Consider the following 288,358-nt stretch of genomic DNA (forward strand, 5'->3'; position numbering starts at 1 on the left):
TCAGGTGTATTTCCTTTGAACAGAAAAGAATCTGCTTACATAATCCCAATACAATTATCAAATCAGGAAAATTAACAATGAAACTATCTTTTTTCTAATCTATAGCTCTTATTTATTTATTTATTTATTTTTGAGACAGAGTCTTGCTCTATTGTCCAGGCTAGAGTGCAGTGATGATCACAGCTCACTGCAGTGATCACCACTGCATTCCAGCCTGAAGCCCCTCCTGGGCTCAAGTGATACTCCTACCTCAGCCTCCTGAGTAGCTGGGACTACAGGCACACCTGCCTAATTTTTTTAGTTTTTTGTAGAGATGAGGTTTCACCATATTGCCCAGGCTGGTCTTGAACTCCTAGACTCAAGCGATCTGCCCGCCTTGGCCTCCCAAAGTGCTGGGATTACAGGTGTGAGCCATGGTGCCTGGCCCTTATTCAAATTTTTCACTTATCTGACTAATGTCCTCTGGAGAAAAAGAAAAATTACATTTTTTTTTTTTCTGATCCAGGATCCAATCGAGGATAGCCTGTTGCACTTGGTTTTTGGGTCTCTTTAATCTCCTTTGATTTGGGACAGTTCCTCTGTCATACTTCATCTCTCATGACCTTGACAATTTTGAAGAATATTTTGTAGAACGTTCCTCTGTTTGGGTTTGTCTGATAAGACGTAGGTTATGATTTTTGGGAGGAGGATCATGAAAGTGATGCTGTGTCCTCCTTCATCAGCATGTCAGGAGGCACATGAGTTTGGTCTACTCCAATATTGGTGATGTTAGCTCTGCCTAGCTTTTTGAAATCCTACTTCTTTTCTGTGATTTTGAGACAAAATAACTTCTTCTTTTCTTTTTTTTTTTTTTTGAGATGGAGTTTTGTTCTTGTTGCCCAGGCTGAAGTGCAATGGCTCAATCTCTGCCCACTGTAACCTTGGCCTTCCAGGTTCAAGCAATTCTCCTGCCTCAGCCTCCCAAATAGCTGGGATTACAGGCATGTGTCACCGTGTCCAGCCAATTTTTTGTATTTAGTAGAGATGGGGTTTCACCATATTGGTCAGGCTGGTCTCGAACCCCTGACCTCAGGTGATCCACCCACCTCGGCCTCCCGAAGTGTTGGGATTACAGGCGTGAGCCATGGCGCGCAGCCCAAAATAACTTCTGAGACTCTTAAAGACACATAAATTGAAGTTGGCCCTGTCTTCACTCTTTATCTGCCACTGCCCTCCCTGCTCCAGATCTATTCTCTCCCCTTCTTTGCTGCATTTTGTACCCTGGGAGGCTGATTGCTAGGAAACTGCCTCCCTTGGCCTTCTCTGCTCCTAGCTTCCTAGATTCAGCAGATAGAAAATACCAGCAAGAGATGAAAGTGTGGAAGGCGAGGAAAGTCAAGGAATTCATTCCCCTGGGTCCCTCACTGCTTTGCTTTAGGCCCGTGTCCTTGGCAGGGGCTGTGCACCTTCAGGACCACAGCTCATTGTGTCCTCTCAGCTCTGGTGTGGGTGGCCTCCTGCTACTTCCAGTCTCTAGGTGCCTCAACACACAGCTGTGCTCTTAGCTCTACCCACACCTCGAAACGCAGTCCTTGGCTAAAGATTCTTCATTTTTAATATGTGAGTTGAATTCTGTTTCCTGCCATGACTCTCACTGGTCCAACTTTTACGTAGAACTTCTGGGGAATAGATGTCATGAAAGAGATGGCCTTTTGTACAGTGTGGACAGAAGGGCCAGTGATGGCATTTAGTACATTAAGAAGAACAAAAGCCAGTTGTTGATCATTTACTACAGGTAAGCCACCAAATCAAGTCCTGAAGAACTGCGAGACATATTTCTTTTTCCTCAGAGTGCTTAGAATGGAATCGAGGAGATCGATGGTGTACGATAGAGGAGTTCAGAAGGGAGCGAGATCCCTAAGGCTTGAGCAGTAAGGGAAAGTTTCTGGGCTGCAGCAGAGGACATGAGAGAATTCAGGTGTATTAAGTGTTTTCTGTTGGCCAGGCCTGTTACCCAGAGTTTTGTTCTCTCTTTTATTTCTCTTATTTCTTTTATCTCATGGTCGCTTCATCTTACAGGTGAGGACACAAAGGCTCAGAGGAGTCAAGTAATTTGTCTGAAGTCATAGATGTAACTTGTGAACCTGCTGGGATTTGAACCTAGTTTTGTCTGAAATCTAAAGCTCATGCTCTTTTCATTGTAAAAGCAATAAGGAGTAAGACACGGGGCTTCATAAAGGAGAGATGTTGGGAGAATTGTCAGGGAAGCAGGAATGTTTGTGATGTTTGGAGTCATTAATTTCTGAGAGAAAATAAAAGACATACAAGAAGAATCAGAGTGTAGCGAGGGCTACAGGGTTTCCACAGGCCAGTCTCTTCATATAGAAACCAGGTGAGTGCTATTGCCTATGATGCAAAGCCAATGACCAACAGATATGATGCAGAAGAAAGATTGTACAAGATGAAAGTCGGCCATCCATTAGAGTGGAATTGTCCGGATGCCTTATTAACGGTTGGTGAAAATATCCTGAATATAATGAATTGCCATTTTTGCATCGATCTAAGTACAAAAAGACAATGTTTAGACAAGAAATAGTTAAATGTTTTATCATCCCATATCCCAAGTTAATAACAATTAGATTAAAATTTAGTCCAAGGGATTGTGTGCTAAGATAATATATTTCAACATATAAATCCTAAGTACTTAGATTTACACACCACCTTTCTTCCAAAGAGTTAAAGGCTGACAACCAAAAAAAGGGAGATCAGTCGAAGTCTCAGAGCAAAGGCTAGTCTTAGAATTAACAGAATTAAACCAATACAGATAGAACATTTGTCAATTAAAAGTGCTCAAAATAGGCATTATTCCATTCCTGCCTCACAACAATTTTGTAAGCAAGTACTGTTAATATTATCACTTGGCCAGGAGCAGTGGCTCACATCTGTAATCTCAGCACTTTGGGAAGACAAGGTGGAAGGATTGCACGAGCCCAGGAGTTTGAAACCAGCCTGAGCAACGTGGTAAGACATCATCTCTACAGAAAGTTTAAAAAATAAGCCGAGTGTGGTGATGCACACCTGTGGTCCCAGCTACTCAGGAGGCTGAGGTGGGAGGATTGCTTTAGCCCAGGCCAGGAGGTAGAGGCTTCAGTGAGCTGTGATCACACCACTGCACTCCAGCCTGGGTGACAGAGCAAGACCCTGTCTCAAATATAACATATACATATAAATATAAATCTATATTTTATAATAAAAATTAAAATACAAATATATAAATAATAAAAAAGTAATATAATATGTAATATATACAAATATATAATGCTATAATATATTTACAAAAATATAGGCCAGGTGTGGTGGCTCAAGCCTGTAATCCCAGCACTTTGGGAGGCCGAGGTGGGCGGATCATGAGGTCAGGAGATCGACACCATCCTGGCTAACACAGTGAAACCCCATCTCTAATAAAAATACGAAAAAATTAGCCGGGCGTGGTGGCAGGTGCCTGTAGTCCCAGCTACTCGGGAGGCTGAGGCAGGAGAATGGCGTGAACCCAGGAGGCGGAGCTTGCAGTGAGCTGAGATGATGTCACTGCACTCCAGCCTGGGCGACAGAGAGAGACTCCGTCTCAAAAAAAAAAAAAAGAAAAAAAATACATATTTACATACATTTATATATAAATATATTTACATATATAAATTTTATAGTCTATACAGATATATAATATACTGTATATAGTATCATCAAATATATAAATACATATTTATACATAATATTTATGTATTTATATATGTATAAATATATATGGTGATAATATATAAATATACTTATTTATATATCATATTTATATAATATATATAAATATATATGGTGATAATATATACAGATACATGATCACAACTTTCCAGTTGCCTGGTTCTGAGTTTGCGTCTCCTTATTGAATGGGAAGAATGAGTCTTCTATGCCTGGTGTTAGGGCTTCTTACCTTCCTCTAGGCTCCAAGTCACTTTCTTCACTTTCCAACACCCTTCTTTTTGTCATAGTCCCTTACTTTTAGCAGTCTGGTCTCCTTGCCTGCTGATGCCTTCACTGGTATGTAAGGCCGTTGCTGATGATAATTTAAGGTATCATCTTTCCAGGGGGTTCCAAATTTTAAAAAAAACTCTGAAATGAGTTTCAATTTAATTTGATTCAATCAATTCAATTTTTAAAAAAATTGGAGCTTTACTGGTACTGTCACAGTTGATAATATTGGTCACATGGTATCATATTCTGGGGTAAGGAAACCCCACATACCACGTACTTTTAAAGAAAAGTCTGGGCCAGGTGCAGTGGCTCAGGCCTGTAATCCCAGCACTTTGGGAGGCTGAGATGGGCGGATCACCTGAGGTCGGGAGTTCGAGACCAGCCTGATCAACGTGGAGAAACCCCGTCTCTACTACAAATACAAAATTAGCTGGGTGTGGTGGTGCATACCTATAATCCCAGCTACTTGGGAGGCTGAGGCAGGAGAATCACTTGAACCCAGGAGGCGGAGGCTGCGGTAAGCTGAGAGCCATTGCACTCCAGCCTGAGCAACAAGACTGGAACTCCGTCACAAAAAAAAAAAAAAAAAGAAAAGTCTCGTCCAGGTGCGGTGACTCAAGCCTGCCTGTAATCCCAGCACTTTGGGAGGTGGAGGCGGGCAGATTGTCTGAGCTCAGGAGTCTGAGACCAGCCTGGGCAGACTGAATGAAACCCCGTCTCTACTAAAATACAAAAAATTAGGTGGTAAGCGCCCCTAGTCTCAGCTACTCCAGAGGCTGAGGCAGGAGAATCACTTGAACCCAGGAGGCAGAGGTTGCAGTGAGCCAAGATGGTGCCACTGCACTCCAGCCTGGACAAGAGAGCAAGACTCAGTCTTGAAAGAAAGAAACGAAAAAGAAGGAAAGGAAAGGGGAAAGGGGAAAGGAAAGGCAGTCTGGGCATGGCCATCAGAGGAGCAGAGAACATGGCATAGACCTTCCACAATGCAGTGGAGGTGGAGTAGAAGTGTTTTGGGTTTGCTCTTGGCTTTTTTTCTCCTGTAGATCTGTTTTCTTTTTTTATGAAGAGGCCATGGGTTTGGAGGAGTGGACCCTTGAGGTATCTGAGCTTGGCTTTGCTGCCGGGCTTAACCTTAACATCCCATACTCCTCCATCTTCTTAAGGGAATAAAGGAAAGGTTACAGATGGATGGCTCCCATCATCACATTACAGTGGAGAAACATCACCAGACTTACTGCTTTCAAAGAGTAATATAGAAATGCAAACTTGAAAGGCCACCTCCAAAATCCTGACATCTGGCCCTCCCACAAAGATGTCCAAAGGAAGAAAAAAATTGATTTCCATAAAGCTGGCCCTTTGCAATGTGCAGCTGTCCTCTTGGTTACAACAGATAATTTTTCCTAGATTAGCAGCACAATGTTGATTTATTGGGTTTAGCATAAAATTCCTGGAATGGAAAGTGAAAAAGATGTGAGATGTTAATTGTTTTTTTTCCTCCCTATTTGCTAGGAAATAACTCCCAAAGGTCTCAGGAATTATGGTGGAAATTCTCCCCTCTTGTCTTTGCTGACTCAAGCAAAGGGCAGGCAGTACAGAGTTGAACTCCGTCCTTAACTCCCAAGAATCTCAAATGATAAGTCTCTCCTGGACACTGCACGGGGAAAAAAGACCATTCCCATGGGTGGAAAGCAGGTTGTAACAAAAAAAAAGGTCCAGATTGTGCTTCGGGAGTAGGGGAAGACTGGTTTTCAATGATAGTACTTACTGGACAACTTTTTCCCACTCCTAGCCTGGACCCAACCTGAATATTTGAAATTGATACTTTTCCAGAAGATCCGAGCCATGTGTCCCTGTACTTAAATAGAGACCAAACTTTTGAGAAGTAACTCTTCCCACATGTAGAAAAATGAAATGCTTTTCTTCCACCATAGTAGTAAAAGCATAAAACAATTCTCCACAGGAGTTTGCAGATGGGATCAATAATTTGTTTTTTTCCCTTTTATTGAGATGAAGGTAAATTCCTAAAACAGACTTCTTTTTATTTGCTATTATTTTACAATTTATTTTTATTTTTTGTGGAGATGGTGGTCTCTCTATGCTGTGCAGGCTCATCTGGAACTCCAGAGCTCAAGTGATCCTCCCATCTTGGCCTCCTAAAGTGCGGAGATTACACATGTGAGCCACCATGCCTGGCCCTAAAACAGATTTCATTCCTTATGCTTAAATCTGAATGCATATTGCTTTTCCTTCGTTCTTCAGCATCATGAATGAACACTCACACTGTTTTGACATTGGTCAAGTTGGTCTCAACTCCAGCCTGGGCAGTCTGCATTCCCAATCAATGCATCTACATCCTGTATTCAACAGTGGCGTAGAAACTGCTGTGCTCCAAATTCAGGGTATGCAGAATTTTAGTCCTTCCCTTTTATGTGAAAGTTAAAATTTAAAGAACAGTAAAAGGTAAATAAGTCATAATTTAATATAAACCTCAGGCAGAGGCTATGTTACTCATAGCTTTGCCATCTGGAATTTTGATAAATTAGATTTGGATTATCTCTTACAGATTGTAGTTTACCTTTAAAGAGGCCAAATGCTATTTCCTGTCAGTTTTCTTAACTACCTGTCAAGCACAATTCCTCCTCATAGCCTAGGACTGATTACAGTGAAGGAGGTTTAGGCCACAGCTGATCCAGCCATCATCTGCTAGCCAAACAAAGTGGTTAAAAATCAGTGCAATTCTGCCATCAGCCAAATTTTAGAATGAAATACTTTAGGGGCAGCTGCTCTTTTACCAGAAAATCATATAGCTTTAGCACTTCCTTGCTGTCTGAGATTTCCAGACCCCCTTGATATGGTTTGTCTTTGTGTCCCCACCCAAATCTCATTTTGAATTGTAATCCCCATCATCCCCACTTGACGAGGGAGGGACCTGGTTGGAGGTGACTGGATCATGGGGGCGGTTTCCTCCATGCTGTTCTTGTGATAGTGAGTGGGTTCTCATGACATCTAATTTTTTTTTTGTTGTTGTTGTTTTTTAAGATGGAGTCTCGCTCTGTCGCCAGGCTGTAGTACAGTGGTGTGATCTCGGCTTACTGCAACCTCCGCCTCCTGGATTCAAACAATTCTCGTGCCTCAGCCTCCCCAGTAGCTGGGATTACAGGCACACACCACCACACCCAGCTAATTTTTGTATTTTTAGTAGAGACGGGCTTTCCCCATGTTGGCCAGAATGGTCTCGATCTCCTGACCTTGTGATCCGCCTGCCTCAGCCTCTGAAAGTGCTGGGATTACAGGCTTGAGCCACCGTGCCCTACCAACATCTAATTGTTTTATAAGGGGCTCTTCCCCCTTGGCACTCTCTCTCGCTTTCTCTCTTTCTCTTTCTCTGTCTCTCATGTTGCCATGTAAGACGTGCCTGCTTCCCCTTCTGCCATGATTTTAAGTTTCCTGAGGCCTCCCTAGCCATGCGGAACTGTGAGTCAATTAAACCTCTTTCCTTTATAAATTATCCAGTCTTGGGTATTTCTTTATAGCAGTGTGAGAATGGACTAATATACCCCCTAAAAAAATCCCTTGGAAATGAACAAATTCCATCTATCTGTATGATAGACTGGTGAGTCATAGAGCAGCCCAGAGAAACACAATGGTCCATTATAGAGTGAGAAGTTGTAGGTGTTAAAGAAGATCACAAAGGAAACCAGTTCTTGCTTTCAGCTCAGCCTACATATCCTGGCTGTGATCTCCATGGCACAATCAGAATTTTGGAATGGTGCTCATTTTAATCTTATGAGTCAGGGCTTATGCGTATTCATTAAAACACCACAGGAACAGGTGGTATACAAAAGCAGAAAGCAAGAGGGGGTACAGAGAGCAGTCAAACATTTTTTCCAGTGAATGTGGGAGAAAGAGAGGAGAGAGGAAAAACTATGTACATTTCGGGAATTTCCTCTGGTTGTTTTGTGGGCAGAGTGACATTCAAGGATACAGGCTCAGATGGGGTTATAAGCCATTGGGGGTTACAATTAGACTTCTAGTTCCATTTGTCTTTTGCTTTGAGGAGTTTCTGTGGTTTTCTCTGGGAGAGTGATAGTACTGGTTTGGGATCTCTCTCTGTGTTGAACTCTTCCAGGTCCTTCTTGAGAAGACATGAATAACTCTGCACTGTCTTTTTCCATAACTTGAGAGGAATTAAAAAATAATATTTAGGCCAGGCACAGTGGCTCATGCCTGTAATTACAGCACTTTGGGAGGCTGAGGCGGGCGGATCACCTGAGGTCAGGAGTTCGAGACCAGATTGGCCAACATGGTGAAACCCCATCTATACTAAAAATACAAAAATTGGCAGGGTGTGGTGGTGCTCGCCTGTAATCCCAGCTACTCAGGAGGCTGTGGCAGGAGAATCACTTGAACCCAGGAGGCGGAGGTTGCAGTGAGCCAAGATTGTGCCACTGCACTCCAGCCTGGGTGACAGAGTGAGACCCTGTCTCAAATAATAATAATAATAATATTTAGGCATTTTAAATTGGACAAGCACACAAGAACATCGCTGCTGTAACTGGGATGGACTCAGCACATATGTTCATGGATCTTCCCACTCATCTTGCTCTCACTTGGCTTTTGCCTGGCTGGGAATGGCCATCTGAGCCACTGGTACATCAGTGTGTAAACCTGCCAAGTTCAGCTTGGGTCTCTGTCTTCCATAAAGCCTGCCAACCCACACATCTGGACTTCCTTCTGTCACTGCTACACAGATTCCATATATGTTTCCTGAATGTTTTTGTGTTCCACCTGAAACACCAGCAATTCCAATTGTGGGATTATATCTTTAGTAAATGTCTTCTATAGCCACGTGGCGGCAAGCACAGAGTAGCACACAGTGGGTTCTTGGGTAAATATCGGTCAAAGGTGTGAGTCATAGAGAACAATTAGAGCTAGAAATTTATTGCCAGAAAGAAGAGAAAGGAAAAGCAGGACTGTAGGAGGGGTGGGGAAACTCAGCTTAAGGCTACCCAACTGACCATTTGCTTGTGAAATGTCTTCACCTGTTTTGGAGGACAGCGGAATGTGTATCTGTTTCCACGTCTAACAGCTGAAGGGTAAAAATATCTCAGTTTAGAGCTCTTTCTCAGGCATCAATCTGGTCATTTGGGCTGCCCTTCTCTTGGACTTAGTTATTCCAGGTGTAGGATACGGGGGCCACTTGTGCACCAGAACAGAAGGAGCCCCTACGGGGGACGTGTTGAGAAGACTGTGTGGGCATGGAGAAGTGGTTCTATATGGAAGTCCTTCTAAAGGCCAAGATAAGAGACCCCCTTCACCCCCCCACCCCAACTCCTCTCAGCATTTTTAGAGACTGGGAAGCATTTCTTGACAGTGCTTTGTTTCTGAAAGAAAGCAAGACAGAAAAATTTGGAGTCACTATCCAGGAGATACTTTGTCCTCCTAGAGAAAATAAGGCTCAGAAACAGTGGTCTGAGTATTTGTCTTAGAAGAAGTGGATACAACTGAATCTGAATGAATCTTTCTCCCATGATGAAACAAAAAATTCCAGCACAAAATCTGTGAGAATCTTTGTTGTGAGAAATGTGAGAAAATGAAATAAATTTTAGCCCTGATGAAAAAAAAATTGTTAACCCAAAAATGAGCGGTTACTAAATGTAAGACACAGAGATGTATGTATACATATTTATATACACATGTATAGATAATTGACACATTATATATATGATGTGATCTACCACACACACAGGCCTACAGGCAATTGACAAGTAGGAAATGAGGAAGTCAATCAGTCAATCAGTTTCAAGGACTCTGCTGGGTGATCTACATTGTTATGTGCCCTGAAGGGTAAATATAAAGGGACAGGTGTCCAGATTGCCCTGCCTTAGAATTAGCTGCCTTTTTTTTTTTTTTTTTTTTTGAGGCGGAGTCTTGCTCTGTTGCCCAGGCTGGAGTGCAGTGTCACGATCTCAGCTCACTACAGCCTCCGCCTCCTGGGTTCAAGCAATTCTCCTGTCTCAGCCTCCTGAGTAGCTGGTATTACAGGCACCCGCCACCATGCCCGGCTAATTTTTGTATTTTTAGTAGATATGGGGTTTCACCATGCTGGCCAGATCTGGAACTCCTGACCTCAGGTGATCTGCCTGCCTCGGCCTCCAAAAGTTCTGGGATTACAGGCGTGAGCCACCGCATCCAGCTAGAATTAGTTTTTAATAAAGAAAAGAGGCTGAGTAGAACCTTACTAGGACATCAAATAGTCCTGGTCAGGGAAATAGAGACAGTAAGAACAGAGATGTAACCGCTGAGTTAGGGACGCTCAAACGCACTGATAGGACTGCAAATCCTATGTTTGGATGCGGCCAGCCCTTGCAAATGTAGAGCAGTCTGTGAGTAATTTGAGGAGATTCTGCTGTCCTCAAATCATCTCCTGTAGCCATATTTCATGACACTTCCTCTCCTGTTCTAACATTTGAAATTCTCCCCTCGGAGGACTACTTCAGTCTAGATAATGAAAATAAGGTCATTGCTAAAGCCCTCAATTCCACTGTTTTTCAGCCTTTTAAAGCCTATTTTTTTCTTGGCCAACATAAAACATGCCTTCCTTTAATGTTATCTGATGTTTTAAAATAAAAAAGTTGCAACTAAGAACAATGCAAAAATTTTATTTCGTTCACTTCATCAAACTACGAAGATTCCCCTCTCTATCGCCTCCCATTTTCTGACTGAGGAGTGTGACCTGGATGCAGAGAATGTGAGCTCCATGTGGGGAGTGGCTGTATCTTGTTTGTTGCTGTTTCCCCAACTTCTAGCAGTTTTTGGAGCAAAATCAGGGCTCATGTTTGTCCTTCCATCTGGAAGATGTGGCTGTGGCTGTGAATCTGGATGAATCTTGTGCCATGAGGAGAAAATCAAGGCATAAAATCCGTGGGGATGTTTTTAACACAGAGAAGCAGAAGTGATGGGTCTGTGCCTTGGAAAGTCTATGACAGTCTTCATGGGTTGATGTTTTCCAGGCAGCACTCAGAAAGCTGCCCTGAGTGGATGAGCTAGGAGGTCCATAATTTCCATAGGGTAGAAGGACAGATAACAGTAACAAGCCACCAGTGGCCACGTAACTGCAACTATGATCAGAGAAACAGGTGAGGGCAGTATGGGTCTTAGAACAGGTTTCAGAAACTCAGGCTTTGGTCAAGCAAGAGGGGACATTGGGTACTACGGGGATGGAAGTGACGTACAGAGGACAGTGGCGTGGAGTGAAACCGATCATCTAGCCCTCTGCCCCAGACACCCCCAACTTCTTGTCATCTCCTTATGCAAGGACCCAAAGTTCTTCTGACTGGCTGCGCCTCCAGCCTCATCTCCTGTTCTGTTTCCTCTTGCCTGCAGTTCCAGCCACATGGATCTCGGTGCTATTGCTCAACCATGCTGCAGAATCACTACCATCTCTCAGCCTTTGCCCCTGATGCCCCCTCTGCCGGGAAGCCTCTTTCCCTAGATACTGACACTGCTTTTCACTCACTCCATCCAAGCCCCGCCCAGATTCACCTTCCCAGAGGTCTTCCCTGGACACCCCATCCAAACCACACCCTCTTTTCTTCTCTTTCTATCCTCCTCTCAGTTGCTTTATTTTTCTCTGTGATAATCCTCACTCTCTGACTTTACATCTACTGTATATCTATATCTATACACACACACGCGCGCATTTGTTTATTGCTTTTTCCCCCTACTAGAATGTCAGCTCCCTGCTATATTTCCAGGTCCTAGAACAATACCTGGCTCACAGCATCTTAGTAAAATGTTCGTGGGACAAGTGACTAAAGCAGATATGGTTTTGAATCCAGGCCTGGCTATGTATTGGTTGTATTATGTTGGAAAATTACTTAATCTTCCTAACCTGACTTTGCTCATTTGTAAACTAAGTTGATTATACATTTCTCAATAGACTGTGGTAAGGATACAGCACACGCAAGCCTGCCTGTGCCTAGTGCATAGTCAGTGCCCAATAAAGGCTGTGATTTCAGCTTGGTTTATATTTTAAATAATTTGCTCTTTGTTAGCTACAGATCTGAAGAGATTTCCAGCCCAAATCCTGTTCTGTACTTTTTCTTGAGCCAGGAGTGTAGGGTGGTGGTGAATCACTGATTCACAAGTGTGATGGAAATATGTTTTAGTGAGATGCATAAAGAACAAAAAAAAAAATCACAAACGTTTGACTTTTCTTAAGAATAACATACTATCTATCTTTTCCTTGTGGGAGAGATGTTATGACCTTCCGTATTATTTCAGTTTATGGAAAAAACATGTGAGTGTGTGTATGAATTGTAAACTCACCTCCGATCAGCCTCTGAGGGATGCTGGATCTATGATACACTTTGTCCTTCTGAGAACAAAACTCTTCCCAGGTAAATGCGCTTGGAACATACATTTATTTCTGTCTTAACCTGATTTTTGATCGTGTTGGAGGATGATGACAGTTGGGAAGTATAAAAGGAAGAAATCTAAGAATAGAAAGAACTAGATCAATCTTAGTGTACTTCTGGAGAGACAGACAATGCTTGAAATTGTGGTTGTAGAGACCTAGTTTGTTAATTTAAACCATCATTTGTCTATTTTTTAGAAAAGACTCACGAAGAAATTCTAACGGTGAGTAAAGCAAATCTTATGGCCCCAAATATGCCAGATATGCCAGATAAAATTAATATTTTTTTCCTGAAAACTGTTTTATATCATGCAGTGTTGCATAGTTTGCTTATCTGACAATGTGTATCTTGGGATACTGGAACATCAGTCACAGGAGTTACTATTTTCTTTTAGCATAAAAAATTTAAAAAATCTTTAGAGATGTAGTTCTAAAAAAACAAAAACAAAGTAAGAGGGGAAGGCTTGCTGAAGAAAACATGACCTTTTAAATAATTCATCTACAGTGCTTCTTGAAACTAGAGAAATACCGTGTATGGGGATTCATGTTTTATAAAATATCAGTGAGACCATTATTTGCTGAAAATGTTTTTCTGGCACTGATTAAAATTATTAATTATTTTACTTTTCTCACTTAGATTATCTAATCTTAACATTTCTTTTCTTGTTTCTTCTAAATCCTATCTCTCAAAAGGTAGGATTAATTTATCTTTTGCTTACAAAAACAATATCTGAGTGGAGCCCTGGATTGAAATTCAAGGACTCACTAGGTGTCTACTAATGTAGTAGGGATAACATTGAGTGTTACAGCTTGGAAGCTGATTACCTTTATGACATACAGCTTGGAAGCTGATTAGCTGTGTGACACTGGGTAACCCACTGTTATTCTCTGTGCTTCTATTATTTGTTCTATAGGAATAAGATAATGCTGACCAAATGATATACTAAAAAGCATTTGTGCAGCTGAGAAAATAAAGATGCTGATGCGCCATATTATTGAAGAAATAATTCTTGCTTTTGTGTCTGTTCTAGGGGAAAAGATTAAGAGAAAGAACTGAAAATTGAATTCTGTTCTACAATAAAAGTGTAGCTGCCAGGCTCATCCTTAGAGCCCGCAGAAAATAAAGAGGTGCCATGGATCCGGCACCAATGGTTCTTTCTGACAGAGGCCTTTGGCCTTCCAAGCCCCTCACTCTGCTGGCCTATTGGAGAATGTGTGCTGATTCCCAGAAGAGCCTCATGCCCTTTCTGCCTCCTGCCCAGGTCCTGGAAGTTTTCAGAGAAAAGGGTGCCATTATCCAAGTCTAATAATTTTCTATTTTAAATGCTGAATTTTATTATCGGGTAATCATCATTGTGGAAAGGCAAAGCCATTCACTAATAGGAAGCATACTATAAATTCATAGATGACATTTGCTCATGTTTTCCTGTATGAGATCTGGAAGCCAAGTGTTTAAGCATGCACCCACTCCCCCACAACTTTTTTTTTTTTTCAGATGGAATCTCGCTCTGTCAACAGGCTGGAGTGCAGTGGCGTGATCTCAGCTCACTGCAACCTCCGAGTCCCGGGTTCAAGCGATTCTCCTGCCTCAGCCTCCCGAGTAGCTGGGACTACAGGCATGCGCCAGCACACCTGGCTAATTTTTGTAGTTTTAGTAGAGATGGGGTTTCACCATGTTGGCCAGGATGGTCTCGATCTCTTGACCTCATGATCCGCCAGCCTTGGCCTCCCAAAGTGCTGGGATTACAGGCCTGAGCCACCGTGCCTGGCCGCACCCACCACTTTTTAACATCATACAAGATTAAGCTGAAAAATAGGTGATTACTAAATTTGATATTCTGGAGATGTGATGGTCATGGAAGATCTTTTGGCATAATCCCTCCACCTGTTGCCTTGGGTTTGGTCCTTCTTATTTCCTGTCTAGGTAATTGAAGTGGCCTGCACTTGGACTTCCTTCTCAATAGCCCTTCATCTGCTCTCACATTGTTGCCAGAGTGCTCTTCTCAAAACACAAGTTTGATCAAGTAATGTTTCATTTAAAATTCTGGGCTGGGTGTGGTGGCACAATGCCTGTAGTCCTAGCTACTCGGGAGGGTGAGGTGGGAGGATCGCTTGAGCCTGGGAGTTTGAGGTTGCAGTAAGCTGAGATTGCACCATTGCCCTTCTGCTTGGGCAACAGAGGGAGACTCTGCCTCAAAAAAAAAAAAAAAAGAACAAAACAAGAAAATTCTTCATTGCCTCCTCATTGCCATCAGTCTAAAGTCCAGATTTCTTAACTAGGTGCCTAATGAAGACTGGTCTTGAAAAAATTGTTTGAACTTGCAAAATATTGTCATTGGAAGAGTTACAAGCAGGGTTTTTGTTTGTTTGTTTGTTTGTTTTTGCCTTCTATGAATAGAGACTGGAATTTATTTTTGTTCAGACTATGTTCAGAAAGAGACCATTCTGCTAGTCACCTTTGGTTATGCAGAAGTAGTAGGAGGATTTAAATATTATTCTTGTGGCTGGCTGAAATTGACAAGGGTCCCAGTGAAAATGCTCAAAATGGGATGCTAAATACCCTCTTTAATAATGCAATACTTATAACTAAAATTTGTTGAGCCAGATTCTATGTGCCAGGTACTCTTGTAAGCTTTTTATTTGTATTAATGTAATGGCTGATAGTAATTCTGTTACAATCCCTTGCTATTGATGAAATGGAGACACAGAGGGGTTCAATAGTATGCCCAAGGACACACAGATAAGTAACCAGTAGAATTCAGATTGGAATCCAACACGTCTAGCTCCAGAGTCCTCACTCTCAAGCACTGTGTGATAGAGCCTCCATTGCATAAGCAGGGCTAAGCCCTACAGAATTAGAAACATCCTTCCCACCTACCAAATCTGGATGTCTCATGGCTTCTTTTACTAAGCATTTGCATGTGGGGTGTGGAATTTGAAGCTAGAGCATGGCTAGAGGAATGTGCTGCCTTAGTCTCTTCAACTCACTCTGGAGGAAGAACTGAAAAAGTACAGTGCAGTGGGGACTAGGATATTGGTGTCCTACATTGGTATTACATAAGGATGAATAACTCAGATATTGAGGAGTATCCTGTAAATAGTATGTTTGTCTTATTTGATTCATCTTATTTCATATTCTTTTAAATTAAAAAAATTAAATTTATTTGTATTGGTTTTTTTAAGACATGGGATCTTGCTGTGTTGCCCAGGCTGGGGTGCAGTGGCTAGTCACAGGTGCAGTCATAGCACACTATAGCCCATAACTCCTGGGCTCTAGTGATCCTCCCTCCTCAGCCTCCCAAGTAGCTGGGACTGTAGCTGTGCCACCATGCCCAACTAGTTTTACTAGTTTTGAGAGCAAACAATGGGATATTATTTGTAGGGGCTGACTATTCCCACTGTCAATCATTTTGGAGAAGGAAATTCAAAAATAGGCATTTAAATCAGTAGAGAAAGTTTTTATTTGGGCGGGGGGGGTGCTGTCAGAGTTGGACCTAAACAAATACATGGCCATTTAGGGGGCATCCCTTTGGTGGAGGTTGAACCAGCCTGCTGAGAGCTTGGTTGGGATTAAAGGATTGGGTTGGGCCATTGGGCTCCAAGGTCAATTCTTTCTATTAGCTGTTGTAAATAAATCTGTTAATTTGTCCTTAACCTTCCAATCTTCTGTAAAGTTTTGTTAAAGGTCATGGTTAGGTATGATGACTCATCTCAAGGCCAGAGAAGAGATGGCAAAGGCCCCATCTATCTATCTTCCTCTTTCCAATTGCTCCTCTCCACATAGAAGCAATTGGATTCCCACCCAGCACAGTGCATTCTTTCAGGTCTCCATGCTTTGTCGCACTCTGGACTTGGAGGGCCTGTTGTTGACCTCCCAATCCACTTTGTTTTCAGTTATACTTTGCTGCCTGCAGCTGGGGCTTACACATTACTAAGGATTTTCTTCATGGCAATGTTTGTTACAATGGAAACTAATCATCCAAAGAGATCCTGTTTTCAAATCCTCTTTCCACATCAACAGTACTTGAGGATGTACATCTAATCAAGTGATTTCAGAAGAATATTTAGGTTAACCTGCTGGCAGCTCATGCCCAGGGTCTTTGGTGATGTGACCCTTGTTCTTTGTACATTTTTGGTCAACATCTATTGATTGAGTGTATATCATGTATCAGGTATGGTTTAGGTGCTGGGTCTACAACTGTGAACAAGACACTGAAATCCTGGCCCTCACAAAGAGTGAATGCTATTGGGAGAAATAGACAATAAATAAGAAAAATAAATAGAAATATACCACACTAACAAGCAAGGCAGTTTTGTACACTTAGGCAGGTTGTGCATTGCACAAGTGTACCACAATCTGGAGGGGGGGGCCGTGACAGTGTTGACATCAGAGTTTTGTGAACTATTTATTTCTACAGTGTTCTTGCAGGTGTTCTTGGGGAAGATCATCTTTTTCTAATTTGCACAAAGCTGCTGTATGAGTTAATGGTAGGCCTATTAGTAACGAGTGAGCCTATTAGGAATCTGTTGCCAACATTCAGGTAAGAAATGATGGTAGCTTGGTTTAGGAAGTGGCAGTGGAAGTCGAGGAAAGTCTGTGTTTAAATTCTGTATATATTTTGAAAATAGAGCTGGAAGGATTTGCTACTGACTGGATGTGGCATTTAAGAGAAAAATTAGAATTAAGATTGCTACCAAAGTTTTTGGCCTAAGCAACTAGAAGCATCGAGTTGTCCTTAACTGAGGTAGGGAGGATTTCAGGAGGAGTTGGTTTGGGGGTCAAAGATCAGCAGCTATATTTTGGACGTGTTAAGGTTGAGATGTCTATTAAACATTCATGTGGAGCTGTCACATAGGCAGCTGGATATATGAGTCTACAGGGGAGAAACATGTCCAGACTGAAGATATAAATTATATTACTTTAGGAGAGCTACCATAAGCCATAATTTGTCCTTTAATGGATGACAATGTTGGCAAATACATAATTTTTATCCAATATTTGTAATAAGTTCTTCCCTATTATATACTTTTCTATCTTGTAATACAAACTGAATAAATAAATTTGTTTTAGCTTGTCATTCTGCCTTGGAAAAGTTTGAAAAATACTTTGAACACATCATTCCTGAAATAATTTGCTCTTATAAAATTATAAAATTAAGACTAAGACAAGTCTTTAAAAATTTAGTTTTAGAGAAAAGAGTAAATAGACCTCTCTCTAGCCATTGAATTTTTACGTAGGGAACTTGAATGTGACTGTATATGATAACTCACTGGAATTATTTTATGTGGCAAGAATGAGATTTACTGTAAATAGTATATAATATCATCAATTACTATATGAATCTCTCAAACACTGATTATAGTGTAGCAGGAAGAGCCACAGACAAAATCCCTCAGACACCAAGTTAAAGAAGGAAGGGCTTTATTCGGCCAGAAGCGTCGGCAAGACTCACGTCTCAAAAACCGAGCTCCCCTAGTGAACAATTCCTGTCCCTTTTAAGGGCTTACAACTTTCAGGAGAACTATGTGAGAGGGTCATGATCAATTGAGCAAGCACGGGTTATGTGACTTGCGACTGGGTGCACTGGTAATGAGAATGGAAGAGAACAGGACGGGGATTTTCACGATGCTTTTCCATACAATGTCTGAAATCTGTAGATAACACAAGCAGTTAGGTCAGGGGTTGATTTTTAACTACCAGCCCTGGGGAGCAGTGCTGGGCTATCTGCCTGTGGATTCCATTTCTGCCTTTTAGTTCTTCTTTTTTTGGAGACAGAAATTGGGCATAAGACAATATGAGGGGTTGTCTCCTCCCTTAATAGGAGTTTTCAAAATTGGCAAAACAAAACTTTATAAAGCAAAATAGGAATGTTTTACAAAACGAAAGAAACTACTGCCAGCTTTGTCAGTATAACAACCTGTTAGCAATAGAGGGTGATTTATAGGAATCAGCCATACGTGTACAGTGCACCAACTCTTTATTATTCACAAGTAGATGATCTATTTGCAGATTTCCTGTAGTTTCATGACCTGTGTTCTCTCATAGGCAGAAGGGAATTCAGTCCTGATGCACACAAGTTGAATGTCTGTGTGTATCAAAGTGGTTCCTAAAGGCCATTCTCATTGATTTCTGGACTTTTAATATTTTTGTAATATTTTCACCTCTTTAGCCTGCACCTTGTGCAATCAAGGGCACTTAGGAAAGAGGATTGCTGCAGGCAACTTGATGTGTTTCAGAATAAATAACTCCACAGAGATCGTACTTTCTGTGCAATACGAAACCCAAACTGATTTTTTTGGTAACAAAAGAAGTCTTATTGGTTTCCACTTTTATAAATCCAAGTGTTCATATATTGACCTTGTTATTCCTTTGTTTTCGGTGGCAGTTCACCTATATTTTACATTACAATGTGGTGCTTGAATAGCCCTTTGTAAGTTGACTTAAAAAAACAAAACAAAACAGGCCTGGCTCAGTGGCTCACACTGATAATTCCAGCCCTTTGGGAGACCGAGGTGGGTGGTTGGCTTCAACCCAGGAGTTTGGGACCAGTCTGGGTAACACGGCAAAACCCCATCTCTATGAAAAATACAATAAAAAATTAGCCTGGCATGGTGGTGTGCGCCTGTAGTCCCAGCTGCTTGGGAGGCTGAGGTGGGAGGATAGCTTGAGCCCCGGAGGCAGAGGTTGCTGTGAGCCAAAATCACGCCACTGCACTCCAGCCTGGTCTACAGCGAGAGGTCCTGTCTCAAAACAAACAAAAAAACCCAAAACAACTTTATTGAGATATAATTCACATATTATACAATTTATCATTTAAAGTGTAAAATTTAATGGGTTTTAGTATACTCACTAAATATGCATAGGGCTATGCAATCATCACCACGGTTTAGTTTTAGGATATCTTTATGCCCCCTAACAAAGCCTAGTACCTACCAGCAGTCACTCTCCATCCTCCTTTTCCTCCATCAGCCCTAGGCCACCACTAATCTCCTTTCTGTTTCTGTGACTATGACTATTCTGGATATTTCACATAAATGGAATCATAAAATCGGTGGTCTTTTGTCATTAGCTTTTTTTTCTCTTAGCATAAGGTTTCAAATTCATCTATGTTGTAGCATTTATCAGCACTTCCTTTTATTGCAGAAAATATTCTATTGCATGAATATGCTACATATTATTCATCCATTCATCAGTTGATAGACAACTGGATTGTTTTTACTTTCCTGGCTATTATCAATAAGCTAGTATAAACATTTGTACACAAGTTTTTATGGGCACATATGTTTCCATATTCTTTGGGGAATATACCTAGGTAGAATATACCTCAGCTAGAATTCCTGAGTCATAAGGTAATTCTAACTTTTTGAGGAACTGCCAACCCTGTTTTCCAATGTATAAATTGGCTTTTAAAATATTACCTGTACTGGGTTGGGCACAGTGGCTCACATCTGTAATTACAGCACTTTGAGAGGCCGAGGCTAGTGGATCATGAGGTCAAGAGATCGAGACCATCCTTGGCAACATGGTGAAACCCTGTCTCTACTAAAAATACAAAAATTAGCTGGGCATGGTGGCACACGCCTGTAATCCCAGCTACTCGGCAGGCTGAGGCAGGAGAATTGCTTGAACCTGGGAGGTGGAGGTTGCAGTGAGCCGAGATCGCACCACTGCACCCCAACCTGGTGACAGAGTGAGACTCCGTCTCAAAAAAAAAAAAATTTACCTGTACTGCTTCCATTCTCTGTTAAAGTGAATTTTATCATTAATTTATACGTTTTCTATGTATCATGCTGTTACATGTACACACCCACTTTGCAAAATTGTTACCTTAATCACGTTTTGTTAATATTTATTCGAATGGCAAGAGTGCCTGTTTGTCTCAGTCAAATGAATCTTTAGAGAACTGTTTCGTTCTTCTGAGGTTGCACAAAATTAATGTGGTTTAAAAGTTTTAATTTAAATTTAATTTTATTTATTTGCGTTTTGACTAGGTATTAGAGTGACCTGGTTCAAAATCTGGAAACACAATAAGATACATGGTGTATTGTCCCCCTCCCTCGTCTGTGCTACCGATGCCCAGTTTCCTTCCCTGGAGGCAGCCAGTGTTACCTGCTTCTGTGTGGTCTTCCAAGGAAGACGTTTTAGTGCAGTTTTAATTTGAAGAGAACAACTTAAAAAAATGTGTACGTGGGAATAGAAGGGCTTTGTTCTAAACTCCGTTGGTTTGTTTGGTTCATGAAAGTCAGAACAGCATGACTTTATTTCAAGGTTGAATAACAATAAAAGATTTATAAGTTTAATAATTGTCTTCAATAGCTTGAGGACATAATCAAAACAACTGACTTCTCTTTAAGTCTTATTTCTGCCCCAGGAACCTGTCCTTGATCCACCACCTTCTGGTTATTATTTCACTTTGTTCACATTCCGGGGACATACAATCGGCTGATTTTATCTTCTCTAACTACATTTCTGCTTCAGAGGCTTTACTTGGTGGGAATCATCTTCCAGACTCCCCAAAGCTGGCTTCTGCCCAACTCACAAACCTCATCTCACATGTTGCTCTTTTCCCCTCTTTCACCAGTTCCAGGCACACAGACTTCCTGTCAGTTCTTGGTCAAGCAAGTTCTCGTCCACCTGAGGACCTTGTCCTTGCCTGTTCTTCCGTCTGCCTGGAAGGCTTTCTTCTGTCTTCTGTGCCTGGCTCCTTCCCCACCTTCCGGCCTCACTTGAGATGTGATCTTCTCTGACCATCTTAGCTGAAGTTGGCCTCCTCTCCCTTAATCTCCATTGAGCTAAACAGTTTCTTTCATCTAGAACTTACTATAGTAATTATGTGTTTACTAGTTCACTGTCTGGAATCGTTTACCCTAGAGCAGTCTACGATGTAAAGCCAGGATGGTCAAACTACAGCGCAAGCTTTGTTTTTGCAAAGCTCTGGAGGTAAGTATTGCTTTACATTTTAAAAGGGTTGCTTAAAAATTTTTTTTAAAAAAAAGCTAAGAAGATTGGGCAGCAGAGACTTCGTGTGGTCTGCAAAACTATTTACTATCCAGTCCTTTACAGAAAAATGTGCTAATCCCTGGGCTAAAACAATGGTCTCCAAAGTGTGGTATGTACATTCCAAAGATTGTGCAAGATAATTCAGTAGGTTCTTAATTATTTATTCTTTTGCATTCATTTATTGCTTATGTTTTATAATGCACATAATTTTTAGTATAGTAATAGATACATATAATTTATAAATTAACATATACATACATGTTTTGGGAATAATGCTCAGAAATTTTTTAATAATGCACTTTATGATAAAAATTTTGGAGGCAACTGGGGTTAAAATACAAAATTTATGAGGGCAAGCGCCATATTCTCTCCTTCCATATTCCCACCATCTAATACACACTCAATGTAATGCTTTTTGAATAAATGATAGCAGTAGACTTAAACATTTATTGAGCACATATTAACTAAGCTCTCGGAATGTAATATCTTCTTTAATGATTAGAGCCACCCTATGAGTTAGATCTTGTTACTTTTATTTTACAAACGAGGAAACTGAGGCCCAGAGAAGTCAAACAACTTCCTGAAGCTCTCACATTACTAGTAAAAACTGGAAGCTGAGTCTGATGCCAGTCTGACTCCAAAGCCAGTGTTTTTAACCATGAATGACCTGTCTCTAATTTCATTCTTTTTTTTTACTCTTTATGTGTATCAGAATGCAATTACATTTTGAAACCTTGTGTGTCTTGATGTTGAAGACATATTGGCTTAGAAGGGGTAATCAAGTTTCCCATAGCAGTAAATGAAAATAAAGAAGGGCACTTATCCCATATTTCTAATAGAATAAGTCACTTTCAACGGTTTTTTTTTTTTTTTGAATTCTTGGAGTCAGAATTAAGAAATCTGTGGGGTTTTTTTTTGTTTTTTGTTTTTCTTTCTGAGATGGAGTCTCGCTCTGTGGCCCAGGCTGGAGTGCAGTGGCGTGATCTCCACTCACTGCAAGCTCCGCCTCCCGGGTTCATGCCATTCTCCTGCCTCAGCCTCCCGAGTAGCTGGGACTACAGGCGCCTGCCACCACGCCTGGCTAATTTTCTGTATTTTTTTTTAGTAGAGACGGGTTGCACCGTGTTAGCCAGGATGGTCTTGATCTCCTGACCTCGTGATCCACCCGCCTCAGCCTCCCAAAGTGCTGGGATTACAGGCGTGAGCCACCGCGCCTGGCCAGAAATCTGTGTTTAAGTATGGTTCTGCAAATCATTTAACTCCATTAAGGTCAACTTCTCATCTATAAAATGGAGCCAATAATAATGTTTATCCCAGAGGTGGTTTCCAAGGTTACGCACATGTGAAAGTGATTTGCATATTAAGGTTGATAACAGCGGTCCCAACCTTTTTGGGCACCAGGAACTGGTTTCATGGAAGACAATTTTTCCATGGATGGTGGGGTGATGGGAGATGGGAGGGGAATGGAAGGATGGGTAGGAGGGGAAAGGGGATGGTTTCAGGATGAAACTGTTTCACCTCAGATCATCAGGCATTAGATTCTTATAAGGAGCACACAACCTAGATTCCTCACATGTACAGTTCACAATAGGGTTCACGATCCTATGAGAATCTAATGCTGCTGCTGACCTGGCAGGGGGCAGAGCTTGGGCGGTAACACTCACTTGCCAGTCACCTCCTGCTGTGTGGCCCAGTTCCTAACAGGGCCGGTCTGTGGCAGCGGGGGTGGAGACCCCTGCCTTATGGGACTAGTGTTTGGGAAGAAACACCCCTGGTGTATAAAATACTAGTCTTTCTTCTCTAGTCATATATAACTATGTAGAGGCATACTTATCTCTGCCCCCTTAGTTTTATTACTGTAACATGCTTTGCTTAACAAACCAGTTGGTTAACTATTTAAGGAAAGCATCATCATTCTGGCATAGGAAGGATTCAAAACCCAAGTCTAAATTTGGCATTCAGTTCCTAGGCTTCTTATAAACTCTCGTCTACTTGGTCTTAGTCAAAAGTGCACATGACTACTATCTGCGATGCAGATTTGAAAGAGAGAACAGTAGCATTTATCAGCATCTCCTTTACTCACAGGATCGGAACATGAAGAACACAATACTTTAGTTGTCATATCCATCAACATTAGAATTAAATTGGAAGTTACTATTTAGATTTTGCCAGCGCAACTCCTACTTATCAGTCTTAAAAAACAAAATCCTTCAAGTTTTCTTTGTAAAAACCATAGCTTTTAAAGCTTATTTTATATTAAATTATAAAATAAAACCCAAAGCATGTATCACATTTTCACTTCAAATAATATAATTTACACATTTGAAACCTGAGCTCCCGAGACCATAAGCTAAATCTGAAGTCAAAACTTTCAAAAAAAAAAAAAAGTCACGTTAATCATTCTCACAGAGTTCTGAAAGTTTTGCCATAGACCCTTTATCTTTTTCCTTCCCTACAAGTGCCTGGTGGCTTCCCTTCTACGAGGACTTTTTGCAGTAGAAACAAGGTCATGTCTTTCTTTTATTATTTGCCTTTGTGTTGCCGCCAGTTTTAGGACCTTACTTAGAAATTCCCAGTACATGGACTATGTTCACCAAAACTTGTAAATATTTGTAAACCTGTGTTCTCTAAACGGTTGTAACGATTATTGCTACATGGTCCATTTAGCAATGAATCATGGTCTGCCCCGTGACACATTTTCTCTCTTGACCTGAGCCATTATTTCAACATTTCATTGTTATTTAATTTAATTTTTTTTTTTTTTTTGAGATGGAGTCTTGCTCTGTCACTCAGGCTGGAGTGTAGTGGTGTCTTCTTGGCTCACTGCAACCTCCACCTCCCAGGTTCAAGCGATTCTCTTGCCTCTGCCTCCCGAGTAGCTGGGACTACAGGTTTGAGCCACCACACCAAGCTAATTTTTTGTATTTTTAGTAGAGACGGAATTTCACCATGTTGACTAGGATGGTCTCAATCTCTTGACCTTGTGATCTGCCTGCTTCGGCCTCCCAAAGTGCTGGGATTACAGGCATGAGCCACCGCACCTGGCCTCATTGCTATTTAATTTTACATGAATGTGTCTTGTTTTCTCAAACTGCATTTCGGGGTCTTTAAAGTCCGGTCCACTTGTTAATTTTTAATTTAAAAAAAATAAGAAAATAATTTTTGCAGAGACAGAATCTTGTTATGTTGTCTAAGCTGGTCTTGAACTCCTGGCCTCAAGCGATCCTCTCACCTCCACTGCACCCAGCCCCACTTGCTTATTTTTGAATTCCACAGCATGGAGCAGAATTTCTGACAATAGCAGGGTCTTGGGTTACCAGACTTGAGTTTCAAATCCAGCTCTATTCTTTACTATTCATGTGACCCTGGTCAGTTTAGTTACCTTCATAAGCCTTTTTCTTCATTTGGAATGGGAATGATAATTCTACCCTGTGTGGTTACAATTGAATTATATGATTGTAGGGTGGGCCTGGCTGCAGCATCTCATGGTTCCAGGGCTGCCATCCATGCAGACCACTGTGTGCATGGCACTGCCTGGCTAGGGGGCCTGGTACCTATTAGGAACTCAGTAGAGGGCAGTTATTGCTATCACTGAATCCCGTTCACTTGATTAACCAAGCATAAAGAAGACATGCCCAGCAGAGGCAAGGTTGAACTGTGTGTAAGTTGTTGGCGGGGAAAGAGCTACCTTTGGCTCAAGGCCTCGTGAAGCTACACAGATTCAAATTCTCCTTAGGGACAAGTCAGCTATTTTGTGAAGCTATAACAGCTATTGTGTCAGTAAATCCTTTTAAATAAACAGTTCTAATCTCTGTCCTATGGTAGAAAGGTTGGAAGGTGAGAAGGAAATGAGCTACCATGTTATCCTGATCCTCTGACCCTTGGATTCTCTTCTCCAGTCTGTCTTTGTGAGTGGACAGATGTCAGCTGGTACTACCCAGCAAAGATAGACACAAGCTTATGGTGAGTTTGGGCATTTTCAGATGTTTTTAAATGTAAGGGCATCCAGATTCTGAATCCAATTTTTATGGTTAGCAATTGGTTTTAGTTTATAACAGCAAAAAAAGAATATAGTTTGGATGGGATGAAAGAAGGAAACAGAAGTGTTAGAAACAAAATGCTTGTTCCTTGGTGCTGCAAAGAAATAGCACATGAACATAAATTTAATTTTCTCAGCAAGGCAATTTTTACTTCTATAGAAGGGTACGACTCACAAATGGAGTAATGGCGAGAGCGCACCTGAACAAGGGAGGGGAAGGGGTTCTTATTCCTGACACAGGTGGCCCCTACTGCTGTGTCGTTCCCCTATTGGCTAGGGTTGGACCGCACAGTATAAGCTAATTCCAACTGGCTATTTTAAAGAGAGCAGGGGTATAAGCCAGAGTGGCGGGGTCAGTAGTTTGGTAGGAAGGATGGTTAGGTCCAGGTAATTAAAGGTGACTTAGGTCAGAGCAGGTGACCGGGGTGACGCAGGCAGGTCAAAGCAGGTGACCGGGATGAGTCAGGACGGAGCAGGGGACCAGGGGAACAGATGTGAACTACTGATTAAAACTGGTGAAAAAGGTTGTTTACTGAAACCACGAGGAAGTTAAATTTTATTATTTATTTATTTATTTATTTATTTATTTATTTATTTATTTGAGACGGAGTCTTGCTCTTTCGCCCAGGCCTGACTGCAGTGGCACTATCTCGGCTCACTGCAAGCTCCGCCCCCTGGGCTCACCCCATTCTCCTGCCTCAGCCTCCCGAGTAGCTGGGACTACAGGTGCCCACTGCCGTGCCCGGCTAATTTTTTGTATTTTTAGTAGAGACAGGGTTTCACCGTGTTAGCCAGGATGCTCTCGATCTCTTGACCTCAGGTGATCCACCTGCCTCGGCCTCCCAAAGTGCTGGGATTACAGGCGTGAGCCACCGCGCCCAGCCTAACTTTAAAATGGGGGACAAAAAACTGAACATACTGACATATTGATTCTTTGAAGAGAAATCTAGAACTCACTGTAACCAACAGAAGAACTTAAGGCCTGGTGAATGAAGTATCTGAACCTCCAGGTAGATTTTTAGTAAGCACGGAGCCTATGATGGGTACTGGTTTAAAGCCCTAAGGGTGGTCTTAGTTTAGTTGAAGAAAAGGAAAGAAGATGTCCTTGAATCATTATTCAGGGTCAAGGAATGAGAGGTGTTGGTGAAACAGGCAGAGAGGGGACGTGATATTAGATTAATGTCACATCATTGCATCCTATGGAAGGACCTGTAATGTTGTTAGGCAGTTGCTAAGGGCAAATTACAGGAAAAATATTAACTGGTTAATAGAATCATGTAGTGATAATAGAGAGCTGAAGGCACTTTCAGAGATGATCCGGCCCAGCTCTCTCTCTGCAGGCAAGGGAATGTCTAAATCATCCAGGACAGATATTGTTGACATCTCAAAAAGCTCATTAAGCATAAAGAGTCCTCCACATTTTGGGGTAGCCCATCTGATTATTTTATCATCAGAAGGTTAAAAAAATCTCATCCTTACCCAATCTAAAACTCAGATTGGTTAGGTTTTTATTTTCTTTTACACAACCAGCCACAAACTGGTGCTTATGATGATGGTGTCTTGTAAATGAACAACAAAGAGCAGGGACCACTCGACCTTCTTACTGCATGCCTTCTTTGTCTCAGAGAACCAGTGAGGTTCATTTGCTCCACAAAAATTTATCAAGTACCAAGCTCTGTGATAGGAGCTAAGGATGAAGGAATGAATAAAGTGGAATCCCTGCCCTCAATCCATTTGAGTCTAGTGGGATGGGAGCAGACAAGTAGAGAGGTAATATTTACCAGGTAATGTGTTAACTGTAGTAACGTTTTTTATAAACATGAGAGTATTTATCAAATGCTGGGAATTGAGGACTAAGCTCTGATTTTTTTCTTATCTTAGCCAAATTCCTATCTAAAGGGGTCTGGAGAGTCATGCCCTACAAACCATAAATTCTCATCAGATGGGTTTTATTTAAGCCTATATATCGTGATTTACTTTCCAATCTGACTCTTGCATAACATTATGTGACAAACAAGAAAATAAAAATATTTTATCCCAAAACATGTTTCTTTGCTGTATTTTGAAATGGCCGTGCAAAGCTGTCCTTTGTGGCAGAAAATTTGCATCTGTAAAGAAACTCTATTAACATAGCTAGATCTTTTTCTTCCAGGCCCTCCCAGTCCTGAAGAGGTTAACGGAGAGTCTAGCACCTTTTAAAGGTCTGAATAGGAAACGTTTGTCTTCTGTTGTCTCTAAGGGCAGCCACTATGAGACTTCAAAAGAACCTTGGTCTCCAGAATCTTAACCTGAACATGAAATTGACCTATAGCCTGGAAGCCTGCCCCACCCCACGAGTTGTCCCGCTGTTCTGGACCAAGCCAATATATTTCTTAATGTATCTGATTGATGTCTCATGACTTCCTGACCACCTTGGGTACATGTTCTCAGGATCTCCTGATGGATGTGCCAGAGGCCATGGTCACTCATATTTGGCTCAGAATAAATCTTTTCAAATATTTTACAGCTTGACTCTTTTCAGCGACAATAATTGTGCTAAGTGCTTCAGGCATATTATCCCATTCATTCTCACAACTCCCTTGTCACTGTCGGGCCGTTGAGCCCAACCTAAGCCATCATATCCCCTGTGACCTGCATGTATGCATCCAGATGGCCTGAAGCAAGTGAAGAATCACAAAAGAAGTGAAAATGGCCAGTTCTTGCATTAACTGATGACATTTCACCATTGTGATTTGTTCCTGCCCCACCTTAACTGAGCGATTAACCTTGTGAAATTCCTTTTCCTGACTCAGAACCTCCCCCACTGAGCACCTTGTGACCCCCGCCCCTGCCCGCAAGAGAACAACCCCCTTTGACTGTAATTTTCCACTACTCACCCAAATCCTATAAAAGTGCCCCACCCCTATCTCCCTTTGCTGACTCTCTTTTCGGACTCAGCCTGCCTGCACCTAGGTGAAATAAACAGCCTTGTTGCTCACACAAAGCCTGTTTGGTGGTCTCTTCACACAGACGTGCGTGACAGTCACAAACTTATGATTGCAAAAAAACCCTTTGAGTGCAACCTTTTCTTTCTGGTTGGAACTTATTGTTTTGTAGTTTTGGTTTTTTTGTTTGTTTGTTTTGGTCTGTTTATTTTTTATTTATATTGGCTTTTTTGTTGCCTTTTTCAGTTTTATTTCTGTGGTTGAAACTTTATGGCACATTCTAAATTCTTCCTGGCAATGGCTTAGTGTGAATTTATGATCAGTCCTGCTAGTTTTGCTTGTTAGATGTAAAGGAAATTTTTGAGGCTTTAGAAATCCCTTTTCTCTCTCAAATTTATAGGCTTTCAAGACTGTTGTTTCTATGGGTTTCAAAATCCTATGCTGGCAGTCAAAAACTTTCTTTCTCTTTGCATTTCTGCAGTAATTCTAATTCTCCCGGAGGCAGGTGGAATCCTCTGGAATGTCATATGCAAGCAAGTGAGGAAGAAAAAAGAAAGAGGACATGTTTTAACATATCATCTCTCTTTTACAAAATAAATGGACACACACAGACACTTACACAGTTATTGACTCGAGGAGTCGCTGCACATTCTCATATAAAGGTATTACATCTTAACTAGAGATAGTTCTTAAACTTGCAAAATATAGATTACTTCTAATCACGTCATGTCAGGCATCAATGTACTGGGTAAGGGTTTCTTTTCCCCCCTGTAATTTTTTCTACTTTGTTGAACACATTGAGCTAAAAAATCCTATACGAAGTTGTTCCTTTAGGTAAATTAGTTAATTTTCAATAAAATTACAGCTTTCGTAAAATATTAACAGGCACTTTTGTCTCTTCTGCATTTCTGCATTGGACTCCCCGCATATCTATACCACACATATGTATGATTATTGTTCTCTAAAGCAGTAATTATGCTGATAGTAATGATCCCGAATGACCGTAAAGATTGTCTCTGATTACATTTAACAGCAAATACAAAGACACTGTTTTTCCTACTTGGGTATATTTAACAGCAAATGGTATGAACGATCCAGACAGCTGTAATGGCTGAGTTGGGAAGTCTGTTTCCTGAATAGGGTAGAAATTCACCACTGGGGAAAGAAATGCTTCCCCGTTACTTTTATTGTGTTACTGACCCATCACATATGCTCAGGCTTCCAAGCTGAGAACGTGCCAAACTATTAACCAAAATAATACGTCTGGCTCCCAAAGCTCACATTTTGTGTAAATGCAAATGTAATCCCGAGGTGTATTAGTTAGCAAGATGGCCGTCTGGTGGGACACTTGGTATCATGTGCCCTTCCCGCTCCATGGCTTGGAATGGAATTTGTGCTGGCCGTTAACGTTCTTGAATGCATTTCCCTCTGAGCTTGGATAGAGGGTAAGACAGCCAAATGGAAACATCTTCTTTCAGGTTCTTTGGAAATACATTTATTGATCTCTCTCAATCTTTGGCGGGATTTTCTTTCTTCCTGGATGAACAGGAACAACTCTGGGAGCCGCTTGCAGTGACACGATGCAGCTGTGTGTATACCTGGATGCCTTAGAGAATGTGTCAGGGAGAGAACAGTTAGGCAGTACATCTCTTCCTCCTGAAGTCCAGAATGTATGTGTATATATACAGTTCTCTCTGCTTCTCTGTGCCCTTTTTGTCTTTCTCTGTTTATCATTCACCCCTTCTCTCATCCTTTCCCTCGTCTCCTCCCCCAGCACCTGATAACCATGTTACAGGATGGAGTAGGATGGAGTGAAAATATGTTTGCTCTCCAGGCAGCATGAGAAACAGCAGATGTACTACAGGGTGTGGGAGGAGAGTTTCAGTGCACAGTGCATTGTACAAAGAATGCATAGGGGAGGTTAATTGCTATTATCATTACTATTTATTAAAATGTAACAGTGCAGACTGTATCATCATTGATCTGGTGACTTAATATTTCAATTGGACAAGCAGGTAGTTTTAGACCTAAAATATTAAGCACCTAAAAAGACATTTAAAAACATTATTCACAGTCCCAAAGAAAAGCAATAACAAAAAATGTTTCATTTTCCCTCTGATTGTTCCTGGATTTGTTCTCTTTTCTTTGGTGGAAAATGATGGTGCTACCTACAATTAGATCTGCCTGACTCTGAGTGGTGTGGCAAAACTCTGTTAGCTATTTATTTGGATTCTTGAGGCCCTAGGAGCCTGTGGTCCTGTTGGTGTGAATTGTATTAGGAAGAGAGGAGAGATAAAAGATGTAAATGGAGATCTGTCTGTCTACCTATCTATCTATCTGTTTATCTATCTATCTATCTATCTATCTATCTATCTATCTATCTATCATCTATCTGCAAGGAGAAAGAGAGACTGAAGAGAATGCAGGGTGATAGAAAGGTAGAAAAGGGATTGAAATCATTGTTAAAAGGAATGAGAAGGTACAGCTCTACCAGTCTATAGCATAATTCCATTTTGGCCAGGTAATCAACATGCTGACACCAAGCTACAATTTTTCTCCTGAAGCACAAAAGGAAATGAAGGCTTGACTAGCACTGCAAGGCTGTGAGTTAGGAAACGGGAAACAAGATGCTCCTGCTGCTGTTGGAGTCTTGAGTTGTTCCTGAAATGAGACTGTGGCATCCCCTGAGAACAAGGCATGATGCAGAATTGCACAATCTAGGTGCCTGTATTTCAGCTGGCAAAGCTCCCACCTCTGCCTCAGACTCCTTGTCCTGCCACGCAGGCTCCAGACAGTGACACTAAAACATTGCTCTGTATGGTAATTTGTCTGAAAAATAGCTTTAGAACTGTACCAGCTTTATGGCTCAACAATTGGAGCATTTAGGTGAAATTTGGAACCCAGCCATTAAGAGAACTGCTAGAGAAAAACATGACAGTAAAATCAAATTTCAAATCAGCATCACTTACCATATGGGAAACTGCAAATTCAGCAAAAGGGAAGGCAATGCTGAAATTCACCTTCAAAGCTAAATATTGTTCCTTAGACCAATTTCAACCTCGAATTCATTTGAATTTCCTTTATGTCTGGTTACATCTGAAGTGAAGTAATTAGCAATAGGCTTGTTAGATTTTTCTTTCCTTATGGAATTTTTTTTTTTTTCAGAGAGACAATGATCACTTATGAGGTCATATTTGTCACAGGAATGGCAAAGACTAAAGTGATTCCCACCATTTTTTAGGATGAGCCACTTTTTTGTTTTCCTAGCAAGTTTAACTTTATTGAGTTTAACTTCATGAAGTTAGCATACTAATTAATTTTAATTACTAAAGTTAACCCAATGTAAATACATGTTTATTTAATATGCCATTAATTTAAACACAGCTTTTATAAGACATAATTTTATATATCACAAAGTGCAATTACTATGAAGAATGGCTTTAGAGTTAGTTCCAGTTACTCCTGACTAAAGCCACAGCCAGGTGTTGCCTAGAAAATCATATTTGCCTTGGCCCTGTTTCCTCTATTCTTTTTATCCAGCCGATACCAGGACATTTGCTGATCTTCCATATTATTCCTCATCACATCATATCTGGAGTGGCCCTTTCTTAACATCAAAACTTTGAGACAACCCCCCACGTAATGGTTACTGGAATTACTTGTTGACCGAGGAAATATATATATGTATAAAACTACTGTGAAGTCAGGAATGCTTTTCTTCTTTTTTTGTTTTTTGTTTTGTTTGTTTGTTTTTTGAGACGGAGTCTCGCTCTGTCGCCAGGCTGGAGTGCAGTGGCGCGATCTCGGCTCACTGCAACCTCCATGTCTCAGGTTCAAGCAATTCTCCTGCCTCAGCCTCCCGAGTAACTACAGACGCCGGCCACCATGCCCGGCTAATTTTGTATTTTTAGTAGAGGCGGGGTTTCACCGCGTTAGCCAGGATGGTCCCGATCTCCTGACCTCGTGATCCACCCGCCTCTGGCCTCCCAAAGTGCTGGGATTACAGGCGTGAGCCACCACGCCTGGCCCTTGTGTGTTTGTTTGTTTGAGATGGAGTTTCACTCTTTTGCCCAGGTGGGAGTGAAGTGGTGCGATCTCGGCTCACTGCAACCTCCACACCTCCCCGCACCGCACCCTCCCCACTGCCCCTGCCCTTCAAGCGATTCTCCTGCCTCAGCCTCATCCTCAGCCTCAGCCTCAGCCTCGTCAGTAGCTGGGATTATAGGCCCCCACCACCACGCCCGGCTAATTTTTGTATTTTTAGTAGAGAAAAGCCCCGTAGGCTTTTTCCTCTTTAGAGACAGGGTTTTGCCATTTTGGCCAGGCTGGTCTCGAACTTCTGACCTCAGATGATCCACCCTCCTCGGCATCCCAAAGTGCTGGGATTACAGGTATGAGCCACTGCATACGTCCTAGGAATGCTTTACTTGATCACAACAATGATACATATTTGAAAGTAGTGGGAAATATATGGGTGAGATATATCACTCGGCCTAGTGATAATGATTGGGGAGCATGTAGATTCACAGAACACTTTATAGTAATGCCAGGCCCCAGAAGGTAACCACTCCTGCAGGAGTTTGAGGAAGAAGAGCAGTTTTCGCTGGATGTCTAGGGAAGATTCCACAGGTGAACCTGCATTTGAACTTGGTGTTGTCAGCTTTCTCTGTTCCTAAACTTTGCAGTATAAGAATGTAGCCGAAGGGCCGGGCGCAGTGGCTCACGCCTGTAATCCCAGCACTTTGGGAGGCCGTGGCCGGTGGATCGCCAGAGGTCAGGAGATCGAGACCATGCTGGCTAATACGGTGAAACCCCGTCTCTACTAAAAATACAAAAAGTTAGCCGGGCGTTGTGGCGGGCGCCTGTAGTCCCAGCTACTCGGGAGGCTGAGGCAGGAGAATGGCGTGAACCAGGGAAGGCGGAGCTTGCAGTGAGCTGAGATGGTGCCACTGCACTCCAGCCTGGGCGACAGAGCAAGACTCCGTCTCAAAAACAAAAACAAAAACAAAAAATTGGCCAGGCGTGGTGGTGGGCATCTTTAATCCCAGCTACTTGCGAGGCTGAGGCAGGAGAATCACTTGAATCCAGGAGGCGGAAAACAAAACGAAACAAAACAAAACAAAAAATCAAAAAAGAAAGTCTCTGAAGGCTTCACACTGTCAGATTGCCAGGCAGTGAGTGGGAGCTGGTGCTGCTCTCAGTATAGCTGCTATTGGGAAAAGGATGGTTGTTCTACTGATTAAATGTGACTCTAGTTGGTATTTGAATTTGAGGGACATAGGAACGTCTCCCTCAGGAATTCTTCCTCAACGGCATTTCCTCCCCACCAGCCTCTCCGCATAGGCTTTCTCCTCTTTAAGGCAGACCTCATCCCCCTATTGTATTATGAGCTCTCTAGAGGACAGAGCAGGATCTTTCTGCACAGAAGAAAGTCTTATGGAAGTTGGGAGCGGTTAGAAGAAACCACAGCCATTTCCCACCCACCCCATTCCTTTCAATGGCAAAAACAATAATTACTTTTGCACCAATCTAATATTTATATTTAGCCTAATAGAAAGATCAAGTTAGATATATATATAGAAAATGTGTTGCTCAGAATAAGATGGAGCTCTTTGAGTCTAGATAACCGTGGATGCCTTGGGGTCACTGAGGGGCTTCCGGCATCCAAGCCTGCTCCATGTGATATTGTTGGTTGGTACATGCTTGACTCAACTGAACTATTTCAATTTCTTGCCTTGGAAATGGAAATTTGGACCTGAAGGCAGAGAGTCTGGGAGTTTTCAGAGCTGAGTCACATTGACGGCAGTTTTCTAAAGAAGAGGATCATGTACTTTAATTCATCCTTCAGTTCCGTGGGCTACTCCAGTATCTTTCCAATGACATCTCACTCCTTTTTTCCTTAAGTTGGCCAGATGTGGGTTCTGTTATTTGGTCCCCCCAAAACCTTAATTATTATGTAAGTCTTTAGGACAGGGGAGTGGACTATCCTCCTTTGGACTGTAAATCAAATCCACTGAGGATTTTAAGGATTCTTAAAAATCAGAGTTGCAGCCCACATATGCCTTAGGAGGTTGTGGGATTTGGATTATCCCAGTGAGAATCTGAATAAATAGTTACATAGTCTAAGACCAACCTTGTGTTTTCTTAGAGGTGGGTGGGGAATGGCTGTGCTTTCTTCCAACCATTCCCAACTTCCATAAGACCTTCTTCTGTGCAGAAAGTTCCCACTGTGTCCTTGTGGAGAGCTTATTTAATGACTTGGCATCATGAAACTTGACCAGGCTTATCTGGCTTAATGCCACTTTTATAGAGAGACAGTACTTCTTGTTTCCTCCCTTAACCGTCGGGGCTGGTTTTAGGAGGAATGAGTAAACAAAATAAATAAGTGCTCTATTTAAAGCACGAATTTTATGTTGGTAAATGTAAGAAATTTTAAAAAATTGTTTTAAGTGTATAGTTCCCAGGCATGGTGGCTCATGCCTGTAATCCTAGCACTTTGGGAGGCCGCGGTGAGAGGATTGCTTGAGCTCAGGAGTTCGAGACCATCCTGGACAACATAGCAAAACCCCGTCTATATAAAAAATACAAAAATTAGCCAGGTGTGGTGGTGCATGCCTGTGGTCCCAGCTACTCAAGAGGCTGAGGTAGGAGGATCGCTTGAGCCTGGGAGGTGGAGGTTGCAGTGAGCTGAGATCACGCCACTGCACTCTAACCTAGGTGACAGAGTGAGACCCTGTCTCAAAAAAAAGTGTACAGTTGCAAGTATATTTTAAAGATACCTATATAGTAAAAAATTTTTAAAAGTATTTATGTAAGAAAACTTGAAATAGATGACAGTGCTAATAGCCATTCTGAAGAACTGGTGGTGTTATAGATGCTCTCTTCCCCACCATTTCCTGTTTTTCACACTCTCATAATGTGGAGTCATTATCCCTATAAGAATTTTTGAAAGCATAGGACTCAGGGAGAAAAAATAAATACAACTAGTCTACTTTATGATTAAAAATCAAAGAGAGAGAGAGAGCGAAGAAGAAGCAGGGGTAGGAGTGGGATAAGGAGAGATAGAGAGAAAAGGAGAAAAATGGAATGAGATATTCTCAAGTGTTGCCAGATTGTCACAGAAAAAAAATCTTGGTATAACTGTCTTGAAAAATTTTAAACTTTGACATTTTTGTCTTGAAGTAGTAGAGGATTTTTGTGCTTATTTTCAGTTTATGAATGAGTGGTGTTTGTGTCAGCATCTTAAACAATGGAATAAAAACGAATGTATTCGTTTTTTGTTCAGTGTAACGGTTTGAAATGCCAGATACCTTCAGGGATGAAGCGGCTGCTTCTCAGAGAACTGCTCCAGGTTTTAGGTTGCAGGGTTATTTGGCAGAGGTGCCCACTTTCTCTATTTGTCTAAGACAGAATTAGGTCACACAAACAACAAAGATATATAAGAGAAACCCCCTTCTAGGTTCAAAAGGAAGTGAGAAAAAAATTGGTATAAAAAAGAATTCTCTTTTTAAGCACATTAAAGTCTCCCTTTTTTTCAATCTTTTTTTTTTTTTTTTTTTTTGGCAGGGTCTTGCTCTGTCACCCAGGCTAGAGTATTGTAGCACAATCTTGGCTCACTGCAACCTCCGTCTCCCAGGTTCAAGCAATTCTCCTGCCTCAGCCTCCTGAGTAGCTGAGATTACAGGCATGCACCACCACACCTGGCTAATTTTTGTATTTTTAGTAGAGACAGGGTTTCACCATGTTGCCCAGGCTGGTCTCAAACTCCTGACCACAGGTGATCCACCCACCTCGGCCCCCCAAAGTGCTGGGATTACAGGCATGAGCCACCGTGCCCAGCTCTGTTTTAGACTTTTAATGTAAATATATTGTCTTGGGAAATGTTTCAATTAGAAATTTTAAAAATATTCAACACATATAATGTACCACGGTTGTTATATATTTTGTTGACTAAACCAGTATCTTCTTTGACATGGTGTGCACAGGTATTCATATATCAATTGCAAAAGGGCTTCATTCAAAGCATACAAGAAACAATTAACCAGGTTAATTCAATAGGAGTTGGAAATGGATTGGCTTTTACAAACTATCTCGACCAGCGCCTTCCAGTACAACTTTTTGAGATGATGGAAATGCTCTATCTCTGTATTGCCAATGCAGTAGCCACTAGCTTCATGTAAGTAATTGAAATGTAGCTGGTGTGACTGAGGAATTAAATGTTTAATTTAACTTAATTTCCATTAAGTAGCCACACATGGCCAGTGCTGTGTTGACAGCACAGATCTAGACCATCATGTTTATTTGGCAGATAAGGAAATCAGGAGAGAGGCTGAGAAGCCCAAGACAGCAGTCCAATATAGCATTAATAGTTTTAACCAATTTTCATGAAGGAGAGATTAGGGAAAAGAAGGAAGACAAATAAATTGGGTACGTTAGTGTTCTTTTTTTTTTTTTTTTTATTTTTGAGCCAGAGTTTTGCTCTTGTTGCCCAGGCTGAAGTGCAATGGCATGTTCTTGGCTCACCGCAACCTCCGTCTCCTGGGTTCAAGTGATTCTCCTGCCTCAGCCTCCAGAGTAGCTGGGATTACAGGTATGCACCACCATGCCTGGCTAATTTTTGTATTTTTAGTAGAGACAGGGTTTCTCCATGTTGGTCAGGCTGGTCTCGAACTCCTGACCTCAGGTGATCCACCCGCCTCAGCCTCCCAAAGTGCTAGGATTACAGGCATGAGCCACCGCACCCGGCCGATGGGTACGTTAGTGTTCTGAGACTGTTCCCTTATGCAACTTTTATTTTAAATCCCTTGAGATGCCTAGAAACCACCCACCTGGTAGGGGTGATGTGTAAGATGTGTAAGATTACCCAAATTGATTTCACCCCTCAAATCCACTCTGATTCTTACACTAATACATTTAGAAAGCACTTCATAGTTTTCAAATCTTGTTCATCTATACAGTTTTCTCACATTTGCTCTTTTCAACATCCATGTCAGGTTGGAAGAGAAAATATCATCCCTCCCCTATGTCTGAGGTTCCAACAGGCCAAATGAGTAGCACAGGTTCATGTGACTAGCAAGTGCAGCTGCTGGGGAAGGTTTTGACTCTTAGTTCAGCCTCTTTCTGTTACAACCGGCTGCCCTTTATCTAAGTCCCTGAGAAGTGTTAAGACTTGGGAACCTGCGTTAGTATTAGGGGCAAATTAGGAAAGCCCCACAGAGCAGAAGCATCTTCCACAAAACATCCTCTGGCAGAAGTCTAGTGGGAGTATAAACTCCAGAATCAAGGAGATATGGGATTGGTAACAGTCTGTCAAACGTACTACAAGTATAATTTGGGCAAGTTACTTAGCCTCTTTTAAATATCATTTTCCTTGTTGGTAAAATGAGGATAATAATGGTACCTAAAAGACTTCTTGTGCAGATTAAATTAAATAATTCAAGTAAAGTGCTTTGTGCAGTAGTTGTTAGCTATAATTATGAATATTAATATAGAAAGAATTAAGTTATGTTTTGATTGCTTCCTGGGCCTATTTCTAGATTCAGAATCAGGAAACAGCAACTTTGGTCTTGGCATGCTTTAGAATGCTGCTGAGTCTTTTAGCCTTGTCACCAAATTCTTTCCTTCCTCTACAATTCCCTATTCTCTTTCTCCCACTACCATACCATCAAGAAAATGGAATTGAGTTTCCACCCCGGAAATCTCTCCATTGCTGTAAATGTTGTGGGGCTCTAGGGAAAGAGTGAGGCACGTGGGCTTTTAGAACCATTGATAGGCCTCCTGATGTCCATAGCATTGTGGGAACAACAGTATAAAGCCGCATGCCCAGTTCAAAGGAGTGTATTTTGAAAGTTTTCTAAAATTAAACCTTTTCTCTCTGTGAAAAGATTTTTTTTTTCTCACAGTCCTCCTATCCTTATCACTATGAAAATTGAGCCACTTTCTGGCTATGTCATGCTCAGGGTCAGGTTCCAGCCCCAGCTGAGGGCTGAGGGGAGTGGGTGGACATGGGGCAGGGAGCTGGAAGAACACTCGAGAGACAGCAGGTAGATGAGACATGGCTTTATTCAGCAGCAGTTTTCATTAACAGCTTTCTCACACTAGCTATCTCACACTGTCTGCCCTGTCTCAGTTGCTTAGTTCAGCAGCTCCCAAACACACAGCTGCACCGACAGCCCTCCCTTGCCTTCAGGGTCAGCAGCTTAACTCTCTCTCTCTGGGCACAAGTGAGCTGAGCTGTGTCCTGGCTCCCTCCTGTCTATCTACAAAGACAGACCCCTCTGGCTCTCTCTCTCTCTTTGGGTGCCAGCGCACCTGTACAGTGTCAGCAGGACAATTATACCTTTTGCAAACAATACTGGCTTAGAGCAAGGCATGGCCTTCCCATGTTATGGCTACATGGCTGTGATAACAAGTGGAGTTATATGTGTGCACTCTAAACTCACAAGTCATGCAGAATGCAAACATCTTACCTTGGCCTATCCTTGAACAAACCACAGCCATGTTCCTTACAGGCTATTATTAAAAAGTCAAAAAATAACAGATGCTGGTGAGGTTGCAGAGAAAAAGGAACACTTATACACTATTGGTGGGAATGTAAATTAGTTCAGTCATTGTGGAAGACAGTGTGGCGATTCCTCAGAGACCTAAAAACAGAAATACCATTCCACACAGCAGTTCCATGAACAGGAATATACCCAAAGGAATATAAACCATTCTGTCATAAAGACATGTGCACATGTATCTTCACTGCAGCACTGTTCACAAGAAAAGAGACATATATTCAACCTAAATGCCCATCAATAGTAGATTGGATAAAGAAAATGTGGTACATATACATCATGGAATACTATGCAGCTATGAAAAAGAACAAGATCATGTCCTTTGCAGGAACACGGATGGAGCTGGAGGCCTTTATCCTTAGCAAACTAAAGCAGGAACAGAAAACCAAATACTGCATGTTCTCACTTATAAGTGGGAGCTAAATGATGAGAACACATGGACTCATAGAGGGGAACAATAGACATTGGGGCCTATTGGAGTGTGGAGGGTGGGAGGAGGGAAAGGATCATGAAAAATAACTAACGGGCACTAGGCTTAATAACTGGGTGACAAAATAGTCTGCACAACAAATCCCCCTGGTACAAACGTACTTCTGAACTTAAAAATAATTTTTTTTTAAATTGAGCCATTTTCAAAATGGATAGGAGAAATGAGCCTGAACATAAAGCCTGTCTCTAATTCAGAAGTTGTATCCAATAAGCTTCTCTTCTCCTTCTCTAGCCATCCTGTGACCTACAGCTCCTCCATAAGCTTTGGAATGTTCATGATGGATCCAAGAAATCTTGGTATCAAGGGTATCATTTGGATCCATATGTTTTCTCCCTAATGGTCAAGCCCTAGTATGAGAGAAAAACACCAAAATTACAGAAATCCTACACACGAAATAGAAGAAAATTGAAGACATTATTCTGAGTTAAAATAGAATGCAAATGATAACCTGTTACCCTGTCTGGTGAGACAAAATACACAACACTGGAAAACTGTAAAAGTACCATCTAGGGAAATAAATCTCTCCTCTGTAATTTGGGTGAGCATAGCTCATCCTAAATCCATTAATTACCATCCTTTTAAAAGCACTCCAAATCAATATGTTCTCCCCTTGGAGATTATTCAGATGAGCAGAACGGTTGTAAAATACTTCTTTGGCTAATATGGATGATGACCAGAGAAGGTTGTAGTATCATTAAGGCCCCAATCTCAACAGAACATAACAAATATTTCATAATTACTGTGATGAGTGAAATGCCATCTTCTCCATTCTGATCAGAGATTGTATTTTTGTTCTTGTTAAAAATTTGAATCACAGCAGGAGTGTGAATAGATAACCTATAAAGTGATTTTAGCAATCTGGAAAAAATATTATGGTTAAAGCCTGGCATTGACATAACTAGGACCACAGTTTTCATCTCCACACAGGCCAATTAAATAATAGGTCTACTTCACATTTATAGGCTGGGCCCCCAACTGGGACCAGGCTTTTAAGCATTGTGCATCACAGGACATAAAACGCTGGGGCTACAGAATGTTTATGGTTCATACTGCCTGTCACAATTACTGGAAAAAGCAACACGAAGACCTTGGACTTATATTTGAAGGACAGTCCATTATTAATATGGTGAGAAAGCTCTAGATCTAGGTTTAAGCTTTTGCGGCTCACCAACTATGTGACCTTGAGCCTGTGAACTATGGTTTTGCCATGAGGAAGATAGACATAATAATAGCTTTTCTTCCGTTACCACAAGGTAATTGTGGGAAATACACAAAAGAATGAATGAGAAATCTTGTTGTAATGGTAAAGTGCTTAGACAAGTAGAAGATAATATTTATAGCTTAAATGCTGAGATTTAAAAAAACAGTTACTGTTGTGTGTTTGTTGTGTCTTCCCCCTGGGGTAGCTTTAAAAAACGTGGCCTGCATTTCTGTTAGGATGGCATTTAGACCTCCACTTCATCAAAGTCAGGAAGAAACTTTCATCAGTTTTTCTTCCTTACTGAAATAGAAACCCCCTATGTCTCCAGTGGCACGTTATCATCACAAAATACTGTTACGATAAATGGCCATGAAGCAAAGTTGATAGCCACTTCAAAATTATCCTTCCACATAAATTACATTAAAAACAACACTGTGTAACACCTGTAAGAAAGGCTACCTTCAAGAGAAGTTATTTTTAGTTGAGAGGGTGGAAAGGAAAAAGACGGCACATGCCAGTGCCTCCTGATGAGCTGTAAAACACTCACAAAAAACAGGGGTGAGGCCAGGCATGGTGGCTCATGCCTGTAATCCCAGCACTTGGGGAGGCCAAGACGGGTGGATCACCTGAGGTCAAAAGTTCGAGACCAACCTGGCCAACATGGTGAAACCCTGTCTCTACTAAAAATACAAAAATTAGGTGTGGTAGTGCATGCCTATAATCTCAGCTACTCTGGAGGCTGAGGCAGGATAATCGCTTGAACCTGAGAGGTGGAGGTTGCAGTGAGCCGAGATTGTGCCACTGCACTCCAGCCTGGGCGACAGAGTGAGACTCCGTCTCAAAAAACCAAAACCAAAACAAAACCCAAAAAACCAGGGGTGAGCACATTGCTTTGACTTCTGTTTTATACCCATCCTGAATTGTAAATATTAAAATCACAAACGCAGAAATGCTCTTAATTTTCTTTTATCTCCTTCCATTAAATTAAGCTTTAGTTTGAAAGTCACACAAGATCTCACATATTGCCTCTAAAAAATTGAGTGGCGTGCACAGAGAAGCACTTCAGTTAGAGTGACCTGGGGGAGGATGGCTTGGGGTGGGGGGCGGCTTCTTGGATCTATACCTTAAATATTGGCACTTTTGAAATCCTCAACAATTTAAATACTGAGGGGAAAATGCCGTATGTAGTGAGAAATAAAGGATATAAAACACTTGGACCAGTGATTGATAACAGAAAAAGGAGAGAAATCTCAGTCAACTGGGACAGTTAGTTCAAAACCAGGCTGGGTTTTGCTAAGCCACAAAGACTAGTCTTGCAAAGCCTTTAAATCTTTGCAGGGCTTCTGGGTACCGAGTTGGAGGATCAGCCTCCAGGCCATAAGAAGTTCCACTCTGGGGAGGAGAATCAGATAAGCGAGGTCAAGTAGAGAGACAGCTTTCTACTCCTCTAAGGATTCATGCCAAATATATTCTCCTCGGGCCTTTAAATAGAAAAATCTCTAGTTTCTTCAGATAAAATGCACAGTCACTGCATAAGTTGCTGATATAAGGAAAAGAACAGGAGTAGTCTTTTTGCTGAGGGAGGCTGTCCTCCTTTGGGGAAACCTTCGATTTTGATTCATTTCTCATGAGAGGGAGAGAACACTTACCTATTTTTTTTTCTAGATTCTGTGCTCATTAGCTCTCTTACAGCTTTCACTCAAACATGCACTTAGCCCCTAGAACCTGAGGAAACATAAATAAAGAGAATCTCAATATATTTTATTTATTTATTTTGTTTTTTGTTTTTACTTTTTGAGAAGGGGTCTTGCTCTGTTGCCCAGGCTGGAGTGCGGTGGCACAATCTTGGCTCACTGTAACCTCCCCCTCCCAGGCTCAAGTGAACCTCCCACCTCAGCCTCCTGAGTAGCTGGGACTACAGGCACATGCCACCACACTTGGCTAATTCTTTTGTATTTTTGGTAGAGACAGGGTTTCGCCACATTGATCAGGCTGGTCTCAAACTCCTGAGGTCAAGCCATCCTCCTGCCTCGGCCTCTCAGATGTAAGACACAGCACCAGGCCTGAGAATCTCAACATATTTTAAATAAGGTTCTTTTACTTGGGGTGGGTATTAAAAATATTAATAGAGAAGCACATATGTATATACAAATATATATGCATATGTAGGAAAACACATATATGGGATGCATGCAAATGTCTGCTAACACCAAATGCCCTTTAAATGCCAGGAAACTATCACATGAATGAAAGAAAAGAGGTGGGAACAAGTGTTGGTTTGGGCTAGATTTTGCCTTAGAAAGTCAAGAAGAGACTGAATCAGATTCTGCACAAACCATGCCTATTTAAGATGCTCAAATATTTAGAATCCAAAATAATTCAGACTGGGCCTACAGAAACAAATTAGTGGAATTGAAGGTGATTTATTGAAACATTCTTTTTCTCTCTATGAAAGGCAAATAAATCTCAGGACCGACCCTCAAATCACTCAGCCAAGGGAAAAGTGAAGCTGGGGTCTGTGTCATGCAAACCCGCCTCCCATCTTATTCCTAAGTAAGATAGCTACAAAGATAAAAAAGCCACATACCTCCCTCACAATTGGCCCACAAGGAAATTCCTTGTGAGCCTCAAGCTCTTTATCCTAAAACCATTCTGTTGAATTTCACCCTGGCAATGTAAACTGATAACTTATCTTCACCTCCCCAGACAGAAAGTCATCCCTCTGAGGTTCACCTGAGACATATGCATATCTGATGGCTTCTTCTGTCCTGTTGTTTAAGTAAAAATGCAGATTCACTGAGCCAGACTAAATTGTGTTTTCAGTGAAAGGCTGATCAAGGACTCAAAAGAATGCAACCTTTTGTCTCTTTTGTCTAGCCTGTGTGGCCTGGAAACCACTACCCCACTCTTCAAATTGTCCCTCCTTTCTGGACTGAACCAAAGCAATGTACATCTTACACATACACATATTGATTGATGTTTCATGTCTCCCTGTCGCCCTAGAATGTACAGAAGCATGCTGCACCCCAACCACCGTGGGCACATGTTGCCAGGACCTCCTGAGGTTGTGTCATGGGTATGCCCTTCGCCTTTCTAAACAAACTTTCTAAACTGATCGAGACCCGTCTCAGATTCCAGATATTTTGGGTTCACATCTCTGAAGCTCAGTTGCTATTTTTCTTGTGAACTGGGCTTCATTCATTAAACACATATTCATTAACTGTTTGCTAAGCACCAGGCCCTGTACTCATTGCTGGAGCTCAACAGTCATCAAGAGATCACAGCTGCTGCCCCAGGAAGTTGTAATCTCTCCAAGGAGGTAAATAGTATGTAAATAAATTCATAATAATGATTTTAGCATAGTTAAGAAATTATTTCATTTTAATTAATCACCTCTTTAAAGGCCCTAGGCCGGGCACAGTGGCTCACGCCTGTAATCCCAGCACGTTGGGAGGCCGAGGCTGATCAATCACGAGGTCAGGAGATCGAGACCATCCTGACTAACACGGTGAAACCCCATCTCTACTAAAAATACAAAAAAATTAGCTGGGCGTGGTGGTGGGCGCCTGTAGTCCCAGCTACTTGGGAGGCTGAGGCAGGAGAATGGCATGAACCCAGGAGGCGGAGCTTGCAGTGAGCCAAGATCATGTCACTGCACTCCAGCCTGGGCAACACAGCAAGACTCTGTCTCAAAAAAAAAAAAATTAAAAATTAAAATAATAATAATAAAAAAAGGCCCTAGCTTCTGATATAGTCACATTTTCAGGTACTGGAGGTTAGAGCTTCAGCATATGAATTTTGGGGGAACACAGTTCAACCCATAACACTTCCTGATCCTAGTACATAGTTTTGATCCTGAGAGGCAATGACTGGGATTCAGAGAATCCATAGACTACTGGTTTGGAGGGTGAGGGCTACCTTCCACCTGCACCTGCTCCCAGAGCTCAGTGGTGCAATAAGCGGGGCGCCATAGGAAGTTTTAATGTTCTGCATTTCCTTTCTGTTGTTTCCTAATATTAGACAGAAATAAGAGACCTGAGCTTTAATCTTGCTCTGAAAGAGAGAGATAAACATGGCATGCTACAAGAATTCGTAAGAGAAAGATATTACTTGTATTTGGTGGGTCGCAGAAGCTCTGCCTAAGAGGTGACATTGTTGATGGGCCTTGGAGAATGGGCAGCAGGTGGATGTGAAGAAGTTAGAGCATCAGAGGCAAGACAAAGGCGTGGATGCAGGAGCATGGCTTGTGTATGGAGGTTATTCCTTGTGAATCTATTGCACATGAGGCATTTGGTATGTTATAACTTTGAATTTCCCCAGAACCTGTGTGAGCTAAGCTAAATAGGAATTTACACCGTTTATTCTTTTCAACAATGAGGATACAGAAGCTTAGAGAGGTTGAAAAGCTCTTAAGTGACAGCGAAAGGATTGAACACACCTGTCTGACTTCAGCGTTCTACCCACAGACAGGCACTTGTGTTTCCTATTGCTGCGCTAACAAGTGATGACAAACTTAGAGGTTTAAAACAACACAAATATATGATCTCACAGTTCTTTAGGTCAGAAGTCTGGGTGGGCGTGATTGATTTTCCTGCTCTGGGTCTCACAAAGCCAATCAAGGCGTTGATAGAGTGAGGCCCTGTCTAAAAAAAAGAACAAAAAAAAATCGATACAACAAAATGTATTTCATACCCACCAGGTTGACAAAAGTGTTCAAGTTGGACAATAAGTGTGGGCAAGGATGTGGACCAATATGAACTTTCATCTGCTGCTGGTAGGAAACATAAACGGGTGTAACACCTTTGGAAAACCATTTGCAAAGTCTGCAACAGTACAATGGTCTACTAAAGTTGACACTGTGACCCAGAAAGTCCACTCTAAGGTTAGGACCAGCTACATTGTTTGTGGGGGCCACTGCAAAATGAAGATGCAGAGTCGCTTAAAAAATTAAGATTTTGGCTGGGCCCAGTGGCTCACTCCTGTAATCCCAGCATTTTGGGAGGTTGAGGCAGGCAGATCACCTGAGGTTAGGAGTTCGAGACCAGCCTGGCCAACATGGTGAAACCCCGTGTCTACTAAAAATACAAAAATTAGCTGGGTATGGCCGGGCACGGTGGCTCACGCCTGTAATCCCAGCACTTTGGGAGGCCAAGGCAGGCAGATCATGAGGTCAGGAGATTGAGACCATCCTGGCTAACACAGTGAAACCCCATCTCTACTAAAAAAAAAAAATACAAAAAACTAGCCAGACATGGTGGCGGGTGCCTGTAGTACCAGCTACTCAGGAGGCTGAGGGAGGAGAATGACGTGAACCTGGGAGGTGGAGCTTGCAGTGAGCTGAGATCGCACCACTGCACTCTAGCCTGGGCGACAGAGCGAGACTCTGTCTCAAAAATAAAAATTAAAAAAAAAAATAGCCGGGTGTGGTGGTGGGTGCCTGTAGTCCCAGCTACTCAGGAGGCTGAGGCAGGAGAATCACTTGAACCCTGGAGGTGGAGGTTGCAGTGAGCCAAGATTGTGCCACTGCACTCCAGCCTGGGCAACAGAGCGAGACTCTGTCCCAAAAAAATAAATAAATAAATAAAATAAAATAAAATTAAGATTTCAAGAAAGAGACAGTAGAGTTCCAAAGCATAGGGTCCTTCTAAGCATGGGGAACCTATATGTCTGTACAGGTTTCATAGCATCAGCTGGTCCTGCCTAGATATTTACCTTAGAGAAACTCTTGGGTCGTGCAGTTCAGGGTCCATACAAGAATGTTCAGAGCAGGACTGTTGGCAATAACTAACAATAGGAGACTCCAAACGTGAGTGACTAAATTAGTCACTGGAAGACTGATCAGTGAAAAATGAATGAATTAGAGTTGCTGACAACCACATGGGAGCATCTGAGGAGCACAACGCTGACCCAAAGAAGAAGAGTCCCCAAAGAATACACACAACAAAGACTCTATATAAAGTTTAAACAACAACAACAACAACAACAACAACAACCAACAGCCTGTAATCCTAGCTACTTGGGAGGCTGAGGCAGGAGGATCGCTTGAACCTGGAAGGCGGAGGTTGCAGTGAGCTGAGATTGTGCTATCGCATTCCAGCCTAGGCAAAAAGACCGAGACTCCATCTCAAACAAACAAACAAAAAACAACCCTGCAAAGCTGAATGACATATTGTTTAGAGAAACAAAAATATGTAGTAAAACTATTGAGAAAACAAGACAACGATGAATACGAAACCAAGGATGGTAGTTTCTCTGCAGAAACAAAGGGTCTGGGATGGTCTTCAGGGTTATGGGCGTGCCCTTTTTTACAAACAGATCCTTGGGTATTTGGTTTTTGTTAAATTCCTGTTTTTCATACGTTATATATTGCTTAATAAATATTAGTTTTCATTTATTAAATATTTAATAAACTTAAAAGTAATGCAAGTTGGCCCTGTTTGTGGGGAGAATGGTAGGAAATGGCCGGGCGCGGTGGCTCACGCTGTAATCCCAACACTTTGGGAGGCTGAGGCGGGCGGATCACGAGGTCAGGAGATCGAGACCATCCTGGCTAAGATGGTGAAACCCCGTCTCTACTAAAAATACTAAAAAAAAAATTAGCTGGGCGTGGCGGCGGACGCCTGTAGTCTCAGCTACTCCAGTGGCTGAGGCAGGAGAATGGCGTGAACCCAGGAGGCGGAGCTTGCAGTGAGCAGAGATCGCGCCACTGCACTCCAGCCTGGGCGAAAGAGCGAGACTCCATCTCAAAAAAAAAAAAAAAAAAATTGTGGTAGGAAATTTCCAGACCTTTTTGAGTTTTTAAGGCTTTTGGATGTACAGTTGACCCTTGAACAATGCAGGAGTTAGGGGTACCAATATCCTTGCATTAGAAAATCCATATATAACTTCTTTTTTTTTTTTTTGAGACAGCGTTTTACTCTGTTGCCCAGGCTTCAGTGCAGTGGTGCAATTTTTGCTCACTGCAACCTCTACCTCCCAGGCTCAAGCCACCTCAGCCTCCCAAGTAGCTGGGACCACAGGCACGTGCTAACATGCCTGGTTAATTTTTGTATTTTTTTGTAGAGTTGGGGTTTCACCGTGTTCCCCAGGCTGGTCTTGAACTCCTGAGCTCAAGCAATCCATTTGCCTTGGCCTCCCAAAGTGCTAGGATTACAGGTGTGAGCCACCACATCTGGCCCATATATAACTTATGACTGCCCACTAACTATTAATAGCCTGCTGCTGACTGGAATCCTTACTGGTAACAATCGATCAACACATATTTTGCATGTTATATGCATCTTATGCTGTATTCTTACAAGAAAGTAAGCTAGAGAAAAGAAAATGTTATGAAGAAAAACACAAGGAAGATAAAATATATTAACTATTTATTAAGTGCAAGTGGCTGATGATAAAGATCTTCACCCTTGTCATCTTCACATTGAGTAGGCTGAGGAGGAGGAAGAGGAAGAGGAGGGGTTGGTTTTGTTCTCTCAGGGGTGGCAGAGGAGGAAGAAAATCCATGTATAAGTGAACACCCACAGCCAAACCTGTGTTGTTCAAGGGTTAACTGTATTTTCTTTTTATTATGTAATGGGGGCTATTTGCACACATCTACTAAGAAGCGCAAATAAAATGTATTTCTTTATTTTCTATAATGATATAATCTTCCTCATCCTCCCTCACTCGACTGAGTGGTGATGGACAGTGGAGGTGGGGGCACAGTCAAGCCTTTTAATCAGCCCCTCTGTATCTATAGGTTTTGATATGGTTTGGCTGTGTCACCACCCAAATCTCCTCTTGAATTGTAGTTCCCATAATCCCCATGCATCATGGGAGGGACCAGGTGGATATAATTGGATCATGGGGTGGTTTCCCCTGTCCTATTCTCCTGATAATGAGTTTGTTCTTCACAAGATCTGATGTTTTTATATGCAGCTTCCCTCTCTGCTGGTCACTCATTCTTCTCTCTCCTGCTGCCATATGAAAAAGGACCCGTTTCCTTCCCCTTCTGCCATGATTGTAAGTTTCCTGAGGCCTCCCCAGCCCTGCAGAACTGTGAGTCAATTAAACCTCTTTCCTTTGTAAATTACCCAGTCTCAGGCAGTTCTTTATAGTACCGTGAGAATGGACTAATACAGGTTTAAACAGTCATTTTAGGAAAATGTTCAATCTCCTTTTTCTTCCTCTCTGGATGTAGGGACCTGGGAGTGCGACATGGTGGCCTCAGGGGAAAAGGGCTCTCGTCTAGACCTTCTGACTGTCCTCTGGATCTTCCTGGTGTCCATGCGGGGCTGCTGCTCTGGGCTGGCCCCAGGGCCTTTGGCCAGTGTCCATGAGGTAAACGTGAGAAACTTCTTTCTGGTTGGCTCTTGGCTACAACAGCCCCTGGTGGTTTTCCCCTGCTAATGCGACCCCACAGGATCCTAGGAGTTCTAGAAATTGCTCTGAGTTTAGCTGCATTTCTGTCAAATCTCTGAGGCCTCTTTAGGAGGGACGTGTTTTTCTCCGGCCATGACTGCTCCCAGGCTGGGCCCGCTGCTCTCAGTGCAGTGGCCTTCCTCTCCATTCTGGGGTGAGAAAAAACTTTCCTTCATGTCACACAGGAGCTGGGGGCAACTTGGGACAGGTCCCCAAAACTCTCTGTGTCTAACCAGGTTCTCCTGTCCCTTTCCCTTTGCTGCAGCTGAAGCCGTCCCTACCAGGTTGACAAGAATTGCATGCAGGGTTCTGGACAGGAATATAATAAGTATTAATCAGGCCGCTCTTTGGCGCACTTCCTTTTTGCCGAAAATCATGTGGCACTAGATCCTGACCATTTGCATCCCCCATTGTTCTATAGATAGAATCTCTGACATTAGAATCATAAGGCTTTGGCTTAAGGATCACTTAAGATATTTTTCAGACCCGGAATTCCAGCAACCAGTTTGACAACTCCTACAGAGAAACAGGATCCACATAAGGATACAGCTTCTTCATATCCCTGTCCCATGACTTCACCCTGCGTTCTTCAACCAATCAATGTGTCAGGCCTCTGAGCCCAGGCCTGCACGTATACATCCAGATGGCATGAAGTAACTGAGGAATCACAAAAGAAGTGAAACTGGCCGGTTCCTGCCTTAACTGATGACATTACCTTGTGAAATTCCTTCTCCTGGCTCATCTGGGCTCAGAAGCTCCTCCACTGAGCACCTTGTGACCCCCCACCCCTGTCCGCCAGAGAGCAACCCCCTTTGACTGTAATTTTCCACTACCTACCCAAATCCTGTGAAATGGCCCCACCCCATCTCCCTTCACTGACTCTATTTTCGGACTCCGCCCGCCTGCACCCAGGTGAAATAAACAGCCTTGTTGCTCACACAAAGCCTGTTTGGTGGTCTCTCCACACGGACGCATGTGACACAATGATCCCCACACTTCACCCCACTCCAAATCCCCAAAAAGCCCTAGGCCCACACTCCTTGGGGAGATGAATGTGAGGTTTCCTCCCATCTCCTTGCTCAGCGAACCTGAGATTACACCTCTTTCTCTGCTGCAACCTGGAGTCTCAGAATATTGACTTACTGGGTACATCAGGCAACAAACCTGTTGTAGTTCTACAGTTGCCCATGTGGCCTGGAGCCAGCCCATACAGGAGACTTCCCCACATGGAGCCCTCTGTTTTTGGCTTTCCCCCTCCTTTTTTGTGATACTGTACACCCCTTCTGGATAGACACCAGAAAGGGAGCCGTCATCCCAAATGTGTCAAACCCTTATCTCCTGAAGTGGTGTAGGAAACACTGCCTCAAAATATGGCACCTTGGAAATTGAAAAAGCAGAAGCAGGAAGGCTATTTCACCTTTTTCTTTTTCTTTCTTTCTTTCTTTCTCTTTCTTTCTTTTTCTTTCTTTTTTTTTCTTTCAACAGGGTCTAGCTCTGTTGTCCAGGCTGGAGTACAATGGTGCAATTGTGGCTCATTGCAACCTCTGCCTCCCAGGCTCAAGGGATTCTCCTGCCTCAGCCTCCTGAGTAGCTGGGATTACAGGTGCCCACCACCACAAGTGGCTAATTTTTGTATTTTTAGTAGAGACATGGTTTCACCATGTTGACCAGGCTGGCCTTGAACTCCTGGCCTCAAATGATCCGCCCGCCTCGGCCTCCCAAAGTGCTGGGATTACAGGCGTGAGCCACTGCGCCCGGCCTACCTCACGTTCTTCTTGCCCTTCTTCTCTGAAGCAAGTCATAAAACCTAGGAAGTTCACTGTCCGACCTTGCCCTCCTCCCCTGAAAATCCTCACGTGACAGGTGTCCTGCCCTATGCCCAGAGGGAAGGAATGTCATGCACAAAGGCCAAGAGGAATGTGAACAAGCAGGCTTTGGTAAATGCCCACCCCCAAGTTCATTACCTCAAGATAATCCCTGTTCTCCAAGTATGCTTCTGCATGACTGTCCTTGAAAATCCACAGATGACTGTCCATGAAAATCCACAGATCTCCTGTTCCTTTGGGTCTTCATTTTCTGAAAGTTCCCGTGTCACATAATACCTATATTAAATAAATCCGTATGCACTCTCTTGTTAATCCGATTTTTGTTATTTGAGTCTTAGCCATGAGCCTAGCATTGAATGAGAAAAGATATTACTTTTTTCACCTATACTTTCCAGTCCCTGCCTCATCCTCTGGGGGCAGAAGGGGTGGGCCCACCATCTCTTACCTGACAGTCACTTCTCCTTCCCCATTTCCTCCTTCTCTGTCCTGACTTTCCTCTGGCCACAATGGCAGTTGAAAAGCAGGGAGAGAAAGTGCCTCAGAGGAAGGGAATATCTAGAAAGTTTAGATTCCTTACATTATTATTTTGTTGTTGTTTTTTAGATGGGGTTTTGCTCTCATTGCCCAGGCTGGAGTGCGGTGGTGCGATCTTGGCTCACTGCAACCTCCACCTCCTGGGTTCAAGCAATTCTGCTGCCTCAGCCTCCTGAGTGGCTGGGATTATAGGTGTGTGCCACCACGCCCAGCTAATTTTTGTCTTTCTAGTAGAGATGGGGTTTCACTTGTTGGCCAGGATGGTCACGAACTCCTGACCTGAGGTGATCCACCCGCCTCGGCCTCCCAAAGTGCAGGGATTACAGGAGTGAGCCACCGTGTCCAGCCAATTTCTTTAAAAAGATAAAGAAATAGAGGTGAGGTGATGACACCGCCCACCATACCCAGACCTCGCCCACATTGGTTCTGTTGTTTCCTTACACTAATTTTTGAACATTTAAGGATTTTAAAAGCTAATTTGTCCAGGGACACTTCTGCCTTACTTTCTTGCAAGTAAGCTCATTTCAAGATGCTAATAAGAAAGTATGTTTCTTCCCAGGAAGTCAGTCAAATTAAGGGAGGAGACCACCCCTCATATTGTCTTATGCCCAATTTCTGCCTCCAAAGAAAAAGTAAAAACTAAAAGGCGGAAATGAAATCCACAGGCAGACAGCCCGGGCCACACCCTGGGCCTGGTAGTTAAATATCAACCCCTGACCCTGACCTATTCGGTTATGTTATCTATAAATTACAGACATTGTATAGAAAAGCACTGTGAAAATGCCTGTCCTCTTCTGTTCCGTTCTAATTACCGGTGCATGCAGCCCCCAGTCATGTACCCCCTGCTTGCTCAATCAATCACGACCCTCTCACACAGACCCCCTTAGAGTTGTGAGCCCTTAAAAGGGACAGGAATTGCTCGCTCGGGGAGCTCGGTTGTTGGAGACGTGAGTCTTGCTGAAGCTCCCAGCCGAATAAAGCCCCTCCTTCTTTAACTCGGTGTCTGAGGGGTTTCGTCTGCGGCTTGTCCTGCTACAAAATGTGGAAAGTGGGACAATCACGCCCTTGTGAAACAACAATCGCAGCACTTCAGCCTTCCTGGGTATGGTCTTTGATCTTTCTGCTTGGCTGTGAGGGGAATAAAGTTGTAATGGCCGAGAGCTCAGAACTTAGACTTGTAAATGAGGAGCTTTCTGCTATGCATGGTAAGCAGGCAAGCAATTTGACCTTCGCTTGATGCTCAGAAGCCAAAACACATTCCAGACAATTCAAGAGTCAAGTGCAAAAAAATTAAAGTGTAAAACACTGGACAAATAGAATTAGATATTTGTATATTTATAACATCTGGAGCGGTAAAGACTTAGTAAACTTAGAAGTAGTAGAAGTCATAAAGAAAATAATGGGCCAATTTATCTGCATGAAATTAATTTTTAAATGAATTTACTTTATCCTAACTGGCTGTAAGTGAAATTGGTCACAGGCAAATTGGCTTTTAAATGAATTGGTTTGAGAGAAACTGGCCAGCACTTCCTCGGGAGTGGTTGTGGGAACAGAGCCAAGAAAGAAATATGTGAGGCCGGGCGCAGTGGCTCATGCCTGTAATCCCAGCACTTTGGGAGGCCAAGGTGGGTGGATCACCTGAGGTCAAGAGTTCGAGACCAGCCTGACCAACATGGAGAAACCGGTCTCTACTAAAAATACAAAATTAGCCGGGCGTGGTGGTGGGTGCCTGTAATCCCAACTACTTGGGAGGCTGAGGCAGGAGAATTGCCTGAACCCAGAAGGCGGAGGTTGCGGTGAGCCAAGATCGTGCCATTGCACTCCAGCCTGGGCAACAAGAGCGAAACTCCGTCTCAAAAAAAAAAAAAAAGATATAAAGAAAGAAATATGTGAATAAGACTAACTTTGTTAGAGGCAAAGACAGGATTGGTGACTGACTAGATACAGCAGGGAGGCAGGATGGAAAAGTCAAGAATGAATGGGAGGTTTATGAGCCCAGGTAGCTGGGAGGGTAGTGGAACCAATTAACCCAAGTAGGAAGCAAAGCCGGAGGAGCATCCTTGGTCCTCGGAGTTGATATCACTATAGGTCACTTGTTCTCTAACTTTTGCCTGCATCAGAATTACATGGAGAGTTTGTTAAAATGCATATTGCTGGGCGCATCCGTAGAGCTGCTGATTCAGTTGGTCTGGGTTGGGGCTTGAATTTGCATTTCTAAAGAGTTCTTAGGTGGTGCTGACGCTACTGACCCTGGACCTCACTTTGAGAATCATCATCTGGTTTAGGGGTGAAGGTGGTGGGGATAGTGTCCAGCAGAGAGTTATTATTGTGGGCCTGGAGCCCTGGAGAGAGATCAGGGCCAGATATAAGGATAATTGCTACCATTTCCTGTAAAGCTTCCCTTCGGTGTGCCAGTAATGAGCTGATGGGCCCAAATATTGATTATGCATTAGGGTGGGGGCTGGGCAGGGGCTGGAGAGCCCAAAGCCCCCAGACCAATTGTCTTTAGCCTGAGCAGCCACTTCCATTTATCCCAGAATGCATACTGGCATTATCATTTTTCTAATGGAAGCAGTAATATGGAAAACTAAAATGTTGAAAAGCACTGACTGAGCACTTACTCTGTGGCAGGCTGAAGTGATATTCCTATGAGCAAGATCCAATTATTATCCAGATTTAAGAGAAGAGAAAATGGAGGTTTAGAGAGGTTAAGCCACTCGTTCATTGTCACATGGCTAGTAATTGGCAGATCCAGGATTAAAACTCTGTCTGGCCCATTTCCAGACCTTGAGCTTCTAATCATTGTGCCTCTTAAAGGATTTGAACATTACCTGCATAGAGGTGATATTTAAAACAATGAGATTGGATGAGACTATCAAGCAAGAGGGCATACAGAGAAATGTCCAAGTACAGTACCTTGGGGAACATTTAATCTAGGGGATGAGGGGAAGAAATGGAGTCCCAGAGGATGTTACGGAAATGAAAGGAGAAGAAAGCATGAAGAAAGTAAAAGAATTTCATTAGTATCATATGCCTTGGAGCTGTCAAGAAAGAAAAACAAACAAAAAAGATTACTAAATTTTGAGACCAGGATTACTGTTCTTGAAAGGAACTGCTTCATCAGAGAGGTAAGGATGAAAAGTGAATGTTTAGTGACCTAGTGGTGCTTAGCAAACAACCCCAGAAATAGCAACTTAAAATAGTAGCGTCATTTGCCGGGCACAGTGGCTCACGCCTGTAATCCCAGCAGTTTGGGAGGCCAAGGTGGGAGGATCACAAGGTCAGGAGTTTGAGACCAGCCTGGCCAACATAGTGAAAACCCACCTCTACTAAAAATACAAAAATTAGCCTAGCATGGTGGCATGCGCCTGTAGTCCCAGCTACTCGGGAGGCTGGGGCAGGAGAATTGCTTGAACCTGGGAGGCGGAGGTTGTGGTGAGCCGAGATTGTGCCACTGAACTCCAGCCTGGGCGACAGAGCGAGACTCCATCTCAAAAAAAAAAGTAGTAGCATCATTTATTGTTTCTCACATTTCCAAGCATTGACTAGGCTCTAGGCTTAGCTGGGTGATCCTTCAGCTCCAAATGGTGTTGGCTGGGGCGCTGGGAGGCTGCAGTCATCTGGAGGCTTGATTGCACAGAAACATCCCAAATAGCTGATTCACCTGACTGGCTGTCAGTGCTGGCTGTTGGCTGAGAACCCAGCTGGGGCTGTTGGCCAGAGAGCCTCAGTTATCCCCTGCACACAGTTTATGCATGAGGTTGAGTTTCTCACAGCATGGTGGTGGGATTCCAGCAAGATCTGTTCCAAGTTCATAAAAGTCAAAGCAGTTGATCTCTATTTTTTTGAGACAGAGTCTCGCTCTATCGCCCAGGCTGGAGTGCAGTGGCGCGATCTCGGCTCACTGCAAACTCCGCCTCCCGGGTTCAAGCGATTCTCCTGCCTCAGCCTCCAGAGTAGCTGGGACTACAGGCACCCGCCACCGCGCCCGGCTAATTTTTTTTTGTATTTTTAGTAGAGACGAGGTTTCACCGTGTCAGCCAGGATGGTCTCGATCTCCTGACCTCGTGACCCACCCGCCTTGGCCTCCTAAAGTGCTGGGATTACAGGTGTGAACCACCTCGCCCGGCCATAAAGCAGTTGATCTCTTAAGTCTGTCTCTGATGTTACATAGTATTGTTTCAACCGCACTCTGTTAGTAAAAGGAAGCCACAAGGTCAACCCAGTGGAGGAGTAGACTCCACTTCTCAATGGGAGGAGCCAAAAATTTGAGTCTATTGAAAATTCATCACAGGATAGATGATAATAATGTGGATGTAGCTAATATAGATTCTTTTCCTTTCAGTAAATATTATATAGGCTGTATGCAGTGGCTCACACCTTTAATCCCAGCACTTTGGGAGGCCAAGGCAGGTGGATCACCTAAGGTCAGGAGTTCGAGACCAGCCTGGCCAACATGCTGAAACCCCATCTCTACTAAAAATACAAAAATTTAGCTGGGCATGGTGGCGTGCAGCTGTAGTCCCAGCCACTCTGGAGGCTGAGGCAGGAGAATCGCTTGAACCCGGGGGTGGAGGTTGCAGTGAGCTGAGATTGTGCCTCTGCACTCCAACCTGGGAGATTCTGTCGAAAAAAAGAAAAGAAAAGAAAAGAAATATTATAACAAAGGGAAAAAAAGAACAATGGATGTTGGAGAGCACAGTTTTGGGGAAAGATTGTTTTAGGTATACAGGTGAATTAGCTGCGTGTGGCTATATAACAGTATAGGTAACATCCCGTTACCTTTGCCATATTCTAATTGTTAGAAGCAAATCACAGGTCCTACCTGTGAGGGGACGTACATGGTCAGGAACACCAGGAGGCAGGAATTATGGGGCCATCTTAGAGTCTGCCTACCACAGAAGGCTGAAAGTTGATAATAGTCTGGAAGGCAATGGCGAGAGTAGAAAGAAAACCAATCTCAAGAGAGAGGTCGGGGACAATTGGTAGACAGGGGTTAAGGTTACCTGTAAGTTAGATTTGGAAAGGGGAACTTTTTTGTTTTCAACATATAGGAAAAGGGAGAGAATAGGAGAAGATGAGAGAAGTTTTGAAGTACAAAGAAGGGAAATTTCTAGGAAAGCTCACATCAATGAACCTCCATCTTCCCCATAAAGTAGGAGATGGGATTATTTGCTGAGTCTGAGAGTTAAGGAGGGATTCATGCTTTGAGGAAAATGGAAAATATTTGAAACAGATGCTATGGGAAATGCCATAGATGGTGATTAAAGTGAAAATAAGGAGAGAAAAGGATAATTAACAGCAGACAGAGTCAGCTTAAGTTGTTTCACATGAATCGTTTTAGAACTGCTGGCCAACAATTTTAGATATGGGCTGATGATGGGATTTAAGCTACGTAAGAAGGCAAATGAGGTCAAGAATAAGCAAACGTGGTAAGAACAGAGCTTAAAGAGAAGATTTCCATGAGGGCAGATTGTAGCCTCAATAAGGCTGAGGGAATAGTAAAGGGGATTTTAAAAATTCTTAATCTTACTTGAATTTCCAGCAAAATGTGTTACCCTGTCTTGTTGAAATGCTCTCCTCCTTGCTTCATAGCCTGTGCGCTTTGTGTTTTTCCTGCTTCTCTGGAATCTTGGTCTTGTTCTGCCTCTCTAGTTCCTCTGTTCATCCTCCAGCTAAAGGTGACCATCAGGGTTCTCCCCTAGGACTGCTTCAGGGTGATTTCCTCCACTCCCACGGATTTAATTACTCTCTAAAGGCTGCCAAATTGCCAAAGTTATGTTTCTAGTCCAGATTTCCTCATTAATTTCAGTCTATGCCCAGCTGTCTGCATGACCCACAGGCATTAAAGCTGGACATTTCAAAAAATAGAAAGCACTATTTCTCCCCACCACCCTCTCCCCTCTTCTTCCAGCAATTCTCTATCTCAGGGAAGGGCACCACCATCTACTTATTTGCTCAGCTGGGAAACTCCATGTCATCCTTGATGCCAACTTTCCCTCACCCCATCCCTATCTCTATACTACTCTACCACTTTCTTTCCCCTTCTCTATGGCCATTCTTCTACTCTCTCTTCCATCATACTTTGCCAGATCACTCTATCAGACTCTTACACTGCCTTGCTACTTCTAATACTGATTCCTACAACCTATTTTCCTCCCTGTAGCCAAAGGGATCTTGCAACCTGCAAATCTTATTATGTCAACACACCTCCCCACTCACCCTCTCACCCTGACACATGGACACACACCATTTAAAATCTGTCCTATTGCCCATAGGATAAGTAATAAAGAACAAGCATTTGCTGAGAACTTTACTTTGTGCCAGGCACTATAATTTACTTTTTATTTTTATTTTTTTTTGAAACAGAGTCTTGCTCTGTTGCCCAGGCTGGAGAGCAGTGGCATGATCTCAGCTCACTGCAACCTCTGCCTCCCGGGTTCAAGTGATTCTCCTGCCTCAGCCTCCTGAGTAGCTGCTGTTACAGGTGCATGCCACCAAGCCCGGCTAATTTTTGTATGTAATTTACATTTTAGAAGTACAAATCCATCAGCATGCTATTTCAGGATGCTCATTATCTGGTCCTAGTCTAACTCTTCAGCCTATCCTTATCTATTCCTTCCTTTTTACCTGGCTCCTTCCAAATCACCCTTGAAGAATCAGCTTAAGGTTATTATTGCTTCCGGGGAGCCTCCCCTATCCTAGGTTCAGCCTCTCTTAGGGAACATGAACCCATCACAGTCTACAGTATTAACCTTCTCATTTGTCTGTCTCCAACACAACTCTGTCTTATTAGTTTCTACACTTGCACTGTCTTTCACAGTGCCCAGTTCATAGTAGATGCTCAATAAATATTTGCCGAATGAATGAGTGAATCTTGAAGGTAAAACAATTCCACATATGGATAGAGTTCAAAGGAGTGGCTCTACCTGTGTGTGGCTCCACACCTCTCCCTAGCTTTTTCTATGTTGACAACCTTTTTTACATGTTTAAAAAATAGATGTCTAAGGCGGGGCACGGTGGCCCACACCTGTAATTCTAGCACTTTGGGAGGTTGAAGCAGGCAGATCACTTGAGCTCAGGAGTTCAAGATCAGCCTGAGCAACATGGTAAAACCCTGCCTCCACTGAAAATACAAAAATTAGCCAGGCATGGTGGTATGGGCCTGTAGTCCCAGCTACCTATGGGGCTGAAGCAGGAGCATCACTTGAACCCGGGAGGTTGAGGCTGCAGTAAGCCGAGATGGCACCACTGCACTCTAGCCTGGGTGACAAAAGTGAGACCCCGTCTCAAAATAAATAAATAAATAAAAATAATAAAATTAAATAAAAAAGAAAAAAGAAGTGTAATATTTAATTTTAAGTTACATTGTGAGGTTACATAATCCCCTACTGTTAACCACAAATCTTTAGCAGGGCCCACAATAGAACAGAAATTTAAAGGAATAGTGTTTGGGAGGAAATATATGTTCAACAGCCATATGCCCCACTTGGTGATTGGACCATGCAAGTCAAGGGTTAAATTCAACAAGCAAGGAATAAGACAGATTTTTTTGAGACGGAGTCTCGCCCTGTCACCCAGGCTGGAGTGAAATGGCGCAATGTCAGCTCACTGCAACCTCCACCTCCCAGGTTCAAGTGATTCTCCTGCCTCAGCCTCCCAAGTAGCTGGGATTTTTGTGTTTTTAGTAGAGACAGGGTTTCACCATGTTGCTCAGGCTGGTCTCAAACTCCTGACCTCGTGATCCGCCCGCCTCAGCCTCCCAAAATGCTGGGATTACAGGCATGAGCCACTGCACCTGGCCTGAGAGATTTAGAATTGAGGAGAAGAGAACATAGTAGCTAGAGGTGACTAGGCAAAAACATAAGCCCGTGAAGTCCCTGGACACACTGGGAAGGTCGGAGGATTTCCCATAATAAATGAGCTGGGGATTTGAACCAATTTTATTTGAATCTCAATGCACAAAGTGACCCCAGTAGATATGGAGTTAAGAAAGTCAAATGCATGTCTGTAATTATTTTTATCAGTATATTCTTCTTTTTAAAAACCCAGATATCAAGAATCAGTCCAGATCATTATATTCTTATCCAAGCCTTTCTGCATTGTTTTTAGCTACATGGAAGGGACGGGATGGGAGGATTAGCATAACATTTGGGTAAGGGCAATATATTTTTTAAAATAATCAAACAGAACTGTGGATGAGATAATTTTAAGTCTTTACAGAAGAGCTCAAAGGAAAGAATACCTTATCCTTGACAGAATGTAAAATTTGGTTCTGTAGAATGTAGAATGCATGGGTTTTTTTTTTTTTTTTTTTTTGAGATGGGGTCTCACTCTGTTGCCCAGGCTGAAGTACAGTGGCACAATCACAGCTCACTGCAGCCTCGACCTCCCTGGGCTCAGGTGATCCTTCCACCTCAGCCTCCCGAGTAGCTGGGACTACAGGTGCGTGCCACCATACCTACTAATTTTTCTATTTTTTGGTAGAGACGTGGTTTCGCCATATTGCCCAGGTTAATCTCAAACTCCTGGGCTCAAGTGATCCTCCTGCCTCAGCCTCCCCAAGTGCTTGGGATTACAGGCATGAGCCACCACACCTGGCCTGTTTTTTTTTTTTTTAATCAGTTAGTAATAAATATGTGCCTTTCCTCACTTCTCTACTTTCTAACTCCATTTCTGTTATTTTAGATGCAGTGTTCCTGGGCTCCCCCCCTCTTTTTTTTTTTTTTATTGAGACGAGTCTCGCTCTGTCGCCCAGGCTGGAGTGCCGTGGCGCGATCTCGGCTCACTGCAAGCTCCGCCTCCCGGGTTCATGCCATTCTCCTGCCTCAGCCTCCTGAGTAGCTGGGACTACAGGCGCCCGCCACCACGCCCGGCTAATTTTTTTGTATTTTTAGTAGAGACGGGGTTTCAGCGTGTTAACCAGGATGGTCTCGATCTCCTGATCTCGTGATCCGCCAGCCTCGGCCTCCCAAAGTGCTGGGATTACAGGTGTGAGCCACCGTGCCCGGCCTCCTGGGCACTTTTGACACTCACTGCGTGGGCTCACACCCCATTAGACTGAGATGGAAGGGAGGGTTTAGGAGGAGGTGTCCAGATCAGGGAAAGAAGACCTGTGTGACCCCGCCTGGAGGTCACAGCATAAGACATGAATGAATGAGAGCACTGGTTCTCAAAGTGAGGTCCTCAGGTAAGCAAATCCTCATCACCTGGGATGATGCTTGTGAGAAATGTGAATTTGGGGTCCCAACTCAGATCTACTAAGTTCAGGGTAAGGCACTGCAATCAGTGTTTTCACAAGCCCTTCAGGTGAGCCTGACACATATCAAAGTTTAAAAACCTCAGTGGGCTGGGTTTTTGCATGAGTACTTTAGTAACCACAGGCAATACATACTTAGATTATTTTTCTACTCTTTTCTGCCAAAATGATTTCTACTACTGAGATAGTCTTAGAAGTTACATTTTTAAAGTAATCATGAAGAAAAAACATATCTTGAGAACACTGAGAAAACATAACAGCCACTAACTAGGCTCTATGGTCAATGCAATTTGGTCAACGCCATTCCAGAGAGTACTCGAAACAGGGCAGGAGAGCCTCCTACCTCTTTGACTTCCCCATTCACCATCCCACGTCTCAAGTTTCTGTCATTATTTTTCTAGAAAAGCTATAAAAATCATCCCACTTCCTTTTTGCATTCACCACAATCACTCGCATGAACTTCAGTTCACTTTTTAATTTTATTTTTTGCTAGGCTTCCTGAAATCATGAGATCAGTTCACTTTTAAGTGTCTGGGTTTCTGCTGAGCTGCAGAGCAGCCTTTCTCCTAGCATTTCTGCCCTGCCATGTTTATCTTCCCTGTTGAGATTGGGTAAGAGGAGGTGGACAAAAAGTGGTGACAGTTACTTTCACTCTAAGGGAAACTAGGAGGCATGAGTTCAACAAATAGTAATCATGATCATTTTGCGTGCGATGCAATGTGAGAGGAAGGAATACAGATAAATACATAAGATGCGATATAAATGGTATGATAAGGGTGTGTATAAAATACAGAGAACATAGATAAGGAGCAATTGATGGAATGGTGGAGAAATGGATTAGGAGAGGTACAAAAAGGAAGTAACATTGGCACCGGTCCTTAAGGTCAAGTTCAATAGGTAGATGGACATGGGAAGGGGATGTCGGGTGAAGGGGACACCATGAGCACAGGCTTGCAGATAGGAAAGATGTTTGGGGCTTATTTCACCGTAGTTCAGTGTGGCTGGAATATAGGGGACAGAGCAAGAGCAGATGCAAAAGGAAGTGGCCCACACTCTAGGATCACCTGTGAGGGCCCCTTCCTGCACTCTTAAATATTTTGGCATACTCACCGTTTGGATGACCACATGGAGTACAGTTTCAGTTGAGCAGTGGGATCAGAATCAAAGTTTTATCTATTCTATCTATCTGTCTGTCTGTCTGTCTGTCTATCTATCCAACTATCTAATTTTTAAAGATAGGGTCTGGCTCTGTCACGCAGGCTTGAGTGCAGTGGTATGATCCTGGCTCATTGCAGCCTCAAACTCCTTGACTCAAGAGATCTTCCTGTCTCATCCTCCTGAGTATCTAGGATTACAAGTGCCTGCCAGCACACCTAGCTAATTTTTAAAAAGTTTTTTGTAAAGATGGGGCTCACCATGTTGCCCAGGCTGGTCTCAAACTCCTGGCCTCAAGTGGTCCTCTAGCCTTGGCCTCTTAAAGTCCTGGGATTAGAGGTGTGAGCTGCCATGGCTGGCCAAAATTTTGGTGTATAGATTAGGAGATGGACTGTAAAGAAGGGTGGTCATTTGAATAAATGATTCACAGGAGAAAACGGGTTTTACTGTAACAACCAAAGCCTACCAATATTGAGTTTCCTTATTCATTATGCATGTTATTAGGGTATTTTTAGCTCCAGCATTATGATTTTGCAAGTAAAATAAACTTGGGGTGAACGTTGATGCGGCCCTAAGTATCTTACTTCACTGAATTGGAATTCTACTCAGATTAGTCTTAGTAGATCTTTCTTTCTTCCCTGCTAATATCCGGGAAGCAAAGAAAAAGAGATTTCTTGAAGTATAACCTATTAGAACTTGCATAGAGGCATGGCGAGCAAAGGTTTTATAGAAATACCTGCAGATGTTTGGAGCTGTAAGAACACAGTGCTTGAGGATGCTGACCCTGTGGTGGGATATAACGTTGAGTGCCTTTTCCCAGACCCAATATCATTAAATCCTGCATAGACGGGGAACCCAGAAACCATCATCTCTCCATGCTCCAGAGCCCTGCAGAGACAACTGAGGTTTCTGGATGAGTTTATTTCTAAATACAATAGGGAAGAGGTTATTCACACAGAGATTGTCACCAATATGATTATAGGTCCCCAATTTTTTATTATACATGGCAATAGACCAGACACTCTGAAGATCTTATTATTTCCAACTTGATGTTTAGGATAGCATGGCAGATTGTATTTTCCAAAGATACCTACGGTAATATCTCCGAAACCATGTGGTCTTCTGCAATGGGACCTTGTCACGTCTCCCTTGAATGTGAGCAGGATCTGTGACTCCTTTAACAAACACAACATGGTGGAAATGATGCTGTGCCATCTGGCCTGGAAGCTTCCTGCCTCTTGGTTCCCTCTGACAAGCCAGTTGCCACTTTGGTGAGAGGCCCCAGTCACATTGAGAGGCTATGTGTGGTTGCCCTGGTCAACACCCAACTGCCAGCATCAACTGCCAGCTATGTAGCGAGCTCTCTTGGACATCTAGCCCAGTCAAAGCCTTGGGTGACTGTCACCCCAGCCAGCATCTGACGGCAACTTCAGAGAGAACCCAGATGAGAACTGCTCAGCTGAACCCCATCATCCAAAAAACTGTGAGAAATAGCAGTGAGTTGTTGTTTGAAGCCATGAAGTATTTTGAGCTGTAATCCATACACTATAAAATTTATCTTTTTCAGGTGTACAATATACAGAGCTATAACCATCACCATTCTCAGTTAAAGAACATTCTTGACCAGTCGCCGTGGCTCACGCCTGTAATTCCAACACTTTGGGAGGCCGAGGCGGGTGGATCACGAGGTCAAGAGATTAAGACCATTCTGGCCAACATGGTGAAACCCCGTCTCTACTAAAAATATAAATGTTAGCCGAGTGTGGTGGTGGGCACCTGTAGTCCCAGCTACTCGGCAAGATGAGACAGGAGAATCACTTGAACCTGGAAGGCAGAGGTGGCAGTGAGCTGAGATTGCACCACTGCACTCCAGCCTGGTGACAGAGCAAGACTCTGTCTCAAAAAAAAAAAAAAAAAAAGAACATTTTTATCACTTCCCAAAAATGAAACCCCCTGGCCAGCAGCAGTCACCCCCCACCTACCCACCCCCTAGTCTCTGGAAAGGACTAATCTACGATGCCCCTGAGGGTTTGCCTATTCTGGACACTTTACTGTTTGTTTTGTTTTGTTTTTGAGAAAGAGTCTTGCTCTGTCACCCAGGCTGGAGTGGAGTGTCATGATCTTGGCTCACTGCAACCTCTGCCTCCTGGGCTCAACTGATTCTCTTGCCTCAGCTTTCCAAGTAGCTGGGATTACAGACATGCCCCACCACACCCGGCTAATTTTTGTATTTTTAGTGCAGACATGGTCTCACCATGTTGGCGAAGCTGGTCTCAAACTCCCGACCTCAAGTGGTCTGCCTGCCTCAGCCTTCCAAAGTGCTGGGAACACAGGCGTGAGCTACTGCACCTGGCTGAATTCTTCTTATGTCACAGCCTACAGACAGGTTAATGACCAGTTTCTTCTTGGCCCACCACCATCCATCGTGTGGTCTCCCAGGCACCTTCTCATCCCAGAAAAATCCCATCTCCCACTTATATGGTTCACATATAAATTCCTCCACCAATCCTAATCTGAGTCTTTGATTTCAGTTCTGGGTAAATTTCATGTGTACTTTAATCTCGGCCCCTTTACATGGCTTGTTGATTTATGCGGCTTCTTGAAATGCTGTTTACAAAGTTAGACCCTTGAAAAGTGGCATAATTGGTTTGCATGTGAAAACTAAATCAAGATTCACCTCAAACCCAACAAAATAAATGAAGACAGAATGAAGCTTTTGCCTGGCATTTAGCAGGGCTGGCACAGATTTTTCCTCTATAGCACATGGAAGAGCAAGTGAACAGCATTCCCTGAAGTCTCACCAGGAGCTCTAAGCTCCAGAGTGAAGCCAAATCAGGCTGCTAACCCGACGGAGAAAACTTGGTGTGAATATACATATATATGTCACATATCTGTGTGAGCATATAATATGTATCTATATATAGTCAGCTAAAGCTGGCAATGAAAACAAAAACTCTACTTTCTTGGCTTACTCAAACTGCATAAAAATAGTGTTTAACAATCAAGGAAGAATGTGCAAGCCACTGCTGGTTAAAGGATGTGTGGCTATCCCATGAAAGAACCTATTAAGAATCCTACAGGCTTACTGCTGGCTTGGTTTGGAAGCCAGAGGCCAGCTCTCTGTCATGTTCTGTGCTAATTCAACAGGAATGACTTCAAGGAGGGTTTTATGTTCAGGCATGATTTATGTGGCAGGGAAGAATAAAGGGATTCCTGTAAGCTAGCCCAAGTTAGGGGATCTCTTTGAGTGATTAGTCCAATAAATACGTAGATGCTGGTGAGGCTGGGGTGAGGAGTCTGGGGAGAACAAATGCACACAAAATGCGTGTGCACACTCACGTGACGTGTGTTAAATGTATATGCAGATATACAAGCACTGCCAGCCATTGTATGGGTTTTTGAGAATCCATGGAGTTTGAGGCACTGGATAAAAATTTCTAGTGATTATAAGTTTAAATTACAATTTTAAAATTTAAAAATTTTTTTAAATCTATTTTTTATTTTTTTGAGACAAAGTCTGGCTCTATCGCCCAGGCCAGAGTGCAGTGGCACGATCTCAGCTCACTGCAACCTCTGCCTCCTGGGCTCAAGCGATCTTTCCCCCTTAGCCTCTAGAGAAGCTGGGACCACAGGCGTGTACCACCACACCCACCTAATTTTTGTATTTTTTTTGGTAGAGACAGGGTTTCACCATGTTGCCCACCCTAGTCTTGAACTCCTGAGCTCTAGCCATCCACCTGCCTTGGCCTCCCAACATGCTGAGATTACAGGAGGAAGCCACTGTGCCCGGCAATGTAAGTTATATTATAATTTTAAAATAACTTCATCTAATATTATTTGACATCTATATATTCAAATATAGACAAACATATATGACAAACATATTTATTTGACAAACATATATGAAGCATCTGTCATGTGCCAGGCACCATGGTTGGCAGTAGGTATACAAAGATGAATAAAGCAGACTTCCTGCCTTTGGGGAGCTTGCAATCCATTGAGCAGGACAAATAAAATTATTCTGCAATGTAATCAAGGGCTATAATGTTGGCATAAACCAAGTCTTTTTTTTTTTTTTTTTGATACAGGGTCTTGCTCCGTTGCTGAGGCTGCAGTGCAGTGGCATGATCTCAGCTCACTGTAACCTCTGTCTCTGGGTTCAAGTGATTCTTGTGCCTCAGCCTCCCAAGTAGCTGGAATTACAGGCGTAAGCCACTGTGCTCGGCCTAAACAAAGTCTTTTGGAATCATAGAAAATTGTTCCAGTTACTTTCACTGTGTAACATATTAGCCCAAGACTAACTGGCATAAAGCAATTATTTTATTATTCTCCTAGACTTGGTGGGTTAGGAATTTGGAGAGGGCACAGAAGAGACAGAGAAGAGATGACTTTTTTCTGTTTCATGATGTCTGGGACCCCAACTGGGAAGACACAATGAGCAGAACTGCTGAGTGGAGTGTGTGCACATGACTCCCCACAGAGCCAGGCTTCCTCACAGCATGGCAGCCTCAGGCTCCAAATGCGTGTATCCCAGCAAATAAGGCGAAAGCCACATCACTTCTTATGACTCAGCCTCATAAAACACTAGGATCACTTTTGCAATACTCTATTGCGTGAAGCAGCCTCAAGCCCACCCAGGTGCAAGGGGAAGGGGCATAGAATCTAACTTTCAATGGGGTGACTGTAAAATAAGTTTGTGGCCATTTAAAAAACTGCTATGAAAAGACAGTGCCTTAGTAATTTGGGGAATCGGGAAGTCTTCACTGAAGAGGTGATGTTTGGGATGCATCTTGAAAGAGGGACAAAAGTTTGCCAGGAGAAGTGGGGTGAAAAGAGAAATGATTCTTCATAGGGAATGGCACCTTTTAGGCTTACATGTACACAGGAAATACTGAAATACAAGAAGGAGTACAAGGGGATAACTAGGAAGTGGATCAAGCATCAAAGGAAAACCAGTCTCATAGCTCCCAGACACCTTGAATACATCAGCATGTTTGAACTGCTAACTCAACTCAATAATTGTCCATTGATTCTTAAGCCATATATAGGGTTTGGGAAAGAACCAAACCATAGTTATTTATTTGGAAAAGAACTGTGGAGCAGATAGGTTAAAGTTGGAATTTAAAGTGGAAGGACTACTTTCTCTTTAACAAACACATAATACCTATTCTTCAGGTATCATACTAAGGACATGACAATTTCAACTCACTTAATCCTCATCACAGCCCTAAAAGGTAGCTATTGTTATTCTCTCTCAATTACGGATTAAAAACTTGAATCCCAAAGAGGTTAAGTAACTTGCCCAAGGGCACGCAGTGGATCAGTGGCACACCCAGGATTCAAATGCAGGTTGTCAGGCTCAGCCTGCGCACCTCGCCACTGTGCCAGGTCACCCTCAGACAACTAGAGAGAACAGTGGCTGAAATTAAAGGCAACATGGGGAGCTTGACTTTGATCCGTATGACAATTGAGAGCCATTTAGGGCGTCTGAAATGGCAGTACGTGTAATGTAAATTGTGTTAACCTAACTAGTTATTGGCTGAGCCAGACAGGAAAACAAGTCTCTAGCTTTTTAGTTCAACATTCTTCACTATTCTATAACGCTGTGCTTGGAGATAGTATTTTATGGTTCAGTGCCACTACTGAGACTCTTCTTAAATGATGAATTAAGAGGCTGGACTCTTGAAGAAGCAAGCAAGGGAGGTAACTCACGCTCTGCCATTTTATCTGCAGGGTACTTCCGAGGTGAGGCCAAATTAGTTGACTTATCCACGTAGTTGTTTTAAGGCTAATCTAGGACAATGCAAAACATACCTCTGTAGTTTGACTCTCAGTGATGAAGCACAGTATGTAATTAGAAGCAGTTTCATTTGTCCATCCATTCAGTACTGTTTTTTTTACTGCCATGGGCTGTGACTGACCTAATATTTTGCTGCATGGTATAGTGCCTTTTATATATACATGCTGACGTCAGGCAGGACAGCATTAATGGAGGCAATATGTCTAAATGAAAACACCATTACATTATCAAAGTGAAAAATGGCTAGATCAGCAAATGGAGTATTAGGGATGGAAGCTGAGAAAAAGAATATTAACCTTGCATTCAATTTTAGTCTCATATCTGTGACTTCCTTGTGTAGTTATTATAGAACCTTAAGATACATGATGGTTGAAGGACAGTTGGGGGCACACTATAATAGCTACCTCATAAAAATGGTAGGAGCAATTGGCAGCTTAATTTTGGGGTTTGTGGAAGTAATTTTAAATGGAATTTGTGTTAATCATTTTCCATAAATTTAGACATTTCACTTTGTGATGACTTTACACTTTCACTAAGATACAGTAGAAAGTGATGGGAATAATGGAAACAATGAAAACCATGACGTCAAGCCCTGGTCTCAGAAATGTCCACCAAGCAGACGTGGAAACAGACGAATGCATTAATTTTTGATCATCTTGAACATTGAAGGTGGTTTAAAAGAGCAAAACAATAGTTCTAGAATTTGTATATAGGGTATATAAAGACATAACACGGGAGAAAAATCAAGCTGATTTTGGCAGAGGTGTGCAATCACTTGGGCCAGAACAAAGTCCTGAGCACTTAATCTTATAAACGATCTCTGGTGAGCTTTAGTGGACATACGAGATAAATAGATAGAGATAGAGATAGAGATAGAGATAGAGATAGAGATAGAGATAGAGATAGAGATAGAGATAGAGATAGATAGAGATGAGATATAGGTAGACATTGGTGAGTTTTCTAAAAAGCGGGTAATCATTAAGTAAACAACTCTTAAAATTATACTTCCAGCTGAGCACAGTGGCTCATGCCTGTAATCTCAGCACTTTGGGAGGCTGAGGCCAGCAGATCGTTTGAGGTCAGGAATATGAGGCCAGCATGGCCAACATGGTGAAACCCTGTCTCTACTAAAAATACAAAAATTAGCCACGCGTGGTGGGAGGCGCCTGTAATCCCAGCTACTCAGGAGGCTGAGGCAGGAGAATCGCTTGAACCCAGGAGGTAGAGGTTACAGTGAAGACAGTTGGCACCACTGCACTCCAACCTGGGTGACGGAGCGAGACTTTGTCTCAAAAAAAAATGTTTCCTGCATGTATGTATGTATGTCACACAAACTTCTTTTTCTCCAATAAAATGATGCACATGCCCCCTACGTTGACTCTCCATCTGCCTCCAGCTGGCAGCAGGAATGGAGAAATCAAAGTAACCAATACTGGTTTGTCAATCAGACCAATGACCAGCGCAGGGGCCTCCTTTTTTTCTTTCTTAAGCCTGTGTGTGTGTGTGGGGTGTGTGTGTGGGGGGGGTGTGTGTGTCTTTGCGGACGTGCAGAGTAAAACAGAGCAGACAATATGCATCTGTATGCTACATGCCTTCTCTACAGACTTCACACACACTGTCCTTATCTCTTGGATAAGTTAATGAGACTGTTCACTGATTTCTAAGTTATAATTTCAAAGAGGCAGTGGTGGGAAAATTGATCTACAAGTATTTTTTTTTTAATTATACTTTAAGTTTTAGGGTACATGTGCACATTGTGCAGGTTAGTTACATATGTATACATGTGCCATGCTGGTGCACTGCACCCACTAACTCGTCATCTAGCATTAGGTATATCTCCCAGTGCTATCCCTCCCCCCTCCCCCCACCCCACCACAGTCCCCAGAGTGTGATATTCCCCTTCCTGTGTCCATGTGATCTCATTGTTCAATTCCCACCTATGAGTGAGAATATGCGGTGTTTGGTTTTTTGTTCTTGCGATAGTTTACTGAGAATGATGATTTCCAATTTCATCCATGTCCCTACAAAGGACATGAACTCATCATTTTTTATGGCTGCATAGTATTCCATGGTGTATATGTGGGCAACAAAAGACAAAATTGACAAATGGGATCTAATTAAATTAAAGAGCTTCTGCACAGCAAAAGAAACTACCATCAGAGTGAACAGGCAACCTACAAAATGGGAGAAAATTTTCGCAACCTACTCATCTGACAAAGGGCTAATATCCAGAATCTACAATGAACTCAAACAAATTTACAAGAAAAAAAACAAACAACCCCATCAAAAAGTGGGCATTGGGAGGCCGAGACGGGCGGATCACGAGGTCAGGAGATCGAGACCATCCTGGCTAACACGGTGAAACCCCGTCTCTACTAAAAATACAAAAATTAGCCGGGCATGGTGGCGCGCGCCTGTAGTCCCAGCTACACGGGAGGCTGAGGCAGGAGAATGGCGTGAACCCGGGAGGCGGAGCTTGCAGTGAGTCGAGATCGCGCCACTGCACTCCAGCCTGGGCGACAGAGCGAAACTCCGTCTCAAAAAAAAAAAAAAAAAAAGTGGGCAAAGGACATGAATAGACGCTTCTCAAAAGAAGACATTTATGCAGCCAAAAAACACATGAAAAAATGCTCATCATCACTGGCCATCAGAAAAATGATCTACAAGTATTAAAGGGCTTTGGGTGTTGGGGCATTAGGGTGACACAAATACATTACATATTCTCCTCTAGACTAGAATCTTTTAAGTACTTATTTGGGTCTATTACAGACACTCATTTCTCTTTAGAAATCTATCTATCCTGCTGACAAAGCTAGTGGAATATCAAAAGTTCTACTTGGATGGGCCCAAAACATACATAAAGAGGAATATTAAGCATTCCTTTTTATTTGTAAGTTATGCTAATAACCAATGGTTGAAGAAAGGCGTGTCATATGGCCAGTGCATTTAAATTATCGCTATTTCCCAGTGTTTACTCTCCAAGTTTTTGATACACATTAAACCTTGGCTACTACATGGTCATTCCATGCTAGATTATACGTTGGATGTTTGGAAAAACGTTATTATTCAATAGGTTGAGTTTCGGGAAGGAGTTTGTTTTACCTTCCAGAGCGAATTGCTTATAAGAAAAAGAGGCTATTTTTGGATTCTTTTTTATTCTATTAATGTCAGCGCTATTGAAACTCTTTGATTTTTTTACCCTGTTGCTTAGAAACATTTTATTAAATGTTGTCAGTGCTTCTATCTGATCTGATTTAAAATGTTACTTTTATCTGCCACTGTAGAATGAGCTCTAAGTTATTAATAGGTATTAAAAATATTTTATTGACAGGAGAATGATATATCAGATTAAGCCAGTATCTCTGGCTTATCTATTTTAAGGGCATTGGGTGGGGTTTGATTTGGTGAGGTTTGTGATGGGCAAAAACAGGAATGATAGGATATTTCTAACATTCTTGGCCTCTCACTCTTAGAACCTAAGGGTAGATAGATTGGGAGGGATAAGGGCTCAAATCTCCTTTCTCAAATTAGCTCCAATCACCTGTCCTGAGTCCAATTGCCCATCACCATCTGCCTGAAATTCCACCATCAGAGACATTACTTTGATCTTGCTTAATAAGTTATCAGATTCAGAGTTAACTGGAGATTTGCTGAACAGCTGGATAAGCATGAGACCCAGAAGAAATGGGGTACAGGATAGGGAGTTGCTGAAAATAGAGGGATTAGGAATCGGGGGGTGGGTGGGAATAAAAGGAAAATGAAAAACTGACAAAGCCAAGGATAACCCATTTCACCTCCTCCTCTCCCTGCTGTCCGCAGGTCTGGTCCTCAGGCTGTGAGTGATGTGCCTTAGGGGCAGGAGGAAAGTCAAGTCCTCCTGGGCCTTGGATGACTCCCTTGCAAGAATACATTCTGTGAGTTGAGACCAGAAGCAGCAACCAGAATAACTAGATGATTACTCTTCTCTTCATGTGGTCAAAGTATTTATAGTATTTGCTTAATAAAACTCATGAAATCTCTGAGATTGACTCAATTGTATGATTTTCGCTGGCACTCTTGCGTGTGCACACACACACATACATTTTAAATTTGGCCTGATTTTCACAAAGACCTACTTCATAACAAAGGGCTAATTGGGCCACTAATTCATGTTAAACCTGAACTGGGGAAACACTAAATGCTGTTTTAAAAGTACCACCCAACTCATACCCTCTAAATAACGAAGGACTTTTTGTTATTATAGCTATTCTTCAAATTAATACAGTTATATTACATCCACTAATAGAAATGATTTTAGGTGGCTTAGGATAGTTACAATAGGCCATGAAGATTGTATCAAACCAAGTGAAATAAAACTTCCCAAGTGGTCACTCCAATTCCACACACACACTTCATATTTATGTAGCGATCCCCTTGTGCTCCCTGTTAGATAAAGGGCATCATTATCACTATCAACTTGACTATTCTGATTCTAACATTTTATGTAATATGAAATTCTCACCACTGCAGAATCTCTTATTCTGCTGGGTGATTGGCTTTAACGTTAAAGCTCTAAAATAACAGACAGTAGTAGTTATTACAATACCAGTGTTTTTTATAATAGAAAGCATGTTCATGTAACATACACGGTAGGTCAGGTTTCCTTAAAGTCTCAAGTTTCACACAGAAACTGACAATGCTTAGGAAAGGAAACTGCATTTAGGAGAGGATTTCCAACTAGAAGCTGCTAATAGAGGCACTAACTAGGCAGGAAGTATTCAAATTGGTTATAATTTAATTATGTCAATATCCCTTCTAAAAACAAATAGGTCTTAGCCATGATTCAGGCAGCAAAAACTAATAATAACTTGGTGAGGAATTACTATTTTTGCCCACATGTATCTGGGTAGTTGAAGCAATCTGATTGTATGATTTGGCACGAGTCCAGTCTATGGTCTAAAATAGCTACATGGGAAAATATTGGAAGTGTATTTTAGCCTCTGAAAGATTTAAACCTGGTGAATCAGTATGTTTCTCCCCTGATATTTGATGTTCATATGTCACTGGAAAGCAAACACACAAAGACACAAACAAATGAAGCAGGTTTCCCAGCATTTTATATTAACGACCACCATCAAGTTTGACGTTTTATACCTCTAATATTCTGGGGAGCTCATGATGTTTGATGGTTGTATTTGCTCACTGATCCTTAAGACAGATATTCTTGAGACGTATGAGGTAATGGCAAGATGCTATTTCCAGACAAAAGATGGGCCATCTAAGTGGGAAGCTATTCACAAATAATAAATCTGTAGATAGGTGAGATTTAAACACCTAAGTCTCCCTGTAAAATGTTGCTTTTTTTTTGTTGAGACAGAGTCTGGCTCTGTCACCCAGGCTAGAAAGCAGTGGTGCGCTCTCGACTCACTGCAAGCTCTGCTTCCTGGGCTCAAGCGATCCCCCCAGCTCAGCCTCCTGAGTAGCTGGGACCACAGGTGCATGCCACCACACCTGACTAATTTTTGTATTTTTTTGTAGAGACAGGGTTTCCCCATGTTGCCTAGGCTAGCCTCAAACTCCTGAGCTCAAGCAATCTGCTTGCCTCGGCCTCCCAAAATGCTGGGATTACAGGTGTGAGCCACCATGTCTGGCCAAATGTTGTTTTGTGTATGGAAAACTCTTAAATTTTAGATTTCATGAATAGTCAAAATAGGCAGCAGCATCTACTCTTAGTTTCCTTTTTTTCCCCTGTTGTTTGAACTGAGTTGCCCATGTGTGTACCCTTAGACTTAGCAGTCTGAAAAATTATCCTTTGACAGCTCTAGTAAGGCTTATGTAGTCTGACATACTGAAGATGGATGGAGGTTTCAAATTTGGAGGGACTTCTAGAATTTCTTTTTCTCTCCAACAGTAACTGAAACAGTCAAAATGCTGGATCAGAGAAAAGGGACAACACACACACACACACACACCTCACACTTTTCATAGACCCAAGGTTCTATGGTTACAGAAACCATGAACCGATTTCAGGGATGACAATGGAATCCGAAATGCTTTGGATTTGAGAATTCAAGTCTTTTCAAGAGCACGGTGGAAAGTCAGTGAAATGTTATAAATACTCCAAGTAGCAGAAGTGTTACCGTATAAGGAGATGCCATTATTTACTAAACTCTCTCTATGCTATTATTTATTAAATACTGTCTTTCCGTGTTAAAACAAGTAAGGCTCAATGGACGTTTGGGCTTTGATGGTTTCATTGTGATCTGTGTCCATTCAAACATCAAAGAGTTTTGGAGATATGAGTGCAAATCCAATCAGACACAAAACCCACTGCCTATTTCTTTCACTTATCTAGCCAAAATTTATTTACAGTGAGCTAATATTAATCGTGATACTGAGGATGCATAGATGCTCAAGGTCCATCTCTTATCTTCATAGATGCACAAGCATGAAGGGCAGCAGATTTGTGAACAGATACAATATGCTAACTGCAGCCCCAGAGATATTCAAAGGAGAGACACCAACTCACATAGGACAGAAGGGAAGGATTCCAGAGAGGTGATCCAGAATGAATAGGAATTAGCCAGAAATTTGTAAGGGGAGGTTGGAAAAGAAAGGGGGGAAGAAAGGTATTGCAAATGGAGGGATTCCTCTGAGCAAAGACACAGAGGGAAGAAGCACAAGAGTATTTGAGCTGTCTGTTGTTCTTGAAGCAAAACAAAACAAAACAAAACAAAACAAAACAAACAAACAAAAAACCTAGAGATAAGGAGTGGAAAACTTATGGCTGGGGCAAGAGAGATATGACTAGAGAGACTGAGATAAGGATAGGGAAGGAGGTGAGCAGGTGACAGGTTCTCCAGAGCATTGTATGGCTGGCCAAGTAAGGAGAGTTTCAAGTAGAGGGCAAACATGGCAGATTAGCTGACTTGGATGAGATTATACACAGGGAAGTAAGAGAAGATGAAGGATGAAGATGGGAAACAGTAATAGCAATAGAATGAGGGGGCTGAGTTTAGCAATATGTAGAAGGTGTGCAGTTGGCCCTGATGCCAGCGCTTGCCTTCTAGGAATGAAGAGATTGGCTATGATCCATATATTCTAGTTCATTTGCATATATCATCTTTTATTGAATTTTCTGGCAGGATAATTCTTCAGGTGAGGCTGGTGTTTTAGCCAATCAGAATTATTATCCATAGCTTCTAGTTCATTTGCATATATCATCTTTTATTGAATTTTCTGGCAGGATAATTCTTCAGGTGAGGCTGGTGTTTTTGCCACTCAGAATTATTAGAGGCAAGTAAAAGAAATGAACTCTGTATAATTTAATCAGAGAAAGAGTTCTTAAAGGATATTGAGTAGTTCACAGAGTTTCTAAGGATGGCACATGGTTTAATAAAGACACTTGCAGTGATTTGACTTTATTTATTTATTTACTTTTGAGACAGAGTCTTGCTCTGTCGCCCAGGCTGGAGTGCAGTGGCACAATCTTGGCTCACTGCAAGCTCCGCCTCCCGGGTTCACGCCATTCTCCTGCCTCAGCCTCCCGAGTAGCTGGGACTACAGGCGCCCACCACCACACCCTGATAATTTTTTGTATTTTTAGTAGAGACGGGGTTTCACTGTGTTAGCTAGGATCATCTCAATCTCCTGACCTCGTGATCCACCTGCCTCGGCCTCCCAAAGTGCTGGGATTACAGGTGTGAGCCACCGCGCCCGGCCCCCTCTTTCATTGTTTATGTCAGTAATTTGTGTCTTCTCTCTCCTTCTTGTTAAAGAATCAGTGTTTGATTTACTTCATTTTCTCTATTTTTCTGATTTCAATTTCATTGATTTCTGCTCTAAACTTTTTAAAAAATTTTATTTACTTATTTTTTGAGATAGAGTCTCACTCTGTAGCCCAAGCTGGAGTGCAGTGGCATGATCTTGGCTCAGTGCAACCTCCGCTCCTGGGACTCAAACGATTCTTGTGCCTCAGCCTCCTAAGTAGCGGGGACTACAGGAGCGTACCACCATGCCCGGCCAATTTTTTGTATTTTAGTAGAGACAGGGTTTCATCATGTTGCCCAGGGTGGTCTCGAACTCCTAAGCTCAGTTGATCCGCCCACCTCAGCCTCCCAAAGTGCTGGGATTACAGGTGTGAGCCACCATACCCAGGTAAACTTTATTATTTCTTTCCTTCCGCTTGCTTTATTTTTGCTTTTCTTTTTCTAGTTTATTTAGGTGTATTACTCCATTTTGGAGACCAAATAACCATAATACCAAATCCTGACTAAAATAGCACACACAAATTTAAAAAAGAAAAAAAAAAAACAAAAACTGATGAATCTATAGGTGTAAAACTTACAAATAAAACATTTTATTAAAAATAATCACATAAATAGTTAATAAGGCACTTTTACTTCTATGGGATAAACTTTTTTTTAGCTTCCACATATGAGTGAGAACATGCAGAGTTTAATTTTCTGTTCCTGGCTTATTTCACGTAACATAATGTCCCCCAGTTCCATCCATATTGCCATAAATGACAGGACTTAATTCTTTTTATGGCTGAATAGTACTCCGCTGAGTATATTCACCACATTTTCTCTATCTATACATCTGTTGTTGAATACCTAGGTTGATTCCATTTCTTGACTATTGTGAACAGTGTTACAATAAACATTGGGAGGCAGTTGTCTCTTCCATATACTGATTTCCTTTTTTGGATAAATGTCCAGTAGTGGGATTGCTGGGTCATATGGTAGTTGTATTTGTAGTTTTTTGAGGAACCTCCACACTGTTCTCCATAGTGGTTGTACTATGTATGAGTTTACATTTCCACTTACAGTATATAAAATTCCCTTTTCTCTACATCTTCGCCAGCATCTGTTATTTTTTATCTTTTTTATAATAGCCATACTAACTGGAATGAGATGATACTTCATTGTGGTTTTGATTTGCATTTCCTTGACGATTATTGATGCCGAGCACTTTCATATATTTCTTTGCCTTATGTGTATCTTCTTTTGAGAAATGTCTGTTCAGATCATTTGCTCATTGTTAAATTGGATTGTTTTTTGCTGTTGAGATGTTTGAGTTCCTCATACATTCTGGATGTGAATCCCCCATTGGATGAGTAGTTTGCAAATATTTTCTCCCATTCTGTAGGTTGTCTATTCACTCTGTCGATTGTTTCCTTGGCTATATGGAAACATTTTAGTTTCATATACTCCCATTTGTTTATTGTTGCTTTTGTTGTTAGTGCCTTTGAGGTCTTATTCATAAAATCCTTTCTCAAACCAATGTTCTGAAGCATTTCCCTTATGTTTTCTTTTAGTAGTTTTATAGTCTTTCGTCTTACAGTTAGGTTTAGATGCATTTTCGGTTAATTTTTGTATAGGGCAAGAGGTGGGGGTCTAGGTTTATTCTTTTGAGTATGACTATCCAGTTTTCCCAGCATCATTTACTGAAGAGGGTGTCCTTTCCCCAATGATTGTTCTCGGCACCTTTGTCAAAAATCAGTTGGCTGCAGATATGTAGGTTAATTTCTGGGTTCTCTATTCTGTTCCATTGGTCTATGTGTTTGTGTTTATTCCAGTAACATGCTGTTTTGGTTACTACAGCTTTATGGTATATTTTGAGGCGTGCTAATGTGATACCTGCAACTTTGTTCTTTTCCCTCAGGATTTCTTGGCTCTATCTTTTGTAATTCCACAGAGATTTTAGGATTGTTTTTCCTATTTCTGTAAAGAATGTCATTGGTATTTTGATAGGCATTGTGACAGTTTTGAAAAATAGATTATAGCAGATATGATGCTATGTGACTTCCAGGCTAGGTCACTTGCTCTCAGAGCTCTGAGTCACCACGTACAAGGTCCAGCTTCCCCCCAGTTTTGCACAGAGACAATAAGGAGAAGGCCTGTGATTACAGATAGAAAGAAATGTTCAGTGAGTTTCTCGTTGTTTGAGTCATCCCAGCCCAGCCCCAGACATATGAAGTCTCCAGATGACTCTAATACCCAGACATTAGAGTCACCTCTAGACATTTTAGAATTTCATCCAAGGAGCCAGCTATTATGAAACAAGTCATCCTTACTGTGTTTTGTCCAAATTCCTGTCCCACAGAATCTGTGAGTATAAGGAAGGTTTGTTGTGCAGCAATAGATAACCAGAACAACACACAGACTCAGTGGCTGCATATACAACCTGCAACTTGTACCGCCATCATCACATATGCCAGCATGGATGGCAGAGTCTCTGTCACTGCTGGCCCTGGAGCACTGGAGTGCTACCACTGACCCCCCTCAAAAGGATGGATGCTGCATGGCCCCTGCTCTCCTATTCGATCTCTAAGGAGGTTATCATCTTATTTGTGGAGCCATATGTTTGTTACAAGGGAAGCTCGTAGAGTATTAAGCTTTTTCAGCTTCTAGAGTGAGAGGCAGGCTCTGTCTCATGGGGTGGGAGATTCCTCAAAGACAGTAGAGGAGTTTAGAGCCTGAGCTGCCTGAAAGAATATCCGCCCCAGGGTGCATTGCCAAAGTGTGAAAATGGGTAGAGTAAACTACTCTTGGTCAGACTCTGCAGAGAACACAGGCTGAAGATGCTGTGGTACAAAGCATCTAGGCTCCAAGAAGGAGGTGCTACCCCCTACTGGGGCCAGCTGAATGAAGGCAATTCTTTAGGGTTGTTACCCCCTGCAATTTCAGTTTAATCCTTGGACTTTAAGGTAGTACTTAAGTTTCCCATCTCGCATATTTCCTAGATCATGTATTCACATGCTCAAAATCCTCCAGAGGCTTCCCATCTCAAATTAGAGCCACAGTTCTTAATATTGCTGATGAGATCCTGCAAGCGCTGCCTCGACTCCCCTGCCTTCGCTCCTTTGACTCCCAACTCACCAACTATACTGGATCCTTGCTGTTCCTAGAGAAACCCAAGCACTGTCCCTCTAGGGATTTTACACTTGTTCTTATTGAGGCCTTCATACAAAGACCCCTACATATGAAACAGAGACTTGGCCCCACCTGCCATACTTCCTTTTCTCTTTACCCTGCACTATTTTTCACCTTAGCGCTTACTACCATCCAATATACTACAGACTTGTGTATTTCCTTATTGCCTGTTTTCTCCCCCTAGAATTTTAGCTACATGGGGAAAGGAATTTTCTTTTGTTAGAGGCCATATCTCCAGTGCCCAGAACAGAGCCAGCCTGGTATGTTGCAGGCCCTTAGTCAATATTTGTTGAATGAATTAAAGAATTGTTAGATTTGATGCCCTTGTTCTGATGCAACTTGTTATTGTTGTAAAATAATCTTGAACTGCGGCCAATGAAGAGAAGGTTTCTGAATGGATGCAAGTGTGTCTGTAATATAAATTTTAGTAATAATTTCTAAACAAGTGTATGTGTGTTGTGTGTGTATGTATGGAGGGGAAAGAGACACACACAACATTTTATGTATATAGTAACTTTATACACCACTGTACTGATTTATTTTATTCACATTACTTATTTCTTTCTAGAGTTATCTTACTCAATTGGTTATGTGTTTACTGGCAGTGCTGACTGGATCATAAGCTCCGTAAGGGTAGGGACTTTGCTTTGTTCCTTCCTGCATCTCCAGAAACCAGAATAGTACCTCATATATAAATTAGAAGGTGATCAATAACATTTGTTGAATGAATGATCATTTTAATCATCCTCATCATCACCACCATTATTATTTGCCATAGTAGGATATTTTGATTTTGGTATACCAATAAATAATTCCTATTGATTTGCAAGAACATGAATAGAAGAGAGTGGAGAATGGTATAGCCAACAAATAGACCAAGGTGTCCTTGACTGCCTGGCTGTGGTAGTGCTTGTATATGGCCCAGTGAGTTGGGAATCCAGGAAAGGGTGGTCTATTAACTTGCTGGTCAAGGACAGGTAGTCATTCAGTTGGATTTGGATACTTTAGCAAGAATTTTTCAAAGCTTTCGTATTACCTAGTGACAGCAAATGCGTGAATCAATCAAACAGGCATGCCAAAAGTCACTGGGCGCTTTGACATGAAGATACCAACAGCTCAGCTGCATACATAGTATTTATCTTACCCAAACCTTATACATGTATCAGCCATCCTTAGTTGAGTAAAAAAAGTCTTAGAGGCATGGCAAATGAAAATGAAAACTGGATTCATGGGTAGATACTTCATGAATGAGAAATGTACAAATTTAAACAAACGTGAGATGGTCTAATTTATTGGGATGCTTTTATTAAGCAAGTATAAATGGAACATCACAGGAGAGAAGGCTGGTAGTTCTTCAGGCTGTAGAAGCTGCATTTCTGTTCTAAACCACACCATCACGATCATTAGTCATTCATGATTGAAATCAATGATTCCACCTTCTGACGGCATTTGTTCACTGTTCCCAGGAACTGCCTTCTCACTTCCCTCAAGAGGGCTTTTAGAACTTTAAGCTTTCTCTCTCGGCCTGTTTATTGTGCACTGTTCATTTGCAGAGTGGCTGCAGTATCCTGTGCCAGTTTGGCAGCGTAAGGAGGATTTGCTCTTACATTCTCCCAAGAATAAGTGTTAGCTCTCTGGTGACTTAGAATTCCCTTCCAAATGACGACTGTGGCTGGAGAGCCCAGGAACTTTGTGCCAATCAGTCCTCGTTTCTATAGCTACGAAAGTCCCTTGAAACAGTGACAGAAAATAAGAGCAGATTGTTCTCAATTTCCGAATTCATTGATATGAAATGTTAAAAAAAATGCACCACTAAATTCACTCTCAAGGTGATTATTTTCTCTTTTGGTGCACTCCTGTGCTCACGCTCTTTTTCTCTCTTTCTTGCCTACTGTTGGGATTGTAGAAATATCACTGGTTGCTCCTCAAATGCCATTCATCCCTCCTGTCCCCCTTCCTCATGTAGCCCCTCATATAACCTCTTTTTTTTTTTTATTTGAGAAGGAGTCTCGCTCTGTTGCCCAGCCTGGAGTGCAGTGGTGCGATCTTGGCTCACTGCAAGCTCCGCCTCCCGGGTTCACGTTATTATCCTGCCTCAGCCTCCCAAGTAGCTGGGACAACAGGCGCCTGTCACCATGCCCGGCTAATTTTTTTTTTTTTTGTATTTTTAGTAGAGATGGGGTTTCACCGTGTTAGCCAGGATGGTCTGGATCTCTTGACCTCGTGATCCACCCACCTCAGCCTCCCAAAGTGCTGGGATTGCAGGTGTGAGCCACTGTGCCTGGCCCCTCTTTTTTTTTTTTTTTTTTGACAGAGTCTTGTTCTGTGTCTTGGCTCCCTACAGCCTCGACCTCCTGGGCTCAAGCGATCCTCCCATTTCAGCTGCCAAGTAGCTGGGACTACAGGCACATGCCACCATGCCCAGCTAAATTTTGCGTTTTCTGTAGAGATGGGGGTCTTGCTATGTTGCCCCAGCTGGTCTCAAACTCCTGGCCTCAAGAGATCTACCTGCCTCCCAAAGTGCTGGGATTACAGGAGTGAGCCAGAGCACTTAGCCTGCCCCTTTTAGTTGCTATTGATTTCAGGGAAGATTGGCGCTAACCACAGGGTATTTACTATGATTGGTGTAAGCCATTGACTGACTTAGGGATGAGCATTTCACTCAGTGCTTATCAATGAGATGGGAGGGGAAGTCTGCCTAGCACATTTATGAGAAAAATTTCCCTTCCTTAAAACAAAATGAGACAAACAAACAAGTAGAAGCAAAAATAGTCCTTTTCTGTTTTCATTTCCAAATGGCAGGTGTGATCAGACAACACCTGTAGGTGCTTTTACCATCTAGACACCATGGGGGAACATAGTTGAAAGACCAAGGAGAAAATGAGACTGTGAAGGCTGGAGGAAACCTTGGTACTTAATTGTGCTGATAAGTTCACCAATCTGGAAACCTCTTTACCTCCAGAGTTCTTGTTACGTGAGATTGAAGGAAAAAAAATCCTAATATTGTTTAAGTCATTTGAGTTGGGTTTTCTCCTACTGGCAGCTAAGCTCAAAGCATCCTAAACCATTTCATTTCTCCTTGTTTGCTCCACCTGTCTTTCTAATTCCCCTCTCTTCACTGGTTTGGGGACTTCTGAACAACAATGAGACTTTCTAGTAATTACTATGTCAAGTTATCAAGATGTTGAGCCTCCATTTCCAACAGAAGACTAATTATTGAGTCTATTTTTAAGTGCTAGAAAACTCAGTGTTTTTGTATTGTATTTTCACTATACAAAATGCCATTGCATATTTTTCTATTTCAGCAGGCTTTGAAAGTCCTGCCATGTGAGGAAATCCTAGGACAAGAAGATATTTAATAATCCCAAACGTACTGGGAGAAAGAAAATATTTCTGTCAAATCCCATGTTTATATATACATCTACGTCACTCTTAAGTAGCTAAAATGGATTTTTTAAAATCACAGGAATAACTTATAATTGTTCCAAACATTCTCTTTCCTTTATGTTCTCCTCCCTATTTCTGCTATTGGTGCTATCATTCTCTTAGTCATCCACACTTAAAATCTCTGATATATTTTTGGCTCCTCCCTCTCTCTTTTTTTTTTTTTTTTTGAGATGGAGTCTTGCTCTTTCGCCCAGGCTGGAGTGCAATGGCGTGATCTTGGCTCACTGCAACCTCTGCCTCCTGGGTTCAAGTGATTCTCCTGCCTCCGCCTCCTGAGTAGCTGGGATTACAGGTGCGTGCCACCACGACCAGCTAATTCTTGTATTTTTAGTAGAAACGGGGTTTCACCATGCTGGTCAGGCTGGTCTCGAACTCCTGACCTTGTGATCCACCCACTTCGTTCTCCCAAAGTGCTGGGATTACAGGCATGAGCCACTGTACCTGGCTGGCTCCTCCCTCTCTCTTGTGCCGGAAACCATCTGTTGCAGGGTCCCTGATGATGCCATCTTAGAAATGTCTCTTACAATCCTTCCTTGTGAACCACCCTCACTGCCACTAACCTAGGTCAGACCTCATCAGCAGCCTCCTGAAGTGCCCTCTTGCCTCCACTTTTTCTCCATTCATCGTTCTAAAGCTGGGGTTTGCCAGGCCCACTCACTTCTTAGTGAGTCCACACTGTCCGAGTGGTAGGGCCAGAGCTTGCACATGGTCATTCAAGGTCCCTGAGTCAGCTGCAGCTGATGATGCCCACCTTCTTCCTCATGCCACCTGCATCATATTCCAGAGTCCAGTCAAGTGCAGCCTTGCCCTTATGACCATGCCCTCTTATTTGACATTGAGTCTCTTTCTTGGAAAGTCTTTCTTCCTTACATTTATCTGTTCAAATCTTATCTACCATTCACAGATTATCTGAAATTATCTTTTTCTTCACAAGGTTCTCCTGATTCCTCCAAGTCAGAAGTATGCTATGCCCTCCCTTGAATTTCACTAAGATTTTATCTCTTTATCAATGAAGGCATTTATTACTGGTATTTACTACTTTCTTCTATTTATAATAGTTATTCACTGCATATCTGATGCAGTCTCCAAAAAGGTGAAGTTCTTCAGGACAGGAACCATTTTTGTTCACTTTTGTGTTATCTTTGGAGCATGTTATTTCCTTGACCATTGCAACCCCAATAAAGAAAATTGAATTACTGCAAAGTGACTGGCTTTCTGCTTCTTCTGGGTGTCCAAACCTTATCAGCTGATTAATTAAAATGTAATAAAGAAAAAAGGAAAATTATTTGATTCAGCTGATCAGTCATGAGGAAGACTTCTTTAAGGAGTGATGAATTTAGAGTTATGTCAGATACAAAATAGGATATCTTAGTTTTCTGTTTCAGAGATAGTCTTAATCAGAAAGACACTTTTAATAACATAAGTGCTTCAGGATTATTCACCAAATTTATAAGCATTTTTTGGTTTTCATCTGAAGATTATTACTTGAACTTTACAAAAGAATGATTGCTTTGCTTCGTTGAGAAGCATCACTTTCTGATGAGTCAGGATGTACCAATATCAAGATGAGGGATATTTTTATAAAAACAAACATCTATTTTTTTCCTGGCCAACTTTTCTACTCATCAGAATTAGTGCACTGCTCTTCACTTGTAGGAATCCTGATGAGACACGCAATTACCTAGTTACCAATTAACATAAAGAAGATCTTGTGGAACTTCGGGAATCCCTAATCAGCTGGTCTGCAGAAAAACAACACAGCCCACAGGCGCGCATGGGGGAATTATGAGAAATATTTGGAATCACTGTCCACATTTTCTTATCCTTACACATTTTTCCAGCTATTTGTCTTAAATTTAATACACAGTATGAAGTAGAAATAGACCCAGGGTTATTAGATCAGAGAAACTGATCAGGGTAAATATGTCCTATTCATTTCTACAGACTGATTGCTTACCGGGTAAGAAGAGAATGTAACTCCATACCACAATAGGATTTGTTCCCATTCAGTTTAAGAACAGATTACAAAGTAAGCACTTTCATAATTGGTGAAATTAAATTCCTGAGTATTTAGTAAGAACAAGGAAGATTTTATTTGCACAATATTCTCATAAAAGTAAAAAACAACTGAGCCTACCTTCCATCCATATCTGGATCTAACATTTCCTTCAACAGGTGGTGATAAAGAGGCCACGAGGCACTCAGAGAAGCACAGCAAGTAAGTAGAAAGAAGTGATTTACACAGAGAGTTCAAAAGGATTTCTACCATTTAGTTAAATAATACCTAGAGTCCAGACTCTTGTGACCCTGCAAATGCTGGGAAAGAGGATTTACAGCGAGGTTGGGCGGGGCTGATGTTACATAAGAAAGCAGCCACTGAGCCACGCACACTGCCAGATGCCAGGTCAGCCAGGAGCTCAGGGATCCAAGGCCCCTCTCAGACTCCTGGTGCAGCGATTATAGAGTTCAGCCATTTAGGAGAGTGTGACAGAGTGGCGGCAGATGGCCCCTAGCAGAAATAAGTTTTGAATCTGGCTCTGAATCCCACCCTCACTACTGCCTCTAGAATGTCATTAAACTTAAGCAGAGGAGAGGAATGTCAGAACCAAGACAAAGAACTGTCTTTGGTTGAGAGGGTGTTTCTGTCCACTTGCTGTGCCATGCAGGACGTGAGACGGGATAGGGAGATTTCATGTGTGTCATAGGCTGATGTGGTTCTGCCATTGTAAGATCAGCCCTCTTGACATAGTGACTGTTTCCGAGAATAATCATAATGAATCACAAACCTGTTAGCACTTTTTTCTCCTCCTTACCTGCCTCTGGCTGCCAGCGAAGTGCTGGGTTGAAAGTGTGTGAAGTGTGTGCACGTGCACACATGAACACGTGCAGGTGTGGTGGGAAGGGGGCACATGGGTGTGTAAGCAGTCTGTCACATAGGGAAGCAGTTCAGGGCCCAATAGCTTGAGGCCTCTGAGATGAGTTTACTTGTCCTGAAGAACAAGGGTGAACAAAGGCAGTGTTCTCATGGTGGTGACAGCAGCGGGGTGCAGGTCAGTGGAGGCTCAGAAAGGGGAAAGTTAAAATGAGCTATGAGGTCCAGCAATCCGGACAATAAGAAGGAGTCAGGTGAGTGGAGATAAATTAGGCCTGATCACCTTGAAGTTTGGAAAGAGAGGTGGAATTAAGGAGATACACTGGCTTATCCTTCAAAGCCCCCTATAAAACATGTGGAAACATTAACTCACAGCATTGAAAACGGATGTTTGGACATTTTTTATGTGTGTTAGGGGGTGCATATGGTGACCAAGAATGTCTGGAGGTGACCAGAGATAACTGTGGCAGAAATATGAGAACCAGTAAAAGCCAATATTTCCTGGAGGATATCAGCAATTGCCTGTGTAAATTTAAGCACTGGCCTATCTGTGAGTATCTGGCTAACTTTAAGACAGAAGGAAAACAAAGGAATTCATTACCCCCTGGAGGCTGAGGACAAAGCCAGGGATCTGGTCCAGCCTTTCCCCATAAGAAGACCAAGACAGGGAGGCATATGAAGACCAGGAATATAGTTCTCCAGTTCCATCCATGTTATGTTAAGTGAAATAATCCAGGAACAGAACGGTAAACAGTGCATGTTCTCACTCACATGTGGAAGCTAAAAGAGCTGATCTCATAGAAGTAATAAGTGCTACAGAGGAGACTAGAGGCTGGGAAGAGGAAGAGAGGGAAGACGAAGGAGGTAAGGGAGAGATAGGGATATATTTGATAAAAGGATACTAAATTACAGCTAAATAGGAGGAATAAGTTCCAGTGTTCTATACCATTATAGGATGACTAAAGTTAACAATTATTTTTACATATTTTCAAATAGCTGGAAGGGGGATATTGAATGTTCCCAACACAAAGAAATGATAAATGGCCAGGCGCAGTGGCTCACGCCTGTAATCCCAGCACTTTGGGAGGCTGAGATGGGTGGATCACCTCAGGTCAGGAGTTTGAAACCAGCCTGGCCAACATGGTGAAACCCTGTCTCTATTAAAAATACAAAAATTAGTGGGGTGCGGTGGTGGGTGCCTGTAATCCCAGCTACTCAGAAGGCTGAGGCAGGAGAATCGCTTGAACCTGGAGGGCGGAGGTTGCAGTGATCCGAGATCGCACCACTGCACTCCAGCCTGGGCAAAAGAGTGAGACTCCATCTCCAAAAAACAAACAAAAAAAAAGATAAATGTTTGAGACAATGGATATGCTAGTTACCTTGATCTGATCACAGCACATTATATGTATTAAAACATCACTATGGTACCCCCATGAATATGTGCAATTATTATCTGAGAATTAAAAAAGACAAGGAGAAACTGGACTTCTCTGAGGAAGTAGGAGGTAATGGTAATTTCTTGGAAAAATGAAGCGGCAGCAAGCTACAGAAGTCCTTCTTTCCATGAGCGGTGTGAACGGTGCTCCTGAACATCCACAGGCACTGGCTGGGTAAAACGAAATGTGATCGATCTCAAAATGCACAGGCTCGAGATTTTGGAGTCAATACATGTTTAAATTGGCATATCATGCTAGTTATGTCTATATCTACTCCTGTCTCAGTCTTCAAATAATTCCCTCGCTTAACGAGCTGTATTTTCCTCTTCTTGCAGCAATGAGATTCACCAGTGCTGCCCTGTTTGCGGCCTGAAAGCAAATCAGGGAAGACAGACACCTTCTCATTTAGGAAAGGAAAATTTAAACTCATCAGCTGCTTATGGGTTACTTTTCTATTTTTTCTTTTCTTTTTTTCTTTTTTCTTTTCTTTTTTTTTTTTTTTGAGATAAAGTCTCGCTCTGTTGTCCAGGCTGGGGTGCGATGGCGGGATCTCAGCTCACTGCAACCTCCGCCTCCCGGGTTCAAGTAATTCTTCCGCCTCAGGCTCCTGAGTAGCTGGGATTACAGGTGCCCAAAAACACGCCTGGCTAATTTTCGTCTTTTTAGTAGAGACAGGGTTTCACCATGTTGGCCAGGCTGGTCTCGAGCTCCTGACCTCGGGTGATCTGCCCGTCTCAGCTTTCCAAAGTGCTGGGATTACAGGCATGAACCACCGCACCCGGCCGGTTACTTTTCTATTGAAGGCAGTCTAGCTTGATGAGGATTGCAGAGAAGGCAGAACAGGCTCTAGAAACTGGATTCTCCAATTCTGTTTTCCACTAGAATTTTGCTTTGTTTCTTTTGAGGAAAAAGAAACCTAGAACACAGGAGGGCACCCTGGACAGTGAATGTGTTAACCTGGAGTCGTGGTGCATTTACCGTCCCTGCCAATATCTGCACTGCAGAAAGGATGTGGTTTTATTCTGCTGGACCCTCCGGTGACTATCAAGTGCTTGGAGAGACCATGACATGTAATGACATGAAAGTAATTTCGGTGTCACAATTTATTTCTCTTGAATTCACTGTAGATTTCTAATTGTAGAAAATCATCTCACCATGACAAGACTAGAGTGGACAAAAGCCTTTTAAACAGCCCTTTCAAATATTAGGTCCAAGTAGCAAAGAAAAGAAAATGGGGGTAAAAGTTACATTCTATTCTCAAAAAAAGAAATCTACCCAGAGAAACCATTGTCTTAGTCTCTCTGGGCTGCTGTAATAACACAGCCTGAGTGGATTATAAACAACAGAAATTTATTGCTTACAGTTCCAAGGCTTGGGCTGGAACACTGGGCTTGGACTGACCAGCTTAAGCCATGCCAGTAATATCTATATCTGCTCCCTTCTCAATCTTGAGATCAAGGTGAGCAATTTATTGCTTGGAACTGTGAGCAGTAAGTTTCTGATCAAGGTGCTGGCTGACATAGTGAGGGCCCGTTTTGTCATAGATGATACCTTCTTGTTTTGTTCTCACATGGTAGAAAGGGCAAACGAAAGGGATCTCTTTCATAAAGGAATTAATCCTACTTATGAAGGCTTCACCTCCATGCCCTAATCTGCTCCTAAAGGCCCCACCTATTTATTGCATTGGGGGGACACAGACATCCAGACCAGAGCAACCATCCCGGGAAAAGGGGTCTGGACAAGCATGGTTTTCGGTCCAAAGAAGTTCTTCAAAACGTACTTTTAACATTTCACTGGGCCTTATGAATAAACACATTTAATCCAGTCCCCCCAAATCCTAGTTAGCTGGAGGACATATTGTTTTCATTTTATTAACAGTTGCTAAAGCCAGCAATCCTTAAAGTTCCCTGGGAAGCATTGTGGAGATAGGGATGTGAGCTCATAGCCAGTAGCTGCAGAATGTATTATGGACTTGGGAAAATTACTTCACCTTTTCATTCTTTAGAATATGGAACTGTCTATTATTTGAGCTAAACTACCTGTAAGACAAGGAGGAAGGAGAGTGAATATTGTTATAGACGGTAAACCGAAGACTTAACAGTTTACCTGGCTTTATCTAAATACTCTTTGATACCAAAAAAATGATGGGAAATGTTACATCCTGCTGTTGATAAATAAGTATAAACAATTTTGCAAAACTGAAATACATCATGTGCAGAGAAAATAGAACAAAAGTTAGGTATTACTGAATAAAATTAAACATCATAGTTGGAGTGTGGACTAGAGATTTCTGTGCTTAGTCCTGAGTTTTGAGTGGAAAATGCAGTATAGCAATGTTATTGATGCTACAAGTATAAAGAACATTTTTGAGCTTAATGGAAATAAAGTATCCTAGTTTATCACTCTCAAAATAAATAAGCATTTGAAGAATGCTTTAATGTTGCTACTTAACTGACAAGCGGCCCTCCACTATCCCAGGGAATAATTTCTTGGAAATGATTTGACGAGTTAATTTTTTTTTTTTTTTGGAGACAGAATCTTGCTCTGTCATCCAGGCTGGAGTACAGTGGCATGATCTTGGCTCTCAGCTCACTGCAACCTCCACCTCCTGGGTTCAAGTGATTCTCCTGCCTCAGCCTCCCATGTAGCTGGGATTACAGGTACCTACCACCATGCCTGGCTAATTTTTGTATTTTTATTTTATTTATTTATTTAATTTGAGATGGAGTCTCGCTCTGTTGTCCAGGCTGGAGTACAGTGGCACGATCTCAGCTCAACTGCAACCTCTGCCTCCTGGGTTAAAGTGATTTCCGGCTAATTTTTATATTTTTAGTAGAGATGGGGCTTCACCATGTTGGCCAGGCTGGTCTTGAACTCCTGGCCTCAAGTAATCTCCTGCCTCAGTCTCTCAAAGTGCTGGGATTACAGGCATGAGCCACCGCGCCCAGCAACAAGTCAATTTTTATAACAGGACACCAGATAGCTTAGACCAAAATGCTTTAAGGATTGAGGTTTGCATCATTGAGGAGACAACCAAGATTCAGACTGAAGGGATATCTTGACTAGAAATTAGGTTAATGAGGATAACTTTCTGTGATTGTAAGGATTAATTTACATTAAGCAGACAGATTATTTGCTGTATTTTAAAAATTCATTGCTATCCGGCCATGGCTGATCCTGGGGAGCAGGATGAAGTAGAAGTTATTTTTCAGTTTTCTTATGCTTCTCTTAGGCAACTCGTGTCCTGTGCTTCCAAGAGGTCTGCCTTTCTGATGCTTTCTGTCTGTGCAGGTCCTCCAGCCAGGCCAGCCCTCCCAGAAGTCCTGCAGTGATCAACATCCCTCTTCTTTACCCTCTTCAACACCCCTGTCCTCCTAGGCTCTCTGATTTCAGTGGGTTCTTAGGTAGAGTCATAGGATTAAATCAGCTCATACTATGAGTTAATAATTCCTGACAGGGGCTAATGGTGATTACAAGTCTAGGGTGTTTGCATAAGAAGAACAATGTTCTACTGAAGAAATAAATCTTTCATGGTGACATTTCAGTGGCTTTGAATGAGAACCCTTCCAGTGTCATTGTGACCCTGTTCCAGCGATCTACCTCCTGCAGCCTCCTTGGAGTTTGGGCCAAGGTTCTTTTCCCTCAACACTGTGGCCAGTTGTTTTAACTTCACTACTTGGGATGGTAATTGGCATTAGGCGTTTTACCAAGTTCTTTAAGCCTTTCTTAATATAACATCTGAATTGGGAGATAGCTCATTGTGGCCTGGGTGCTGGACTTTTCATATTAAGTCCTGTCTTAGCCAAGGGAGAAGAATGTAAGGATAAGACCACCAATATCACAGGGGCTGTCTGAGCCTTTACCTGTGATTTTCTACCACTCTGTGGCCTTCTGGAGCAATGGTGAGTACTAGACATTTTGATAATGGAGGGAGTACTTCTCTTTGAGACTTTAAAAGCCATGTTCAAACCATATCTTTCTTCTGAGTTCTACATCTGTTGGCTGCAAGGGTACTTTAGGGTGTGAACTGGACGTCCAGGAGTCCCCCACTGTGACCTACAGCTGCCTGAGGGTAGCTGTAACAGGTGGCCCTGCTTCTCAAGGGTTTTCTAGGACTTCTAGTGTATGGATGTCCCCAGTTCACAAACCAGGTCTCTGTCTTGATTGTACAAGTTATTTTAAAGTGACAGGAAATCAGACACCAAGAAACTGATAAATTGGCACATATTTTTATGGAAAAACACACTCACTACAATTGGTTTCAGACATGCTTCAGTTATCTAATTAAGCAGAGTTTACTGATTTTTTTAAAAAGTGTGTTCTGGGGGTGGGAGGGATGGAGGTGTGTTTATATATGGAACTATGAAGGATCTTTGTGGTGACGGAAACGTTCTATATCTTGATTGTGGTGGATACACAACCTACAATGCGATAAAATTGAATAGAACACACACACACACACAAATAGGTACATGTAAAACTGGGTAATTCTGAGTCAGAGTTGAAAACTGTATAATGTCAATATCCTGGTAATGATACTAGAGATGTTATCACTGAGAGAAACTGGGTAGAGGATACGCAGGACTTCTCTGTACTGTTTCTTACATGCGAATCTACAATTATCTCAAAATAAAAAGTCTAATTTAAAAATATGTGTTCTGGCCAGGCACGGTGGCTCACATCTGTAATCCCAGCACTTTGGAAGGCCGAGATGGGCGGATCACCTGAGGTCAGGAGATCGAGACCAGCCTGGCCAACAGGGTGAAACCCTGTCTCTACTAAAATATACAAAAATTTGCCAGGCGTAGTGGCGGGTGCCTGTAATTCCAGCTACTTGGGAGGCTGAGGCAGGAGAATTGCTTGAATCTGCAAGGTGGAGGTTGCAGTGAGCCAAGATTGCGCCACTGCACTGCAGCTTGGGTGGCCAAGTGAGACTCTGTTTCAAAAAAAAAAAAAAAAAAAAGTGTTCTATGTCCCAGGCTTGGAGTATTTAGAAAGATAAAATTCATACATGCAACAGATAAGCAAACACACATGTTCACGACAGTTGTCAGGGTTCAGCCCACCACAGTGAGTACACACATTTTGCTACCTGTTGGAGTGAGACAGTTTTATGTTTGGGCAATGGACTGAATCTAAATTAGGTATCATAAAGCATAACCATCCTTTTTAGATCTCTCATGCACAAGAAAATCATGACTATATTAGAAATTCTCTATGCTGGTGAATGTAGTTGTTTAATGTGGCGGGCACCTGTGATCCCAGCTACTTAGGAGGCTGAAGTGGGAGAATCGCTTGAACCTGGTGGGCAGAGGTTGCAGTGAGTCAAGATTGTGCCACGGCACTCCAGCCTGGGTGACAAAGCAAGATTCCATTTCAAAAAAAAAAAAAAAAAAAAAGAAGAAGGTTTGTAACTCTATATTTGTATTGATTTTTATATTGAAGTATTTTTAAAAAATATAAAGAAAAAGGTTTAAAAAGCCAAATTCAATTCCATATGTAAGAACTTGGAGGAAATGTGTTAAATGTTTTATGGGTTCTTGCAATCTTTTCCCCACCACATAGACCCATTTGTGAGCATAGCATAACAATATATTATCCTTATGTGATAGCAGAAATCTTCAAGCTTCAGATAAAGAAACATTTATAGATCACCCACCTGCTCTGCTTTTATAATCATACTATAAATCTCTCATTGATTCAAAATGATTGGGAATAAAATGTTTGACTAATAGGTTACTGAGAGTTTGTGAGCTTGTATGAAACACAGCAATTACCAATTTCAAGGGATTCAAAGAAAGTCGAATATATTTTAATCCAATCACCTCAAATTCATTATGGAATGAGAGAAGGTAATAAAATAGTCAACATGATACTAAAATATTTATTTTTAAATTTGGATTTTTTTTTCAGGATCTGTTGGGGTTCAGAAATATCATTAGTGTATCTCAACTATTATTGTGAAAACAATTTAGGCTGAATTGATACAGAAAGTTGTTCTGCACATTAAACAATCTAACAATCACAGATTCCTCTTACTGTCATTTTTTCCCTATAAATAGAATGTAGACTATGCAATTAAATTTTCTGAGGTCTTCGACACTTTCAGATTTATTATTTAAATTTTTCTTTTTTCTCTCAACAATCATCACAGATCAAATTTCTTATTAGATGAAAACACTTCCATAAATTTGATGCCAGGTCCTAGTTTTTGTATGGTTTCAAATAATTTCAGACACACACAGCATTAAACTGACAAAGGGCCTGCTACATGGCAGATGAGTTTTCTCTTGGAATCTATTCTATAACCAAGCATTTTACATCACGCATAAGTAGCTGGTCTGCTGGTCAGACAGCTGAGGTAATGCTAGCAGGGAAGAAAACAGAAAACACCAGCTAACTATGAGGGAATCTATGCAGCTGTTACAGGATTACTTTACCTTCTTCAGACACACGTTTTTATTTCCATTTTGTGTAAAAACTTTCGTGGTTTGCAGAATTATGAATCCTCTTAAAGCTCTGGGACTTTGTTCATCCATCTCACCAACTGTCTAAACAGAAGTCTACAGCACCAGCAGACACAGTAGTAAATCTGACTTAAATCAGAGGCACTGATCACTTAAGCATTCTCCAATGTACATCAGCTTCATATAAATCATGAAAACTTTCAGGAAATAGATGCTGTGCAGCATTTATGCTGAACAGCAAAAAGTCCCCTAATTTTGTTGGATTTCTATGCTCAGGTGATTTTTTGCATGGTTCACTGGGATTCCTATTCCATAATGAACTTTAAAACACAAATGAATTGCAAGAAAATCCACTTCGTTTAGTTAGTTGCAAGGGCTCACCAAAACAATTCACCTTTTTCAATGAACTGGGCCAGAGGTAGAAAATACATTGGTAGTGAGCAATTTGTTTTTTGAAAAATTCATATTACTGTATCAACCTTCATTTTTAAAGATTACGTAATATTTGTTACTTCATATCTTGGGAAAATTATTTTCCCCTTGTGTCCTTATTTTATCTAATAGTGTAAATGCAATTGGTGCCGGCTATAATTCAATTGCTATTTTAAAATACCTCAATATGCCACTTCATAAACGTATTTATCTGTAGCTGTATCATCTATCTATCAATCATCTATCTATCTATCTATCTATCTATCTATCTATCTATCTATCTATCCATCCTTCTTTCAGGGAGTCAATTCTAATGGTCCTTCAAAAACATACTAATCAACCAAGGCAATTAATCTGCTGGTTCACTCATTTTCTTCCCTGGTTACTGAACAACTCTTTAAGGAGCTGTAGCTTTACGGCATCTCAGGGGGTGGGGGGTATAACTGATTCTGTCTTTAACATCCCTGTTGACAGAAACCATTTACTCAAAAGGGTGTTCACCACATGGCATATAGCTAATGTAGTAGTATCAGGTGCACCCAATCTTTTTTTGTAATCATCTCTTTTATATATAATTTTAGTTTTGTCTTGACAGTAAAGATGATTTTATTGTGGCAGGACTAACTCATGCTTCCAGCTCCAGATGGCTCAACAAGGACTGGTGGGGTACTACTATTAGGATTTTTGACTCAACACTTAACACCTAACAACAGAACATGCATGAGATCATAAGCTCCCCATTTCTCAGAGATTTTCAGACAGAGCTCAACTACTACTTGCCAGGGATATCGTAGAATAAATTTGTATAATACAAATCTTGAAATAAATCAGATACCCTCACACATATTTTCCAACTCTGTGACTATACGCTTCTTTGAAAATCATTTGTTAATGTTAAGCCTGACTGATATATCCCCTTTAGACCCATGCAGAACACGGCATTCCAAAACCTGAAAAAAAAATTAGCAGTTTGTTCTGGTCTTGAAAATAGGATCAGCCAAAATTTCCCAGTTAGGACAAAAGTTTCCTGTTTTCTCATTTGTGATGACACGCTGTTAATTCTTCCATTTATGCCAATGTAATTCGCTTAAATCCTTTTTTACTTGAGCAAACCTGTGGATGGCTGCAAGCACAGCTTATTGGATAACTCACTCAGCTATTTTGTTTGCCTGTTTGTTCTGTCCTGCACTACAATACTGATTTGCTGCCAGTTTCTTTTGTTGCACTTTCCATTTGGTAGTCTCCTTTCTTGGTTCACTTATGCACACTTCACAAAATCATCTCAACCAAGAGGAAGTTCATTTTTGCTGTTTACTGATTGTCAAATAAACCTACTTAGCATGTTCTTGGATTTGGTGTTGTCTAGGTGCTTTGTGGCATTTCTGCTACTGATGCCTTCTCCCTGTGGAATGTTTTAGGGATGTGAGTTTCTTTCTTGGATTCCCTAAAGCAAGCTCAATATGATGTGCTAAAAATTATTTCTTGATATAGATTAAAATCGATTGCTATACGATTTGTCAGGACAGAGTTAGGCTTCTGTAGTGGGATGAAATTATGCAGGTTTTACATACAAATTACTTCATTTTTCTCTTTTCCCAAGAAATGCTGCAGATGCAAAGGGTAGGGGTAAGAGCTGAATGCAGGTTTTATACCACTGGAAAGAATGAGTCAAGCCACAGTTACACACCCTTCAGGTGGGACACAACACACATTCCACACAGCTGTGCAAACCCTTTATTAAAGCATCAATCAAAATACAGGATGGATCACATGGTTTTCTGTTTTTGCTACTGTAATACCAACTTATATGAGTAACTTGTTTACAACTTTATTTTTAAAAGTGAACATTTTACAGTTCACAGAATCACCAGATTGACATTTCTGTCGAGACATTTTTCCATTTTCCAATTTTAACAAAGGACATCCAGAACTACTGAAATACAACAAACGAAATCTAAGTGCAAGCATCTTCCTTGATTCTCATTGTTAGCAGCTCTATGGTGTCTGAGATATACATTTGGAGGCTATTTTATTGGCTAAATAAAAATAATTTATGCCAGAATATTCTTAGAACTATTTACTTTCTATTTTTACATTCTCTAGCTTCAATTTTGATTGTAGTATTCTTAGTATCAGCCTCTTTATAAATTCTATCTCTAAAAAATCTGTTAAAGATCATTATCATCCTCATATGATATCTTCGTGAATAAAAGATAAATGCTCAGTCCTTTGGAAAATATAATAAGCAATTGTTTTATTTGATTTTTCCCCCACAATTGATTTGTGTAACCCAAACCTGGTTGATCAATGAAGAAACCCTAAAAATGTCATTAGGAAAATAAACTGTGCTATTTACTGAAGGATTTTTTAAAATGACCAGTATCTTGATGCTCAAAATATGTGAAAATACAATGAGATTTGGTAGATATTTTAAGAGTATGAATAACTTGGTTTAAAAACCAAGGATAGAAACATTTATAGAATTACTCAATGCCAAAAGGGTACGTGAAGAGCGGTAAAGGAAAGTATCTGAACAATGCTGAGAAAACAGAGTATCTGAAATGTAAGGTAAATGTTCTGTTTTGGTACCAAATGAAACACTGAAAGGAAATCCCCAGTTAAAAGAACCACAGTGACTGCCACTGAAGAGTTTTAGCACTGATCAACACTGTATTTCCTAGGGCAGAATAAAAGGTATCTGGTTTGCCTTTCTAAACCATTTCTTCCAGCAGCTGGAATTGGTGTTTCTACAGTCAAGTTAATTTGTGTTGGCTGCACGGGGCTTAGAGCATGCTGTTCCAAACATGCAAATGTCCTTTGTACCTGATTTTCTTCATGTGCTAAAGAGCTGAGCAGATCCTAGATCACCAATAAATAAAGATCCAAGCATGAGACTTGAAACATCTTATCAGTCCATTAAAATAATTTACATAGCCATAGGTAAATTCATCCAGTCTTTCCATCACATTGCTTTCTTGTTATCTCACATTTGCCCTTCAAAACAAAGTTTCGACAACATAGACTGGTGCAATTAAAAATGAAACAAACAATAAAAACAGATAAAGGAGGAAAGGGGAATTCCAGAACCCCATTGTGTGAGATGTCAGGTCTTTCAACCTTAGTTGTGAAAAACAAATGCTCATAAGCATCCAAGACAAATCATTCTGGACATAATGACACAGCACAATAATGCTTGGGATGGATGAGACATTCAGAGATTTTTAGAGCGATTTCTAGAAGCTATATATCACATGTATCACGTTTGGTTCCTAGAGATTTTAGTCAAGTATTAGTATTTCTTTTTGCTAAGTATGGTATACAAAAAGATGAGGATAGATGTGCCCTAGAGATATGAAAATATAATATATAAAACAAAACCATTATAAATTACATAGATTTTTCCATATAAAATTGTTTTCCCCATTTAGAATAAATACCATCCAAGTTTACAGATCATCTAAGTGAATTAAATGTACACACATATGTGAATCATTTTCAGAATTTCAAGAAAAACATTGCTAGAGATATGACCAGGATGACTCAGAAGCCAGAAATTGATTTTACAAACGACTACATACGACCCAAAGGACGAGGCTTTGGATTTAGTGTGAAGCTTTTAAAACTGCCCAAATGAGTCCAATGTGCACGAGTGTGTATGCACACACGTTCAGTCACACTCGCATGAATTTCTATGAAGCTGAACAGTTCACTTTATCTTTGAAAAATCAGCTGAAAGTCATGAGGTCTTCTGCATTTCATATTCTAGCAGGAGGGCCTCTCATTTCATAAAGAAGCTGTAGGATGGATAGGAAGAGTGTAGCATTTTTGGAAGGAGAAATTCCCATTTTAAGTCAACCTCCCTTTATGTCAGTTGTTATCAAAACCGAGAGCATTATGATGCCTTAAAGAGGGAGAAAGTTTTGAAAATCTACATAAGCTCTCCCCACTGCAGTCTAAAGCAGCAAAACCAATCAGGAAACATTCTTTGGCCGCATATTTCTGCTCTTGCTCCACTGAAAATCTGCCCACTTTTAGCTTATTATCACTATTCAATGTCTAGGTGGAATGGATGCCTTCTCCTTTCCATGTGGAAACCTACACATGGGTTTGGGTGGAATGACAACTGAATAGGATGGGGTAACATCCATACAGTATCACAAAATGAACTTAAGTCCTCTGTTGTTGCTTTGGGCATATAAACCCATGGTAATGAATCTGTGGACCTCCATGACAACTGGAAAATTTTTATATTCTAAGAGGTGGTGTTAAAACTTTTCTGCAACCCAAAAACATACAATGCTAGTCCAGAAAGCCCAACAGGAGTCATAATTTCTCCTGATTTCTCACTGCTCATTTCTTTATGTGACTGCCCAAAGCACTTCTAACCAGAAGTCAACAGTTCAGTCCTTTTCAAGAGATGTCTCATCAAACTCCATGACTAGTTCTATCACCTTCCACAACAGTTATCTATAAACAAACTAATCAAGGCTAGGTTTAAAACCAAGCCCACTGCTCTCAATTACAGAGCCAGATAATGTTTGTTGTAAAGTTTGGATGGCAAAAGTATCCAATTTCATGGACCCATTTTTTGCTTGTCTCATGCAACGGGGGTTGGTTATCCTGGAAGACTGCAAACTTTCTGTGAACTATAAATGTTTCAACTAGAAGGGATCCTGTAGACCCTCGAGTACTACCTGCATATTTTACAGATGAAAAAGATTAAATCCCAGAGAGAGGAAGGGAGTTGTCCAAGGTCACCTCCTCAGATGGTGACAGAGTGAGGACTAAACATCTGGGTCTGCTCTCATCACCAATGTGATCCATGCAATCTTGGACATCATAACCCCATTACCTGATGTGGCCACGGCCCCTATGAATTTATTAAGATTACTGTCTCCTTTGCTTTTAAGGGAAAATTAAATAAAACCACTCATTCTCACCAATATTAAATCTTAATTGCAGATGTGGTCCTAATGGTTTTTTTGGAAGGAGAAGATCCACAATTTGTTTAAAATGCTATTTCTCAAAACCAACATTCTTATTTAAGTAATGAAGCATGAAAATGTTAGGTGGACCAAGAGATGAAAGCAAAAATCTTTAAAGTCATTGTGAAAAGGAGCAAGGATGTGAATATTGGTTTGGTTCTGTGTGACAGTGATACCATTTCAACAGTGCTCAGAGCTCATGTCATCTGCCCCTTCTACAGATAAGGGACCTGAGGTCCAGACTTGTCCAAAGCCAGGCAGCTGGTTATTGGCACAGTGGGTATTAAGCCTTTGGATGACTAATTTTGTCTTCTTTCCATAACATCACGCACCTCACATATAACCACTTTCTTGCAGGACTGCATAATTATTCAACAGTTTTGGCATAAAATCTGATGGCACAGTTCCCTTTGCTATTACCCTAACCTTTCGCTTTCCTCTTTAAGGACAACCAAGTCAGCTATGCAGTTCATAAAAGTGGACCTGGTTATATGTCATCCAACAGCATATGGTCCCTGCAAGCCTGTTTGGAAGCCAATATTCTATAACCTACAGGAATCCACTGAATCTGATGTCTTTGGAAGCAATATATTTTCCAGGTAAAGAATCAGTCTTTATTTGGAGGATGATGTAACTTAAACAGTGACTTTCATGGGTGGTGTGGGTATATTTAACCTTTTACAATCTCCCTCTACATCTCAGCTGAGCTCACCAAAAGGCTCACTCAATCAGACAGGTAAACACATTTTTGACTATTAAAGTGCTATTCCGGGGCAAAGTTTTTCTCAGTTTCGTTTAACAGCAGCTTCGTTGGAAACAAACAAAAAAAGCTATCTATGGAAATAGGCCTGGGGAATGAAAAAAAAATAACAAGCCTCGTAACTACTTTGGAACATGACAAATGTAATGTGACTTGTAGATATCAGCCCTGGTACTGGTGACTGATACCAAAGTCTCTGAGGTACGTGTTCTAGGGAAACATAAGGACAAAAGTGGCAATGAGGACTAAACCAGAAAGAACAATTAGTATTAATAACAATGACCCCATTATAAAGGAAAAGCAAAATTAAAACTGAGAAGAAACTGCAAAAAACCCACGTACGTGCATTTGCTATTGTAGCAGACCTATACTTTTTAAAAGGAAAAGCAATGCAGGGGGCACTGGACAGGGTTCTTGAACTCAGAATATCTTACAGTGGTGTACTCTTTGCCAAGAAGGCATCACCAATTAAGGTATTTGGCAGAGATCAGCCTCTGAAACTCATTATCACATAGACACCTTCTGTCTGGTATCAATTCTGCACCCTGATGTTTCTCGCACCCTTCTCTACTGGGGAAATTCCAGTCCCATTCACTGCAGGCAGGTGTTTCTCCTTTTAAAGTGGCATCACTCCTACCTAAGGGATGAGAGTCTCCTGGTAAGGCTTAGCGGCAAGTGCGTACTACATCTGTATTACAAGGAGCAGCCCCTGATTTTCTTGATATGCATAGCTTTTCGGGGTTGGTATTAGACATGGCTTTCGTAAATAATGCAGGTGTTTTTGTCATGTGTCACTGCTGGCTCTGTGGCTTCCAGGTAAGCTGGCGGCAGTACCTTATCTGGTACCTCAACAGGTGTTGGCTCTTCAGATGTTAGCTCGGTGGACGTGACATCGGTAGAAGGTTCTGCAGTTTCGGGGGAATGTTCCGCCGACAGTTCTGTCTCCTCTACATCTTTGACTTCAAACTGTCCACCCTCTTGGTCATCTGCATGCTCTTTTTTGGACTGCGGGTGAACTGACACCTTGATGGCAATTTGCTGAGGTTGCTCGTGCAGCGATGAGGCGTCCGAGTCAGCGGCAGGGGAGTCGCTCCGCTTCAGAGAGTTGGGGATTGTGTAGACCTCATCCCTGTCTGCGGCCTCCTGGCCCTCTGGAGTATGCCTCACAAAATTCTGCCCCTGCTCCTCCAGCCCAACCACCTCCATAATCTCCTCCATGATAGTCCTGCAGTTCATAATGAGAGGCGGCAGAGGCACGCTCCTGGCAAGCTCTTCGATGTAGCGGGCGAACTCCATGGTTTTGAACTGGGTGACTTTGGCAAGCTCTAGAGTTTTGGCGGAGGTGATGATGGGGATGCGCTTGGCGATCTCAAATGCCTTCTGCAGCTTCTCTGCACCTTCGGTCCTAAAGAACTCATTGATGGCCTTCTCAGTCTTCTTTAGATGGCTGCTCATCATGCACAGGCGGGTGATATTGAGGACCATGACGATGGTGAAGGCCACCAGGCACACGACCATGTAGTAGACACCCATGTCTCCAGAAGTGAAGATGACGCGCAAGGTCACCGTGTTGTTCACGGTGCCGTAGATGTTAGAAGCCACACACGTGTATTTACCTCGGTCTGAGAAGGATACCTTGGTGATGTTCAGGAGGCCGCTGTCGTGCATTTGCCATTTTCCTGTCGGAAGGGAGAGAAGAGAATTCAACCAAGGACACAGAGCTCCCATGACTACAAACTGATACGTTTCTAAGAACATCTATGAACATCTATGAAGAACATCTATGAAGTCTATGAACGTCGACTTCACATGCTTACTATGCGGCAGGCAGTGACATGCATCAGCTCATTTAATCCTCACAATAACTCTGCAAGGTGGCCCCTGACACTGCCTCCGTTTTACAGGATGAGGAAACTGAGGCACAGTCAGGTTAGACAACACTCCCAAGGGCACCGGCTTGGAAGCCGTAGAACTGAAGATGAACTTGAGTTCCAGAGGCTGCACTCTTAACTACCAAACCATATTGTCTAACTCCACATCCTAGTGAAAAATGAGAGAAACAATCTGGAAAACACTGTGCTCTTATTGAAGAGTTCCTTAACTTTAAAAGCAACTGGTTCTCTAACCTGCCAGTGAGCATGCCTCCATTGAATATATGTTCACTGGGGAGGTTAATGCAATTAAATTGTTTACCTGAGTTTCTCAAATTTAAGATTGAAGTAATCCTTGTATGATCTCAGTTAATTAAAACATAATTTGTATCATTCATTTTGAGACTCCACAGTGAATTATCTATACTATTTAAAGTTACAAGCTAACAATGTGAGTATTCAGAGGCTGGATATGAATTAATATCAATTTGTTTTAGCCTTGCAAATAAATTACAGACCCATCAAGTTGAAAATAAGCTTGACACGAAGGAGAACACATACTGATAATAAATGCGAGTTTTCTTACCCCCACCACCCTCTCTGGAAAGGATCTAGCATCGCCTCAGGAATGATATTTTGAATTCAGTGAAACACTTTGGTTTGAATTTAGCCTGCCCATCTACCTGCAGGTCAAAGACCCCTGTGAAACATGATACTAGACGTGGCTTCAGGGTGTTAGGTCTGAGCCCTTCTGAAACCCTACTACCTCCCTGGACTGTCCCATAGAGCAAATGAAGATCCCAGTTAGGCTTTTGGGGAGTTCTAAGGAACAGGCAAATATTTCTCCATAAAAACATTCTAGTTCCCCGAGCCGACTAGAGAAACCTCTCCTGAGAGCTGGGGCAACTGAACGCAGTTTCAAGTATCTATTATTGCACTGTATATTATTTGTTTGCTCTCCTTATGGTAGTGAGTTTTAATTCTAATAGAAAGCCTGGTATTTCCCAAAAGCAACTCTTTTTTGTTGTTTTTTGTTGTTAATACAGGGTTCCAATGGACTACGGAATAAGGCAACACAGGGCCTGTTTTCCCGCAGTGTCCTCTGCTCCAAGGAACTTTCTTAAGGAAGCGGGACGTGTCAATGAGGTACCTCCCGGGGTTCTACAGTTCCTCCTGCCCACTGGCCAGGGGGAATCTGGCGGGAGCCTCTCGGTGGATGCTGTCACATGACTGTGCCTTCTGAAAGAACATCTGTGAAGAGCAGTTTCTGGTGTCCCTGAGTAACCCTTTTCTAACAATTCAGCCAGTGTATTTCCTCCAAGAGTAGAAAACACTGGCTTGGAAAATCTAGTGAATTTTCAGCTTCTTGTGAATGTGTATGAACAAACCAACCTACTCGGTCTGTGAAATTCTCGCTAATTCAGATGGGACATGGGCAAGGCTTCTAATACTTTCATCCCATGAACATAAATTTTGATATTTCAGCTGCAGATTTTTTCAAATATACAATGACCTGAGGCCAGGAAAGTTACCTTGTCAATTTATTTTCTTATAATTTGCATGTCTTATAAAAGTAGACTACAGCAGGCATGGACAAAAACAGAACAAAAGTCTAACTGATTGAAAGCTTATTCCATAGAGAAGACATTGGGTTCTAGAGACTTACAGGCTATGCTTGTAGTTTCTCATATTTACCTTCCTTTTGTTGGAAAATATAGCAGAAAATAGAGTGGAGGAGGGTGAGAAGGTGAGGTTATTTGTGTGAAGAATGGTTAGGATCAGTTTGTTTACCTCCTCCCCATCCGTACCACTTTTTGGAACAGTTATCTGTAAATATAAGGATAAAGTAGTCTGAACCTGGGTACAGAAGAGGAGAACACTAACAAGACAGGCATCTGATGGTAATACCAACAGCTTTTTCCCCAAACCTAAGTTACAACTTTAGTGATCATTATGTTCTAATTGTTATAGAAAAATAAAATGTGAAAATACTAGTTACAACATCCCAATGCTTTCCTCTATTGAATATTTAAAAATGTTTCTGAACGTGAACTTTGAGTTTTCAGATATGATTTTAATTGTGTATTGATATGTATTTCTCTAATCTACAACCAAGCAGTTCAATTTAGACAACTACTTACAGGCACTTCAAACATTTCTTGTGACATTGTTAAAAGGGGCATAGCTTGGAATCAAATGCAGTCTAATTAGGTGATATGTGTGGTTCATTTTGGGGAAATCTGTGAGATGTCTAACAGATAAATTATTACTTAGGAGTATATTCAGATTCTTAGCCCAGCACATTGGGTCCACAGACTAATGGTTTTCATATACTTTATCCAATATTTAATTTTATTTGTTCTGAAAGTTTTAAGCCCAGTCATATATCTGTGAAGTGACTATATTAACTATAAACTATGACAAATGTGAGTGCATATATTATAATCCTAAAGCAGGTGGGTTATTACCTATAGCATGAGCTGTAACCATCTAGTTAAATGAGATCATCACAGCTCTCTCTGCCAGCAATTTCCTGTTTCCAATGGAAGACAAGGATACCAAAACGTCTCTTTCGTTTTCAGTCCATTACTAGATTCCTCTGGAAACAATCATCATCTTTATTTTATGGGTTAAGGTAATGTTAATGTCACTTAGAATTCTGGGTGAGATATGATAAAATGAGTATGTGACCTGGATTAAAACATACTATTACCAGACCACAAAGCGAGTCCAAGTCTTTGGAAGCCAACACAGTTCTAAGACTATCATAGAAGAGAACTAAGGTCCCGTAGCCTCCAAGGTTGTGTACGTCTGTATTCCCCCACCCCCTTTTTTGTAAAGGCCAGTATATTAATTCGTTCTGGGAACCAAGACTCCAAATATTTCCTCTCAGCCTCAGCCTGCCCTTCCATTAGTGAAAAATAAAGATTTCTGCACATTCTACTGCCACGTACAGCTCTGAAAACTAAAGATGGTGCAAATTCTGTTTGGAGGCTCCTCCCGCATCAGCTTTGGGCTCATGCTCAAGAAGAATCTCCATCCACACGGCACTTGTCCAGACAGGAACATCTCGAAAACGTTCTTGCTGCTGCACATTACCATTCGCATCGGTCTATAAATACCTGGCCCTGCATCTCATTCTAGAAGGGTCCCGACTTCAGCTTCCAGAAAGTTATACAAACACCCACGGTGACTATCACAGATCTTCGGGGCTTTACACGCGAAGTGGGGATACACAGTGCAGTCCCCATGTATTTTAAACTGTAACTGAGTGGGTATGTCAAGCTTATGCACTGAATGTTCATGAAGCTGCATTGCTTCAGCACAAATAAAACCCAAAATGTCAGTAGCAGATGCCAGGTCAGTTCTACATGCAATGATTTTGGAAGAAACAACATAGGCAGCCATCTCGCCATAACCTTCTGAATAGAAAAGACTCTCACGTTCTTCCTGCACTTGGGCTCAGTTACACACTTCCTGTCCCTTGAGCAGACTGTAGCCCCGCCACCCCCCACCCCCCACCCTGAAATACCCTTCCTCCATCCCCTCTCTCTCAGCTCCTGTTCTGGAAAGTGATGCACACCTGAGGCTTTAGGCTAAAATGCTCACACACGCTGCAGGACAAAGGCTGCTGCATCTCACATCTCCTGGAGACCAGAAATTGCCAGGGACCTGTCACAGTCTTCCCCAAGAAACTCCAGGCACACGAGTTAAATGTGAAAATCTCCCAGATGTTGTTTCTGAGCTGTACTGCAGGGCATGGGTTATGCCACACAACAAAGCTGACATTTGTAGAAGGGCAGTGATCTTTTTTTATCTTGCTCACTAATTCAGTCAACAAATATCATTGAGCAAACTGTGTACCAGGCTCCAAGCTAGATGATGGGAATACAAAGATGAGTTAGACACGACCCCTGACTGCAATAAAACATCCAGTTCCAAGAGAAAAACAGACTCCGAGACACAACCACAGCATCATGTGGTTAAGTATAATGGCATCTGGGAGGGACTGAAGGGGACAGAGAGCAAGGGCTTCCTAGAGGAGGCCACTGCTAAGCCAGATCCGCTGGCACAGGTAGGGAGAGGAATGCGAGTAAAAGAGAAAGAACTTTTGAGGTCACAGGGAGCACATGAGCACAAGAGAGAACACTGTGAGCCGCTGGAGCTGACCACTAGAAAACCGAGAAGGGCTCAGATGGAGGAAGGCAGGGCTGGATTACAGGAGGACCCCCAAATATGCAAGAGCTTTATATCTATCCTGCAGGAGACCTGGAGCCCCGCCTGCTTCACGACCTCATTTACATGACTTTTCCCCTGACAGGTTTGCCTTACTGTATTTCTTAGAGGGGCCACAGGACCTTCCCTCATGCTCCCTCTCTGCCTGCAAGGACTTCTTCCTCCCCACCCCAAGTCCCAGCCTCACACATTTAGCCCAGTTAAGACCCCATCCTCAAGTCTTGCTCCATTTCCCAATAAAGCCTTGTGTGAACTCTGATTAAATCAGTGGAGGAAACCTGAAAGTCCAGAACCAGATGCAGCCAAGCGTGAGAAGTTTAAAGATGAAGACCACAGCATTTCAAATTGTGGGGGGAGGGGCAGGGAAGACTATTGGGATAGATGACTGTTCATTTGCAAGAAAATAAAGGCAAATTCCTACTTTATGTGATACATAAAAATAAATTCCAACTACTCCGAAGATCTAAACATAAAATTAGAAGTATAAAATTAATGGAGGATATAAAATATTTTTATAACCTGGAAATAGGAAGTCCTTTTTAAGCATTTCAAACACCTCAGAAGCTGTAAAGGAAAACACCAGTGGATCAGATTTCCCCTAAATTAATTTTTTTCAATATAAAATACACCATATTAAAGTTAAAAGCAAATGACGGGCCAGGAGAAAATTCTAGAATGTTTGACAAATACTTAATGACTCTAAAACATAATGAACAGCTCTAAATCAAGCAAGTCAAGACAAACCCAAAAGAAAAAATGGGAAAAGGCTATGAACAGATCATTGGCAAAAACAAGAAATGTGAATGGTGTCTATGTGTAGAAAATCACTAATATGTAAATTATGATTATAGAGATCACAGTCATTTTTAAAACAACTTTTTCAACTCTCAGGTTGCCAGAATAAAGGGGAGTCGCTAGTGACATTGTTGGCAGTGGAAAGTGACGGCTGCCTGGCTGGGTAGGTATAAGGGGCAGGCCCGGTAGCTCACGGCCCTTCTATCACACACAACTCACCGCAGCCTGGATGGCCGACTCCTGCCCAGCTCGGCCTCCTTTCATTAATTCTTTTTTTTTTTTTTTTAATATTGCTGAGAATGTAGGGTAAGGGACACTCCCATGCACTGCAGGTAGTTGTCAGGCTGGTAACACTGTTGGAAGGATGATTTGATCACAACTTAAAATGAAGGTAGCCTATGATCCACTCTTAGACTTCTTGAAATTCTTCAAATCAGGCAAGCCTAGGTTGACTGGAAAAACAGCAATGATGTAAACCAAACAACGTAATAATAATAAAAAAAATCTTTTTAAGAACAGTGTTTCTTCCCAGGGACATAGTTCAGAGCTTTCCTCTCCAGCTCACTTTCTCTGGGAGAAGCCATAACTGTGGTGGGTTCCACACCGGGAAGGCAGCTGACCTGGGACCACGGTGCTCGCCATGGTGGCATGCCCACGTGGTATGGCCCAATGTCTCCTCAATAGGACAGTGCCAGGTAGCCCATCTGGCAATGAGAGAACAGATCAATAGCATCCTATGGTTACAATTAAACCTGTAAATACAAGAGATTCTATGGTACAGGGGTGACTGTGACTTAGTGTGAAACCAACAGATGACAACATCAGAACTAACGCTCACACAAACAACTTCTGAGCAAATTACTGCTGTACAGCAAGGAGCAGCAATGAGCAACGCATTCTGAACTGAAGAATCACAGGGAAAGTGAGAGCACAACCTCCACAGGTACTGTAATCACAGCTTTTCTCCAAACACCACTTCTACTGAAACCTTAAATCTTTCCAGGTTTACCTTAGGATCACTGAGCGTTAAAAATTAACATTTTCAACTTGAGAAAGCTGACTGAAAAAAAAAAATTATACCCAAATGCTAAGCTTTTAAAATTTCCAATCTTTTTATGAATGCGTGTGTGTAAACAGTGATGGACGTATGGTTTGTCTACATTCCCAATGAGTGGTATAAACAGATTAAAACTGTATTAACGATCCTGTTTAGACACTTTGGCTCTTAAGCCTCACACACCCATGCTTTTCCAGGAGAAGAATTAAATCTGCCAAAACGAGTATGTTAGTTTCTTGAAACTAATTTAAAAATATTCAGATAGTGAGAGTTCCAGTAAATGTTTATGCAAACAATAAATGAAATACAACATTTATTCAAACGAGGATTGCGTAGAATCGGCACCCTTTGAAGAAGCACAAAATGCGTGCATATGTGTTTGTATCTATAAATGTGGCACATATTTTGTGAAATACAGGCTACTGAAGAGATAGGATTCATGCCTTTTTACCAAACATAATTGAAAGCAAATTTAGCACTGCATGGCTGCACCTGTTACAAGGCATCTGCAGAAGATGAGAGCTCCTTGAAGCCACTGCAGCATCAGGTTATGAATCCCAGAAGCTGCAAGTGCTCTTGTGCCTCCCCAACCCCACTCACAACCCTCCCAAGAGACCTCTTCAGAGAGGACTAGGGCAGCTCTAACAAGCTAATTCTTACATCATGTAGAGCGAAGGTGGCCTGGGATAATATGGGCTTAGCCAAGCTTTCAACTCAGGAAGGTGGGGATGGAAGGATTTTGCTGTTCAGAATCTGTAGTTCTGTTCTACTTCAAGGTACTAATATCTGAAAATAACCTACTGTCTTTTTATTTCCTGGAAAAGGAAACATCTGTTCCTCTAGCTAATTTGGTCTGGTAATCTTAATTTTTAAAGGAGTGCCAAGCATGTAATTCCATAGAACATGGAATCATAATACATGGGCTCATAATAGTCTTTTCTAGAGAGTAGCTACAGGTGGTCCTCCAAAATAACAGCACCCTACACTTAGTTCACATTAATCACTTCCATTTTGGGAATCTTAGCTGTCATCCATATCTGAAATGGATCTGGAAGGGTCTTTTCACTGCTAAGACTAAAGCTATCTGGGCTCACATCCCAAGTGGAGCACAACTCACTGAAGAAACACACAAATGGCGGTTACCAGGTTGGCATTTGATATGGCTCAATTCAGAAAATTAACCTTAGTAAATTAAACTGCTTCTATGGGATCTACTTTGGAACGATTCTTTAGTTAGCCAAGGGGTTGCTCCTTTGGGTTACAGCAGGGTTTCTCAACTCGGGTACTACTGACATTTGGGGCTCGATAATTATTTATTGTAGGGGTCTGTCCTGTGCAATGTAGGCTGTTTAGCAGCATCTCTGGCCTCTACCCACTTGAAGCCAGGAGCACAACCAGCCTGACCCTACTGGTTATGACAACCAAAAATGTCTCCAGACTTGGCCACGTGTCCTCTGTGGAGAAAACAGTTCCCAGCTGAGAACCACGGGGTTAGGCAAATGCAAAATTCATCTGGTGCATAATACTTTGTAATTTCCACATACACTGCTTTCTTCCAAGGTAGAAGCACATTAGATATCAAAGGACCCTTTGTATGCAGAAGTGATGCACCAGGAAAGGAGGCCTCTGATGAGAAGAGAATCCCAAACTCACTGTCATAGCAGTCAGAACATTATTTTGAAATTTCAAATAACATTTAAGGGATAGGAATTTCTTTTGCATTTGCTGAGTTTTGGAAAGGTTGAGAAATTGAGAGAGAGGATATTAAATTACCCAGAAAACTCTTTCTTTACAAAACACACTATATTAAGAAACAGGGATTTTTAGCAATTGAAACCTATTATTGTGAGGATATAGTATAATATTAACAATAATAATAGCAGTGCCACTTACTGAGAGCTTGCTATATTCCAGGTACCTCTGCTAAGCATTTAAGACTCACAATCCCACTTGTAGTAAAAAAGGATTATCTCTATTTCACAGACAAGAAGACTGTGGTTGAGAAAAGTCAAAGAACTTCCTTAAAGACTATATAGGGTTATTCTTCTCAATTTCCAATCATATATTCATAATTACATATTTTCCAATAATATGTACATATGTTCACAAATCATAAATTGTGTTTGCTACCATTTGATGTTCTGTTTGCTGTTGAGATAGGATCTTGCTATTGCCCAGGCTGGAAAGCAGTATTGTGATCAAGGCTCACTGCAGCCTCAAACTCCCAGGCTCATGCAATCGTCCCACCTCAGCCTCCCCAGTAGCAGGGACTACAGGTATGTGCCACCAAGCCCTGCTAACTTTTTTTTTTTCCATAGAGACAGGGTCTCACTATGTTGCCCAGGCTGATCTTGAATTCCTGGGCTCAAGTGACCCTCCCATCTTGGCCTCCCAAAGTGCTGGGATTATAGCCATGAGCCACTGCACATGGCCTTGATGAGTGTTTTAAATCTCAAGTATTTAATATACTAAACAAGAATTCAGTATAACAGGTTAATACACCACTTCACACTGATCTTAGAGGTAAAGGATAATTTACATCTAATGCTGTGGACACCGACCTATTGATATATAAATATTAAGTAGGGAGGTGATAACTACAGTCTTATCACTGGCTGACACAGCTTGTCATGGTCCCTTGCAGAACTAGTTAAAAGGCATATTACAATCTATTCAAAGAAACCTGCAAAAGTAGAGGGATAAAAACAATAAAGCAAAGTAAACTAGAGGCAAAATTTATAATAATGAATTCCATAGCACTATAGTAGCAGTTGTGACAATTGTAGACTCAGTGCTTAATTGTTTTTGGCAACCAGACACTACAAGAGCACAGAAAACAAATCCACAGGAAAAGTAAAAAACCTAACTTAATGGAAGAATTTCAAACTTAATCTCTAACAAACCTAGACATGTTTACAAGGGCTGAAACCAGCTGACTTTCTTGAAATCCTCGTTACTTATCTCAGAGAGGTGCTAATGTTAATGTAAATGGTTTAAAGTCACAGTAAGAAGCAACAGTGAAAACACATTGGATAATTAGTGCCTGAAATAGTTAGGACTTAATTCCTGGCTACTATACATTTCTACTCACTTCTAGCAAAAGGAAAACTGAAAACAGTATATTTCGTGGCCATTTGTGGTTATTCATGTTGTCTGCTTTATGGTGTGTGGACTACCTCAAACAGGTTCTTTGCTGAACTACAAAAACAAAAGTCTTCCAGATAGAGATCACACATTAGCCTCTCCTGATCCTGTGGAATTGAAGTGACAGCACCAGGCAAGCAAAGCAAACCAGCTGCTGCTCCTGCCAATGACAGGAAATAGCCCCATTCTCTCTGGGCCTGGAGGGGCTGGCATGAATAACAGCTCTCTCACCTTTTCAGCAGAAACGAGACATGAAATTGCTCCTTTCCAGGCTAATCACAAAGTGAATGGCAGTGTGCTCCTTGAGTGACTCACCGATGATTTTTGAACGCCTTTTTGTGCATGTGCATGCCATGTACACACACATGTTCCGGCACAAATCCTAACACTGTCTGACCTTGCTATCGGTAGTGAGGATGCCTTTTCCATCTAGTTCTTCTCATATTCACTCAGTCTGAGTGAGAGGCTCTTCAACATTTTTCACCTACAGGACCTAAAGGATGATGTGGTGGGGCACAGAGGGAGAATGAATACCCGCTGGCCACACTCTGGTTGTGTCATACCCTCTGGTTTCACCTGGTTTCTCATCTGTATACATGAGGATTAATAACACTTCACTGTAGGGCTTATTATAAGGATTAGAAATAATATATGTCACTTGGTGCAGCGACTTAGTAAATGGCAGCAGTTGTTAATGAAAATTATAATTTTGTTAGTTTGGTTCTAACAGTAGTCTTAGTGTACCTAGGTAAGGTTCTAGGATATTAGTATCATTTTTCTTTTTTTTGTTTTTTTCAGACAGAGTCTCGTTCTGTCACCAGGCTCGAGTGCAGTGGCGCGATCTCAGCTCACTGCAACCTCTGCCTCCCAGGTTCAAGCGATTCTCCTGCCTCAGCCTCCTGAGTAGCTGGGATTACAGATATGCACCGCCACGCCCAGCTAATTTTTGTATTTTTAGCAGAGACAGGGTTTCACCATGTTGGCCAGGATGGTCTCAATCTCCTGACCTCATGATCCACCCACCTCGGCCTCCCAAAGTGCTGGGATTACAGGCATGAGCCACGCGCTTGGCCTAGTATTTTTCATACTATATTCAATCACCTCTTTATTTAAAAAAAAAAACAAAAAACAAAACACAAAAAACACCGCTCCATATAAACTTCTAGCCTATTGGTTTGAAAATGGAAATCTATGTCCATATTATAATATGGACATTTCCCCCTTCAAAAATGAAAAGTTAAAGACTGTGGGTTTACCAATAGGCCATTCCAGCTCTCAGATTCTGATATTTTTTGAGCAAGAATCTCTCGTTTCTGTTGTTTTCTGTGTATTGCTTGGTTGTTAGGTACACTGCTTTGTATATTATCCCATGTTGCTTATGCTCTGAAATTACCATCATGCATTGTAATTACAAAAGCTGAGCTGGAACATCAAGTACTAGTATCACGAGTTCTTTTTAAAACTTGAAAGTTTTAAAGAGATTTAAAATAGCTAACTGATTTATCAGCAAGGCTGCTGGCTACAAACCAGAGTGCTGAATTCTGATGGAGCAGTTCTCTGTGGCAAAGGCTTTTGACTGGCGGCCACTAGCTTGGGGTCTACTGACAGGCTACTACTATAGTCCATCTTAGCACCCACAAACAAAAGAAAATGGAGCCAAATATAACTACCAACTAGTTCAATGCCCTCAATACACAGATGAAGGAGGGACGGTGCAGAGTCAGCTTGCCAACGCTGAGTCAGCAGTTACAAGGACCTTTTCGCTAAGATACCACATATGTATCTCAGACGCAGTAAGATACTACACTTTGGGATAATCCTCGAAATGTTGGAACTGAAATTCAGGCCCCAGTGCTATGCTATTCCCACAGTTCTCTTCCTCTCTAGGACTGAGGAGTTCAGTGCCCCAACCCAGCTTTTTAATACCCAGGGATAACCTTTGCTTTAGGGTCCATGTAAAAGGGAGATCCAGGTCTTGGGTCTTTCTTCCCTTTGATTCAGTCACCGTGGGTTCCCTAGCGATAGCTCAGCCCTGCAGAAAGACCTGCTAAGGTACCTGGCCTGCAGTGTCTTTGTTACCATGGCTATTGCCCTCCATTCACAAGTGTGACATCACTGCCTTCTGACTTGTCCTGGAGGAAGTGGCTGTAGGAACCAAAACCAGTGTGGGCTAGGGGTTGTGTTCCCTCACCTTTCCACTGTCAGTAGTGAAGGTTCTTGTTATAGCCACTTTTTAAAATTGAGACAGAGTCTCACTCTGTCGCCCAGGCTGTAGTGCAGTGGCGTGATCTCTGCTCACTGCAACGCCTGCCTCCTGGGTTCAAGAGATTATTCTGCCTCGGCCTCCTGAGTAGCTGGAATTACAGGCACGTGCCACCATGTCCGGCTAATTTTTGTATTTTTAGTAGAGATGGGGTTTTACCATGTTGGCCAGGCTGGTCTCAAACTCTGGATCTCAGGTGATCTGCCTGCCTTGGCCTCCCAAAGTGCTGGGATTACAGGCCTAGTCATAGCCACTTAATAATAGCAGGACTTTGGGCAAATTTCAGTAAATGGGTATTTGAACTATAATGTCTTCAATGTGAGTTCTAATTTAACTTTGCTATGGTCCCACAATTCCTCTTGGTGGGTAAAAGTTCGACTCTCCTAGGTTAAACGCGATTCATAATATGTAATATTTTGACTTAAAGGAAGAAGCTTTATAATGCTCTACAACCTTGACTGGCTAACCAAAAGCAATGTAAGTGACAGCACTACAGCAAACCCCACATCCTGGCCAATTAGACGGCTAGCAGCCTCAACCATTCGGAACACAGCTGTGAACCAGAAGTAGGCAACTGCAAGAAAACTCCATTCACTTAGCTCCTAAGGAGATATACAGCATTAGCCTCTATTCTTTTTTCAGGGCAATTAAGATAAAATGAGGGAAAGAGATTTAAAATGTAGGTTTTCCTGGAGCAGAAACTCTTTTGGGGATTGCTCATTGGTTAAAGAATTGTGGAACAGGAGGGCAATGTGAATGGAAGAAACTAATAAGCTGCTACTTTAGAACAATGTTCTTTTCACTCCCCCACCCCAACCCCTCTACTTCACACAGTAAATGCCTAGGAAAGCAGATTAACTCCTTCTGGTCAATCTGACCAGGATTGGGTTTTCAGACAATTACTTCTCGCATCTAAAACAAGAAATGCACCGATTCCCGAAGACCCAATCCTCTCTCTGGCTAGTCTTTCCCGGAGTGAGGTGACTCACACTTTTTGGTCAGAAATGCATTTATTAAAAACCAAGCAGTCTCCTGTTGTCCCACATCCTTCCTTGTTATTGCATCCTCCCTCCCTCCCTGCCTCAGCCTAGAAACTGCAGCCAGGTCTCCAGGAATCCCAGCCAGTGGCTGAGACTTGCACTGAGGTTTCTTTCAGAAGTGTGGTCTTTAAATCCACGGCCAATGAATTAAATGGACATTTAATGATAAACAATGGCTATATTGTTTATTCCAGCCATCTCCATGAAAGAAAACAAAACTCCCTTAAAAATTGAATATATTATTTAGGAAAATCCATTTTACATTTGTCTCTATAATGTATTGGATGTATTATATTACAAAATTCCAAGAAGCCTTTAAAAAGACTTCTGTGTTTGTCCTTTGTCTTCTGTGTCAATGAGGGAAAAAAATGAATTAATTGCTTCTTTGAATCCTTAAGGATATATATTCTCTCCTGCCTTAGAAAAACAAGACAAGATGAGATCTTTAAATCATTTGCATGAGAAGAACTAACATCACGGGTGCTGGCTCCAAAGCTCCTGTTTATATTTTATTATGACATTTGATACAACTTTAAAGCCTACCTCCTCCTCTCTCCTTCTCATCCTCTTCTTCTTTCAGCAGCTTGCCAATGGAATTATACCACTTGAACTGTGGGTCAGGGATGCCATAAACACTACAGTTAATCAAGGCACTGTTCCCTTCCTTGACTATGATATGGTCAGTTCTGGCAATGATTACGGGCACAGAGCCCAAGACCACGTTAGTGCCATTTAAAGTGCTGTTAGTCACACTCTTAGCGGTGGCTAGAGTGGATACTAGGATTAAAAAGGGCACAGAAGGTAGAAAGCACACAGTCAGATGGCTCTTCAATCGATCCATCTTCTTTGCTTGCTCTGTAAGGCAATAGAGAGATGGTTTGCCAACCGAATCTTCTATCAGACAACACACTGTTCACAGCAGGTCATGGGACAAACCTGTCCTGGGTCCATAGAGTTGGTACTTGAGCAAGAACCTGTTTTTAAGAAAACAAAAATATATACACATAAACATTAGCATTCATCCATTCAAAACACTATAAACGGTTAGCAATGCAGCTAAAATACAAACATCAACATACTTTTTTTTTTTTTTTGAGAGGGAGTCTTGCTCTGTTGCCCAGGCTAGAGTGCAGTGGGGCGATCTTGGCTCACTGCAACCTTCACCTCCTAGGTTTAAGTGATTCTCCTGCCTCAGCCTACCAAGTAGCTGGGATTACAGGCACCCACCAACATGTCTGGCTAATTTTTGTATTTTTAGTAGAGATGAGGTTTCACCGTGTTGGCCAGGCTGGTCTCGAACTCCTGACCTCAGGTGATCCACCCACCTCGGCCTCTCAAAGTGCTGGGATTACAGGCGTGAGCCACCGCACCCGGCCAAACCTACATACTTTTTAAACAAAACACAACCATAAGATGTTCCGGATGTGAATTATATTTTTCACAGAAATCATAATTTTGTTTTTTGCTATCAAAACATATAGATTTTATAGGAACAAATATTTCTTATATTAAATTTATATATTGCTTCATAGAGCGCAAAAATGGATTCAGGCTGCTTTCACTTACCATGACAAGCTCTCTTTCCTCCACATTACCTGTCTTCATTGTGGAGGACCTAATTGTTCACCTGGGTGTTCCTTAACCTCTTCTCTCCCAGTAAACGGGACTTCCAGTCTGCGTCACTGGTCACAGCTTGGGCTCTGCCGGCATTTGGAAGGACTGCATCAGAATCACTCTGGCATTCTCCTAACTACCCATTATAGCTTCCAGAATGCTCCTTACTGTCTCATTCAACTTCCCATGCTCCTCTGAGCTCCACCTCATCTAGCGCTCTCTGCTCTGTGTTACTGTTACTTACGGGCTCCAGGTCACTCATGTACACCCTGGTTTCAATCTCATCTGCCTCCCACAGGCTGGGGAACATCACCAGACATTACGGTTGGCGGCACTTCTATGTCCAAAGATCTAACCTTCACCTAGTCCTCTATCCTCCATTTCATTCTAATTCTATAGCCATGCCTTCTTCAAAGGCAGAAGTTATTATTTCAATTCTGCCTACAACAACACTGAAGGGGTACCTGGTGATGATAAATTAGCTTCAGATCATATTTTTTTTCAGTAGGAAAGAAAAGAGTTTTGTTTTGCCATAGATTTCCATAAACCCCACTAAACTGGAGTGCTTTCCTGCCCTAGGAAGCCAACACATTACGCCACCAGCTGAAACCCTGTGGCGAAGGGAGATAGCACAGACTGCAATGGCATGATAGACACCCTGCCATGACTTTGCAAATGTCTTTCTTTACTTGGCTAAACTTGTGGTTTCCTTTGTGGTTGGAAAGCTGACCTATTCGATACAGAATAGCTGTGAAGAGCATGGCCTCAGGTTTGAGAGAGACCAGGCCAGGATTCTGGACATAACCACCTTCGCTGGCTGTGTGTCTTGGGCAAGTACAAGACAATTATAAGGATTCACAATCAAATGTATACCAAACACCTATGTACTGCTGCCTTGATAAACAAGAATTATTAGCACAATGTATAAAGCATCCTTTATTGAAATGATGCTTCTCCAATCTATTTTTATGTCTTCTAAAAGCCAGATCTTGAGTTTTGCTTAAAACGTTATTATAAATTATAAATAATTATAAATGACTTTCAGCACTGGGTCCTTTGCAGGGGCTCAAGTCTGAGAATGCATGAGCTGCCCCCTTAGGTGTATTCTGTGGTGAGCATGTTGAGGGCAGGGGCTGGGTCACTCATTATTGACTCCCTGGTGCCCGAGCCATAGCAGATGCCTGGCTAAATACCACAGGGGAGAATCAGAGACAAGGCAGGTTGGGAGATGGGTTCTAATAAATATGGGTGGTAAATATAACTTTTCCCCCCAGTTAAAGAAAATGCCACAAATGGAAAATCAAACTGAATTTTAAAGTGTGTATCTCAAGAGCTGTTTTCAAACAGAGGCTCTCCACATTTGGCTTTCTACGTTCAAACACATTGTGCTAGCAGAGTAAAGAGAAGGGGATACTGCTGTGCTATTATATTTTAATAATGTCAGTAGGTGCTTTGGGCTAGAAACACAGCCAACTGTTCTGAAATGGAATCTAGTTCCGTTAGAGACCTTACGAGATACAGAAGCAGAGACTTTCGTTTTATGCAGGGATTTCAGTTAGCAAAATGTTTTCCCTCTTCCTCATTTTTATTCCCATCCTCTCCCATCTGGAAAAGTCACTAAGGTACAGAAGACATAACGCATCATTTACAGGTTGTTTGTATCACAGCGTTTTGCTCTAAAATTCTGTGAAAACTGATTCAAAGTAAGCACTGAATTAACACTAATGAATTAATAGTTTTAGTAAGAATTTACTTTCAATTTACTCTTTCACTTCAGATTTTTCAAAAGGTATTTATTATGTGCCGGGCACACTGCCAGGATTTAGGGGATGGGAAGTGCCACAAAGCTCAATAAACCACAGACCATGTCCACTCACAGTCTAGTAGTGGAAAGACATACAGATAACTTCAATATGTTCTCTAGGTGCTATGGGCTTGGAGTTGGGTAGGAAGGAGGGGCACCGAACAGCTTGGGTGCCACCTAGAGATGATGTTTGTTGACTGCCCATCCAGCATCCAGGCCCTCTTCTGCCTTTCCCTTTCTGTGAGTCCCATGGCTCACAGGGTAGAAACTTCTAGTCCTTCTCATCACCCCATCGCATGTGCACCTACCAAACTTGACACTGCTCCCTGGTGTATGATCTTGCACTTTTCTGTTTTGAGTAAATTCCTTCTCGATTACAAGGACAGCTCCTGGATAGCAAAAACTTGCACATATAGTTCAGTAGGATTTCCTTATTGCTAGGCACCCATAATCACGTTTACACACTTGCTGTATGAAGCCATGCTTATATGGAATCCAACGGCAATTATTTAAGAACAAATTACAATGTGTTGCCTGAAGAACATAAGATATCACGTGACTCTGGACGCTGGCAAAATATTCTGCAAATGTACCTTTTCAGCTTGTTGGATTAGGATCTTACAGACAGCACCATGAAAAGTTTAGTTGAGCTGGACATGGTGGCTCACGCCTGTAATCCTAGCACTTTGGGAGGCTGACGCAGGCGGATCACGAGGTCAGGAGTTCGAGACCAGCCTGGCCAATATGGTGAAACCCCATCTCTACTAAAAATACAAAAATTAGCCGGGCGTGGTGGTGTGCTCCTGTAGTCCCAGCTACTCAGGAGGCTGGGGCAGGAGAATCACTTGAACCCAGGAGGCGGAGGTTACAGTGAGCCGAGATGGCATCACTGCACTCCAGCCTGGGCGACAGAGCAAGACGCTGTCTCAAAAAAAAAAAAAAAAAAAAGTTTAGTTGATAACAATCTAACATTGTGAAAGACATTTGAGCCAGCAAAGAGTAAAATAACAATCTAACATTGTGAAAGGGATTTGAGCCAGCAAAGAGTAAACCCTAAGTACTATAATCCAGCAGCTTAAAATGCAGTCCTTCAAAATACAAGAACAAAGACCACAGCTTTCAAAACCAGGGCTTAACAAAAGCTACAATGGACAAGTTGTTAAACCTCATAATCTTTGGGAAAACTTTGATAGACTACTTTATTTTCTATAAATAGAACAAAAGAGAAATATTTAGCAAATATCAAATGTTCTTTATTTTGACCCCTTCCCTACCTCCCAGCCATTGGATTTTATCTAAAAATGTTTAATAAAATGCTTTGTTCAGTCCTATTTCTTCTTTTTCCACCTATAATCAATAAGACTGTTGCCCATGTATTTCTGGAGCTAGAAGGAAAAGGACCTCTTGTGTAAGGGGTGTTTTGTACTAAATGAATATTATTGTTTTTTCTTGGCAGAGTCAATTTGGGTATTGCCCCAACTACTCTGATGAATAATTTGTAGAGTGATACAACTGGATTTTGTTGCAACACCTACTGAGAGTTACCCCTATTTTAATTTGCGTGGGAATGATGCCACAGGCACATAAGCTACCTTCTGGATGAAAACACATTCTTCACAGGGTTATACTCATGAAGCATGGAGAGGGAAGCCCCATTTCATATGAATTGGAAAGTGGCACTAAAATACTCATTAAGACATGAATACTAACTTTTCAAAACTGGTAGTCAACTCAAGCCATTTCAGTTATGAATATGTTTCTGCCACTTCCTTTCCCATATATCATAATGAATTCAAAATATCCACGTCTTTTTTAAACAAAAATTAAAAATATTTTCTTTTGCGATTAAAAAAAATGAGAACAAAATTCTCACTGGCTCATTCTATCCCACCTAACACCTTTCAGGATCAGCATAGAGTCTCTTGAACAGCATGGGTCTGAACCACTCAGTCCACTTACATGCAGGTTTTTTCTTTTTTAACAGAAGTTACACTGAGTGTGCCTGCCTCTCCTTCCCCCTCTTCCACATCCACCACCTATGAGACAGCAAGACCAGCCCCTCCCCCTCCTCCTCAGTCTACTCAACTTGAAGATGGCGAGGCTGAAGACATTTACGATGATCCACTTCCCCTTAGTGAACGGCAAATATATTTTCTCCTTCTTAAGATTTTCTTAATAACAGTCTTTTCTCTAGCTTACTTTATTGTAGGAAAATGGTATATAATACACATAGCATACAAAATATGTGTTAATGAGCTGTTCATGTCATCAGAAAGGCTTCTGGTCAACAACCGGCTATTAGTAGTTAAGTTCTGGGGAGTCAAAAATTATACACAGATTTCCCACTGCATTGCGGGGGGGTGGGTGCCCCTAACCCATGTTGTTCAAGCATCAACTATACTGAATTTTAGATAATTAGGGTGATCTCTGAATATAAACTATGGTGATATGGTTTGGCTGTGTTCCCACCCAAATCTCACCTTGAATTGTAATAAACCCCATGTGTCAAGGGTGGGGCCAAGTGGAGATAATTGAATCATGGGGGTGGTTTCCACCATATTGTTCTTGTGGTAGTAAGTCTCACGAGATCTAACGGTTTTATAAATGGGAGTTCTCCTGCACAAGCTCTTTTCTTGCCTGCTGCCGTGTAAGACATGCCTTTGCTTCTCCTTTGCCTTCCACCATGATTCTGAGGCCTCCCCAGCCATGTGGAACTGTGAATCAATTAGACTTCTTTGCTTTATAAATTACCCAGTCTCAGGTATGTCTTTATTAGCAGCATGAAAACAAACAGACGCATATGGGAATCTAAAGTCAAGGGCCAAGAAATCTGTGGAAAAAAAATGTTCCTTTAGCAATTACTGCAGTCCAGAGTCAAATCATTTAAGTGATAAATCAGTTAAGTCCTATCTCAATGCCCAAAGTCCTATTACAGAGATTCATACTGCCCTTTCTTGCCCTTTCTTGTCCATGTTCTAGAGTCTATTTCTGTACAGAGATTCTTGATGCCTCTAATCACACAAAGGTAATACCTAATTCAGATGGCAAATGTGATAATCACAGGAAAGTATGAAAGGGCATTGCTTTTAGGTTAGTTTTAGAAGCATCTAAAGGGGATCAGTTCAATCCAAATTGATATGCATTACCTGAGAAATGACCTGCGCTGGGTGCACTGCCAGGGGTTGAGGCCTTCCCCCTCTTGTCAGAATCCGGAAGGGGACACAGGACTCTCCCCTCTTGTCAGAATCCGGCAGGGGACACAGGAACATATATCGACAGTTACAGGACAGTGTGACAGCTGCCCATCACAGGGTGTCAAAGATCCACTGGGGCACCAGACAAGAGATGGAAGTATTAATAGTTTGGATGAGCCAGGAAGAATTTTCTGGAAGTGATTCTTTAAAGAAGTACCCAAGTGGACCAGGGGAGAGAAGCTGACCCAAAAGAGGAATAGAATATTGAAAGAAACGATTACAGAGAACCTGGGGAAATGTCTGTAATTAGGCACTGATGGCCAGGTGGTGTGTGCAAGAACAGAGGAGGGGGAAGTAGGTTGGAAAGGCAGGCTGGCCCAGAAAATGACCGGATAGTATGCAACGCCAAGGATGGGGGCACTCACAGGTTTTGAAAAGGAGAAGTGACAGGGCTAGTTCTGTGTTTACAAAGATCAGCTTGATCCTCATATGGCTGCGATGTAGACCTGGCTAGGAGACTAGTATTATACAATATCCAGGAAGGAAATGAACGGGGGCCTGAACCAAAAGCAGTGGGGAAGGAAAGAAGTTGGCAGATGCAAAGAGGTACAGGAATTAGAATGTACAGAATGACTATCTGATAGCAGGTTGAAGTAGTACAAGACCTCCTGACCAGTGGCACCTATGATTATAAAGACAGCTCTTAGGAAGCAAGTGTCTCATTTACTAAAAACCAATGGCTGGCACTGTCAGTAGAATACACAAATTAAGAAATTCAACAAACCACTCCCTTGGGCAGCACTCTGCACTCTGCTGCCACTCTTGGATGAGGGCCTGTCTGCTAGCAGTGACCTGGCAGAGTACACGGTCGCTCCTGCCTGGTTCCTCACTGCTCCTCCTAGCTTCACCATCTTCTCTCTCTGTACCCCTGGCTGATGGAGGGTGTTGTGATGACAAACCACAGTCATGACATTTACATATAAAAACTCACAAATTAAGAGCTATACAGCAGCACACCATGAGAAGAATTAGAGCCTGTCTTTTTAAAGTAGTTGGCCCTTAGGAGGAAAGTGAGACTCAGGAGAGACCTCATGGCATTCTTGGTACAATACGCACTTATTAATTGTGTAGTGTTAGGATAATTTCCAGCTACTTAATGGGTAGAACTAAATATACACCCAGACTTGCTGGATTGCTGTGAACAGCCACCAGATGAGCTGTTTAAGCCCATGGAACAACTGAGAGGGGTACCACATTATTACTCCAACTACACTAATGTTCGGCCTCTACAGAATTTTATTTTATGCTGTTATTTTTTTTTTGATACACAGAAGGCACGTACTTTTTCAAAAACTGATCTGGGTTAAATCACTGTTTTTCAAACTTAAAAACAAACTATAGGCCCAGAGATGCCATCTTCATAAAACTTTATTTTTAATGGGGCATAATATTAAGAAACTATTCTTGAATCTCCACACTTTGTTCACATGGTATGTTTTTCTGATTAAAAGTAAAAATAATACAAAATAAAGCTCTCAGAAATATACTGTTTAAATTGCCCAGGGTCATCAAATCATTATTTTAAAAAATCACTCTAATATGGAGATGAGATACTGTTGATATCCTACTAAACATAAATGTTGGTTAAGCCTGATCATCAGAAGGGAGATACTCAAGGGACCTTTACTACAGTCTTTTAAAGAGAAAAAGAACCACAAACCCTTATAAAGGAGGAGGGAAAAAATTACATTAAAGGTTGTTCTCTATAGATATATAATTATCAAGCAAGATAAAAACAGGTCTACACATCTCTTCTCAGAACTAGAACATTAGACTTGGAAAAACTTGGATGTATTTTCATAAAGGTTTTTCTTTACTCTAAAAAATGGAGGCCTAGAGAAGGTATGGTATTGCATACGGTCATGCAATTAATTTAGTGGCTTAGAAAAAAAATAAAAAGACCATGACTGCTAATAATAACCTCAGATCAGACCTGGGATTGTTTTCTTGGTTCCATAAAGCCAATTATTAAATTGTTCTAGCACTTGAAACATGCAGTGCAGGCTATTCTAATCACAGGTATATCATTTAGAAGAGTTTATTGATGTTTGAGCACATAATGTCAAATTCTTATTCTTATTCATTCATTCATATATTAAGATAGCATCTCACTGTTACCCAGGCTGGAGTGCAGTGGCACCACCATGGCTCATCGTATTAATTGGGTCATTCTTAATTGATCAGAGAGACATTTCTCCAGAAATCTGATGATCCAAGGAATTAGCCAAATCTGGAAACTGAATAGAAATGGGACAGACACACTGATGCAGGGGCCTTTATGCTGCCAGGCCAATCCCTAAAACGGATCACAATGCACATCAGAGGGTTACAATGCTGTATTCACATTTTTCTTTGATCTTTGACACCGTCCTTATTAGAGTCTATATTCAACCTAAGCTGGTACAGAAGCATCTCTAGCTGCTGTCTTTCTTTTCATTAGAATATTGTTCCAACATCTCCCCCCTTTAAAAAATTATGTCCTTTCAAAACATTCTTCCTACTCATTTGGAGTATGCATGTAGAGATTCGAATTTTCATTCTAGTCCAGTGAATTTATGTCACCTGCTAATCTGTAGATGGCACTACTTCTGCCAGCTTTCAATTGTTTTTATTTGATCTCAAGCCCATTTTCCAAGAAGTTCCTGATGTATTTAGTGTGAAGCTCCTACATTCAGAGTGAAACCAGGCAGGAGCTGATGGATGTCTGGAAGCCTGGACACATCAGTGAGTCAGAACTCTTTTTTGGCTAGAAAAATGGCTAGAAGATGCCATGTATCAGGGAGGTGCTTTATGGAGGTGCTGATCCCTGGCTGCCTGCCCACAAGTCCAGGCTGTGCGCGCTCTGCCTGGATGGAGGAAGCAAACCCTGCCCTCTCTGCAGCCCACAGAGCACATTGTCTATAAATCAGAGGGCAATCTTCTTAATATGCTTTCCTAATATGACTCAGGACCTGAAATAATTGTGAGTTTACATTTTCTTGCTAATTCTGGATCGTTTGCAAACCCGCAAGGCCTTGATAATGAAAGAGCCCTTCTCAATTCCTACCTCTCCCTCACATTTGATTGTGCACACACAGCTTCCCAACTGGCCAAACAAAACTCCCTTTTCTGGAACTGGGAGGGTAATTTCACATACAATCTTACAAAGGGTGGTTAATTATTTTGTGGTGGGACAGCTCATAATAAAGCTACTCAACTCACGATGAGCCTGAAGGATAGTATTAATAGTACCCAACTGAGACACAGAATAACTTCTAACAGAAACACATCGAGTGTTCTTAGCAACAGCCAGTGTGAAGAATTCACTGCAGGTCTCCTGCAGCCGTGGAGCTGAGATTTTAATACAGCAAATGGATAGGATCAGGTGCCTGGGATAAGAGATGGGTTGGGCTCTGAGGTTAAGGTCAAGAACAGAAATTCTGGGGTGATGTGTGAAGAGCAGATGAGTTTAGAATTTTAGGATTAAGACCCACAAGCTGGGAGTGAGGATACTTACTCCTTTCCTCCATTTTTTATTTACTAGGAGATGACGCCTGGGAGTCAGTTGATCTCTCCGAGCTTCAGACCCATCTCTTAGGTCCTTTCCAAATCTATCATAGTATGATCATGACAACCAGGAGTAAGACTGGGGTTGGAAAAGGGAAGAAACGGTGAGGGGTAAAGAGAAAAGGGAAAGAACAAGAGAGTTCTTGGTGCACTGCTAAAAATTCCATTGCAGTAAATACAACTGGGGCAAAGCACTGTGATGGCCAAGCCATTTGTGACTTGGCAGATGGCCACAGACACAGCTTGTGCGCCACGCAGCCTGTGAGAACTTGTTCTCCATAGGCAAGACAACTTCTTGTGTGTCCCTTACATTCTGGACAATAAAATGAGGGAGTAAATGGATTCAAGCTCTGAAAGTATTAGGACGCCCCCCATTCATACCCTCTCCAGATGCCCTCATCTCACTGCAGATGTGAATCAGCCCAGATTCCTCCAGGACTTCCTATATGGAAGACGGGCCGGTCCTCTTGGGCACAGCTGCAGGTTTCTCCCTCCAACTTCACCACCAGAGCAGGCTGGAGTGAAGCCTGAGCCTCACTACTTTTACCCTGTTACCTGGACTAAGAGTGGGTGGTGAACTTAGTGCCTGTAGCCATGCCACGGACCCAACCTTTCCTCTTCAGACCAAGAACTGCTGGTTGTGTAAATCCGAGCTGTTCCACAGGGGGTCTGACCAAGGCCCGTGTCTTTGGGCCTTGAAACCTTCATTTCACTTGATAATTCAGAGAGGCCTTGAGTCTACTATGGCAATTTGGGAATGTAATTTTTATCATTAACATAATTGTCCCATTAAAAAAAAGAGTTGGTATTCAAATATTGTTGATTGTGCTTAGCACCATGCATTCATTACTTTTATTATTATTTAATGATTAGTAACAATCTGTGCATGGAGAATGTCTCAAAATATAATGAATATAAAACGCTAAGATTCTTAAATTATTATAATGTACATTTTTCCAGCAGTTCGTCATTCAGTGTAAAAGCCAGAGGCAGCCTTGCTATGGCCTGACAGTAGGCCTCTGACAGATTCACAGCCTCCATATCCAACCTCACTACGCTCGCTCAATCCCCATCAGCCTCCCTGGGCTCTGCTAATCCTGAAATGGGTAAACCCCGGCATCCTTGAACTTACTATTCCCACCATCTGAAATGAGTTCTGGGATACCTGGAACATTTCCTTTGGAACCCTCAGGCCTTCAACCAGCGAGGCCCTTCCTGGTCACCTATGTGAAACCGTGCCCACCCCATCATGCTCTACCTACCTCGACCCTGCCTTTGTCTTTACAGCATTAACTACTACGTGTTTACATACTGCGCTCCCATTAGGATGGGAGCTCCTAGAGGGCTGGGCTCCTGTCGTTGCCGCTGTTTACTGATGTATCCCCACTGTTCAGAAACACACTTTGCTCAAAGCAAACACTTGAATATCTGCGGAGTGAATTTATTCTACTTATATGCCCTCTAAGATAGACCTATTACTAACTTACTGCTCGCCTTTGGTACAAATTCATTTCTTAGACAGTTCTGGAAAATGTCTGTTCTTTAACCACAGAACTAAGTATAACCCAAAATTTCTTTAAGTCAGTCCTCAGAAATGCATCATTTGCTTACAGTGGAATTTGAGAGGCTGGTGATAAAGACAGGCCTGTGAACAGAGGCTCAGGGTAACACAGAAGACGAGGCGGAGATGCCAGAAATGTATGCTCTTGTTATTGTTGAAGTGAAAAGCAATCACCTACTTAATTTATATTTCAAAATGTCGCACAGTCCCTCATTCCTGTGTCTGTGGTTGTTTGATTAAGACCATTCAAATTCACAGCGTAGGAACTAGATCACCTAGGGTTTCCTCTTTCATCAGGATAAAATTTCATCTGTTTGAAAAGATGCACTCAATAACTGGAGAGGGTAGTTAAATAGCATTTCCTCCTTCCTCTTTACCAGCCCATTATCACAAACTGGAATTGCATCGTGAACACTTCCCTGAATCTCCCACATAAAGTGTCATTATAGGCTCTTTCACTAAGAACTGGATCTCGGTGAAAAACAGATCAGAAGAGATCCTGTAATTCAAACCCTACTGGATTTAATTCTTAAGAGTGCTATGATAACTAACTCCCCTTACAATTCACCTAGCATTTATGGTTTACAAAACACCCCCACAGATGTTATCTCATCAGAGCCTCAGCACCACTCTAAGGCTGGGACAGGCCTGTGATTCTGCCCACACAACAGCGTAAGAATCTGGGGCCAAGCCACCAACACTGCAGGAAAAGTCCCTTGCAGAGCTCACATCTTCTCTCAGTCCAGGGCTCCTGTTACCTGCACACGGTGGTCACTGAGTGCCCACCAAAGCTTCAGCAACCCTCATAACATTGTAGCTAATTATTTTAAAATTTTGTTCATAAAAGCAATATTTTTCAGAATTTTATTCCATCTTAATAATCTTCCTGACTTTAGTGGTTAAGATCAGTCTTCCACCTAAGTGTTTTTCAGTGTCACAACACGGCAAATTGTTGCAATTAAACAAAATCACCAGAAGAAAGCTGAAAATAGGGATTCAGTGGTTTCCACTTTGCTTTTCTCTCAGCTTTGATGGAAAGGGGCCCTGTTAGGCTGAGCACACTTTCCAGGTGATCTCTCCCATCTCTCCGCTGGGTAGTCACCTTTATCTAAGTGATAAACACAATTAGGAGCCAGTCATATCAATTAAATAAACTGAAAGTACTTATGAGGCCACTATTATCCACTTAGTACCAATTACTATGGGGATTAAAAACAGTTTAAGACCAGGCCTTTACCCCAAAGGTGCTTAGAATCTTGGTGACACCTGCATACAAAGCAATATGCAATTATGGGCTAAACTAGGTAAATGCCACAGAAATTCAGAGGAGGCCAAGCTGGGAAGGTAACAGAATGTTCCCTGGGGTTGGCCAAGACCTGAAGGATGAATAAAAGGAGACCAGACAGTTCTCCTAGCAGGAGTAATGGTTTAGTCTAGACAAATAAGGGTAGAAAGAAACACGGCACGCAAGTAATAAAAACCTAGGTGGCATTGGTTTTTGCAAGCATCATGCAGTGGATCTGCTGTGCAAGGCTGTCTGGAGAGCTCTGGGACAGCAGGGAACTCCTTCAGAAATTCTATTCCAGATGAGGGCCTCTGGGGCATCTTAGGAGAAATGATAAAGAGGACTTTGGAACATTTGATCCACTACTTAGGCACAAGAACTAACAACCCAGTGAAAGGAGGAGAGGCGGCCATAACTTGGAGGTAGTGATGAGATGCCTTCCAAAGGCAAGAAGACATCAGAAGTCCACTGCACGTCCTGGGTACAGAGGCACAATGAGAAATGACCAGCCTCCATTAAGGCAAAGGATGGTTAATACTCAGATGTTTTCTGGAAATGAATTTCAAGGTCCTCAAAAATGTTTTGAAATGGAGAAAAACAGGTTACCTTTGAGAAGTTCTAACCAGAGCTGGACTCAAAGACCAAGTAATCTAGGATTGTCCAAACCTTGAAGAAAAACAAAACGACAACAACAACAAAAAAACACCTTCCCGCCAACGTAGGGCTGCCAGCAGAAATGGCAGGGAGTCATTAGACAGAACTGCAGGCCTGGCCGGGGGTGGGGCAGTGAAGCCCAGTGCCTAGCTTTAGCGGTAAGCAGCAATTTTCAAGATGAACTTCATAACAGCAGCTGAGAAGCAAGAACGCTCACTGGTTACTCAAGAGTTTATGCTATCCACAGCCATCCTGGGCAGTAAAGACCTAACAGGAGGTGCTGGGAGCCAAACACTAACTTAGTCTTCACTCAAATACCTTTCCTTGCCTAGGACCAGGGAAAACGGGTTTTGAATCTTTAAGCACAGTCGCTGTTTATCTACCTACTTTCTTGCAGGGGCGTCTGGCCTTTGGAGAAGAAAGGAGTTGGATGGTCTCCTCAGGGTGGTCATTACTGCCACAAATATAGAGCCCTTGCTAATTTCAAGAAGGAACAGAAAGGTACAGATACAGCCTGGTGCAATGGCTCATGTCTGTAATCCCAGCACTTTGGGAGGCAGAGTCTGGAGATAGCTTGAGGCCAGGAGTTTGAGACCAGCCTGGGCAACATAGCAAGACTTCATGTCTACAAAAAAATTAATTAGCTGAGCATGGTGGCATGCACCTGTAATCCCAGCTACTCCAGAGGTTGAGGTAGGAGGATCACCTGAGCCCAGGAGTTTGAGGCTACAGTGAGCCATGATCATGCCACTGTACTCCAGCCTGGGCAACAGAGCGAGACCTCATCTATATACACACACATATGAAAGGTAGAGACTCGAGAACAGATGGATCCTATCTTGTTAAGAGGTACTGCTTTCGTAAACCGATGAGAATGATTTGAATTAGTCTCAGCCTGCACCTGAACTGGGTGGGTCCCAGAAGTGGACAATTCTGGAGCACTTTATTCTAACCCATTTATTTCCTCAAGGAGCAAACCCTTCCCTTACGATCTTCCTCACACCATCAGCAAACTCAAATCCTCAGTGGAAGGAAGGGGTTGGGATTATACTTCAGTATCTGTTCAGCAAGTTTTCCTCTTTCCTGTTGACTAGAGTCAATTTCAGCACAGCCTCTAAGTAAGTTACAGTCTCAATCCAGAATTAGGAAAGCCCAACCCACAACAACTTTCTTTCAGTCTCATTAGCAAGTCCCCAATGCTTCAGTCCAAAAGCTGAGGGTCCATCAGGGAGTTAATTTCTTCTTTTATGTATCTCTTACAAAGTCTGTGCCCTGTGATAAGGTTCCGACTTCTTCCCTCGCATGTGGTGCTGTGTGTGGGGCTTTGCAGCTCCTCCCTGGCCTGAAGTCCCTTTTGGTTAAGCACAGGCAGTGGAAGTTAGTCTCTCTGGTGCTGCAAAGTCTTGCCTTTGGTAGGAAGACCCCTGAGAGATGCTCAGACCCCACTATCCTCGAGACAGGTGGGCCTTCCACATTTCTGCTGTACCTGAGACAGAATCTGGTTCACTATAAAGACATTGTTTAAAATGTCCCCTTTCCTTCCCTGCCCTGAGAAACATATCAATCACTGAGTTCTAATGATTCTCACTCCTCAATATTGGGCTGCCACATCCTGGGTTTCCCCTGGGTTATGTGCTCATCATCTCTACTGGACTCCTTCCTTGCCGACCTGCCTCTAGTCTTGCCTGCCTCCAATCCACATACCATGTCATTACTAGAGTCAGCTGACTCTGAAAGATCTAAAACATATTCCATGTCTTCGTTGTGTCAACAGTGTGAAACTCAAGTCCTACGCAGGACCTAGGTGATTCTTCACAGTCTGACTCCCATCCACCTCCCTGACTGCATCTCTGGAGCCTCCCCCTCCCCCCTCCCTCCTCCCATTCCCCTCCCTGACTGCATCTCTGGAGCCTCCTCCTCCCATCTCCCCAACCCCAGCAAGTTCTCTTTCCTCAACTCCCAGTAGTTCCCCACGGCACCACCTCCAGCCACGTTCCCTTCCTTACCTTGCACATCTGGCAAACCCCTAGCTTTGAGGTCTTGGTTCAAAAGCCCTCCAAGACTCCCAAGGTAGCCCCAGACACTCCTTTTCTCACCACCCTTTACTCATAACTTCCTATTTTCGCTATAATTATCTTTTTGCACATTTGACCCTTCATTAGATTAAAATCTCAGGTTGTCACTACCTGTTGAATGAATTAATGAATGGATGGAATATGGGCTTGAGAAAGGCTGGACACTGGTGCATGGGTGACTGATGCAGTCATGAGGAAAAATAAGTCACCCGGAAAGAACACAGAGGGCCACAAGCAAGACAAGAGACCCGGGTTAGAACCCAGGGAAAGCAGAGTACAAGCTCTCGGAGAAAGAGCAATAAAAAAAATATTGGGAATAGCTAAGGGCACAGTATTCCAAAGGCCACAGCAGGTGGGCCCTCTGCACTTCTGTAGAGCCTGACACAGATAATCCAATTAATTACATGGGAGTTGTTTAAAATGCCATCTTTCCTTCCCTGCCCACAGATAGAGTACAACTCTACCACTGAGTCCTGGTGGTTCTCACTCCTAAATATCTGGCTACCACAACCTGGTTTTTCCCTATTAAGATTTAAGAGCGAGGGAATGGTTTACACTGACCTAGTACTTTACAATAGAAAACAATTTTTTTTGCATCATTCTATGAGAACATTTGGGTAAAAATCTTATCAAGTCATACAAATGGATGCTAGCTATACAATATAAAGTTTTGTTTTATTAGGATAAATTTTAGTCAAGTCTTACTGTTGTTTCCAGTGTCAGATACTGCTAACCCAGGCCTTCTTTTACCACATTGTCTGAAAAATTTGTTTTTCTTACATGCAGTTCAGTTTCAATTCAAAGCCACTCTTACAACACTAAGATAGAAGAATCCTTCAGTTTAGGTTTTCTGGACACAGAGATGTCAATTTAACCAAGAGACAACACATTTTTGCAAGGTAGATATTGAGGCCTTGTACATAAGAGAGACTAAATGAATATGTTTGAAAAGAATTACTAGATTTCTAATATTCAAACCCAAAAGTTAGTTTATGTAGTATTATAGCTGTCAACTCCCACATCCCCCAACACCAACGTCAAATATGGAGCCCATCGCAAACATTGGTGATTGATTGTGGCACTTTCCCAGCTGAACCAGTACAAGCCCATGACATTGCAAGCAGCTATTACCAACTGGTCAGAGTTGGCCCATGTGAAATCTCATCATTCTCAAGTTAATTATGTTAAATTTTAGCTTTCACAGCTCCTTGCTCACGTGTGCATGGTACGCAGACAGCAGAACAGCTGATTACTGTTAGAGGACAATGAGCAGAAACAAAGTGAAATGTGACTTGCCTCTTCTGCTTTATGATGTCCTTCTTATTGTGAGTAAAAGTTTTAAGCTATTAATTTCATACATGCATACAAATGCTGCCATTTCAGATGAATCCAGAGACCTGAATTACAGCATGCTGGTTCCAGACCTCTACTGGCCACTGACCACCTCTTGTTGGACTTCCTTTATCAAGCTGCCCTGTGAAACCTGGGGTTTAGTTATCCATTGTGTTTTTAGGAAGTAAATCTGGCATCGGTCTGTTCCATTTCATGTTCTGGTTTCCCATATTTTCTCTATAATAGGACAGAATCCAAACTCCTTCACATGACACTGAGCTCATCACAGTAAAAGGACCACTTTGTTCCCCTCCTCCTGCCCTTGCCTATTAGTCCATTGCACCAAACCTTTCAGTGGATATGGCTGTATTTGCTTTCCATGGTTCCTGTAACAGATTTCCACAGACTGAGGGATTTAACATAAATTTATTTTGCAGTTCTGGGGCACGGAAGTTCAAACAGGTCTTAACGAGCCATCATTCAGGTGGGCCCAATGTAATCACAAAGGTTCTTTCACGTGAAAGAGGGAAGCAGAAGTCAGCGTCAGAGTGATGCCCCAAGAGAAAGATTGGACTGGCCGCTCTGAGCTTTGAAGACGGATGGGGCTACAAAACAAGGAATGGGGGTGGCCTCTAGAAGGTGGCAAAGGCAAAGAAACAGATTCTCCCCTAGGGCTTCCCAAAGGAACAAGGCCCTGCAGAGTCTCTGACTTTTGCCCACTAAGACCCACGTTGAACTCCCACACCACAGAAGTGCATTGGGCCCACCTGTATAATCCTGAATAACCTCCCCATGGCAAGACCCTTAACTCAATCACATCTGCCAAGTTCCAAAGTGGACACCTTTGGTGGGGGGCATTATTCTGCCTATCCCAATGATGTTCCTTCTTCCTGGAGTGTCTACTCTGCTTAGAAGACTTCTAATTCTTTGGGCATTCCTTAATGAAATATCATGACTTTTCCCATGGAAATGTCACTCCAAGCATGAGGTCCTCTCCTCCTCCAATCTACGGGGTTCATTTCCCCGCCTCCTCAGTCCCATGTGCATCCCTCTCTGGAGCACTCATCCTGTACTGTGTTTTATTTGTCCTCAAGCATATCTCCCTGACTCGACTGTGACTTACTCTTACTCATTTTTGTGGCCTCAGGAGTCTAACTATAAAAGTTTGTGGAAAAAAAAAATGTGATATTTTAATGAGTAAAGACCTCAGGTGGAAGCAGAGGCAAGACCAATACATTCACAGGACTTCTGTTTGGAGCATAACTTATAAACTACTTCTGATAGCTCTTAAGTGGTTACACCATGACATAATCAACCAAACCCTTTGTAACCATCTTTCAACCATGCCAGGGAGGTATTATACCAAACTTAAAATTAACCACTGGCATTTTAAGGCCATTTCTAACCGCAATGTGATATGCCATAGATTGAAAACATTGTCAAAGTTTTAAGTGTCCTCCTGGCCTTGGCTAGGAAAGACAAGTCACACCCTAAGTGCTGGGTTAGATGCCAACTTAGGGGAGTGATAGTATCTGCATGATTTCTAAATTCCAAAAACTAACACTTGTTTAACAAATCTGGCTAGGCTGTGTTGAGGTTAAAAGCAACTTGGCTACAATATTTATTTGTATTCCAGTATCTAAAAGTTCTTGCATTAAAAAGTAGAATAAAAAGTCCAAATTAAGCACAATTTAAAATGCCTCGAGTATTTAAATTGCAAGCCAAATAGGAATTGGATAAATTAAGGTCACAGGGATTGGGGGATAGATCTATTTTTAAAGGGAGTAATTTGCTGTAAATGTCTAATGTCACCAACAACATCATACAGTCTAGAAATCTAAACACATGGAAATAAACCTAAAAATCACGTGCCTAGCAAGTGAGCTGCAAGAACCCAATAGTTAACTACAAAAGAGAAGAAATGATCACCTTTTTTTGTAACATGCCTACAAAGTCTATTTTTTTCTTCATGAGCAGTAATAAAACCCCTTTTCAACCTAACTCCTGTTGTTTTTTTGAGTTTTAGGTTAGGGAAATGTGGACTTTTTGAAGCCAAGGGCAGTATGTAAGTAAGTCTTTGATTAAATTTCATCGTGTCTCTTAACACTGAGAAAATACTTAGGATTTGTACTTAGGATTTGTGGATCGAGAAGGGGGCCTATTGATCTGTATTAAACCTCACATTCACAAAAAGTAAACTGAGGCCTTGCTGCTTCCTCCAGGTCAGGAAGAACCCAAGGCTAAGGGGAGACTCTAGCTACTTCTACTGGGGAATGTCACCTGAGGATATGAGACCTGCTGTTCAGGATAAGGTGTACATGCAGGCAGTACTTCATGAAAGATTTTAAACTTGATGCATTTTTATAGAAAAGAGAAGCACAATTATTCAATATTTGTGTTGGAGTTTTCAAACTTATTTTTCTATAAATGTATTTAGAAATAAATTTAGGATGAGTGAACATCACCAACCAGACTATTTGGCTAAAATGGGGGACTGCAGGTTCTAATTCATAAAAATGGTAATCATGTTGTTGCTACTGCTGTTGTCTGGATGTTTCAAGCCTTTCCTATTATTAAACCTCGGTTATGCAGCATCACAGGACAGAGCCAACTCTATACTGGGGGAAATCACCCCAGAGAGTATCCAGAATTAGAGCTGGAGCCATCTCAGGCTTGCAAGCAAGCACCAACCTTAAAGCCTACCCACAACTCAATGAAAAGTCAATGCATTTCTAAAGTCTATTAAGGTCTATAAAGAATGTAAACAATTGTTTTGTAATAAGCTTAATGAATAAAACAACTGAACCCACTAAGTGGTACTTATAGAAAAGAGGCTTGAGAATTTAGCTTTAGTTAGCAGAACTAGTTCCCACTAGAACAGGATTGTTTATCTTGCCCCTATTAGATACAATAATCCTAATAGTGTTAATGGTACTAAATGTTTTAGGAATAAACAACTGTAGAAACCACACTGGGACCTACAAATTGCACTTTCTGTGTAAGTAAAATGTCAGAAGAACTACACTGTTATAACTTACGGTCTCATGAAACGACATTTTTTTCCATCTTGTATTTCATCTTGAAGGATTTTACTATGTTCAGCATAGTAGCAACTGAAAAAAATGTGTTTCATCTAGAAACAAAAGTGAGAAAACTACAAAAAACACTGAGCTTCTGCAATGCTCGGTTTCCAAGTTTTTAACATTAAATCGAAGATAACGCAAAATAAAGATTGCCACAGTAACCAAACTTTTCTGCTAAGTATCCTTAAAAATAATGACAGTTCGATCGTATCTTAACTGTTTTCTACAATGTGAGCAGATAATACACCTACAAACCTTTTTTTGCTACCTTGCTTTATAAAGCTTGCAAGTTTTTTTTTCAGGGCTGGAGAAGACAGCTTAATGATCAAGCTTAAAATAAATCGGTTCTGCAATCACTCTGTATTTTAATCCGATGAAGCACGTTTCCCCATTCCACGCCATGAAGCAATTCGATGTCAACTTGTTATGGAGTCAAATGCGACAAACTCCGAGAGCTTCAGTAGCGAGGCGGCGGCTCGCAGCACCCACAGCCGCCCGCACTCCTGCGGCATCAGGACACGGCGCCCTCCCGACGCGGAACCCGCATTCACGTTCTCCGGAGCCCTGGCCAGCGCACGCTCCTCCCTGTCCGGGTAAACTGAGGCACAGCGATGAGAGAGATCCAGAGCCCAGCGAAAGCCCCCACGGCTGTTCGGCGTCCCCTTCCCCCACGACACCTAGGAGGCTCGCCGGCAGCTGGCAGTGGATTCCGCGCTCCTCGCCCTCGGAAGGTTACGGTTCGAGCCCAGGATGCGGCAGTCCCCAAACGGCCAGCCCCCGCCCCGCACGGATCTCGAAGCATCCTGCGACCCCCTGGAGCCCGCTGCCCGGACCCTGCGGCGTCTCGCAGCGCAGCCTCCGCCGCAGTCTCAGCCAGCCCAAACACCCGAAAGTTCGGCGGCCCCGGCGCCGACTCGGCCGCCGACCCGGTGCGGGGCTGGCTCCCACCCGTGCCCCTCCGCCCCGGCCCGCCGGGGGCCCCCGCTAACCTGACACCGCCGCGCCACTCAGGTGGCCGCCGTGCACCCCTCGCCATGGCCAGCCCGACAGCGGCCGCTGCGCCGCACTCTGCGCCGGACGCCCGGTAGCGCCTACTGCGGGCGAGCCGCCTCCGCCGGCGCCTCACAGCGTTGCGAGCTGCGCCGCCGGCTGCCGGGAGCGCGGAGCTTCCCACCTACAGGAGCCTGGGCCGGCCGGGGCCGAGCATGCCCAGTGCGGCTCGCCGGGCGGCGCGGAGGCGCGGGTGTAGCCGCCGGGTTTTCGCGGCAGCCGCGGGCGGGGGCAGCGGGGCGGGCGGTGCGGCGCGAGCCAGTCGGTGCTGCGGAGCGGCCCCGCGGAGGAGCCACCGGAGGCTGTAGTTGCCGGGGAGTCCCGCATTCAGTCCGCTCAGCCTCTGGGCCGGGCCTCGGCGGCCCCCAGAGCCCCACACCCGCAGGCCCAGGGCCTCCGCGGCAGCGCGGGACTCTCACTCCGCTCTCTCTCCCGCCCGGGGCTTCCACCGCAACTTCTGTGGGCGTCGCATCGCACGCGTGTTCAAGGACACCCAGGAAAAGGCTTCTTAGGGTCCCATCCTGGGGCGCTAAATGGGAACCAGTCAACCCACCCCCAAGCCTACCCTGTCTCCTTGCAATCAAATGCAATCACGAGCAAACCACCTTGCTTCCGAAAGCTTCTCAGGCCTTCCCGGGCGACTGCGCTGTAAGTCTTAAACGTCTCTTAAAGCAAAGTCCACAGATGGAAGAGTCTGGAAAAAAACCCAGCGGGCCGTTCCCTGGTGACTTTCTGAGTGGTGGGGTTCCAGGAATTTTTTTTTCATTTTCTTTAAAAATATTATTTGTAATTTCCACGTTTTTTCTAATGAACCATAAGTTGATTTTTTAATTAAAAAGTAGAGTACTCTAAAATTATTAAGTACCTACAGAAGTTTCGCTACACGATCCTGCAATGTTAGTGGCTTCTTCTCCTCCTTATCTCCCTTTTTTTTTTTTTTTTTTTAATTTTAAAAGAGAACAGAGACTCTCAATTTCTGGGGCGGGACCAGGCTCCTTCCCCCGGCTTTTTAGTGCCCGCCCTCTTGGCCACACCCCACTCCGGCCTTTTTACTCCCGTACCGCCCTCTTCCCGGTGGGTTGCTGCGAAAACCCGGAAAGGTGGACTTTCCACATTGACGCTCCCGGCGGCTCCGGCAGCCAGACTGGGCATGTTCCGCCGCCGGGTCAGGCATTGCTGTGCCAAGAGAGGAGCTTTAGCAACTCTCAGTCTCTCTGCTCCTCTCTGTTCCTGGCAAACTGGCAAAGTAGTGCCTCTGACCCCACGCCCCGAGGTCGGACCTGCAGAAGTGGGTCAGGACCCGACTGAGCATGCTCCGGGCAGTGCCAGGCTGCCGCACGCGGCTGCATCTGGTTGCCCAAGGTTGATGTAGCCGCGGTCTCTCGTCACGACATCGAAGCTCGGGAAACGGATGGAAGCAGGGCTCTAGAGAGGCACGATTGCATCGACACGTGGGCAGGTCGCCCATGCCAAGGGCCATGTTGGTGGGTGGGTGCGTGGGATCTGTCGTATGAGTGAGTCAAAGCCTGATTTTTTCCCCCAAAAAGATTGAAATGAGATATCATATTTTAACATTAGTTTTATGGCATCTTGAATAGCAACACATTTTAGCTCAAGGAATTTTTCAGCTGTCCTTTTGAGAAACGTAAATTTTCTTTGTTTTTAAGTATTTAATAAGCATTCTTTACAATTGCACCACAGCGCGAACTTTCCACCTGCTTTATTAATTATGACATTTGTGTCCCCACTATTAAAATATTCCGCAGTATTATATCCCGTTTTCTTCTCCAGCATTTCTGCATTCACTCTGACTCTATTTCCTCCCCTCCCCCATCTCTTTTAAATTCTCAGACAACCTGCAAAATGCACTCTTGCTATCTTAGAAACCACTTGAGGTCGGTGTGGGGAACTTGCTTTTAATTCTCATTTAGAGAAGACAGTACTGAAATGGAGAAAAGTCACAGGGAAAGTACTTTTACAGATTGTAGATTAGTAAAGAACCCAAAGAGAGCCTTTCATTGAGAGCAGAAAGGCGAATGGAATTCGCTGTTTTCTGTCTAAGGAGGAGGAGGATGGGCAGGCAGGTCAGCTGCCCAGTGGGGCTTGGTGTGATAGTGGGAGTCACCCTTCATTTGAACCTCTCTGCCTTGCCCAGCTCCAGTTCAGCTTCAGCGTGGTCAGAGACACTATCTCTATGGAAGGTCACTCCTGGAAGAATACATTTACTTAGCTGCTTCCACCATGGAATCCTAGCTTGTGCTGGAGTGTCCCCTTCATCCTCCTCCTGTGCTTTGAGAATCCATTGTTGCTGGTATGCCCTGAGCAGTGCCCTTGAACTTGCCCAGGTACCCCTTGACATCCACACCACAAATAGTCTAGCCTTACAAAGGTGGACAAGATGTCTTTTCAACAGTCTGTACTGCCACTTCCATCCATCTGAAGCTTTCTGTTCCTGAGTCTGTCATGACATTAATCTTTCAAAAATCTTTCACAGAGATTTTTAGTCTCTACTAAAAATACAAAACAATTAGCCAGGCATAGTGGTGTGTGCCTGTAGTCCCAGCTACTTGGGAGGCTGAGGCAAGAGAAGCGCTTGAATCTGGGAGGCAGACGTTGTAGTGAGCAGAGATTGCGCCACTGCACTTCAGCCTGAGCAACAGAGTCAGACTCCATCTCAAAAATAATAAATATATATATATACACACACACACACACAAATAGTATGGATAAAGGGAAGACGCTGACCTATCAGAACAACTGCCTGATCAACCAGAAAGGATTCCAGAAATGAACACCTCGCATGGCCATGTGAGAACATACCAGCTAACACCCCTTTGACAGCGGCAATCATCAGAGAGGATGACAGCTCTCAGGAAGAAGAGACCACAGAACACCTACAATGGGGCGGTGCAAAGGATGAGAATCTGGAGGAGGAGGATGAGAAGAAACAGGATGACCTGCAATTGCTCTTCTGCTTGTATTTACTAGCTTGGTTAGCGGGTACCCGTATCTTCTCAGTCACTTACATGATGAATCTGGGCGTTACCCTAGATTCATTCATCTGCCTTTCCCGTGTCATCCAGCTGGTCTCCTGGCATTATCTATCCTGTCCTTATTCATTTCTGAACACCTCCCTTCCTTGCCTCATTGCCTGTCTTACTCCAGTCCCCATCATCTTCCTGATCAACCACAGAGCAACAGACTCCTAGATGGATCCTCTCTCTGTGTCCCCTCCAATCCATCCTCCATAGCTCCTCAGACTTTTCTTTTTAAGCCAATTGTATTACAATATGTCTGCTAAAGATCCTTAAGTGAATTCATAATGCCTTCAGGATAAGGTCCAAACTTTAAGCATGAACTGGCTGCTGCCTTCCTTTCCAGATTAGTCTCCAGCCTGTGTCCCCTAATATCCCATATCCTCACCAGTCCAAATTACCTGCCGTGTGAATTCACACCTCCATATATCTGTTAGTTCTTTTGTCTCTCTTTCTCCTTTCTTCACCTGACAAACTGTTGAGCCTTGGAGATCCAGTTCAGGCAGGATGTCCTCTGATCTTCCCAAGGTGAATGCCTCTTGAGTACTTCACCTGTTTTCATTTGACACCTAACCTTGATTGATTTTTCTTTCATCTCCTCCGCTACACTGTAGGCAACCTGATCGCAAGGGCTGTGTCTCAGCCATCTTTGTGTCTTCGTTCTTAGTCTTCAATAGAATTTTACTTAATAAATAAATACTTAACATATGGACTGATATAATGTTTAAAGTTTATTAATTTAAAAAAAATGTTGCTGAGAATTATAAACAGATTGCAAAGAAAAAATGCCAGAACAGTCACATCATATGCAACCTGCTGAATGGTTATGCTCCTAACAATAAGTTAGGAGACTAAGATAATTGAGCTCTCAGATTTGACCTCCTTAAGCCCAATGAATTTTCTTCAGCTTCAGAAATCAGGAAGTATTTTGTGAACCAGTCTGATGTCCTTGTTTTATTGGTCTGTAACTGCATGAAGCCCAGCACTGTATTACTAATTAACCCACAAATTCCATTGTTCTTTATCACTGTATTTATTTCTTTCCACAACGTGGTAATAACCTTCTAATTATGTGGTTACTCCTTAGAATAGATTTAGTTTATTTTTTTCTGTTGAAAGCATGGCACCCCAGGAGGGCAGACTAGCCTTTTTGGAATTAGCATAATTTTTTACAGTTCTATCAGCTCATAATGTCTGCTGGGGGCACCTGGTACTAACTATGGGCGAACTGATCACCAGCTTCAGGATCACCTGGTGGATGAAGTTTCCATTCCAGACCTCTGGATAGAGTAGTCCAAGAGGCAGTGATTTTTAACAAGTCCTCCTGGTGACTCTGCACACTCTATGTGAGAAACAGTTCTAAGTCACATGGATAAAAGGAAAAATAATAACTCTTGGTCAAAAACTTCAAGTAGCCCCTGTATTGGGTTTTCTTTGGCAGAGAGATCTATGTGGGTGGGAGAGGTATCTGCCCATTAATAAAAGTGTTGTTAATATCTGTGCTTCTTACATAGCCTTGGCTTATATTAGAGGGTCTGGAGAACATAGGAGAGTAACCCAGTAAAGTAGCTGCTTGTTTTTGCACTTGTTGAACAACATAGAGATTTTGCTTTGTAATCGATGCAGGCCCAATGGTACTCTCCAGTTTCTCCTTTCTATATTCTAACCCCTCCAACAGAGAGTGAGTGGAGCATTGGAGGTTTTGACCTCACACTCTTCCTGGAAGAGGACAATAAGAGGTGTATGATGCTACCTACATTAGGCTATCCCTTATTCCTGGGAGTTTGAAACAGCACAATTAGAAGGAGGGTTAGGGGAAGAATGAAAGAAACCCAGTACTTCTCTCTAGTCTTGTGATTTGCTGGTTGAGGAGAGCAAGGCCTCTTGAAAAGGCTGAGTCAATACAGTATTAGGAAAATATTCCCCTTCCTCATTCTGGGTTTGGACTCAGCATTGACATCGGTCCCTTGGAGGGGTGTGCATGTGTGTGGGTTAAGTGGTTATCCAGCTGGAAGAATCAGGAGATCAAATGGCATGGCTGCAACTCACAGCGGCAGAAGACCCAGCGTGAAGGGTCGCATCCTTCCTAGACCTCCCTCTGAGACCACACCAAAGCCCTTCCCTCCTGGAGAGTTTGCAGCTTGCCAGCTTGGGACACTAATGACCATCACAGCTGAGCCTCCCACCCCACCAGGGTTTCATTTTAGTCAGTAACTCAGATGTAGGGCCATGGATTATTGGCAGGAGAAAGGATGCATCTGGAACTTTGCCTCCTGTGTGTAGGGGTGGCATTTCTTGAAAGGTGGGTGGATATTTGCAGAGGAAGGTTAGAAAAGGAATGTCTTGGTGAGAGAAGTATGAAACAGAGCCCTGGAGACTCCAAGTATGGGGATGGCTGAGCTCTAGAGGGGACCCCTTTGTAAAGAATTTGACTTCACAGTTACTTTACTTTTGGATTCTGGAAAAGTCGTGACTTGTATTTAGCTTGGAGTTTGTTCTTCTTGTTCATAATTTCCTCAGGAAGGAAGGAAAGCCAGATATCCACTTTCCCACTATACAATGGAGGATGCTGGAGTTGGGTGACCCAGGGAAACAAATAAGCAAGGAAACAAACATCAGCAGTCAACATATGGGAAAACAAACACGCAAAGAAGCCAACATATTCTCCAAGAATGTGGCCCACCAGGTGAATCCTTTGTCCCCAGGCTTGACAGGGAGGCTGCGCCACTCACCTCCAAATGCTGCTTAGAAGAGGAGGGCTCTCAAGCTCAGGGGAGGCTCTGGCAGCATCATTGTGATCTCAGTAGGAATAACTGTGACTTTGCTATTGCATGATGAGAAATCCAAATGAAGCTCATGAAGTCGACTGTAATTTTCTAGGCTGGTGACTTTCATGGCTCTCCTTTTTTGAGTAGTTGTTTACTAGAATTAAGAGAGAAGAAACAGAATTCTGTATTTTATCTTTTTATTTATTTATTTATTTATTTTTTTGAGACAGGGTCTCGCTCTGTTGCCCATGCTGGAGTGCAGTGGTGCAACCATGGCTCACTGCAGCCTCAAACTCCTGGACTCAGGCAATCCTCCCACCTGAACAACCTGAGTAGCTGGAACTACAGGTGCACACTGTCATGCCCGGCTAATTTTCCAATTTTTTGTAGAGATGGGTGTCTTGCTATGTTCCCCAGGCTGGTCTCCATCTCCTGCCTCAAGTGATCCTCCCACCTTGGCCTCCCAAAGTACTCCTGGGATTAGAGGCATGGGCTACAACATCCAGCCTTGTCTTTTTATCTTTTGGATAGTCATGACACCAAAAATCCTGGTGTGGGCACCGTGGCTCCTTTGAGGGCAGAGGCTGAGGAGAAGCCCCAAGATATGGCCAAGGCCAGGAGGGATGAGGCTGAGGTGGATGGTAGAGGTGTACAAAGGCCTTTGTAGTGGTGTCTGGGGGACTTACAGAGACAAGAATGGGGAGAATGAGATGCTGGCTTGACAGTAGGTGGAGCAAGCTGGCTTTCATTTGGTAAGATTTGAAGGACCCTGGAAGGCTAAGCAGGCTTGCTTTATATGGGTATCTCGCTTCTCTTCTTGGGACCTCCCCACTGCTAAGTGAGGCTTTGCTAGAGCATGGAGCCAGCTACCCAAAGCCTGGGTCCCACCGTGAGAGGCCTCACAGTGGGGAGCCCAAAGGCCCAGGCCATGTGCAAGTAGATTGTCACAATGGGAAAGTGTGTTTGACACTAAAGTCTACTTTAGATGATGTCACAATTTTGACTTGATTCAACCCCAGAAATGAAGTTCCTAACAAATTGGACCTTTTTTATTCCCCATGATAAGAGGCCAAATGCTGTCACCTTCAGTATGATGCTGGCTCTGTCTTCCCCAAATAATAAATATTATTTCTATCCTTCATTCCAGGAATGATTGGCTGGTTTGTTTTGTTCTCGATCATGGATAAATATGCTCCTCAATAGCTTTTCTTTATTTATGTATTATGTGGAACATATGTCATAACTGCAGTTATCCAGCTGAGGAAGTAGGTTTCTTTATTTGGACCTAATTTCTTAAGAAATTATGTTTCTTTTATGATATTCAGGCATTTATAAGCTCTGCAGCTTTTCTTTAGAAGTCTTTTTGGTCTAATCTAGTAAAGTTTCTGGCACACAAGAGATGCCAATACATTTTGTTGAATTATCTGCTGGAAGTTGCAGGAAGAACCTCATGCTGGAGAATCCTGGAGGAAGGCATTTTAAAATACAGGCAACCATCAGTCCAGTTGGTTGGTCTGAAATATCATTCAGACTTTGGCCTTAAGTCTATTTGGTATTGATTCTGCTTTTCTCTCTGGTGACATGTTTCAGATCTGTTACCAACATGTTTCTCCCTGACTTCAGTCAGCCAGCAAAAAGACAAAATTGATTAATCCATGATGAATGTATGGCCAAATGTATGGATGACCTTGAAGCAGCGGCTGTTTTTTCAGCATCATGGTTTATGGGCTGTCTCATCATAGGTGGGCATTTCTTCTGCTAATTCCAAAGAGTCTTCCTTGCTGCTAAATCCAATGAACCCTCCTTGCTGCTAGTTCCAATGAGCCTTCCTCGCTGCTAGTTCCAATGAGACTTCCTTGCTGCTTTAATAGGAATTTTAAAAGCATGTTGAAATGAACCATCCCTAACATTTGAAGAATGTTGTCATTGTGTTTGTGAATGAACTGGGACAGTTTCCTAAAATGAATAGAAATTACAACTTGCTGCTCAGAAGTATGGAGCGTAGGGTAAGAAGGGCAGCTAAGAATTGCAAATAAGCATATTGATGTGGGTTAGCAGTGACGGGGAGAGAGAGAAAGTGGAGTATAAAAGGACCCTGCAGATCTCTGTCAATGTGATTGATTTCAGTGATGTATACTGCTGTGTGTGTATGTGCTTTTGGCCTGTAGTACTAATTACTGAAAATGGACTAAGATTAAAAAGGGAATTGCCAGATGCCTTTAGGAAACTTGGGCTGTTACATGAATATTATATTTAATTATATTAAAAGTCAACTATAGCTTATTGCCCATAAGAGACAAGGTAGGTAATGAGTTTACTCTGAGCACAACTGTTGGTTATCACTTAGCCATTAACCAGCCTGTGATTCGCCTAGCGCCAGCTCCCTGTTCTGAGGGCACCAGAAAAGCGGGAGAACCAAAGACAGCTCTAAAAAGGTCAGTATTACAAAAGAGTACCAAAATTGTCATCACAGGACAATCATGTTCCTCCACCCTGCCTTACACTCATTTTACAGCTTGGACTTGTTTGTGCATTGACTGCCTACTTGTTTTGGTACTTGGAAGCTTCAGGTTCTAAATGTCTTAATCTGGTTTTCTGTCTCTACCTCTTGTTTTTGCTCACATTTACTCTCTGCTACTTATTTTTCTTGAGAGCATTATTTGCCCTCTTTCATAATGTTATGGGAAGACTTATGGGAAAATGAGGAACCAAAACCATTTCTAGAAGCATCCAAAAGACTTCTCAGATGTAAGCCACGTTGTAGCCTCCAACGGCCTTCCTGTCAGCCTGACTTCCAGGACAGTTTTCAAAGGCTACAGGCATAAATGGTTGATTATTTCCTATAAGACGCTGGCTCAGGCATAGGTTTGCTTTAAATAGCAGTTGTTGTCTAACCTAAGGCATTAGACATAAGATATGATACACAAGTCAGGAACACATAAGTTACATAATTCAAGGATCTCTGGCTCTTTGACTCACCATGAATATACCATTAGTTTATCTGTGAGATCAACCTACATTTAAGTGTTAATGTAGGTTGCATTTAAGTGTTAAGAAACCAATATTGTCTGCTTCAAAGAGGCTGCTGTATTTCCAACTCCCTTTTAAGGTGTCCTTGCTTAACCTCCTCAGCTTCCCCTAAAGTTCCTCTGCCTCTGGCTCCATCAGGGTCTCACTTCCTGAAGGAGAAGGCCATGGTCTGAGTATACCTTTCTGTAAGCAGTGCCTGGGGGCCCAGAAGCTGAGAAGCAGCCCAGGAGGATGGAGACCTACTCAGTGCTCAAGGTCACCTTTGGTCAGGAGTGTCCTACCCTGCTTCATGTACCAGCCACTTCCTGGCCCCTGTCCTTGGTCACCAGGGTTGAGGATGATGGAAGAATGTGGTGATCATTCACCACTGCCCTTAGCTACCCAATGGCCTCCCAGCCCTTCCTGATGGCAGAAGAGGTTGAAGCCTGGGGTTGGGGCTGAAAGGACTCTTCCACTGTCCTCTTCTTGTCCCTGCTTCCCCAAGCATGGGCTGCGGGCTTGCTAGTTTCTTGCCAGTTTCTTCAGGCACTGTTACACCTGCCCCAGTTTTATTCAAGATACCTTGGGTGTTATGGATGACCCCTGGGGATTTCCTCAGAATCCCCTAAAATCTAGTCCACCTGTCAGAATTGCAGCTCTGTCTGGGGTTGCAGTAAGAGCAAGCAGTTGCTTGAAAGAGGCCTGGGGGTGGGACCATGGAATGACAAGAAACAGAATTTAAGAAGCAGGTAGGTATGTCTTCATTTTATACTCTTGTCAACCGAGTGTAACTTTTTAATGGAATCAGTATATTTAATATAAACAAATGCATATTGATTGTTTTGGGGAGAGAGTGTTTTTCATTTGTTGCATTAACTCTCAGACTGTATCATTCTAGACATTAAGATGACTACACATCACCACCGTGTCACTGAAGTGGTAAATTGGGAAATATTGTATGAGCTTCAGTACGATTTGCTCTTAATGTCACCATGAGAAATTAGCCATATGATTCATGCATTTTAGAATGGATTAGATTCAATATTTCAGACCAGTGAAACAAGTATTGTGAATAAGTGGGGAAATCTAGTCCATTGCCTACATTTTAATTCATTATAAAATAAATAGGCCAGATTTGTCTAACAGTTTAGGAACACTGCATAATTGGTAGTGACAGTTCATTTACGAAAGAACTAGAATGTCTTTTTTTTTAAGCCATAAAATAAATTGGACAGTGACTCTTATCCCATGATTTATTTATGGTGGAAGATTAATAAAAACATTAAGCATGATGAATGTATTTTCAGTGACAGGATTACAGCAAAAAAAAAAAATACTAGCAACAATAAAAATAAAATGAATTTTACATTTTTAATCAGTCTGAAGAATTTTGCTGCACAACAAAATAAGTGATATTATTTTTATCACTCACATTAAAATTGTTTTATTATGCAAACTCTATTGACGTGCATTGCCCATCTTCCCAAACTAGGGCTAAAGCCCCTTGAGAACAAAGGACTCATCTCATGTTCTTGCATCTGTTGTATCCTGGTATTGTCCTACACATAAAGGTATTGCTGAGTGCCTGTTAATGAAAACATAAACTTACTATTGATTTATAATTATACAGTTTTCAAATAAACTCTTCTATATTAGGAACTAGATATGTGAAAGAAAGGCAATGATTTCATTTTGAGTAGCTGTTCACCTAAAAAGAAAAAAGAAAAGATTATTTGGTTAGAAGCCAGTTGGTATTCACGGAAGTGGCTTTCTCATGGAGGTTTAGGTTCCAAAGTTAGTACATCGTAAAAATGAATCTAGAAAATCCCTTACACTGACCATAAAATTTAACATATGTTTGAGTGTATAATCTATGCAGTAATTCTTCTGCACACAAAAACTTCCAAAATGAGGGATAAAAGGAAAGTCCCTATGCCAATGTCTGGGTGACAATCAGAGCCATGTGTCTTGAAGGGATTTGTCAAATTGCCAGGTGAGTGGAGGCTAGGGTGAGATGTCCAAGGGGCTCCTGCTTGCCCACAGGATTTACTCCATTCAGCCTTAATATTAAGCCTTGATGGCTTTAATATGTATCACTATGAGGATTAAACCTGATAAGGAGTCACCTTTTCTGTATGTTATGGAGGGAAGGGCCAGATGCTGAAGTCAGGGAGCCCACTGCCCTTTTATCTTATGAATATGGTTTTATCTGATGTGAAAGGAGACTGGAGATTCATGGCAGTTTTCGGATTCAATTCCATCCTTTCGCAGTTGCTAGAGCTTCGTGCTTTAGCCATCCTGGAGTGGGGTTTGCTTAGAGAAGTTTTGATCCAGTAAAGAATTGCTTGATGAAGTCCTGTTTGGTTGGTTACTGCTCTCAGATCATGATGAACTACAGTGTGACAGTAAAACCAGAATATCGTTTATGTTTGAAATTTAATTTCACATTATTCTGGGTTTTAGGAAGACTTTGCCCAACCATCTTAAGATGGTCACAGGGGAGACTGCATAAGGCATAGTGCACTAGTGCAGTGTGTCACCATGATTGGGAAAAATATGCAAAATCTGGTGAGCAGTCTAAAGTCCATTATGCATCCAAAGTTCATCATTAACTGTTTTTGGGCAAAGATGTAGTATTTCTGTCCATTGCTGTGAGCCTGCTGTACATTTCTCAGCCTTTCTTTTAATGAGATCCTTACTAATTTAAGGCCTATCCAGGGCCTTGTTTGTAACTTGTTTGTAACTCAGGGCATGAAGAACCTGTATGGTCAAAGCTGGTGCAAGATTTATCCTGAAACAATGGTTTAGTTGCCAGGAATGCTGACTTAAGTTCGAGCTCCAAATATTAGCAACCATCATGACCTGACTGAGCAATGAGATTTATTCCTGAAAATTCTATGAAGAGCTTCAGCTCCAAATGGTTTCCTGGGGGTCACAAGAGCACTTTCATTTGCCACACTGTTGAGCAAAAACGAAGTGATGGAGAGCATGATTCTATGGGCTCCATAAATTTTTGTGCTCTTCTCATTTTAATTTCACTTCATACCTCCAACCTAGAGTGCAGTGTAATAAACCCCTTTCCAATGGGCTGGCATTACATGGAGGCAGAGTAGCTGCCCCCCCGGCACACGCTGAATTACTCAGGAGTAGGAGTCTCTGCAGACGGCTCTCCAGCCAGCATCCTTGGCCAGCCTGCAATGCATCCTTCTTTCCTCCCACCTGTGTGTTCCCACCTTTTGAGTTGCCACCTCATTTCCACAATGAGGATAATGGTCTTTCTCTCAGATGCTTGTGACCTCATGTACGTAAGTGTGGAGTGCACTGTTTGAAAGCGAAGCTGCATATAAAAGTGTCACGTGACTTGTGTGTGGTGGTATGGTTAGCACAATCGCAGCCTGGGTTGCACACTCAAAAGCCACGGGTTCAGTTCTACTGGGTTTGTGTGACAACTGTGCACACATGAGTAGCAGAAAACATTCATCCAGCCTGGGCAATATAGTGAGACCTTGTCTCTACAAAAAATAAAAACAATTAGCCAAGTCTGGTGGTGCATGCCTGTAGTCCCAGCTACTGGAGAGGATGAGGTGGGAGAAACGCTTGAGCCCGGGAAGAGGAGGCTGCAGTGAGCCAAGATTGCACCACTGCACTCCAGCCTGGGCGACAGAGAAAGACCCTGTCTCAAAAAAAGAAAGAAAGAAAGAAATAGGGGAAAACATTCATCCAAAACAGACATAGTGCCATCCTTCATCAGTCTTACTGTGACTCAAGTCTGCCAGTACAGAGGAATTGACTTACAGCAAGACACTTGATTAACAATTCAAGAAGGGGCCAATATTAGTGTCATGTTAGTGCAACGGACGGGCTGCTCAGATGACTGGCTGAGTTTTTCTTTCTGCAAGGATGTGATTTAATGAAGCTTTCCGGGTAGAGCATGCCGTGTTGCCATGGAGTAATTTGTAGGTGGTATATGTGGAATTGTGTTTCAAATGCAACCCTACTGTGTATGTATATATATATATTTGAAGAATGGTTCTTTTTTGTTAGTTTGTTTTGGGACACTTTAGTATAATTCAAGGGATCTCAGAGAAAATGCCCATGATCATTTTGCTCTTTCTAAAATAAATTATTGGGCTCTGATTTCTTCTTTTAAAATTAAGATTAATTTGTTAAAACATTTAAGTTGTGTAAATCATTCCCCACCCCCACCTCTTTTCTTGAATTGCGTTTATAGTGCTTGTATTGTAGTAAATAAAAATTATTCACTGATTTAATTCATTTTTATTTCTCCTGGGTTTTTTTTTTTGTGTGTGCTCCTTGTTTTCCTGTTATAGAATTGGTTCAGATTATAGTTTTTTCTGTCTCTTGTTTTTTAGTTCTGTCACTAATGAGTACATACAAATGCCAGGCATGGTGGTTCATGCCTGTAATCCCAGCACTTTGGGAGGCCAAGGCAATAGGATTGCTTGAGCCTAGGAGTTTGAGACCAGCCAGGGTAACATAGGGAGACCCCGTCTCTACAAAAAATAAGAAAATTAGCTGGGTAGGGTGGTGCCTGCCTGTGGGCCCAGCTACTCTGGAGGCTAAGGTGGGAGGATTGCTTGGGCCTGGGAGGTTTAGGCTGCAGGGAGCTGTCATCCTGCCACTGCACTCCAGCCTGAGCAAGATAGTGAGAAATTATCTCAAAAAAAAAAAAAAAGTATATACAAGAACAAGTTAGAAACACACATACACAAAACATTTTTCACAAAGTGAGTTTTCCTACATAAGGAGTTATATTTTGTTATTGAGCCTGCTATATGGAAATATGGTTAACAGATAATAAGAATGAGAAATGAGAGCTTCCCCCGACTTTTCTCTGCCATTTGTATTGACCAATTTATCTTTGATTAGCTGCTCTATGTAAAAAGTAATGTCATGGCAGATAAAACTTGTTTCAGTCTTTGAAAGTGATGGCAGCAGCAGCTGTCTGGTGCGGCTGCCATCACGCCAGCCGCTGCAGGGCATGGGGAGGAGGCAGACAGCCCCCTCACTTTCCCCCACAGCTTGCAGCGGGGAGCAGCACAACAGGGGAGCAGGGAGATCAGGCAGAGAGGGATCTCGATGTGGAGCTGGGGGGTCTTAGGGACGGACCAGGCAGAAGCCCCGCCCTTGCTCCTACCCACTTCGCAGCTGCAGCCGCCCAAACCAGTGGCTGCAGACTTAGATATTCCTGCACTCTTGGGGGCCTGGGAAGGCTCCCCTGCTTTTGCAGTCTTGGAAGTCCCTGCTCCTGCTGCCTGACTTCTCCCTACTGTTGGCACCAGCTCTGATCTTGGAGCAAAGTCTGGCCAAGCCTGGGTGCCATGAATGGCAGGAGGCAGATTCCTGGGTGGAAGGGGCCAGGGAGGGCCGGAAGGCTGCAGGAGGGGCTGCCAGATCCACCCACTGGAGTGTGGACTTGTGGTGCCTTTTCTGGGCCTCCCCATGGACCAATTGGCACATACTTCCTACCCTATGAGGTCCATAAACGCAACCCCCACCCCGCTCCCCAGCTCAGCCAGGGCAGATCAGAGGATGGAGAGTCACTAGAGGACCAGCTGCAGAGAAGAGCTATCCTATCTGTGGAGAGCTGGGAAGATGATGGGACCACCAGCTGCAGAGAGGAGCTACAGTATCTGCTGAGAACTGAGCACACGTTGGGAGGAGGCTCCTCTCTGCTGAGAGCTGCAGAGTTGATGGGACAACCTTCCTGCAGAAAGGAGCCACCCACTGTGGCTCTCCTCTGAGCTGTTCCAGCACTCAATAAAACTCCTCTTTGTCCTGTTCACCCTTCATTTGTCTAAATACCACATTCTTCCTGGATTCTTCCAGGAAGAATCCAGGACGTAGGACAAGAACTCAGGCAAAGGTGCCACTGGACACCCCAAAGAAAAAGCAACACCCCAAAGATCCCAAAACATAAGGACATGTTGTTCTAATAGCACAGACCAGGCATGCATTTCCATTTGGTATCTGAGTGGAACTTACCATTCCATGAAAGCAGACTTGATAGAATGTGTAACTACCCTGTCCGTTTCAGGCCACGTGGTTGATAATGTACATCTTGGCCAGGTGTTTTTATTGTAAGTCATTTCAAGCCTTTTTTGGAAACAGGGATGCCAATGAAATAAGTACAGTAAATAAACAAGGATATATGGACAGTTTTTTTTCTTTTTCTTCTCAGCGTCAGCACAGTATTCACCCTGAAGATGGAGAGTCATAGGTTTGAGGATCAGTATCAGGGGCATTCTGGATCATCTTTCAGAGTGGCAGTCCAAGCTAAAAGCCCAGTTCCGCCGCACAGGGTACATGAGCCAGCTGAGGCAATGTTTGGCTGAGAACAAGAAAAATGACTCAAAGAAAGTCAGTGTGGACACCTAAAGCCAGGACGATGTTCCAACAAGCTGATGATTTATAGAGCATTGGTGCAACCAGCCTTCTACCTCATGCAAAACCCAGGGAGTAGCCTCATATGGACCCTTTTGCTACTTTTTAACTGGCCTCCACCACCGGCCACACTTAAGTTTAAATTGGTGCAGTGGCTCATGCCCATAATCCCAGGACTTTGGGAGGCCGAGGCAGGTGGATCACCTGAGGTCAGGAGTTCGAGACCAGCTTGGCCAACATGGTGAAACCCCATCTCTACTAAAAAGAAGAAAAAGAAAATGCACACCTATAATCCCAGCTACTCGGGAGGCTGAGGCAGGAGAATCCCTTGAACCTGGGAGGCGGAGGTTGCAGTGAGCCAAGATCACCCCATTACACTCTAGCCTGGGCAACAAGAGCAAGTTAGAAACACACATACACAAAACATTTTTCACAAACTGTGTTTTCCTACAGAAGGAGTTATATTTTGTTATTGAGCCTGCTGTAGGGAAATATGGTTAACAGATAATAAGATAATAGTAAACTCCATCTCAAAATAAATAAATATAAATAAATTAATTAATTGGTGAATGAGAATTTACTTAGAGTCCTCTGCATGAGTTTCTCCCCAATCTGCAAGTCTAATGGGGTGACTACCTCTGACTACTTATGTTGGATTTCACTGTATGTGTTTATATATATAAAATATTGAGATAAACGCAGTGTATTTTGATTGATAGGTGTTATTAGTCTGCTAGGTTTGCTGGAACAAAGTACCATAAAGAGGTTGCACCCAAGAATCTTCCAGAATCCTACTGGTGCTAACTCTCCATAGGTTGGTTATTGTCATTCTGTCCCCCCAAAATTCATGTTGATATCCTAACCCCAAGAAGCTTAGAATGTCAGCTTATTTGGATATAAGGTTGTTGCAGATGTAATTAGTTATGATGTGGTCATGCTGGAGTAGGGTGGGCCCTTAAATTCAATATGACTGGTGTTCTGATAAAATGGGAATATGTGGACACAGATGCGGCTCAAACAACAGAAATGTCTGACAGGTCTGGAGGCTAGAAGTCAAAGATGAAGGTGTCTGCAGGGCCATGCTCCCGCTGAAGGCACTAAGGAATCATCTGTTCCAGGATTCTCTCCCAGCTTCTGGTAGTTCCTTGTCTTGTGGCAGCAAACTCCAGTCTTCACACAGCATTCTCCCTTTGTGTGCATCTGTGGATGTCGACGTGAATTTTGAGGGGACATAATGACAATAACCAGCCTATGGAGGGTTAGCACCAGTAGGATTCTGGAAGATTCTTGGATGCAACCTTATTATTATTATTATTATTTTGAGACAGTCTCCCTCTGTTGCCCAGGCTGGGGTGCAGTGGTGCCATCTCAGCTCACTACAATCTCTGCCTCCCGGGTTCAAGCAATGTTCCTGCCTCAGCCTTCCAAGTAGCTGGGATTACAGCTGCACACCACCATGCCAGGCTAATTTTTATATTTTTAGTGGAGATGGGGTTTCACCATGTTGGCCAGGCTGGTCTTGAATTTCTGATCTCAAGTGATCTGCCCGCCTTGGCCTCCCAAAATACTGGGATTACAAGCATGAGGCACTGCGTCCAGGCTCCTCATGCCTTTCTCCCAACCCAGTGACCCCTCTCCTCCTCTCTGTCTCTCTGAATCTCCCCATCATCCCAGCTCCAGCTCACCTTATCATCATTAGGAAATCTTTGTTCTCACTGGCAGGGACCTTGCCCAACTCTGCACTTGCAATCTTGACCACCAACCTCTAGTAATTTGGTTCATTCTGTCTCCTTATTTTTTTCTAGCTGATATTTAAAGCATAGCCACCATATGTTATCTATCATGCCATGCATTTACTAGGTTCCTGGCATTTATAAATTGAGCACTTTCTGGTTTTATTAAGAAAAGGAACTCCGATACTTAGGCACATGAAACTTTTCCACCTTCAGATTAATCACCTTAATTAATCTTAAGAGTGGATATGTAGGCCAGGCAGGGTGGCTCATGCCTGTAATCCCAGCACTTTAGGAGGGCGAGACAGGCGGATCATGAGGTCAGGGGTTCGAGACTAGCCTGGCCAATATGGTGACACTCCGTACAAAAATTAGCCAGACGTGGTGGCGCTTGGCTGTAGTCCCAGCTACTCAGGAGACTGAGGCAGAAGAATCAGTTGAACCCAGGAGGCGGAGGTTGAAGTAAGTCGAGATCGCGCCACTGTACTCCAGCCTGGTGACAGAGTGAGACTCTGTCTCAAAAAAAAAAAAAAAAAAGTGGATGTGTGAACGTGTTGGGGTGGAGTTGAGCAGTGAGGTAGCAATGAGTCTGTTAATTATTGAGTACTCAGCTGACTATACATTGTCCAAAAAGCAAACCAGCCGCCATTTTCCACTTTGATAACATAAGCAAATTGCTGGGAATGTATATTCAATCATGTATTTGGGAATTTGAGAGTTTCCAGGGACATCAGACTCTATTGGGCCTGTCTCTGTGACAAGGTTATGTGTGAAGGCAAGAACCTTTTCTTTTACTTCTTAAAGCCCAGCATAATTCTGGGGACAGAGGCATGCTTATTAATGCATTACATTAGCATTAGTGAAGCCAGAGATTTCCTTAATGTAAATAAAGTAAATAAAGAAAAATGTGGCCAGGCACAGTGGCTCACACCTGAAATCCCAGCACTTTGGGAGTCTCAGGCAGGCGGATCACTGGAGGTCAGGAGTTCGAGTTCAGCCTGGCCAACATGGTGAAACCCTGTCTCTACTAAAAATACAAAAATTAGCTGGGCGTGGTGGTGGGCGCCAGTAATCCCAGCTACTCAGGAGGCTGAGGCAGGAGAAGGCTTGAACCCAGGAGGCAGAGGTTGCAGTGAGCCAAGATCACGCTACTGCACGCTAGTCTGGGAGACAGAGTGAGACTGTCTCAAAACAGAAAAAAAGAAAAATGTGTTCTTACTGTAATAGACTCAGTAAATATTTTGCAACTAAACATAAATTTACTATAATTACCAAGTGGAGTTTGTCATTTTAATTTTGAATAGTATGTACTACGGTTTGAGTATGCCCTCCAAAACTCATGTTGAAATTTAATTGCCATTGTGACAGGTTTTTTGTTTTGTTTTGTTTTAGCTTTTGTTTTTTTGAGATGGAGTTTTGCTCTTGTCACCCAGGCTGGAGTGCAATGGCCTGGTCTCAGCTCACTGCAACCTCTGCCTCCCAGGTCAAGCGATTCTCCTGTCTCAGCCTCCCAAGTAGCTGGGCTTACAGGTGCCTGCCACCACGCCCTACTAGTTTTTGTATTTGTAGTAGAGACGGGGTTTCACCATGTTGCTCATGCTGGTCTCGAACTCCTGACCTCAGGCAATCCACCTGCTTCGGCCTCCTAAAGTGCTGGGATTACAGGCATGAGTCACCATGCCCAGCCTATGACAGGTTTAATAGGTGGGACCATTAAGAGGTGTTTAGGCCATGAAAGCTCTGCCCTCATGAATAGATTAATGTTGTTATTGTAGGAGTGGGTTTGTTATAAAAGCAAGTTTGGCCCTCTCGTGCTCTCACCCCCTCTTGCCCTTCTGCCTTCTGCCATGGGATCATGCTGCACTAAAGTCTTCACCACATGTCAGCATCATGCACTTGGACTTCCAGGACTCCAGAACCATGAGCCAAATAAACTTCTTTTCCTTATAAATTACCTAGCTTGTGGCATTCTGTTATAGCAACACAAAATGGACTAAGTATGTGACATATGCTTTTAAATGTTATAAAAATTGCAACCATACATTAACCGTTCTAAAACATTGAAAGTAATATTTCTTTAGAGTGAATGAAAACTTATACATTTGAAAAAAATGAATGAGACTTCTGAGGTATGTAATATAAAATTATACAGGCCTGACATAGGAAGGCAAAATAAATTAAATATCTTAATTGGAAAATTGATATTTAACTGTATTTGCCCCCCTATGACTTAAGAGTAGTCTAGACATTATACTTTTCTATCTAGTGTGCTGAAATATGTCTTGATGGTAAATTCAAGTAATAGCTACACGTGTCTTGTATTTTTGCAGTTAGTTGAATGAACAGGTTTAGTTATCATTAGTCATAGAACTCCAGGCCACGGTATGATTAAATAATATTCAATTTATAATTCATTCTAAATATGAGTTTTATATTTAGATTCCTGTTGAGATATCACATAGAATAAAATAATTTAGCTCTCCCTCTCCCTCTCTCCCTCTCTCCCTCTCCCCACAGTCTCCCTCTCCCTCTCTTTCCACGGTCTCCCTCTGATGCCGAGCCGAAGCTGGACTGTACTGCTGCCATCTTGGCTCACTGCAACCTCCCTGCCTGATTCTCCTGCCTCAGCCTGCCGAGTGCCTGCGATTGCAGGCGCGCGCCACCACGCCTGACTGGTTTTCGTATTTTTTTGGTGGAGACGGGGTTTCGCTGTGTTGGCCGGGCTGGTCTCCAGCTCCTAACCGCGAGTGATCCGCCAGCCTCGGCCTCCCGAGGTGCCGGGATTGCAGACGGAGTCTCGTTCACTCAGTGCTCAATGGTGCCCAGGCTGGAGTGCAGTGTCGTGATCTCGGCTCACTACAACCTCCACCTCCCAGCCGCCTGCCTTGGTCTCCCAAAGTGCCGAGATTGCAGCCTCTGCCCGGCCGCCACCCAGTCTGGGAAGTGAGGAGCGTCTCTGCCTGGCCGCCCATCGACTGGGATGTGAGGAGCCCCTCTGCCTGGCTGCCCAGTCTGGAAAGTGAGGAGCGTCTCTGCCCAGCCGCCATCCCATCTAGGAAGTGAGGAGTGTCTCTGCCCGGCCGCCCATCGTCTGAGATGTGGGGAGCGCCTCTACCCTGCCGCCCGGTCCGGGATGTGAGGAGCATCTCTGCCCGGCCGCCCTGTCTGAGAAGTGAGGAGACCCTCTGCCTGGCAACCGCCCCATCTGAGAAGTGAGGAGCCCCTCCGCCCGGCAGCCGCCCTGTCTGAGAAGTGAGGAGCCCCTCCGCCCAGCAGCCACCCCGTCTGGGAAGTGAGGAGCGTCTCCGCCCGGCAGCCACCTCGTCCGGGAGGGAGGTGGGGGGGTCAGCCCCCCGCCCGGCCAGCCGCCCCGTCCGGGAGGGAGGTGGGGGGGGTCAGCCCCCCGCCCGGCCAGCCGCCCAGTCCGGGAGGTGAGGGGCGCCTCTGCCCGGCCGCCCCTACTGGGAAGTGAGGAGCCGCTCTGCCTGGCTGGCCGCCCCGTCCGGGAGGGAGGTGGGGGGGTCAGCCCCCTGCCCGGCCAGCCACCCCGTCCGGGAGGGAGGTGGGGGCGTCAGCCCCCCGCCCGACCAGCCGCACCGTCCGGGAGGTGAGGGGCGCCTCTGCCCGGCCGCCCCTACTGGGAAGTGAGGAGCCCCTCTGCCCGGCCAGCCACCCCGTCCGGGAGGGAGGTGGGGGGGGGGGGTCAGCCCCGTGCCCGGCCAGCCGCCCTGTCCGGGAGGTGAGGGGCGCCTCTGCCTGGCTGCCCCTACTGGGAAGTGAGGAGCCCCTCTTCCCGGCCACCACCCCGTCTGGGAGGTGTACCCAACAGCTCACTGAGAACGGGCCATGATGACAATGGCGGTTTTGTGGAATAGAAAGGGGGGAAAGGTGGGGAAATGATTGAGAAATCGGATGGTTGCCGTGTCTGTGTAGAAAGAGGTAGACATGGGAGACTTTTCATTTTGTTCTGTACTAAGAAAAATTCTTCTGCCTTGGGATCCTGTTGATCTGTGACCTTACCCCCAACCCTGTGCTCTCTGAAACATGTGCTGTATCCACTCAGGGTTGAATGGATTAAGGGCGGTGCAAGATGTGCTTTGTTAAACAGATGCTTGAAGGTAGCATGCTCGTTAAGAGTCATCACCACTCCCTAATCTCAAGTCCAGGGACACAAACACTGCGGAAGGCCGAAGGGTCCTCTGCCTAGGAAAACCAGAGACCTTTGTTCACTTGTTTATCTGCTGACCTTCCCTCCACTATTGTCCTGTGACCCTGCCAAATCCCCCTCTGCGAGAAACACCCAAGAATGATCAATAAAAAAATAAAATAAAATAAAATAAAATAAAATAAAAAAAGAGTTCCTCCTGCCTTGTCCTCCTAAAGTAGTTGGGATTACAGGTGTGAGCCACCGCACCTGCCCTAAATTTTTTTTAATTTGGTGTCCTGAGATAAGAAAATGTTTCACCATTTGTTAAAATTTTCTTTTGTATCATTTACAAAATTGTTCATTAATTTCTAATAGATACATTCAATGTTTTTTATACTGAGACAAAAAGGAATTTTGAATTTTTTGCAATAAATTGCATTTTAGTTGTGAATTTGGCATTTAAAAAATCCATTCTAATAAATTTTCAGTACAATTAAAAAAAAATAATTTACTGTAATTCTTTCTGCAAGCTTTTAAAGAAATTATATGAGGTAAGACTGCCGCCTGCTGGTCAAGATGTGTTGCTCATTTACATTTCAAACTTGTTTTTCACGATAGCATAGGATGTGATAAATCCAATTCAAAGCAATCCAACATACAGACTTTTGAGATGTCCTAGGTTGTCACAAATTATTGATGCTTGGACATTCTAACAATTATCATTCCCACAAGCCTTTCGTGTTTATCCTTCCCTCTTGATGACTGTTGATAACAAATCTCTGGCTGCATATTTCTGAGTCTTTGAAATGTACAACTTAGGGGCTAAGTTGCATTTATGCTCCTTTCTCTTGAGCAATGTGAGCTAAGCATCCATCTGTAGGTGAGAGATCTCTAAGTGTTGCTGAACCTGCTGCATAACTGCACTCCTCTACCTTATCTTTTTCTGACGACATCTCACAAACATATTGGCAATGCTGCTTTGTCCTCTTCTGGAACCCCAGCATAAAGATGTCCCCCACTCCTCTCACTGGCTCTGAGCCCAGCCCCAAGGTCACCCATCACTCAGGTGATCCTCAGCTCAGCCCTAAGGTGACACAGTCTTGTATCATGACTCCAGGGGAGCAGTTCCCAACCTTTTTGGCACGAGGGACTGGTTTTGTGGAAGACAATTTTTCCATGAACCGGGGTTGGGGGGATGGTTTTGGGATGATTCAAGTGCATTACATTTGTTGTGCACTTTATTTCTATTTTTATTACGTTGTAATATATAACAAAAAGTTAGACAAGTCACCGTAATGTAGAATCTGGGAGCCCTGAGCTTGTTTTCCTGAAACTAGATGGTTCTACCTGGGCATGATGGGAGACAGTGACAGATCATCTGGCATTAGATTCTCATAAGGAGTGTGCAACCTACATCCCTCACATGTGCAGTTCACAATAGGGTTCACGCTCCTGTGAGAATCTAATGCCCCTGCTGATCTGACAGGAGGCGGAGCTCAGGCAGAAATGCAAGTGATGGGGAGCAGCTGTAAATACAGATGAAGCTCGCCTCCTGCTGTGCAGCCCAGTTCCTACTGGGCCATGGACTGGGGGTTGGGCAACCCTGCTCTAGGGGACAGATAACTGAGTTTGAAGGCCTGCTCTACCCCTGACCACCTCAATTACTCATTTTGGTTGTGATGAGCATGCACTCCTATAATAAGTAAAAAATAAGTTGTTATAAACATCCTTCCCTAAATGCTTCAACCACCAACCTGCCCTGACCTGAGGCTGATGCTGAGTTCCAAGGGGGCTCAGGTCTAAGAAACAAAGTTCAGATGCAAGTTCTTGGGTGTCAGTTTCAGTTCCCAGACATTGCTCCACCTTCTCCTTATTCCCAAGAATACCAAATTATGCACATCCTGTCTGCTCTCCCCAAACTTACTGAGCATGTTGAAATTAAATTGTACCCTGACAACTTGAAAATCCTTTTCATGATTAAACAAATATTTATGGAACACTTTCCAGGTAGCAAGAACTTGCTAAATACTGCATTTAAAAAGATGAATGTGCTTTCCAAATGCTTAATTTGCACCATGAACACTGCTTATTCAGGACTGCCAAGAGAGACCCATCCAGCAGAGGTATCTATCAACTCTATTGAGGAAAAAAAGGCAAACACAAGAAATTTCAGGCACGTGAAGTTTGTAAGACCAAGAAAGGTAAAAAAGAAATCTTGAGAAATTCAAATGTGACATTATGTAATAGCCAGGAAAGTTACTTTGTTGTTGGGATTAAAATAGTTAAGAGATTTTTGTGAACTTCTTCTGGACATGGGCTCTTTTCCTGATCTTGTATTTCCAGCACCTCTCACAGTAGCTGCATATAGTTAGCACTTAATTAACATTTATTGAACTAATTGCCTCACTTGCTCTTGCTTACTGAAACAGTCATAATCATTATCCCCTTCATCTAGCAAATACAAAGTTAGGCGGAATGCGCACAGACTAAGTAAGAAACAGACAAGTGAAGCTGGAGAAGCTTCAAATGTTTGGAGGACGCCTGGGGCATTTCTCCCCAGGCTCCAGATGAATTCTGTGGTGCTAACTGTGATGCAGGAAACTTGGAGTCCCTGGGATTGCAAAGTCTGTCTGCCAAGGAAGGAGGTCTTCAAAGTACATGAGAAAGGAAAACGAGAATGAAAAATGGATTTGGCAATAAAGATGAGGGAGAAAGTCATGCGTCACATCTCGGTGAACCTTTTAACTGCTGATAATAGACATGTATAGCAGAGTCTTCTAAGGCTCACAAATAACAACAATGACGCTATGTGCTTTGCATGCATTACCTAAGTTAATGTTCAAAACAACTGGAAGCAGATTTGCCCCATTTTACAAATGAGGAGGAAACCGAGGTTCCGGGAGGTTGCTAGCTGCTCGGTGCAAGAGGCCTAGATTTCTGCGTATCTCAGCTTTCAACATGCCTTTCTCACTAAGCTTAATTATTTCTAGCTTTTGATTTAAAGTGAGAGACTTGAGATTCTTCCTTTCACTTCAACACTTAGAGGTTATTGCAAGATTCTTTTTTTTTTTTTTTTGAGACAGGGTCTTGCTCTGTCGCCCAGGCTAGAGTGTGGTGGCACAATCTTGGCTCACTGCAGCCTCCACTTCCTGGGCTCAGGTGATTCTTTCATCTCAGCCTCCCAAGTAGCTGGGACTACAGGTGTGCACCAGCATGCTAGTTAATTTTTGTAGTTTTTGTAGAGACAGGGTTTCTCCATGTTGCCCAGGCTGGTGTTGAACTCCTGGACTCAAGTGATCTGCCTGCCTCAGCATCTTAAAGTGCTGGGATTACAGGCTATTGTAGGATTTTTGATTGATTGATTGATTGATTGATTGAGATGGAGTCTCACTGTGTTGCTCAGGCTGGAGTGCAGTGGCGCAATCTCAGCTCACTGCAACCTCCACCTCCCAGGTTCAAGCAATTCTCCTGCCTCAGCCTCCCAAGTAGTTGGAATTACAGGCATGTGCCACAATGCCTGGCTAGGTGTATTGTTTTGTTTTTGTTTTGTATTTTTAGGAGCGATTTGTATTTTTGGTATTTTTAGGAGAGATGGGGTTTCACATGTTGGCCAGGCTGGTCTCAAACTCCTGGCCTCCAGTGATCCACCCGCCTTAGCCTCCCAAAGTGTTAGGATTACAGGTGTGAGCCACTCTGCTCGGCCGGTATTGTAGGATTCTTAATTGGCCTAATTTCAATATTGTTGCGTCTCAGAAAATAGGGAGGCCTGAGGAGAGAGATGGGGAAATGTCTGGTGTGTGAAACAGAACACACATAACATTTATTGATGAAGTTTGCTATCTTACAGGGGCACAGTTCATGGCAACCCCCAAAATTATAATAGTAATGTCAAAGACAATTATCAAGCAGCATAACATATATAATAATAATTAAAAAGTGAAATATTGTGAGAATTACCCAGATGAGACACAGAGACGCAAAGTGAAGGCATGTGGTTGGAAAAATGGTGCTAATGCAGAAGGTTGCCACGAACCTTCCATTTGTAAGAAATGCAGTCTCTGAAAAGTGTTATAAAGTAAAGCTCAATAAAGTGAGGCAGCCCTGCACATGCCTTGTTTTCTCTGCTGCTGCCATGCTGGTCTCCTGCCTGTTCCTGGGCTGCTGAATTGAGGAGGCTCAAACTTGCTTTAGGGCCTTGCTCTTCCCTCAGCCACCACTTGTCTAACATGAGTCTTTGCTCACCTTCTCACTTTCTCAATGAGGACTGAGCACCACCCCACTGAACACTGCGACATGCTCTTCCCCTGCACTCCCAGACCCTCTTCTTTACCCTCTCCAACCCATCATGGTCCTTTTACACTTCTAACATCCTATGCAATCCACTTATTTATTATGCTTATTCCTTTCTTTTTTTTTTTTGAGACAGAGTCTTGCTCTGTTACCCAGGCTGAAGTGCAGTGGCGTGATCTTGGCTCACTGCAACCTCTGCCTCCTGGGTTCAGGCAATTATCCTGCCTCAGCCTCCCAAGTAGCTGGGATTACAGGCATGCACCACCACGCCCGGCTAATTTTTTGTATTTTTAGTAGAGACAAGATTTCACCATGTTGGTCAGGCTGGTCTTGAACTCCTGACCTCAAGTGATCCACCCACCTTGGCCTCTTAAAGTGCTAGGATTACAAGCGTGAGCCACTGCGCCCGGCCTATTATGCTTATTACTTATGGGCTTTCCCCATATTCGAATGTAAGCTCCACGATAACAAGGACCTATTCACTGATAGTTCACAAACACTCAGAACGATTCCTGGCAATGTGGGCATCCATACATACAGTTTGAATAAACATATCCTTTTGTTCGCAAATAAAAATGGGATTGTATTGTAGAAACTGCTTTATAAAGACTCTTTGGCCTCATATTTTTTGAATGTGTTCTCATGTCAACAGACATACGATTCAAATATTTTTCTATCCGCATCATGGGCTACTACTGAATACCAGTTTTCGTCAGTTAATGTTTAATCAATCAAGCAATTAATTTGCTTTCATGGTAACCTTTTTTAAAAACAGCTTTATTGAGATGTAATTCACATACCATAAAATCCACCCATTTAAAATGTACAATTCACCTGTAATCCCAGCACTTTGGGAGGCCGAGGCTGGTGGATAACCTGGGGTGAGGAGTTCAAGACCAGCCTGGCCAACATGGTGAAATCCCTTCTCTACTAAAAATACAAAAAAAATTATCTGGGTGTGCTGGCGAGCGCCTCTAATCCCAGCCATTCGGGAGCCTGAGGCAGGAGAATTGCTTGAACCTGGGAGGCGGAGGTTGCTGTTAGCCGAGATCGTGCCACTGCACTCCAGCCTGGGCAACAAGAGCGAAACTCCATCTCAAAGAAATTAAAAAAAAAAACCAACAAAAAACAAATAATAAAGTGTACAATTCCATGGCAACACATATCTATTGAGAGCAAGACATCTGCACTGCAATCGGTTCTGAGGTTACAGCTGTGAAGATACAGTGCTTGCCCTCACAGAGATTATGGTCTGTGGGGAGAAGGGGACAGGCAGAAATTAATAAATACTTGCACAGATAATTACTTCTTAGTGTGGTAAGTGCTACACAGGAAAAGAGACGGCGTGTCCTATGTGTAATTAACAGAAGACCCTAACTAGTCTTAGGGCCCAGGGCAGGGTCCTGCCAGGAAGTGGAATTTACGCTGAGCCCTGTAGGATGAGTAGGAGTCAGGCAGGCGAAGGGAGAACGGCTGGTGGGGGGACTGGAATGTTGTTGTGGATGGATATGTAGGTTGTTTAATTATTTCACTAATAAATGCTGTAATGAAGGGCCTTAAATTATTTCCTTAAGGCAAATCCCTAGAACTGATATTGCTAGGTCTAGATGTATGCAGATCCATCCTCCCTTCCTCTCTTTTTTTTTTCTTTTTTCTTAAACCTTTCCTATGTATCACATTGCTGGAAGGGTGGTGGTTTAGGTGTCTAGGGAATTCCAAGTCCCCTACTATTTTGCTGCTTCCTTCTCAAGATGATTCAGACAGGATTCCAGGAGCCTTGGAAAATAAGACCCTATGGGAAATCTTTGCAAACTGAGGCTGGCAGGTAGCTGCAATGCCTCAAGTATAAAGAGCATCGAAAATGCTGAACATTCAAATCAGGTTCCAGTAGATCTGAAGTGTAGTGAGAAATCTTCTCATTCTCCCCCTCCCCCTCCCCCCTCCTTCTTCTTCCAGTCTCCCTTTGGAGTGCAGTGCTGCGATCTTGGCTCACTGCAACCTCTGCTTCCTGGGTTCAAGCAATCCTCCCACCTCAGCCTCCTGTGTGTGCACCGCCACACCCAGCTAATTTTTTTTGTTTTTGTTTTTGTTTTGTACAAAAGAGTTTTCCCATGCTGGCCAGAGAGCTCAAGCGATCGCCTGCTTTGGCCTCCCAAAGTGCTGGGATTACAGACATGAGACACCACACTTTGCCTATTTTCTCTTTACTTAGTTTCTTTCTTAAATGGAAAGTCATTGAAGAACTCTATAAGGTTCTAATTTTGATTGCTTTTTCAGTGACTCTGATGAACACATTATTGTAGTATCCGGGCAGTCTAGCTATTTAAATACTAAGTGGTACTGAAATTATGACCATTTTGCAGGTTAGTACTGAAAATTTCAATTTCAGTTTTAAATTCCAAATAAAAAAAGGCACGAAGTCGTTTACAAGAAGCACATGAAATAAAATGGAAATTAAAAAATCTGAAAGCAGGAATAAGGAAAGAAAAAGCAAATTGGCCAAATCATACTAAAGAGAGAAATAAGATGAGTTATAAATTCAAATTATATGAGAGGAGAAGGCATATAATACTTATTTTACCTTAAATTCATTGAGTGGCCTTTTTATATTCAGTTTTTCTTGAAAAAATAGTTTTGCTTCTCTCCTCAGACATCTTTGTGAATTGCCCTTCACTTTAGTTAGGTCTTGCCTTAAATGCCAAGACATCAGAGTTCTCTCCCATCACACTAATTAAAATAGAGCGTCTGTCTCCAGAATCCTACATGGTCTTCCAGCTTCTACCTTTGTTCTTTCCGATCCATTCTCTATGCTGGAGTCAGAGTGCTCTTTTGAAACCCAAGTCAGCCCATGCTGTTCTGTTTGTTTATTTATTTAGAGATGTCATTCAGGCAGTGGCTTGATGTCTGCTCACTGCAACCTCAGCCTCCTGGGTTCAAGTGATTCTCCTGCCTCAGCCTCCCAAGTAGCTGGGACTACAGGCGTGTACCACCATGCCTGGCTAATTTTTTTTGTACTTTTAGTAGAGATGGCATTTCACTGTGTTGGCCAGGCTGGTCTTGAACTCCTGACCTTGTGATCTGCCCACCTTGGCCTCTCAAAGTGCTGGGATCACAGGTGTAAACCACCGTGACTTACCTGTTCTGCTGTTTAAAACCCTCCAATGGCTTCCAATTTCCATTAGAACAATTTGGACACTCACATGGCCTGTAAAGCCTTTCCTAGTCTGGCCACCATCTCACTCCTATCTCTGACTTTTCTTCTTTTACCACTTTCCTGTTGTTGTGAGCTGAATTGTGTCTCCCTACCTTCCAAATTCATGTTTTGAGGTCCTAACCCCCAATACCTCAGAATGTGACCTTATTTGGAAATAAGGTTGTTGCAGATGTAGTTAGTTAAGATGAGGTCATACTGGAGTAGGATGGGTCCCCTAATCCATTATGATTGGTATGCTTGTGAAAAGGGGACATTTGGACACAGACACACACTCAGGGAGAATGCCTCATGAAGACTGGAGTGATGCTGCCACAAGCCAAGGAAATACCAAGCCTAGGAGATGGCCTGGAACGGATCCTTCCCTACGCCTTCAGAGGGAGCATGGCCCTGCAGGCACCTTGATCCTAGACTTCAAGATTCCAGAACGGTGAGACAAGAAATTTCTGTGAAGCCACTCAGTTTGTGGTACTTTGTTACAGCAACCCTAGTGGACTATTACACCTCTGTTTGCTCTTTAGCATTCTGGACTGTTATGGTTCCTCAAACAGGCCAGATGTAGTTCCTCCTCAGGGCTTCTGCATTGCAAGTTCAGGCTGCCTGGTATCTTTGCACAAGTATTTGCATGGCCCACTCCCTTACTCCTCTCTGCTCAAATGCCGCTTGTTCTAGGGGTCTTCTCTGGGCCCTCTATTAAAAACAGCACCCAGGCTGGGCGTGGTGGCTCACACCTGTAATCCCAGTACTTTGGGAGGCCGAGGAGGGTGGATCACGAAGTCAAGAGATCGAGACCATCCTGGCCAACATGGTGAAACCCTGTCTCTACTAAATATAAAAATTAGCTGGACATGGTGGCGGGCGCCCGTAATCCGAGCTACTAGGGAGGCTGAGGCACGAGGATCACTTGAACCTGGGAGGTGGAGATTGCAGTGAGCCGAGATCACACCACTGCATTCCAGCCTGGCGACAGAGCGAGACTCCATCTCAAAACAAACAAAAAACAAAAACAGCACCCCCGCCCTTTCATGCTCTATCCCTTTACCTTGTATTATTTTTTTCTGTGGCACTTCACATATGATGTACTTTAATACGTTTTACTGTCATCCCTCACCAATCCCTTACCCCAAATATAAGCTCCATGAAGGTAAAGAATTTCTTTAATTTGTTCACTGGTATATGCTGAGTCTAGAGTAATAGGCACTTAATAAATATTTGCTGAATGAATGAGTAAAATATGTAAGTAAAGGCTAGGCACGGTGGCTCACGCCTGTATCCCAGCACTTTGGGAAGCAGAGGCGGGTGGATCACTTGAGGTCAGGAGTTCAAGACCAGCCTGACCAACATGGTGAAACCCCCATCTCTCCTAAAAATACACAAATTAGCTGGGCATGGTGGTGGGCACCTGTAATTCCAGCTACTTGGGAGGCTGAGGCAGGAGAATCACTTCAACCTGAGAGGTGGAGGTTGCAGTGAGTTGAGATCATGCCATTGCACTCCAGCCTGGGTAACAGAGTGAGTCTGTCTCAAAAAAAAAAAAAAAAAAATATATATATATATATATATATACACACACACACACACACACACACGCACATATATGTGAAAATTTAAATCCTGAAGCTTGGAACTAGGGTTAACTGTAAAGGCATGCTAACCAATACATTCCTTTTTAAAATGAGATATTCCTAGTTACCACTGGGTCCTAGAGAAAGAGTATGGTTCTGGACTTCAGAGAACTTAAAATGTTAATAAACACACATCACTAGTGAAAATTATATGACCGGTTGATATTTCACTTTCATTAAGACTTTAGATTCTCTAAAATAATTAAACCTACTTTTGATAAAGTTAATATTTCCTACCCACTATTTAATTAGTTGTGTTAGAAAAGAAATTTGAAGATATACTGTGCTCTACACGAATTACAGGGAAAGCATCTTATGTGCAGGGGAGGAAATTCCTAGAGTGGACAAATAGTCAAATTTAAATTAAAAGAAAACTATGCCAAGTGACAACTGCTCCATTATCGGCCACCTTGAAATTGCCATGTTGAATACCACCAGGACCAGCTACTCCAGCTGCTTGAAGTCATTGTAGACCATGACCAGGGAGACCATGGCTTCCACACAGAAGCTAAGCAGACCACGGTAGGAAACCCATGTAATTTTTGTTCAGGCCCACACTGACGGTGACTGCACGGATGTGACTTTCAATGTGATTCCTATTGCTTGGTAGTAGCCCCTTTGCCACCGATATTTATATATTTTTACCATCGCCTTTAGGAATCTCTGTTTGTCCAACTGAAAAAGGGATCATGTCACCAGTTAAGGTGTTAAATGTATTTGTAAATGATAAAAGAGCCATGCTATAGAATATTTTGAAAATAAGGAAAAAAATTACCCAACTGTTACCATTTTGGTAATGTTTTCTGTGTTCACATAGTTGTAATTAAACTATGGCTATGCTTCTTTTTTGTTTCTTTTTTTTTAGGTGAGACGGAGATTTACTCTTGTTGCCCAGGCTGGAGTGCAATGGCATGATCTCGGCTCGCTGCATCCTCTGCCTCCCAGGTTCAAGCGATTCTCCTGCCTCAGCCTCCCAAGTAGCTGGGATTACAGGCATGTGTCACCACGCCCGGCTAATTTTGTATTTAGTAGAGACGGGGTTTCACCATGTTGCTGAGGCTGATCTCGAACTCCTGACCTCAGGTAATCCGCCCGCCTCGGCCTCCCAAAGTGCTGGGATTATAGGCGTGAGCCACTGCGCCTGGCCAACTATGGCTATGCTTCTTATACCCTGGGTTTTCATTCCTATTATACTCATTTTTACCTTACCGCCTCATCATAAAATGAGTAATACTGCTTCATAATGGTGTTTTAGTGGTTGCCTCAAATTCAGTTAAGTGGATGAACCATAATTGACAACATTTTCCTATTGTGAGACCTTTAGTCACAACACCTCTGCCCCTGTCCCCAGCTTTCTGCTATTTTAAACTGCAATTACTATCTTCACATTTTTAAAGCATCTTCCATAGTTTGCATAATTCTTTACTACAAATGTCTAAAAGTGGGATCCTTGGCAGGGAGGAAAGGGTTAACTGAGCGGATCTCGGCCACTTAAACCACACACATTACCAATGAATGGGGGTTTTCATGACTGGCCCTTGGCTGGCTCCTTGGAACTGAGCCCTTGAAACATTCTGACTGATAAGAGCATTTTGCCTGCTGGGAGGTCTTCAGCTATACTGTACTTCATTTAGTTTTTCCATTTAGTTTATCCTAACAATGTGATTTACAGTGAAGACCTGCGTTCCCTCTCTGGCTGCAGCTTCAGTAACTGAGGTCAGCCATGCAGGCACTGTATGCGTATGTGATGGCCATTAAGAAAAACTCTGGGCCACCAGTCTCAGGTGAGGTGAGGCGTGGTTGCATGTGTTATCACACATCCTTGCCGGAGGAATTAAGTACATCCTTTGGGACCTCACAGAGACTCTACTGAGACAGGAGACTTGGAAACTTGTGCCTGGAAGTTTCCTCCAGATTTCGCTCCATGCACAATCACAGGTGAGTCCATTTAGTAAATCGTCAAGCTTGGAGACCCTTGACACCCCTGGCTATACTGATTGGCATCAGTTGCAGATAATGAAAACTACTCTAGCTGATTAAAGCAATAAGTGTTTATTGTCATGTATTCTATGATTTCCAAAATTGTTGAAAATTATTTACTAGCACGTATTCTGTGGTTTCCAAAGATGTTGGAATTGCTAAAAAAGTAAATGGAGCTTCCAGGAACCATTTCTAGCACCAGCATTTCACCGCTTCTGCCAGAATTAGAAAGCCACCAAACTAATAAGCTATTTGCTATAAAAATCATACTGCCTTAGCTAGGATCCATGTCAGCAAAACGCGTGCCTTACATCTTACCTTGCTGCCCTCTTAACTCACCCCTGAATCCAGGCATCTGAATGACAGCCATATCTGACACTGTAACTGCAGGGGCATCTGCAAATGGAGCATTTTGCATTTACAGTGCTCAAAGATACAAGCAGGAAATTAGAATTTATGCTGAGTGAGCTAATCCACAGTATCTAACACATTGCATTCAAGGGTATGAATATTTTAACGTTTCTTGGTAGACACTGCCAAACTGCTTTTCCAGAAGGCTGGAGAAATTCACAATGGCAATAGCAATGAATAACGCTCCATTTTTCCAACACTTTATAGTTTCCTAATGAGGGAAAGATAATCTCAGCAGACAAAAACAAACACTAAGTCATAAGGCACTGTGTGTGCTCACTCTTTTTCTTGCTGTTTTCTTTGAAGAAAACAGATTTGTTAAGATTGTGGTGAGGAATAATCCCTTGCTTGAAAGCTGCAACTCTAAGTCGATTTACAAATCAACTATTCTATGATGGTGACTTAAAAACAAACAAACAAAACCAAAGCAAGGCACTCATCCGTGCAATGCTGGACTAAGCAATTTTGGTTATTGTTGAAAAGTACTGAATAAAGTATGGGGAAGGCTTATTTTACTTTTATAAGTCTCTCTAATTTATAATTTTCTGTTCCCACAGTGAAGAGAATTGTCAGGTTCCTCATCTTGGTCCTCCTCCAGGCCCTGCGTCTCTTCAATCAGTCCTACATAATTACCACTGGTTGCCTTAGAAATAGGGATTTGGGCTTGGGGTCAGCTGCTTTGATCTTTGAGGTTGAGATTTCTGCTTGAGAATTTTAGCTGTTGAAAGATGTAACATCTCATCCAGACGTGCAGGAAAATAATAACTGTGATGGAGATGTTTATATACACAAGGGATGGCATAAATGATAATGACATAAACTTCCTAATTCCGCAAAGATACTTACAACTTTACAATTATTGGGTCATAGGACACTTCGTCAATTTGTTAAACAGAAAATGAATAGAAAATGAATACAGGGTATTTATGATACACTGTCACAATGAGATCCTATTCTAGATATTACATGTGTATGCAGAGAACATTGCAAAGGAAGCATGCTAAATGCTTATAGCAGTTATCACCAGGGGTGAGACAGTGAGTGGCTTTTACTTTATTCCTTATACATTCTGGATTGTTTGAAAATTCTAAAATGAGCATATCTTACTTTAATAAAGATTTTAAAAGGTGAGAAAAAAATAGTTAAAAAATATTTCCTAATACCTTAAAGGGTTGTAGTAGATTTAAATTACATAATTGATAAGAATGTATTTTTGTAAATTATGTAGTATTATGAAAATACAATGTAGTAAATTTTCCTAAGTCCATGATCTCCCCTCCTTACTTAGAATTAATGGGTCTGATGCCTTTAGGTATGTTTAGTTTAAGAATTTTATTTTAAAGGAATTTCTGTGGCATAACATAAGGTTTATGGTACTTTTACTAAAAGTCACTTATAATGACCAAATTATAACAATTTTTGCAATAAGCTCTCATTAAATTTTCCTAAAAGTAGAAAAAGTACACATTATATACCATTTTGCACTTAATTACTTCTTTAAAATCTCAAAATAATTCAGTGTAAAATGTTAGTTTCAAAGACAATTTATGGGAAATTACAAAGCAACTACAAAGTTCTTCATAATAAATCCAAGATAAAAGTAACTTTTTACAGGTTGAAAGTTTTTCAAAATGCCTAAGTGGATTATAAATACAGTTTGGCCATCTGATGAATTTAGAGGCACTTTAAAAGGTGTCTAGTTGAACTACTACAGATAGGACATGTTTGAGGAAATTTAATCTTTAAGTCTAATACCAGTGTTCATTTCTTCCTGCCAAAACAAGAAATTTATTGGAAAAATCCATGAGCAGCATGATTAGTTTGATTTCTTTCTCTTTTTTTAGAGACAGGGTCTTGTTCTGCCATGCAGGCCAGAGTGCATGCAGGCCAGAGTGCAGTGGTGTGATCGTAGCTTACTGCAGCCTTGAATTCCTGGGTTCAAGTGATCCTCCCTCCTCTGCCTCCCAAAGTGCTGGGATTATAGGTGTGAGCCACCATGCCCAACCTAGTTTAATTTCTTCATAAAGATTCTTTTATAAGTTGTGCTAATACCTGGAAGGCCTAAAACAGAAAAAAAAAATTAGAATTAATTAAATTAGGATACTATATTGGAAAACTCTGTAATAACTTTAAAAATCCAAACAAAGAGTATCTGTCTAAGGTTGAGAGAAGGCATTGAAAAGTCAAGTTTAACATCAACTTTATCTGTGCAGGATGCCATCAATTTCTATTAAAATATGAAGACTGAAGTACATCAGATTTTCAGGATTTTGTTGTTGTTGTTGTTCTCGTGGCCTTCAAGATCATTTTCCATTTTATCCATAACATGGATTATTTTAGATTTTACATAATCTCTCACCTGCATTTTATATAGATTCAATTGCCCAACTCCACTAATACATTAAAACAGAGAGACCTTATGAAAAACACATTTAATGACATGAGAAAGCAAGTAAATAAAGAACATGCCAAAAATGTCCCTTTCCAAGGATAAATATAAACTCTTCTCAAGGTTAATGGCACTGTTCAATTTATAGCTCTTCTGTTTGATTTCCACATACACAGCTTATTTTGGTTAAAGCTAGATTGTGATTCAGAATATTATTCTATTTGACCCTTGCTGATACTTTTTTCTTCAGAGAAAGTGACAGCCATCATGAATTTGTACTTCTGGCTCATGTTAATTCAATAAAGGAAGGAAAGAAGTTTTCCTCATAACATGACAATTTACGCAGCTCAGTAGGTTGTGATACATTATTCATGCAGACAATAAATTTTAACTCCAATTTAGTCTCATTTCTATAGAAGTCTAGCAACAAAGTAAAATGGGTCTTTTAATGATAGTTCATGACTGGTCAACAAATATCTGAATTTTAGAAACCCAAACAGATATTAAGTAATATTCTAATTCACAAAGTATACACGTGCATTAAAAAAACAGAACTGCTAGCTAGTGTTACTCTGAGGAGAATACTACACTCACCACATCCATCTGTTCTGGAGAAGCTGAAGAGAAGGATGCTCTCAAGTAAGGGCTAGGAGCTGAGCTATCGACGTAGAAAGCATTTCCAGGGAGCATTAATACCTAAGAGAGTTTGTGGAAGATAAGTAATGTACCACTAAAGAAAAACTCAAAGATAATATAGTTAAGCCTAATCTCAGAGTAGGGAAGGATGTTTTAAGTTTAAAAGCAGTTAAAGAAATCACAAGAAAAAATACTAATTTATATAAAAATTGCGTATGTCATACAATGAACAAAACTAAACACATAGAAACTGAAAAAATGTTCAGAATCAATATGGCAAATGCTATCTCTTCTCAAAACATCAGGAATACACGAAAACTGAGAACACTCAAATTTCAGCTTTAATGTAGAAAGGACAGCTTCCTAAAGAAAGATAAATGGTAATAAATACAAACAAATGTTTAATCTAACTAGAAAAGTAATTTTTAAGTTAATAAGTCTGAAAGTTACTTTTAAGCTGGGGCCTGAAAGATAAATTACATCAGGCAAAAAGCAGGGAGCAGTATTTGAGGGCAAAGATACACAGAGTAAAGGCCCTGAGATGGGAAGAAAATTGCTGCATTCAAAGAACTGAAAGGAGGTAAAAAATGTAATGTATAAAATGAAGAAATAAAAGTATTAAATAAGCGTGTCAAGATGGGGTGGTCGGAACAGCTGCTGTTCTTGATGGCCACACAGGCAGACAGCTCACTGACTGTAAGCTCCATTTCCTCTTCTTCCTGGGCATCACATGTACCCTATTCCCCGGCCTCTTTCTAGCTGTGTGTGACCATGAGAGCGAATCCTAATCAATGGATGTGAGTAGAAGCCAGGTAAGAGATGTCTAAGGTTGGCCCATACAAATCATCCCATGTGTGATCTGCCATGCTCTTTCCATTTTGTAGCCATCTTGGAATCTGTGTGTTGAAGAATGAAAAGCAATGAGATGTAAGAAACCCGGGTCTCTGAATCACTGTTGGAACACAGAGGGTTGCAGGTCACATCTTAGAATTATATGTGAGTCAGAGATAAATTTCTATTGCTTATTAAGTCTTTGAGATTTTCAAGTTTATCTTCTGTGGTGGTTAGGGTTGACTAGTATAATCATGATCTTCAACAGCATTGAGTAACTGCTTGTTACACTGTCTGCTAAGACAAGAGGAGTTGGGAGTGATATGATTTGGAGTACTCTGGGCAAAAGATTTCAAGGCAGAAGATGGGTTTCTCTGTCCTGGTTGAAAATAAAATGAAAACCATCATTTCTCTCAGTAGCATGGAAAAGTTCTGGGATGTACTAGAAGCAAGGAGCTGAAAGAGAAGGGAGTGGTGGTAATCTCTTCACAAGATAACCAACATCTGGGCTGACAAAGTGGGGATAAAGCTGGAGATTATTTAGAAAAGGTAAAAAAAGAACATGTAGCAGGATATATGGGATAAATGAAGAGGACTGAAGAAGAGTAGAGTAAAAACAAAGTCTATATCCTTAGCGCCTCGCTTAGACATACCTACAGATAACCACTTACCACATATTTTGAGGATAATGGCATTGACAGAAAAGAATGTATCAAATTGATTTATTATACTACAATGCATTTATTTGAAGTAAGTCAATTGTTTATCAAGTACCTACTATGTGCTGTGATTAGGGTTAGAACAATTAATGAAGTCTGAGTCCTGCCCTCAAGTAAGATGGCTAAGAGAGGATAATAGCTTTCCCAAGGTGGTGGAGGTAGGACTGAAGTCCAGGCAGTCTGTCTCTAGCTCTAACTTCTAGAGCACCTTGTCTCTTATGCACCAGCATGGCACTTTGCCATCATCAATCCAATCTGTCCTTTAGTTCTTATGATTCAAGACAAAAGTGAATCTAGCAGTAGGGTTTCAGTGTGTATAAAAGACTGACAAACATGCAAATGGCTTTAATTAATGGAGAAGGAATAATTTATCTGGTAAACTGGAAAGCTACACAGAAAAATATTTAGAATTTTCAGCTTACTTGATGCCTCCAATGAAACCTAAGTAGATTTATAATTTAAATATAAAAAGAGGAAAAAAAAAAGAAACCTAGAATACATTCTATGAGCTAATTTTAAGTGAAAAAAAAATCAGGATACAAACTTTTCTGTATAATTTTAACTATGTAACATAAGTGCACAGCCAAAATACTGTAAGAACAAGCTTTTCAAGGAACTATACTATAAATGGTCACAAAATCTGGGTAGTAAAATCATGGGCTATTTAAAAAATTTTCATTATGCTTTTATACATTTTCCAAATATCCTACCACGAGTATACTTTATCTCCATCATCAGAAAACAAACCCTTCATTTTAAATACTAGTGGCTAATACTTACTGAGCACTGAGTATGTGCCACATACTAGTCTAAGGGCTTTACATATATTAACTCACTTAATCATCAGAGCAACCCTATGAGAGAGGGATTCTTATTACCTCTGTTTTACAGACAAAGCACAGAAAGGGTAACCTATTCAAGGCCACACATCCCCTAAGGGGTGGTGCTGGGATTCAAACCCAACAGGTGTGGCTCCGGAGACTACCCTCAGCCACTACGCTAATCAGTAGCTGAGATGAACAACTATATTTCCACTAATTTAGACCAGCTGGATAATTACGTAACCCAAAAACCTCTTACGATTTTGATAATGCAATAAAATATCTAATATTAGAACATTATGAGTTGGCTGGTGGGCAACAAGAAACATTTCTTTCCATTCTATTCAAGCAAAATATTAAAGAAAAAGTATAACTTTTCCTTAGGTTTCCCAGCCCTTCACCTCCCAGTTTTACCCCCATCTTAACGGCCTTTTCTTCAATCAGTTCTTTTACATCATTAATGCCTTTAACTTTAATCCATAAAAACATTCCAGCAGCAGGAACATGCCATTCTGCCAAACCTACAAACAAAAGAAGAGAATAAATGTCTTCCAAAGGAAGGCATTTTTGATGATATCAAAGTGTGTTGTTAAATGGCATAAGTATAGTAAGTAGAAACTAGTATTCCTAAAAAAGTTCCTTCAATTATAGCATTTTTAAAAATATCATTTTGTGAGCCTTCAAAATTGATGTTCTGGGTTTTATTTCAAAGAGTTACTGTGGGTGAGGGAAGAAGGGAGGGGTAGGGTGGGCAAGTGAATAGCTCGCGTGTGCGTATTTACAATGTAGTCAGTCTTAGGGTAGTGCAAGAAATCCCACTCCTCTCTCCTTCACTTAGAACCATACCTAGACAAACATGGCTATTTCAATTTAGAAGAGGATTCTTCCATTATTTGTGGATTCTTCCAGCATTACAACAAATCCTAGTATTCTTGTAATAGTTTAGATGTCCAGTGGATTAGCGTTTTTATCAGAATGTAATTAATTATGAAAAGAAATACTTAAAATTCAAGAATTCCAGAAGCAGTTGTGGGCTTTACGTTTCATTGAGTATTAGGATAGAGAAATCAAAAACAAGCATAATGATCTTTGATTTAAATTACTATCTTTTTAAAAAAAGAACTTGCTGTTGATTCAAAGTTTTTCTTCAGTACTATTATGCAAAGTGGTAAAATAATGCTATTGTCAGAAAGATACTAATTCTGTTTTTTTTTTTTTGGATGGAGTTTTGCCTCACCCAGGCTGGAGTGCAATGGCATGATCTTGGCTCACTGCCACCTCTGCCTTCCAGGTTCAAGTGATTCTCCTGCCTTAGCCTCCGAAGTAGCTGAGATTACAGGTGCCCGCCATCACGCCCAGCTAATTTTTATATTTTTAGTAGAGATGGGGTTTCACCATGTTGGCCAGGCTGGTCTGGAACTCCTGACCTCAGGTGATCCACCCACCTTGGCCTCCCAAAGTGCTGGGATTACAGGCATGAGCCACTGCACTCAGCCACTAATTCTGTTTTTACCAAGACTTTATAGAAAATAAGATAGGACAGAAATAAGGAATTGCTATTTTTGGTTTACTATTATTTATATCAAAGGCATTTTAATAATATAATTAAAGCCATATGATTAATTTGACCTTCATAATAAAAAAAGAATCTAAAACATTTTGCAATCAAGTTAGCAATAGATAATACTACAGAGATAAATGAGGTTAATGATTAGAAGGCAAATAATTTGTCAGTAAGACATCTGCCTTTGTACAGCTTAGTTAGAGAAGCATGGTTTGACAATTTTACCCTTTGGGGTAAAATTCTGAAATAACTAAAATTTTTGAAAATAGATATTATTAAGCTTTAAGTAAGTTAGTGATTGATTTTTAGATCTTTTTTTTTTTAATCACAAATTCTTTGCAGCAGACAGGTAAAGTGGATAGGAAGGTCTGTGCCCAGGTTTATCAAATGTTGCTTCTGAGATGATTTATGGTGTAATGTTTCCTTGGCAAGAATACTCCTGGACTGTTTCTTTTCCACCAGGATTGTTAGTAATATTCAGTGTTTATCCCCTACTTTTACAGATGCTACTGTTTATCATGAGGACGAATATACGTTCCACTCACCAGTTAACCACTTGTCTGCAGCTGCCAGTATTGCATCCTTCTGGTTACTATAGAAATCAATAACCCTAGAAAAAGAAAACAATGAAATGGATGTGCTCAGTACATTGATTGCAGAAGCAAAACAGTCTCCAGAGTCCAGGCTATAAGAATTTGTTTTCTATCTTGATTAAAATGTTGAATGCTTGATAGAAGAATGGAGCATATTTGTTTCACTTGTCTGGTGAAAAACTTTTAACTGCTGTGTTTTTTCCTTCATTGTAGAATAATTACAAAATAAAAATTCATAAAGAGAAGTCCATTTCTATGTAAAATATGGAACCTAGAAGTAGCAGGATCAATCTTTGTGTTTAGTTGTCTAAATACTGGTTCTCATCACTCAGGATAAAAGACAATACTATTGAAATAATGAATCACCGGTCTGGGAATGCGAATACCCCATTCCTCCTTATTTCTAAATGTCCTAGGAGGTACCATATTTACACAGCTAAAGTAATCCATAACTTGTACCAATATACAGACTATTTAGGGAAATTATGTTCACCTTCATCTTTACTTGAGCCAAATCCCGTGTCATGTATCCTTCACAATTAATCATTATTAAATAAAATATTTATATGTATGAAGTTTACCCATTACATCATTTAAGTAAGTAAATCTTAACCTGGTGGGAATTTTGGACTACCTTAGGAGTGGGTGGACACTGCTTTCAAACCACACCTTGGATGCTGAGAAGACTTGCTAGGTGAAGAACTAACAAAATGAATAGACTTTTGACTTATAATAGACCGTTCCTATTGTCTCTCCTTTCCGAGGATACTTAGGAAGGAAGAATAAATCAATACTGTAGGTGATCTGTACTATGTTCACTGGGCTCCTGTTTTGTTCATAAATATTTAAAGAAATGATACAATACCTGTCTACATGAGCCATGAAACCTTCTTCTCCCCATTCGTGTAGAAGCTGTGATATCATGAGCTAAAAGAGATAAAATCATAAATACCATGTTTCATCCCCTGAAAATGTACTTTTTGCCATATATAAAAGCAACTCACTTTTGATTACATGTAAACCACAATAAGATATAACAAGCTGAGCCTAGCTTATATAGTCAGTGATTTAAAACAAATGTCAATTAATAACAATGATAATACTAGTAAAAATAACAAATATTGATATACTATTTGTTATGTAGCAGGCACTGTTGTAAGATACTAATATATTTTACCAAATGTAATCTCTATAAATTTCTATTTTACTAATGAGGCACAAGGGTTAAGTTAACTTTTCTGAGTCCCACAGCCTGAAATCAGTCAGGCTATCCAGCTCCTGACCCGCGCTGTTAATTGCCATACTGTACTGCTTCTCTAAATATAAAAATGTACAGTAGATGTGTAAAGTTACATGACATATTTGGAGATTTTCTATTTAAAATAGAAGTTCTAGGCTGGGTGCGATGGCTCATGCCTGTAATCCCAGCACTTTGGGAGGCCCAACAGGGGTGGATCACCAGAGGCCAGGAGTTAGAGACCAGCCTGGCTAACATGGTGAAACTCTGTCTCTACTAAAAATACAAAAATTAGCCGGGCATAGTGACGTGTGCCTGTAATCCCAGCTACTCGAGAGGCTAAGGCAGGAGAATCGCTTGAACCCGGGATGCAGAGGTTGCAGTGAGCCAAGGTCATGCCACTGCACTCCAGCCTGGGTGACAGGGCAAGACTCTGTCTCAAAAAAAAAAAAAAAAAAAAATTAAAATGTTATAAATTGATAGTGAACGTCTGTTGATAACAGATACAAAAAATATGAAAAAAAGTCTCCAACTTGGTAAAACATGGGGCCATCTGCACTTTATGGAACATACAATATCAAACAAGTGTCCTATTCTACACAAACTTTTCTATTCTATTCATATTCTTGCAACCTGAGAGGTTGTGTTACAGACGGATCCAATAATTTCTCAAAGTTTGTAAGGAAATTTACACATTCTCTTAAATTAAGTTTACTTTATTTTAATTAAAATGCATTCCAACCCATTTCTTTAGAAAGATTAGCATGTCTGCAAAGAAGGCAAACTATGAGTCACTAAACAGGTTTGGAGTTCCTGTGCTCTACCATCTATTATTTTTTTAAAATTCTAATCTGATTACAAAAAAAAAATCGATTTCCTAAATTGTCCTTACCTGGTTAAAAGTGCTGGGGTGCAATGTTGAAACTTGTATGTGTAAAATAACTCTCTCTATTAAGGGTTTTGGACCAGTTAAAAATCCTATTCTCAACCTACGTGGAAAGAGAAAAGGCACGATACCAATTCCATATTAACAATTAATACATATCACTTTCCTGATTTCATTAGACAGACAATTGTGACCTGGGGACAAAAGGATCTAGATAATTAAAACATTCTAATAAAACTAACTACTTCTTATTTCAAAAACAAATTTAAGTGTACATTTAAAACAAGATCGACTACGTATTTCGAAATGTGCCCTTTCATACCTGATATCAAAAACCTGACTGGTCCGACTACAACTTTAGATAAACAGCCAAGAATCTTTGACTATTGCAGGTGAATAAAGGGAAAAAAAGGCCTGTGTTAATATTAATCATGAAACTGGTATTTTAAGACAAGTAGACTACAAGCATTTTAAGTGAAAAAAATTGTCTAGACTAAAAGATACTGAGGTACTATCTCTGGCTCTATTAGATCTAGCGTCAAGTTAGAGACACAGGGCCTTACCCAGAGGAAATGATTTTTGAAAAAGAGTCAGCTCTGATGACACGTCCATCAACATCCATGGAAAGAAATGTTGGTACCCTGAACTTAAAATGAAAAATAAAAAATACTGTTGGTCTGAAAGCTCTGTTAGTCACTGTACGATTATTTTGAATAGAGAGTAGAACAGGAGATGGATTTGGATAACAACAGTACAAATATTCTCTTACCTTTATTTCAACCCTTTAACATGGAATAACAAACAAAGATGCAGATTCTTTTATTAGCATCTGCTTGTCTTCATGGCTTTTCTGCCAAAAACACACACAAGGGCTTATTATTTGCTCCAGATGCCATTATTATGAACTTAAGGAAACTTCAAACAGGCCCTCTTTGCCCCAGAGGTTGAAATCCAGGATTAACAGACTTACAGGAGGGACTCAAGAAACACTAGTTTGAACAAGACCATAATGAGGATGGCCAGCAGCACTGAAGGGTGTTCAGAGAGAGAACGCTGATCCTTAGGACCGACAGAAAGAAAAATGATGAGAATGAAGATGAGAAATTAGTCAACATGAAAGACTGACTTCAACATTTACTTTAAAAGTAGCTACAAATGAGAAAGGAAATTTGCTGGCATGCTGATGGTGGGAGGCAGGAGGCAAAAGTGATGTTTTAGGAAACCCTGTAGAGAAATCAAGAGTTCTTATCTCTTCCCAGTATATTTAAGGGCAAGCTGAATCCAAGTATATGTTCTTTGCAGCCCTAAGAGCAAAGAAAGTGTTGGCTTTTGAAGAATCAGGCGTTGGTCTTAACATTATCATCATCTATCAGAAAAAAGTCATCATGAAAGGTAGCTCACATACATGATAGTGTGAGAATCAATCTAAATGCCCATTACTCTGCAGTAAGATCCAGGACATAAATGACAGGGTGGCAAATGTGGGATGCGCTGCCTGTGATGCCTCCTCTTGTGTCCATCGGGGATGCTGCTAACAGAGCACAGCCTCTTTCTCCTTCAGCTTGAGCACGGCTTCCTAATCCTTCTCATACATCATTCTAATCGGCCACCACCAAGACACAGAAGTCAACGGCCAAAGATGAAACTCAGTTCACATCCCTGGGTGATGTTTGAGGAGCTGTTAACTTGGATGTGGAGTTTAAGACGTCCATCAGCCCTGATTTACTCTGTTTGTCCCAGTGCCTGGTATAGAAAGCCAGCTACTATTTTGAAGGTAAGTAATTTCTGGAAAGAGCAGTAATACCAAAAAAGAAAGGTACTAATTCCATAATAAAACTGGAAGACTGAAAAGTAAAGTAGTAGCAAATTAATCATAATTGATTTATTTTCCATGTAAAAGTGGATTAGTTCTGACTCAGCAGTCAGCCTAATACCCAACACAGTGCAGTAACTTAAAACAACTTATCTTCTAATAGTGAAGTAAGTTCACATAATCACTTACCTTGTTAAACTGGAGAAAATAGTAAGGATCATCTTCTATTATGAGGAAATCATATTTTCTTGCAAGCTAAAAAAGGTTGAAGTAATTGTTTATTTCTTAATCTATTTATTTCTTAAAAGTTATCTAAAATTAAATTCATTTGGAATTATAATTCTTTGTACTCATTCAAGGAACTACTGTGTGTCTATTGTCTTAGACAACGAGGATAAAAAGAGGAACAAGGCATTAAAGGCTCTTATTCTCACAGAAGTTAGATTCCAGGGGGAAAGACAGAATATACATAAGCCTGTGGATCATGAGCAGAATAAACATTAGATGAGTGGTTTTATTTATTTTGTTTTTTTGAGACAGAGTCTCGCTCTGTCGCCCAGGCTGGAGTGCAGTGGCGCGATCTTGGCTCACTGCAACCTCTGCCTCCTGGGCTCAAGTGATTCTCCTGCCTCAGCCTCCTGAGTAGCTGGGATTACAGGCATGCACCACCACACCTAGCTAATTTTTGTATTTTTGGTAGAGATGGGGTTTCACCACGTTGGCCAGGCTGGTCTCAAACTCCTGACCTCAAGTGATCCACCTGCCTCAGCCTCCCAAAGTGCTGGGATTACAGGCGTGAGCCACTGCGCCCAGCTAGATGGGTGGCTTTTAAGTGCTGGGCAGAGCATTACAACAGGTGAGGGAGAGAGTGACAGGGTAGCTATTTCAGGTTCAATCACTGAGAAGGCCTTCCAGACCAGGTAATATCAGAGCTTAAAATGACAGGAAGGAGTCAGTTGTGCAAATATCAGAGAAGAATCTAGACTGAGGGATGAATGTGGGCAAAGGCCCCAGGATAAGCAAAACGCTTGACATGTTTAAGGGCTAAAAAGGACAGTGCGGCTGCCCCAAGTGCAGCAAGAAGAATGATAAGAGAGAAGGCTTGAGAACAGACCGACCGTGTTACCTAGCTCTGCAAGGCAGATAAAAGAATTTGGGCTTTATTTTAACTGCAAGGAGAAACCACCGGAGGGCTGTAAACAGGAGAACCCGGAGCCGGGCTTTATACTGACATTTCTGCAGGGACAGATGTGGCTGGCTGCTGTGTGAAGAGTGTGACTGGTTAGAGGGCAGGGCGAAATGCAGCTGGTGTAGTGAAGAAGGCATTGGAGGAGTCCAGTGAGGGCAGGCAGGGGCTCAGAAGATGGGGACAGTGATGACAACAGAGAAAAATGGATGGACTTGGATAAGCTCAGTGGTAGAGTCCACAGGAGAAGCAAGATGTGGGGGATGGGGGGCAAAGGAGGGAACGACAGGAATAAAGGGTAACCATTCATAGTTGCACTCTTTATGGAGATGGAGAATGTGAGAGGCTGTAGATCAGAGGTTTGGGGTGGGGCTGTGGAAAACCAGGAGTTCTATTTTGGGCATGTTAAGTGTGAAATGATTTTTAGACATCTCTGTGGAGGTATCAGCAGAAAGGTGGATACAGAAGCATAGGCCTCAGGGAAGAGGTAGGGGCCAGGCAATGTGCCGGTCATCGTGTACGTAATGGAATAGACAGCTACGAAACTGGACAAGGCTGTCTGGTGAGTATGTAAACAGAGAAGAGAACTTAGGACAGAGCCTGGAAAGTACAAACATAAGAACATGACTGTGTGTGTGTATGTGTGTGTGTGTATACGTGTGTTTATATAGATACATGTATATATATGTGTGTGTGTGTATATATATGTGTGTGTGTATATATATATATATATTTAGAGTTGGGGTCTTGCTATGTTGCACAGGCTGGTCTTGAACTCCTGGGCTCAAGCATCCTCCCACCTCAGCCTTCCAAAGTGCTGGGATTACAGGCGTGAGCCACTGCACCCAACCTGAGGCAATATTTTGAACCTAAAAATTTTCTAAGTAAAACGAACTGGCTGAAATCTTTCCTATGATTCCACTGGATGTGACTAAATTCTATAGAGTTTAACATGGGTTTGGTATTTATTTTAAAAAGCTATTTGTAGTGAAAGGTTGGGGACACAGTCAGGTACATAAAAAGAGACTTTCCAAAAAGCACATTTCTCTTATTTTTCAAAGATTTCTGGGGAGCTTAATATATGTTTGATACTTAAAAAAATGTTTATAGTGAAAAGCTAGGCATCATCGGTATCTCAAATAGATTTTATGAAAGGGGAGCATGCCTCTCATTTTTAAAGAATTCTTGGTAACCTAAGATGACAAGGAGTAGGAAGCAGAACAGACAAGTTAACAACACAGAAAATAATGGAAATCAAACTTGGGATAAAATATTAAATAATCTCAAAAAATTTAACATCAGGCCAAGAATGCTGTTTCTTTTATATTAAAACATCAATTATGGGGAAAGAAAAATCTCATAACTAATGAAAGATGCAGAAATTTATTGTGTCTAAATTTATTAGGACCCTGAGCATATATGATTTCCTTTTATTAAAAATTATATTCCTTGAAAGCAAAAGGCTAAGAAGAAAGGGAGCTTGCATAGTGCTCTTCTAAAAAGTCACAGAGAAACAGGAACACAACTACTTTAACCCATTCTTCTACAATACCTCATAGATTTCCTTTTTGCGTTCACTGGTTAATGAGTTTCCAGTAGGGTTGTTGCCATTTGGAACAGTATAAAGAAATTTGGGGGTGTTTTTCTGGGGATTCTTTGCATCTTCTGGTTTCCATCTGGAAAGTATGTCTCTTAGGGAATCTGGAACAATCCCACTTTCATCACTGGCAACATTAATAATGTTGCAGCCCAGTGGGTGCAGCTGTTGAGCACAAAAGAAAGCCTGAGTCAGTCATGATTACAAATGTAAGTGCTATTGGTTTTTTTTTTTTCTTTCTAACTAAGAACTTGCTCATTCATACCCTTAAAAATATATAAACCCGCAACCAGCTCTGAGCTCCTGAGGGTTGAGGTTACACATTTATTTATTTTTTTTTTTGAGATGGAGTCTCGCTCTGTCACCCAGGCTGGAGTGCAATGGCGTGATCTTGGCTCACTGCAACCTCCCTGGTTCAAGTGATTCTCCTGCTTTAGCCTCCCGAGTAGCTGGGGACTACAGGTGCACGCCACCACGCCCAGGTAATTTTTTGTATTTTTAGTAGCGATGGGGTTTCACCATGTTAGCCAGGATGGTCTGGATCTCCTGACCTCGTGATCCGCCCGCCTTGGCCTCCCAAAGTGCTAGGATTACAGCCGTGAGCTGCCACGCCCCTGGGGCAGATACCATTATTGTTCAAAAATACCTCCTGTCCCTTCCCAGAGAATTATATAATTCTTTCTTGCCCCGTTTACGTCAGGTATGGCCATGTGTCTTGCAGTGGGCAACAAATTCGGGGCAGAAGTGATGCATGTTCCTTCCAGTAAGAAGCTTTAAAATCCAGCTTGTGGTTGTCTATGTCTCTTTTCCCTCTGCTCTAAGATTGACCATGTTTCAGATAGAGATTGCTTCTGTCAATCTGGGGCTTAGAAGAAAGATGGCATGGAACTGAGCTCCAGCAGTCTTGTAGTGGATATGGAACGTAAGGGAAATAAAACTGTACTGGGGTCATTGGTTACAGCATAACCTAGCTTCTTCTGACGGAATTATCTTTTTTTCTGATTTTTCCTTTATTATTATTACTTTTTCAACTTTCATTTTAGATTCAAGGGGTACGTGTGCAGGTTTGTTACATGGGTATACTGCATGATGCTGAGGTTTGGGGTACAATTGCTCCTGTCACCCAGGTACTGAGCATAGTACCCAATAGGTAGTTTTTCAAGCCCTTGCCCCCTTCCTGACTCCCCCCAGCAGTCAGCCTCAGTATCTTTTGTTGACATCTTTATGTCCCTGATGAGTACCCATGAATTATCTTCATAATTATAATTATTACTGGTTTATGAAGTAGGCGTTTTACAAATGAATGTTTTTTGATAGAGTAAATCATATGTTTCATTTACTGTTGTGTTCATATATAAAACAGTCACAAGCAGAGGTGATATTAAAAATATTTAACAAGTGGTATAGCATGGGTATATCAGATACAGCGCAGCCTGGAATGGGGACCTGTAGGCCCCCTGTTATGCCGACATTAACTCTGGAACATGGGAGGTTCAGGGTGGTCCTAGGAGAGGGGTCAGGGAAGCCAGGGTAGTGGCGGGACACTGAATGGGATGAGCAGATCACCAGGCAGTACAGTAGAATTTCCATATTTTACCAATTGCTAAGGCTGAACTGGCTTGTACTGGCATTGCTTATAGACTTAGCTTTATACAAATTTGTGGAATCTCATTCATGGTTGAGCATTAAAAAGAAAAAAAAAGGAACTTAAGAAATAATAATTGAATGAGGTTCTAAAAAAATTGCAAATGAAAAGCAAACACTCTTTTAGCAGTCAAATGTAGAATTACGCATAAAAAAAGAACAATTCAGATCCTCCTTATGACAAATTTAAAAGGCCTTAACCTTATGAAGCACATCTACCATGAATAAAGCAAATCAATACTGGGCCATAAACTAAACACATACTGCTTATTAGCATATTTCCTCAAAGCTTGGCATACAGTTTCTGTTTTTCTGTTTGGGTATGTGAAAACATTTGTGCGTGTGTATATGCACGCTTTATATGTAGACACCGGTTTTACATTCATAGACATTATGTAATCTTAAATCTTAGGAGTTTAGGAAAACAAATTATGAGTATCCAATCATTGAGAAAAAGTAATTATTTTATTTTAGTTTTATTGTGGTAAAATTGTTGCCATTTTAAGCCTTTTTTGTTTGTTTTTTTAAGTGACAAGGTCTCACTTTGCTGCCTGGGCTGAAGTGCAGTGGTGCAATTATGGCTCCCTGTAACACCATGCTCCTGGGCTCAAGCAATCCTTACACCTCAGTCTTCTGCCTGGTTAATTAAACAAACAAAAAAAAGTTGTAGACATGTGCTTTGCTATGTTGCCCAGTATGGGCTCGAACTCCTGACCTCAAGTAATCCTTCAGCCTCAGCTGCCCAAAGTGCTGGGATTACAGGCGTGAGCCACCTCGTCTAGTCCATTTTAACTACTTTTAGGAGTACAATTCAGTGGCATTAATTACATTCACAATGTGTGCATCCATCACCTCTGTCTATTTCCAAAACTTTTTCCTCACCCCAAATAGAGACTCTGTACCTATTAATCAATAACTCTCCATTCTCTACTCTCCCCAGCCCCTGGTAACCACTCATCTACTTTCTATCTCCACTAATTTGTCTATTCTAGATGTTTCATATAATTGGAATAATACAATATTTGTCCTTTTGTGTCTGGCTTCTTAAAGTTAAAATGCTTTCAAGGTTCATCCATACTGTAATATGTATCAGATCTGTGTTCCTTCTTATGGCTGAATAATATTCCATTGTATGTATATACCACATTTTATTTATCCATTCATCCACTGATGGACACTTGAGTTGCTTCTACCTTTTGGCTACTGTAAATAATATTGCAATGAACATTTGTATACAAGTATCTGTTTGAGTCCCAGTTTTCAATCCTTTCTGGGTATATAGCCATGAGTGGAATTGTGGGTCACATGGTAATTATATTTTAATTTTCTGAGGAACTGACAAACTTTCCCACAGTGGCCATACCATTTTACATTTCCTTCCACCAGCAGTGAATGAACCCAGTTTCTTCACATATTCACTATTTTTTTTTAAATAATAGCCATCGTGGTATGTGTGAGGTAGTATCTCACAGTAGTTTTGATTTGCTTTTCTCTATTTAAAAAAATTTTTTCCCCAAGCCTGAGTCTTGCCAAATAATCAGACTGCAGGTACAGCAGTCACACATTGTAGAGTACTAACCACTACACGATCATGGAACTTGCGGCTTTCATACGTTGATTTATGTTGCTTTGCATTTCTCTACTAATGATGTTGAGCATCTTTTATGTGCTTATTGGCCTTCTGCACATGTTCTTCAGACTAATGTCTATTTAAGTCCTTTGTCCATTTTTAAATTGGGTTGTTTATCTTTCTGTTGTTGAGTTGTAGGAGTTCTTTATATGTTCTGGTTATTAAAGGTTTATCAGATATATTATGATAAATATTTTCTCCCACTGTATAGACTCTTTTTTCACTGTTTTCATAATGTCCTTTGATACACAACCACTTTTAAATCTTCAAGTTCAATTTATCTATTTTTGTGGTTGTCGTTGCTCATATTTTTGGTCATATCTAAAAAATCCACCAAATCTAAGGTCATAAAAATTTGCCCTTATGTCCTAAGTGTTTGTAGTTTTAGCCCTTATATTTAGGTCTTTGATCCATTTTGAGTTAAATTTTCATATGGTGTGAAGTAAGGGTCCAAGTTCTTTTATATGCATGTGGAAATCCAGTTGTCCCAGCACCACAGTTGAAGAGACTATCCTTTCCCCCACTGAATGATCTTGGCACCCTTACTGAAATCAACTGGATTTGTGGGTTTATTTCTGGATGCTCAGTTCTATTCTATTGGTCTATATGATTGTCTTTATGCCAGTACCACATTGTTTGATTACTGCAGCTTTGCAGTTTTGAAATTGGGAAGTGGGGGTCTTCCAAATTTGTTCTTTTTCAAGATTATTTTGGCTATTTAGGTCCTTTAAACTCACATCAATTTGAGGACTGGCTTTTCCATTTCTACAAAAAAGGCTGTTGGCATATCGATAGGGATTGTATTGAATCTGTAAATTGCTTAGGGTAGTATTAATATCTTAACAATATTAAGTCTTCCAATCTATGAACTGTGGAAGTCTTTCCATTTATTTGAGTTTTGCTTAATTTCTTTCAGCAAAATTTTTCAGTTTTTAATGTACAAGTCTTCCACCTCCTTTGTTAGATTTATTCCTACGTATTTTATTCTTTTGGATGCTATTACAAATGGAATTGTTTTATATATTGCTTTATATGTTGATTTTCATAAAAATAAAATAAAATTTGAAAAAAATAAAAGGATCCATGAAGTTGGAATCAATAGAGCATAAAAGTCATCGCATTGAATTCCCCTACTCTAAGCTAGAATTACTTTAGCCATATTTGTGTTAGGTGGCAGTCAAGAGTGACTGAGCACCTACAGTGATGGGCAATGTTGTAACCCATTATGAAGTCCGGTAAGGCCAATGGTTAGCAAGTTCTTATACAGAGCTGAAATTGTTTCCCTGTGGTTCCAGTTCTATTAACCTAAGGTCATGTACAAATAAATCTAATTCTTTTGTCACATGGCTAACTTCTATGTATTTGAGGACAGTTTTCATGCCTCTGTTGAGTCTTTTCTTTCTGGGGAAAATAGCTCCAGTTCCTACAACCATTCATCATATGATATGGCTTCCAATTCCCTATTTACTCTGACTATCTTTCTCTGAGTATGCTCCAGTTGTGGACATTTCTGTCTTAAAGTAGACTGCCCCAAACAAACCTAATGCTCAGCAATGTGCTCTGACCAGTGCAGAGCAGAGTCAGATCATCAGCTTCCTCATTCTGTAAATCACAGTTCCACGGATCTAACCTTGGAATGGAAAGTCGTCATTATACCATATAAGTATACTAAACTGACATATAACATAGTTGTACTTATGCATATGGTAATAAGATAGTAATAAAAAATAAATTTTTGTAATTTAAGTTACATTTCAAGTAAAATATTAAGAGAATTGGACATGATTTTGCATAATCTAATTTTAATGCCTATACACTTGGATTTCAAAAAAGAAATGTATAAAGAAGAGAATACATTTCACATACTTTGTATATATCCTTTAAGATTATCCTGCTTATGGATAAAATATGCTATTTCATTTTTCTGTGGACAGATTATTTTAAAGTTAATAAGATATTAACTTTATTATAATAAAGTTATTATAAAACCTTTATTATAAGTTTTCTTCTTATTTACTACAAGAGAGTTGCCTTTAGTAAAAATGTATACTCACACTTTGAAGAGTTCCTGAATAAGCAGGTTCATCTAGGAGGACATTATCTCCAGGATTAATGATCATTTCAAACACCTAACAAAAGAAGCATAGGTTAGCTTGTTAGTCAGCATAGGTTAGTACTGTTTCCATGCTCAGAAGCCCATTTTTTAGTTTGAGCTCACATGGTTCTAGAGTAAGAATTAGCAAATTGTTTATAAGGGGCCAAACAGTAAACACTTTGCGGGTCATAGTATCTCTGTTGCAACTACCCTGCAACTACTCTGCCTCTATAGTGAAAAAGTAGCCATAGACAATATATAAATGAATGGGTGTGACTGAGTTCCAATAAAACTTTATTTACAAAATTTGATGAAGGGCTGGATTTGGCTCTCAAACCATAGTTTGCCAACTCCTGTTCCAGAGAAAGGTGAACAGAGGTTTGGCTGCTAACATTCATTTATTCCTTTTATTGCTTCTTTGAAAATCTATTAAATGTTTACTATACGCCAGGCCTGTGTAAAGTGTCAGAGATAAAATAGCAAAATGACATGGTTCTTACTCTCATGGAGCTACTGGTCCACTGGGAAAGCTAGACACCAATTAAATAACTACCCAATAAATGTGCAAATTAAAAACGGTGGTGAGTGATATTAAGTACAGATGCACAATGACATAAGAGCTCATTGTAGGAAGACCTAGGCATTCAGGGAATTCAGGGAAGGCATCCTGGAGGAAGCGATGAGTTGGTGTACGGGGTAACAACAGTTAGATTTGAAAAACCAAAATAATTATGTGTCTTGAGGCAGAATGTAGAGAAAAGAGTGGTGTGACATCAGACAGAAGTGGGCAGAGACCAACCATGTAGGCATTTGAGCCAAGGGAGGCAAGTAAGGATTTTAGGAAGAGAGTGGGGAGGAGGAGTCACATGATTAGATACTCGTCTTGAAAAGATCAATCTGGCTGCAGTATGAAAGAATGAAAGAAGGGTGAGAATACATGTGGAAAGTTTAGAAAGTTTTTAGGATTGTTTGGGAAGTTACTGCCACAGGCCTGGAACAGGTAAGGGTCATCTTAAAGTAGAGTGGTGACAGAGGAATTGTAGAGAAGAACTGAGAGGTATTAGGAAATGAAAAGTAATGGAACATGATTATGGACAATAGGGAAATGAGGAAGAGGAGGTGTCAAGAATGATGCCTAGATACTTGGTTATGGAACTAGATAGATGGTGGGGGTGGTGCCATTCACTGAAACACATAACCAAAAAGCCATCCATATCTGAGTGACAGGATGATTTGTTTTAGTGTGAGGTGCCTTTGAAACACCCTGTGATGATGTCAGATGGATAGATGGACAAATGGATTTGGAAGGAGCCTGGAAGTTACTGGCATATGGTTGATCATGTGAATGTAAATGAAGATACCCAGGAAAAGTACATAGACTAAGGAGAGATGTTTAAGGACTGAGCTACAGGGAACTCCAATAAATAATGGCTGGGTAGAGGAGGACACTGCAAGGAAGGGAGGGAAAGTGGGCTGGAGGAGAACCACACAACATGCTACTGAGAGAGCTAGAGGAGGACAGTGTTTTCAAAAGGGTGGGGGAGACTTCCAGTTCCAAAATGGTGGTGTAGAAGCAAGTTGACTTCATTCCCTCCCACAAAACCACTAACAAATATACAGTGCTAAAATTTACACCAGAAACAACCCAGAACTCAAATATGAGGATGAGTCAGTTCCTAGGACTACAGAGAAGTGAAAAAACTCTGAACAGATGGTAAGAAAGGCATACTTCAGCATCTATGATACCCCTCCTCCCAATTCTGCCTGGCACCAAGCACGTGGAAAAACTCCCCCTAATTCACGGCTTCTACACTGGAAAAAGTGAGATTGAGGTGGCCAAGAGTTTTCCCCACCATCTTTGGTTCCCTGGCTGGAGACCTGTCCTTGCCTTTAACCCTTTGGAAGCATCATGACTGCCTGGAGGGAAAAACATCCCTGAGGACAGGCAGAGACAAAATCGGGAGGCAGGACTACCATCCCAAGCCCTGGAAACTCTGCACTGTAACTCAGCGAAAGGCATGCCAAAACAGAGTGACTGTTCAGCAGCACCACACTGCAGGAGGAATGTTCCAGAGGTTCCTGGGTATAATTCTTTTGCTAGCCATCTCATGCCAATGGAATAAATCCTTTGGGACCTCCCTGATTTGGGACAGGCTGTTCTCGAATTATTTACTAAACCTGGACTTAAGGTGCCACCTTGGAAGATGCCAACAAGGAAGCAGTGACCCAACAATAGAGATTTACTAAGCAAATATATCCAATAAAAAGCAAAGCAAGCCAGACAAATCAAACAAACAAACAAAACTAGAATAAATAACTAATCCTTTAATGCAAAAAACTGATGTATACATACAAGAAACAATAGCCAACAGGAAACCATGACCTCCCCAAAATGACAAAGCAAAAATCCAGTGACTGATCCTAACAAGATGGCAATTTGTCAGCTTTTTGACCAAAAATTCAAAATAGCAGTTTTAAGAAAACTCAGTGATCTTCAAGGTAACTCAGAACAGCAATTCAGAAATTTATCAGAGACATTTAACAAAGAGATTGAAATAATAAAAATAACAAAAAACCCCAGAAATTTTGGAACTGAGAAATACTGAACTCAGAATTGTTGAACTGAGGAACTCATTAGAGGCTCTCATCATCAAAATGGACCCAGCAGAAGGAAAAATAGGTAAGCTTGAAGATTGGCTACGTGAAAATACAGTCGGGGAAAAAAGAAAAAAGAACAAAGAGTGCCTACGAAATACAGAAAATTACCCCAAAAGACTAAATCTAAGAATCAGTGGTCTGCAAGAGGAAGGTGAGCAAAAGCAAGCAGTACAAAGCTTATTTAAAGAAATAATAACAGAAAAGTTTCTAAACGTGAGAGAGATAAATATCCAGGCCACAGAAGAAGGTCTGAGAACATCAAACAGATTCAATCCAAATAAAACTACCTCAAGGCATATAAGAATTAAACTCTCAAAGGCTAAGGACAAAGAGAAGATATGAGAAGCAACAAGACAAAAGAAGAAAATAATACATACATGAGCTCTAATTTGTCTGGCAACAGACATCTCAATGGAACTGTACAGGTCAGGAAAAAGAGAAATGACATTTTCAAAGTGCCCAAAGAAAAAAGCTGCTATCTAAGAATATACATATATTTTTATTGATTGATTGACTGAGATGGGGCCTCGCTATGTTAACCAGGCTGGGCTCGAACTCCTGGCCTCAAGCAATCTTCCCATCTCAGCCTCCCAAAGAGCTGGGATTACAGGCGTGAGCTACCATTCCCGGCCCATCCAAAAATATTGTACACTTGATCTTAGCCAAAAGGCCGAGAAGCGATCATCCAAGAATATTGTATCCAGCAAAATTATCCTTCAAATATGATGGAGAGATAAAGTCTTTCCCAGACAAACTAAAGCCGAGAGAATTTACCACCACCAGATCCATCTTACGAGAAATGCTAAAGGGAGTTCTCCAACCTGAAAGAAAAAAATACTAATGTGCAAAAGAAAACTTTTCAAGGTAAAAAATACAGTGGTAAAATTAAGTACATGGACAAACCCAGAATACTCTATGATTGTAATTATGGTGTGCAATCCACTCATAATTCTCATATGAAGCCTAAACGACAAATTGATCAAAAACAATAATAGCTACAGCAACATGTTAAGATAGGTAATATGTAAATTGAGACATCTCAAGCCAAAATGTGGGGGGAATGGAGTTAAAGAATAGAGGATTTTTTTATGTTTTTTGCATTTGTTTGCTTCTCCAAGATAAGTTGATCCAAGATAAGTTGTTACCTCTTTAAAATAACTTGTTATAAGATTTTTTTTTTGTAAGCCTCATGGTAACCACAGTACAAAAACTTATTATTGATTCACTAAAAATAAAGAGCAACAAATTATAAAATACTACCAGAGAAAATCACTTAACCACAAAGGAAGACAGTAAGAAAGGAAGAAAAGAAGAGAGGAGTCTCAAAACAACCAGAACACAAGCAACAAAATGCCAGTAGTAAGTTCTAACTTATCAATAATAACACTGAATGGAAATGGTCTACATTCTCCCATTAAAAGGCATGGAGTGGCTGAGTGGATAAAGAAACAAGACCCAATCATATGCAGCTTACAAGAAACCCACCTCACCTATAAAGACACACAGTCTGAAAATGAGGAGGTGGAAAAACATATTCCATGGAATTGGAAACCTAAAAAGAGTAGGTGTAGCTACACTTAGAAAAAATAGACTACAAACCTAAGATTGTAAAAAGAAACAAAGAAGGTCACTATATAATGATAAAGGGGTCAATTCAGCAAGATAATACAACCTCCCAAGTATACAAATATTAGTAAATTTAAAGGGAGAGATGGAATGTAATACAATAATAGTAGGAGACTTTTTAACATTTCACTTAGTAATGAACAGATTATCCAGACAGAAAATCAACATGAAGAAACAGTGAGATAAAACTACATACTAGATCTAATAGACCTAGTAGACAGTTACAAAAATATTCAACCAACTGCTGCAGCATATACTTTCTTTTCATCAGCACAATGAAGAGTCTGCAGAACAGACCATACCTTAGGCTATAAAACAAGTCTGAACAAATAAAAAAACCCAAATCTTATCAAATATCTTTCCTGACCACAATAATAAAACTAGAAATCAATAACAAGAGGAACTTTATAAAATATGCAAACACACGAAAATTAAACAACGTGCTCCTGAATGGGTCAATGAAAAATTCAGAAGGAAATTAAAAGTTTTACTGAGATAAATGAAAATGGAAACGCAATATACTAAAATTTGTGGAAGACAGCAAAAACAGTACTAAGAGGAAAGTTTATAGCAATAAACGCCTGTTTCAAGAAAGTAGAAAGACTTCAAATTAACAACCTAATAATGCACTTCAAGGAACTAGAACAACCTACAGGAGAGGAGAAAATATTTGCGAACTACCCATCTGACAAGGGATTAACAAGTCAATAGCAAAACCCCCAAATAATCCCATTAAAAATTGGGCAAAAGATCTTAACAGACATTTCTAAAAGAAGACATAAAAACGGCCAAAAGGCATTAAAAAAGTTCAATATTACCAATGCAATCAGAAAAACCTCAAAACCACAATGAGATATTACCTAACCATATTCAAAATGGCTAGTTTCAAAACGACAAGTGATAACAGATGCTGATGAGGGTAGAGAAAGGGGAACCTTTATACACTTTAATGGAAATGTAAATTGGTACAGCCACTATGGAGAACAGTACAGAGGTTCCTCAAAAAACTGAAAATAGAACTACCATATAATCCTGCAATTCCACTGCTGAGTATATATCCAAAACAAAAACATCAATATATCAAAGAAGTATCTGCACCTCCATGTTTATTATGGCACTTATTCACAATAGCCAAAATATGGAACCAACCTAAGTGTCCATCAGCTGATGAATGGATAAGGAAAATGTGGTATACACACAATGGAATATTATTCAACCATAAAAAAGGAATAAAATCCTGTCATTTGCAGCAACATGGATAGAAATGGAGGTCATTATGTTAAGTGAAATAAGCCAAGTATAGAAACACAAATATTGCATGTTCTCCCTCATCTGTGGGAGCTAAAAAAGTGGATCTCATAAGGATAGAGAGTAGATTGGTGGTTACCAGAGGCTGGAAAGGACAGGAGGGAGATAGGGTGAAGGAAAAATAAAGAATATAAATGTACTTATTACCACTGAACTGTATACTTAAAAATGGCAAGGATAGCAAATCTTATATGTGTATTTTATGGCAACAGAAAAAATTAAAAATTAATTTTTTAAAATAAAATGGATGGGGAGATCAACGGAGTTAAAGAATATTTCTAGGTCAAGTAATAAAAGGTTTGACAATCTTTGTAAATTATGTGGATAATATGATTTCTACTACAATCACTAGAGCCAGGCAATAGATTTTTCCAGCCTAAATCAAAGGGGTCTATTATGACTAAATCATACATAAGTCACAGAATAATTGCTTCTTAACTTGTGATGTTTCACAATCCCCAGTTTGAGTCCTTTTTCCTATCACTTTAACAACCCACATCTCACCACAAACAGTAGGGCCATTATCAATTGAGATAGAAGATTTGACTTTTGTTCCCCAACTGACCTGTGATGTTGAATTTACCTTTTCCTTATGAGCTTTTGGCATCTTATGACAAACAGTATCCTCCTCCGAAAAGTTTCTAATTGACTTAAGCTTTACAAGACATCCTAGGACCAAAGGAATCACTTGGGTGGCAGCACGTACATATCAACAGATCAAATGAAAACCTAATTAGCGTTGATCCTTGAACAACATAGATTTGAACTGCACAGGTTCACTTACACGCACAGTTTCTTCTGCCTCTGCCTCCCGTGAGACAGCAAGACCAACCCCTCCTCTTCCTCCTTCTCCTCAGCCTAAGCAACATGAAGATGAGGATGAAGACCTATATGATGATCCACTTCCACTTAATGGTAAATATATTTTCTCTTGCTCATGACTTTCTAATACCATTTTATTTTCTCTAGTTTACTTTATTGTAAAAATATAGTGTACAATACATATAAAATATAAAATATGTGTTAATTGACTATATTATCAGTAAGGCTTCTGGTCAAGAGTAGCCTATTGGTAGTTATGTTTTGGAGGAGTCAAAAGTTATATGCAGATTTTCAACTGCATGGAGTCATTGCCCTTAAACCCCTGCGTTGTTCAAGGGTCAACTGTAAATATATTTTTCATATCAGTTAGGGGACATACAAATTTCAAATATCCTAAATTAGAAGGGAAGGCTGTTTATCATCTGGGAGCACTGTTTAAAAGATGAGAGAGAAACACAGGAGTCTAAAATAACATGACTCCTGGAGAACAAAGTGGAAGAAATATTAAACCAGATACATATTAGTGCCCCTATAATAAGCATGTCTGTAAGTAGTAAGTTATTGACGTATTTAGCAATCTATGCTATCTTCCTTTTTTGTGTAACTGGTGTTGTGATGGATAAAGAAGAAACTGTCTTGAGCAACTTTCTGGAAGAAAAAGTCCATAGTATCCTTTCTTGAGGAAAGAATTTATTTCATTAAAAAATACTCTTATATCATTCTATACAATCACAAATGTTTCTCTTCAAGCAAAGACTCAAACACTAGCTAATTCTTTTACTTTTCCTAATTAAATACAAAAAGGGTAAGTTTTTTTAATTTTTAAAAACTTTAAAAAATGTTTTTACTACTGTAACCCATTATTCTGTAACAATAATTTAATTAAAATTCATTAAAGCAAACCAGATTACAGTTTTCATATTTCCATGAAAAAGAAAACTACTCTGGTTTAAGATAAAGATAAATGGGAGTCATAGATTAATTTAGATCTGAGAATGAATATAGAGAATCTTATTATTCATGGAAAACAAAGGAGAAAATATACCAGCACTTTGGGAGGCCAAGGTGGACAGACTGCTTGAGCCCATGAGCTCAAGACCAGCCTGTCCAACATGGCAAAGGAATATAAAAATTAGCTAGGCATATTGGTGTGCACCCGCAGTCCCAGCTACCTGGGAGGCTAAGGTGGAAGAATTGTTGGAGCCCAGGGAGGTCGAGACTGCAGGGAGCCGTGATTGCGCCACCGCACTCCAGTCTGGGTGACAGGGTGAGACCCTGTCTCAAAAAAAAAAAAAGAAAGAAAAGAAAATAACAGATCAAACTGAGGACCACAGATGTGGTCTCTTTATTGTGGCAACTAACCAGTGGTGTTTACATCTGTGGAGTTCCCGGAACCCAGAAGGGAAGAAGATGGAATAACTAATGCCAGGGGGAGAGGGAGAGAGAACCAATCCATATAAGAAGTCAGAAATACAGACATATAAATAGATCTAGAGAAATACACCCAAGAGGGGGACAAGATACAAGCAGTGGCAAGGAGAGATTCTACAGACAGATATGTAAAAGAATATAAATATGTGTATCTCAGGAATATGAAAGCATGCCCTCTAAAAAATTTAAAAATTGTATTGAAATTTCCTAACTATAGGCGGAAATCAAACGTAACTTGAATTTTTGAGCCAGATGAAATTAAGCAGTGTTCACTAAGCTTTTGGTAGGAGTTGAGTACTCCCTTAGTGGGCATCCTGCTTTAATGGTTAATAGGTCTGGGTAATTGACCACATGCTCTGTATTTAATATTTAAGAAAGATTAGGCTAGTGAATGATGTTAAGAGCAGGTAATTTTTCAAAGTCCTTGTGTTCACAATGAGGAAAACTAGGGGGAAATATTGATAGATCAACCTACAATATTTCCACCTGGCTTTTGCTTACAGTCAACACCCCCTACCCACCCTTGCCCATCCCCGGCCACAACTGCTCCCACCCCCATCCTATGACTTGTCTTTTAGTTCCCTGTTTATAATTCTAGGTGAAGACAAGAAAGACTACCAGTAATCCATAAAATATAATTCTCTGTGGTTAAGTGCGAGAGGACTATAGAAATGAATGCTTCCAATTCTACATTTTGGCTGAGTTTTCCTTTCAGTCTTACCTTACAAAGACCTTGTTGGCTGCCAGATGTGACACATAGATCCATTTGTCCTTGACTGGGTGGGTAATGGATGGTAGGAGGATTATGCAATTTTATTTGTAACTGTTTTAGCCAGGACAAAAGCTCTGGAATTCTAAAGCAAAAAATGTATATTTAAATTCATAGTAGTAAAAATCATAGTAACAGTAGTAGACAGGAAATAATAAATGACAGCTTTATCAAGCACTTTGTACACTCAATTAAAAAACCCTCAAATGCTTTTTGCCAGTATGAATATTCCTATTTAAAAGATAGGCAGTAGACTTAGAGATTAGGAAATTCCTGTAAGTCATTCAGCCAGAAATTCTCAGAAAGTCAATTACGTAATAAATGAGCTGAGATTTGAATCTACATCTTTCTTATTCCAAACCTGAAGTCTTTAGCGCATGCGTTGCATAATCGATTCTTTGTTCTCTCTAGGAAGAGTTCTATGGCTACCTAGAAGTTCAGACTCAATAAGTTGTTTGTATCATGGAATGTTTGAATAAGCCTATGTATATTTAACATATTACATAACTAACACATATATACATGAATAACATTTCAATACACTTTTCAATCACAGAACAAAGCAGGTTTTAATAAAGTATAATTTATAGATTCTCTATAAATTATCCTTTATCACTTGAAGAAGACCAGCTAAGAAAGTCAAGGTATATGTTTCAGCTTGCCTTTAAGAAATTAAAGACATTTGAACCTATGAGGGCAATGTATTTGAATGGCTGCTTGTTTAGACTATAGAAATGAATGACTATATTCAATGTATTTGCATGACTGCTTGTTTAGACTATAGAATGAAGAAACGGAAGATCCAGGATGCTTAAACTTTAAAAAGTTGAAGCTTCCTGGATCTTCCGTTTCTTCATTTCTCCTGATATGTTTGTTTCACCTGGACATCTTCTCATTTTTTTGGACTCAGCTCTAATGGTATTTCCTTCTAGAAGCCTTCTTGGTCATTTGCGATTGAGAAGCAATCACTGAGGAGTGTTAAACATTCAATATCCTTTCTGTTCTTAATTATCCTTTGAAAACCTTTCCCCAGACCTTCCTAACCATTGAATACTCATTTGGTTAGTATTCAATGACTGAGTATTTGGTCATTGAATGACCAAATGGGTCAATGGCTTTAGAATATTTATGAATGGACCTTAGAATATTTCTTTAATATTCTTTATCAATGGGCCTTAGAATATTTCTTATGAAAATAAGCCAATAAAATTATGTTAAGTATTGATACTTACCCAGCACTCGGAGAATACTGAAGTGCTCTCTTCATCATCTCTTCTCCAAATTGGATGGTCTTTCCATTTTCTACAGTGATTACGGCAGTCTTAAAAGGAAACATGTTTGGATTTGGTAAGCCACCAGCCAAGGAGATCATCGATTTTGGTCCTCTGCTCAATATGTCAGCTACAATACACATGGAAGAGAAGAAACAATTTCATTGAAGATTGTTATAAGCGGATAGTTAAGCATGCATTATAGTCAATAAAACTATAAAGTTTAACGATTTCTAGTGATAGAGTGTGCTATGGTCTAAATGTTGGTGCTCCCCCAGATTCATACTTGGAAGTTAATACTAATGTGATAGTTTTAACAGGTGGGGTCTCTAGAGGTGATTAGGTCAGGAGGGATCCACCCTCCTGAATGGGATTGGTGCACTTATAAAAGAGGGCTGAGGGAATGCCCTTGGCCCTTCTGCCACGTGAGGACATAGGTTCTCCCTTCTACCACGTGAGGATGCAGCAAGATGGCTCTGTCTATAAGGAAGGGCTCTCACCATGGTGACACAGAAGCTGCTGGCACTTTGATCTTAGACTTCCTAGCTTCCAGAACTGTGAGAAATAATTCTATTGTTCATAAATTACCCAGTTTGTGGTATTTTGTTATAGCAGCCTGAATGGACTAAGACAAAAGCTAGTCTAAAATAAACATACAGAATAACTTTTTCTAGGCACCTCACTTGTGGAGGGACTAAAGAATGAAGGTGACCAAAGAGAAGGCAGAGGGATCAGAAAGACAGCAAAGGGCCACAATAGCAGAAGCCCTCCTCCACTTAGCCCCGACCTGTCTGTGAGCTTCATGGCCCACCCCTCTCCCATTTACCTGGCCCTCTCCACTGTACACCCATCTGCACGCTGTGCATGCCCCTTCTCAGCTTCCCAGGAAGAGCCTTTCTTGATAGCACGCCCCCTCCCTTCCAAGGCCGTGCCCCACAGCAGTCTGCGCCTCTCTCTACTGTTGCTCCTACTCTGCTCCAGCAGAAATACCCGCCTTCCGTTTCAGCCCGAGTTCTTTGAGAACAAAGGCTGTGTCTATTTCATTTCTGCACGCAGAGCCTGGCTCACCGCGAGCGTGCACAGGGGTACGCATGGATGCAACCAAGCGGTGGCTTGCTAGGGAACCCTCCTTAGAGGCTGTGCGAGGAATGCCCCACCCCAAAGGAGAGATGGTCACCCCGTTTCTCACTCATGGTCCGGATGGGAGAAGGGTTTCTGGCTGCGCTCGCTGCCGTGATGAACCGTGCGTAATTCATGTCTTCTGACAGCCAAGCATCAAGCTTCTTCTTCAGTGGTTGAGGACTAGAAAAACCAAAGAGCCTCGTCAAGTCCTGCCTGCTAACTCCTCACTCTGGCAACGCCACCGCGAGATGTGTCCCCCCGCTGCGTCTGGCTTCCCGCGCGCGGTGCCCGGAGAACGCCGCCGAAACTCCCCGGCTGGACGCTGCGTTCGGTCTCCCGGTCCTAAACGGGTCTGGGGCTGTGTGGCGAGCCCGGCAAAGTCCACGCCGCACGCGCTCCTGCGGCCGCCAGGGCCCAGGCCGGTTTTGCCCCGCCGCGGGCCTCGCCGCGCCCCCTCCCGCCCCGCGCCGTGGCCTATGGCCGCCCGCGGCGCGCGCCTCCCCGTCCCGGATCATCGCCCTCAGAGCGCAGGGCGCGGGGTAGCCCAGGCGCGAGGCGCTTGCAGCCCCAGGCCAATGACTCTTGACCTCGCCGCTGGGAATCACCGCAACCCGGCGTCCGCGTTGGCCGGCCTAGGCGCCGGCCCAGAGGCTAGCCCAGGGGCTGACCGAGGGGACCGGAAGTGCCCGTGATCCTAATCCTCGGGAACCATCTGGCGGCGACTTGGGTCCACTGCAGGGGGCTCCCGAGCTGCGCCCAGCCGGGAGCGGCCCCACCCTCGTTCCCGCGCGCTCCGCTGGCCTCCTCTCAGTCACTGGGACTGTGCATTTTGCCCGCTCAGACCATGGCTATGCTAAATACCCATCTTTCGTTAGTGAAACTCTGGGCACTCTCCTGGGAAGCATCCCGGCGACCAAGACGAATTTCAACATCACTTTCTCGAAGATCTCAGCATTTTGGAGTGACGATGGAGTTCTGACAAAAATTTTTGAAAAATCACTCTGAGTCTCTTCAATTTTAGTGTCTACCCTCACATTGAATTTCTGACCTTTCGTTAAATAAGAATTATGTTGGAAGTGAATATCCGGATCTTTTTGGGTCTAGCACCTTGCCTTTTTTTTTCTTACAAAATAACCCTTCTTACTCCCCACCTCCCTCAACTTTTCTGCAATTTCTCCTTCCTGAATCACCAAAATGGAATGTACAAGGTTTAATGTGAGCACTTAATGAGGGAAGGGTTTCAGACAACCTCTCTTTGACTTTAAAAAATTCTTTAATGGTTATTAAAATGAATGAACAGATTCATTCATTCAGCACAAATTTACTGAGTACTTCCTAGATGATTATTGACTCACTGCCAAATGGCTCTCTTTTAAGTTTACCTAATAGGTTGGTCAAGGAGCCACTGCTTTTATCTAGGTCCTGGCAGCAAAAGGCTGAGATAACCCAGTAAAATCTTTGTGCTAGCAGCTAAATAACAAAAAGGAAGTATTGAGAGGTGACAGCCTGCTGGCAGCCCTCGCAGCCCTCGCTCACTCTTGGCGCCTCCTCGGCCTCAGCGCTCACTCTGACCGCGCTTGAGGGGCCCTTCAGCCCGCCGCTGCACTGTGGGAGCCCCTTCCTGGGATAGCGGAGGCCGGAGCCGGCTCCCTCAGCCTGCGGGGAGGTGTGTAGGGAGAGGCACGGGCGGGAACCAGGGCTGTGCGGGCGCTTGCGAGCCAGCTAGAGTTCCGGGTGGGCGTGGGCTTGGCGGGCCGGCACTCAGAGCGGCGGGCCGGCTCCGCCAGACCCGGGTAGTGAGGGGCTTAGCACCCGGGCCAGCAGCTGCGGAGGGTGTGCCCAGTCTCCCAGCAATGCCGGCTCACCGGCGCTACCTTCGAATTCTCGCCAGGCCTCAGCTGCCTCCCAGCGGGGTGGGACTCGGACCCGCAGCCAGCCATGCCTGAGCCTCCCCACCACCCACCCGTGGGCTCCTGCGCTGCCCGAGCCTCCCTGACGAGTGCCGCCCCCTGCTCCACAGCACCCGGTCCCATTTACCGCCCAAGGGCTGAGGAGTGCGGGCTCACAGCCCGGGACTGGCAGGCAGCTCCACCTGTGGCCCCAGTGCCGGCTCCACTGGGGGAAGCCAGCTGGGCTCCTGAGTCTAGAGGAGACTTGGAGAACCTTTATGTCTAGCTAAGGGATTGTGAACACACCAATCAGCACCCTGTGTCTAGCTCAGGGTTTGTGGATGCACCAATGGGCACTCTGTATCTAGCTAATCTGATGGGGACTTGGAGAATCTTTATGTCTAGCTAAGGGATTGTGAATACACCAATCAGCACTCTGTATCTAACTCATGGTTTGTAAATGCACCAATCAACACTCTGTATCTAGCTCAGGGTTTGTAAATACACCAATTAGCACTCTGTATCTAACTAATCTAGTGGGGACTTGGAGAACTTTTGTGTGTAGCTCAGGGATTGTAAACGCACCAATCAGCACCCTGTCAAAATGGACCAATCAGCTCTGAAAAACAGGCCAATTGGCTCTCTGTAAAATGGACCAATCAGCAGGATGTGGATGGGGCCAGATAAGAGAATAAAAGCAGGCTGCCTCAGCCACCAGCGGTAACCCGCTTGGATACTTTTGCAGCGTGTGGTGGTTTTGTTTTCTCGCAGTTTGCAATAAATCTTGCTGCTGCTGACTCTTTGGGTCCACATTGCTTTTATGAGTTGTAACACTCACCGCGAAGGTGTGCAGTTTCTCTCCTGAGGCCGTGGAGACCACGCACCCACAGGGAGGAGTAAACAAATCCAGCCGAGCTGTCTTAAGAGCTGTAACACTCACCGCCAAAGTCTGCAGCTTCACGCCAGCAGCCAGTGAGACCACGAACCCACCAGAAGGAAGAAACTCCCAACACATCCGAACCTCAGAAGGAACAAACTCTGGACACACTGACTTTAAGAACTGTTAACACACCGCGAGTGTCTGCGGCTTCGTTCTTGATGTCAGTGAGACCAAAACCCCACCAATTCCAGGCACAGTATCTAGTAAACCTGTTAGAAACCCACGAGGCAAAATGCTTCTGCGTTCAGAGACTTCAAGTAGTTGAAATCCCATTTGATGGCTTAATAGCTGGGTGTCTTTGGACAAGTTAATTAACCTTTCTCTGTATTGGTTTTCTCGCAGGCATGTTGACAGGAATAAATGAGATAATCTGTGTTAAACTAATCAGTGCAGTGGTCTGCACGTTGTAAAAACGCTATGAACATTGGCTGTTGTTAGTAACATGCATTTAAGCAAACCTTAAGGCCTCAGCCTCCAAATGTTTTTGACTAAAGCTATTTGGCAACTTTTAAGGCCTGTTCTCAGTTAATCCATGCACACAGATCCTTATGTGTTTGAGCTTGTCCATTCTAAAAGTAGTTCCTGAATTTTTATAGAAGTTAACAAGCACCGGAAACATCTAAATAAGGTGTAGATCAAGGTAAATTGTAACTTGTAACTAGATATGTTGATGTTCCTGGGGACTTAAGGCTTTTTTTTGATAGGGGAGGACTCTAACTGAGCAAGGTTTCCTTAGATACTTAGAAGAAAATTTAAACTTTGGCCAGGAGGTGTGGTTCACGCCTGTAATCCCAGCACTTTGGGAGGCCAAGGTGGGTGGATCAACTGAGGTCAGGAGTTGGAGACCAGCCTGACCATCATGGCAAAACCCCATCTCTACTAAAAAATACAAAAATTAGCGGTGTTTGGTGGCAGATGCCTGTAATCTCAGCCACTCGGGAGGCTGAGGCATGAGCATTTTTCGAACCCGGGAGGCGGAGGTTGGAGTCAGCTGAAGCCGAGATCACGCCACTGCACTCCAGTGGGGGATTGAGCTGGGGGATAGAGCGAGACTCTGTCTCAATTTAAATTTCTTCCATTTGGTAGTAGGAACCTGTTCGGTCAAAGGAATTTGGAGTGCTGGGCCAAGGAAAAGACCAAAGGTTTTTGTAAGCACGTTGATGCACCCGTCTGTGATTTGTAGTATTTATTACTCACAGGCTATTTATTTTATTTTGAGAGGCAGAGTGTCTAGAGTCTCACTTTGTTATCCAGGCTTGAATGCAGTGGCGCCAACCATAGCTCACTGCAGCCTCGTCTTCCCGGGCTCAAGCATTTCTCTCACCTCAGCTTCCTGGGTAGCTGGGACTACAGGTGAACACCACTACACCAGGATAATTTTTTAAAATACCTTGTAGAGACAGGGTCTCCCTATGTTGCCCAGTCTAGTCTTGAAGTCCTGGCTTCAAGTAGTCCTCCCACTTTGGCCTCCGGAAGTGCTGAGATTACAGGCATGAGCCAGCGCACCTGGCCTCACACAGGCATTTTTAAAAATACGTAATTAATTGATTTTTTTACCCCCTTTCCAATCAGTGGTAACACAATTTAAGGAAGCCAAACTGAAGAGCTGTGAGAGCATCAAATCCTAAGGTGCAGGTTTTCAACCCTTAAACAGTTTGCTGAATTTTCTATTTGGCCTGTCCTGGAGTTGTACTGGTGAGACGGTTGGGGGTGCTGATTGATTGCAAGCTGGCTGATGATTCAGGCCAGATGGAGAGGCAGAGAAATGGCCCATCAGGGCAGGCTAATGGAATGCAGGGGCACTGGGGGGTCATGATCAGCAAATGCAAGGCAGAATATAGTCACAGTGGTGGGGAAGGGACAAGCAAGGGTTAAGTTGGGAAGAGCTTACCAGACAATAGAAGCTGAAGACTGAAGGTAAATTTGATTGCCAGAGAAACTAGACTTTGGATTTGTCAGGCACCAACAGCAGAAGGCTTCTCCTGAGGGACTAAGATAAATGAGCAAGGTTCATAGCTCAGTGTTGCCTTTTTAGAAGCTTGGCTTAGGACTGCCCAAGGACGGAATTAAAGACACCAGATTCTTTCTCCAAACATTTACTGAATTCTTACTCTGTTCTAGGAACTGTAATTGATTTAAAAAGATAACTATGACAAGTCACTACTCTTGAAAAGGAACTGTTTGTACATTAAGACATCAACAATTTCAGATAATACAATGTTTGTGGCAGAGGCAGGTACAAGCTGCTAAGGAAAGCAGAGAGAAGGAAGTCTTTTTCTTCTTCTCCTCTCCCCTCCCCTCCCCTCTCCTTTTCTTTTCTTGAGTATCCCTTATCTGAAATGCTTGGGAACAGAAGTATTTGGGGGTTTTGGATTTCTTTACATTTTGGAATATTTGCATATACATAATAAGATACCTTGGGGATGGAACCCAATCCTAAACATGAAATTCTCATTTACATTTCATATACGCCTTATGCACATAGCCTGAAAGTAATTTAATACAATATTTAAAATAATTTTGTGCATGAAACAAAGTTCATGTACATTGAACCACCCATGTAGGCCCTCTGTGGTTGTTTGGCATCATCATCATTCCTGACTCTGAGTTTATATGCTACTGATAGGCAATCATTTTCTTATAATTATTCACACATAGTAATTAACAGTAAAATATTTTGTTAATCATTAGTACAGTGAAGAAATAATGTGTTTAGGTCAACTGAGCAGCACAGCAGCATCAGCACATTACCTGTATCAGCTGTTAAACAGCAGTAACAGCAAACAATGGCAGGAGTTCAGTCTCTAGATATGATGCTGTGTTTTGATTAAGGTTATGTAGACCATATTTTATATTTTAGATGAGAAGAAATGTCAGAAGCAGTTGAAGGACCAGAAAGTGGGTCCCGTAGGGATGAGGAGTCAATCTGCTGGATGGATTTTAAAAATCTGTCCTCCAGAGTCATCTGCCTCACCTCATTAACAATGGTTTTTGTCTGAGAAGGCACTCTTTGATTTCATAAGCTGACATGGTTTCTTGTTCTCTTATACATGCATGCTGCTCTAGTGCTTAAAAAAGCCCATCACAGATTTTCACCATGTCAGCTATAGACACTTTTCCTGCTGAGTTAACATTATCTTTATCATCCACTTGTGGCATCATTTTGGTGCTCAAAAAGTTTCAGATTTTGGAGCATTTTGGATTTCAAATTTTTGGATTAGAGATGTGCAACTTGTACAAATAAGATCACATTCACACGTTGTGTGTGTGCACGATTTTTGGGAGACTATTCAGACCACTATAGTCAATGACTAAAGGAGCCTAATATGTAATAGTCTGAGAGATTAGAGGACAACCAGAAGTTTACAGTGAGAAAGACAGCAAAGGAAGGGAATGTTTTGAGAAAGACCGAAGGGCTCCTAAGAGGATAAACTTATATCTTTTATCTTGCAACTCCGGGGTCATAGATTCAATTACCGCTAACTAATACGAGTAACACTCAATTGCTTTAAGACTGTTTTGGGTTCTTATGCTAGCCCATGTCTCATCAAGGAATAAGCATGAGATTGTGTCTTAGTGTCTTAGTTCATTTAGTGTTGCTAAGCAGAACACCCGAGGATGGGTACTTTATAAAGAAAATAGGTTGATTTGACTCATGATTCTGAAGGCTGGAAAATATAAGAGCATGATACTTGCATCTGATCAGCTTCTGGGGAGGGCCATGTGCTGTGTCAAGACATGGCAGAGAAGTGGAACACTGAGGGGACATATGCAAAGAGACAAACACTAAAGGCTGGGCTTACTTCATAATGCCTGTTCTTGCAGTAACTTATCCAGTCCTGTGAGAGTGAAAACTTACTCTCATAAGATGGCATGAATCAATTCATGAGGGTTCTGCCTCCATGGTCCAAAGACCTCCTATTAGGCTCCACCTCCCAATGCTGCTGCACTGGTAATTAAACTTCATGAGTTTTTGTGGTGACAAAATCCAAACCACATCACATAGTAACTTGAAAAAATTGCTATTCATAAATGGCATCTACCTCAGAAATAATTCTTTGAGTTAGGTGGACAGCCTTGCCTTATGGCCAATATATCCCTATTGAGGTTATGTATATTGGAGATCTCAGTCATTAATTTGGGTGCACTTTGGAGTGCAGAAGAGAAACACAAAAATAACCACTGGATTCTGATAGAGACAGAAATGTACTGAGGTCCGTAGTGTAACCATCATAATAGAACGGTCAGTCAAAGCTTGAGGGATGGCAGATATTACTTGTCATGAAATGGGTAGGCAACTCTAGAACTTCATAATTAAATAGAAATAGTATCATCTTAGAGAACTGTTCAGAATCAACACCCTTGTGTGTTGAGTCTATGGGTATGGTCTTTGGAAAGAGACACAATATATCTTTAGACTGAAGACCATAGGATGACTCTGTGGAATGCTGTCCTTGTCATTCAGGATGCTGGCTGCTCAGCTGTTAAATAGCTAATGTTCATTTGGTATAATGCCATTTTTCTGTTACATGCATCGTATGTAGGATACTTGTTTATATTATATGTATTTTAAATCTTGTCAGTCTATTCCTCATTTCTTTTAACATCTTTCATATTTTATGACTCTCACTGTGCTGTGTCCTTGTGGATTTTGTAGTTATATTTTTCAAGTATTCATTTTTAAATTCAATTATTTGTAGTTGTTTGCACATTTTTCTCAGTTGTTTTTTCCTTTTTTTGAAAATAGGGTCTTGCTGTGTCACCCAGGCTGGAGTGCAGTGGTGTAAGTATGGCTCACTGCAGCCTTGACTTCCCAGGCTCCAGTAATCCTCCTATCTCAGTCTCCCGAGTAACTGGGACAACAGGTGCACACCACCATGCCTGACTAATTTTTGTAGCTTTTGTAGAGACAGGGTTTTGCCATGTTGGCCAGGCTGGTCTTGAACTCCTGAGCTCAAGCAATCCACACACCTCGGCCTTCCAAAGTACTGGGATTATGGGGATGAGCCACTGCACCCAGCCAAGTTTTAAATGTCAATGAAAATATTTTTTGTTTCTAGGATTCTGATGAATTCTTTTCCATATTTGTGATTCTTTCACATATTCATCTGCTTTATTTAGATTTTGAAAAGGGGATATCATTTTCACCACTAATTCTTTCAGGTCTTAAATATACTTGTTTTTAGGCGTTTCTCATATTGCTTTCTTATTTTCATCTTCATGAGAGTGAATTCCCATCTGTTGAGACATATTTCATAGTGTCTGCTTTCCCCATGTCTTTGACATTTTGAATGGGTAGTGTTTTCTCTCCTAGTACTCTCTCCTTTCTTCTGGCAGTATTCATTGCTTCCTCCAAAATTCCAAGAGAGGTAGAATCAGCTCTGCTGTAGAGGTTTGTGGCTCTTGTCCACAGGATGTCACAGATGGGCTCCCACAGCCTTGGGCAGCTCCACCTATGTGGCTTTGAAGGGTATAGCCCCGCTTCTGGCTGCTTTCACAGGCCGGTGTTGGGTGTCTGTGGCTTTTTCAGGTGCTGGTGTTGAGTGTCTGCTTTCACAGGCTGGTGTTGAGGGTCTGCGGCTCTTCCAGGTGCACCGTGCAAGTTGTCAGTGGATCTACCATTCTGGGGTCTGGAGGACAGTGGCCCTCTTCTCACAGCTCCAGTAGGAAGTGCCCCACTGAGGACCCTGTGTGGGGGCTCCTACCCCACATTTCCCTTCCATACTGCCCTACTTGAGGTTCTCCATGAGGTCCCCCACCCCCACAGCAAATTTCTGCCTAGACATCCAGGTGTTTCCATACATCCTCTAAAATCTAGGCAGAGGTTCCCAAACCTCAATTCTTGACTTCTTTCCACCCTCAGACTCAACACCATGTAGAAGCTTCCAAGGCTTGGGGCTTGCACCCTCTGAAGCCATGGCCCGAGCTGTACTTTGGCTCCTTTTAGCCACAGCTGGAGCTGGGACACAAGGGCATGAAGTCCTTAGGCTGCACACAGCAGGGGGGCCCTGGACCTGGCCCATGGAACCATTTTTTCCAACTAGGCCTCCAGGCCTGTGATGGGAGGGGCTTTCATGAAGGTCTCTGACATGCCCCGGAGACATTTTCCCCATTGTTTTGGTGATTAACATTCAGCTCCTTGTTACTTATGCCAATTTATGCAGAGGCTTGAATTTCTCCCCAGCAAATGGGTTTTTCTTTTCTATCACATGGTTAGCTGCAAAATTTCAAAACTTTTATTCTCTGCTTCCACTTGAACACTTTTCCGCTTAGAAATTTCTTCCACCAGATACCCTAAATCATCTCTCTCAAGGTCGAAGTTCCACAGATCTCTAGGGCAGGAGCAAAATGCCTCCAGTGTCTGCTAAAGGATAACAAGTGTCACCTTTGCTTCAGTTCCCGACAAGTTCCTCATCCCCATCTGAAACCACCTCAGCCTGGACTTTATTGTTCATATCACTATCAGCATTTTGGTCAAAACCATTCGACAAGTCTCCAGGAAGTTCCAAACTTTCCTGCATCTTCCGTCTTCTGAGCCCTCCGAGTCTCTAGGAAGTTCCAAACTTTCCCACATTTTTCTGTCTTCTTCTGAGCCCTCCAAACTGTTCCAACCTCTGCTTGTTACCCAGTTCCAAAGTCTGCTTCCATATTTTTGGGTATCTTAATAGAAATACCCCACTCTACCAGTACCAATTTACTGTATTAATCCATTTTCATGCAGCTATGAAGACATACATAACACTGGGTAATTTATAAAGAAAAAGAGGTTTAATGGACTGACAGTTCCACATGGCTGAGGCTTCACAATCATGGCAGAAGGGGAAGGAGGAGCAAAGGCATGTCTTATATGGTGGCAGACAAGAGAATGTGTGCAGGGGAACTGCCCTTTATAAAATTATCAGATCTTGTGAGACGTATTCACTATCACAAGAACAGCATGGGAAAAACACGCCCCCATGATTCAATTACCTCCCATGTTGTCCCTCCCATGACATGTGGGGATTATGAGAGCTACAATTCAAGATGAGATTTGGATGGGACACAGTGAAACCATATCAGTCCTATTCCCTTGCAGGTGTTGAAATACCAGAAGTCATCCAAAAGATTTTAAATAAAGACAAATAGTTGGGAAAAAAAAAAGAAGAAGAAGACATAGTAACAGTGCTGTGTTGAGTATGTTGGAGTTGGGGCAAAATAAAACATCCTCGTTCCCTATCTCTTTGTATTTAAATGGTTGATATTTATTCGTCTTGGAATTGCTGCTTCAATTTTTACATTTTAAATATTCTATAGAAATTCATTCATTCTGATAACTGAGATTTTGGTGCCTTTTCTAATTTTGTGCTGGAGGCTCCTTGCCTCCCTAGTCTCATCTGGTCCAGGTTCTTCCTCCCTGTTCACAAGTGACCAATGTCTTTGTTTTCTTTTCTAGGCTTGGAATATTCTCAATGGCTATCAAGGCCACCATGTGGAGCAGTGCTTCCTGGACCTGGTTTCTTCTTGGCATCTGGACCTGGCCCAGTGCTACAGGATCACCTGCTTCATCTCCTGGAGCTCCTGCTTCAACTGTGCCCAGGAAATGGCTGGGTTCCTGAGGGAGAATAGACACATGAGCTTGCGCATCTTCACTGCCTGCACCTATGATTACCACCCAGGATATGAGGAGAGGCTGCACATGCTGCAGGGAACTGGGGCCCAAATTTCCATCATGACCTCTATGGGTAAGAATGGAAACTTTGGGTGGGCTGGGGTGTGTTGGGGCAGGGAGAGGAAAGTTACTAGAAAGGCAGGGAGGGTCGGTATCCCTGTGCAAAAAGCCTTGGTTGGCTGCCTGCAGAGGCTTATGAAATTGCTGTTCATAAATGGAATCCATTCAGAAACAATTCTTTGAGTTAGGGTGGACAGCCTATACTGAGGCTCAGGCCCTATAGATGTGTGTTTTCATATCCCAGACACCACTGTGTAGTTCCATTCTATTTCTGGTTTCATATAGATTTCTAAATTGTTTTTGAACTCACTTTTGTCTTTTTATGTTTTAAAAATATTTAATGCCCTATTGTGTTTTGTGTTTGAAGTAAAGGGAGAAAAATAGATCAGCAAGTTTCTGCATAAAATTTGTTGTGGCAAATTGTTGCTCTTGGTACCTACTTCTACATGTGCATATATATACAGGCATACCTCATAGATATTGTGAGTTTGGTTCCAGACCATTGTAATAAAGTGAGTATCTCAGCATAGTGAGTCATGAAAATTTTTTGGTTTCCCAGTACATGTAAAAGCTATGTTTATACTATACTGTCGTTTACTAAGTGTGTACAGCATTGTGTCTGAAAATCAATATACATACCTTAATTTAAAAATATTTTATTGCTGAGTGGAGAGGTGGAGCAAGATGGCCAAGTGAACCCTCCAGTGATTGTCCCCTCCTACAGGAACACCAAAGTGAACAACTATGCCCACAAGAAAGCACCTTCATAAGAACTAAAAATCAGAGAAGCAATCACAGTACCTGGTTTTAATGTCATGTCAAGGAAAGAGGCACGAAAGAGAGTAGGAAAGACAGTCTTGAATTGCCTACATCACCCCTCCCCTTTCCCTCAGCAGTGGCTGTGTGGCATGGAGAGAGCATCTGTGTGCTTGCAGGAGGGAGAGTGCAGTGATTGTGGGATCTTGCATTGAAACTCAGTGCTGCTCTGTCACAGCAGAAAGCAACATAGACAGAATTCAGCTGCTAAGTGCCCACGGAGGGACCATTTAGACCAGCCCTAGCCAAAGGGGAATTGTCCATGCCAGTGGTCAGAAACTCAGTTCTGTTTAGCCCCACTTACCATGAGCTAAAGCACTCTGTAGTCCCAAATAAATTTGAAAGGCAGTCTAGGCCACAAGGACCGCAATTCCTGGGCAAGTTCTGGTGCGGTGTTGGGCTCAGAGCCACTCACAGGACTTGCAGTGCGTGTGACCCAGTGAGACACCAGCTGGGGTGGCCAAAGGAGTGCTAGTGTCACCCCTCTCCTAACTCCAGAAAGCACAGCTTGCAGCTCTAGGAGAGACTCCTTTTGGTTGAGGAAAGGAAAGGGAAGAGTAAAGAGGATTTTGTCTGGCAACTGGGATACCAGCCCAGCCACAGTAACATAAAACAACAAGCAGATCCCTGAAGTCTCCATTCCAGGCCCTAGCTCCTGGATAACATTTCTAGACCCACCTTGGGCCAGAAAAGAACCTGTTACCCTGAAGGAAAAAACAAAGTCCTGGAAGAACTCACCACCTGCTGACTAAAGAGCCCGTAGTCCTTGAATAAACATTAGTAGCAGCCAGGCAGTACTCATCACAGACCTAGAACAGTGACGGCCATGGGAAAAGACTCTTTTTGAAGAAAGGAGAGGGAGGAGTAAAAAGGACTTTGTCTTGCAAATTGGGTTGCAGCTCAGCTATAGTAAAATAAGACACCAAGTAGATTCCTAAAGTCCCCAGTTCTAGGCCTTAGTTCCTGGACAATATTTCTAGACCCAGTCTGGGCCAGAATGGAAGCTGCTATACTGATGTGAAGGACTCAGTCCTGGCAGGATTCACCATCTTCTGAGTAAAGAGCCCCTGGGCCTGAAATAAACATCAGTGGTAGCTAGGCAGTTATTGCCAGTGGCCTGGTGATGGCCATGTGAAGAGATTCCTTCTGCTTGAGGAAGGAAGAGGAAAGAGTTAAAAGGATTTTGTCTTGCAACTTCAGTACCAGCTCAGCCACAGTAAAATGAAGCTCCAAGTAGATTCCTGAAGTTCTTCAATCCAGGCCCTAGTTCCTGGACATTTCTAGACCCACCCTGGGCCAGAGGGGAGCTTACTGTACTGAAGAGACGGACTCAGTCCTGGCAGGATTCACCATCTGCTAACTAAAGAGTCCCTGGGTCTTGAACAAACATCAGCAGTGGCCAGGCAGTAGTCGTGAAGGGCCTGGGACAGCGGTGGCCATGGGGAGAAACTGTTTCTGCCTGAGGAAAGGAAAAGAAAGAGTAAAAAGGACTTTGTCTTGCAACCTGGGTACTACCTCAGCTACAGTAAAATGAAGCACCAAGTAGATTTCTAACATTCCTGATTCTAGGCCCTAATTCCTGGACAACATTTCTAGACCCTCTCCTGTGGCCATCACCATCCCAGGCCCCGGGCAACTACTGCCTGGCTACAACTGATGTTTGTTCAAGGCCCAAGGGCTCTTTAACCAGCAAGTGGTGAATCCAGCCAGGACTGGGTCCTTCCCTTTAGATAGCAGGCTCCCTTCTTGTTCCAGGGTAGACAGAGGTGGGAGGATTGTTTGAGCTTTTGAGCCTGGGAGGCAAAGGTTGCAGTGAGCCAAGATTGCATCACTGCATTCAAGCCTGGGTGACAGAGTGAGACTCTGTTTCAAAAAAAAAAAAAAGAAAAAAGAAAAAAGAAAAAAAAGAAAAGAAAAAGCAATGAAATGTTTAAAAAATGAAAATTAAATTAAAAAAAGGAAAATGAAGGAAAAGGATGTTAATGAGCAATCAGAGATCATCTGAAGCTACAAAACTCACTGGTAATAGACAAATACAGAATATTATAATACCGTATTGTAGTGTGTTAACTACTCATATCTTGAGTAGAAAGGCTAAAAGACAAATCTATCGAAAATAACTACAACAACTTTTTAAGACATAGACAAAATAATGATATATAAATAGAAAAAACAAAGTTAAAAAGCAGGGTGGAAGATGAAGTTAAAGTATAGAGGTTTTATTAGTTTTTTCTTTGCTTGTGGTTTGTTTTTGCAATCAGTTAAGTTGTTATCAGTTTAAAATAATGGGTTATAGAATGTCATTAAGCATAATGGTTACTTCAAATAAGCAACCTACAACAGACACACAAAAAATGAAAGGCAAGAAATTAAAACATACCACCAGAGAATATCAATTTCACAAAAAAGGAAGGCAAGAAAGAGAGAAGGAAGACAGGAAGAAGGGAAGGAAGGAAGGAAGGAAAGAATGAAGGAAGAAGAAAGAGAAGGCCACAGAATAAGCAGAAAACAAATAACAAAATGGTAGTAAGTTCTGATTTGTTAATGATAACATTGATAAAGTTGAAGGTAAATGGACTAAACTCTCCAATCAAAAGACAAAGAGAGGCTGAATGGATGAAAAAAAGTAGGACCCAATAATGATCTGTTGCCTACAAGAAACACACTTCACCTATAAAGACACGCATTGACTGAAAATAAAGGGATGGAAAAAGATATTCCATGCTAATGGAAACCATGGAAACCAAAAAGAGAGCAAGAGTAGCAATACTTATATTAGATAAAATATATTTCAAGACAAAACTTTAGAACGAGACAAAGAAAGTCATCATATAATGATAAACGGACCAAATCAGAAAGAGGATATAATAGTTGTAAATAGATATATGTATCCAGCTGTGGAGCACCCAGATACATAAAGCAAATATTATTAGAGCTAAGAAGAGAGAGATAGACCCCAACACAATAATAGCTAAATACTTCAATACCCCACTTTCAACATTGGGTAGATAATCCAGACAGAAAATCAACAAAGGAACAACCGACTTAATCTGTACTATAGACCAAATGGACTTAATAAATATTTAGAGAACATCGTATCCAGACACTACAGAATATACACTGTTCTCCTCAGCACGTGGATCATTCTCAAGAATAGAGCATATGTTAGGCCACAAAACAAGTTTTTCAAGAAATTCAAAAAAATTGCAATCATATCAAATATCTTCTCTGACCACAGTGGGATAAAACTAGAAATTAATAACAAGAGAAATGTTGGAAACTATACAAACCCATGAAATTACACAATATTCTCCTGAATGACCCCTGAATCAATGAAAAAATTAAGAAGGAAATTAAAAAATTTCTTGAAACAAGTGAAAATGGAAAAACAACATACAAAAACCTATGGGATACAATAAAAGCCATACTAAGAGGGAAATTTATAGCAAAAAGTGCCTACATCAAGAGTAGAAAAACTTCAAATAATCTAACAATGCATCTTAAAGAACTAGAAAAGCAAGAGCAAACCAAACCCCAAATTAGTAGAAGAAAAGAAATAATGAGTATCAGAGTATAAATAAATAACACTTAAATAAAAAGTGCCAAAGATCAACAAAATAAAAAGTTGTTTTTTTGACAAAACAAAAAAATTAACAAACCTTTAGCCAGACTATGAAAAAAAGACACAAATAAATAAAATCAGAGATGACATATTACAATTGATACTGCAGAAATTCAAAGGACTTTAAGCAACTTATATGCCAATAAATTGGAAAACCAGAAGTAATGGATAAATTCCTAGACACATAAAAGCTACAAGATTGAATCATGAAGAAATTAAAAACCTGAATAGACCAATAACAAGTAATGAGATCAAAGCTGTAATTGTCTCCCAGCAAAGAAAACCCTGAGATCCAATGACTTCACTGCTGAAATCGACCAAACACTTGAAGAAGAGCTAGTACAAATCCTATCCAGCTATTCTGAAAAATAGAGGAGGTGGGAATACTTTCAAACTCATTCTATATGGCCAGTATTGCCCTGATACCAAAAGCAGACAAAAACACGTAAAAAAAAGAAAACAATGAGCCTATATTTTTGATGAACATCAATGCAAAAATCCTCAAAAATACTTGTAAACCAAATTCATCAGTGAATTAGAAAGATCATTTATCATGACCAAGCAGAGTTTACCTCAGGGGTACAAGGTTGGTTCAACATACACAAATCAATCAATGTGATACATCCTATCAACAGAATGAAGGACAAAAACCTTATAATCATTTCAATTGATGCTGAAAAAGCATTTGATAAAATTCAACATCCCATTCATGATTAAAAAAACCCTCAAAAACTGGGGATAGAAAGAACATACCTCAACACAATAAAAGCCAAATATGACAGACCTGCAGTTAGCATTATACTGAACAGCAAAAAACTAAAAGTTTTTCCTCTGAGATCTGGAACATGATAAGGATGCCCACTTTTACCACTGTTATTCAACATCGTACTGGAAATCCTAGCTACAGCAATCGGTCAAGAGAAATAAATAAAGGCCATCCAAATTAGAAAGAAAAAAGTCAAATTATTCTTGTTTTCAGATGGTATGATCTTATATTTGGAGAATCCTAAAGATGCCACCAAAAAACTATTAGAACTAACAAACAAATTCAGTAAAGTTGCAGGATACAAAATCAACATACAAAAATCAGTAGCATTTCTACATGCCAACAGTGAACAATCTGAAAAAGAAATCAAGAAAGTAATCCTACTTATAATAGTTACAAATAAAATAAAATGCTTAGGAATAAACTTATCCAAAGAAGTGAAAGATCTCTACATAGAAAACTGTAAAACATTGATGCAAGAAATTTAAGAGAACAAATGAAAGAAGGAAAAGAGGAGCTGTATTAGTCTGTTCTCGCACTGCTATAAGGACATACGTGAACCTGGGTAATTTATAAAGAAAAGAGGTTTAATCAGCTCATGGTTCTGCCAGCTCTCCAGGCTTCTGCTTATGGGGAGGCCTCAGGAAACTTACAACCATGGCAGAAGTTGAAGAGGAAGCTGGCACATCCACCATGGCTGGAGTAGGAGAAAGAGAGACAGGCGGGCAGGTGCTACACACTTTTAAACAAGCAGATCTCTGGAGACGTCTTATCACCAGACAGCACTAGGGGGATGGTTCTAAACCATTAGAAACTGCCCACATGACCCAATCACCTCCAAGCAGGCCCCTCCTCCAACACTGGGGATTAAAATTTGTCATGAGATGTGGGTGGGGACAGAAATCAAAACTGTATCAGAAGGCTAAATGGCAAATAATTATTCTTGTTATGCTTTGTGCAAACAACCAGGCCACGTATATTAAGACTGAAGCTTATTTCACAAACAAATCAGTCCTATCATGATTTGTTTTTAATAAAAATGAGGATTGGAGAGAGAAAAATTATGTTTCAAGAATTACAGTACACCTGTATTTAGATTCTAGTCTCATCAGTTATTTTTGAGTTTTGTCAGCAATTTAGACTAACCCTTCTTATTCCTGTGAAACAATCAGTGATCTCTGGCTGCAGCTCAGAAGAAAAGATGGATGGGTAGTGTAAAAATCTGGATCAATATTCTAATTCTGGGCATGTATTATAATCAGCTAGCAACTCCATGCACCCAAGTCTTAGCAGGTGTGACTATACCCACCAGCTACCTAGGTGTGTTGGTAGCCCTAGGATTTTTTGGAGCTGTTATCTTCCTCTTTTTTTTCTTTTTAACCATTCTTCTAAATCTGATAACTTGATTTGTCCCCTTTTACCTTCAGGTCATCAAGCTCCAGATGATCCTCAGTGAAGGATACTGACCTCTCAAATATTCAAGAGTTACCCTTCTATAGCGGGCCTCTAGACTGCCCATCAATGGGACACAACAGAGGCAAAATCTTGCCCCTGTCTCCCTTAGGCCTGGCTGGATACTGCTTTTTTACAACCCATAGAGCCAACCCTGCCCTGACAGCTAGTAGGAGGCCAAGACCCACAGAACCACCACCACCGCCCCTCTGTCTGCAGGAAGCAGTTACAGAAGACTGACCTTCATCCATTTTCCCCAAAGAATTGGAGTCTTGGACTCCAGAGGGGGAAATGTTATAGCAGGTAGCTAGTTAAACATGAGCAGGGCAGGACAGGGCTCCCAACCCCCACCAGGAATGTCAGGCGACATCAAGTGATCTCTCAAGTCACCCACTCTGCCCTCTTCCAAGTGTACTTTACTTCCTTTCATTCCTGCTCTAAAGCTTTTAAGTAAACTTTCACTCCTGCTCTAAAACTTGCCTCGGTCTCTCCTTCTGCCTTATGCCTCCGTGGTCTAATTATTTCTTCTGAGGAGGCAAGAACTGAGGTTGCTGCAGGCCATATGGATTCACTGCTGGTAACATGTTGACTGGAGTAGCACTTTTAATTTTCCTCCAGAACTTTTCTTTTGTATTTACAATTGGGCTAATTGTCTGATGCAAGAGTTTTAGCTTTTAGCCTCTGCCAGCCTTTGACATGCCCTCCTCACTAAGCTGAATCATTTCTAGCTTTTGATTTCAAGTGAGAGACATGACTCTTCTTTGCACTTGAACATTTAGAGGCTATTGTAGGGTTCATAATTGGCCCAATTTCAATATTGTTGCATCTCAGGGAATAGGGAGGCCTGAGGAGAGGAAGAGAGATGTGGGAAATGGCTGGAGGGTGGAGTAGTCAGAACACACATACTGTCTATGTATTAAATTTGGTGTCTTATATGGGTGTAAATCTTGTTGCCCCCAAACAATTACAGTAGTAAAATCAAATATCGCTTATCACAGATCACCATAAAAGAAATAACAGTAATGTAAACATTTGAAATATTGTAGGATTACCCAAAATGTGACACAGAGACACAAAATGAGAACATGCTCTTGGAAAAATGGCTCCGATAGACTTGCTTGATACAGGGTTGCCACAAATTTTTAATTTGTGCAAATCATAGTATCTGTGAAATTTAATAAGCTAAACACAGTAAAATAAGATGAACCTTTATTGTGCATAAATAGATAATTATTTGGGGGTAATTCTTCACATATGTAATGAATATTTTTGTAGAAAATGTACACATGACCCAATCATTTCTAAGGAAGATAAAGAGTTTTAGGTAAGGCTAATATGGAAAACAGACTAACCTGAATCTACCAGATAGAGGAACTGCTGCTAATAAATTAAATAAAATAATTTTTATAAATTCAAGAGCCTTGAAAACACTAATTGGTCCACTAAAATGTTACAGATTTTAAAATAAATCTTGGGCAATATGTCAACAAACAGGTAGACTATATGACAATTCATTTGTCAAATCTAGTATCAAATAAAGGAAATGAAAATTGAAATTGAGAATATTTTATGTTAGAACACGTTAAGAAAGGATCTAGTAAAGCAAGGATTAGATTGGAGTTATGATTTTGAAAATCTCTTTGTCTCTGAAACAGCCCAGGCAGGCTCGCTGATGTCATCTTTTTGGGCGAATAATTATTATATAGTTAGAAAGCTCAGGGTCTGATGGTTAACCCACTGCATATCTCTACCCAAAGAATGGGGGCTTGCCCATAGGGTTGGCGCTCCTGAAGCATGGGTCAGGAAAGCAAAGATCTTTTTCAAGGATATCTGGGGGTAGTGTTGGAACGACAAGGCCTTCAGCCTAGAAAAGGGCTTCCTCTGTAAGTGTGGCCATCAGTGACAAAGAAAATACAAAATCAATGATATAACCAACGAGAACAAGCCAAAAAGAGGCTTGTATCAATAATAATAAAATTTAAATACTCTATGCAAAAGGTTTTAATTTTTATTTATTTTTGAGACAGGGTCTTGCTCTGTCACCCAGGCTGAAGTGCAGTGGTGTGATCACTGCTCACTGCAGCCTTGATTTCCCAGGCACCAGGGATCCTCCCACTCAGTGCTCCTGACCCCCCAGGTAGCTGGGACCACAGGTGCGTGCCACCTGCCTGGCTAATTTTTGTATTTTTGGTAGAGACAGAGTTTCATTATGTTTCACAGGCTAGTCTTGAATTCCTGAACTCAAGCAATCCACCTGCCTCAGCCTCTCAAAGTGCTAGAATTGTAGGCGTGAGTCACCGCCGCATCCAGCCAATTTTTATAAGGCATGAAGTTTAACTATTATTATTAGTAATAGTAGAAGAGAATGCTGTATGTTGATTTAGGAGTGTTTTGGCTAAAATCTGAATTAACAATTTAAGGTACCTTTGTTTTACAAGATATTAGACTTAGTCATATGGGTTCACAGCATTCCACTGAAGTTTCAGATTGTGCTCTGAGAAACAGCCTGCTTAGCAAACTTGGGGAAAAAAATTGCTAAGACCTGGAATAAGATATTAAAATAACAGAATATTTTAATAATATCTGGGAGAAGGGAAACAGACATGAATGTTGTGAATTTTATTATTATAACATTTAAAAAATGCAGGATGATCTATTTGTATTTTTTTCAAGTCTCCTCAGTGAGTATGTATACTCGTAGAGGTAATAGTAGAAATTGTAACTGACGATGCAACCATGGCATTAATCCATTCGAACATCTTGCATCCAGACAATGGGATTTGTTGAACAATAGGGAAATATTCTCACTTGACAGGTTTTAGGATTTTGTTGTGGCTGTTGTTGTTTTTGGATATGTGGGTGTTGGCAGGAATAGCTTCGTTAACACATTACATTGATTTCCAGAGTTGACTTGGTGGACCTGGCTGGCAGGGTATTTGGGTGTTTCTTTCCTTTCTATTGCTCCTTGCTGGTTGCTATGGCAGCTGTATTCCTGTGAAGAGAGAATGCCTGCCTAGTGTCTGTCTGTTCTTGTTTCAATCAGAAAAGCATGTGGAGCCTTTCCAAGGCAGGCTGGATCTTACCTATGATGTATCGGTAGTGCATGAACATGCCATGGTCAGCACTGTCCACCTTGCAGTGTGCCTCTGGGACGTGTCCTGAGATGGATGAGGTTTTCAGTTTGCACTTTTTGAGATTCCGTGGTCTGCTTTTTAGAAACCCATACAGTATTACAGCCATTGCTTACAGAAGCTGTCCACTTTAAATAGCGTGGGTTTGAAAATTGAGACCAGAGCTGCTTAAAAGACTCCAGAGTATAACTGAGATAATTTGTTGCACATGGATGGGTAAAATAGGAAAGAGTAGGAGGAAGGGAGGGAGATGATTGCATAAGGAGACAGAAAAGAAGTCTGTGTAGGGCAGTGACTCAGAAAAATGACTTACCAGGGCAAAGGACTCATGTATAATAATTGATCTCCAATTCATCTGCTTCTGTGAGGTTTACTACAGATGTCCGTTCTGGTTTTAATTCACCACTTCCTACCATTACCCTGTGAAAGAAAAATAAAAATCGTGAGACTCTAGATTCACTATGCCAAAGGGGAAAAATTAAGCTTGAAAACTGAGTCATGCCAAAACAACAACAACAACAACAACAAAACTGCCTTTCCTTTTGTTCCTAAACCAATAGCTACAGGGTAGAAGGTCACGTATCTCTGCAGGTGACCTCTCTCATGCTGACAATGTAAATCAACAGCTTATCTTCACAGGCATGGGACAAGAGGAGACTAGAAATCATCCCCTCACCGAACCTGAGACAAATCCCTATTTGACTTTTCTCTGTACTCACTATGTTTATCTTTTGTAAAGTGCAGGTTTACTAAGCGTGAGACGCTAAGCATGAGACAAATACATAATTTATTGTTCCCTCTACCACCTCCTTTTCATGTACAACATGTGGATTCATTGAGCTCTAATCAAAGCCTCACAAGATGTGACCATACCTTCCTCCCTCTTTTTTTCTTTTCCCTCCTGCCTGTTTTTTCCCCTTTAAGTGTTGAAACTCTCAAAATCCTCTTTGGAAAAAGTATGGACCACAGATCTTACTGTGGTTTGTGTCTCTTTTTCCTGTGTGCATCCTCAATCTTGGCAAAATAAACCTCTAAATTAATTGAGATTCATCTCAGCCATTCTCTTTGGTTTTACAATGCTGTGCAGGTTTATCACAGTATCTACAACATTGCTTATAAGCATCTCTCTTTCCAATAGTTGGTAAACTACTTGAGGGTAGAAACTCTTTGAAGGAAATTAAAATATTTTACCCCAAAATATATTCCTTTGACATGTTTAAAAATGGCTGCCACTTGGCCATGCTGTCAGAAATAGCACTGCACAGCTGTCTTAAGTGGGGAGAATTTGCATCTGTAGAGAATCCCCATGAAAGTAACCTTGCCTCCCTCCCTTTCCTATGCCTTTCCCTGGATCCAGGAGTGACTGACAGTCTGACACCTTTTAAAGCCTGAAAAGAAACATTTACCATCTGTTCCCTCTGAGGGAGGCTTCGTCCACATAACAAGGCCATCTTTGCTAGCCAAGCTTCTTTCTTTCCTTCTGTCTTAACCTGTCTTGCCACTAACCCTGATTCACCTGTTTCTGGCTGTGCTCTGAGTCTGTGTTTCTTACTGTGGCCTCAGGATGGTATATAAGTTTCCGTAACTCTCTGGGAATTTGGGTCTTCACACCGAAGGCTCCCTTATATATACATTAAATACATTTGTATGCCTTTTCTCTTATTAATCAATCTGCCTCCTGTCAGTGATTTTAGTGATCATTTAGGGGGCGAAGAGCGTATCGTCCCCTACAGAACAGGATGATCATCAGAGTTGCTCTTCTCTTCTAGAGGCTACAGGGAAGAGAAACAAGAGACTGATCTGCTGGCAAAGGGATAAAAATTTCCTACCAACTAGGCTACTGGCCTGTCTTTCTCTGTGTACCCCAGTGAGCAGATGGTAAAAATCCCAGTCTCATCTGCAAGGTTTTGATTAACAGGAAAAAGGAATTTGACTAGTCTTGCATTGTAGTGTCCTGGTGTACTTTCAGTACTTTGTGGTATGAATACTCATATTGTGTGACCCCTTTTCTCTCAGAAATAGCCTTTTCTGTTGCCATTTTCCTTTGTCTTTCTGTGTTGTTCTGTCATAAAGAGGGGTAGCATTGGATAGAACATGGGCCTAGAACCCCTTTATGCCTGCTGTTCAAGCTGACCCTGCATACTGGTCAGTTTTTACAGTTCTGGATAGACCAGCATGTGTTCACACAAACTTTTCTGTGAGTCCCTGATACAAAAATCAGATGAGGTTTCCCTCTCATCTTGTTTTATGTCCTTAAGAACTTGACTTTATGGCTACATGGGGGTACTCTCTCTTAGTCTCTACCATCTGGGAATGTCTTTTTAAAAATTTAACCTTTTCATCAATTGTTTAGAATAGAGGGCATGAATTTTTTGGTTCACATTAGATGGACAGTCTGAAAAGACTGGGAATCTGATAAACATAATATTTTAAGCAAGACACTTTTTATACTGAATGTGTCACACTCTCAGGGAAATTTTGTCTACAAGACCCATCTCTATGGAGCTTTTGTGATCTTTTGTCTATCTTAACTCTATTTTTCAGAGTGGATTTTTGGGAGTCATGAGGATGTCTCCTTCATGCCCTCTCCAGGAATGTAAAACCTGAAAAATTACCACTTGGGCTTTAAAGAGGCTTTTGAATTTAGTTGCTATTGGAATAAAGTACACCATTGAAAATTCTAATTGCCAATGGCCAGAAGATAAATTAAAAGAAAGATTTTTGAGACCTGTTATTCTAAACCATTGATGAAAAGGTTAAATTTTTAAAAAGACATGTAATAGTGTTATGGCTAGCCTTAAGAAATTTTTTTGAGAAAAATTTGCCATAGTTAAGTCATAGCCTTAGTTTAGGCTTATTGATTTCACCTAGGAAGTTACCTTTGGTAAAGAAGTTCAAAAATCAGAAATATCAGCTGTTTGTCCTGACTAAAATCTGATAATAAGAGATTTGAAAGAATTTTTAAAGAGTTCTGTAGTCAAAAGTCAACTTAATTAAAACAGGTATTTAGGCTACATGTGTATCTATATTGTTTTAAAGCCTCTGTTCTCTCTCTGTATAAACTTCTCAGTGAATTCTGTCTGTTCCACCATTTACTTCTTCCTATCTTCCTCCCACTTTCTATCCTGTATGCCACACGAGGGACCTAAAAATACAAAAGGAATTTCTAACTGCCCAGGATCCCCTGGGAAAAATGGAAAATGTACCAGACTCCTGTGTCTGGAAGGAAACTCTGATTTTCTTCATGAAATCCCAAGAGTTGTAAACGGACAGATTCCACTCAGATCTAAAAGCTTTTCTCTCTTTTGTATTGCATTCCCTAATCTTTTTGGCTTTTGGGGAATTGAAAATTACTTTGCATTATGAAAAAATTTTTGACATTGGTGTTTGTAATAGATATACTTTCTGAGATGGCTAATGGTAGTTGCTTAGAGCAAACAGTTATTACTACAGGGGATACTCTGTGTGTTTAAGATAAGAAAGGACATGGTTTAAACACTTAGACAAATGTCTTCATGACAAAATGTGCTCTAAAAATATTATGTGACCTGGCCCTGTGGTATTTTTCTCTTTTTGGGGATTCAGAATTCAGTGTGGGCTCTGCTCTGGGCTCAGTGGTCCAGTTAAAAGATAGTAAATTAAAAAACACCTATCTAAATAAAATTGGTCTGACAAAATACTATGATAGAGTTCTATGATTTTGTGCTGTCCTGACATCCATTTTATTATTTAATTTTATTTTTTGAGACAGGGTCTTGCTCTGTTGCCCAGGCTGGAGTGCAGTGGCATGATCTTGCCTTCCTCCAACCTCTGCCTCCTGTGCTCAAGTGATTCTTGTGCCTCAGACACCGAGTAGCTGGGATTACAGGTGCTCACCACCATGCCTGGCTAATTTTTGTATTTATAGTAGAGACAGGATTTCTCCATGTTGGCTAGGCTGCTCTTGAACTCCTGACCTCAAGTGATCTGCCCACCTTGGCCTCCCAAAGTGCTGTGATTACAGGTATGAGCCACTGTGCCTGACCGACATCCATTTTAAAACTTCCTCTAACACACTCAAACTCTCTCTCTCTGATTTGAGATGTAAATTTGCTATCTTGTTTTCTCCAAAACTCAGTGAGGGCATTAGTCATGGCCATGATAAATAAATTTTAACATTTTCACAATTTAATCCAACTGTCTTTTTAGACTAGTGAGTGTATCTATCTTATGGCTAAAATTTTAAAATCAAACTATAAAGTCCTGGATAAAGAAAATGTGGTACATATACACCATGGAATGCTATGTAGCCAAAAAAGGATCATGTCCTTTGCAGGGACATGGATGGAGCTGGAAGACATTATCCTCAGCAAACTAATGCAGGAACAGAAAACCAAATACTGCATGTTCTCACTTATAAATGGGAGCTGAACAATGAGAACACATGGACACAGGGAGGGGAATGATGCACACTGGGGCCTATGGGGAAGTGGTTGTGGGAGGGAGAGCATCAGGAAAAACAGCTAATGCATTTTGGGCTTAATACTTAGGTGATGAGTCTATTGCTGCAGCAAACCACCATGGCACACGTTTACCTATGTAACAAATCTGCACTTCCTGCACATGTACCCTGGAACTTAAAGTAAAATAAAAACTATAAAGTCTTTATGTTACTATAATCTTTATGTGTACATGGGTATATGTCTGTCTGTATACTGTCTGCATGGGTTTTAAATTGACTTACTCATAAATAAAGTAGATAATCCTAAATGCTTTTCAAGTTCATATGATTTTAGTAATTTTTGGTAAATAAAGATAGTTTTAAAATTATCGGTAAAATAAAATAGAAGCATGTTCAGAATTTAGACATTTGACCTGAATTAGTCACTGTCTCTGATGTTTTAAGATGCAAAACTTTGCTCCTGATACTTGCTTAACTTGTCTGTAACTTACGTGCTTAGATTTGTGCCTTTAGGATATGAAGCCTAGCTCCAGGCATCGTTCTTTGCTCTGGGTTATGTACCTGGTACATAATTAAAATTGCTTACTTACTAGGTTTTTTCACTAAAATAAGAGTTACTGAGAATTAACATTACAATTAATACATGTAATGAACGTTACTAGATATATACAAAGTGTGTAAGAAAAGTAAGATGTATTTTTGGCAAAAAAAGTTAAAAGAAGGCATGAGAATGTTTTTTTTTTTTTTAATAAGGGGAAGGAATTTTGTCTAGTTTAAGGGTTTTTAAGGATTCTTTTAAGTTATAAATAGAACAAAATGGAAGGTGTTTAAGCAAGTTGGGGAAAGTTTGAGAAAAGATTGATCTTGTAAAAGGAATTCTGTATGTGAACGAGTTTGCTAAAATTTGAAGGGGATTATTTAGTTTTTCTATAAATTAAGCATTAAAATAAAAAGCACAGTGATGGAGAGCCAGTATCTGGGCTGCTGTGTCTGAATAACAGAGTTTTCTTGGAGTCTTGATCTATCTGCTTTTTGACAGGAAATTATAAAAGGTTATAGAAGGCTTATGACAACCTTATATTATGGCCAAGTTCATTAAAGTTAGATTTGTTCATTTGGTTTTATTAAAATTAGATTTAGTGCTAATAATACACTACACAAAGGTAAAAATTGGTTTTCTCTTGAACAAAATTTTTGTTTAATATTAAGAGATAGTAAAAGATTTCTGTTTACCTTTTGAGTAAATTGCAAAAGAGCGAGAGACAGATTTAGTTGGCCTCATGCTGTGTCTATTAGGTCTTATTGTTTGGGAAGTAAGTCTCCATTCTCAAAGAGTAAAGGTTTTTGCTTTTTGAAAATTTTAAGTTATTATTTTGGGTAAATGATTGATTTATTTTACAATGACTCATGATTCTATTTTGTGATATAGTGTTCTAAACCTTCAATATTTGACAACTATTCCAAAATCAAATTCTAGATTCAAACTTTTGACCTCAAACTAACTTTATAGAAGTCTAAGAGAGAGAGATTTAGCTTAATTAATATGTTAAAATCATACAGGAAACATTGTCAAAAATAAAACTGTGTTCAACTTTTTTTGGTTTATATTTATGTAAATGTGTTATTAGTATGTGTTCCAAAATTGTGAGATTTCTGTAATTCTGATACATATTAGTATACGTTATCAGTAGTAATTATAATTATTATGTTAAATTGTTATATACCACAGAAATAACCAAATTTCTTTGTCAATTGTGTCTTTGACCATGACTGCTCTAAGACTTTTGTTATCTAAAATTATTTTACTGTGATCTTTTTAAAAAGACAGCTTAATTATAAACTAATTATAGTTAAAGGATTCTTACAGATGCTCTTGAATGCAGGTTTCTGATAACTTTAGAAATTTGCCATTGGAATAGAGAAAAAAGCATCTAGGACTCATGATGTGTTCATGAGGCTTGCTGGCCCAATACTGAGCAGAACAGGGGCAAACCGTGAAACTGCCTTTGCAAAAATTATAACTGAAGAAATTGTGACAGTGAAAGAGATCAGACCTAACAGACTCTATCTTGCTTCTAACCTCTAAGCTGTTCTTGTTCATTCCTGAGTGTCAGGCCTCTGAGCCCAAGCTAAGCCATCATGTCTCCTGTGACCTGCACGTACACATCCAGGTGGCTGGTTCCTGCCTTAACTGATGGCATTCCACCACAAAAGAAGTGAAAATGGCCTGTTCCTGCCTTAACTGATGACATTGTCTTGTGAAATTCCTTCTCCTGGCTCATCCTGACTCAAAAGCTCCCCTACTGAGCACCTTGTGACCACTACTCTGCTTGCCAGAGAATGACCCCCCTTTGACTATAATTTTCCTTTATCTACCCAAATCTTATAAAACGGCCCCACCCCTATCTCCCTTCGCTGACTCTCTTTTCGGACTCAGCCCGCCTGCACCCAGGTGATTAAAAGCTTTATTGCTCACACAAAGCCTATTTGGTGGTCTCTTCACACGGACGTGCATGAAATTTGGTGCCATGACTCGGATGGGGGACCTCCCTTGGGAGATCAATCCCCCGTCCTCCTACTCTTTGTTCTGTGAGAAAGATCCACCTATGATCTCAGGTCCTCAGACCAACCAGCCCAAGAAACATCTCACCAATTTCAAATCCGGTAAGTGGCCTCTTTTTACTCTCTTCTCCAACCTCCCTCACTATCCCTCAACCTCTTTCTCCTTTCAATCTTGGTGCCACACTTCAATCTCTCCCTTCTCTTAATTTCAATTCCTTTCATTTTCTGGTAGAGACAAAGGAGACACGTTTTATCCATGGACACAAAACTCCGGCACCGGTCACGGACTAGGGAAGGCAGCCTTCCCTTGGTGTTTAATCATTGCAGGGATGCCTCTCTGATTATTCACCCAGGTTTCAGAGGTGTCAGACCACGCAGGGACGCCTGCCTTGGTCCTTCACCCTTAGCGGCAAGCCCTGCTTTTCTGGGGGAGGGGCAAGTACCCCAACCTCATATCTCTGCACCCCGATCCCTTATTTCCGCGCTCTGACCTCTTATATCTCTGTGCCCGATCCCTTATTTCCGCGCTCTGACCTCTTATATCTCTGTGCCCCGATCCCTTATTTCCACGCTTTGACCTCTTATATCTCTGTGCCCTGATCCCTTATTTCCGCGCCCCAACCTCTTATATCTCTGCACCCCAATCCCTTATTTCCGTGCCCCAACCTCTTATATCTCTGTACCCCAATCCCTTATTTCCACACCCCGACCTTGTATTTCTGTGCCCCAAACCCTTCTCTGCTTTTCTGGAGGGTAAGAACCCCTGAACCCCTTCCCTCCGTGTCTCTACTCTCTCTTTTCTCTGGGCTTGCCTCCTTCACTATGGGCAACTTTCCACCCTCCATTTCTCCTTCTTCTCCCTTAGCCTGTGTTCCTAAGAACTTAAAACCTCTTCAACTCTCACCTGACCTAAAACCTAAGCATCTTATTTTCTTCTGCAATACCACTTGACCCCAATACAAACTCGACAGTAGTTCCAAATAGCCAGAAAATGGCACTTTCAATTTTTCCATCCTGCAAGATCTAAATAATTCTTGTTGTAAAATAGGCAAATGGTCTGAGGTGCCTGACATCCTGGCATTCTTTTACACATCGGTCCCTCCCTAGTGTCTGTGCCCAGCACAACTCATCCCAAATCTTCCTTCTTTCTCTCCCGCCTGTCCCCTCAGTCCCAACCCCAAGCGTCGCTGAGTCTTTCTAATCTTCCTTTTCTACAGACCCATCTGACCTCTCCCCTCCTCCCCAGGCTGCTGCTCGCCAGGCTGAGCTAGGTCCCAATTCTTCCTCAGCCTTCTCTCCTCCGCTCTATAATCCTTTTACCACCTCCCCTTCTCACACCCAGTCTGGCTTACAGTTTCGTTCCGTGACTAGCCCTCCCCCACCTGCCCAGCAATTTACTCTTAAAAAGGTGGCTGGAGCTAAATGCATAGTCAAGGTTAATGCTCCTTTTTCTTTATCCCAAATCAGATAGCGTTTAGGCTGTTTTTCATCAAATATAAAAATCTAGCCCAGTTCATGACTCGTTTGGCAGCAACCCTGAGACACTTTACAGCCCTAGATCCTAAAATGTCAAAAGGCCGTCTTATTCTCAAAATGCATTTTATTATCCAATCTGCTCCCGACATTACATAAAACTTCAAAAATTAAATTCCAGCCCTCAAACCCCATAAGAGGATTTAATTAACTTTGCCTTCAAGGTGTACAATAATAGAAAAAAGTCGCAATTCTTGCCTCCACTGTGAGACAAACCCCAGCCACATCTCCAGCACACAAGAACTTCCAAACGCCTGAGCTGCATTGGCCAGGCCTTCCTCCAGAACCTCCTCCCCCAGGAGCTTGCTACAAGTGCCAGAAATCTGGCCACCAGGCCAAGGAATGCCTGCAGCCCAGGATTCCTCCTAAGCCGTGTCCCATCTGTGCAGGACCCCACTGGAAATCAGACTGTCCAACTCACCTGGCAGCCACTCCCAGAGCCCCTGGAACTCTGGCCCAAGGCTCTCTGACTCCTTCCCAGATCTTCTTGGCTTAGCAGCTGAAGACTGATGCTGCCCAATCACCTCGGAAGCCCCCTAGACCATCACGGATGCCGAGCTTTGGGTAACTCTCACAGTGGAAGGTAAGTCCATCCCCTTCTTAATCAATACGGAGGCTACCCACTCCACATTACCTTCTTTTCAAGTGCCTGTTTCCCTTGCCTCCATAACTGTTGTGGGTATTGACGGCCAGGCTTCCAAACCTCTTAAAACTCCCCAACTCTGGTGCCAACTTAGACCATACTCTTTTAAGCACTCCTTTTAATTATCCCCACCTGCCCAGTTCCCTTATTAGGCTGAGACACTTTAACTAAATTATCTGCTTCCCTGACTATTCCTGGATTACAGCTACATCTCATTACTGCCCTTCTTCCCAATCCAAAACCTCCTTTGTGTCCTCCTCTTGTATTCCCCAACCTTAACCCACAACTATAAGATACCTCTACTCCCTCCTTGGTGACCGATCATGCACCCCTTACCATCTCATTAAAGCCTAATCACCCTTACCCCGCTCAATGCCAATATCCCATCCCACAGCATGCTTTGAAAGGATTAAAGCCTGTTATCACTCGCCTGCTACAGCATGGCCTTTTAAAGCGTATAAACTCTTCTTACAATTCCCCCATTTTACCTGTCCTAAAACCAGACAAGCCTTACAAGTTAGTTCAAGATCTATGCCTTATCAACCAAATTGTTTTGCCTATCCACCCCATGGTGCCAAACCCATATACTCTCCTACCCTCAATACCTCCCTCCACAATCCATTATTCTGTTCTGGATCTCAAACATGCTTTCTTTACTATTCCTTTGCACCCGTCGTCCCAGCCTCTCTTTGCTTTCACTTGGACTGACCCTGACACCCATGAGGCTCAGCAAATTACCTGGGCTGTACTGCCACAAAGCTTCACAGACGGCCCCCATTACTTCAGTCAAGCCTAAATTTCTTCCTTATCTGTTACCTATCTCAGCATAATTCTCATAAAAACACATGTGCTCTCCCTGCTGATCATGTCTGATTAATCTCCCAAACCTCAATCCCTTATAAAACAACAACTCCTTTCCTTCCTAGGCATGGTTAGTGTGGTCAGAATTCTTACGCAAGAGCCAGGACTGCACCCTGTAGCCTTTCAGTCCAAACAACTTGACCTTACTGTTTTAGCCTAGCCATCATGTCTCCGTGCAGTGGCTGCTGCCGCCCTGGTACTTTTAGAGGCCCTCAAAATCACAAACTATGCTCAACTTACTCTCTACATTTCTCATCACTTCCAAAATCTATTTTCTTCCTCATACCTGACACATATACTTTCTGCTTCCCAGCTCCTTCAGCTGTACTCACTCTTTGTTAAGTCCCACAATTACCATTGTTCCTGGCCCAGACTTCAATCCGGCCTCCCACATTATTCCTGATACCAGACCTGACCCCCATGACCGTATCTCTCTGATCCACCTGACATTCACCCCATTTCCCCATTTTTCCTTCCTTCCTGTTCCTCACCCTGATCACACTTGATTTATTGATGGCAGTTCCAACAGGCCTAATTGCCACACACCAGCAAAGGCAGACTATGCTATAGAACAAGCCACTAGCCTGCCTTTTAGAACCTCTCATTTCTTTCCATCGTGGAAATCTATCCTCAAAGAAATAACTTCTCAGTGTTCTATCTGCTATTCTACTACTCCTCAGGGGTTATTCAGGCCCCCTCCCTTCCCTACACATCAAGCTCGAGGATTTGCCCCCACCCAGGACTGGCAAATTAGCTTTACTCAATAAGCCCCGAGTCCGATAACTAAAATACCTCTTAGTCTAGGTAGACACTTTCACTGGATAGGTAGAGGCCTTTCCTACAGGGTCTGAGAAGGCCACCGCAGTCATTTCTTCCCTTCTGTCAGACATAATTCCTCAGTTTAGCCTTCCCACCTCTATACAGTCTGATAATAGACCAGACTTTATTAGTCAAATCAGCCAAGCAGTTTTTCAGGCTCTTAGTATTCAGTGAAAACTTTATATCCCTTACAGTCCTCCATCTTCAGGAAAAGTAGAACAGACTAATGGTCTTTTAAAAACACACCTCACCAAGCTCAGCCACCAAGTTAAAAAGGACTGGACAATACTTTTAGCACTTTCCCTTCCCAGAAGTCAGACCTGTCCTCAGAATGCTACAGGGTACAGCCCATTTGAGCTCCTGTATAGACGCTCCTTTTCATTAGGCCCAAGTCTCATTCCAGACACCAGACCAACTTAGACTATGCCCCCCAAAAAACTTTTCATCCCTACTGTCTTCTGTCTAGTCATACTCCTATTCACTGTTCTCAACTACTCATACATGCCCTGCTCTTGTTTACACTGCCAGTTTACACTGTTTCTCCAAGCCATCACAGCTGATATCTCCTGGTGCTATCCCCAAACTTCCACTCTTAACTCTTGAAGTAAATAAATAATCTTTGCTGGCAGGACTATGTTGAATCTCCTTAGGCACTCTGTGATCAGATGTCCTGGGTCCTCCCAATTCTTAGACCTTTTATACCTGTTTTTCTCCTTCTCTTATTCCATTTAGTTTTTCCATTCATACAAAACCATATCCAGGCCATCACCAATAATTCTACATGACAAATGTTTCTTCTAACAACCCCACAATATCATCCCTTACCACAAAATCTTCCTTCAGCTTAATCTCTCCCACTCTAGGTTCCCACGCCACCCCTAATCCCGCTTGAAGCAGCCCTGAGAAGCATCGCCCATTATCTCTCCATACCATCCCCAAAAAGTTTTCACCATCCCAACACTTTACCACTATTTCATTTTATTTTTCTTATTAATATAAGAAGACAGGAATGTCAGACCTCTGAGCCCAAGCTAAGCCATCATATCCCCTATGACCTGCACATACACATCCAGATGGCTGGTTCCTGCCTTAACTGATGACATTCCACTACAAAAGAAGTGAAAATGGCCTGTTCCTGCCTTAACTGATGACATTGTCTTATGAAATTCCTTCTCCTGGCTCATCCTGGCTCAAAAGCTCCCCTACTGAGCACCTTGTGACCCCTACTCTGCCTGACAGAGAACAACCCCCATTTGACTGTAATTTTCCTTTATCTACCCAAATCTTATAAAATGGCCCCACTCCTATCTCCCTTCACTGACTCTCTTTTCGGACTCAGCCCACCTGCACCCAGGTGATTAAAAGCTTTATTGCTCACACAAAGCCTGTTTGGTGGTCTCTTCACACGGACGTGCATGAAACTGAGTGTAGGCCAAGTTAGCCTTGGGAAAGGATTTAGTTTATAGTTTAATCCTGAAACAAAACTGTTAATAGCCCTTTCCTGAAAAAACTCCCTTTTTGCCTATGAATCAGTCTGCCTTTGTAGGACTAACAAATCAGCTACAAGATTAGAAATTACCATTTAGGAGCCTTGCAGCCTCTGGCTGCAAGAGTCTCAACCTCCTCAAATTGCTCCTGGGATTAACATCACTGTTGTAAAACCTAAGATCAGTGCTTAAGATATTTCACAAACCCTGCATTCTGATGTACCAGCTGACATGGCCCAGACCAGTAATCTGGCTCAACCAGTTCTGCAATCCCACACAGGAACAGATGTCAGCAAGAAGAACTCATCTCAGCCCCTTATGATTTCATCTCCAGCCCAATCTATCAGTACTCCTCACTTCCCAATCATCTACCCACCAAATTATCCTTAAAAACTCCAATCCCAAGTTTTCATTTTTGGGGAGACCGATTCGAGTAATAATAAAATTCTGGTCTCCCCACACAGCTTGGTCTGAGTGAATTACTCCATCTCCATTGCAATTCTCCTGTCTCAATAAATTGGCTCTGTCTAGGCAGCAGGCAAGGTGAACCCATGGGGCAGTTACAATTGCATGGACTGAGCTAATAGAAGACTGAAATAATTTTTTTATGACTTCTTGTGTTTGAAACATTGCTAATTCTTTTTGTTTTACAGAATCAAGAAAATCTTTTTTGAGTTACTTACAGCTTTTAACAATTGATTAGAGCAAAATTTGAAACACTTTTCTTTCTTTCTACTTGATTTTTCCAGAATTTGAAAGCTATTTGTGAGTATTCTTAACTTATGGTAATATAGTTATTTGCATAAATTCAGTAAGATCTATTTTCTTTTGTAACAGGACACAGTTGGAGGCACTGGCTCTTTTACCAAGGCTTTAATTGGAAGGGTATATTTTCAGATATGAGCAGATTTCTGTGAGGAATTGAGATTGACTTATAGATCTGATAAAAGTTCTTTGGAAAAACTGACCTCAAACATTTTCTATGTAGTTCCTTTACAGATTTCCTTACATGTTCCTGACTTGTGGTAAGTAAAGAATGTCACTTTCTCACAGGCCCAGGAACCCCAAGTTATTTTGGGATTTCAAGAAGAGAGAAGTTTCCCAATTCATACAGGTATCTGCAGGGATAAATACTTGGCTGTGTTCATGACTTTTAAAAGGTCTAATTTGTGATTCTTTATGAAAAAAGATTCCAGAAAAGCCAACTTACAACAGTCTGTATGACAAATAATTATTCTGCCTGCACTTTATGCAAATAATCAGGCCAAGTATAATAAGACTAAACTAATTTTGCTAAGAAATTGATCCTACTATGATTTTGTCTTTAGTAATATTGGAAGATTGGGGACAGAAAAATTATGTTTCAAAGGAAACTATGGTATAACTGTTATTGGATTTTAACCTTATCCATTGCATTCAGTTTTGATTATTTTCTACCATTTGGACTGGATCCTAATTTTTTTTTTTTGAAGTTGCCAAGCTAAAATGTTCAATTTCTGCCCTCCAATTTTTTTTAACTTGAAATCACTAGAAATTAAAACTCTGCTTTTCTTAAAGCTCTGCAAACTGAAGCTATACAACTTAAACTCCAGGAGAAAATAACAGCAACTTATATATAAACAAGCTTCAAGCCTGCTTGCTAATGTAAAGACTTCTCAGAAAGTTAGCCTGAATGCCCGGTTTGAATTACAATCCAGAAGAATTTGTCAGATTGTCGTTGCAATCTGAAGATGCCTCAGAGACCTTAGGAAAGCAGTCTATAGACTGCTCCAACCATTAACCTTGTTTATTCTTCTGCTTTTATAGAAATACCTTTTTTAGAGATCCTATTGCCTATATCATATATAGAGGTCTAGCCCATCTGCAATGCCACCTCTCAGAATGGGACACAGTTGTTTAATGGAACTCATCTATTCTCAGTATTCAGAGACTGACTAAAGAAGATATGGGAAGATATATTTAAATTTGCTCCTTTCTATTTATCTCAGTTTGTCTTTCTACTCCTTTCTCTATCTCTGTCTAACAATCTCTAGATCAAATCTCTCCAAAGCTATCAGCTTGGTTTTTGATATGAAACTTATTTTAAATTGCAAATAGGAGACTGAAGGAAATTAAAATATTTTACCCCCAAATATATTTATTTGATGTATTTTGAAATGGCTGCCTCTTGGCCATCCTATTAGAGGTGGCATTGCAAAACTATCTTAAGTGGGGAAAATTTGCATCTGCAGAGAATCTCCCTTAATGCAGCCATGCCTCCCTCCCCTTCCTATTCCTTTCCCTGGGTCCAGGAGAGACTGACAGTCTGACATCTTTTAAAGTCTGAAAGGAAACATTTACCATCTGTTTCCTCTGAAGGGGGCTTCCTCCACATAACAAGGCCATCTTTGCTAGCCAAACTTCTTCTTTTCTCTCTTAACACCTCTTGCCACTGAAGCTGATTTAGCTGTTTCTGGCAATCCTCTGAGTGTGCTTTCTTTACAGTGGCCTCAGGATGGTATGTAAGTGTCTGTAACTCATTGGGATGTTGGGTCTTCATTCTGAAGGCTCCCTTCTATATATTGTTAAATAAATTTGTATGCCCTTTCTTTCATTAATCAATCTGCCTCCTGTCAGTGATTTTTTAGCAGTCATTTAGGGGGCCAAGAACATTTGGCCCTCATGCCTTTTTAATTTATTTCCTTTCATTTTTCAGAATGAACTGCTTTCCTTAGTTCCTGGAACATCTGTGGTACTCCATAAATATTTCTAGGACAAGTAAGCACTTCAATTATTTTACACTGTTTGTGGCATTTGGGTTACATAGTGATATGGTTTGGATTTGTCCCCACCCACATCTCATCTTGAGTTGTAATTCACACAGTTCACACATGTCATAGGAGGAACCCAGTGGGAGGTGTTCGAATTATGGGTGCGGGTCTTTCTTGCACTGTTTTTGTGATAGTGAATGAGTTTCATGAGATCTGATGGTTTTAAAACACAAGTTTCTCTGCACAAGCTCTCTGTTGCCACCCATGTGAGATGTGACTTGCTCCTCCTTGCCTTCCACCATGATTGTGAGGCCTCCCCAGCTACATGAAACTGTGAGTCCAGTTAAACCTCTTTCTTTTGTAAATTGCCCAGCCTTGGGTATGTCTTCATCAGCAGTATGAAAGCAGAATAATATAATAAATTAGTACTAGAAGTGGGGTGCTGCTGAAAAGATATCCAAAAATGTGGAAGCAACTTTGGAATTGGGTAACAAGAAGAGGTTGGAACATTGTGGAGGGCTCAGAAGAAGAAAGGGAAATGTGGGAAAGTTTGTAACTCTCTAGAGACTTGTTGAATGGCTTTGGCTAAAATGCTGATAATGATATTGGCAATGAAATCCAGGCTGAGGTGGTCTCAGATGAGGAAGTTGGGAACTGGAGCAAAGGTGACTCTTGTTATGTTTTAGCAAAGAGACTGGCAGCATTTTCTCCTGCCCTAGGGATTTGTGAAACTTTGAACTTGAGAGAGAGGATTTAGGGTATCTAGTGGAAGAAACTTCTAACCAGAAAAACATTCAAGATGTGACTTGGGTGCTGTTAAAGGCATTCCGTTTTATAAGAGAAGCAGAGCAAAAAAGTTCAGAAATTTGCAGCCTGACAATGTGATTGAAAAGAAAATCCCATTTTATGAGGAGAAATTCAAGCTAGCTGCAGAAATTTGCATAAGTAATGAGGAGCTGAATGTTAATTACCAAAAGAATGGGGGAAATGTCTCCAGGGCATATCAGAGACCTTCATGGTAACCCATCCTATCACAGGCCCAGAGACCTAGGAGGAAAATGTGGTTTTGTGGGTTGGGCCCAAGCCCCCCATGCTGTGTGCAGCCTAGGGACCTGGTGCCCTGTGGCCTAGCCACTCCAGCCATGGCTGAAAGGGGCCAATGTAGAGTTTGGGCCATGGCTTCAGAGGGTGAAAGCCTCAAGCCTTGGCAGCTTCCATGTGGTGTTGAGCCTGCCAGTGCACAGAAGTCAAGAATTGGAGTTTGGGAACCTTTGCTTAGATTTCAGAGGATGTCTGGAAACACCTCGATGTCCAGGCAGAAGTTTGCTACAGGGGCAAGACTCTCATGGAGAGCCTCTGCTAGGGCTGTGTGTAATTTTGATCTGCCTCAGCTATGGGGAGACTCACCACCAGGGAGATTACCACCATCATAGCTACCATTAGATTACTCATGGTCAGCAGCTTGTTCTGAGACCTCAGTTTCTCTTCTGCAATGTGAGCTAGTCTCTTCATCTGCCCCCAGGTCAGTGGAGTTGCTTGGTGAGTTTTACTGGTTTCCATCTGCTCAACAGAGATGTTTATCTGAGCCATCAGATGAACTGGGGGTGCAGGGACATTCTGAGGTCTTTTCCTCTTCCTTGGATTCTGGCTCATGGAACAGCTTAAGATGTCTTGTGGTACCCAGACAGGAAGCTGATTCTCTCCTGGTGAGGTACAAGCAAACCCTCGACCCCATGTAATGATTTTGCCCTTTTCCCAGGTTTTAGTTCTGACGTCCTTCCACCACTCATGTTTTCCTTCATGAGGATTTATTTTTTGCCCTGTCAAATGCTGCTCTGCTGCCATTATAACCTGATCTCTAGACAAATCCAAAAAATTTAAAGTGATAATGTGTCTGGAATTGGTGGGTTCTTGGTCTTGCTGACTTCAAGAATGAAGCCGCAGACCCTCACGGTGAGTGTTACAGTTCTTAAAGATGGTGTGTCTGGAGTTTTTTCCTTCTGATGTTTGGAGGTGTCTGGAGTTTCTTCTTACTGGTGGGTTTGTGTTCTCGGTGACTTCAGGAGTGAAGCTGCAGACCTATGCGGTGAGTGTTATAGCTCTTAAAGTCTGCACGTCTGGAGTTGTTCATTCCTTCCAGTGGGTTCGGGGACTCACTGGCCTCAGGAGTGAAGCTGCAGACCTTCGCAGTGAGTGTTACAGTTCATAAAGGTGGCATGTCCGGAGTTGTTCGTTCCTCCCAACCAGAGTTGTTCATCCCTCCCAGTGGGTTCGTGGTCTCACTGGCTTCAGGAATGAAGCTGCAGACCTTTACAGTGAGTGTTACAGCTCATAAAGGCAGCACAGACCCAAAGAGTTAGCAGCAGCAAGATTGAATATGAAGAGCAAAACAACAAAGCTTCCACAGCATGGAACGGGACCCGAGTGGGTTGCCGCTGCTGGCTGGGGCAGCCTGCTGTTATTCCCTTATCTGACCTCAGCCACATCCTGCTGATTGGTCCATTTTACAGAGAGCTGATTGGTCCACTTTACAGAGAGCTGATTGGTCTGTTTTGACAGGGTGCTGATTGCTGCCTTTACAAACCTTTAGCTAGGCACAGAGTGCTGATTGGTGCATTAACAATCCCTTAGCTAGACAGAAAAGTTCGCCAAGTCCCCACTAGATTAGCTAGACATAGAGTGTTGATTGGGGTGTTTACAAACCTTTAGCTAGACACAGAGTGCTGGTTGGTGCATTTACAATCCTTTAGCTAGACAGAAAAGTTCTCTGAGTCCTCACCCGTCCGAGAAGCCCAGCCAGCTTCACCTCTCAGTGGCACTCGCCATGGGATTTAGCGGCACCTAGCCTGGGCACTCTGGCAGCCCAGAGGGAGCTCATCCCCAGATCAAGCCCAGCAGGCGCCAGCTGGCTGTGCTGAGTGTGGGGCCTGCCGAGCCCATGCCCACCTGGAACCCACACCAGCCTGTGAACGCGGCACACAGCTCTGGCTCCTGCCCATGCCTTTCCCTCCACACCTCCCCGCGAGCAGACAGAGCTGGCTCTGGCCTTGGCCTGCCCCAGAGAGGGGCCCTCATGGTGCAGCAGCAGGCTGAAGGGCTCCTTGAGTGTGGCCACAGTGGACTCCAAGGCCAAGGAGATGATGAGAGCAAGCGAGGGCTGCTAGCACATTGTCACCTCTCAATAAGAGCCAGTTGTATCTGTGTATGTGGAGTAGAGTATTCTCTGGATCCCCCCTTCTGTCTTTTGTTTTCGTAATTGAGATTTTAAGGTTTAGTTAGCCCATTCAACAATGGCTTGGCCTTGAGAATCATAGGGTATTCCAGTACTGTGCTCAGTGTGCCATTGTTGGAGGAACACTTGTAAAGATTTACTACAGTAGCCTGGGCCATTGTCTATTTTAATCTTTTGTGGGATGCCTATGGCAGCGAAACAGGAAAGTAAATGTTTCTTAATATGAGCTGCTGCCTCACCTGTTTGGCAAGTTGTCCATACAACACGAGAAAAGGTATCTATAGTAACATGGACGTATGGAAGTTTCCCGAATGAAGGTACGTGGGTTACGTCCATTTGCCACAACATATTGGGGGTTAATCCCTGTGGGTTAGCACCAGTCCCTGCATGTGGCAGTTGTAGTACCTGGCACTGAGGGCAATGTTGCACAATGTCCTTTGCCTGTCTCCAAGTAATTTGATATTTTTGTTTAAGTCCTGCTGCATTAACATGTGTTAGGGAGTGAAAATCTTGGACATTAGTAAGCACAGTGGAAACTAGTAAATCACCTTGATCGTTAGCCCTTACAACGGTCCCAGGGAGATTAGTATATGCTCGAATGTGCATGATATAGAAAGGAAAATAGTGATCACGCACTGCCTTTTGTAAAGAAGAAAACAGCTGATAGAGTTGTTCATCCACAAGATATTTAATGAGTGCAGTTTCTATGTATTGAGTGGCTTGAACAACATAAGCTGAATCAGAGACAATATTTACAGGTTGCTTAAAGTCTTCTAACACAGCTATAACTGCCTGTAATTCAGCCCTCTGTGCCGATTGAAAGTCAGTTTGAATAATTCTGTTTTTAGGTCCCACATAAGCTGCTTTTCCATGGCTAGAGCCATCTGTAAACACAGTCACTGCTCCTTCCAATGGAGCACAATGGGTAATTTTTGGAAGGACCCATGTTGTTAGCTTTAAAAACTGAAAAAAATTTTTTTTGGATAGTGATTGTCAAGAACTCCAATGAAGCCAGCTAAATTTATTTGCCAATTGACCAAATTAACAAAGGCTTGCCGATCTGATTTGTATTCATTGGAACTATAATGTTATCTGGATCTGAACCGCGAAGTTTAACAACTCTAAGGTGAGCTTGTCCAATCAAGATTGCCATCTGATCCAAGTATACTGTGAGTGTTCTGACAGTATTCTGAGGCAGGACGGACCATTCAAGTAAGTCCTCACTCTGAACTATAACCCCTGTAGGAGAATGGAGAGTAGGGAACACAATGAGCTGTAATGATAAACTTGAGTCTATTCTATTATCCTGGGACTGCTGTATTTTTTCTTCAATCATTTGTAATTCTTTGGCAGCCTCAGGAGTCAGTTCTCATTTACTATTGAAAGCAGGGTCTACTCTTAAAATAGAGAACAGATTAGACATAGCATAGGTAGGGATTCCCAAAGTAGGTCGAATCCAATTGATATCCCCTAATAATTTTTGAAAATCTAAGTTTTCAGAGAGTCTTTTTGAATTTGAACCTTTTGGGGTTTAATTGCCTTTTCCTGAACATGCATTCCACATATTGGAAAGGAGTGGCCGTTTGAATTTTATCTGGTGCCATGAGCAATCCAGCATTGGCTACCACCTCCTGTAAATATGAGTAACACTGGATAAGTTGGTCTTGATTTTTGGCCACACACGATATGTCATCCATATAATGAATGATATACGAATCTGGAAACTGATCTCTCACAGGTTGAATAGCCTTCCCCACAGAAGTTTGACAAACAGTAGGACTATTCAACATACCCTGTGGCAGGACTTTCCAGTGATATCTGGCTGCTGGTTCCTTGTTGTTCATAGCAGGAATAGTAAAAGCAAATTTCTCAAAATCAGACTCTACTAGAGGAATATTAAAAAAGCAATCCTTCAAATCTATAATTATTAATGGCCAGTCTCTAGGAATCATGGTAGGGGATGGAAGCCCTGGCTGCAGGGCCCCCATTGGCTGGATGACTGCATTGACCACTTGTAAGTTGGTTAGCATGTGCCATCTGCCAGACTTTTTCTTTATTACAAACACTGGTGAATTCCATGGAGAAAATATGGGCTCAATGTTTCCTTTGTTTAATTGCTCTTTGACTAATTCCTGTAAGGCCCCCAATTTTTCCTGAGAAAATGGCCACTGCTAGACCCAAACAGGATTTCAGGTCTTCCATTTTAAGGGAATAGGACTTGGAGGCTCAACAGTGACCACCCCTAAAAATGGCAACCTAATCCTTTTCGGTCATTTTTTACAGTAACCTGTATGGGTTCAATAATGCCTGCCTCCTGTTTTCCTAGGCCTTTTCTGGGAACATAGCCCATGTTTGACATTATTTTTTGACTAGCTTGACCATACCTGGGAGAAGAGATTGAAATTTCTGTGCCCCATTGTGGAAGCAGATCTCTCCCCTGTAAGTTAACAGGAATGGGTGTAATTACAGGTTTTATTGTGACTTCCTGTTCTTCTGGACCAAGACCAATAAGATAAAAGTACTTTGGAAAACTTCTGAAGCAGTTCTGACCCCAACAAGACCCACTGGGGCCTTTTGTTTGGGCCAGTTTTTTGGCCATTGATAAAGAGCTATGATTGACACATCTGCTCCTGTGTCGACCAGACCCTCAAGTTATTTTCCTTGAATAATGACCTTACAAATAGATCTTTTGTCAGAGACTTGATTTACCCAACAGGCAGCCTCCCCTGCTGAATTTGTGCTTCCAAATCCTCCTGTTCTTTTTTCTGATTTGTCTTCTAACTTAACATACGATCAAAGCAACAGTTGAGCTATTCTGTCACCTGGATTAGCACTCCAGGGAACAGTGGAAGAGATAACAATTTGAATTTCTCCCTGGAAATCAGGGTCCACTACTCCAGTATGTACTTGAATTCCTTTAAGTTTAAGCTGGACCTTTCCAGTATAAGTCCCACTGTGCCTTTTGGCAATGGGCTGTAAACTCCCATTGGGACCTTCCTAGGAGGCTCCCCAGGAAGGAGGGATACAGCTTTGGTACAGCATAAATCTACTGCCCCACTTTTAGCTGTGAAGGGGGATGATTGCTTTACATTTGTAACAGGGATAGACTGGGCTGGGAACACTCCATTTGGAGTCGGGGACATCATGTCCTGAATTGAGAATGCCCCATTTTGAATTGGGGCCCGGGGCTGGCCCCTCTGTCCATTTCCCGGCAAGGGCTGTCCACTATTATCAAACTTTGAGTGACATTGATTAGCCCAGTGTTTTCCTTTTTTACATCTAGGAAAGGTACCTGGTTCCCTGCTTTTTCCTCCTGAGTTTTGCCTTTTTTGGCTCTTTGTACACTCTCTTTTTGTATGTCCTATCTGTCCACAATTAAAGCAAGATCCAGGGAACACTCATGTGTTTTTTGTTACCCTTAGTCCAGCCATTGCCTGAGCAAGGAGACTGGCCTTATATAAGCGCCCCCCAATGCCATCGCAGGCTTTAATGTATTCACTTAAAGTTTTTTCCTCATTTAGATCTGCCTTTCCCTTAATAGGTCTAATAGCTGCCTGACATTCTGTATTAGCATTTTCATAAGCAAGCAGCTGAACAATCACTTTCCTGGCATGAGAATCCAAAATAGCCTTTTGAGCCACGTCTTGCAAATGGGCAATAAAATCTGGATAAGGCTCCCTTGGACCCTCTTGAACTGAGTTAAAAGAAGGATAAGTAGTATGAGGGTTGTGAATTTTTTCCCAGGCTCTTAGGCATATAGTTCTGAGCTGATCAACAGCCTCATCACCCATTACCATCTGTTGATTTAGAGTACTCCATGCCTGTCTGATTCCAAGCAATTGATCAGATGTGATATTAACGGGAGGTTGGGCTTGAGCACTCCTGCATGCCTGATTTGTTGCTTCATCCATCCACTAGGTTTTAAATTGGAGAAATTCAGAGGGGGACAGTGTGGATCGGGCTAATGACTCCCAATCCATAGGTATTAAACGCCGGTTATAAGCCACAGAATGTAACAAGGAATGAACACAAGGAGAATTTGGCCCATATTGTCCAATTGCTTGTTTTAAGTCTTTTAATATTTTAAAAGGAAATGGCTCCCAGCATGCTTGAGCATGTTCTCTGGGCTCCTTAGCTGGCGAAATGATTACTGGAAACCGCCAAGCATCCAAATCCCCCATTTCTTGTGCCTGGTGAATGGATGCCTGATTGTCCCTGCACCATAATTTGTATTTGGGCCGGCTTGCAGCATTCCTCTATCATAATTAACAGGTGGGCAAGCCTGGATCATTCCCTCACTTTAATTGGCTGTTGGGCGAGCTGAAGCTTCCCTTCACCATAGTTAATGGTGGGGGTTGCAACAATGGGAGTGGTGAGTCGCGTCTCAGGCTCCCATTCCAAAAATTCGTAAGGCTGAGGCGGGGGTGGCCATTCTGGACCTTCCCCTAAAGGTGCAGTAGGTGGCACTATTTCTGCAGTAGGTGGAACTCTTTCTGTCCTAAGTTTTTGGAGGTTAGCATATATACCTTCCCGTTTCTCCTCCTTTTTTAAACTAGACTGTGATGGTTCACTTTGCTGAGCATCAGACTCCTGATTATTAAACTTTTCTATGTCATCCTGAAACTCATCCTCCTCCTCCTCAGTGTGGAAGGGCTCCAGTGCTATTTTAATTGCTGACCACACAGACCAAGTGGAGAAGGGAATATCGTGGCCCTTTTGTTGTGCTCGTTTTAAGTCTGATCTGACCTTGTCCCAATCTTTTACATTCATGGTTCCATATTCCAGGAACCAAGAAGAATACTTTTCTACGAGATGGAACAAAGATGTGAGATTTTGGGTACTCACAATTACCCCTCCATGGTGCAATAACTGCCACACTAGACTTAAGTAATTAGCAAGCTTACTTTCAGCCTGACCCATACTTTCCTGAGGTAACCCTGGAATTCTCCCAGTGCCCTACTTACCTGTAGAACCTGAAGTGAAAACATACTCGGGTGTCCTTTGTCGGTCGTCCTCCACTTTCCACATTTTGGTGTTTCTTCACCGGATTATTTGTAGAGATTACAGGGAGCCCCGTGTTGGGTGCCAGATGTTGGGGAAACCAGCCCCACACCACCCAGTGGGTATTCTGAGTCCAGCGTAGACAAAGGAGTTAGAAAGAGACAGAATAAGCACTTTAAAGGCGGGTCCAAGGGACCGGGGCTTTGGAGGCTTGCTCATGGCCCAGAGCTCTTGGGCTCTGCACAATTTATTGGTTTACAAGCAATTCGTTCTTAGGGCAGATGGCAGGGGGAGGAAGGATGAGGAAAAGGATTAATCAGTGAAGGAGAACTCGTGAGTCATTCAATAAGATGTATAGCAGTGGCAGTTTCTGTGAATTTCATTGAGCAAAGGCATGTGTCTAAACTACTTAAGATCTTTAACTTATCGGGACTGAAACAGGTGGGAGTGGGGTTCAGGAGGAGCCAAGATGTTTGATTATACTCCACTGCTTCAAGGGAGTGTTATCTCCCTGAGCAACCTGCAGAATGCTGCTGAGTGGTTATGCTCTCGGGGCATAAAGACATGAAGGCAATAAGGAGACTTTTCTCCTCAGAGGCCACCCATGGCTCCCCATGGGTGTCTCACACAGGTGAGACCAACTCAATTGACACCCAGAAACTTTCTTTCCCACAGTATTTTATTTACTGAGTTGATGATTTAGGCCTCAGGCAAATAGGGGAAGCATCCCTCTTTTGGCACCAGTTGTAGCTAAAACAGGTGTGTAGATATAATACCCAATGGTGGGTAGAGGTCCCAGCCTTGATGAAGGTGGTGGCTGGTGTAGGGGGGTCTCAATTAGATGTGCTGAAGTTTTATCAGGTTGAAGGGTGGGAGCTACCTTATCTTTCCTGTGAAGCCAGCAGAAAAGCTATCCACAGCCACACTCCTGTCCTAATGTTCTGGTTACTCAGATCAGACAGGCATCTCTTTTTATCTGTAGAAATGTTGATGTTCCAAGTAGAAAAGAATTATGACTCTGCCTCTTGTGCAGTCCTGAACCTGGAGAGTGCTTCTCCTGTGGGGCTGCAATCAACCCGAATTGTTTCAAGAAGGCTGTCTGTATGTGCATCTATGCTGCATGCCTATGAGAGAAGCCCTAGCCATTTCCGCAGTAGTGTGCCTGGGAGAACAAGGACCCCTTTTTCAAGACCCTTTATGATCACAGAGGCTGCCTGCCTGATGGGGTAGAGGTGCAGACTTTCTCTACTGTGTCCAGCACTGCAATTGTGTCTCTGTTGTAAGAAACTTTCCACTAGTGGAACAATCTGGGACTCAAGTCCTGATATTCAGAGTCTCTTGTCCCACAGGGTGTTCCCTTGATGTGGTGCTCTCCCCCTTCCCTTAGGAATGGGATTTCCTGGGAGCCAGACTACAATGATTGTTACTGCTCTTCTCGGTCTAGCAACCCAATGGGGCTACCAGATTCTCTGCTGGTGCTGGGTAATATCTGCAAAAGATCCAGTCATATGACCTGTCTTCAAATGTCCCAGCAGTGGATACCAGCACCTGCTCTGACAAAGGTGGAAGGGGAGTGATGTAGGCTCTGTGAGATTCCTTGGTTTGAGACAAACTTATTGGGCTGGCTTCCTTAAATGCTGCTTATACTGGTAGTGAACTCATGACATGGACAGACTCAGGATCTCTGGTTAGCCAGGGTGTTGCAGGCAGTGGCGATAGCTGAGATCATGCAGCCATTTTCTCCTTCCTGGGTGCAGTGCTAGAGGTACTGTAATGGCCTGAGTTGGTTGGCCTCTAGCCAGGAGGTGGTGCTTGCAAGACAGCACCAGCTGCAGTAGTAGCAGTGGGATTTGAGCTTTCCGTAAGTTGCCCAGGGGAAGTAATCTGTTTTTTCAGGTGATTGGTGGGGCCATAAAGCTCCCAAAAGTTTATATCCTTTGTGTTAAGCTACCAGGGCTGGTGGAGACATACCACCAGGTGGGGGTAGGGTTACATGGGTCTAAGTTCAGACTCCTGGGTGGGGCAGGCCATAGCCCCTATGGGGAGAGTCATTCTCAGGCCACTGGGGCAATGTTCCAGAGGGGAGAGTAAAACTGCCTCTCCCCTCTGTGCCTCTGCACCTCTGCTGCACAGAAGAGTTCACAAAGGGAGTGGGGAGTCATGGGCAGCAGTAAGCTTCACCCAGCTCCCATGCAGTTGGAGAGGCTGGTCTTGCTCCTGCAGTGCTCCACTAACAGCGCTGGGTTTAGATCCCGGTCTGTGCACAGAACTCAGACCTGCCCCAGGCCATAAGCTTCCCACAGAGATAGAAACCACAGCTTTGAGGCCATGCTTCTCCATGTCTGCTGGCAAGGCTGGGAGCCCAGCTCTGCTCGTGTCTGTGGCTCACTTCCCACTCACCGTCCCACTCCAGGTTCTGTTCAAGGGAATTCATCCCCACTTGAGATTATGTCACAAAATTCAGTTTGGAGCTTCTTTCACCCTGCAACTCTTCCCTAAGCATGTTGCCTGACTTCCCCGAGGACCCCTGTGAGATTTAGTAAGTAATGTCTTCCCTAGGCTCATGCTGGAGACTGGGAATGCCTACAAGTACTTCCTGATGATGCTTCTACTTGTATATTGCATGCTGCTCCCCAATTCCATTCCAGCTTTGGATAGGGTTATGGCCTTCTCCTGTGGTCTGGATTTGCAGATTCCTTGGTCAGGATGAGTGCTTGGAGGCAGACTCTCTCCCCTTCTAGCAATCTGGGAATTTAGTTTTTTGCCAGTCTCATGGACTAGACTACAGCCTGCCACTTCTTTCCTGGTAAGTTTCTGTGGTGGCTCTTGAAAAAAGAAATTCACAGTGTTACTCTCTACTGACTATTCTGTCCTTGCAAGTGGGAGAGGCACAATAACTCTGCCTCCTATCCACCATCTTGAAAAAAAGACAAGGGAGTCTATAGCAGATATATGGGTACTTAGGGACTGCATGGCCTGGGTTACATTGTGAGAGTAATCAGGGATATATACATAACATTTAGTTTTAATTAACACACAAGTTATGCCTTGGATGGCAGTTAAGATGACCAGGGCCATACAGTTTTGCAAAGTAAGGCATCCAATTTGGGTAGTTTCTTTAGTGAGAAGAGTAATAGCATGGCAGGTATCATTGAAGGCTGCAGCCATAGATTTAGCCAGGGCCTCAACTTGTAGCTCTATATCTATTGTCACTGCTTGACAGCCCACAAACACTCAGGTAAGGAGAGGCCAGCCTCAGGGATGGGTGGTTTGTGAGGGATGCCATTTTACTTATCTCAAGTCTGGAGAGTATAATACCCTCTGTCTTCATGTTCCATAGACAGAGAAGCCATCCCTTGATCAACTGTCTCCCCTTCTATCTGAACCAATTTCCCAGCTCTGCCAATTCTTTAGTGGTATAATCCTGCATTGGGGTTCACTGCAGTCTTTCAGGTGGGGGCAAGTCTTGTGGAGCTACTCCCTGTATGCACAGTTGGTCTGCTTTTATCTTGGTGGTGACAACTGGACATGAAGAGAGGAAAGGAACCTCTATAGGCTTGTCCCAGTCCTCACTGTCCTTCTCACAGTTTCTCTCTATGGGGTTCCAGGACTTAGGGTCCCAGAATTATTTAGTCATAATAGCCCTGACTTGTTGATGTGGCAGCTGGCGACCCTCTGAATGACCCACCTGACAAGCCAGGGTTTACCTTTTGTCATCCTGCGCCCAAAGGTCTCCAATGTTTTAGCCTGAGCTAAGCTGGTATCTCTTTCTAATCTCATCCATTTTATAAGTGAGTCACCCTTGCCTGTACCACAAACTCAGTCTCTGGCTGCTTGGAGCACAGTCAGGAGAGGCTAGCCAAGTGTGGCTGTGATGGCTTGGGCATCTGACTTTCGCTTAGTTGGATTAACCCCCTGCAACAGCTTGTCCAGATCCTTTGGCATTGTTGGAGTGTCCTCATACTCAGGCAGTGGGACCCATCCATCTATTGGGCCCCACATAGATGTAGATGGCCAGCCTGAGATTCCCCCTGAGGATCTCCCCTTCCTGATCCTATCCTTTTGGCACTCATGGGATATTCTCTGACCTCCTGGCTGGGCTTGGCAATTGTTGGACTGGACCCCTATTGACTCCAACAGGGATGGCACTGTGTCTGAGAGGCCAAAGAAGACACCTGGAGACAGTGAACGAGACATAGGGTTTATTATGGGTAACTTACATACAGGGGCAGTTCAGTGGAGGTAGGCTGGACAGGAGAACTGCTGCTGTTCATAAATGCAGCAGTTTATATAGCATTTTCACTTAGCACCCTCTACCTAGCAACCTACATCTAACTCAAAACAAAGGGCTCCGATCCCCTGTTCGTCCTGTATTCCAAGGGATGGGGCCGAGATTTCATAGAGAAGGAGTGAACCTCTGGGTTGGCCACTCCCAGATTCCTTAGCTCAGAACTCTGAACACACATTCTTTGTATGGTCATTGTCAGGGTGTGCTTAAGTTATTGCTGTCAGGTGCATCTGCCATACACACACTAACTATAATATTTATTTTTAGCCTGGTTGTGCCGCTAATATTGCTATGTTTCTTTAGGTGATGTAAATTAACTTAATTCCTCTTTGGAAAATTAGGGAGCTTTACTTGAGACGAAATATTAAATATTTTTTGGAAATGAGTTTAAAAATAAATGCTCAAAAATCATAAAAGCTATTAAAATGATGTTTGATATACACTGATTTAGAGGGTAAGAAATCAAGTGGAATTAATTAGTTGCTCAACTCTAAAAGACTCACTAATAAAGAGGTAATGAAATGTTCATGGTGAAATGTTTCTTTTACACCAATTTTTTATGCTGAGATAGGTTCAGCTGGGATGCATGCACAGCTGAGAGGCAGTGAGGCATATGGGAAGCATGTGAGTTTTGGAAGACAGTCCTGGATTTAAATCTGCAATTTAGAGATGTGTCTGGGTAAATCACTCACAGCCTCCAAATTTCGGTTTCCTCATAGAATTTCTGCATAATAATCCCTGAATGGCAGGACTGCTGTCAGCATTTGAGGTGATATTTGCCGTTTCTTTGGTCCAAAATTTAGTACATACAAGGGACTCAATAACGATTAGATATTGTTATTAGTTGTCCAGAAAGCAATCTGCTTGCACCAGGCCTTTTGCTCCTGGAACATCCCATGTTTTTAACTTCGCTGATACTTTGTTTTGCTCTAGAGGGAGTGGAAACTAGCTTAAGGAGGTGAAAACATATCTCGTTATGAAATGGCAATTCATTTTCCTAAAACTATACAGGGAATTCAGTTTCCCCATATCTAAAAAGAGTGGGTGGGCTATGAAATATCTAAAAAGAGTGGGTGGGCTATGAAATATCTAAAAAGAGTGGGTGGTCTATGAAATGGAATGGGTTAAAGACTTCTCTGAAGGCCTTAATTTCTAATATAGCGGTTTGTATCTGCTGTGTACGCAGATGAGAGTTGTACCTAACCGAGGAGCGGGCGGTCCTTGCAGCGTGGGCTCCAGGAAAGGAAAGGAAGCCTTGACGCAGCATCATTTATGGACTTGAACACTAGGTGTCGCTCGCGCACTTGTTTTCAGCCGTAGGATTCAGAGACGGTATTTTAGGCTTAGACCCAACACTTGATTTACAGTTCTTCCGAATCTTTGCCCCACACTTATACATTGTTTTCGGATGTTTGTGCCAATCTCCTGCTAACCTATGCTCTCTGCCTGAACCTCATTCACCTGCCTCAAATTTCTGGCTTATTGAAGAACAGAACTCCTTAATTCCATTTCACTGCTTTCTAGGTCTCAACATTTTTGCTCTTCTTTTCTGAGAAGTGTTCGGCAGTATACCATATCTACACTCCCATCCATAGGCCTCTTAGTGCACCAGATCCAAAATATCTTATATAAAGGATGATATAAATATCTTACATAAAATATAAATGTATAATGTCTATAAAATATCTTTCAGTATCTTTTAATATCTAAAGTACCTTGTGTAACGATCTTATACAAAGTATGACATCTTATATAAAGTATTATATAAAGTCATTGATTCACTGAACAAACATTATTTAGTTTTGTGTGCAGCATAGAATCATCTTATGTTTTGATGTAAACACTCAAGTATTTGTTCCTGATGTATTCAGAAGAATATTTAGGGAATATGAAAATTCCCTAACACATATAAAGGATATCGTTTATCCACTGGAGTGTATAGATAGGATAATTTTTCTAAAAATATAAGATCTCTCTCTTAGAAAAGGATAAATACATTCTGTGTTGCTTCTAATGTTTGTCAGGGGAAGGAGGCCACATTGAGTTCTATTGTGAGAAAAGAAGCAGAATGAGAATGAGGTCTTTTGCATGGAAGGGATAATGAGAGTTTGGGCAGAGCAGGAAGAGACTACTAAAGAGGGGACGAAGTCAGCAAAAGGATGGACTTGGCTAGGGAGAGCCTGTATTCATGCCCCTGAGAGGTCTGAGCGTGGTTGATGACCTGGAATGGGTGTATTCTTTGTGTCCAAACCTGTGGCTCAGGGATGACCTAGCTGGGCCAGCTGTCCTCATTAAATAGTCATTATTTTTATTAAATGGAGGATCGTGCTTCATTCAAAGTCAATAACAGCTAGTATCAATGACTAAGATATTGACTGCCTAGTAGTAGCAACATCCCTGCCTACACCCAGAGATATTATCAGCCAATTACCTCATCATCTGGTTATGGGGGAATCTGTGTTCTGCGCCATGCCTTGAGCATGACACATATTTTGGCAAACCTATGTCTAGGTTTCCTTTCTGCAATACCATATGAAATAGTAAACTCGAGTGACCACTGGACTTCTAATGGGATGAGCAGTGTGGCAGAAGTTTCTGTTTTGCTAGGACCATCCTAACCTAAGAAAGTCATGAAGTAAACTCCACAGTATCGTGTATGAAATTCTATGCTAGGCATTGTAGACTAAATAGAGATGAATAAGACTTGATTCCTTATGTCTGATTCCTGTTTATGGGGCAGAATGGATACTATGGGTCCATGATAAAGTGTCAGGTCAGGAGGGGAATACATTGGGGTAAGTATTTCCCTACTTGAGACAGTAAATGCAAATAAGGTTTTGTAAGTCCCTTTACTCTTAAGGTAGGGCTCAACTCTGTTTTAATACATTTCTGACTTCTGAGTTCATTGGTTTATGTGTGAAACAAAAAGATTACTTTCTTAATTTCTTGAAAAAGTCCAATATCATCTGTAAAGTCTTTTGTTGATGTTATATGATATCACACAGAGGAAGAATTATGGGTTGGATCGTAATACTATTAGCTTGATGAGTTTCTGGCTGAACATTGAACCACACATTGCTAATCTGATATGTTTTCTGCTGGTAAATATCAGAGCCTTGTTGTGGCCCGTATTCTGTTCAATACGTTCATCAGGGATTTGGATAAAGATATGAAGGACACACTCACCAAACATGTGGATGACACAGAGTTAAGAGGGTTCATGAAAAAAAACCCTAAATGACAGAATCAGATGAAAGCGGTCCTAACATGATAGAAAGATGAACCAAACTCTAAAAGAAGTGTGATAGAGATAAACATTAAGCACTATATATATAATATATATATATATATATATATAACTTTAGTATTGTTAACCAAAATAAACTAGGTTCCTGCACTAGGCCTGACAGACCAAACCAACATAAAGTTGAACTCCAGGAGCTGAGCTTTAGTTACTGCAGGACGCTCCGTAGCCAGTTAACCAATGAAGCTGTATCCAATTCAGTTTTCTGTACACCGTACTTCTGTTTCCTATAAATGCTGTCAGATCATGTTATTAGTTGGAGTTCTCTGAACCTGCCCTGGTTCAGAGGACTGCCTGATTTGTGAATCATTTTCATTCTGTTTTTACTTTGCTTTGCTTTCCTCTGCTCAAATAAAGTCAGTTAAATTTAAATTTGGTCTAAGGTTTTTCTGTTTAACAGCATTGTTGAATCTTAACATTAGAAGTATGACAAAACAAAAACAAGCAAAAACGTAACAGAATATAATAGTTCAAAACACAATATTTGGTATTACAGTGAGACATGGTTAAATAGGTAAGGCATAAATCTCTCTCTGTGAGTTCTAGATCAGCTTATCAAGATCATTAAAATAGCAACAGCCTGAATCCTGAACTTTCATTTTGTCTCTTTGGAAACTGTATTTTTGACATTGACAGGCTTAAGGCAGCCTTATTTATTCTGAAAATAACTAGACAGAGAAGTCTTCATGAGCAAGAATATCTTAAACTTTCATGATTCCAGCTAAGAATAGCCTGTCTACAGTGTGACATATTGGCTACATTTGTCAGCCTTTTTATTCATGAGGATAGTCACACACTTTTAAGATCACCAAACAAAACCACCCTATCCATCCATTGACTTTCTTTCTCCCTTTATCACTCAAAGTGAATTCAGCATTGAATTTGTTTACCTGCATTAGGTAACAGTTTTGGAACCGGTTGCATGAGGGGAAGTAATGATACAGTTCTTTCATTCTATAATATTTTTCGTGAATCCACTGCAGTGTTTAGGGTTATCCATAGGAATGTTTAAAAGAGGTTTTCTGCAGCCGGGTGCAGTGACTCATGCCTGTAATCCCAGCACTTTGGAAGGCCGAGGCAGGTGGATCACCTGAGGTCGGGAGTTCAAGAGCAGCCTGGTCAACATGGTGAAACCCTGTCTCTACTAAAAATACAAAAAAATTAGCCGGGCGTGGTGGCGAGCACCTGTAATCCCAGCTACTTGGGAGGCTGAGACAGAGAATCACTTGAACCTGGGAGGTGAAAGTTGCAGTGAACCGAGATTTCACCAATGCACTCCAGCCTGGATGACAGAGTGAGACTCTGTCTCAAAACAAAACAAAACAAAACAAAACAAAAACTGTATCCAAGAGTAATTTTTTACTTGATTTGATACTTGAGAGATTCTCATGTATCTGAGAAGCACCTCCATCGTAAATATGTGATCCACCCCAACAACTGAAAGCATATTGGTTACAATTTTTGCAGAATTAGAGCACAGCTCATGTTCCTTCTATCTCGTTAGGCATATGGGAACATCACTCTGGATGATGATGTAATTTCACAAGTGTTGACCATTGAGGTCGCTGAGTTATCCTTAATTTCTTGTCAGCCCTTCTGTGTGATATAGGCAGTGTTGCCTCTTACATGCTCACCAGTCTCTACTCTGTTGTCCTGATTGTTGAACTTTGGTGGTGATCACCTCACTCAGATCCACACCCACCTGTTCACCTGTTTCTGAGAGTGGTCCTGAGCATTTCCAGGTTGGGCATGGTAGAGGTTCAGTGGGACTGGTGGAGATTGAGGTGGCAGTAATGGGATCCATTATTTTAAGGATAAAACTTATAAATTACAACTAACAAGACAAAAAACCCCATCTAATCTTTAAGAACAAGATGCTACAGATTTAGCAGTAATGTTTGTGAAAATGTCTTAGGGGCTATAAAGAAGAATATTCTCAAATGAATCAACTGTAATGTAGCAGCAGAAACATCAATATGTTAAACAATATTAGTGGAAGTGAATTTGAGTGAGTGAGTGGGTGTAATCCTCCTCTTGTGAGTTGATCAGGCCACACCTGGGAACTGCTTTCAGGTTTTAGCAATATGCTTTTCTTTCAAAAATAACATTGATTATTTTTATTACAAAGTAATATATTATCACTGTAGAAAATCTAGAAAGCACAGAAAAATACATCAATTAAAAATAATCTATAACCCCGCTGATCGGATAGAATCATTAACATTTTGTTATGTCTTCTTTCAGATATATGCACACACACATAAATACATATGTACATATGATCACATTTTGTTTTGTCATCTTTTATCCCCACTTGACAACATATCTCAGTTTCTCAGTTAAGTGACATTCTGTTGTCTATTCAAACACTTTTAAAATTTATCATATAGGTATACTACACTATTATTCTTAAATATTAGAAGTAATGCTATGATGCACATTATTACAGATAAACATTTGCTTATATTCCTGAACATTTCCCTAAAGAAAATTCTTAGATGTGTAAATTCTGGATAACAAGAGTATTGGCATTACTCTTTAAGAGAGACATGGACAAACCAAGGTATGTTCAGAATAGTGACTTTATTTATGGACTGGAAACAATATCATTTGAGGATAGTTGCAAGAGAAAAAAATGGAGATTCAAAACTTTTCACATATTTCAGTGCTTGTCATTGAAAAGAAGAATTATATAAGTCAAAAATACATTGTTTAGTACCAGTAGCTTGAAGCTACAGGAGACAGATGGTACAGTACCATGTGAAATGCTTGTTACTGTCAGAGCTATTAAAAGTGAATTAGGGCGAGGGTGACTCAAGGGGAAGAGAGTGGCCTGAACTTGGAGGTACTGAGTATAGGCCAATAGCCATTTAAATGTGGCCAAGGGGATTCAGAGGCTAAGCGTGGATCTTACTAAGGCTAAGGACTTTTTTATTATTATTATTTTTATTTTTTGTATTATACTTTAAGTTCCAGGGTACATGTGCACAACGTGCAGGTTTGTTACATATGTATACATCTGCCATGTTGGTGTGCTGCACCCATTAACTCATCATTTACATTAGGTATATCTCCCAATGCTAGCCCTCCCCCTCCCCCCACCCCACGACAGGCCCAGTGGGTGATGTTCCCCACCCTGTGTCCAAGTGTTCTCATTGTTCAATTCCCACCTATGAGTGAGAACATGCGGTGTTTGGTTTTCTGTGCTTGCGATAGTTTGCTCAGAATGGTGGTTCCAGCCTCATCCATGTCCCTACAAAGGACATGAACTCATCCGGCTAAAGACTCTTCTAACGCTCTGAGTCAATAATTTGTCCTAAGTGGAAAATCTTAAGAAATGAATACCTGATGAGTTTTGTTTTTATGTTTTATTTCCATAGGTGTTTTTGGGAACAGGTAGTGTTTGGTTACATGAATAAGTTCTTTTGTGGTGATTTCTGAGATTTTGGTGCCCCCATCACCCGAGCAGTATACACTGTACCTAATTTGTAGTCTTTTATTCCTCATCTCCACCCAGCATTCCCCCCGCAGTCTCCAAAGTCCATTGTGTCATTCTTATGTCTTTGCATCCTCACAGCTTAGCTCCTACTTATGAGTGACAACTTATGATGTTTGGTTTTCCATCCCTGAGTTACTTCACTTAAAGCAATGGTCTCCAATTCCTTCCAGGTTGCTGCAAATGCCATTATTTCATTCCTTTTTATGGTTGAGTAGTATCCATGGCTGGTTAGATTGTTTTGTTGTTTGGTTGTTTTTTCATGTTGGTAGAGGGTAGTTTACACAGGGTTTTGGAAAATATAAAATAAAACCAACAGCTACAAGGTGGCTTATTTGAGAATTCAGGTATATTTTCTTGCTAAAATAATTCTTAAAGTTCACACTTACTCATGGATTTTTTTTTTTTGAGGCAGAATTTCGCTTTTGTCACCCAGGCTGGAGTGCAATGGCATGATCTCGGCTCACTGCAACCTCTGCCTCCTGGGTTCAAGCGATTCTCCTGCCTCAGCCTCCCAAGTAGCTGGGATTACAGGCATCCGCCACCATGCCCAGGTAATTTTTGTATTTTTTTTTTTTTTAGTAGAGACTGGGTTTCACCATGTTGGCCAGGCTGGTCTTGAACTCCTGACCTGAGGTGATCCACCCACCTAAGCCTCCCAAAGTGCTGGGATTACAGGCGTGAGCCACTGCACCTGCCTGGATTGTTTTGATAATGAAATAGATAATAATTTCCATTGTTATAGTGCTTATTATCACCTGGATATTTTAAAATATTAATCAGTTTTTTATTGTTTATAATCCACTCACATATGTAATAGGATGGATGCCCAGCTAAAGGTCCTATGAGGTGTTTTCCTCCCCTTCATTCTAGGGAGAGAACTATCAGAACTTGTTGTCCTTTGTGGATATGAAGGCAGTTTCCTGACAAAGGGTCTTCCTGGATGCAGCTGGAGCTGAGAGTAGCATTTGACACAGAGTAGGTGTGTGTGAATGGATGAATGGATGGATGAATGAACAGTGTAATGCCCTCTGGAGGGTGAAGAGAATACTTCCATTATGTAAGAAGAGAGATGTAATCAGACTCTGTGTTTCCCAGATGGAAAGGAATACCTGCTTGATCTTTGAGGAAGTTGATTCCTTAGAAGGAAAAAGTGACAGTGGCTTAGGGTCTACAAAGGGAGGAAACTAAGCACACTGCTCCTGGGCTTGCCCCTTCGGACAGGCTAAGGATGGGTGACTAAGGGAGATAGAAAGGCCTGTTCTGTCTTGGTCTAATTCAGAAAGAGTTGGGTTATCCTCTCTTTAAGGTCTACTTGGTTCCTCTGTGGGAACAGAATGAATACCAGCCCCGATGACCAGCACCAAAACCAGCATCAGAATCAGCATCATCTCTTGAAAGGGGACTAGGGGTATTAGCTCCCATGTGCCAGCAAGAAGCAGTGGCATTAGTAACACTGTTAGAAGAGTAAAGTTTCTTTTTGCTTGGATATAGAAGTTGGACTGCATTCTCATATTTGGGCTGAGAAAGCTATTACGTTCTTGGGTAATGTAAGGATAAGTTTGCCTCTAAAGAAAGATCTAGGAGAATGTAAGCTAACTGGAAGTAGAAATTCCTGCTCATTTTGTTTATTGATGTGTCCCGCGCATAGAACAATGACCGACACATAGTAGTGACTCAATGAATATTTATTGTATAAATGAATACTGTATTTTCTGCTAATGTGGCAAATAGTGCTTAAACTATTAATCAGGAAAGTAAAAATGTGATGACATGTTCTGATTTGTGGAGCATTTATATCATCTCTTAATTATATATTTGCACATAAATAAGAAGATGGGAATATATGGAAAAAGACTACATTTTTATTCTGAAATCAGAACTCTTTTTAACTCACCTCAATACTACAACCTACCTAAACATAATTTTGTTAATGTCATCACTGTTACCGGTGAGTAGATTATAATACTTATCTTTCAAATCAAATTTTTGTCTGTGTTGTGAAAGCCACAATTAGATGGAGCAAGGATCAATAAAGTATCCAGTTAATACACCAGAATATAAATGAAATGAATCATAGGAAATGAAATGACTTTTGACAAATGCTGAGACAAATGCTGTGGCACAAAACCACAGGTTGTCATTTGAAATTGATATTGTAGGGAAACTGTAGTTGCAGCATGAACTCTAATATATAAATCTTCCATGGCACAGGTGTTCACTAATTTGATTTCTAAAAATGCTAGGCATTATGAAATGAAACATATTTCTGAGCATTTCTGACTCATTTACAGATTCAGATATATTTCTTTCTTTTTTTTCCCTATAGCTCATATAAAGAGACTAAGAAGGATGTTTATTTTAGAGTTTCGAATTTTCATTTTTATTTAAAAGACTAGCCATAACTAGGCATTAAAACTTGTTTTTTGCTATCTCTTTCCTTTTTTGTAGAAAGGCTTCAAGATAGGATTTGAAAATGTCAACAACAAAATAAGACTATTCAACCTGAAGCCTTTTGGCAGAATAAATACATATTTGTGCTATATTTGATACAAATACATAAAAGAGTTTGGGTGGACAGCAGCCATTAGGCAAATTAAAGCTTCACTCTCCAAAGTGTGCATAGGTCGTATTGTGCACCAATGGACGGCAGTTCCTGAGAAGTATAAGAATAAATGGAAATGTTAAGATCAGAATTTATATAACAAGAAATTTTATAAGGCAGGTGAGAAAATACATATGGATATTATAGTTTTTTTAGCTTTATTGACATATAATTGTCTAATAAAAATTGTACATATTAAAGGGGTAAAATGTAATGTTTGATGTACATAAACAATGTGAAGTGCTTACCACACTCAAGCTAATTAATATATTCACCACCTCATATAGTTACCATTTGTGTGTGTGTGTGTGTGTGTGTGTGTGTGTGTGTGTGTGGTGAGGACACATAAAATATACTCTCTTAGAAAATTTCAAGAATATTTTTATTATTAACTATAGTTCCTCATGCTACACCATAGGTCTCCAGAAATTATTCATCTCATGGCTGCAAGGTTGTAACCTTTAACATCTTCGGATCCCTGCGGCCCCACCCACCACTGTCACTAACCCCTGGTAACCTCCCTTCTACTCTCTGTTTCTAGGAGTTTGACATTTTGGGATTCCGCATGTAAATGAGATCATTCAGTATTTTGTCTTTCTGTGTCTGGCTTATTTCACTTAGCATAATGTCCTCCATTTTACCATGTTGCCACAAATGGCAGGATTTCCTTATTTTTAAAGGCCAAGTAATACTCCATTATATCTATCTATCCATCCATCCATCCATCCATCCATCATCTTTCTCTCTCTCTCTCTCTCTATCACCTATCACATTTTCTTTATCCATTCATCTGTTGATGAACACTTAAGTTGTTTTCCTATCTTGGCTCTTGTGAATAATTCTGTAATGAGCATGGGAGTGCCAGTATCTCTTGGAGATAGTGATTTATTTCCTCAGAATAGTATAGTGAGAAGTGGGATTTCTGTATTATATGGTAAATCTATTTTTAATTTTCTTGAGGAAGCTCCATACTGTTTTCCATAATAGCCATACCAATTTACATTCCCACCAACAATATATAAGTTCCCTTTTTGTGACATCCTCACTAATACTTGGTGTCTTTTTGACTTTTTGATAATAGCCATCCTGACAGACGTGAGGTGATACCTCACTGTGGTTTTGATTTGCATTCCCCAGATGACTAGTGATGTTGAGCACTTTTTCATATACCTGTTGGTCATTTGTGTCTTCTTTTGAAAAATGTTTCTTCGGGTCCTTTGCCCATCTTTAAAATTTGGTAATTTAGTTTTTTCTTGTTGAGTTGTAGTAGTTTCCTATGTGTTTTGGAATATTAACTCTACTGGATACGTGGTTTGCAAATACTTTCTCCCATTATATGGGTCATCTTTTCATTTTGTTGATTATTTCCTTTGTCATGCAGAAACTTTTAGCTTGATGTAGTACCACTTGTGAAAGGAAAATAAATCTTGGGGCCCCCAAATCTCTAAGCTAAAGGGAAAAGTCAAGCTGGGAACTACTTAGGGCAAAACTGCCTCCCATTCTATTCAAAGTCGCCCCTCGCTCACTGAGATAAATGCATATCTGATTGCCTCCTTTGGAAAGGCTAATCAGAAACTCCAAATAATGCAATCATTTGTCTCTTGTCTACCTATAATCTGGAAGCCCCTCCTCGCTTTTAGTTGTCCCACCTTTTCAGACCGAACCAATGTTTATCTTACATATGTTGATTGATGTCTCCTGTCTCCCTAAAATGTATAAAACTAAACTGTGGTTTGGGCACAAGTTGTCAGGACATCCTGAGGCTGTGTGATGGGCGCACATCCTCAATCTTGGCAAAATAAACTTTCTAAATTAACAGAGACCTGTCTCAGATATTCGGGGTTCACACACTTACTTGTTTTTGTTTTTGTTGCCTATGTTTTTGGTATCATATTAAAAAATTCATTGCCAAGATCAATGTCGTGAAGCTTTTCCTCTGTGTTTTCTTTTAGTAGTTTTACAGTTTCAGGTCTTTTGTCTAAGTATTTAATCCATTTTAAGTTGACTTTTGTATATGGTGAAAGATAAGGGTCCAGTTTCTTTCTTTTGCATGTGAATATCCAGTTTTTCCGGCACCATTTACTGAAGAGACTATCTTTTCTCCATTGGATATTTGATATCTTTATCAAAGATTAGTTGACTGTATATGTGTAAGTTTATTTCTGGGCATTCTATTCTGTTTCTTTGGTCTATGTGTCTGTTTTTATGCCAATACCATACTGTTCTAATTACTATCACTTTGTAATATAATGTAAAATTAGGAAGTGTAATGTCTCCAGCTTTATTCTTCTTGCTCAAGATTGCTTTAGCTATTCACAGTGTTTTGTGGTTTCATGCAAATTTTAGGATTGTTTTTCTATTTCAGTAAAAAATGGCATTAAAATTTTGATAGTGATTGCACTGAATCTATAGATCATTTTGGATAGTATGGACATTCTGACAATACTGATTCCTCTGATTCATAAACATGGCATATCTTTCCATTTACTTATGTCTTCTTTAATTTCTCTTATCAATTTTTATAGTTTTTAGGGTACAGATCTTTTACTTCCTTGGTTAAATTTATTCCTGAGTATTTTATTATTTTTGGTGCTATTGTAAAAGGAATTGTTTTATTAATGTCCTTTCAGATAGTTTGTTATTAGTGTATAGACATTAAAAACTGATTTTTGTATGTTGATTTTGTATCATGCAACTTTAAAAAATTGGTTTATTAGGTTTTTTTGTGTAGCATCTTTAGGATTTTCTACATGTCAGATCATGTCAGCTGCAAACAGGGGCAATTTTACCTATTCCTTTCAATTTGAATGCCTTTTGTATTTTTTTCATGCTTACTTGCTCTAGCGAGGACTTCCAGTACTATCTTGAATAGAAGTGGTGAGAGTGGGCATGCTTGCCTTATTCTTGATTTTAGAGGAATGGTTTTCAGCTTTTCACCATTGAGTATGATGTTAGCTGTGGGCTTGTTACATATGACATTTATTCTGTTGAGTTTCCTTGTATATCTAATTTATTGAGAGTCTTTGTCATAAAGGGATATTGAATTTTGTTGGAAGCTTTTTCTGCATCTATTGAGATGATTACATAATTTTTATCCTTTATTTTGCTAATTACAGGCCTATATTCCTAGTGAACATAAATGCTAAATTCCAAATTCTGTTGAAGATTTTAGCATTCATATTCATTAGAAATATTGTCCTATAATTTTTTTTTGCTTGTAGTGTCCTTGTTTGTCTTTGGTATGAGGGCAATGCTGACCTCATAAAGTGAGTTTGGAAGTCTTGAATTTTTCAGTTTGAGACGGAATGATATTAGTTATTCTTTAAATGTTTCATGGAATTCACCAGTGAAGCCATCAAGCCCTAGGCTTTTCTTTGATAATAGATTTTTGGTTACTGATTCAATCTACTTACTTGTTATTAATCTATTTAGATGTTCTTTTTCTTCATGATTTATTGTTAGTAGGTAGTATATGTCTAGGAATTTATGCATTTCTTCTAGATTATCCAATTTATTGGTGTATAGCAGTGTCTTATCATGCTTCGTGTTCCTATTGTATCAGTTGTAATGTTTCCTTTTTTATTTCTGATTTTATTTGTTTGAGTTGTCTCTTTTTTTTTCTTAGTCTAGCTAATGGTTTATTGATTTTGGTTATTTTTTTTTGAAGAACGAACTTAGTTTTTCTATCATTTATTTTGTTTTTCTAGTCTCGATTTCATTTATTTAGACTCTGATCTTTGTTATTTCCATCCTTTTTACTAACTTTAACCTTAGTTGATTCTTCTTTTTCTAGTTACTTTAGGTGTAATATTAGGCTGTGTATTTCAGATCATTCTTCTTATTTTAATATGGGTGTTTATTACTATACATTTCCTCTTAGAACTCCTTTTGCTGAATCCCATAAGTTTTGCTATGTTGTCTTGCCATTTGCATTTGTTTTAAGATATTTTTAAATTTCCCTTTTTATTTCTTGTTGGACCCATTGGTTGTTCAGGAGCATGTTGTTTAATTTCCACATTTTGTGATTTTTTTAGTTTTCTGCCCATTATTGATTTCTAGTTTCATACCATTGTGGTTGTAAAGTACACTTGCTAAGATTTCAATCTTCTTAAAATTGCTAAGAATTGTTTTGTGATCTAACGTATAATCTATGCTACAGAATGTTTCATGTGCACTAGATAAGTATGTGTATTCTCCTGCTATTGGGTGAATAGAATGTTCTGTATATAACTGTTAGTCTATTTGGTCTGTAGTGTAGTTTAATGTCAATGTTTCCTTATTGATTTTATGTCTGAATGATCTACCCATTGTTAATACTGAGGTATTGAAGTCTTTATTTTTATTATATTGCTATCTATCTTTTCCTTCAGATCAATTAATATTTGTTTTGTATATTTTGGTGCTCTATTATTCAGTACATATCTATTTACAGCCACTATATTCTCTTGTTGAATTGACCCCTTCATCATATGTAATGGACTTGTATTTTTTTTTCTTTTTACAATTTTTGACTTAAAGTCTATTTTTATGTAAGTGTAGTTACCCCTGGTCTCTTTGCATGGAAAACCCTTTTTCACCTCATTCACTTTCAGTCTGTGTGTTCTTAAAGCTAATGTGAATCTTTTGTAGGCAGCATTTAGTTGGGTATTTAAAAAAAAATCCATTCAGCCATGCTATGTCTTTTGATTTGAGAATTTAATCCACATACATTTAAGGTAATAAGACTTACTATCATCATTTTGTTAAATGTTTTCTTATTTTTTTGGTAGATGCTTTGTTCCTTTCTTTGTCTTTTGTGGTTGTTCTCCTTTTGTGATTTGGTGGTTTTCAGTAGTGATATACTTTGATTCCTTACTCTTTATCTTTTGATTTCTTTATCTGTATATTTTTGTGTATCTACTATATATTTTTGTTTTGTGACCATCATGAGGCTTGCATGGAACATCTTTTAGTTACATAAGTCTATTTTAGCTGATAATGTTAATTGCATACAAAAGCATTTCACATTTACTCCCCCCAATTTATATTTTTGATGTCACAGTTTATATCTTTTTATTTTGTGTATCCATTAAGTTATCGTAGCTACAGTTTTTTAAAAAATAATTTTGCCTTTTAACCCTTATACTGGAGGGTTTTTTTTTTTTGAGACAGAATCTCACTGCTTTATTGCCCAGGCTGGAATGCCATGGTGAGATTATAGCACATTGCAGCCCTGAACTTCCAGGTTCAAGCGATGCTTCCACTTCAGCCTCCCAAGTAGCTGGGACTACAGGTGTGCACCATCATGACTAGCTACTTTTTAAAAAATTTCTGGAAGAGATGAGGTCTCACCATGTTGCCCAGGCTGATTTTGAGCTCCTGAGTGCAAGTAATCCTCCTGCCTTGGCCTCCCAAAGTGCTGGGAATTCAGGTATGAGCCACCATGCCTGGTCCCTTTATGCTGTAGTTATAAGTCATTTACACACTACCTTTACAGTATTAAAGTATTTGAACTGGACTATGTACTTCATTTTACCACTGTTTTTAATACTTTTATATGTTTTCATGTTACTAGCTAGTGACTTTTTATTTCAGCTTGAAGAACTCCCTTTTGTATTTCTTGTAAGGCAGTTGTAATGGTGAAGAAGTCTCAGCTTTGTTTTGTCTGGGTAAGTCTTTATCCTTTCTTCATCCCTGAAGGACAGCTATGCTGAGTAAAGTGTTCTTATTTAATAGTTTTTTTTTTCTTTTAGCACTTTGTCTATATCATTCTGCTCTCCTCTGGTTTACAACATTTCTGCGGAGAAATCTGCTAATAGCTGGTTAGAAGTTCCCTGGTATATGAGGATCTTCTTTTCTCTTGCTGCTTTCAAGATTCTATCTTGGTCTTTGATGTTTGACAGTTTATTATCATTTGACTACCAACGTGTAGTTTTCTTTGGGTAGAATTTATTAGAAACTTCTGAACTTACTATACATGGTTGTTTATTTTTTCTTCCAGATTTGGAAAGCCTTCAGCCATTATCTCTTTAAATAAGCTTCCTGTCCTTTCTTTCTCTATCCTCTTCTTAAATGTCTATAATATGAAAGTTAGTTCTCTTGATAGTGTCCCATCAATCTTGTAGGCTTTCTTTTTTCCTTTCCATCTTTTCTTTTATCATCTGACTGGATATTTTTAAATAACCAGTCTTTGAGCTCACAGATTTTTCTTCTTCTTTATCAAGTAAGCTGTTGATGCTCTCTATTTCATTTTATTCATTGTATTTGTCAGCTCCAGATTTTCTGTTTTTTTAAAAATAATTTTAATCTCCTTGGTTAAGCTTTTAGTTTTGTTCATGTATTATATTTCTGATATTATTGAATTGCCTTTCTGTGTTCTATTGCAGTTCACTGAGCTTATTTAAAACAATTATTTTGAATTCTTTGCTAGATGATTCATAGATATCTATTTTTGGGAGTTGGTTACTGGTGTGAACCCCAACAATTTGAGACAGGTCTCCATTAATTTAGAAAGTTTATTTTGCCAATACTGAGGATGTGCATCCATGACATAGCCTCAGGAGGTCCTGACGACTTGTGCCCAAGGTGGTCAGAACACAGTTTGGTTTTATACATTTTAGGGAGATATAAGACATCCATCAACATGTAAGATGAACATTGGTTCAGTCTGGAAAGGTGGGACAACTGGAAGTGGGGAGGGGGCTTCCAGGTCACAGGTAGATAAGAGATAACTGGTTGCATTCTTTTGGGTTTCTGATTAGCCTCTCCAAATGAGGCAATCAGATATGCATTTATCTCAGTGAGCAGAGGGGTGGCTTTGAATAGAATGGGAGGGCAGCTTTGCCCTAAGCAGTTCCCAGCTTAACTTTTCCCTTTAGCTTAGTGATTTGGGGAGTCCATGATATTTTACTTTCACACTGGAAATTTATTATGCTTTTTTGATGGTGTTATGTTTCCTAATTTTTCATGTTTCTTGTTCTGTTGAGTTGATGTTTGCACATTTTTCTGGAGCAGTCAGCTCTTCCAGACCTTACGAACTGTTTTTGGTGGGAAAAAACCCTTCACCTCTGGGTGGGTAAAGGGGCGTCAGCTATGAGGGGTGCAGTGGTTTCAGTTTCAGTGAAGGTACAGAGGCATAATCTCTTTTTATTTTTATTATACTTTAAGTTCTAAGGTACATGTGCACAACGTGCAGGTTTCTTACGTATGTATACATTTGCCATGTTGGTGTGCTGCACCCATTAACTCGTCATTTACATTAGGTATATCTCCTAATGCTATCCTTCTCCCCTCCCTCTACCCCACGACAGGCCCCGGTGTGTGATGTTCCCCTTCCTGTGTCCAAGTGTTCTCACTGTTCAATTCCCACCTATGAGTGAGAACATGCAGTGTTTTTTTTTTTTTGTCCTTGTGATAGTTTGCTGAGAATGATGGTTTCTAGCTTCATCCATGTCCCTACAAAGACATGAACTCATCCTTTTTTATGGCTGCATAGTATTCCATGGTGTATATGTACAGTGGCATGGTCTTCTTGCAGTTCTGTTTGTTGAGGTCAGCATTAGTGAATGTTGCAGGGTTCCTCAGCAGGTAAGGCTATTGTTTTCTTTAGCAGTGGTGAGGATGTTGGGGTTTTCAGTGGTGAAGCCTGTTGGGATCTTCTTGATTTTTTTTTCTCCCACCTGGAAAGTGTGGCTGAGGGAATCTTTCTTGGTCTTGAGTCTGGTTTGTGGATGCATTTACAATGGCAGTGGAACTGGTCTCTAATGCACAGTGACAGTGGAGCAACTGTGAAGCTGGGGCCTGAAGCTTGGGCATATGGGGAGCAACAGTGGCTTCAGAACCAGGGGATGGGCTAGCTGCTTGTGGTGGTGTAGCCATTGTGTGGAGCATTGACTTGTGCAGAGGTCACAGTTCCAAGCCTCATGGTGTGGGCTAGCTCACAGTGGTGGTGTCTCTAGTATCTGATGTGTAGAGGGGCAAAGTGCAGCCATGGAGTTGGGGTCTGGAGTGTGAGCATGTGAAGAGTGACAGCAGAGCTGGGGACTGGGGAGTAGACTATTTCTCTGTGGCAATGGCTTAGATGTCCAAGGCGTGAGTGCTTGTGGAGTGGCTATTATAATTTTTTTTGACCAATTCAGAGGTCTGAGAAACCAAAATTATAAGCTGAGGAATCAACAAAGGTAAACATAGTTTACATACATATCTAATGATTCTAAGTGATTTTTAGGTGTAATATAAACATATTACAGTGAGCTGAGGCTCTGTAATATAGGGAGAAGTTACTTCAATTTGGTTGAGATAGAGTATGAACACTTATCAAGAAAGGGGTTTTGAAGTCCATACTCTTCCTCAAACTACTTTTTTGTGATAAGACTGAAAAAATTTGGCTGAGCTCACACATCCAAACACCAGGAAATCACTTGGTTCAAGAACTTTTTTTATTCACTTTGAAATCATGTATGAGTTTAGATATTTAGAAAATATTCATATTGTCTGAGGGTTAATGCCAAGGCAAATATGCAACTTAAAGCACTTTTTCATGATGCCCTCTCTGGTAAGTTGACAATTAGATGTGCCAACCACCTAGCTCTTGGCCAGAAGCTTACATTTGGCCTTTTGTGAATATAAATGAAGATAAAGGTCAAATATTTTGGACTGGGAATTTTTTTTTCTTTTTATTTTATTATTATTATACTTTAAGTTTTAGGGTACATGTGCACAATGTGCAGGTTAGTTATATATGTATACATGTGCCATGCTGGTGTGCTGCACCCATTAACTCGTCATTTAGCATTAGATATATCTCCTAAAGCTATCCCTCCCCCCTCCCCCCACCCCACAACAGTCCCCAGAGTGTGATGTTCCTCTTCCTGTGTCCATGTGTTCTCATTGTTCAGTTCCCACCTATGAGTGAGAATATGCAGTGTTTGGTTTTTTGTTCTTGCGATAGTTTACTGAGAATGATAATTTCCAATTTCATCCATGTCCCTACAAAGGACATGAACTTATCATTTTTTATGGCTGCATAGTATTCCATCGTGTATATGTGCCACATTTTCTTAATCCAGTCTATCATTGTTGGACATTTGGGTTGGTTCCAAGTCTTTGCTATTGTGAATAGTGCTGCAATAAACATACGTGTGCATGTGTCTTTATAGCAGCATGATTCATAGTCCTTTGGGTATATACCCAGTAATGGGATGGCTGGGTCAAATGGTATTTCTAGTTCTAGATCCCTGAGGAATCGCTGCACCGACTTCCACAAGGGTTGAACTAGTTTACAGTCCCACCAACAGTGTACAAGTGTTCCTATTTCTCCACATCCTCTCCAGCACCTGTTGTTTCCTGACTTTTTAGTGATTGCCATTCTAACTGGTGTGAATGATATCTCATTGTGGTTTTGATTTGCATTTCTCTGATGGCCAGTGATGATGAGCATTTTTTCATGTGTTTTTTGGGTGCATAAATGTCTTCTTTTGAGAAATGTCTGTTCATGTCCTTCACCCACTTTTTGATGGGGTTGTTTTTTTCTTGTAAATTTGTTTGAGTTCATTGTAGATTCTGGATATTAGCCCTTTGTCAGATGAGTAGGTTGCGAAAATTTTCTCCCATTTTGTAGGTTGCCTGTTCACTCTGATGGTAGTTTCTTTTGCCATGCAGAAGCTCTTTAGTTTAATTAGATCCCGTTTGTCAATTTTGGCTTTTGTTGCCATTGCTTTTGGTGTTTTAGACATGAAGTCCTTGCCCATGCCTATGTCCTGAATGGTAATGCCTAGGTTTTCTTCTAGAGTTTTTATGGTTTTAGGTCTAATATTGAAGTCTTTCATCCATCTTGAATTAATTTTTGTATAAGGTGTAAGGAAGGGATCCAGTTTCAGCTTTCTACATATGGCTAGCCAGTTTTCCCAGCACCATTTATTAAATAGGGAATCGTTTCCCCATTGCTTGTTTTTCTCAGGTTTGTCAAAGATCAGATATTTGTAGATATGTGGCGTTATTTCTGAGGGCTCTGTTCTGTTCCATTGATCTATATCTCTGTTTTGGTACCAGTACCATGCTGTTTTGGTTACTGTAGCCTTGTAGTATAGTTTGAAGTCAAGTAGCGTGATGCCTCCGGCTTTGTTCTTTTGGCTTAGGATTGACTTGGCGATGTGGGCTCTTTTTTGGTTCCATATGAACTTTAAAGTAGTTTTTTCCAATTCTGTGAAGAAAGTCATTGGTAGCTTGATGGGGATGGCATTGAATCTATAAATTACCTTGGGCAGTATGGCCATTTTCAAGATATTGATTCTTCCTACCCATGAGCATGGAATGTTCTTCCATTTGTTTGTATCCTCTTTTATTTCATTGAGCAGTGGTTTGTGGTTCTCCTTGAGGAGGTCCTTCCCGTCCCTTGTAAGTTGGATTCCTAGGTATTTTATTCTCTTTGAAGCAATTGTGAATGGACTGGGAATTTTTAAACTAAAGCAAAATTTGTATTGTTTTTTTGGCAATTACTAAGTGTTCTACTTAAGTTGTCTTTTTTAAAAAAATTTTATGTCATTTTTTAAAATTTTACCTCCAGACACGTAGAAACAGTAACAGCTGATACTATACATAATAATGTATAATGTGTCTCCATTTTTCCTAACTTTGCCCAGTCATTTATTTCTTTTTATAATTACTCTACTGTCCACATCTTTTCATGTACGCAAAGCATATGGATTGAGGACATTTGATGAGGCCACTGAAGGGCAGGTTTCCCACAGCCCCTGGGCCCCTGACTTCAGGATATCAGGAGGGCTCAGAGCCAGCAGGCTAGTGGCTGCCAGCTTAGTCAGTCAGGGTGATAATGGGACTCTGCCTCAATCTCTCCACAGTGAGGGCTCTGTTGGTTGAACAGTGACCCCAAACAACAGTCTCTAGAAAGTCTTCTACTCTCTGAACAGAGTCAGGTTTATTTTTGCTATTTAAATCTATTAATAATATTAATTTTCTGCTGACTATACAAATAGTTCACTATCATTGTAGAAATATTTAAAAATGCAGAAAAATTAAGAAAACCTATGACTTGCAAGGAAATAGCCATTGTTAATATATTGGTAGGTTTATTTTTATTTTATTTTTAATTTCTTCTTATTTTTAATTTTTGTGGGTACATAGTAGGTATATATATTTATAGGGTACCTGAGATGTTTTGATACAGGTATGCAATGTGAAATAAGCACATCATGGAGAATGGGGTCTCCATCCCCTCAGGCATTTGTCCTTTGAGTTACAGACAATATTTTGATATGTTTCTTTTTAACTTCTGTCTATGGAAAAAGACAAATTATACCACATTAAATTAGATATAACTCCCTAAATTAGATCATTTTATACATGGTTTAGCATTTATACAATACTTTTCCTACCTAACTTTTTTTCAATTATCTTTATTTTCATTTCAATAGTTTTGGGGGAACAGGTGGTGTATTGATTGCATGGAAAAGTTCTTTAGTGGTGATTTCTGACATTTGGGGGCACCCATCACCCAAGCTGTGTATACTATACCCAATATGTAGTCTTTTATCCCTCACCCTCCCACCCTTCCCCACCATCCCCAAAGTCCACTGTGTCATTCTTATGCCTTTGCATCCTCATAGCTTAGCTCCTACTTATGAGTGAGAACATATGATGTTTGCTTTTCCATTCCTGAGTTACTTCACCTAGAATAATGGTCTCCAACTTCATTTAGGTTGCTGCAAATGCCATTATTTCATTCTGTTTTATGACTGAGTAGTATTCTATGGTATGTATATACACCACATTTTCTTTATCCACTCATTGGTTGATAGACATTTAGGGTGGTTCCATATTTTTGCAACTGTAAATTGTGCTGCTGTAAATATACATACACAGGTGTCTTTTTCATATAATGACTTATGTTCCTATGGGTAGATACCCAGTAGTGACATTGCTGGATCAAACAGTAGTTCTACTTTTAGTTCTTTAAGAAATCTCCATACTGTTTTCCACAGTGGTTGTACCAGTTTACCTTCCTATCAGCAGTGTAAAAGTGTTACTTTTACCACATCCATGCTAACATCTGTTAGTTTTTGATTTTTAAATTATGGCCATTCTTGCAGGAGTAAGGTGATATCTCATTGTGGTTGTGATTTGCATTTCCTTGATCATTAGTGATGTTGAGCATTTTTTCATGTTTGTTGGCCACTTGTATATCTTCTTTTAAGAATTGTCCATTTGTGTCCTTTGCCCACTTTTTGATGAGAGTATTTGTTTATTCTTGCTGATTTGTTTGACTTCCTTGTAGATTCTGGATGTTAGTCCTTTGTCGGATGCATAGTTTGCTAATATTTTCTCCCACTCTGTGGGTTGTGTCTTTACTATGCTGATTATTTATTTTGCTGTGCAGAAGCTTTTTAGTTTAATTAGGTCTCATTTATTTATTTTTGTTTTTGTTGCATTTGATTTTGGGTTCTTTGTTGTGAACTCTTTGCCTAAGCCAATGTTTAGAAGAGTTTTTCCAATGTTACCTTCTAGAATTTTTATGGTTTCAGGTCTTAGATTTAAGTCTTTGATCCATCTTGAGTTGATTTTTGTGTAAGATGAGAGATGAGGATCCAGTTTCATTCTTCTACATGTGGCTTGCCAATTATCCCATCACCATTTGTTGCATAGGGTATCCTTTCCCCACTTTATGCTTTTGTTTGCTTTGTCGAAGATCAATTGGCTGTAAGTATTTGGCTTTATTTCTGGGTTCTCTATTCTGTTCCATTTATCTATGTACCTGTTTCTATACCAGTATCATGATGCTTTGGTAACGATAGCCTTGTGGTATAATATAAAGCCGGGTAATTTGATGCCTCCAGATTTGTTCCTTTTGCTTGGTCTTGCTCTGGCTATGCAGATTCTTTTTGGTTCCATATGAATTTTTGGATTATTTTTTCTAGTTCTGTGAAGAATGATGATGGGAATTGCATTAAATTTGTAGATTGCTTTTGGCAGTATGGTCATTTTCACAATATTGATTCTACCCATCCATGAGCATAGGATGTGTTTTCATTTGTTTGTGTCATCAATGATTTCTTTCAGCAGTGTTTTATAGGTTTCCTTGTAGAGATCCTTCACCTCCTCGGTTAAGTATATTTTTAAGTATTTTTGCAGCTGTTGTAAAAGTGGTTGAGTTTTTGATTTGATTCACAGCTTGGTTGTTGATGTATTGCAGTGCTACTGATTTGTATACATTGATTTCATATACTGAAACTCTCCTTTCTGTAGCAGTTCCCATTCACCCCTGGACTCTGCTCAAGAGTGTTTGCACCCAGTCAAAATTATTACAAAGTTCAGTTGGAAGCTTCTTTCACCCTGTGACCCCTGAAGACCCATGTGAGATATAGTCAGTGATGGCTGGGGTTGAGCTGGAGAATGTGAGTGCCTACAAGTCTCTTCCTACTGCTGCTTTTACTTTTATATTTTACACTAAATTTGTTTCAGCTCTAGGTAAGGTTAAATCATTCTCTCATAATCTGGATTTTCAGGTTCCTCAGCGGGGATGTGTGTTCAGAGGCAGGTTTTCCTCCTCTCACACTTTGGGAACTCACAGTTTTTTGACTGTCATATGGAATCTTCAGTGGCCTGTCATTTCTTTCCAAAAATCTGTGATTTCTTTTGGTTTTCCTGGTAGGCTCCTACAGTGGTTTCTAGAGCAAAAGTCAATGGTGTGAGTCTTCACATGCCATTTTCTCTGTCCAAGTGGGAGCTGCAGGTCATACCTGCTTCCTATCCACCATCTTCCCCCCTCAATTCCTTTTTACCTAATGTTATATTAATATCATGAACATTTTTGCAATATTAACTAGCCCTCAAAAACAAATTCTTACTGGCTGCTAATACTTGGATATATAGATACAGTATAATTTATGTGATGATTTTTCATGGTTGAGTATCTCAGTTATTACCAATATTGACTATTTTCACGTAACCCTGCAATGCCCAGTCCTGTACACAAATCTTTCTGTGCATCTCTGATGAGTTTTGAACTTTTTATCATGGAAGATGCCAAATAGATACAAAAGAGGGAAGATTTAGTAAAATGAAACCTTCTTTGCACACTGTATGCCTCAGGCTGTTTTGAAGTAAGTCCCAGATGTCATGCATGTGCCAACATATACCTCAAAAAAAGGACTATTTAAAAATCATAGCAATTCTGTCATTATCACACCTAAAATAATTAGCTATAATTCCTCAATGTCATAGTCTTTTTAGATAGTGGATTTTTAGAACTGATGGTCCCTTCCTAATATGGCTCTTGATCAATATTACTTTCTAGCAAAGCTTTAAAATATGTACTTCCAAAACAGTATATGCAAATTTCTAATGCTTGGCATTTTGACTCTTCTTGGTTTATCATATTTTTAAATATTGAACAGGGTAAAGGGCTAACTATGGGGAGGCAGTAGAGGGAAGTGGCGATTCACTTACAGTCTCTGGAGCAGGCAGTGTGGGCATGTATCTGGGTCCTACTTGCTACTTGATATTATTATATCTTTGATTGCATAGTCTCATCTTCAGCAACAGCAATTACTCATAGGTCAACACGTTTTGTAAACTAACTTCACTTCTGCATTTGCTTTAGTTTTTTTTTGCTTTGATTACGTTTACTTTAATTTCACAGAGGTATTAAGTTAGAGGTGTATTAGTTGCTAAGAAATGAAAAACACAAAATGCTAAGACATCAAAAACAGGTAATTCAACTAATCATTAATGGTGCTCCCAGTTTTTGCCTATTATGAACAAAGTTGCAATGAACACATTCTGTGAGCAGAGGCTTTTCCTTTGTTTTGATTACTTCTTGAGGACAGCTTTCTACAGGTGGGATTACAAGGTCAAAGGGCATGACATTTTTTTGGAGGGGAGGGAATCTCCTATAGCTATTTATGACCTGTTTTCTAAAACATTTATATGTATTTACACTGCCTTCTGCAGACCTGAGCTTCCTTTCATCTTTGGAAATATCGATTCTCACCTGGAAAATAGTTATATTTTTTCTAAACAGCTAAATTATGATACCACATATTGTTTGATTACTAGCAGAATAAAATGTTTTCCTCCTATGTTTATTTATTAATTTCATCTTGCATTTTGGCGATGAGTAAATGAAAAGAAAAGCGAAATCTAGGATAAAAATGTAACAAGAGAAGTGATGAAATGGAAACTCTCAGAGTGCTGAGTTGCGCTTTGAGTGCTATCAATGAAATCTATAGACAATACATTATTTGTAAGCTATAAGAAAAATGATGAGCTCTGTGGTAGGAAACATGTGACCTCTGCCATGATAGAATTCACTCTACTCACAGGATACCAGAAACTGGAATGCTTCATAGAAGAAGGGAGATCAGGCATAGAGAAAGCACCATTTGGAGCAGCACAAGAAAGGGGATTTCAGATGCCTCTGTCCTCACTTCTGTTGCTTCAGACTGAGTCTTCACATCTCACCTGGGCCCTTGTAGTGGCCTCCTATGCTTTTGTTGTTTTCACCTCTCCACATGCAATCTGTTTTCTTTAAGCTGCTTCCACAGGTATTTCTAAAACACAAACATGTACATTGTCAAATGTGTCTGCCTACTTAGGGTTTTAGAACTTTGTGGACTACCTCTGATGAGGAAATTTGTGAGCCAGCACAAGACTTCTGAAATTTATTTGGAAACATGTCTGCAGATTGATGGTTGGCTATAAACCAACTTCTCCCTAGAATTTATAGCTCACATTAGATCTTGAGGTCAAGACCACCTAGTTAGTTCTTAGAATGGCAGTTTATTGCCTTGACAGAGATTTTAACAACTATTTTGTACTATAAATCTTTTGATAAGAATGGTCCCACCTGTTTTACTACTTGAACATGGTTCAGAAATTGCAGAGTATAAAAACAGTAATATTTGTCAACAATTTTAATGTCCTCTTTTCAACCACCTATGTATTTATTGGCAATACATGCTGTGTTCAGCACAATGTGAAGAGTTTTGGGAATTTGGGGAAAACTAGATACAATAATATTGCTTTCATCCTTATTGGAAAGGCAAAGGATGCATATAATAAAATGAAATATCATGGCTTAATAATAGCATATAATAAGGTGATATGATTAAAAATCAGAAATATACGTAACAGCTAACCCTTAGTGCTTACTATATGCCACAAATTGTGCTAAACACTTTGCATTAATTATCTTGACTATCAGATTTAATTTTTACAACTACTCTATGAGGTACATGATTAAAGGTCACATGCAAACTATAAATTCAGATGCACTCAATCACTAATTTGCTCAAGTCCAGAGGAGGGAGAAATCATTTCTAGAATTTCTATGGAAGACTTTAAGATGAGATAGAATTTGAACTGTATTTGAGGGCTGGTTAAAAATTGGATAGACAAATGTAAGTGGGATGCTATTTAGGTAAGAGATGCCATGAGCAAATTCCCAGAGGCAAGGATCTAAGGAATGTTACTGGCAGAGTGTTCCAGAATTATAGAGAATTTGAAACGGATAAGAGAAAACAGATGAAGATATATAGGCCGGGAATAAAATATATATGTGTACAACTATGACTTCCAGGCAGTGAATCCTCACTTTTCCACTTGAGTTTGGAAGAAAAAAGAATTAGGTTCTTGAGCTTTTCTGATTTTACCCTTAGCCTTTTGGTAGGCTACTATCTACTGAAATCGGTCCTCAGCAGCAGGTCATATTGGGAAATTGTCTTGCCATGTAGTCTCTGTTGGAGTTTGAGTAGATATCCACAACCTTGAGGTAGAGTTCAGACGTTCTTGAGGATGTTATTTGGAAACCCTCTTGATTTTTGGAATCAGGAGTTATGGTTTGATCATCCTCCTCATGCCATGGCAATGCATCACACAAAGTAGTAGTTTTGCTACTTTATGTTCCTACCCCTAGATGAGTACTATGTGGTAGACCGTGCATGCATGGGTTGTAGTAATCACTCTGAAAAGGAAATAAACTGTGTGGATTTCTGGCATTATTCTTGGAAACTTTTCTCTTTGAACTATAGGTTTTCTGAAATGACCCTTCTACACTTAATGTTACTTAGAGTCCCGATATTTCTCTGCTGCTTAGTGTAGTAGTTAGGACTTCAGATCCCAGAGCTGAGTTGTCTGAGTACAAATCTTAGCTGCTCCACTGGTCCATTTTTTTTTTTTTTAACCACTAGCATGAGCCTTCCCCTCTCTGATTAGTTTTCTTATCTTTAAAATGGTGATAGTAATTGTATCTAAATTATAGGGTTATAGAGATTAAATAAAATGCACAGTATTCTTTCCATCTGCTTTCAGGAATGTATTTGAGATTGGGTCATTTTGCAGATGGAACGATGATTTATTGTACTTTCATCTTACAGATTTATAATTACATCATCATTTTTTTCTTTTGAGATGGAGTTTTGCAATTGTTGCCCAGGCTGCAATGCAATGGCATGATCTCGGCTCACTGCAACCTCTGCCTCCCAGGTTCAAGCGATTCTCCTGCCTCAGTCTCCCAAGTAGCTGGGATTACAGGCGCCTGCCACCACACCCGGGTAATTTTTTGTAGTTTTAGTGCAGATGAGGTTTCACCATGTTGGCCAGGCTGGTCACGAATTCTGGACCTTAGGTGATCCACCAGCCTCCGCCTCCCAAGGTGCTGGGATTACAGGTGTGAGCCACCACACCCAGTCAATATCATCATTTATTTTTATTTTTATTTTTTATAAGACGGAGTCTTGCTCTGTTGCCAGGCTGGACTGCAGTGGCCCGATCTCAGCTTGCAGCAACCTCCGACTCCCTGGTTCAAGCTATTCTCCTGCATCAACCTCCTGAGTAGCTGGGATTACAGGCACTTGCCACCAGGCCCAGGTAATTTTTGTATTTTTAGTAGAGACAGGGTTTCACCATGTTGGCCAGGATGGTCTCGATCTCCTGACCTGGTGATCTGCCCAATTCGGCCTCCCAAAGTGTTGAGGTTACAGGCGTGAGCCACCGTGCCTGGCCAATATTACCATTTTCTATTTTTTTTTCCCCATGAAAACATCACTGTAATTTCATATGTCAATTAATTCTCCCTTTCTTTTTTTTCTTTTTTTTTTTGAGACGGAGTCTTGCTCTGTCACCAGCTGGAGTGCAGTGGTGTGATCTCGGCTCACTGCAACCTTCGTCTCCCTGGTTCAAGCGATTCTCCTGCCTCAGCATCCCCAGTAGCGGGGACTACAGGTGCATGCCACCAGGCCCAGGTAATTTTTGTATTTTTAGTAGAGACAAAGTTTCACCATGTTGGCCAGGATGATCTCCATCTCTTGACTTCGTGATCCTCCTGCCTCAGCCTCCAAAAATTTTCCCTTTCTTTATACTTTTACTACTTAAATTTAGCACCTTTTTGCTATTACTTAAAAAGCCTTCAAGTTTAACCACTAAAATCAATAACATATACGCATCTGTATGTTGTATTTAGAGTGATGAATTCTGAAAACAATAATATACCTCTTTAAATTATAATAATAACATGGCTTATATTACTCTGTTTCAGATGGGTTCTCTAGCTATGGTATAATTATTATGTTTAATCACCCCTAACTTATTTTATTTTAAAATTATATTTGTTTTTATATTTTGAATGTATATTTAGCAAGTAGTAAATATAAAGAAACACTTTAAAAATCACTATCTGGAGATATTTGAGATTATGCTAAATTTGCAGTTTCTTGCAGGTTATCTTTCCTGTATCCTGGTAAACTAGAGTTTTTTTTTTTTTTTTAGTATTTATTGATCATTCTTGGGTGTTTCTCAGAGAGGGGGATTTGGCAGGGTCGTAGGACAATAGTGGAGGGAAGGTCAGCAGATAAACATGTGAACAAGGGTCTCTGGTTTTCCTAGGCAGAGGACCCTGCGGCCTTCCGCAGTGTTTGTGTCCCTGGGTACTTGAGATTAGGGAGTGGTGATGACTCTTAATGAGCATGCTGCCTTCAAGCATCTGTTTAACAAAGCACATCTTGCACCGCCCTTAATCCATTTAACCCTGAGTGGACACAGCACATGTTTCAGAGAGCACGGGGTTATAGATTAACAGCATCCCAAGGCAGAAGAATTTTTCTTAGTACAGAACAAAATGGAGTCTCCTATGTCTACTTCTTTCTACACAGACACAGTAACAATCTGATCTCTCTTTCTTTTCCCCACATTTCCCCCTTTTCTATTCGACAAAACCGCCATCGTCATCATGGCCTGTTCTCAATGAGCTGTTGGGTACACCTCCCAGACGGGGTGGCGGCCGGGCAGAGGGGCCCCTCACTTCCCAGATGGGGTGGCCAGGCAGAGGTGCCCCCCACCTCCCAGACAGGGCGGCTGCCGGGCGGGGGCTGCCCCCCACCTCCCAGACGGGGTGGCTGGCCAGGCGGGGGCTGCCCCCCACCTCCCTCCCGGACGGGGTGGCTGGCTGGGCGGAGACGCTCCTCACTTCCCAGACGGGGCGGCTGCCGGGCGGAGGGGCTCCTCACTTCTCAGACAGGGCAGCCGGGCACAGAGGCTCCTCACCTCCCAGACGGGGTGGCGGTTGGGCAGAGACACTCCTCAGTTCCCAGACGGGGTCGCAGCCGGGCAGAGGCGCTCCCCACATCTCAGACGATGGGCGGCCGGGCGGAGATGCTCCTCACTTCCTAGATGGGATGGCGGCTGGGAAGAGGCGCTCCTCACTTCCCAGACTGGGTGGCCGGGCAGAGGGGCTCCTCACATCCCAGACGATGGGCGGCCAGGCAGAGACGCTCCTCACCTCCCAGACAGGTTGGCAGCCGGGCAGAGGCTGCAATCTCGGCACTTTGGGAGGCCAAGGCAGGCAGCTGGGAGGTGGAGGTTGTAGCGAGCCGAGATCACACCACTGCACTCCAGCCTGGGCAAGATGGAGCACTGAGTGAGCCAGTCTGCAATCCTGGCACCTCGGGAGGCGGAGGCTGGCAGACCACTCGCGGTCAGGAGCTGGAGACCAGCCCGGCCAACACGGCAAAACCCCGTCTCCACCAAGAAATACGAAAACCAGTCAGGCTTGGCGGTGCCCGCCTGCAATCCCAGGCACTCAGCAGGCTGAGGCAGGAGAATCAGGCAGGGAGGTTGCAGTGGGTCGAGATGGCCGCAGTACAGTCCAGCCTCGGCTCGGCATCAGAGGGAGACCGTGGAAAGTGGGAGACAGAGACGGGGAGGGAGAGGGAGAGGGGAAGAGGGGGAGAGGGAGAGAAGGAGAGGGGGCTAAACTAGAGTTTAATTGCACTGAATTAATTCTGTTTTTTAACTGTCCCTATTTGTACTCATTGGTGACTCTCATAATTTAGGTGGCATGGGACATTCACTAGAGCTGTGATTATACATCTGCTATTGAGAACTCTATTCTGGGAAGTTTGAGTTCTAAATTTGATTTTTTTTTAGGGGAAAAAGCTGACATTGTTTTTGATTAGTTTCGATTTGAGAAATATTGAGTAATACTTGCATTTTGATGCTTCTTGGCATCATGTGCTTGATATCCTCAATATTATTCTATTATGTCTTTTAGAATCAGTCCTTGTTCCTCCTTCCTCCCATTAAAATCTAATTTGGGTACTTTGATTAGATCTTCGAGTCTCTTGACAAACAAACTTTTTCAATTTCTGAGATGTACCCTGTCTGAGGAATGTATCATTGTTTTATAAACCAAAGTCCAGGAAGCCAAACTCTTTCATTTTTATATTATGCATGTGGAGCATTATTCCTTTCCTGTCGTGTTTCCTCTCTCCTGCGGTAACAGTCACCAAGTGATAGAGCTGCCAAAGCCACTAGCTGGGCTTGTAAGACTTTCTGCTCTACTCTGAGTTTCAAAGTATCTGGAGATGCTTTCTAGTTTTCCTGATTCCATTCAGCTCTACATCGAAGGTGTGGGTAGGCAGTGATGGGTGAGTCTGCTAACTGTGGCTGTGGCTCGGACGGATTGTGCCGGGACGTGTCTGGAGGCCGTCATCCTGCGGCGTGCAGCTTGGCCGCTTGGCTGTGGGAGGTCAGCTCCTCACATCCTCCCTCCAGGAGGGACAGCATGCCTTCTTTTCATCCAGTATATTCTTTTTTTTTTTTTTTTTTGCTTACTGAGAATTCTTTATCTAGCAAAACATTCTATCATAAATGAGTCCTCCAGTTTATTCTACGTGGAGCAGCCTCATGCTGATTAGTGGGAAGTAACCAACACAAAGTCTTTCTCTCCATGAACACTTGGAGGTTTGCAGAGCGTGAGATGGTTTCTCTGAGGGAGTCTGAAGCTCTCTCCTATAACTCAGAGTTTCTCCTTTCTTCACTATTATAGTCCTTCACTTGACTACCAGCTTATAGTCATCTCTGTTGACCCTTCAGAATATTATTTCCTAGCTTCTTTTGATATTTTTGTTTCTAATTTTAAAAGAATATTCACTGTCTTCTCCTGCTTGGCTTATCATAGCAAAATTGCCGAGACTGGGTGGCTTAACAGAAACTTATTTTCTCACAGTTCTGGAGGCTTGAAGTCAAAGACTAAGGTGCCAGCATGATCAGTTTCTGGTGAGGGCCCTTCCTGGATTGTTGACAGCTTTTTTCCCCACTGTGCCCTCTCATGGTGACAGAGAGGGGGCTTTCTTCTTATAAGGGCACTGATCCCATTATGAGGGCTCCACCCTCAAGACTTTGGCTAAAGCTAATTATCTCCCATTGGTTACATCTCCAAATACCATCACATTGAGGGTTAGGGCTTCAACTTTGGGGGGACACAAACATTCTGTTTATGGCACGCATGAATCTCTAAAGAAGACATGTGGAGAAACATTCCTCACCAGCTGGGAGAGCAGCTGAGCTGCTCCTGTGGCCATGACAGAATACGCCTCTGTTATACTGCAGCCCGCTGCTCAGTGTATTTGATTAGCTCCTTTGCCTCCCTCCTAGACTGTAACTCTTTCAAAACAGAGAGTTTGCCTTATTTTTCCCACGGCAACACAGTATCTCATCAACGTTGTTTAATGAAAGAATAAATCAGCAGTCTCAGTCTTAAACATAAACATCCCCTAAATGTTGTCACCATGGTTTTGTCAGGGCCCATTTTCTTGGCTGACCTTCAGTTTCTGTTGGCTTTCTCATCCCCATTTCCATGTTGTGGCTGATTTTCCTGTGCTTTATAAAATAGGCGATGCAGGAAAATGGGCCTTTTAAACTGCTTAGCACAGTTCTTCCCCTGGCTGCTCTGGTGTATTAGCAGTTATAGGTTATTAGCAGTTTCATCCTTCTCCTGCATTCATTTTTTATGACTTATTTTTATGTTTATATGTCACACAAAAGGACTAAAGAAGGGCCAAGCTCACTTTTATCATGTGTACTCACCAAAGCAAGTTTCTCCCATTTTAGAAATAAGATCTTTGATTGTTAATCTAAGAATCTTTTTCTTTTTTTCTTAAGCATAATTACACAAAATTCATTTTATTGAAAACCCCACAAATTTCAAAATTGTGAAAACAACACCCACCAAAATTCAAAGCTGAATCAAACTAAAAGATAATACAACCACACATAGACACATACACATTGAATGAAGTTGGCATTAATTTTACACTTTGATACATTGGGAATTTTCATAGCTGTTACGTTTTTGAGCTTAAAAAGATAAAAATTCTTGTCTCTGAATCAATAACACCAGGAAATAAAATATAAAGCAAAGTAGCAAATTATGTTAAAAATGAAAGGGTTGTGAATCCAGACATTAAATATGGCCAAGTGTGAGCTATTTTATTTCCTTGAGTGTTGCAAGTGCATGAAGCATCTCTGATTTCTCAAGATTCAATATGAAAAGTCAGTCAAGTAGCTGGAGTTCTATTTCTTTGATGGGAAATTAGGCAAGGCTGAAGAGCACAGCAGAGCAGCTTTTGCATATCTTTGAGGTAACTATGGAAAGGGCATGTCTCTCATTAGTATTGGTTACGAACAACTCAACAAGCCTGGAATATGACAGATGGGGTCTCGGAGCTGACTTAATACTCTAGCATGACAGCAACTCAACTGTGAAAACACAAAGGAAGTTCAGAGGAACAGACTTACCCTTTCTGCAGCCTGGAAGCACTGTTGGTTTTGCTTGGCTTTGTATTATGTCAGAGTGTCATTCGCCCTTACCTGAGTAGCCTTGTCTCCTTGCACTTAATGCACTGCTGTATTTAGCATTTCTACACTGTCTCAGCTGACTTCCCAGTCTCTTTTTTGACTTGTCTAGGGCATGATTCAAAATCTTCCATCAAAGACAGCTCCAGCCAAGTTCATTTTTATGATCCTGTTTTGTGAAGCACACTTGATTTTTTTCACAGTTCAACAGATTTAAAACATGATAAAGAGTTTGGAGGGCAGTGATAATCTATGGACTTGTGCAGATCTGTCAAGGTGTCGAGAGGAAGCAATTGCTTCTTTGGTGAGAATGATACATTGCCTGTACCCTAAAGTCTATGAACAGCATTCTAATGGCAACTTGACATTTATCAAAAGATTTCAGCTTTGTACCTGGCTTTATTTGTGCTCAGCCATCTTGAAAGTTAGGCATTTGCAGCAGAATTCAATAGCAGCACTTCTAGTGAATGCGATATTAACTATTTAATCTGGCAAACTCATAGCTCCTGGATGTATGACACAACAGACAACTCTTTGTATAGGACTAATAGCTGTTAGTCCTTTTCAATGCAAAACACACAATACTCAGAATTCTTGCAGGAACACACATGAGAAGCCAAGAGGTTATAATTTTAGAATTACCAGCTGTGTCTATACTATGTCAAAATGTCCACATAAAAAGGAAAAAATATCTGTTGTCAGTTCATAGAATCAGATGCTTCTTCATGTTGGATATATCTAAAAATACATATATTTTCATTTTCTGGTTCTGGGAAAGAATTTCCAAAGAAAAGTTAGACAGTTATGCTTTGCTGCTGGCATCAGTTTATTCCTGCATGCCTATAAAATATAAAAATTTACTTTAGGGAGAGGTTAGAGGGTTATCTAGGCAATGGGCTAGGTATTAAGGAATACAAGATAGATGAGGTAAGAGCACAGTCTGGGAGGAACTCAAGTTTCAGATTCCGATGAGGCAGACAGTCACACTAGAAAACACATGTAAAATATGTGTGATTGAGGAAGCAGAGGAAGATTTCCCAGAAGAGGTGACATCTGATATGCAACTTTAAAGGTCCATAAGCACTTGTCAGGCAGACAAAGGTCCTGAAATGTAAGAGCATGTAGCCAAAGTGCCCAGGCCTCTTGGGACTGGATAATAAAAGCCACCTCTTGATGGTGGAAATAGCTTACAACTTTTATATTACTTTTTCTTTGGTTACCTTTAATGGTTATAAGATAAATAATACACACAGAAAACTTGTTACTAATCAGGAAACCTATTAAGAACATTTTTGTAAGAGAAAATAGTAAGATTATTTGTTATGAAAGCAAGTAGATATGGATGAGAGCTGTAAAGGGGTTCCAGGCAATGGAGAACTAGTACACATCTTATTGCAGGACTAGTGTGTATGTGTGTGTTTATGTGTGTGTGTGTGTGTGCATGTGTGTGAGAGAGAGAGAGATTTGGAGAGACCTCTAAGTGGCAATGTGAAGGACAAATTTGGACTTGGGAAGGGATTGAAAGTTGGGAAGCAGAGTATATTAGTCCATTTCACACTGCTATAAAGAACTGCCAGAGACTGGGTAATTTATAAAGGAAAGAGGTTTAATTGACTCACAGTTCAGCATGGCTGGGAAGGCCTCAGGAAATTTATAATAACGGCGGAAGGTGAAGAGGAAGCAGTGTACCTTGTTCACAAGGCAGCAGGAAGGAGAAGTGCCTAGCGAAGGGGGAAGAGCTCTTTATAACACCATCAGAGCCGGGCGCAGTGGCTCACGCCTGTAATTCCAGCACTTTGGAAGGCCGAGGCGGGTGGATCACAAGGTCGAGAGCTCAAGACCATCGTAACCAACATGGTGAAATCCAATCTCTACTAAAAATACAAAAATTAGCTGTGCATGTTGGCGCACACCTGCAGTTCCAGCTACTAGGGAGGCTGAAGCAGGAGAATCACTTGAACCCAGGAGGCGGAGGTTGCAGTGAGCTGAGATTGTACCACTGCACTCCAGCCTGGTTACAGAGTGAGGCTCCGACTCAAAAACAAACAAACAAACACCAAATAAACAAAAAACAAAACAAACATCAGATCACATGAGAATTCGTTCACTCTCATGAGAACAGCATGAGGGAACCACCCCCATGATTCAATTAACTCCACCTGGTCTCTCCCTTGACATGTAGGAATTATGGGGATTATGTGGATTACAATTCAAGATGAGATTTGGTTGGGAACACAAAGCCTGGCCATATCACAGAGATACCCATCAGGAATCTCAAATAGTGTAGATAAAGAGGCTAAGTATATGAACAACAGCGCTGCCAAAGGAAAGAAAGAATAAAAAATTAAGTTGAGGTGTTTCACTGGTGGAATTCACCAAATATTTATTCATTCATTGACCAAACATTTAATCACTCATTTGATATTTATTAAACAGACTGTATTTTTAAAAAACACTTTATTGAGGTGCAATTGACATAGAAAAACTATACATATTTAATGTACACAACTTGATAAATTTGATGATGGGTATTCACCTGTGAAACCATCACCGCAATCCATGCTATAAACATATCCATCACCTTCAAAAGTTCCCTTCTGCTTTCTTTCTTTATTACTACTTTTTTGTGTGATAAGAACACAAGATCTATCCTTGCATCAAATTTCAAACATACAATATACTATTGTTAACTACTGCTGTACGATAGATCTCTTTGACTGATTCATCGTGCACAAACAAAACATCGAACCTTGTACTAATATCTCCCATTTTCCTCTCCCCTCAGACCTTGGCAACCACCATTCTACTCTCTACGTCTGTGAATTGGACTATTTCAGATTCCTCATGTAAGTAGGCTTATGCATATTTTTCCTTGTCTGGTTTATTTCAATCAATATAATGTCCTTAAGGTTCACTCTTGTTGTCATAGATGCCAGAATTTTCTCATTTTAAAAGTCAGAGTAGTATTTTATTGTGCATATACACCACATTTCTTAATCTAGTTATCCATTCATGGACATTTAGGTGGCTTCCATGTTGTAACTATTGTGAATAATGCTGCAATAAATGTGGGAGTGCCTCTGCAAGATAGTGATTTAATTTCCTTAGGATAGATATTCAAAAGTGGATTGCTGCATCATATGGTAGTTCTATTTTTATTTTTTTGAGGGTTTTTTTTTTTTTTTTGAGACGGAGTCTTGCTCTGGTGCCCAGGCTGGAGTGCAGTGGCGAGATCTCTGCTCACTGCAAGCTCCGCCTCCCGGGTTCACGCCATTCACCTGCCTCAGCCTCCCGAGTAGCTGGGACTACAGGCACCCACCACCACGCCTGGCTAATTTTTTGTATTTTTAGTGGAGACAGGGTTTCACCATGTTAGCCAGGATGGTCTCGATCTCCTGACCTCGTGATCCGCCTGCCTCGGCCTCCCAAATGCTGGGATTACAGGCGTGAGCCACTGCGCCCGGCCCTTTTGAGGCATCTTTAGACTATTTTCTGTAATAGGTGTGCCAATTTATATCCCTACCAACAATGTACAAGAGTTCCCTTTTCACCACATTCTTCTCAACACTCATCTTTTGTCTTTTTGCTAATAGCCATTTTAACATGGTAAGGTAATATCTCATTGTTTTAATTTGTATTTCCCTGAAGATTATTACTATTGAGCATAGTTTTTTCAGATATCCGTTGGGACATTTTAATTTCTTCTTTGTAGAAATGTCAATTTGAGTCTTTTATTCATTTTAAAATTTATTTTGTTTTATTTTATTGCTATTCCTTACATATATTGGATATTAACCCCTTATCGGATGCATGGCTTGAAAACCTTTGCTCCCATTCTATAGGTTCCTTTTTCATTTTGTTGATTGTTTCCTTTGTTGTACAAAAGCTTTTTAGTTTGACATAGTCTCACTTGTCTATTTTTGCTTTTGTTGCCTATGCTTTTGGTGTCATATACAAGAAATCATTGCCAAAGCCAATGTCAATAAGACGCTTTCTCTGTTTTCTTCTAGAAGTTTTACAGTTTCAGGTCTTACATTTAGTTAAGTCTTTAACCCATTTTGAGTTTTTTTTTGTGTATGGTGAAAGATAGGGGTCCAATTTAATTCTTTTGCATATGGAGGTCCAATTTTCCTAGCACCATTTATTGACAAGGCTGTCCTTTCCCTATTGTGAAGTCTTGGAACACTGTCAAGGATCAGTTGACTGTATATGTGTAAATTTATTTCTGGGCTCTTTATTCTGTTTCATTGTTTGAAGTGTCTGTTTTTATGTCAGAACTATACTGTTTTGATTACTGTAGTTTTGTAATTAGGAAGTGTGATGCCTCCAGCTTTGTTCTTGCCCAAAATTGTTTTGGCTATTTGGGGTCTTTGTGATTCCACATGAATTTTAGAATTTCTTTTTCTACTTCTGTAAACATGCCATTGGAATTTTGATAGGGATTATATTGAATCTGTAGATCACTTTAAGCACTGTGGTCATTTTAACAATATTAATTCTTTTAATCTATGAACATGGAATGTCTTTTCATCTATTTGTATCTGTTCCAATTTCTTTCATCAGTGTTTTGGATGCATAAGTGTTTCACGTTCTTGGTTAAGTTTATTTTTTGATGCTATTATAAATGGGATTTTTAAATTTAATTTCCCTTTAAGGATAATTCATTGTTACTGTATAGAAATACAACAGATTTTTGTGTGTTGATTTTGTATCCTGCAACTATGTAATTTATTAGTTCTACTTTTTTTTTTTTGTGGAGACTTCAGGGTTTCTTACATATAAGATTATGTCATTGGCAAACAGTTTTACTGTTTTGTTTTACTTCTTCCTTTTAAATTTTGTTGTCTTTTATTTCTTTTTGTTGCCTAATTGCTCAAAGACTTCCAGTGCTATATTGAATAGAAGTGGTGAGAGCACAACCTAAGCTCATTTCAGATGTTAAACGAAAAGCTTTCAGTTTTTCACCATTGTGTTGTTAGCGAAAGACTTTTCATATTTTGCTTTTATTTTGTTGAGACAAGCTTCTTCTATACCTAATTTGTTGAGAGTTTTTACAATAAAATTGTGTTAAGCTTTGTAAAATGCTTTTTCTGCATGTAGTCAGATGCTCATGTGTCTTCTATCTTTCATTCTGTTAATGTGTATTATCTTGACTGATTTGTGTATGTTGAATCATCTTTGCATCCCTGGAGTAAATCACATTTAATCACAGTGAATGACCCTTTTAGCGTGCTGTTGAATACACTTTGCCAGTATTTTGCTAAGGATTTTGGGATGTATATTAATCAAGGACATTGACCTATAGTTTTCTGTTTTGTCTTTATCTGATTTTGGTGTTAGTGTGATGCTGGCCTCATAAAATGAATTTAAAAGTGCTATTCTTTTTAATATATTTTTTAAAAATCTAAAAAGCATTGGTATTAGTTCTTTAAATGTGTGGTCAGATTCACCTGTGAAGTAATCCGGCCCCGGGCTTTTCTTTTTTGGGAGAATTTTACTTGTTTACTCTCCTTATTTGTTACTGATCTTTTCAGTCTTTCTATTTCTTCTTGATTTATTATTGATAGGTCATATGTTTCTAGGAATTTACACATTGTTTCCAGGTTGTACAATTTGTTGGTGTATAATAGTCCCTTATGATCCTTTTTATTTCTGTGGCATAAATTGTAATGTCTTCTTTGTTATTTCTGATTTTATTTATTTGAGTCTTCTCCTTTCTTTCTTTGTCTAGCTAGATGTTTGTTGATTTTTAAAAATCTTTTTAAAAAACCTGTTAGTTTTACCAATCTTTCTTATTATTTTTCTATTCTCTATTTCACTGGTTTCTGCACTAATCATAATTATTTCCTTCTGTCTGATAATTTTCGCTTAGTTTTTTCTTATTTTTTATTTCCTTGAGGTATAAAAGTAGATTGTTTATTTGAGATTTTTCCTGTCTTAAAATGTAGATATTTAGCACTATAAACTTCCCTGTTAGTATTGCTTTTGCTGCATCTCATAAGTTTTGGTATTCTGTGTTTTCATTTGAGTTTTAATATGGTTTGGATTTGTGTCCCCACCCAAATCTCATGTTGAGTTGTAATCCCCAGTTTTGGAGGAGGGGCTTGGTGGGAGGTGGTTGGATCATGGGGGTGGATTTCCCCCTTGCTGTTCTCATGACAGTGAGTGAGTTCTTACAACATCTCATTGTTTAAAAGTGTGTAGCACCTCCCCCTTTGCTGTTCTTCCTTCTCCAGCCATGTAAGACATGCCTGCTTCCCCTTTGCCTTCTGCCATGATTGTAAGTTTCCTGAGGCCACCCCAGCCATGCTTCCTGTACAGCCTTGTGGAACTGTGAGTCAATTAAACCTGTTTTCTTTATACATTACCCAGTCTAAGGTAGTTCTTTATAGCAATGTGAGAAGAGACTAATACAGAAAATTCGTACATAGAAGTGGGGCATTGCCATAAACATATTTCAAAATGTGGAAGCAACTTTGGAACTGAGTAATGGGCAAAGGTTGGAACAGTTTGGAGGGCTCAGAAGGCAGGAATATGAGGGAATGTTTGGAACTTCCTAGAGATTTGTTAAATTGTGGTGACCAAAATGCTGACAATGATATGGACAATGAAGTCCAGGTTGAGGTGGTCCCAGTAAAAGTTTGGAAAATTTGCAACCCAGCCATGTGGTAGAAAAGAAAAACCCATTTTCTGGGGATGAATTCAAGCCAGCTGCATAAATTGTGTAAGTAGAGGAGAGCAATGGTAATAACCAAGACAGTGGGGAAAATGTCTTGAAGGCATTTGAGAGATCTTCTCAGCAGCTCCTCCCATCACGGGCCCAGAGAGCTAGGAGGCAAGAATGGTTTCATGGGCTGGGCCCATGGCCCCACTACCCTGCACAACTTTGGGACAATGCTCCCAGCATCCCTGCCACTCCTGCTCTAGCCATGGCTAAAAGGAACCCAGATATGTCTCAGTCTACTGTTCCAGAATGTGTGCCAGCCATAAGCCTTGGTGGCATCCATGTGGTGTTAAGTTTGTGGGTGCACAGGCAGCAAGAGTTGAGGCTTTGGAGACTCCACCAAGGTTTCAGAGGATTTGTGGAAATGCCTGGATGTCCAGGCAGAATCCTGCTGTAGGGTCAGAGCCCTTATGGAGAACCTCTACTAACACAGTGCAGAGGGGAAATGTAAGGTTAGAGCCCCAACACAGAGTCCCCACTTGGGCACTGCCTAGTGGAGCTGTGAGAAGAGGGCCACCCTCCTTCAGACCTCAGACTGGTAGACCCACTGACAACTTGCACTGTGTACCTGGAAAAGCCACAGGCACTCAACACCAGCCTGTTAAAGCAGCTGCAGGAGTTGTGCCCTGAAGAGCCACAAACTCTTTAGGCAGAGCTACCTAAAGCCTTGGGATCCCACCCCTTACATCAGTGTTGCCTGGATGTGGAATGACTTTCATATTCTCAAATTTGTTAAGATTTTTTTGTGACCTAGCATGTGGTTTTTCCTAGAGAATATTGCATGTGTGCATGAGAAGAATGTGTATTCTACTTCTGATGGGGAAATGTATGTGTCTATTAGGTCCACTTGGTCTATGGTTTTAAGTCTGCTGTATGGTGTTATTTAAGTTTGCTGTTTCCTTATACATTTTCTGTCTGACCTATTATTTTAATCTATTATTGAAAGTGAAGTATTGAGGTCCCCTACTACTATTGTCTTTTCTATGTATCCCTTTGGATCTGTCAGTGCTTGCTTTATATATTTAGATGCTCTGATGTTGGGGGCATATATATTTATATTTGTTATCTTCTTGTTGAATTGACCATTTTAAATTTCTATAAAGACATTCTTGATCTTTTGTGGTAGTTTTTGACTTAAATTCTATTTTGGCTGCTATAAGTATAGCTATTCCTGGTTTATTTTGGTGATCACTTGCATGAAATACCTTTTTCCACCCTTTAGTTTCAGCCTATGTGTGTCCTTAATTCTAAAGTGGGTCGTTTATAGACAGTATATAGTAGAATCTTGGTGTTTTTGATCAATTCAGCTACTGCATATGTTTGGATTGGGTAGTTTAATCCATTTATGTTTAAGGTAATTATTGATAGTAAGAACTTACTATTGCCATTTTGTTAGTTGCTTTTTGTCTGTTTTGCAGTTGTTCCTATTTTCATTTTTCTCATTTTCCTCTATAATTTTAATTTTTTTGTAGTTTTATGCTTTTATTCCTTTTACTTTTTCTCTTGTGTACCTACTATAGGTATTTTATGTGTGGTATTATAAGGTTTACATTCAACATCTTGTAGTTATAATACTGTATTTTAAGTTGATAGTAACTTTACATAAATCACACACAAATATTCTATACTTTTACTTCTTTCCTCACTCCACATACTTTATATTAATGATGCCACAATCTACATCTTTTAATATTGTGTATCCACTAACATTTTAAATTTATTCTTACTGCTTTTTTCTTTTAACTTTTATTCTAGAATTAAATGTGATTTACAAACCACATTACAGTACTACAGTATTTTGAATTCGACTATATATTTACTTTTACTGGTGAGATTTATGTTTTCATATGCTTTCATTTTGTTGTTTAACATCCTGTTGTTTCAACTTAAATATGTTCCTTTAGCATTTCTTGTAGGGCAAGTTTAGTGGTGACAAACTCCTTCAGTTTTTGCTCTCTGGGAAAGTCTCTATCTCTCTATCATTTTTTAAAAACAATTTGGCTGGTATAGTATTCTTGGTTGGCAATTTTTGTTCTTTTAAGCACCTTGAATATATGATCACACTCTCCTGCCCTGCAAAGTTTCTGCTAAGAAATCTGCCAATAGCCTTATGGAAGTTCACTTGTATGTATTGAGTTGTTTTTTTCTTACCACTTTAAAAATTCCCTCTTTGTCTTTGACTTTTGATAATTTAATTATAATATGTTTTAGTGTAGAGTCCTTCGTGTTCAATGTATTTGGAGTTCTTTGGGCTTCATGTATCAAGATGTTCATTTCCTTCCTTAGATAAGGGTGTTTTAGTCATTATTTTTTAAAATAAGCCTTATGCTCCTTTCTCTTTTTCTCCTTGTAGCACTTCCATAATGCAAATATTGATTCACTTTAAGATGTACTGTAAGTCCTGAAGGTTTTCTTCCTTTGTTTTTGTTAGTTTTATTCTTTCCATTCTTCTGACTAGATCATTTCAAATGACTTATTTTTGAGTTCACTGATTTTTTTCTTCTGTTTGATCAAGTCTGCTATTGAAACTTTATTGAGATGTTTAGTTCATTGTATTCTTAATATGTTTTTTCTTTGTTGAATATCTTCTTTTATGTATTGTGTTTATGTTTTCTTTTAGTTGTCTACTTCTGTTCTCTTGTTTGCTGAACTTTTAAAAGATAATTACTTGAATTTTTTTTCCATGAATTTGTAGCTCTCCACTTATTTAGGGTCTATTACTGAAGCTTCATTTTGTTCCTTTGATGGTGTCCAGTTTCCCTGAGTCTTCATGATCTTTGTCACTTTGTGCATTTGAAGAGACCTTCACCTCCTGCAGTTATTATAGCCTATATTTGGCAGGAAAAATACCTTATCAGTCACCTTGGCCAGAGATTCTGAGTCAGTTGGAGGGTCTGCAAGCAATAGGCTTGGTGCCAGGGACTGTGGGCAAGTGGACTTGCTGTTGGGGCCTCAGGATTGATGTCTCAACATGTGCTGGGTGTGGAAAACTACCCCCACTCTTATTAGATCCTCCCAATAATCTAGATGTAAAAATTCCCTCAATATATTCTGAATGAGGCATTGCAGAAACAGACCTTTTAGATAGTGTCCCCAAATGCTGAAGATGTCCAACATTCACTTTGCTCTCTGTTTCCTTCACAGGAGAACTTGTGGGCTGAGGGGATCTTTCTTAGTACTACGCTGTGCTAACATGAGGGAGGGGTGATACAGACAAAGTAAAACCATTCTCTTGCTTTTTTAAATGCTTCTTTTCTCATTTCTGTGGTCCATCAAGGTGCTCTAATCTTCACTTGGATTCCAAAGATCTCATA

At 41.4% G+C, this 288,358-nt stretch overlaps 2 protein-coding genes, 4 long non-coding RNA genes and 1 pseudogene across 25 annotated transcripts, besides 17 other annotated features; 3 read left to right on the forward strand and 4 right to left on the reverse strand.

Moving 5' to 3' along the window:
* Positions 1-21,011: 21,011 nt before the first annotated feature.
* On the forward strand, positions 21,012-49,978 carry LOC105377530 (uncharacterized). Its single transcript, XR_939439.3, has 4 exons — positions 21,012-21,362; positions 48,553-48,636; positions 48,815-48,954; positions 49,520-49,978. It is a non-coding gene; the product is annotated as an uncharacterized LOC105377530 (long non-coding RNA).
* Positions 26,055-84,196, reverse strand: LINC02275 (long intergenic non-protein coding RNA 2275). Its single transcript, NR_037878.1, has 5 exons — positions 84,110-84,196; positions 51,000-51,137; positions 42,285-42,360; positions 31,355-31,481; positions 26,055-29,991 (listed from the first exon to the last, which is right to left on the reverse strand). It is a non-coding gene; the product is annotated as a long intergenic non-protein coding RNA 2275 (long non-coding RNA).
* Positions 27,332-27,877: an enhancer, noted in NCBI's record as "OCT4-NANOG-H3K27ac hESC enhancer chr4:170840189-170840734 (GRCh37/hg19 assembly coordinates)". NCBI's record gives its function as "activates a minimal SCP1, AML or CMV promoter by ChIP-STARR-seq in naive H9 embryonic stem cells {active_cell/tissue: H9 hESC(naive)}" and the evidence as "EXISTENCE:reporter gene assay evidence [ECO:0000049][PMID:30033119]".
* Positions 27,878-28,425: an enhancer, noted in NCBI's record as "OCT4-NANOG-H3K27ac hESC enhancer chr4:170840735-170841282 (GRCh37/hg19 assembly coordinates)". NCBI's record gives its function as "activates a minimal SCP1, AML or CMV promoter by ChIP-STARR-seq in naive and primed H9 embryonic stem cells {active_cell/tissue: H9 hESC(naive and primed)}" and the evidence as "EXISTENCE:reporter gene assay evidence [ECO:0000049][PMID:30033119]".
* Positions 32,258-32,782: an enhancer, noted in NCBI's record as "H3K27ac-H3K4me1 hESC enhancer chr4:170845115-170845639 (GRCh37/hg19 assembly coordinates)". NCBI's record gives its function as "activates a minimal SCP1, AML or CMV promoter by ChIP-STARR-seq in primed H9 embryonic stem cells {active_cell/tissue: H9 hESC(primed)}" and the evidence as "EXISTENCE:reporter gene assay evidence [ECO:0000049][PMID:30033119]".
* Positions 84,200-84,943: an enhancer, noted in NCBI's record as "H3K4me1 hESC enhancer chr4:170897057-170897800 (GRCh37/hg19 assembly coordinates)". NCBI's record gives its function as "activates a minimal SCP1, AML or CMV promoter by ChIP-STARR-seq in naive and primed H9 embryonic stem cells {active_cell/tissue: H9 hESC(naive and primed)}" and the evidence as "EXISTENCE:reporter gene assay evidence [ECO:0000049][PMID:30033119]".
* Positions 94,896-135,571, reverse strand: MFAP3L (microfibril associated protein 3 like). Of its 13 annotated transcripts, none has more exons than XM_017008867.3 (5): positions 135,458-135,571; positions 114,897-115,030; positions 114,267-114,304; positions 113,874-114,185; positions 94,896-100,603 (listed from the first exon to the last, which is right to left on the reverse strand). In XM_017008867.3, exons 2-5 carry the CDS (start codon positions 114,920-114,922, stop codon positions 99,672-99,674), a joined length of 1,308 nt encoding a protein of 435 aa, XP_016864356.1. In that variant the 5' UTR covers positions 114,923-115,030; positions 135,458-135,571; the 3' UTR covers positions 94,896-99,671. The 13 variants fall into 13 exon arrangements, with proteins under 13 accessions (XP_016864356.1, XP_016864354.1, XP_016864353.1 ...); XM_017008865.3 differs by having other exon boundaries at positions 135,194-135,571; XM_017008864.3 differs by having other exon boundaries at positions 135,154-135,571.
* Positions 134,497-134,586: a silencer, noted in NCBI's record as "silent region_15796". NCBI's record gives its function as "represses an Ori minimal core promoter by ATAC-STARR-seq in GM12878 lymphoblastoid cells {active_cell/tissue: GM12878}" and the evidence as "EXISTENCE:reporter gene assay evidence [ECO:0000049][PMID:35858748]".
* Positions 134,667-135,066: a silencer, noted in NCBI's record as "silent region_15797". NCBI's record gives its function as "represses an Ori minimal core promoter by ATAC-STARR-seq in GM12878 lymphoblastoid cells {active_cell/tissue: GM12878}" and the evidence as "EXISTENCE:reporter gene assay evidence [ECO:0000049][PMID:35858748]".
* Positions 135,066-135,785: an enhancer, noted in NCBI's record as "H3K27ac-H3K4me1 hESC enhancer chr4:170947923-170948642 (GRCh37/hg19 assembly coordinates)". NCBI's record gives its function as "activates a minimal SCP1, AML or CMV promoter by ChIP-STARR-seq in naive H9 embryonic stem cells {active_cell/tissue: H9 hESC(naive)}" and the evidence as "EXISTENCE:reporter gene assay evidence [ECO:0000049][PMID:30033119]".
* Positions 135,525-135,594: a silencer, noted in NCBI's record as "silent region_15798". NCBI's record gives its function as "represses an Ori minimal core promoter by ATAC-STARR-seq in GM12878 lymphoblastoid cells {active_cell/tissue: GM12878}" and the evidence as "EXISTENCE:reporter gene assay evidence [ECO:0000049][PMID:35858748]".
* Positions 135,775-135,914: an enhancer, noted in NCBI's record as "active region_22146". NCBI's record gives its function as "activates an Ori minimal core promoter by ATAC-STARR-seq in GM12878 lymphoblastoid cells {active_cell/tissue: GM12878}" and the evidence as "EXISTENCE:reporter gene assay evidence [ECO:0000049][PMID:35858748]".
* LOC101928198 (uncharacterized) lies at positions 140,068-141,297 on the reverse strand. The gene is made up of 3 exons (NR_125890.2): positions 141,078-141,297; positions 140,356-140,545; positions 140,068-140,192 (listed from the first exon to the last, which is right to left on the reverse strand). It is a non-coding gene; the product is annotated as an uncharacterized LOC101928198 (long non-coding RNA).
* Positions 153,759-154,298: an enhancer, noted in NCBI's record as "H3K27ac-H3K4me1 hESC enhancer chr4:170966616-170967155 (GRCh37/hg19 assembly coordinates)". NCBI's record gives its function as "activates a minimal SCP1, AML or CMV promoter by ChIP-STARR-seq in primed H9 embryonic stem cells {active_cell/tissue: H9 hESC(primed)}" and the evidence as "EXISTENCE:reporter gene assay evidence [ECO:0000049][PMID:30033119]".
* AADAT (aminoadipate aminotransferase) lies at positions 168,516-202,586 on the reverse strand. Of its 8 annotated transcripts, XM_006714231.3 has the most exons (15): positions 199,888-199,989; positions 198,712-198,825; positions 197,918-198,030; positions 196,690-196,858; positions 195,410-195,542; positions 186,803-186,877; positions 181,430-181,639; positions 178,881-178,946; positions 177,442-177,524; positions 176,885-176,981; positions 175,621-175,682; positions 174,708-174,772; positions 173,013-173,119; positions 170,186-170,287; positions 168,516-169,263 (listed from the first exon to the last, which is right to left on the reverse strand). In XM_006714231.3, the coding sequence occupies exons 2-15, from the start codon at positions 198,780-198,782 to the stop codon at positions 169,222-169,224; spliced, it is 1,395 nt and encodes a 464-aa protein (XP_006714294.1). In that variant the 5' UTR covers positions 198,783-198,825; positions 199,888-199,989; the 3' UTR covers positions 168,516-169,221. The 8 variants fall into 8 exon arrangements, with proteins under 8 accessions (XP_006714294.1, XP_047271719.1, NP_001273612.1 ...); XM_047415763.1 differs by lacking the exons at positions 198,712-198,825; positions 199,888-199,989 and adding an exon at positions 202,571-202,586; NM_001286683.1 differs by lacking the exons at positions 198,712-198,825; positions 199,888-199,989 and adding an exon at positions 198,519-198,681.
* Positions 171,024-175,000, forward strand: LOC107986326 (uncharacterized). Its single transcript, XR_001741918.2, has 2 exons — positions 171,024-171,223; positions 174,666-175,000. It is a non-coding gene; the product is annotated as an uncharacterized LOC107986326 (long non-coding RNA).
* Positions 197,472-197,766: a silencer, noted in NCBI's record as "tiled region #13980; K562 Repressive non-DNase unmatched - State 24:Quies". NCBI's record gives its function as "represses a minimal TATA promoter and a strong SV40 promoter by Sharpr-MPRA in K562 cells {active_cell/tissue: K562}" and the evidence as "EXISTENCE:reporter gene assay evidence [ECO:0000049][PMID:27701403]".
* Positions 199,666-200,360: an enhancer, noted in NCBI's record as "H3K27ac-H3K4me1 hESC enhancer chr4:171012523-171013217 (GRCh37/hg19 assembly coordinates)". NCBI's record gives its function as "activates a minimal SCP1, AML or CMV promoter by ChIP-STARR-seq in naive H9 embryonic stem cells {active_cell/tissue: H9 hESC(naive)}" and the evidence as "EXISTENCE:reporter gene assay evidence [ECO:0000049][PMID:30033119]".
* On the forward strand, positions 208,112-208,398 carry APOBEC3AP1 (apolipoprotein B mRNA editing enzyme catalytic subunit 3A pseudogene 1; annotated as a pseudogene).
* Positions 218,496-219,059: an enhancer, noted in NCBI's record as "OCT4-NANOG hESC enhancer chr4:171031353-171031916 (GRCh37/hg19 assembly coordinates)". NCBI's record gives its function as "activates a minimal SCP1, AML or CMV promoter by ChIP-STARR-seq in naive and primed H9 embryonic stem cells {active_cell/tissue: H9 hESC(naive and primed)}" and the evidence as "EXISTENCE:reporter gene assay evidence [ECO:0000049][PMID:30033119]".
* Positions 224,586-225,122: an enhancer, noted in NCBI's record as "OCT4-NANOG hESC enhancer chr4:171037443-171037979 (GRCh37/hg19 assembly coordinates)". NCBI's record gives its function as "activates a minimal SCP1, AML or CMV promoter by ChIP-STARR-seq in primed H9 embryonic stem cells {active_cell/tissue: H9 hESC(primed)}" and the evidence as "EXISTENCE:reporter gene assay evidence [ECO:0000049][PMID:30033119]".
* Positions 246,932-247,226: a silencer, noted in NCBI's record as "tiled region #13452; HepG2 Repressive non-DNase unmatched - State 12:CtcfO". NCBI's record gives its function as "represses a minimal TATA promoter and a strong SV40 promoter by Sharpr-MPRA in HepG2 cells {active_cell/tissue: HepG2}" and the evidence as "EXISTENCE:reporter gene assay evidence [ECO:0000049][PMID:27701403]".
* Positions 246,997-247,146: a silencer, noted in NCBI's record as "silent region_15799". NCBI's record gives its function as "represses an Ori minimal core promoter by ATAC-STARR-seq in GM12878 lymphoblastoid cells {active_cell/tissue: GM12878}" and the evidence as "EXISTENCE:reporter gene assay evidence [ECO:0000049][PMID:35858748]".
* Positions 253,854-254,023: an enhancer, noted in NCBI's record as "experimental_76196 CRE fragment used in MPRA reporter constructs". NCBI's record gives its function as "activates a minimal promoter by MPRAs in K562 erythroleukemia cells, with activity observed for the introgressed 4:171066796 variant allele {active_cell/tissue: K562}" and the evidence as "EXISTENCE:reporter gene assay evidence [ECO:0000049][PMID:34662402]".

Source organism: Homo sapiens, chromosome 4 (assembly GCF_000001405.40).
Source record: "Homo sapiens chromosome 4, GRCh38.p14 Primary Assembly".
Lineage (NCBI taxonomy): Eukaryota > Metazoa > Chordata > Mammalia > Primates > Hominidae > Homo > Homo sapiens.

Coding starts and splice junctions, on each gene's coding strand:
- MFAP3L (XM_005263366.4), bottom strand. CDS start 134,574: ATGGCGAGGGGTGCACGGCGGCCACCTGAGTGGCGCGGCGGTGTCAG. Junction 114,186..114,266: donor ACTCTATGGACCCAGGACAG/GTTTGTCCCATG, acceptor ATTGCCTTACAG/AGCAAGCAAAGAAGATGGAT. Junction 100,604..113,873: donor TGAGAAGGAGAGAGGAGGAG/GTAGGCTTTAAA, acceptor CCCTTCCGACAG/GAAAATGGCAAATGCACGAC.
- AADAT (XM_006714231.3), bottom strand. CDS start 198,782: ATGTTGAAATTCGTCTTGGTCGCCGGGATGCTTCCCAGGAGAGTGCCC. Junction 195,543..196,689: donor CAGTATTCTCCGAGTGCTGG/GTAAGTATCAAT, acceptor TTTTTGCTTTAG/AATTCCAGAGCTTTTGTCCT. Junction 170,288..173,012: donor AAAAGGCCGTTAAGATGGGG/GTAAAACTGGGA, acceptor AAACTCTCTTAG/GTATTAATGCTCCCTGGAAA.